Here is a 247,668-nt window from a genome sequence, read left to right as displayed (position 1 = left end):
TGTGCAATCTGTGTATTACACAACAAGATTTTTTTTATTACACATAGGGATATATGTATATCTATAGAGCCAATATCTTGAGATTTGACACTGACTTTTGACCCAAATAACCTTTGATCTAGCTCCAGTCTTGTTTGCTATTTATTTTCTGTATTTGAACACTTCTGAAATGAACACTACATAATTAAACAACTCAGACAAATGACATATATTATTTTAATTGGTTTATTGTTCATAAATTAGAATTACATCCTTGTCCCATATAAATTATTCAAAAGTTATACACACTAGGTGTGTAAACATGCAATAATCATTATTATTCCTTTTTTCATTTGTGTGAAGAAATGTATAATTTGAAAATATCCTGGTGATAATAGTAAAGAATTATGCTAGGTTTGTTCTGTCCTTCCTTCTTGAAAATAATTTCTTTCTGGTTCATAATGGGTACATTACAAACAGACTTTATTTTTTACTGTCAGTTTTGATCTCAGAGATACATGTAGTTGTTTTTCCCTTTTATTTTTGGGCGAGCTGCCATCACATCTTGCACTCTTGTCATCTGGTTGAAGGTCCCATATATTCTATAAAGAAAATGTGGAGTAAATGTCAGTTATGTACATAGATAAATACTGTATACATGCATGTACATATTCTTTCAGTGTAAGTCTACATGTAAATCAAACTAGTTCCAATTGTTTTCTGTCAAACACAAATTTATAACAATTACACAGTTTTTGAACACATTTATCAAAATCAAACCTCACTAGATACTAAGTTAGTCATTTATTGAATTACAGAGGTCTAGGCATTTTCATGTGAAGAGTAATGGTTCTAATTAGTGCCAGAATTTATAAAGCTCGCTCCATTGCGGTAAACAACTTTTATTTCCGGACATGCGCAAAGTAGCATTTCTAAGCTTTGGAGGCGTTAACTTTTGACTTTCTGTCGGACCGCGCGTAAGTCTAAAATAAAATTTTGTATATTTATATCTTTGGACCTCTTAACTTTCTAGACTTGTAATTTGGGGAAAGTTCATAACTTTTTAGGGCTATTACACCATATCTTGTCATTTTTTGTTTTACAGACCCTGAAAGATACGGATCATGCGGCTTTAATAAAAAGATTGAATGTCAACAACAACAAAATATTAAAATTATAAATCTAATCAAAGTACTGAAAGTACTAAATGGCTCGGTCTCGATGATAGGAGGAATATATTTCTAAGGTCAATACTACAGTAGTTTTGTACAATAATAAATAAATTTGGCTGCTGTTCCTTCCAGTTTGGACATTTCAGGATTCCTTTGACACCAAGTGTAAAATAAGAGACACATACTAAAATCTTGGAAGCCCATTCTAATATGTCCTATGATGTTATATGTCAAATGATTTTATAACACCTTTAGCATTTTCCTTGTTAATTTGATGTTAATTAAAATATCCATTCTTAATGACTATTGTCATCAAGTTCCTTTGACCACAGTATCAGTTAACAAGTATTGTTTTGCAGCAGAGAAAGACAAGAGTCATACTTTTCTATGCCAAAATGTCTTAAATATAGAATATGTCTGTCCTCTAGAAGACTTATCAATATCATCATGTAGTTTTTGAATAAATTGGTCAATTGGTCTACTTTTAACAAGTTTTGTTATCATTCTTTTGTAAAACAGCAAGTTGATTGATATACATTGTATCCGAACTTCAATTCAAACCGGATAACTTGTTAGCTCACCATAGACCATGAAATTGTTTGTACTATATACTTTCTTAACTTCAGGATTGTTTTACAAAATTACAAATGAATTTTTCTACAACATTTTTCATTTTCAAATCCCCATACCTCTGATGAGTATAATAGAACTGTCATTACAAGTGAATCAAATATTTTCAGTTTAAGATGAACAGGAAGAGAAACTTTCCTTTATTTCTTATAAATAGCATACACCGATTTGATTGTTTGTTCATCAGGTTTTTCCCCTTTCTTTAAAAACGCTACCATTAACATTATTTTCTGTACCTAGATATGTAAACAATTCTTATAAATCTAATTCTGTATTCCATAACATCAACTGGTGTCGATGTACCGATTTACGTCTTGAGAATATATAATTTTTATCTTTCTCATATTAAGTTCTAATTTCCATGTTATGCAATATTGTTAAAATTCATTCCAATATCATATACCGTAAAAACTGGTATAATTTGCGCAGGTACTTTTTAGAGCTGAAAATGCTTAAAAAATCTACTATCAGTATATTTTGCGCATCAAAAAAATGGGGAAAAACAATGTCCAGGGAGTCCCAAAACCGATGTATGAAGGTGACAATTTCAATGCAAAATATTCCCTATAAATGCTTGACAACTTGCACAAAAAGTGTTGTATTTAGAAGAAATAACATGAAAACCGCATTGTGTTTGTTTTCTTTTATTGGCCACCGTAACCTGAAACTGAAATATCTAGCAGATGTCCAAAACATCGGCGGTCTGGTCCGCCGTACTCCGTGCACATGTCAATGTTTTGAGATATTACACATGAATAGTAATCAGGAATATTTGAAAAGAGTAGAATATATTTACATAAATTGGCACAATAAGTAATTAGTGTGTTTGAGATCATTAACAATCATCAGCTAGCGGATACGTAGTTTAGCTTGCAACAATCACAGTGTGCATAATTTGTCAAGATTTGTAAGACAAAATATTCATTTCCACCAAGTAAGATTCAAAGTCATAAAGTCTATAAAAGTGGTAGTTTCTGCTCCTGCTTAGCGCTCAGCATACATGGAGTGGGACGACTGGTTCGCCCGTTGTCAGTATAATGTGACCGGGTGGGGTGTGTTGCTTGGTGTCTTCGGCGGCATGCTTCAGTGATATAGCACTATAAAAAGGGCAATAGTTCCACTATACAAGAAGACACAACATGAGTATACCGCAGTCTCCCAAAACACGCACCTCGCACAACATACACGCAACACTACGCATACATGGGAGGCCGTCCTTACATGACCATAGCTGTTAATAGGACGTTAATAAATCAAACAAACAAACAAACATAAAGGTAGATTGAAAATAGGAAGGGAGATAAAATAACCAGATAAATATTTGTAGCGGGTTCAGACTGGGTTGATTATCGGTGATCAGTCGGAAGAGCTACATTTTCTTCTCTCCTGTTACAGAATTGGCACCCAACTAAATAACCAACGGTTGTGGTGTTTGAAAGGGTCTCGTATGTATTCAAAAATGGAGGAGTGTAGCGGGACTGGACTGGGTCGATTATCGATGACCAGGTAGTTCAGTCGGTAGAGCACTCAGCTAGTGTTCGGAGAGTCCCGGGATCGAATCCCGGTCTTGCCGCTACAGTTTCTCCTCTCCTGTTACATATGATACCATACTGTGCATGTAGATATTCAAGGTAAATCAACAATGTTCGCTGATCTTGCAGAATTGCCTTACAGTGTTATAATGAATGCAGTAAATGTATGTCTCATTGGTGTGATTGATTTAAAGGCAGTTCATGTGGTGACCGGAAAAAAAGGTAAAATCAATACTTTCAGAGTGATCAGGGAACATTGATAGTCACGGCGGGGAAAACATAAGACGACCTGTGTTATACAAATTAATGTTTAATTGATTTTCATTAAATTGTCTCGAAGGTGATGATTAGTGTGTTATGAACGATAAGTTTAATATGTTTTTGACAAAAAATATAAACAGCTAATGTCATATTGTGTTTTAAATTTAAATAATCTTTTATTTATTCATTTCATTTCAAGCATGTACATGTCATAGAATATAAACAAATATCAGGTATATGCTTAAATCATATTACAGTTAAATTCACAATAAGGAATTTGAAGATGGTGATAGTAATTATTTTCGGATTGAAAATGATTACAATATTAAGCTTCCACAGTTGAAAATTACTTCTTTTTGTTCACACAATTCTTCTCCTAGACTGTTTCCAGTTGAAATGATACATGCATGCTGACATTCTGTAAAACATAAGGAAACAATCAATGTATTAACAGAGTAATTACTGAAAAGGCTAATATCATATAATTAAACATTTTAATCATAAATAGCAATACCAGCATAGAGGAAATATTATTGAAGTTTAATTCCCGCTGTTCTTCAGTCCTCCTGTTCTTACATGTAAAAGTTTTGTCCTTCATAAATTGATTGTAATATAGCAGTTGCTAAATACTGTGCACAAAGAAGTATAAATATACACACTATGCATGGGTACAGTGGTAAATTAGTGTTATAGAGAAAATGGTGGTGCTGATCATGAAAAGCGTTAAGTCTATTTTGTTGAGTAAAAAGTTTTTAAAAAACTTACATTGTTCACACCCTTAAATGTAATCGCACTAAAAACAGTGATCATGTGGGCTTTTGTGCGATTGCATTTGTAAGACTGTGCCAGGTGGAGATTAGTTCCGCTCGAGTGATCACACAATGTAAGTGAGAGTCGGGAATATGTTTATGTAAGTTTTAATTGCTAATATCTGATGCTTGTTGGTAAAATATAACTCAGGATAATTGCTAAACAATAAACAGTTTTCTCTACATTTGTTACAGATTGAAACAGCTTTTTAAGTGCCGTTTTACGGAAGAATTATGAAAAAGAAATCGAATTTTCGTCGATCTAGTAGTCCAAAAAATATCACGTCGAGTTATATGAACATTCCATGTATAATAATTTATGTCATTCGGCCAAAAAATTTACTTCGTATTACCTAGTTTAATGAATATGCTGTTTGTATATGATCAGAACGTCAAGCTCCTGTGGTGAAAATAACTAAAATGTTTTAAAAGTATGGTTTAGTGGTAATCTCTGAACGTGCTTTAGTATATAGATATAATATGATATTTATACATGTGCTTGTGAAATTATCGATAATTATGGATGTGGTAAATATTCATACCTTATTAACTGCCGTTAGTTTTAAGATTACGCTACCTGGGACATTTACAAATTGTTCACCGTCTGTCACGTGCTGTTTTATCAGTAGACCAAAATGTTGAGAGTTGTCTTTCTTCCATTGTAGTTTTAGTCCATGTCATCCTGAACTCATCAGGTATTATCTTTCTTTCCCGAGGTTGTTCCGGAGTAAGGCCATGTGCCATAACACAGCCGTGATAAATGTATACCCATTTCGCCATGAAATGTATTTGCTCCGAGATAAATTTGATTCAAATTACAAAATTCATTATGGTAACAATTTTGATGTTCGAGGTGAAATATTGATTACATTTTTTTTCCGTTGCGGGATAACTGTCACTAATAGGGAGTAAACGTCTGGGGGGAACCAGAGCTTCGGAGCGAAGCATTTTTGGGACGAAACGTCTTCATTCATTGTAAACACCATTTTGGGGACGAAAAGTCTGATACTTTGTAAATAATTCAGGTGAAAATTTTCAAACAGAAGATCTTTTGGATGTTTATATAGTAAGGATATCAAAGCCGTAATATACTATTCCTATTTCAGTGTTACAGGAACGCTTATTTTAGTAACTTTCATATTCAAATTTGCTATTTTTAAATTCCCGTAAAATCAAAGTTGTTGAATACACTGCCGCTTGGAGCGCTAGTATCTCTGCGAGCAATTTCTAAGCCAATCATATTGAGGAAATTGACTGTAAGAGAATTTTGCAACCACGATCACAATGGCGTGAAAAAGAAAACAACACAAATATACCACAGTCTCCCAAGACACAAATCTTACCACACACATACTGTGCTACCTAAATGACCGTACCTGCTGATAAATATTTACGAATGTAATATTTCGATAAAAAACTTTTAATCGATAAAAATAAACGGTTTATTCTTAATTATAATTTTCCATGCTTGTTTGTTTATTTGTTTAAGTTTTACGGCCAATTGACAACTAAGGTCATTTAGGACCAAACTACAAGGCAAGCATTAATATCAGGATATAAACAAGGACTGTATCTAAAAGATCAGGATAAGAAAAAGCAAAGTAAAAACTAAAACACAAAATGTTGATTTAATAAAAACAGTCGCATAGGATAAAACTCATGCATAATATAGATGAAACGATGAGTGTTGCGTTACTATGATGATAAGATGAAAAAACGTTCAAATTTTGTTTAATGTGTCGATCTCTTTGAGATAACTGAAAATACGATTATGTCTCACGACACGGAATAAAGTGTACATGTCGGAGACATCATAATATTTATCTCGTATGTGTTTAAAATCAATACAATGCAATAAAACATGCTCCACTGTGAGGTGACCCTCGCCAAAAATGATATATTCTAAAGTTCAGGAAGAGTAAGTGTTCAGTTCGTCATAGACGACATTAAAATGCGAATCTTGGTTAAAACCATTTTTCAGCGATAATATTCAACTAGTTCCGACAACCCTAACCTGATCTAGCAATCTACAAAGTTATGTAGATGTCAGCCAACATTCCCACAGTCTCCTATCTTAAAACTGAGATCTCTTCATGGTCATCTTTTACACCGACATTGTCATCATTTTAAACATTTAGAACCCCACTGCAACGTGTCATTAGAACACGTGATCCTACTCCCGTGGACGTGTTCTACTTGGAGGACTGCCAATTCAGAATGCGTGTAGTGATCAAACTAGGTGTGGTTATATTGGTATATCTGGAGAGAAAGGCACGAAAAGAAAGAAAAATGACTGTGACAAATGTAAGAATTCTACTAACTAAGCTATATGTAATGATACCTAAAACCTTCTCTAATTATCTAGTATTTGGACTCTTTTCTTAAGTTTGTAATAGTTTCCATAAAAAAGAAAACAACACAAATATACCACAGTCTCCCAAGACACAAATCTTACCACACACATACTGTGCTACCTAAATGACCGTACCTGCTGATAAATATTTACGAATGTAATATTTCGATAAAAACTTTTAATCGATAAAAATAAACGGTTTATTCTTAATTATAATTTTCCATGCTTGTTTGTTTATTTGTTTAAGTTTTACGGCCAATTGACAACTAAGGTCATTTAGGACCAAACTACAAGGCAAGCATTAATATCAGGATATAAACAAGGACTGTATCTAAAAGATCAGGATAAGAAAAAGCAAAGTAAAAACTAAAACACAAAATGTTGATTTAATAAAAACAGTCGCATAGGATAAAACTCATGCATAATATAGATGAAACGATGAGTGTTGCGTTACTATGATGATAAGATGAAAAAACGTTCAAATTTTGTTTAATGTGTCGATCTCTTTGAGATAACTGAAAATACGATTATGTCTCACGACACGGAATAAAGTGTACATGTCGGAGACATCATAATATTTATCTCGTATGTGTTTAAAATCAATACAATGCAATAAAACATGCTCCACTGTGAGAGGAGAAAAACATGCATGGCATGTGGGAGGATCCTCCCCTCTCAAAAGATAGGAATGTGTAAAACATGTGTGTCCAGTCCGAAGCCGAGAGAGAACAGCTTCCTCTCTGCGGTATCTCCGACTGGAAAGTTTAGGATTAAGTGTAGGTTGTATTTAAAAAAAATATTTGTTTCTGTAGACCACCTTTGTTGCCAATGGTGTTTAATGGCTGACTGAATTGAAGGTTTGATGTCGTTGTAAGGCAGTTTCAAATCTGTTTGTGCTAGGCGAAGAGCAGTCTTACAATTAGCTGCTTTATCGGCCTTTTCATTTCCCTTTATACCCACATGGCTGTACTACATGTAATTAATGTCTAGATACAAAAAGGTTTTCTTTAATCTTATTTTTAATATGTATGTTTGCTACATTGTCTAGAACACGTAAATTTATCGGCCTACACCGCCAATTGACTCCAATTTTAGTTTTGCCAACACATGCGCAGTCAACCATTTCTAATCAAATATCAATGAATAATATCCGGTAAACGAATTGGAACGCAAATGACGAAAGCCCAAACGAATTAAAACGCAAATGAACGCAACGCGTTTGAGGGAATGTTAGACGCTTCAAGTACTGTAGCTATTTATCGGCCTTTTCATTCCTCTTTTTACCAACGTGGCTGGGAATCCAGAGATAAGTAATTCGAGTTTTAGAAGAAAATCGAAATGTTCGGATAAAAAAATTTGGATCAATGTGTTTCTAGGGTTTCTTGATTTCAAAGCCTGAAGGACTGAAAGAGAGTCGGAACAGATGATTGCCTTTTCAATGCGGTGTTCTTCGATATGGTCAAGCGCGAGACCGATAGCACCTGCTTCCGCACAGAAAATTGAGGGAACGTCCGAGAGTCGGATAGAGGCAGTGAATAGATGTACAGCATGCTGCCGCAACGCTATCACCATCTTTTGATCCGTAAGTGTAGATCTGAACATGGTCAGGGAAAGCGCTAATATATTCCCGAAAAGGGGATTTGTGTTCTTCGAGTAATGCACTGGACTTTGTCGTCTCATTTAGAGATAGATTGATATCAGGTGTCTGAATGAGCCACGGGGGTACATACAATACCGTGTACTCGTCAATGGTGTCGAAATTTATATTTAGTACCTGCAAAAATTTCGAAATTCTGATGCCAAATGTTGGTATGAGTTTTTGATTTTGGGTAAATATTTCTTGATATTGTGGGTTAAAAACAAGATTAAATGCGGGTGTTTTAGGATTAGATTTGAGTTGAGCAGCATACGGTAAGGATATGGCTCGTTAGCTTCAACATGGAGACTCTTCACAGGTGTTGTTCGAAAAGCTCCAAGTGCGAGACGCAGTCCCTGATTCTGGATAGGGTCAGGCATCTGTAGATAGAAGCTGTGAGCCGATCCATTGACATGCGAGCCGTAGTCAAGTTTTGGTTTTGATCTAATAACAGGGATGAAAATGTTCAGCCAATTGGCTGATTTCAGCCTTTTTGACTTTCAGAAAATATGTTCTTGGTACCTGTAACTCCACATAATTCCCCCCCCCCCCCCCCCCAATTTTTGTTTTCGGCCTTTTTCAAGATTTTCCATTTTCATCTCTGAATAAGTGCCCGGTAGATACGCAGAAGCATTTCACGGTCTGGACCCCAATCAGAATGGGAATGAACACGTAGAACGTTCAGCGCCTTCGAGCACTCATACTTCAGATGTTTGATATGTGGAACAAAGGACAGTTTCTAATGAAATATTAGTCCAAGAAATTTAGTTCAACTACTGGAATTTTAATTCCAGTCGATGTTGGGAACAGGTCCTGATTTGATGCATTCAATTCAAATACAAAAAAAAAAAAAAAAAAAAAAATGAATGCTATTTTCGAAACTTTTTAGACTATAAATGTTCATGTGAATTTTAAGTCTTCAAAGATCGCTACATTTAAAAAAAATAAAAACACACACACACGAAAAAATCACAATAACTTGTCGCGACCCAGTACCCCGGTTTCATCGGTTTTCGACGGCGGAAGACCAAAATAGATTTTTTACACACAATGTCAAACATTTTCAATTCAAATCATTAGTTATATGTCTCAGAAGTATGTTAGTGATGTTTTTGTGCAATACATGATTTCATGAATTTCATCTACTAAACGAAGCATTGTATCGACAAACGCAGTAAGATAGCCTACTGTAGGCTTACTGTTTCTTTTTGTCAAAGTGACGTTTAAATGATAACATGTTTCAAGATAACTTACACAATTATTTCAAACTATGTTATGCCACATATGAGTGCAAATTACCACCATAATAATGGCGCAAATGCACTTCTACGGTAACACATACATGTACATGTAAATATAAGAAAAAACACATTCTTCCAAATTCTTTCCTACACACTGACAGATTCAGATTGCGGCCGCCATTATTTACCCACTGTAAAAAAATCCCATCAGCGTTATTGCGATGTTTTAAAGTCAGCTCATTATATAAACGAGCGGTTCAAACGCTTTTATGATCCGACGAACGTAATCTTCATCCGGCAGATGCTAAGTGTTATTGCTCTTTATAAACATAGACTTCGCCTCACTAACGACACTTAGAACAACATTAAAAAATAAACTTGACGTTTCGACCTAATACCAAAATTGTGAATAGTAAACTACAGTATGTTAATTTTTAAAAAATGTTAAAATATTTGTATTTTTAAAATAATAAAATAAAAATTAAAAAAAAAATTGAATCAAACGAAATGTTGAATGTTAAATGTTCAAAAAGCATGAGGCGAAACGTCTGGGGCAAATTAAAAGTCCAAAACAGTAAAAACATAGACATTTCGGACTTACATCAAAATTGTTCAAAAATAAAAACAATGTGATAATTTCAATGAATACATTTGTGTTAGTCTATTTGCATAAACAAATGAAGCGATTAATAAAATTCGAATCAAGCTTAATTTTGAATGAAGAATATTATTAGCTAGTGGGCGAAACGTCTGGGACAGTTCGACTCATCCACCAATTTTGTGGCATTCGTGTCGTCTGCTACACCAATCTTGTGTTGTACGCTATTTAGCTTGTAATCAAGATTTTGAGTAGACTAGTAATGTTTTCTAAACACAAGTTTCTTATTAGAGAGTCAAGTTTATCTCCAAAACGTTCATCAATTCCCACTGGAAACTTTATTAACCATGATCTGATTTTTTTTCCTATTTCAAAGATTTCTCGACATTCGCTGAATCAAATATCGAGCACGACCATAACTATTTAGCTCATTCTATTACAGTTGATCGTAACAGCTACCCATCTGATCTTACAGATCTTATCCACTCTCAGTTGGGCAAAAATCCTCCGCTGAAGCACTCAATACAAACAAAACAAATGTATCCACCCATACAGGAGAAAATGAACATCAATCATGATCATGTTTATTCCAAAGAAGGTGATGTTAATCTGACGAATCACAAACCATGTCAACCAACTCATCGCGTAGTTGATGTACCAGGTGATTGGAATTGTTTCTTTTCATGTGTTAGTTACTGAATGCATGGGAATTTCAATCACTCAAATAACCTTAGGCTCTTGATTTGTGAACATCAACTGGGATTTCTTTAAGGATTATGTTTCTCTTCACCATGACATACACATACAAGGAACATACCGGATTGCAATGATAACCAAATGTTGGTGGGCAACTAACGACACCAGTAAAAAGATATACTGTACAATCAGCACTTGAATGGGTAAAAATGTATAATCCATCCAAGCACCTTGGTAAACGAAGATAGATTGTGTTATAGTGTTGATACAACTCTTACGGGTTGTATCTCAGGAGATTCAACGTTTACAAAAGCTGTGTGAAGAAATCAAAATTATGAATTATTTTCTCATGAAGCTTTCCAGTGCTTGCTAATGAAAATTGAATCCCATTCTATTGACAACGTCATTGAATAGTAAACATATGTCAAAGTTTTGTAGACATGTACTGTATATACACGTATTTTCAACGAAAATAATCTTGGACATTATAAATTTATCGTTGATTTCAAGAAAAAAAACTGTCAAGTTAATCTGTTGTCAGGTTGGGGACTTCATACTATGACAATATTCACTTTTGTCGTATTGTATAAAGTTCAGTCCCACAAATGAATGCTTATTCCTTCAAAACGCGAGCTTGCAAGGTCGACTCACCCGGGGTCATACAGGACTGGAAAGTGACGTCACTGGAATGTTCGGGATCAAATCATCATATTTAAAAATGGTAATGAAAATAAAGAAATTAAACATTTATTTACTCACATCGTAATGTTTTCCTATCGCAACTGTTACAGGAAATTCTATTATCTGGTATCGAGTTCTATGCCTGACTAATCTCGATAGTAGTGCTTGAAATATCTTGTTTAGGCCACACCAATTTGAAAAAAATAGTTCTTCGGTATATTGGCGGGAAAAAGTGTGGCGATAGGGTGTGTGTTTTTTTTTTTTTTTTTTCAATTTTCATTTTCCAAAAGAAATGGGGCGAGTGGTATCAAAAATGAGAATAATGATGTATACAAACATAAACACAATGCCAAATCCATTATATTTGTGTTTTATGTAGGCAAATTCATTATATTTGTGTTCTATGTACATGCAGGTTGTAGCATTTTATGTTTTGAGAATCAAAAGAAAAGATAATATGAACATCTTTGGCCTCTGTGCTATTGACTTGTCTTAATAACTAAATTGTTGTATGAACAATGTTGTAAAAGTTCATGTGCAAATATTTAAAGAGAACAAGGTAAAAACCAAAATAATGATAAATTCAACATTCATTAACAACAATAATACCTGACTACCATGTCTTGGCATTAAAAAACAACCCAAATATGAATTATCGAATTCAAATATATTTATACTGTAAATCATCCAGATGAAACTCTACTAAAAACAATGTAGGAGAATAATAAATCTTGCTGATCTACAATTTTGGGAAACTGTAAAATTTTGCCACATCCAATAGAACAAAAGGTGTGCATTTGCGTACATGAATACTTTTTTGGTGTAAATTTACATGCAAATGTAATAATTGGAATGTTTTAGAGTCACACAAAATCAAATGTAATATATTAAATATTAAAAACCACAGTGTATATATAATCTTGAACAGTTATTTGAATATTTGCAGATTATATCACATGCAAAACTATAGAACCATTCAATACCATCATATTAATTTCAATTGCATTATTCTTATTTTAGTTTCTGTGACCTTGCTATTATCTTTGAGAACAAAAAAATCAATACAAAAACATTCTAAAGTTAGAAGGAGATTTATTCCATATATTGATGTTGTTGGCATGATATGAATTAAAAGCAAAGAAAAAAAACAAGAAAAAATACATTGAATTTGATGCCAATATTCAGAAAAAGAAAATAGGTTTGTAATTGTAAGCATTGGATGATCTATGAAGCATGTAATTTTACGACTACCACATCGATCGCATTTTTGTTTTTTGCGTTTATAGCATTGAACAAATCTTTAAACATCTTACAGTTCAGGGAACAACAATATCTCTGTGAAATCTACTCACAGTTGCAACATAAACACCCGCCATTTTTTCATTCGTTTTTTCTTAATCTGGTTCTCTTTTGCGCTTAATACATTTGTTTTCCTACCGATTCAAGCGTTCAAGTGATAAGGATTTCAACGTGTCTAAAGCAAAAACCATTAACAGGAAGGGAAAAATCACACTTTCGTTCTTCAGATTTCCGAGCGGCTGAAATAGGGGCGGTAATTTTTTTTTTTTTTTTTTTTTTTTTCATTTTCTAACTTTTCCATTTTAGGGGCGGGAAATCCCGAAGAACTAGGTTTCAAATTGGTGTGGCCTTATAGATATTGTTCCACTCCTTTTGTTGAGTTTAAATTCGAAGGGCGGCAGGACGCTTGTTTTCAACCGGAATCAATACCGTAGTGATAAAGACCTTCCAAGTGAATATTTGCATCGGGAGAACAGGGACATAAAAAGTTGATTGTCTCCAAAAGTAAGTAAATTAAAATATATTAAAGTGAACAGTCGGGCAAGGATGGCTAAAGTCGGTAAAAATGGTGTGAATGTATCCAGTATAATTTCTTATGAAATGGAAAAATAAAAATCTCTCGTCAAAATCTGTCTGCGTACGAAGAAATTTATTTAAAGTATGGGAATTCTAAAACGTCCTCCCAGCACACTATGTCCGTGGTTACATTTCCACACAGCCTCGCTTTCAATGCTTTCACCTTTTCTTTACTTTAATGGTCAGAACTGGGAAACTAAGCAGAACTTGACAGTCGTATTAATATGTGAGAACTTTTGGAAGGCCAATGAACGCATTTAGACTGGTTTTCATTGCCCGACTATTCACTTTAATATTGATAGAACACTAAAAAATTGTTCTGATTTCCGAACAGTTGGAATTATGAAGATAAATCTAACAGTATTATTTTATTATTATTATTAATATTTTCCACTTTGCATGGAAAACCCTATTGATTGTTTATGTTCCGTTTCTTCTTCTTTTTTTTCTTATTATTATTCTTATTATTTCCACAAAACCTTCTTAACACTTTTCCTTAAGGCACAACGCTCAACTTTGGACACGTTATGTACGTACATAGTTCTTGAAACGTACGTTCGAACTGTTACGATAACGTTCTAGGTCAAGGTCACATACGACATAAACTACTTTTTTTCGAACGAAGTTTACACGTTTATCACTTTATAACTGTACACTGTACGTCTTCTATAAAATCAAAATATATGTTTAATGTGTGACCTTTTTCACTCTTGAAGTTCGCGGTAAAAAAACAAAATTAAATAATATGTTTAAATATCATTTTACATTGACACAATTCTTTTGAAACATCACCTGGGGATTTCATGCATGGTAAGCGAATGACCTTAACATGCATTTAAGGTCACAAAGGTAAAATAAATCGAATGAAGTAATTTCGCTCATAGAATGTGGCTAACCACCTGTTTTTCTCCCTCCGTCAAATTTGCAAAACGGTTGTAACCTGTCGCCGAGTTCATCTCGAGTTTTGTCCCTTTAACCATGATTCCTTTCGGAATTTTTATTATATGAATCAACCAACTGACGAAAACAAACATTTGCCTATGAATACACTACGAATACACTATGATTACAATGATTCCCGTGCATCGATCAGCTGATTTCAAACAATACGCCAGTTTCATATAAATAAAATAATAGTCCCTACAATATTTTAATGAATAATTTTTAATGTATTGTTTCTTGATATAGAATCAACTAAGGTTTACTGTAATTAGTCAATCAAATCTTATTTTAACTATGTTTCGTGTTTTCGTTTGTCACTTGCAAAAAAAGTCGACCGGAAGGCGGAAGCTTGAAAAACGCGGCGTTGTGGAACGACTTTGTCATCTAGCTGTTCCATTAATCTCGTTTCTCGTCGTACAGTGTATATGGGTGTCATAATTTTAAATATGATATAATAAAATTTCAATAATTTTTATTTTCATAAATTATTCTAATGTAAATGTATGAATTGAATGTATTTTTCTTATTTTCATAGCGACTATGAATAGCAAAAGCTACATGTAAATATATGTATAATCTATATATCTTCCGAGGACGGGATATGTAGATATGTAGCTTTTTCTATTTAAAGCCGCTATGACAATTAGAAAAATACATTCAATCCCTATATGTTAATACTTTTAGAAGGCTGCATAAGAAGATATAGAGTCGCCGACATGACGACGACAGTTCTAGAAAGTGTCAAGCTGTAAATTTCATAGTTATTCTAACTTTTACCTTTTCCAGCACTGTTCCTCCGTCCTTGTGTGAAAATTGAAATCATGTATGCCTGTCTGCCTTCCATCAATCCTTTAGTCCGTCTGTCTATCTATTCGTTTGTTTTGTTTATCTGACTGACTTAACGAAATCTATCTGAAACATATGCGCGTGCTGTATGCAGTGTCTGTCCTTTCATTCCGTAAGGGCAGACGGATGGAAGGAAGGACACGCAAATACCTGTGATGAGCTGGAAAAATCATTTTATTCCTTCGTTCTTTCTTTCTTTCGATTATTGTTCTTCCCTTTGTTCATTTGTTCTTTCGTTCGCTCTTTATTTCATTCGTTTATTCTTGATTTTGTTCGTCCATTCTTTCGTTTGCTCGTTATTTCTTTCGTTCGATCGTTCTTTCGTTAATTCCTTCGACTTGAAGCGGAGGGAAAAAATATTAAAGCGATCGTTTGTTCGATAACAATACTAATATCATTACCTAAATAGAAATCTCGTATTTTGATCGCGATCAAATCTAGTCAATCAATTTGGTTTTGTGATCAACTAACATATTGACACATATTATGTATACACAATGTATCTAATAGTTAATAACTGTCGAATGTTTTCAGTATATACATTTAAGATTGTTGACTGGTGATACATATTTCCGGTAATTTTTGTTCATGATATTTCTATTACTAGCCAACGACGCAACCATTCTATATGGTGTTTAATCAATCGAATAACGATTTCCTTCAGGTTTGCTTGATGAAGGGGAGGTTACCCTTACATCGTTAAACGTTTCACTGTCAAGAGTTTACCATTTTATGCCAAGACATCCTCGATAGTTTAGGGGTTTCTAGGTGAATAAAAATGTGATAAATGTTGCTGAAATATCGAGAATGATGTTACGGTAGCCACATGAAAAGGTTTAGAACAAGAACCAACTTGATAAAAATTGGATACATATGATATAAGAGATACAATTGGTTCAATTTATCGAATTTCACTTTAATGACATTTTAGTACTAATATCGTTTTAAATGATATGTTGTTAAGTACCAAACAGCGAAGCTGTATTATGTTGGTGTGTTAAACTCTTTTATCCATATTTCCATAACTGTTGAGATTAATCCACGATACGAACAGTATCATATTACAACAGTTGGTCAGCTTGCATGATTATTAAGGTCTATGATTTACTAACATGTTAGAAATCGGACCATGGTATCAAAGGCTTCATCCGATATATCTCGGATATCACTATGTGTTGTTGACAGTACTTTGTCCTTTGCAAAACCTGCATATGATATATAAATACAATATTTATTTCTGTTTTTCTGATTACATAGCAGTGAAGTGAGAGGAAAAGAATGCATTTACCCACCAGATATGTGCGTTTGTCTTATATAGTTTGGCTTTCTGGCCTCCGAACTATTTCTAAATTCGTGGGTGTATGAAAGTGAATGGCTACAAAATAGCGTTTAAGAAACAATGGTACATTATATAATGTACAGTATTTCCGCCGAATTTTCATCCAAAACTTTTAACATAAACTTTGTCAGATTTTGTATTTTACATATCAAACATGCCTGGCATGTCGACTTTTTCGTGATCAAGATTGTCCCTGTGTCAATACACCAATATTCTCAATTGGCAATTGTCATAGTCTACATCCGCTATAGTTTATCTGTGTGTGGAGAAATCTGCGGTTTGCTGTAAAATTTGAAAGAAAATTACAAGAAAACACAGCAAATAATTGTATGTTCCATGTCTACTTTTCTACATTATAAATACGTCATGTTTATCTATAAGACATGAATGGTAGATATTTCGGGAACTTTACACAGCTAAAATGTTATTTTATAAAATAAATGCGCATCAGGAAATATTAAAGATGCGACCTCCGTTTTAAAGTTAAATATATATAGATATATATGTGGTCATCAGTATTTGTCATCATTTCCTTGATGGTACAAGGTATCACTGCTTTTCATTCAGGCTATGATAGTAAACACCTACACATTAAACTCTACTCATTAAATATCTACATCGAACAACCAGCCGCTAGATAATCGTTATCCTATCCTTCAGAGGTGGTCTTATTATTTTAAGAAAAAAAACGAACTTTACTCTAGTATAATTCGAGGTCATACCATCTAACTGTAGGTTACGGTGGTCTATAATAATAATAGATCCGATCTGTTTAACTCTTAACCTTCAAAAAAGGTTTTTGGACTGCCAGTATGAATGAAATAGTTTTTGGAATCCTTTTGCTTCAGTGAGGTAGCACTATACGATAAAGGAGAGACGTTATTCGAAGGAGGCCAAAATAAAAAGTATGAAGTCAACACGAAAGTATCCTGCAGGTTGGGCGTTATAATTGTATCCGCTGCATCCATTGCTTTTCATGATTGTATAAGGTGGTTGATTTGAAGTTCTTATCTGTTTTCTCTTTACTATCGAACTTTCGTCTTGTTACAGCGCCTCACATTTGGACTCGAGTTGGACGTTCTCTTCTGCGAAGTCTTCGGCTTCTGTCCCCTGGCCGAAGCTTACCATAGTCAGAGATTTAAATACTATATAAACCTCTGCCATCTGCCCCTGGTTAGCATTCAGATGGTAGTATTTGGTGTCTTTGGTTGCATGTGAACAATAGTGATATAGAAGCACAAAAAAGTCTCGAGTCCCACATATTCAGATACGTGACGCATTGTATACATACAGTAGGAGGCCGTCCTTATATGACCATAGCTATTAAGCCTTATAAACTAACCAACAATAAGTACACAAACTAGCCGAGGGAGACTATCCAGAACTCCTAAAGTCCAGATATCGGAACAGATGGGCGTCATCAAAGTACTGGTATTAAGATATTGCTAAAAAAAGTACAGACAAATATAACACTACGGAAAAAAAATAAGCTTACTTTTACTCTTAATATTTGCATTCGAAAGAATAATGACCACTCAAGACTAAATAAGATAAAAGAAGACTTGGAACCAAACACATGTTTTATTTCATTAACGTATTTTAGTGGAATATGATGACATACATGTATACCCGGTACTCTTGAAAAAAATGCGATTAAATGTTCTGAAAGATATTAAACAATAACGCAATTTAGATATTAGAAACAAAAGGTGATGTTATTCACAACTGATGAACTAATAAATGTGATTACAATGATATGTAAACAGCTCGCTATATTTTGAATTAAAAGAAAATTTATTTTCATCTTTTTAATATTCAGCAGGAAAATAATCTCAGTTTTATACGAAGCATGTGTATATGTTTAAATGATATATCACAATGTCATTGCACAAAGCAAATAAGACAATTAACAAAATCCAAATAATTTCTTCAAAATAAGGGTTTTACCATCCTTGGTCCCAGCTGTTGTTTATTTACTTCATGGCACGAATGTCGCATATCCTGAATCATTTAATCATTGGAACTCTCCTAATTCAATTGGTTCCGGTGCCAAACGTTTTCAATCAAAACGACTAGGAATTCAGATGACCTTAGCTACTAGTATTACAGGCGCAGCTTTATGTATATTTTAAAGAACTGCAGCAAGCATTGTGTACTCTGGAGTAAACAACAACTCGAACCTAACGTTGGGTTATAACAGTTTTGAGAAAACAATCTTTTGTCTTACTTAGACTTCACTATGTTGTTAATATAGCCATTAAACCATATCATTCCAGTATACTACGTGTATATACAGTCAAACCTCGATGATTCGAACTTCGATGAATCGAATTTCTAGCTGTATCGAACTCTTTGCCTGGTCCCGAATTTCTTCACTATATAACATTACTAACTAACCCATGTATGAATCGAAGTTTTATGAATCGAAGTTCTCGATGTATCGAACTTTTTTCATGGACCATTTGTTATAGACTCTTAGGTAACTGACACTATTATGTGATATAATGATTATAAAGTTTACGGAACGGAGACGACATGTACACAACTACCACAGTTGGTCATGTAAAAAAACCAACATCGGTCTAATTTCAACCACGAATAATTCGAAGTCTCGTTGTTTCGAAGTTTTTCTGACGGTCCCTTGAACTTCGATACATCGAGGTTTGATTGTATAACGAGAGCTGTTTGTAAACATCAAAGTTCACATCTGGCAGCCTTTAATGACTTAATAGATGAACCCTAATGTCCACTGGACACTCTTGAAACTATCAAAATATTACGTCTTTCCCCCCCTTTAGGTGATTGCCAATACCCATAACAACATATGCAATATGATGAAGACGATTGGCTATATCAAAACAACACTTATAGTCCAATCTGATTCAAATCCAACCCTTTTCGCCCGTTGTCAGTACGATGTGACCGAATGAGATGTGTTGCTTGGTGTCTTCAGCGGCATGCTGCAGTGATATAGCACTATACAAAGGACAAGAGTTCCACTATAAGAAGACACACAAAGCGGACCAATTAGACTTCTGATGTACTCATATTCCTATATTTCTCATATAAAGTCAATATCCACACACACCACAATAACACACTTATAGTTTTAAAAACAGAAATCAATGTCAGCTATTACTGATATCAACATTTCACAACTAACACCAAAATTTTAACTTCATGCTTTCGGCCCATTAGACCATTTGAAATTCTCAAAAATGTGTTTTCTCCCTTAACAAGACTGTCAACACACAATACGGCACTTGTAATCCAATTTCATTGTCAGTTATAATAGCATTTACAAATTGAACTAAAACCTTAAATGACGCCAGGGTGCTTCAATCAGGCCCCTCTCCTCGAGAGAAGTTCTAACAAATAACATGAATAAAAATCAAAACTCTCTGCCTGGGTTAATTACACTCGGGCCTCGAGTTTAAGAGTCAGTTTATCCTCAGGAGCTGCAAATGTCTGGTAGCTATGTGACACTACCGAATATCCGGGAGGGAGACTGAATCTGAAATTCTGGATTAACTGTAAATGAAATTGAAATACATTATAGAAAGATAACTATGGCTTTTATATAGCAACCATCAATAGCTAAATATAAGTAAAACCAAGTATAAATACATTTATAATAAAAAGCAACTGTCATTACTATCTCTTCACTCTACATTTCTACAAAACTAACAAAATGAATTATTATTCAAAGAAAATAAAATAAGACATGACCTTATATAATAATGAATTTTCATTTGTGTATGTCAAAGACATGTCAAGACAAAAATAAATAATTAAAAAAAAATAAAAAAAATAGCTTTCACCTTTGCTAAACCAATCTGCATATCCCTCTCTGCGAATCGCCTCCCAACACAGTTTCTTTTTCCGTGGCCAAAAGGTATATTTGAGAAAGCCTTGACCACTTGCGATGTGGAATCGTCCGTACGGAGCCATCGTTCTGGTATAAACTGGTCAGGATTGTCAAAATAGCGAGAGTCTCTCACCATCACAGCGTTAGCAATCAGAAGGTTCGTCTGCAAGTATTATAGAAATACTGAAGATTGGTTTTAATTATATTAACATCTTACTAACAGCCAGGGCAATTTGAGGGCAATTTGAGGGCAACCCCCGTGTATGTGGTGTGGTATTTGCGTAAAGAGCGTACATATTTTGGGAGAATGAAGTATTTTCGTATTACGACTCTTTGTAATAGAGGAACGCTTTCTCGAGTGCTATTTCATAAAAGGACATCGATTAATACCTACTTTTAGTATAAACGACTTTCATTTATCCATTGTTGATCTAGTTTATCTAAGCATTATAAATAGTCAATGCTTAAAAAAGACAGTTAGGCTGATGAATATTTCTTGATTATAACTGAAGTGAGAATTACTGAATTGTTTTAATCAATTAAAGAGTTTAGCAAATTAATATTAACGTTCATACGCTATTATACATATATATAATTATGTTAAAATAAGTTATTTTCATTCAGGCATGCAGCTAGAAATCACAGATTATGCATATACATGTATGCAATGAAGAATTCTCCACTTCGTTTCAAATTTTTCAGGAAAAAGAGATTCATAATCCTATTCCTCTAAAGTTTTATCTCACTAACACCCATTTTTTGACCTTTACGCTGATGTTCTACTATTTATGGAGAGTAAGCCGATATGAACTCTGATTGACATCAACATTACTGTGTATGGAAATGCCAGTTCTCTTTCTGTAAGTGCAGATCATAACATGACAGGATTTATCATAATGACTTATAAATAACAATGTATCAACATGACATAATAATCTGATAACACCTGGAAATTACGCTTCATAAGGAACCTATGTACCATGTAACATAACAAGTCGTGATAAAAAAATGATTGGTGACTTCCTTGTGGTGCAATGCATTGCCAGGCAACTCTTATTCTAGCAATGGTTTTAATTAGACATAAAGTTATCTTACTTTCTTAGGAATTTGGTATCCCCCAATTGTCATATCCTGAGACAGGGTCTTCAGCATTCCCCCGGAGGACGGGTAATGAAGCCTACAATTCAAGTTTGATAATCTGACATGGACATAGTCTTATAAACGATTCCGGTATGTTGGCTGATACAAACCAATACAAATATACAGGATATGACTGCGACTGGCTTCATTTGATTCCTCAAGGGGACAATAAATGTCATGGTTATCGCACTTGAATGTCCAAATGGTTATAAATTACAACAAATCACGTAGAATGGATATCCTCAAGAACATATACGTTTCATTGAATTAAAGATATTAATGAATTATATCTTCTTGCCATAGGGATAGTTGTGTGCCGGTACGAGGTAGTTTTCCTTCGTTTCACTTATTGAGGCGTTGGGACGAAAATAAATGTATTACAGTACTTAGTATATGAAATTAACTGTTTTATCTGCATTATTTAGATTTAGTTAGATATGCAACAGTTTTTCAGCGATGATACCTCAAGAATATTATTAAATGAAATACTGTCATTCAAATACATATAATACGCTAGGGAAGACATTTATATAAAGAAAGAATTTACGTTTGATTGCAGAGGTAATAAAATATATACCTCATAGATTCTTTGATGCATGCTTTCAGGTATGGTACAGACGATAACGCCTTGTTGGTAAGAGGTTGTCCAGCAGTAAGACCTGCTCCTTGCAACTCCTCATACAAAATCTCTTGCTTGTCTGGGTTGATGGCGAGATTCTGCAGGACTAAGCTTAAAGTTTTCGCTGCCTATCAAGGGAGCAATAAATGTAAATCAAATGAGTTTGTGTTAAAATGATGTTTAACGGTTATATTTTCAAATTATATTAAACATGAAGCAAAATAATAGCAGATGAAACCGTTCGTGGTCTTTGAGAGAAATGTAAGAGAGACACTTAATTCTAACTTAGTACATTAAAAGTGTTAAATGAAAACGCTTCAGCGTGACATGAGCAATTCCTAACACAAGGATCATCTTTAGTTATAATAACGAGCAACTGCGCTTACATGTACTTTAATGGATTCCCTCTGCCAATGATGGGAATTTTAGATCAAAAGACAAATACTCATTATTATTTGTTCAAACATTATTTGTATTTATTTTGTTTTCGTCAGATGTCACGTTATTTTACTTGATATATCAGGTGCCACATATGCATGTTTCCAAAGGTCTCAGCAACAGTAACGACTTTCAGACTTACCGAGTCCACACCACCAATGAACATATCAGTAACGACTTTCAGACTTACAGAGTCCACACCACCAATGAACATATCAGTAACGACTTTCAGACTTACAGAGTTCACACCACCAATGAACATATCAGTAACGACTTTCAGACTTACCGAGTCCACACCACCAATGAACATATCAGTAACGGTGGTTGTGACTGTACTCTCGTCAAGACTCCGGTCATAAAGCAACGTGAATACCATATTTGGGTCTTTGTCCATGTACTCCTCAAGCTTTCCCTCCTCCTCTAAGCGACAAAACTCCGTTATCAGCTCCGTAACATGTTCCTTACATAGACTGTGAAGGAACCCAAAGTCATTGATTAACTAGTAATGAGTTAAACCTTGTGCGTGATGGTCGTTTTCCGGTAATTCTGTTTTATACAATAACTAAATACTGTAAATCGCCTTAAATAAACATTATGCTGTTACATGACATATTTTTATAACATGATATTAATTATTATCAATACACATTTTTGTGCTATATCATACCGTTTTAGGAGTTTTAATGAATAGATATTAAAAGTATAAAATGGTAAGCATGTTCTTGCTTCAAAGAATTTCTGAAATATTTCGATTGTTTCGTATTTCTATGTGACAAGTAGTAACAGGTTACACTCTAATTTCAGAAATATTATGTCAAATGCAAAAGAATGACGTAGAGAAAAAAAGAATAAATAACTACTTTCTTAAAGCCAGGAAACTTTCTTCAAACTTTTTGTAAAATGGTGTCTTTATTTTGAGGAATTTATATGGCCTGACAACGGCACGTAGGTCTTTCTCTACAGCTTCAACGAAAATGTCCAGGCCGTCTATAATGGTATCCAGCTGACGTCCGCCGCCAAGACACCCAAGACGCTTGTTAAAACAAAGCATGCCGACGCCTGTCAAAACAAATATCAGTAACCAGAATACAACATAGTGGTCGTTTGAGACAAAATTGCATAATACTACATGTATATACCAAATACAATTTAGATCATTTCCCTTCGCAACTTGCGCACATTGTGACATTTTAAATGTGGTCATTTTTGTTACTTATGTGGCTTCTAAATGAAATAACTTAAATCAACACTTCAATGTATGACGCTCAAAACTGACATAGTTGATTTTCCTAACGTAAGGTTTCAAAAGATAAAAACTAATTGACACGAAATCAAAACTAGCAAATGATCACGTAAAAGTTCAATACACGATACTATAGAGGAATGAAAAAGGGAATTGGATAGAGGTAATAAAGCGTACTTTCAATGGTGAAGCGATATAGTGACTGCTGTACATCGTCTATAAACAATGAGTGGCGGAGAGTTTCCACGTAGTCATCGGCTACAATACTGATCTTTGGTAGATATGGCTCAAGACTGCTTGGTCGGTTCGTTAATCTCTGTGTAGGTTTCCGAACGCGGGCCCAATCCTCACCATTTCTGGGGGGAAAAACCAAGAAATACTAATGGTATGTTTAAAGAAATATAGAATAATAATGTCTGAAAGATTAAATAAGGCTGAATATTTGACCATAACTCCGTATGATTGACATATGATGTGTTACAAGAGGAACATCTGCCAATTCAGCAATCAATGGTATTGGAGGTCTGGAGGAATATACCGACAACTACAATAAAGAAAGAACTACGTTATATCACCATTTTATTAGTGTTCACAGAGAACATATGGTCACCTACATCATGTATATATTCTATTTTGACCAAAACGATACACAATTCCGTCTAGCATGTGGCCTAGTCCCCGGTTGTAAACCTTTCTGACCGCGTTATAACCAAAATTACTCTCGTTATGTACATATATATAACGGCATGTGTCAAATCCACTGTAATTAATAACCAGCATGAAAGGCCCGGTATGTTAAAGTATTTTGTGTACTTTTTGTGTAGTTTTGGGTTTTCTGGATATTCTTTTCATGGAAATAATTCGTGTCGTTTGACAGGTTTGTTGTAATTAGGGTCATATTTACTGTGTTAATGTAATACAATGTATCTCAATTTGTATGTCTAAATACTCCACAAGCTCAAGTTGAAAACTAAACCATGCTATAATACATTACTTTCGAATCTCGTTAATCATGATTTGTGTCGAAGCGGTTGAATAGTAAAACTTCATACTTAAATTTTTGGACTATTGTCCATTACATTTTATTGTTTTTAATATAAAATTTGAGTCACGTTATGATTTCCAGCCCTCTAATTATTCTCATTGTTACGTGACAAGCCATTTCGGTAGTTGAACATGGAGCAATGACACGTAATTAAAAGCTTTTCATCTCTACACTTCGATATGTATTTACGTTTTCTTTTGTTATTTCACCTAGTTTCTGCCTAGACAGTCAACAGGTGCTTACATTGTCGTTTAGGTAAGACGACAGCATGTTGTGTCTGTGTGTGTATATATAGACTTACAGTAATAGCAGGCCTGGTTGTTCACCTGTTCTCTCGTAGAAAGCGTTACATATCGGTAGACTGAATCGCTCTGGATACTTTGGACTGACAGACAACACCTGTTTGCACAACTCAGGTGTGGAAATACAAACACAATAGTCCCTTCCCATCCTGAATCTCGATATATCGCCATAGAGGTCCCGGAATGTCCTAAGAAGTGCTTCCACATCTCGAGCTCCAATATCGCCTAACAAAATAGGATTGCATTGAACAAATTGAACACTGTACCGCCCGTAATTTTGACTGGTCAAACATTTAGCGACTTCGACTATAATTGATAAATGGAAGCTTTCTAACGGACTAAAATATGTATATTATTACCCATTACTTAATCTTTCGCAAATAAACATTTTGCAATTTCAAAAAGTTTCGCCAAATCGCGAAAATATTATCGCAAATTGAAAAATATGAGTAATGTAATCCACACAAATGTAAAATCCTGTACTAAATATTTTCAGCATTTCTACTAAGTACACGTATAGCATTGCTCAGGCATTATGTATATCAACAAACATTGCTCAATAACAAAATATTATGACAATATGCTAATGGCATTTTCTTCTTCTTATTTTTCAACATCTCGATTCATTTAAAAACGACTTCAATATGCTAGATACGTGTGATTGGAAATAACTGTGTGTACGATAATTCTTATGTTTTATAACAAGAAATCAGCAATGCTACTTTGCTGATGCATACTGCAATTAGGATCATCTCTTATATTGTTCGGAAATATGCTTCCATTGTATGTGTTTTCTGCTTCAGTTTATCATAGCAGATGTTGGACGACTGGTTTAACTTCTGTCGATATAATGCGACGGTCGATGTGAGATGTTTGTTATGTTTCGGGCAGGGGACAGAACTTAAAACCTGTAATAGTCCGCAAAGTGTTAAAGTTTGCTCCTGTTCAATAGGAGGATTCGTTTAATTTGCTTGTTTTTAGTATAATATGACCAGTTGAATGAACTTGGCAACATTTGGCAACACTATGACAAGAATTTCCAAAAATATATGGAGACAAACCACGATTATAACACAGACTCCTAAAACACAGAAGCAGGCACCACACGTCGCAGGGGGTGCTTAGAGAGGAGACTGTACTTAATTGACCTTAGCTGGTATTAGAAATTTCCCTCAACTAAGCGGATGTGACAAAGAGCTTTGAATGTGAACTGTAGCGGGGGTCATTTCTCAATAAAACTGGTTTTCATTGCCTGTAAAATAGCGATATTTTGTATGTCTGTATATCACTTCTTAGGTCACTTAAACATGACTAAGTTGATGCAATGTGTCTATGCATCGGGTCTAATCTTAGGTAAAGTTTGGCAAAATATGCACAAAATGTATACATTTCTGTTTAACAAGTCCTCAGGTTTCGGTACTTATTTCTGTCACCAAATAAACAAGCTGGTTTGTTAACTAGTGTCTAAAGCATACACATCGCGTCTTTTTTTACCTTGTCATGCAAATGGCGGTTTTAAATTATATAAGTACATACTAGGCTAATTCGCCATCTACTGCACATATTTGTTTCACACGACCGGCAGTGATCCATTCAGTTGATTTTATTGCAGTAGTTCCATTCAAATGTATAATAAGATTCAAACCACAATGATGTGTACTGTTTAGATCCAGTACATCTAGGTAACTAAATCGACGGAATGTTTATCGATCAAGATGGTCCATGTACCATAGGGGATCGGTAAGCATTTCATATGGGATTACGTTCCGATGTCTTTTCAAATTAATTGACTTATAAAAATTACCATTTCCAATTTTCTTAACGACCATGAAACAATTGGTAGCTGTCAGGATTATATTCTTGTTTGTAGTCAAAAGAGCTCACAACATACCTACATACATGTGCATGTTGTGACGAAATGCCGTTAGAGAAAATACATTTGAATCGAAGAATGAGACAGACCTTTGTTTAACTCGTAAACACGAAACAATTTGTATTTTTTGTGCTTTGCGTGCATAGGTAATTTGTTTTATTGTCATTGTATCATATATTACGTCTCCCTACAAGTACGTACAATTGACGATTTGTAAAACCAAGAGGTCCAGAGGGCCTGCATCGCTCACCTAGTTGTTATGCCAAGTGATTTTAAGATGACTCCGCTAGAGTTCATATTGATAGCTCATTCTCACATCTGATTAGTTGATGGAAATGTGTAATAGGACGTTTAGCCAACTAACAGTTTGGTGGTGTTTGTAGTATGCAGATGTAAGATAGTACTATCAATAATCTTACTGAATGGTTTGAACTGCAACAATGTTCCGAGGTATGGGACAGTGTAGAGCCCGCGTGGACCGGGAATCTCACTGAATGGTTTGACGTCATTGACGGCGGTATCGATCACGGTGGCTGTGTGAATCAGGCAGACCTTCGGGGTGACGTTCTGTACCACTTGTAGCAACTTCAACGATCTGTGTTTAATCAGAATCAGTAAGATTGTTGATGACATGCTTCATACATTTACTACAGCGTATTATGTATAAGTTTCTTTCAAACTTTCATGACTTTTATCTCGTGTTGTTAAATTGTATAACAAATTATCATATTGATAGCAATTGAAAAGGTGTCATTTTTAAGCATCAAACTGATTGTTTCTACCATCTATATAAACCAAAGACCAAAGACGCTGATCAGTTGACTTTACCATGTCAGCCTTAGTGACGTCATGACGGCCACGTTTTTGGTGTCAGTTATAATCTCATAGACTTCGCTAAGGCTTGGTTCGTTTAGCTAATGTAACTGGATATATTATGATTTGTAATACAGTTGATACATCGTTTGATTTGTTGAGGAAATGGAATACAAGGAAATTATTGTTTATTTTTTACTCTACATTTACTCTACATAATCACCTCCGCTCGGTCTTCTTGTATCTAATTATGCTCAGTTGTTATATGCTGTGTCGTGTCGGATATTGGCAAAAATAAAATATCACTCAGCTATCATAGAGATGGATCAAACATCAAATATTTATAACATATTTCTGACGTTTATATTTTCATATTTAGTTCAGTTCAACCCCACAATGTCACCTATCGTAGTCGACGTTGTTCAGTGTATGAACTGTCATCTGCTTAATGTGAACTCACAATTGTCGTCCCACCGATCACGAAGGATGGACGTATTTTATTTTATTTTAATACGCAGTGTCATGAGGACACTGTATACCGTATTACCATAGTATTACTACGAAATGACATTGTTGTCGATGTCTAGAGTGGAAATGGAATGACATGGTAGTCAACAAAAATATATAGCAACAAAATATATCAAGGTTTAATGAATGCACCGAGTCATATACTTGTTTTTAAAAGATTGATGTATCTAAACTGTAATTTCTAAATTCAAAGATAAATGTTATTGAAATCGTGGATCTACACAGAACAGTCATTTAAATCAAAGCACCTATCTCGCTGTGAACAATCTTCAGTTATCAACGGAAAATACTAAACCTAATCAATTGTTATAAATTCTTTTTCTTGTATCAAAATTTAAAACAGTCATAACATTAGAAAATTATCTTATCTACAGAAAGACGTGTCTTTTTCTAAAAATATACATGTTGCAACATTCACGTGATATAAAAAAAATCACCTTGTTATTGCCTGACTACTAATCCTCTTAATCTTTCATATATACATTTGTGAAAAGTATGTGTAAACTTAAAATAAGTCAGATACCGACAATTGATAAATAATGACAATGACATCACAATGTACTATATACAATGTAAAATAGTAGAATTCCGTATGATAAAACAATCAACTAAACCTACAATTGTCAATGTGCATTATTATCAACTAAAAACAAATTAGCATTCATTTTTTTATAAGACGCAATACAGAAATGTAGTATGGCAGCATTTAAAGTGTAATATAAAGCATTACCTTATAACAGGGGCAGCCATTCTGTATCGGTTTATGATACCTCAATGCCAAAGCAAGCCGAGTGTGCAAAAGGTAAATATCAAGGTCAGGGACCTCTTTGCGAGTCATGGATGATTAAAAATATATCACAGTTCTCAACCCGGGACGGCAATGCTAAGAAGATCAATGGACACAATAAAGCTTGGGGACAGTAGCATCTGCTTATAGTACGCGAACAAAGGTTATCACAAGGTAACTTATATGCCATGTCTAATTTATTGCATACTCAACAACACAAGAGATATATATATATAAAGAGAGATTTCTGGTATCAAACTTCTCCGTCATATAACTTGATCTAGATATTTTGATAGCATACGGTGAGTATGTGGACGTTAAGATAATCAGAAACAATAGTAAACAAACTAGAATCTTATCCGCGCATTGTGAAGAGTGTCTGTTGACAATAACGTCATAGTTTAATTCTTTTTTTTTCACTCAGATAAGAGAATATTCACTTTTATGAGCAAGTTGCTTATCATTCTCAATTATTTTTTTTTAACTTACTGTTGTTTTCAAATATATCTCTTCATTCTAACACAAAACATACGCGGACACAGATCCATACATCATCCAACAATTCATTCAATCATATCAAATAGTACCGTTATCTTTTTTTATATTTTTTTTTAATACATCTTGTATACTTACCATCTGATAATTTTGCATTTGCTCATTGTTTATATTCTCATTTCATCATAGTGGTTTTATATTTATTTTTTTATTTTTACATTTCATTACATTTAAATATAATTTTTTGCGTTCTCATACAGTATTCAGTATATTGCAAAAATATCTCTAATTTTCATCCATTTTTATACATATTGTGTATAGTACAAATTATTTCACTAATTTTAAAAAGAGTTTCCTTATAAGTATTTTATACATTACAAACAATAATTTCACTAACAGTCTGATCAATCCTACCGATAGTCAAATTTCAGTGTTGGTCGTATCAACTCTTGCCACATCGATTTGACAATCGGTACAATTGATCAGACTTTTCTATATTCAATTCAATAGATATCAGCAGATATCTTATTTGCTAAATATTGCATATCTTACAGAAAGTTATGTAAAAGTGACATATCTTGGTAAAATTTAAAGTTAAATTTCCTTTTCAAGTCACACCTAAATAATTGAAGTATATCTACGTGTTTCGTTCTCGATTCACTGAGATGATACCATTTGTATATTACGAAGCCAATCAATGATAAAAGAATGTTAATATCATAATAAGCATCATAAGCCATTTTATAACCCAAAACTAAATACTTCAATTTTTTTAAGTCAATGGTGTATCCAAGTTTATTCATCGATTGTTTTATATGGTGCCAAAGTGGATCTACACAACAACACTCGATAAAATAATGATTGTAGTCATCCCTTATATTGCAAATATGACAGTTTTCGCACTCTTTAATGCGCCATCTTTTTAATAAGACACCATTAGGAACAATTTCCAACGAAATTTTTTTTTCATCATTTTCAAGTATTACTTAAAAACAAAACGAAATAGGTTAGGTAAATAGTAAGTCTCTTCTACAATATTTAACATATCTTTCCATATAGTAAGATTACGACTAAAAACACCTTTTTTCGTCTTAATATAGCATAAATGTGACAGTTATTTATTTTTGTTAAAGATATTACACAGTGTTTAATAGAATTATATAGGCAAACGTCTTTCCATAAGATTTGAACTACTGACTTAGATTTTTCTGTATTTAGCTCCTGCAACCAAATTCTAGGTATGACACGTTTAATAATTGATAATTCCGCGATCCAGTTTCTTTTACTTTTTAATTTCTGATATATAAGATTTTCATCGATACTTCCGTTCTTTCCAATTATATCATATATATAAATTAGACCGGAATCACACCAATTTTTAAAATATAAAGCTTTGCCATTAAAGGTTATATATTTATTACCCCATATTACTTGCTGTTTGATTTCTCTGAAGTTTTTTTTAACTTTTGTATCGGATTGTGTTTTATACCAAGCAATAAGCAGATTCAAATAACAATCAGTAATGCAATGCTGTTTTGGCAAAAGCTTAATGGATCCAGTGTTCATTTTGAAAAGTAAATCATTCTCTCCAAATATATCAAAATACAAACGAGGAATAAGTTTCCAATTAGCATCATCTTTACCTAAAAAACGTTTTATCCATGATATACGTAAAACATTAGCGTGGCATTCAATATCTCTTACATTAAGCCCACCCTTTTCAAAATCGCCAATCATTACATTTCGCTTAACCTTATCGGGTTTTCCCTCCCATATGAATTGATATATCATTTTCTCTAGAGATGTTATTGTGTTACTATCAATCCCAATTGTATTTACAAGGAAAGTTATCTTAGGTATCATCAAACTTTGTATGATAATAGATTTCCCAAGTAAAGTGAGTTTTCTTTTTTTCCAATTCTTTAGTAGAAGGTCTATACTCATTATTTTTTCTTTCCAACACAGATTTGAACACGCTTTGTTATTTCTGCCGAAATAAACCCCAAGAGATTTAACCATTGTGACCCATTTAATACCCGCATAACCTTCATCTTTATTCTTGTTTCTCCCAACAAATATCCCTTTTGTTTTGTCCTTGTTTAATTTCAGACCCGACACATCGCCGAACTCCTCCACCAACTTCAACGCCTTTTCAATGTCATTATATTTCATAAACAATGTTGTGTCATCTGCTAATTGAGATACCTTTATCATCTTTTTATTTATTTTGCCTTATACCACGAGATATCTTGTAACTTCCGGTTAACCAATTATTGTTTTTCACACTTCCCCTAATATCGTTTTATAATGTTTTCACCCAATTAATAAAAGATACTCCGAAACCAAATTTTTCTAAACTTTTGAACATGAATTCCCACTCAATCGTATCAAAGGCATTAGATAAATCTAAGAATAAAATACAAGCATCATAGTTATTTTTTTCCGAAAAGTCAATTACATCTTGAATTAATCTGATATTATACCCAATGAACCTGTTCTTTATGTACCCATTTTGGTCAGTACTGATAATTTTTGACATAAGAGGTTTAATTCGAGATGCCAAAACATAGGCAGCTATCTTATAATCTGTATTCAAAAGAGAAATCGGTCTCCAGTTACGTAAATTTAAGGGGTCATTTTTCTTATATATAAGTGAGACAATTCCTCTTTTTTGTGAGTTACTTAGCTCACCTCTTCTATAACAATTATTCAAGGATCCTATTACAATTTCACCATTTTTTTCCCAAAACTTTTTGTAGAATTCGGCTGTTAATCCATCACTGCCTGGACTTTTATTTGATTTCATATTGATTACGGCATTTTCACATTCCTTCATTGTTAATTCTCCCTCACAACACATAGTTTAATTCTCATATTTACATTACACTCAGTTTGGGGGTCTGTGGTTCTCATATTTACATCAAACTCAGTTTAGGGGTCTCTGATACTCATATTTTCATAACACTCAACTCGGGGGTCTCTGATACTAATTTTTCATAACACTCATTTGGAGGTCTTTGATACTCATATTTACATAACACTCAGTTTGGGGTCTCTGATTTACATAACACTCAGTTTGGGGTCTCTCATACTCATATTTACATTACACTCAGTTCGAGGGTCACTGATACTCATATTTACATAACGCTGAGTTCGGGGGCCTCTGATACTCATCTTTACATAAAACTCAGTTCGAGGGTCTCAGATACTCATATTTACATAACACTCAGTTCAGTTCGTGGGTGTCTGATACTCATATTTACATTACACTCAGTTCGAAGGTCACTGATACTCATATCTACATAACGCTCAGTTCGGGGGCCTCTGATACTCATCTTTACATAAAACTCAGTTCGAGGGTCTCAGATACTCATATTTACATAACACTCAGTTCAGTTCGTGGGTGTCTGATACTCATATTTACATTACACTTAGTTTGGGGGTCTCTGATTCTTCTATTTACATAACACTTACATGTATTTTGGGGGTCTCTGACCGGGTGGAGAGTGTTACTTGGCGTTTTCAGCGGCATGCTTCAGTGATATAGCCCTATAAAAAGGGCAACAGTTCAACTATACAAGAAGACACAACATGAATATACCGCAGTCTCCAAAAACACGCACCTTGCACAACATACACGCAACACACCGCATGCATGGGAGGCCGTCCTTACACGATCAAACAAACAAACAAAAAACCAAACAAACTGATTCTTATTTATATAACAATCATTTTGGAGGTCTGTGATTCTTATATTTACATAACGCTCAGTTTAGGGGTCTCCAATTTTTACATTTACATAACACACAGTTTAGGGGTCTCTGATTCAAAGTTGTTGATGTTAGCCTAGAAACTGTTCATCAATGATGAACAAGATCAAACGAGCATCAGTTGATGTTTCCAAGATAACATTATCGTTACGTTTAAATGGTCATTGTAATTAGTTGCGCGTACTGTTTTGAAGGTTTCGGTTCTGTCCTCAGACACACCATTGTCAATGACGCTCATATACAAATTGAAAGGTGGACGACAAGGCTTGCTCCTTTTTGTCAGAATAACGTCAATGAAGACGTCACAGTTTAAACAACTTAGGGAAAGATTTAGGCTTTTGTAGGATTTTGTATTCCCCAAGCAGATCATTCTGGGAATTTAGACAGAAATAATTTTCTTCCCTATTTCGGAAATGTTAGTGACATCTTCAACAGGAAAATGACACCTATTCAAATTTGTATTACCGCCAAGTTGCTCGCTTTATTTTCCGATGTTTACCACAATAGTGGAGTGACGGAAAGGATGTCGCTTTATTTAAATGTTATCGGTGAATATAAACTGTTCGGAAATCATCTGTTTTGCAAATAGTAGTTATACAAATCCTGCCCTGCATGTATTGCGCTAGAATGCTACCTACTGTTTCCATTGGTCGTAAAAGGCGACTTATAAAAGATAGTCGCCCCTTTTAGAAAGACTTTTGACTCTGTCGTATCGCCCAAACACACAATAGATAGTAAACTTTAGTAGTTTATCCTGCCTGACGGAAGTGGGACGATTTTCAAGTGGACTCGGCTGTATAGTTCCGTGAGACAGCATTGTGATACAAATTGTCTGACTAGTGGACAACATATATAGGAATATAAGAATCGTGCACTGCTTTGTTAAGAGAAAAGGGATATGATAATCCGAGTGAAATGATTTTAGCCTGTCAACACGGGACTTGATAGCCAAAATCTTTTACGAGAGGTAACATATCCCTGTCCACCTGACAAATCCATCTTTGATTATTGTTCCCCAAAACTTTAAAAAAATAATAATCTTTGATGATAAATTAAGCTTTATATAAGGATGCTACACCGCTGACGAATGGTATTTTTATACATATGTATATTAAAACAAGAGCAAACAGGTTAGTATTTTCCTTTGATTAAAGTTACTCACTTAAAATAAATGAAAATATTATAAAGTAATTAATGCCATCCCAAAATCAATCTCAATACTTCTTATATGGAATGAGGTACTAAGGTTAAGACAAAAAAAACAACATGGTATTGTTATGCTCTGTCGGCGGTAGGTCGTCTTTAGTGTAAATAACACTAAATATAATATTTTCCGTTGACGTTTCAACATTTGTTAAAATAGTTTCACATTGAGCTGGTCTCGAGTGATGAATCACAGGAAACATTTTCCGGGATATTCCTTAATGTTCTCCTTCCTCTCGTCGAATTAATCATCAAAATGCGGTTACTATTGCCTATCTCCGTGCCGTAATATCATAATTACGCTACATGCTGACCAGGACACAGGATGGCGCTGTGGACGAAGTGCATTTTTATATACTTTCTATACACTGTGCATTGCGCGTGTTCTATGGAAACAAATACGAGCAGTTTGTACCTCTTTTGTTCTTTAGAATTTCATAAATCTACATTATCTCGTCATTAAATTTTCAGCGGGATGTATGAAGATTTTTCGATGAAAATTTGTGAAGTTTTATTATCAAGTGAATATCCGAAAGTAGCATTTTGTCTATGGCCATGCTTTTTGATAAAATGGGTAACGATAGAAATCGGCAATTGCAGATGAACACTGTTGAGAAGGTTCTGATTTTCAATGTGTGAAAGCAGATTTGTTTTTGTTTTAATTATTGAGTAAAAGGTATCTTAAAATTGTATTTTTATTCCATAACCTTAATGATTTCATGAAATTTCATGCAAAGATTTTACTTTTTCATTATGTTTTAATACAATTAAGGATGTGTTAATAACTCAATTAAGAATGTGTTTATGATGTTGGTTTATTTCTAGAATATCAACTTACTCTGTTCAAGTATGTTGTTTTAGAATTCAAAACCAGTTATGTTAAACTATCTTTGAAAAAGTCTCTATGAACTGGGACGACACCTACTCCCTTATAATCATAAAAAGATGTCGACCATGTATTCAGTTGCAATATGAAAAACAAGAATATTGTATTTAATTTGTTTAATATGTTGACCATTCGGACATGGTTGCCCAAGCTTCCACTGCTGTATACATTAATATGCTTGTGGTACTTGTATGTCGACAATGACAGAGCTACGTAGTTGAAGAACTATATTGTATCTTTTAATAGTAAACTCTACAGCATAGCTCACATATTAACTAAGTCGTGTAAATGTACCGTCAGCAATTCATTATCGCTTTACTAAGCTTCCGGCAATTGTCACAGCGGCGGTGACAAGTATCAAGGGACAACATAAATTTAGAAGAAAAAAATGCAAGCAAAACCGCAAATTACACTCAAGGATACCGCTTGCCTTGATTTGACATAGCTATGACCACGAAGTGTTGGTTCAGTGTAAGGCCTGTCATTCATAACATTCACACATCTTCGAGACAATATATTCTCGAAATTCCCGTTATATTTAATAATTGAGAACACAACGAAGTCGCTAAAGAGTTTAAAAAGTGCGCTGGAAGACACTTTAAAGCATTTACTACATTTATTTAATTATCTCCGTGTTATACCTCATTTCCGTATTTCAGTTTTGAGAATCTTGACAAAATATAAATAGCAGGCCAGATTGCGTCCCCAAATAATCCAACACGTCTTGGCTTCAGGCTTTATGTTGTACCTGCTGCATTCATTTCTTATATACTATATTAAATAATCTGTCTACTTCCCTTTGCAATATGTTATCATGCATTAAATTTGTAATTTAATGTGTAATTGCGGATGATACCAGTAAAACAAATAGTGCTCACTATTCTTGGTCTCCTGGTTCTTTTCTCCACTAAACTTTTTGGCAGTAGGCAATAATCTGTAACTTTGTTTCTTTTCTTAATTTAAATGTGGTTTTTTTGTGATCGTTTACAATTTTATCTGTACAGATCATCCCAGTGTTCATTATTTTCATAAAAATGCATCATTTATTTTCTATTTCTATTTCTCTATTTAATAGTCGATTCTTCTGTCATTTTAATTAATTTACACTTTATTCAGGGGTAATAGACGACTTCGGATTACCATCTGTGACGTCTGTATTTGAGGACACATACTACTTAACACCTGACACCATGTTTAATATCACATGCAAAGCGACAGGTAACCCTACCCCAAGGTAAGCCTTTACTTAAAATACCAAACCCAGATTCTGATAGAGAAAGTCCTGTTAGTTATGTTTGTTCCTTGGATTGGACAAAGGTTCAAGATTTCATTCATATTTGACGCTACATATATTGTAATTGTAGCAACAGGTCAATTTCAATTGATTAATTTAAACGCGCTGGGGCAATTTTCGCGATCGATGTCAACATTCGATTAATCACTGAGTAAATGTTTGCAACCGAAAAAAACATCCTTGTTTTAAATATAAACCTTAAGAGTTTAAAGTTGGTATGGTGAGATAATGTTGCCTAAAATTCTCCTGTAAACTTAAAATCAAATGAGTAATTCTATACCACAAGTATGCAATATGTCCAATTGTAGTAACATAGAATGAAAACGCAATGCATTCCAATTATTAAAACCAAATAGTATATTTATTTACACTACTAGCAAACTTCCAAATGCTCATGCCTTAACTCTCCAAGTGTTAGTCTTTTTACCTGAAGCAAATTACGAGACGTTATATTGCGAGTGGCGTGGCGTTGATACTATTTTCATTTAGTGCACAGTTAGTCATGCAATGTACATCTGTATACGTAAAGCGGCGGAAAACGTCTTTTTAATGCTTCTTTTCATCACACAATATGAAATGTTACAATAAGAGAGTTTACATGTGTATTCACCATGTATTTACGTCCCTTATTCTTCCAAGTGTAACCTGGCTGAAAGATGGAGAACCCTTCCCTAACACATCAGAGAGGTGGGCTACATCTTTTGGAGTCCTTGTTTTTACGGAAGCTGATCGGTCAATTTTAGGAACCTACCAATGTCTAGCCATTAATGGGAAGGGTGCTTCTATATCTCCGGAGATCGCTTTCACCCACGCGAGTAAGTAAACAGGTCCACAATTCAGCAACACTATTCAACCATTTTAATTTGTTCAATAACAAGTACATCATTGTGAAGCGACTGCTAGCATCGAAATAGAAACTAGGTGTGTTAAAAGTTGAGTGTGCATTGAAAGATGTTGTTGTAATTTTGCAAGAAGATCTAGGGATAATCTAACGACGGATTATCATAATTAAACTGCTTAAATTCAATAACTTTGATGTACAGTCGAGATATCAGTGTTCATTTCAGTGCATCATTGTGTGTTTCAGTGTTAACAAATTTCCCGGCGACATCACAGCAGACCATTACAAAGACTCGTTACCAGTACCTGGCTTTGCCCTGTATTGGACGACCACAATGTACACCGGCGAGTGCCTGCAAGTTTGAATGGAAGCGAGGCGGAGAAAAACTTCCTTCAGAAGACCGTATCTTTGTGGATAATGAAGGTTGACTATACATGGAAACCATAAAAAAGACATGTTTGATAAAAATATATCAAAAATGTGGTTTTTTCTGTTTAATTAATTGTGCAATAACTGTTAGTGCCATGGTTGTACATTAATATGACAAGGTTCTTAATCCCTGTATGTTGCTCAGGAACTTTTTATATTGTTGAACACATAAACTCATAAAATGTTGTGCATGTGGTTGAGACATATTAGATGCGTTATGAATATAGTCATGTTGTCAAAGGATTTAACCCTTTCTATGTTTAATGTGTTATTGTACCATTCAACATTAAACATCTACTATTGTTGTATTTGTGTTTAGGAACTCTTCACTTCACGTACCTAGAACAGTCTGATGACCACAGCTACGCTTGTGGAGTATGGAATGGACAGCTTAACCTACACACTCGAAGTCCGCAAAGTACTGTACTAACTGTCAGTGAGTACACTTTTCATAACAAATAAAAAGAATAAATAATATTGTTATTAGTATTTCTTCATTTGTGCGTTTTCTTATGGAAAATATGTTCGTAACAAGAAAAATTGAATTATATGATAATGATGTATAAAGTAAGCAACTTTTAATGAATGATGCTAGGCTTTAGAAGGATATGTTTTTGTACCATGGTACCATCAAATCATGAATGGCTGATACATGTTTGGTGTCTTACTCTATGTTCATAAATGTACTTTAAATTCATATTTGAATTGCATCCTAATTCATTATTTGGTGACAACAGGCGATAGTTCACCTAGCATCCATCCTCCAGCATTAATGTATAGCAGAAACGTAACCGGAGATATCTCACGGTCGGGTCGGCTTCAGTGTGTGTTTTCTGGATAGTGAGTAATATTTTGCGATCAAGTAAATAAGCTCTTTCTGTTACTATATAGTGAATGCTAGAACACAAGATAAGTAACTAATTGCATGAGAATACTATTTCTCTACGATTTTTAAAAGAAACAATATCTCTTCTTAAACGTATCTGACTAAAGGCAGATAATAAATGTAAATGATCGTGTCTTAAGGTTTTGTGACAAGTCGTTGGTAGTCCTTTACATTACAATTACTTTGCAATAAACTGTTTTCTTTTTCCGTGAATAGTCCCTTTTGGTTATTTCTTATGTATTTAATATTTGCAGTCCCCTCCCTGCCATCTCCTGGCTAGATAATAACGGCAAAATTATAAGCAACAATGACGTCTTTAGTCTCCAAGACAACGGACAATCGCTGATGATAAGTTCCTTGACACTTTTACACGAAGGGTTCTATACGTGCATCGGCTTGCAAAGACAAACTAGCGCGCGTGCAGAGGGTAAAGTGTACCTCAACGTCACAGGTATATATATAAAATAAAACACATTGGTGTCGCCGACCAAGCAAACGATACCTGTTCAATCAGAAAACGCAGATTTCATATTTCTTCGTTATTTTTAGATAACAATTTTTCTTTTGGTGTCCGTTATCAAAACTCCTTTTTTTGGATTCATGGAAAGACTTCGCATAGAAGTAAAATAGACATCATTACAAATGTACCTATACAGTGGACTTTACGTAGATTTCTGTAATGGTATGGGTACCGGTTGTGCTAGATGCATTTAGCAAGTGTGATACCTCTAGATCATTGAGATGAGAGTATTCATTTGGTCCTCAAACGCAAATTAATATTACACTGTTGTTGAGAATGGCTTTATCAACATAACGTTCTTTGCCTTAACAGAAAACATATCTCTTTATAACAGATGTTCAAAATAATGTCATATGTAGCTTGCTTAAATAAAGTAAAACTTGTAAATGTAAACCGCAATGATTCTGTCATCGTCTGCTGACGTGATGATTTACAATATATTCCAACGCTGGTTCTGGATCAAACATTAATTTATCTGTTAATCTTTTAAGAATTCAACGAAATCTAATATGAGATTATTCATTCATCAAATGATTCCGGCGACTTGTAATGCTTTTACATATATTTCATAGGAAAAGTTCTGTTATTATATTTCAATTGCCCTAGTATCATTGGAATGTCCGATACACTTTTATTTATTCTATAGTAAACTAGTGATTTGTTCTTTATGATAGCGCTATAATGATGCTTGAATAATGTTTAGTAGACTGAAACAAATACATGTATAACATAGGTTCAAACATAATGTTTATTTCAATAATGTGTCACAGACTTAAAAAAACCAATAAAAATAGAAATAATAGAAAAAGGGCTCAAAATGACATTTAGTTAAAAATCTTCGGTGAATTTTCTTTTAAAAAAGTATTAAACGGAAACTTAAACTTCTATTCTTAAATATATCCTCGTTCATTTTACTTTCACTAATCGACGAGACAGAGCAGAAAAGTTTGAGGACAGGAAAGAGGTACTTGGGGTTGTATATATGATTAACATTGAATATATGACTCACGGTAGTTTTCTGTAGTAGGACCTCAGACTATTTCCCTATTCATAATCCATATGTTACATACATTATATCTAAAGTTTCGGATTTAGTTTTCAGATTCAGATACAACTGACAACTCTTAGAACAAACACAATAACGTGACGCTACCCAAATTGGTACACGTTTTGAAGATAATTGTTTAAATGTCTAACGTGTGTTTGAATCAGCTTGTCAGCAGTGCATATATTTATAAATAGAGAGCATAGAAGCAGGTTTGCGTAACCAAAATGGTACACCTCCTACATTTGATTTGATAAATTCTAGACATGAAAAAATGTTTGAATTAATTTAAGGAAAGTTCAAACATTTTTTTAGTTTATTCAAGTCGCATATCTATCAAAAATATCCCATTCAGCAATTGTTCTCCTTGTTTTAAAATATATGTTATAATCAGGGTTGTCGCACGACGTCGTTTCCCGGATTTTTCCCCCACAATTTCATTATTTTCATGTTTAAATAGAATATGACATATGATATAAGCCACAGTTAATATTAAGCATATTATTTTTTTGCTCAGGACTGTTATAGTCAGATTATACTGTATTCTGAAAATTCTGCTCCATATATGTTAAAAGTCTACCAATTTGTGCAGAGTACTAATTTGGGTAATTTTTTAAAATTGAAATCATTTAATGACATTAGACTTGTGCACCACTATGATAATGCATTGCCTTGATAAGAAATGAAATAAACAGTCCCACAAAAACAATCCCAATGTCCATTATTTCAATATTTTGCAAAAGCGCAACGCTTTTTTTAATCAAGTACATATTATGATATGTAAACAAAAAACAAGCTTAAAGTATATCCAAGAATGCGTTTTTGTTCCCATTTAACCCCATTTAAAACAAACAATTACAACTATATGAAGTCTAAATCCATTTGTGTTGGCTGTTCAGGTCCTCCTGTATTTGAAGCCGGAGCAATGGATGATCAGGTAGCAACAGTTGGATCATATGTTCAGTATAGTTGTTTGTCGCGGTCTCTCCGGAACGAAACGCATCCCGAAGTTCCAGAGTGGTATCACAACGGACAGAAAATATCGATATGCAAGTATATTTACTGTGGGTCAAGAAATAGTACTTATAGTTCAGAAAAGGATGGGTTTTAATTCCCTTTAGGGGTCTCTTTATTTTTAATATATGTTTACTATGTGTACTTATACCGAAGTCGGAAATTTTCTAATACCGTCTCAATGCTGATTAATCACACAAATTCTCAGAAATATGTTTTGTTGTCAACATCATAATAGGTATATAATTTTGCCATATCGTCTTCAACACAATGGCAGTCATTGTTATATCACATGTTGTTTATTTAGATGGGCCTGGTGAGAAATTCTCCTTGAACGGCACTAAACTGATAGTGAATAATTTGGAGAAGAACGATACGTCCTTGATACAGTGTATGGTACAGAACAGTGTAGGCCACAACTTCAGAGAGGCTCGGCTTGTTGTGATAGGTAACAAAATAACGTGTATTTGATTAAACGATTCTGGTTTTGCAGTATCAGTATGTCTAGAACGAATATACGTACCCGGCCTACTATACCTTTCGGCCGGGTACGAATTGGTCCCTATGTGTCCTAGTGGAGCAGTGCCTCCGAAAATCACTCGGGCACAATTTTCTTTACTTTTTTGTAGGTTTCCAATTATTTTGTGCGTACAAAAGCATTTATATATTATTTTTGTCGAAAACAAACATAAGTACCTTTCTTAATATCTACCGTACCGCTCACAAAACGTCAAATTCATACTTTGTAGACTTGCTGTATAAATTATCTTCAGAAAGGCCTTCATATGTGTATATGTAAAACAAAATGTCTCGCTGAGAATTTGATATTTTATATGGTTCAGTTTTATTGCCTAGGAGGTAAGCGATATAAAATAAATACGATAAAATGCATACAAACGTTTAAATAACGGTTTGCATAATCATAACTTTGCTCCATTAGCAGTAATAGGCACCAGTTGTAGCTCTAAAGACGACACCATTATCTGTATAAAAGTCTTTTGAGCTACAATATTTCAGCTACAGGTATGTCCTGTTTTAACTGAACCAAACACCATTTTCCTTTTCAACATTTAAGAGAACATTATTCCCTCTATCGAAAAAATCGAAGTCACTAGAATACGATAGCCCCATCCATTCTATAATAACTGACATTACTATAATCTGATTCTTCGTCGCTATTTCTATAATAACTGACATTACATCTTATTCTTCGTCGCTATTTCTATAATAACTGACATTACATCTTATTCTTCGTCGCTATTTCTATAACTGACATTACATCTTATTCTTCGTCGCTATTTCCTATCTACTGTTAACACGGTAAACCAAACCAACTTATTTTCACGGCGAATGAATGTCGCGTTTTCATATCCAATAATCTCATCAATTGTATATTGTATATGGCGAGTCCTATGGTTCTACTTGTGCTAAGACATTTCCGTTGCCATTTATTATTGTCATCGTTCGCGAAATACGCGCCAAAGTTGATCACATGTGAAAACAAGTTAATTTACACACAGTGTTTTAATCATGATTTGATATTGATCCGTTGTTGATTTCAGATCCCATCACCGTTACAAATGGTTTACAGGATTATATAGAACTAACCCTGGACGTTCCTGTCAGTGTCCATGTGTCTGCTGTAACGGACCCACGGCTGTCCCTAACGTACAACTGGTCAGTTTATAATGGTATCACATGGACAAACCTGCCGACTGGAGTAACAATTAGTGATGATCGCCAGAATATTACATTTTCTCCGAACTCGAGAAATATCCAGGAACTTGTTGGCGTGTACATGTACCGGGTCGTTATACAGCACGCATTCGACTTGGTGATTCTAGAAACCAATGTTACTTATACAGCCCCACCTACAACAAAATCCATCTCGTCTACAAAAACAACAGAAGTACCATCAACAACAACATCATCAGCAACATCAACAACATCAACAACAACGCCGTCTACAACTATTTCAACTACCATAATAACGACAGGTTAGTGGTGGTAATCAGGGACCTTTTCATTGCCGACTTACTTAGAAATTTGAAACACATGATTGGTATATGTAAAATACTAAATAGTTATGAATTTACAGGAAATCTCTCTGAACCTTGCTATAAGTAGATTATTATTCCATGTCTATAGATTCCTACAGGTTCGTTTTGGTGATTAAAAAACCTTTCAGTTTGCATTACATTTTTCAATTGTCAGGATCACTAAAATATGAAACACAAGATTATCACATGTCCTAATATATTTAAACTTAAGATGTTTAAAAATCAATAGTAAGTCGAAAAAAAAATTGCTATAAGTGACATATTGTTCTATGCCCGCAGATGCTCCGACTACAGAGAAAAGTACCACCCATCCGAGGACCTTCGAGCAGACCAAACCGCCGACAGGAAGTCTAGAAGACGAGCACAGTAACTGTAAGTGTCGTACCGGGTCTCACACCATTAATAGTTAAAAACTTATATACATCTATCAAGTAGTAATTTAACATAATTAGTAATAAATTAGTTTATAGCGAAAATGACATATGACATTGCTATAAACGAAAGCTCTATTTTTACCTTCGTGAGTGGTGACCCATGACTAGTTTGTGTAAAAACATATTGTATAAAATTTAATAATTTTGAATCTTTGATAACTGGGGTCCACAATGGAGAAGTTGTGTAAGCCAATAATGACATTATTAGAAAACCAACTAAAAAATAAACACACCGGCTTATACATGTATACATACTCCTGCGTAGTCTTGTTTGAAACTTCACTTTAGTCAGATTACGCATTTTACGAACCACTATGATGTATGACATTGTGAAATAATTGATGGGTATATTTCATTTGTAGCCGCTGGTGTGATCATAGTCATCATTGTAGTCATCGTCGTCGTCATCGTATTAGTCGTCATCATCGCCGCAGTCTATCACCGAAGAAGGTAGGTATCTATCTAAATCAAAGTCTAAGAGCAGCAGTTCTCCACAGAAGTATCTGTCTAAATAATAGAGCAGCATTTAAGTAGAAATAATTTTCAAAATCGGTGGTAGTGCATAGCTGTAGTTCCTTTGTTAATTTCAATAATTAAAAGCACTTAAAATCCAAGCTGAAATTGTTGTAATAACATTTCGATTTATTTTCGAATGGGGCAAATTTAAGTCAACGCAAATATACACAAGGGAGAACACTCTTGCGATATATACTGCACAATAGTAGGTTTTCAAATCAAATATCCAGCTGCCTTGTATACTTTTTCTGGTGTTTCCTCATTGTATCTCCAACCAATATTTTGGTTTTTGGTTATTTTTGAACAGGAGGCTGGGGACGATAACCATCGCACAGCCATTAAGTACGGTAGTTACTGGTAAATCAGCAAAGGAGAATCAGGACGACCAGTCTCTACGTATCTCTGAAACTCAACCTGATAAAACAGCATTGAATCACACGCACGAATCATCAAATACATTAGAAGCTTCACATAATGAATCAACAATACCCGATCACGATGAACAGCCATTAATCTCTGAAACCATCACTAGTGAATCTGCAGGAGAAAACCATGTCGACCAGCCATCAGTTGAGACCCAACCAGATGAATTGGCAAAACAGCGTTATGACAACCAATCAGTGGTTACATCTGAGACCCAACCAGAAAAATCGCCCAAAGAGTGTTATGACAACCAATCGTTGGTTACATCTGAAACTGAACCAGATGAATCGCCTAAAGAGTGTTATGACAATCAACCGTTGGTTACATCTGAAACTGAACCAGATGGAATGCCAAAGGTAGATCAGTAGAGGGAGACTTAATCATTAGCACTTTGTGGAGCCATACAGTCATATTTAACGAATGGTTTAAAACTTCATATTTACAAAATGTATTATCTTTTAGAAGTTACGAATCATTGCCATCAATACGCAGTTCACGCATCAAGATATGAAAGAACAAACAATGATCTCAAATAACATTTATGGATCTCATACGATCGTGTGAATGTCTCATCAAAAATTCATAACAAACGTTTACTTCCTTAGTCACTTAATATGACTGATGGCAAGGCCTTAAAGGGCGCAGCCAGATGTTTCAGTAACAATTGATTATGCACTGTTGAAAAGTTAAATTTATGGAAATAACGAAGCCGAATTTTCTGTTTATTCTTTATTCATATATTCACACTCTATTCTTGTCCTAAAACCTACAATTGAGAAGGAAATCCACATAAGAGAAGGAAGAATTTTTTTTTCGTAACAGATATTTCGTTTTTGGTAAGCTGATTATATTGGAAGGTGGTCTATCACTTGAACGCTTGCAAATAATAAACAATTGCATTGAGCTTCTGCCGGATGAAGAATATGTTCGTTGGATCATAAAAGCGTTTGAACCGCTTGATACATAATGGGCTGGATTCAAAGCATCGCATTCACGCTGATGGGATTAAACTCAAGCCGTCAGTGTGTAGGATTGAATTTTGAAGATTGAGTTTTTTGCTTAAATTTTCATGTATGGGTTACCTTAGAAGTGCTTCGCACTGGGCTACGCCCTTATAATTAGACACATTTATCGCACTCGTCACCTACTGCAAAATAAAAATTGCCTCGAGCAATCATACTTAAAAGGCTTTCGTCAAAAACCAATATCAACTTTCTCAACCCGTCTTACAACATCACTAACCAATTCGTAATCTCATGCGCAGATATGTTTGTTTAAGTATTCCACCATCAACTGCAGCATCAAAAGTAGACTCTCACAATCATCAACTATCATGCCAAAACTAGCCACAAATATATTTTCCTGCTAGATATATTATGTTTACCATGGCCATGAGCCAATTACGTTTGAACGCGTCATTTTGGTTTACTAAATGTTAGCAAATGTTTTGAGGGATCAGGGAAAGATAAGAGGAACAGTGAAAGTCACATTTACATTAAATTATAGTTATATTATTATAGCAATAGATTTTAATACGTTTTGACATCACCCACTTCGTAGCGGTATATAAGCACTACATACAGTTAGTTATGTACATTTTATGGGGTTTTCAGTCAATGATCAATCCTGTTAAGGAACAGCACTACATACAGGTAGATATGTACGTGTTATGGGGTTTTCGGTCAATGATCAATCCTGATATGGTACAGTACTACATACAGGTAGATATGTACGTGTTATGGGGTTTTCGGTCAATGACCAATCCTGATATGGTACAGTACTACATACAGGTAGATATGTACGTGGTATGGGGTTTTCGGTCAATGATCAATCCTGATGTGGTACAGTACTACATACAGGTAGATATGTACGTGTTATGGAGTTTTCAGTCAATGATCAATCCTGATATGGTACAGTACTACATATAGTTAGATATGTACGTGTTATAGGGTTTTCAGTCAATGATCAATCCTGATACGTGTTATGGGGTTTTCAGTCAATGATTCATTTGGGTAAAACACGATTATACATCTGCATTTACATATTAACTTAAAAGTGAATCAAACTGAAAATATATTAGTTCTTTAATTTCTGTCGCATGCATGTTTAATCATCCTACTGCAAGTATAAAACCTGTGTTACATATAGGTTCTACTTTTATCTGGAAAAAGTTATGGGATGCTAAAAGGATTTGTGCAGCCAAAATTTTTTTTTGATAATACGTCAGGATATTGCTTTGGATGAATGAAAAATCAAGTCCCATCCAACGAATCGCCTAGCTTTTAGCGTTATCGGTTGGTTTTGGTCGTGATTTACGGGTGGTGTCGACCACGGTTCAGAGATAATGAGCTAGGTAGTCACGCGGTCTTGTGATGTCAGAGTAGTCCGCGGCTACACAAGGTAAGCCTATACTAGTACTATACATGTATACAGCACATATACGTATACGTTAGATCTGCAATTAGAGTTTTTCGAGTAAATGGTTATTCTAGCTTTATGATGTAGATATTTTCAGTTTCAAAACATTCCATTTACACTATTTCAAAAATTCAAACAAGCATATATCTAACTTTAGATTAGATAATCAGTCTAATTTGATAGCGATATCAAATTGATGTTCGGATCAGTCTGGACTGAGATTTAGATAGTATATGATGTAAATTTCTGTGTAATAAAAAAAACAGTATAATGTAACACTATCTTTTTACGAGTAAAATCCCAAAATTTAGCATGAATATATCTAGAATCCGTGTTTTTATTTCAAACTTCTGCTATAACGATGCAAACACGGCAAAATTTTTGAGTAAAAATAAAATGTGGACGGTTATCAGTTATGCGATATTGGAGTAACAGTACCGAACTAATACCGAAAATAATATGAATCTATATTGTTGCCTTTGAAACGTTATCCATAACATTTACTAAAAAGCAGAAATACATCAATGATATTTCTGATATATGTTCCTAAATTACAGTTTAAGCGTAGATTTTAATTCATTATTTCAAAATTATACTAAATCCTTAAAATAGTATATTCATTGTCGACCGTTTTGTATATCATACCGAGATTTAATAGTATGATATATGAACATTTATCGTATAATCCAAAAAGTAACCACATAAAGTGTTCAAATGAAAACTGAAATTACTTGTATACAGGCATTATATATAGATATATTGTACCTTTTTAAAAATAGACTAAGTGATATTTAAATAAGTATATTTAGTGTGATAATGTTGTAACCCTTCTTGTATGACTATACGTGTACATTTAGATTCGAAACGGTGAAAATACATGCTTAGAATTTTTACTAATACCTTAGAAATTACGGAAGATTGCTTTATGCCACGATTCCTTAATTACAGTACTAGACAGGAATAATTTTTAAGGTTAAACCTTTAGTTGAAATACATGTAGTTCTTAGAACCATTTTTGTTTCTGAATAAGTCAACTTCCATTATTGTTTTACCTTTATATGTAATATATATTCTTAGGTATGATCATAATAGAGGTATATTTTATTTCCATTTGCTTTTACATCTTCATTTTAAAAATGGAGGCGACAATAAAAAAACTTAGGGCATAGATGTACGAGGTTTCCATAATTCAAATTACGATCCAATTAACGGATGCCCTAACCTGATTGACAGTAAGACAATAGCAAATACCCGATATAGTCCATCGAATAGCATATTGCCCGCGGCCAGGTAATTACAGGTGAGTTCGATGAATGGCTTTGTGTACAGGTAAACAACACCCTGGTCAAGGTATTATATAACCATCAAACTAAAGGCATGGCTTTTTATAAATCTATATCGGTGTATCTACTTGTATATTGATTAAAAATTGAATGAACCGCACGGTCTGAAAAAAATGGTTTGTTTTGCTTAATATCTCAATTATTTGATCTTTTATAATATCAAAAATAAATTCTTTCTGTCACATGTTGAAACGTTTTACGGTATTGTAATAAATGTATCTCGATTTATTCAGTTAGCAACACAACACAATGTTTGTAATGATCAATCATCGGTGTGTACCAAGGACGTATCTCACTTATAAATCCTTGGTGTGTACGTATGTCAAGCATCATATTCTTGATGTTTTAATCAAGGATTTCTTAAATTGTTACGTAAAATATCTACGGTCACAAACTTTGCAATTCACAATGTATCAAAGATACATACTACAGGAAAATATTATCTGATTAAAGCTTACATGTATTCGTTGCTGAACTCCTCGACAAAAAATCCGAAACTTTTATTTCTGTGTGGATTTTCTTTCATAATTACACGAAGATACCTGCTATTAGAGCATAAATTAGAGTATTTGAAACATCGAATTTTAGTTATTTATATTTGAGCCAAAGTTATTGTACGATTAACTTCACTCAAAAGTACTCATAAAAAATCTTTGATCGGCTTTTCCTGTGACCGTCGATGTAAGTGATAGCAAATCAGTTATAGTACAGCTATAAGCCACGGACTATTATGACGTCACACGGTTTAGAGCTAGAAAATATGCATAATCGAGTGGTCAGAAAATTTGACCTCGATATTGGCGGCTTACAGGCTATTCCGGTCACGTGTGGCACGGAGGGGTTTCTACACGTGCTAATAAAGCCATTTCCAGCATAAACTGAAATTATTTTTGACTGCATAAATCCTTTAATATTTAAAAAAAAAAAAATCCACTCTTTTGTTATATAAAGATATTTATTTCATATATTTGATTTGATTCAACCAAGGATGTATAAGTCTCATATACGTCCTTGGATTCAACATTTTCATTCTTTATTTAAGAGTCCAGTATAAGCATATTGTGGAACAAAATACAAACCAACTGTGTATAAAATTCCTTGTATAAAACACAATTTACAATGCATTTCATAATGAGTCCTTTATTATCATTTTAACTTTAAATCATTCCTTTGTGTGCAATAAATTAATATAACAAAATACTGGAGATATATATTTGATACATCAACATTTAATTGGTTAAAAAGCCCCTTATAAGTAGACTAGTGTTGAGGTATTGTATCCATTGTGATAGGACTAACGGTAATTCTACATGTATGCAAGATATGTGACCTATATAACTTTTGTAAAATCTGTGATGTCAAAATATATAAAAATTGCAACTAGAGGAGAGAAACGGATGTCTTTATAAAGTATCAACATCAGCCTTACTGTCCTAATGTTATCATATGGTTCTCATTCATTCAAACATGTTATGTGTTCAAAACATTATATTGACCAGAAGGCACTACAAACAAAAAATGTTGTACCTCTTCCATGTGAGAAAGTGAGTGGAAAAACTATGTAATTTTTTGTAATCTGTCTCTGTACTGTTATATATGTGGAAATAGCAAATACTGTTGTTAAAAATATAAAAAAAACTTGCTATTTTTTTCTCATGTGACTTTGCATCAATATTGGGTACAATCATTCAAACTGGTATATATTGATACATGTCTAAACTTACATAACAAATCTAAATGTCTCTGAGATTATTTGACTCCTGTGTTCTTGCTTATTTCTTGCTTATTGACATTGTCAAGTCAGCATCATCATTAAAACAAACAAGAACATAACATCCTTTGGGTTCCTAAGTTTTGTAAATAAAAGAGTTTATTAGGAAAGGCATCCTCAGTAACCCAGATGATACCGAGAGTTACCAAGGATACATGGACTGATGGACATGAACAGTAGGCAGCCAGATGTAAGACAAAGAACACTTCTACATTATGACAAACAGACTTATACTGTAATAATTGTAGCACTGTTTATAATACTTTAACACACAATAAATGAATCTAAAATACTGCATCAAAATGGAATACATACATAATGTAGTAAATGCTGTCTTGTGTTTAAAGAATACAGATTGCAGGAAGTTCCTTCAGTTGTTACAGTAATAAAATGATTGTCATGGCACTATTTACAGACATTACATGTAACGTGACTAACCTTGGTTTGTTGGACAGCCTATTGAGAAGGTCATGACTAACTTTTCTCTGAGGGGTAGAGCGTCTTTAACAACAGTTTTTTATTACACTTGCCCATATGATTACGAGGTAACTCGGCCATCACTTCCAGCACGGTAGGGATTTGATAACTTGGCAGTTTGTCTGTACAGAATTTCCTTAGATTGTCCAGCGTTAGGACAGTGTTACAATGGAGACAGATGACCGCCACAATCTTCTGGCCATACACAGAGTCGGGTTTGCCAACAACTGCTACATCACTGATGTGAGGGTGTGTCCGCAGTACCTGTTCTATATCGAGGGCACTGATTTTAAATCCTCCAACCTTAATGATATCAACACTGACTCGTCCCTGTATTTTGTACAGCTCCCCATTGTAATGAACATTGTCACCTAAACAAAGTTTACAATGATCAACATAATTCAAACTTTATAACCTGTAAAGTTAGTAATTATCTATGTCATCACATTTAACAGTTAATCTTAACATACATCCAAATCTGAATTTATTTTTGTTCCTAATTTGGTTTTATATAACATAGAATCTTAAATGATAATCAATTTCATATGAGGTCTAAAGAAGTATTTAGGTTAGGTAAGTACCTGTGATAAACCAGCCATCCTGTGTAAATGATTTCTGTGTGGCCTCTGGCAGGTTCCAGTAGCTACCGAACACATTGGGGCCCTTCACCAGTAACTCTCCAGTCACCTCATCATCTATAGAGTATTATAAACTTCATAGTGACAGTTCAACAAGGGCCTGTTTTAGTACAAGTTCTATTATCATCACAAGGACATTTGTCCATACATTTTAAAGAAATTGCAAAGTGGTAATTAATAAATAGTGTTAATATTTTAAAGGAGAAGGTACGTTAAGACTCGAATATGGCCTCAAAATAATTTCTCCAGTAAAGAACAACATATTTGGCCATATAACAGTTGAATACATTTGCTAACACATTACATCTCGAAAATATCCCGCATGTGCCAATTATGTTCACTATGACGTCATCAACATGCAGTTTCCCGCCATTTTTCACAAAATCCTTGAAAAATCATACTTTTTGAGTGATTTTCTCTAAAATTGAATGTGGTCGCCTTCGTGGAGCAGAAAGAAATTTTCACACGTTGTGTATCGTGTATTTACGCATATCCATGCAAAATATAAACTTGCTCCAAGGTGGCGGCCAAATCCATTTCAAGCCTTTTCTAACGTAAAGATGATGAATTTCGCGCAAAATTTGGTGAGAAGAGGAAAATCATCAATTTGATGACATCATAGGTGGGACACATCGTGTACATGGTTATAAAAAATTATGTTTTGATGAATGGCAAGTATGAGAGTATTTATTTATATGAAATTGATGGGGATCAGAGTTAATTTTTTTCGGCCTGAAAAATTAAGGCCAAATACTGGTCCTATCATATCTACTCCTTTGTGCAATGGTAAGTCTTTCATCAAATCATAACTCAGGTCAAATATGAGATTTCTAGGCCTCTTGGTTATTGAGAAGAAGTTGATAATATCTTAAAGAATATTGGCCAAAAGTAATTTCAATGAGGATTTCTCTCAATGTGTATCATACTAAACTTCCTAGTTTGACCAGGTGAGCTAATCATATGTAATTCAATTTGATTTATGAAATAATGCCTTTCTCTGTTACCTGTGTAGACAGTTGTGGTGTCTGGTGTACCTTCACACAATATCTCATACTTATTAGGATTATCCTCTGAAAACTTCACAATTCTGACATTGACATAAGGCATTGGGTTTCCAACAGTACCTAAAACAAATGTTCATAATTACCTGAAAATATACAAATGGAAATTTAACAAAATAAAGAATTAAAAATTTTAAGTCTAAGTCAGATCCTAGACGCATTTGACTAAAAGTTCAGCAAGATGGTACATCTTTAAAAATTTTCAATTCATGTGTGTATGAGATGACCATCTTCGAAATCAGTACCACTATCTATTTAAAGTTTTAAAACTCTGTTTAACCTGAACAGTGGCAAACATTACCATTTCTGTCTATGGAAAACCATTTGGTCCAGCAGCCTCTATGGTGTAATTTTAAAATAATCAGCCAAAAAGAATTTGAGAAAAATCCTTAAAATCAAATTTATGGATATACAAGTGATTACTATATATATTTACTTTACATTTAGATAAATGTATATCATTATCAGTGATAATGCCCATTCATTTCAAAGAGATTTCATAATCATCACTCACCGATAACTTTCTTCTTCTTTTTCTGATCTGAAAGATAAAATCCAAATTATATTAAATGCCTACATCATTTTAATATTTTTTTTTGACTCAGAGTGGTTTGTATTTTATTGAGAGCAAGTAACCCGTATTGATTTTCAAGCAACGAATGAGGCCTACTCGTAAAAGAATTCTTTAATGTTTATAATATAATATTCAGTTAAATATCTGTTTAATAAAGTATTTAATTCTATGAAAGATCCTCTAATTTCAACAAATTATTATGGACATTTAATGTAGAAAAAGTTATTTAGTTATTTTTTTTGTACTGTTAATCCACAAAGTGAAATATTAATGCCATGTACATACTACATTAATGTGTACATGGTTGAATCACAGCTATCCCACCTAAGCTAATACCATTAATAGATCTCAGAAAACTTTACCATCAGAATGTACTGTGTTGATATCATTGGTAAGAATCATCCCAGTCTCAGACATTCCGTATCTCTCTAACAGGAAGTGACCGGTCCTTTCCTCCCACTGTTCCAGGACAGTCTTTGGCAGTGCATCCGAGCCACTCACCATTAGTCTGTAACAAAATTGTGTGATTTAATACCTATAAGAGGTTTAGCATAACAAGACATGAAATATCATGTTGTGTCTTAACAAGTTTTTTGATGTTGTACATCTAATATTATTAGCCAAGATTAAAGGTTACATACAGCTACAGTGGCAGTAAGAAATTGAAAGAGATGCTTTATGGACAAAATGTCCAAAATTCTACTAGATTGACCTTTCATCTGTGGGTCAATAAGGACCAAGTGGTCAAGAAATCACCTTTATCTCTAAGCTGCACTGTGGCATTCTACTTGTCGTCATTCCTATAAGTAGATATAATTTTAAACAATTTAGATGTACTGACCATACACCTTAACTAGTCATTCACATTTGGGTTTTAGAACCTATATGAACTAAGCCTGTTATAAGGCCCTCATCCCTAAATCAAGATGGCTATATAAGCTTTTAACATGTCCTACATTCTATCAGACTTGCTCTTAATTAATCAAGATGTGCCATATTCTGACAAACAGATCTAGACTAGTTCTCCAAATTTAGGCTTTGGTACTACAGTAATCAAGTACAACTATGGCTGAACTAATTGATTGCCCTAATTGAAGAAAAAGTTGCTTGATCCAGTACCTTATTCTTGACCTCAGGTTACATATGTTAGCCTTGATGTCTTTATCACTGGCTGACAGGTCAGAGGTTAGGTCCAAACCTTTCAGATAATCTATCAGCTTCGCATAAATAGTAGGAACTGCCATCAGCACTGTAATGCTATCAGTTCCTGTTAATGATGTCAACACCTGAAAATACAAAGATTGAAAACCAGATTGACAAAATAAGTATGTCAATATCTCAATAGTATATACATGTGTAACCGGAGAGGAGAAAATATAGCGGCCAGACTGGGATTCGAACCCGGAACCCTCTGAACGCTATCCTAGTGCTCTACCGACTGAGCTACCTGGTCAACGATGATCGACCCAGTCCAATCCCACTACACTCCTCCCTCCTTTCTCGAAGTCTTCACCCTCAAAGACATACAAGACCCTTCCAAACACCACCATTGTGGGTTATTTAGTTGGGCGCCAATTCTGTAACAGGAGAGGAGAAAATGTAGCGGCCAGACCGGAATTTAAACCTGGGACCCTCCGAACAGTAGCCGATTGCCTTTCCAACTGAGCTACCTAGTCACCGATGATCGACCCCGTCCAATCCCACTACATACGCATACAAAAAGTTGAGAAAACTAGTTCAAGTCATTTACCAACTGTTTAAAAGTATTCTAATTGTTATTTTTTTCATGCATGAAAAAAAATTCAAAATATTTCTTCAGACTACTTAGAAACTTTATTTACTATTGATCTTTCTAAATTACAAGTACACATGCAATTTACTTGAGTCCAACTCAGATTTAACAATTTATATGGTACATGTAATATGATTGTATGGTCATTCTTCAAAGCCTAAGAATTCTTAACATACATATATATACAAGTTACAGTATACTTAAGCTTTAGCATAGGTTACAGTATAAAGGTTGCCCTCTTTTTGACTACCTGTTGTGGATCAAATTTTGGAAACATCACACAGGTGGCGCCACAGTACAAAGGAGTCATGAGTGCATTCACGAGACCATGGACATGGTAGAGGGGCAGAACATGAAGGATTCGGTCAGTACTGGCCCATCTCCAGGACTTCACCATCCCCTCCATGTTAGCTGTGACATTTCTGTGGGTCAGCACAACTCCCTACAAAATATATCATTGAGTAAGCCTATCACTTTATAAAACACAACATTAGGTCAGCACAACACAACACTAATAAGCACTTATCATTGAGTCAGCACCACGACTCTTACATTTAGCAGCTCAGCACAATACACAACAAAATACATCAGAAGGTCAGTGAAACATCCTACAGAAAAGGAAATTCTGTCTTATTTCTTTAAAAGACCTTACAGTAGCATTAATATTCTTGATGGATTCTAATAGCCATTAATACACTCATACCTTTGGGTTCCCAGTTGTACCACTAGTGTAAATAATCACAGCTGGAACATCATCAAAAGAGAAGGCCCTATTCTGAAGTTGATCCTGAGATACCCCAAACCAATTCTCCTGAATCTTACAGACATCAAATTCTGTCTCACAAGACTCTGTGTAGTCAGATAAGGTCAACTCCAGACAAGGAATTCCATAGTCATTGGTGATGTCATTCACCTTTTCCATAAATTCCCTACACGTCACCACCGCAGAACACTGGGCATCCTTTATACGGTACTCAAGTTCCGACGGTGGATGTGTCTTAGCAAGTGGCACGGCCACTCCTCCTGCCATCCATATGCCCCATAAGGCTGTCACAAATGACATGTCATTCTCACAAAGGATTGCAATTCGGCGACCTTCAAGAGTGTTAGGTGGAGCTATGTGACATCTTCCTATAAGGCGCTGTCGCATCTTATCCCCAAGATATAGCAGGTCTCGGTACATAAAAGTGCCATGTGGATCAAGGATTGCAACATTGTCCAAATTACCTAATGATCGCAAATATAACGGAATAGTCAAAAATTCATCTCTTTTTACTTGTGATGAAAACTTCTTAACTTCAATACAAGTTTGCTGAAATATTGAAACTTTTGTCCAATCATAAGAAAAAGGCTTCCTATGTTTCTTTTGGGTAACTGTTTTGGTATACTGGCCAAGAGATACAGACTTCTTTGGTGTTGATTCAGCCTCCACCAAGATGCAGCCTTTAATCCGAATCTAAGTGACATGATTTGTAATTTGTAGAAGACTTCAGCTGTTCAAGTCTTCCTGCAATCGAAAATAATGAAAATTACAATTATTATAATTGATTTCCGAGTAATTAATCAGTCAAATCTTCTAAAGTGGAAAGACTGTAAATCTATACTGTCATATCCTCGATACTTCAGTGGTTATTATCACTGACTGACGATATATTCATGCATGGATTGTCTCATAGTAATACTAGTACTGGAGGCAGCTAGTTCAGAGGTACATTTGTAGGGATTGTCGTGAAAATCATCACGACAGCAACGAAATCACGACAGTGACAATAACCCTTGGAATATCTAGAAAGCTGTACAGTATACAAGTATTCAAGTTTTAAAGTTAATCTTAATACCATACATATGTAGTCACAGTGTGTTGTGATCATACATGAATATAACAAGGTAAGCCTACAGGTACCTCGCATAACGTTTGTACGTGACCTTTCTGTTCCCGGCATGTTTGATAGTCTGCGTAATTTGTTATAATTAATGATTTTATGTGAAATTCGAAATGTCCAACAAAAACTCAGAATCACCATAATGACATTAAGCTAAAACCTAAAGGCTGTCATGTCAAACTTACACTTACAGTTCCCGGTCTAATTATTGCCCAAACGGTCAACGTCGGCCATGATAAAGTTGTAACCCTGAGTAATACAACGTTACCACGAGAGTGACAAGTCGGTGTGTGCCAGTGTCGAGAACTTGTACTGTTAACCTAATGCAGAAACTCGTTCATTTTCTACCGGTCGGCGCTAATTATATAATACATGATAATGAAAGATGATACACGTATTCCGATTTAGAATTTTTAAAAATCTTTATTGTTTAGAGTTCCCCAACTTATATTGTTACCGTAGCTAAGAAAATAAATTGAAGCATTTTTTTAAATTTCATTCCTAATTTGTTTTCATACTAAATCCGACTTTCTAATTGTCAGATTCTTTTTCTTCATGTTACTTTAATTATTTTTCTTTGTTTTCATACTAAATTTGGCTTTCTGATTGGCCAATTGATTTTTTTTCATATCACTATAATTAATTTCAATGCTTAAATGAAATTTTTTTTTCATATCATTTAGAAAAAAATCTATGAATGCCGGGCACGGAAATCAACGGCGTTTTCGTGACGTCACAATAGAACCATTGACATGATGTCACTATTTTCAATTTCATCGGGTTATGAATAAATTTTGTTTGTAAACTTTAGTGAGAATCCGCTACAATTTGCAAACAAAATTTCTTTCATACAATTGTACCCAAATAAAAAGTGACATTAATGCTGAACAGGAAAAAATATGAATGAAAAAAAAAAAAATATTAAAGACATACTTTATACAATTCCCACATTAGAAAAACTCTGTAAATTGTACTAATTTCACAAAAATAACTAAATTCATAACTGTAATCAGAAACAATTTGAAACTTTTAAGAAATTGATAGAGCATTTCGTTCATTCTCCACTAAATGTACAAATTCCATTATTAAGTGTCCTCTATCAATATCGGGACTTAAACATCATGTTTTTATATCATGTTTGTTTCACACGTGAAATGTATTGATTGATCTTCGAAAATAATCAAGTGTGGTTCCTCCATCCTCGATACTCCAGGGCTTCCGATCACTTACGATCTCTACACCCCTGGACTATCTCATAGTGAAATTGAAGGCAGCTCAGCTGAAAATATTTGACCAATCACAGACCAGCAAAGTTTCCTTTGAAGACTACAGAGAGAGCGACGCCCAACTTCAAAGCCACATAGTCAACCACAGTGTACCGTTATACGGTTCTTTTGATGTACATCAAAGGACTAAATTACCTGTTCTGTTGCCTCCAGTTTTACGATGAGATAGTACAGGGGTGTAGAGATCGTAAGTGATCGGAACCCCTGGAGTATCGAGGATGTACACCCCTGGACTATCTCATAGTGAAACTGGAGGCAACAGAATAGAACAGGTAACTTAGTCATTTGATGTACATCAAAAGAGCCGTATAACGGTACACTGTAGTTGACTCTGTGCCTTTGATGTTAGGCGTCGCTCTCTCTGTAGTCTTCAAATGAAATATTTGCTAGCCTGTGATTGGTCAAATGTTTTCCGCTGAGCTGCCTTCAATTTCACTATGAGATAGTCCAGGGGTGTAGAGATCGTAAGTGATCGGAACCCCTGGAATATCGAGGATGAGGGGTGTTGGGATCGTAAGTGATCGGAACCCCTGGAATATCGAGGATGGGTTCCTCGGACCAATTAAGATTTTTCTCATCATCACATTAAATATGGCTCTCGTGGCGAATTTCGACTGTCCTCTTAAGCTATAATGTATTTCATAAAAATGTTACTTTTTTTCTATCATATCATAGATATTAGCATACGCAATGAGAATAGACAAGTATTGGCACACAAAATGCTTAGATATTTTTTTATATAACTCATTTTATCATTGTCACAAACTATGCTGGCAGATACGTTACTAGTCCGCTAAACCTGCCTATATTATTAGGCTTTTTTGAAAAAAAAAGCCTAATAATATAGGCAGGTTTAGCGGACTAATACGTTACCAACAAATAAAATCATGTACACAATTGATATATTATCAAATGTCCACGTTTTTTTCGTGATAATGTACTTTAATATGTATACTAACTTTACCTTTATGACATGGACACATCCATTAACAATTAAATGGACAGGTGCGATCTAATCTTGAAAAAATACATGTTACGAAACGACATCAACAGGTACGTTACTACTATGTACTTGATTGCATAAGATGCCACTTTCCCACAGAGATAAATTCACATCACAGTTTGAAAAGAATATTATACTATGTGTTGCAATGTTTGTGGTTTGTTCGACAAGTCACACGTCGTCATTTAAATGATGAGAGGGGTTAGTGTCGGTCAGTACGTTACCGACAGATACGTTATGGAAAAATACCCATATCGACAGAAATTCTCACGCTTGTCATAAAACATTCGAAATTAGCTTAACCACGTGGCAAGTGTCCGAGAGTTTGTCAATAGTTTACAAGCGGGAAGATTCGTTATGTTGCCAGTGTTGTGAAACCCCCTTTACTTTCCTTTAGTATATACCTGTACATATTAACATATATATACATTTCTTATAATAATCACGTGATTACTAACACCAGTTAGCTGTATTGATTAAAGGGACAATTCAGTCTAAGAGTACATTAAAATTTGTACATATATCGGAAAAAACCCAGTTCCAATGGAAATTAGATCAGTCGGTTCTACTGTGATATGCCAGAACAGCCCGTGGTGGTGAAATGCACGTGTGAAATGTTCAAACTCGCTCGCTGTCCGCCATTACACATTGTGGTCGAACATCTTGTATGCCGAACCCTGTCCCTTGCTCGTAGAGTAATGCAACTTTCGTCTAGAACTGCTCAAATCGCTCTGAGCGTAGTGTGTTTACCTTATTAGACGAATTATCTTGCCTCAAAATCATTTTATCACCTCCTCAGTGGTTATGTAGTTCATTTGTTTAACGTGCGTGACTTTGGCTCGGGTATGAGTACATCGTACATTTGTACCTGCTAAATCGTATTGATCAATGATTTGTATTTACGACGGTATCAATTAAAATACTAAACATTGACGTGGAATTTGTCAATATTTTATGTTATATGTTTCATAAGAAATGTAGAACAATACATTTATGCCATAGTTTGCTTCTTGATTATGTGAAAGAATTAACTTGAGCGAATTGTCTCTTTAAGCTATTAGGTATATAATTAATTGTTAAATGTATAAATCACATATCAAAATAGTAACGTATCTGGTATAAAAGATCACGTATCTGTTTGATGAAAGATGTACCGTTAACTCTGATATTTAGTGTAAAACTAATAAAAATAGTGTTACATCGACTAATTCAAATACATTTTATAGCCAGATATTGTTAGAATGTTTGTTAGTCAGTTTCATATTATTTTTTACCTGTGCTTACATGTATTCATTTACCTGTAGTTTGTCAAAAGTGGGGAAATCGAGAGATATCAATATATACAGTACAGAACAAAATTGCCTCCAAGTTTTAGGAGACGTGCAACAGGAAGAGCAAATTGTTTTTCACTAACTGTTTCAATTTCAAGAATTAGTTAAAATCATAAAAACTTTTACGTCTGTCGTTATTAGGAGAACCCAATCAAGACAATAATGCTTGTAATGTTGGCATGTGTACTTATGTAGCTATATAGAATATATCACAAGAAACTGTTCAATTCTATAGGATGATACATATAATAATACACATATAAATATGCATGTATCTGATTAATTATATCATATACAGTTCTATTCCATATACAAAATGTGCATTGTATATCAAACTTTACTGATGTCCCGACATTCCAATTCTACAGTAACAAGAAAGTCAAACATACATGTACTGTATATATTTGTATGTTAGACATTGAGAAAATCCAGCTATTTTTCATCTAGGATGATATTTTGGCAATTTTTTGGAAACATCCAGATGGTCGCTAAAATATCCTCTATGAAATAATTGCTAAGTATGAGATATTAATAAATTAAATATACTCTTTATTCAGAATGTAATATTTGGATTAATTGAGATATCTTTTGTTTTAATACAGTAACCTGCAAAACTTAGTAAATTTGCATAATTTGATAATATATGTAATATATATACCAATGCGCATCACTTTTATCACATTTTAAAAAACCTAAGCATTTCTACAGGATATAGACTTCTGCAGACTGCAAATTGTTTGAGAGAATGCGAATGTTATACTATAACTGAAGAACAATAAAAAATTGTTCAAAGTTTTGCTGATTTTGAAATTTCGTTAACTTATAGTTATACAGTAAACTACGGTGGCTGGGAGCGGACATGAAATAAATAAAATTATTGCGTGCGAACGAAATAGTATTGCGTGCGAACGCAAAAGTATTGCGTGTGAACGCAATAATTATTGCGTGCGAACGCAAAAGTATTGCGTGTGAACGCAATAGTATTGCGTGTGAACGCAATAATTATTGCGTGCGAACGAAATACTATTGCGTGCGAACGCAATAATTATTGCGTGCGAACGAAATACTATTGCGTGTGAACGCAATAATTATTGCGTGCGAACGCAAAAGTATTGCGTGTGAACGCAATAGTATTGCGTGTGAACGCAATAATTATTGCGTGCGAACGAAATACTATTGCGTGCGAACGCAATAATTATTGCGTGCGAACGAAATACTATTGCGTGCGAACGCAATAATTATTGCGTGCGAACGCAATAACATTGCGTGTGAACGCAATAATTATTGCGTGTGAACGCAATAATTATTGCGTGTGAACGCAATAGTATTCTCACGAAATACTATAACGTTCACACGCAATAATTATTGCGTTCGCACGCAATACTATTACGTTCACACGCAATAATTATTGCGTTCGCACGCAATAATTATTGCGTTCGCACGCAATATTATTGCGTTCACACGCAATAATTATTTCGTTCGCACGCAATAATTATTTCGTTCGCACGCAATACTATTGCGTTCACACGCAATAATTATTTCGTTCGCACGCAATACTATTTCGTTCGCACGCAATACTATTGCGTTCACACGCAATACTTTTGCGTTCACACGCAATACTATTGCGTTCACACGCAATAATTTTTTTTTATTTCATGTCCGCTCCCAGCCACCGTAGTAAACCTCTGGATAGTGTGAACACGCAATTTTCCCAGAAATACAGTAATTTATAGCTAGTGATGACTTTTTATACTATATACTTCTTTGAAAAGTTCGCACCTGTCCAATGATGAACGTAAAAGTAATACTTTTGTCGGCAAATCGGCACAATGGGGCCCTAAAAATGACGATATATTGCGGTGTATTTCAGTAAAGTTATCAAAAAGGTGATTTCTAATGAAAAGAGGCCATAAACTATTGTTCTAGGTAGCATTTATGTGTATATGTAGATGAAGTTTAATGTAGTTGTATGTATGTATATATTATATTTTTTTCAAAAAGATAGAAAGAACTTTTGAAGTTAGTACCAAATATTAATTCTATGTTTGATGTGTTCAATCAACATAAAAATATCAAGAACATAATTAGATTACAAAAAGAGTAACATATTAATAGATGTTTCCATGTAATAAAATGTTCATTCTTGTACATGTTATACATATATGATACCCTTATGGAATAAGTACAGTAGCACATGTGAAATTCACAGGTAAAACATAGGTAAATCCTGGTTTACTTCTCTGAAATAGACTATAACCCTTGTCATAACATTCTGCTAATTATCAGATTATAAAAAGTGGGCAAATGGAGATACAGCCATACTAATGATACGGTAATGTGATATATAAACATGAAATAACGTACCTGTCATATTTGGTAACGTATCTGTACTTTTGTACGTAAACTTCAAATTGAGTAAACTTGGTTTCATTTGTAACAATTTGTTTCAGACTAGATATGGTCAGAAAATGTAAATTTAGGGTTGTTTGTGGCAATCAAGTATGACGGAGACTGATACGTTTCTCAGGTGAAAGAAGGCGAGGACAATGAGAATGAATTATTCCTTTTCTTCATGTCAAAAACATCAACAAAGGACAAGTGAAGTTTCGTTGGCCAATAATTTCAGACGAACTGTTTATCCTGAGTTATCACATCTACCTGTCAGCCGTGCGGGTCGTTTTTTCCCCAATCAAATGATAAGAACGCCGAAACCATCCGCAGTCAATGAGAATCTGTGTAGACAGATACGTTACCAATATGGTACAAACATAATCATCCCTTCATCGACGCCGCTTTCAATAGTTTTGGTCTATCGTTTGATAATTTCGATGTTGTAGTTTTGACTACAAGTTTTGAAGCAGATTCGTGTTATTGAATTCGTTTATCTTCTAATGCTTCATAAAGACATATATACCAAGAGAACAGATACGTTACCGCTGCTAATTTAGGCAAAAATCATCTAAAGTATTGCAGAGAAGTGAAACCGCTGAAAAGAACATTTTCTTTGATGCATTTTGACGAATTTATGAAACAGAAAAACATAATAATCCTGTCCGATTTCTACAGTCATATATTAACATATTGTTGTAACATATACGTTACTGTTTAAAGCAGGATTTTAATGTCCTATACAGTAATTTGTGATTTATACAAATAAAAAATTACTGACATGTACTTATGCAGATATAAGTACAGTTTGATAATAAGGAAAAATATAGAAACAAAATACTTTGGTACTTTATTTATATGAAACTATTCGAACACACTTATGAATCATTCAAACCAATATTCACAAATGAACTTTTCATAACTGCAATTGATAAAGACAAGTTGCTTTCAAGATGGACAAATGGCTTTGAATGGAAATAAAAGTCCGAAACCAAAGCAAAAATTCAGTTAAAGTGTATATTTTGTGGCATTTCTAATGACAAACATCAATTTAGCTCATTTTAACAAAGTCACGTATCTGTTATTTACCAAAATATGATGGTTGACTGTAACAATTATAACTTTTCTATGAGTAAAGATAAGAGCCAGCCCTTTTGGATTTAAAAAGTAGAGATATTTGCCAAACAAATGACAGTACATAAGAACTTTGTTTTCAATTTTCATATTTTATGTTTTTATTTCTGAAAACATGCAAATTAGTGGAGAATGAACGATTTGAAACATCTGCAGCAAATGTATGTTTGCAAGAGATATTATACATGTTCATTCATTTCTATAAGGAGTGGTTTATTATTTTAACCGTGAGCGGTAATTTGATATCAATCTGAAGTGAAAGATAGCCATTTAAATTGTTACGCCATATTGTCGTTTGTATTTGGCTGGGAGGCTTCACGTTGTACTGTCGCCAGGAGCCTGTGTAACCAGGTTTGAAATTATTTCCTGGCGAATACAGGAATCCACCTCCAAACAAGTAATGAACCAGTTGGTTTCTCTGTAGCGATGTCCTGATATTCTGGAAACGAAATTACTTCCATTAGATCAATCCTTCATTTCTTTGTAAATAAATTCAATTGACATCATGGATACATATATAATTATGTACCGTGTTTTAGCATATCGTACATTATCTGTAATTTATCCACACACGTGTTAACATTTATCAACTACATTTTGTATATGGACTTTGATCAGATGAGGATATGGCGTTATACCACTCGGTCGAGTGGTATAAGGTATAGTATACCGATATATAGTGTCACGGTGTAAAAATATACAATTAATGAACTTTAATCAATAATTTAAATACTTAAATTAAAAAAGTACAATTTTGAAATGAAATACAAAATTTGGAATATATAGTTATTGCCTTATTGGTACGTATTATTAACGTTTCTTTGTTAGACAGTTTATACCGGTATGTTGTCACAGGTGCATATCACTTATATGTATAACAAGATCTATAAGTTCAACTTCAAAATTCAATTAAGTGAGTCCTTTCCTAAGGTTGTGTGGCATGTTAATGGAGCGCTCAACGTTGGTTATGTAATTTTTTCTACGTTCCGAGTAATTTATTCTTCGCCTAAGGCTGCATATCGGTCAGATGACATTACTGTGATCTACCGTACTTGGTTAAGCTCGTCCTCATTGGCTTAATATTTTGATTCTGTGCAAATTCCCAATTATAAAATGTAAATTCAATTTTGATTGGTCGAGGGATGTTCTGAGAATCTTTAGTTGGGTCCAATCTGTTGTCCTTCACTCTTTTGGCAGCGGCAATAAACTTAGGATTTGACTAACGACCTCACTTTATATTTAAGAGGTAAGAACATTCCTGGATAACTTTATACTTTTACATATCATTATGTGTGTGTAAATTATATCTAATTTTAATAATGGTAGAATTTATCCATAAGAGTCCAGAATGTACATCAATCCATAACTTCATTATTGATATAGTATTTATAATTTCACTCTTTGGGCAACAGCAATAAACTTTGGACTTGACTCGAGACGTCTTTTTATATTTAAGACAACTTGTATGTCACGGTGAAGCTTAGCTAATTCTCCAACCGTGTCACAATATAACCACAAACAGTCCACCCCCGAGAGAAGTGTTTGAATCCCATATGGGCAGTTGCCCGGTATTCACCGCTGGTCGGTGTTTTTTCTCTGGGCACTTCGGATTCCTCCACCAACAAACCAAGTTCTGTTCGCAAGAGGTAATCTGACCCTGACTGTTAATAGGACCTTAAACTAACAAGAGGCCAAATGTGCCTTGACGGTCAACTGACTGTTAGTACAATATATCTATTTGAAATACACAGTAATTTGATTACAAGTTGTGGCAAATTTGATTGATGTGACTTTAAATAAAGGTCAATGTCATCCATTTGAACAAACTTGGTAGCTCTTCATGCAAGCATGCTACTCAAAAAAGTTATTAAAAGATTTTACCATACTTGACCCCAATGACCTTGAAGGAAGGTCAATGTCTTTAATTTGAACAAATTTGGTAGCTATTCATCCTAACATGATACAGGCTCAATATCAGGTCTCTTAGTATATAATTGACAAAAAGTTGTGTAAAGATTTTACCCCTGTGAGTTGCAATGAAGGTCAACGTCATTCATTTGAACAAACTTGGTAGCCCTCCACGCCAGCATGCAGCAGGCCCAATATGAGTACCCTGGACATTTTGGTTATTGAGAAGAAGTCATTTTAAAGATTTTAGACCCCTTTGACCTTGAATGAAGGTCAAGGTCATTCATTTGAACAAAATTAGTTGTCCTTCATCCCAACATGCTACAGGTCCAATAATATCAGGTCTATAGCTATCTAGGGCTCTTAGTAATTGACAAGAAGTCATTTTAAATATTTAAACCTATTTGACCCCTGTGACCTTGAATGAAGGTCAAAGTAATTCATTTTAACAAACTTGGTAGGCCTTCATGCCAGCATGCTGCAGGCCCAATATCAGTATCCTGGGCCTCTCGTTATTGAGAAGAAGTCGTTTGAATAAAAGTTTATGCATTACTCACGACAACGGACATTACAAGACCATTTGGGTCAGATGACCTAATAAGCAATTACCTTGCCATCACCAAGACAGATACCAATAGAGATACGAGACATAATGAATTTATATACAACATAACAGTTCTTATTGTAAAAAATATATATATTTAATAATATATAATATCATAACGAGATAAAATTTATACAGAGGTTTGAAAATGGCACAGTACAATATATCAGGAATGTTATCCTGAAAGACGTGGTTAACACATATATGATAGAAATGTACATGTACAACCTTCAATATCAGAGAAAAATAAAACATTCCATCAGTTTATGGTTAAGAATTCTGTTCGAGGTAAAAACAATTGTCAAAATTTTAAAAACAACTACAAACATAGTATTGTATGAGTCAAAAATTTGATATAAATCTAAATATGTTACAAATTTTTGTTTTGAACATTTCCACACATGCACTGGATTTACTTTTGTATCCATATGAACGTTCTGATCTATCCAAGTTACTTTCCTTGTTTCACTGTCAGTAAAACTCAGTCAGTAATGAAGGGAAGTAACTCTGACGGATCTGGGTTTTTTTTTTCTGTTTAAAAAGTTAACAATAGAGTCTAAAATATTTTATTAAAGAAATGTAAACCACATAACAGACCTGATAAGAGAATGTCAGAAGGCTGTGTTATCTTATAATATCAACATGTTTGGAATGTATGTTGTCATTACTATTTGTGCCAGTGAGACTATATATATATACAGAAAAAAATAATCTTCACATTGTCTGGTGTAATAATATAGAAAAAGAAAAAAATGCACAAACGACGAAGTCTTCGTTAAGCATTACCACTTTCACTTTATCTTCAGATGCTCAACTGTAGTTACATGGTAACAATAACAACAACAACACATGATGACGTCATAGGTGAACATCTTGATGTATGTGGACAAAAGAACTTTAAAATATTTCCATTTTACAAAATGTACACAGACACTGCTTTAGAAAGAAAAGAGAAAGAAAAGTATTTTATCAAATTATTTAAACCTAAACTAAATAGTCTAATTTAAGATTTACCTCCCCTTCATATATTGTGACGTCAACAAACCTATGACGTCATCATGTGTTGTTGTTGTTATTGTTACCATGTAACTACAGTTGAGCATCTGAAGATAAAGTGAAAGCACTAATGCTTAACGAAGACTTCGTCGTTTGTGCATTTTTTTCTATATATATATATATAAGCTGATCCATCTGTACCCAATAAAACCTTTCATAAGAGAAGACTATGATTGTTGTTACTAGAACTGTCGCCTGAGTGGACAACTAATACCCCCATTGCACAAATTTAGTAATAACTCCATTAATAGGGGCCATTGCAGGACCCTATATAGTTTACTCAACTCCCCTTTATGTCAGGGTTCTGTGTACCAAATTTTATCAAAATCTGTCAAGTACATAAAGTTTAGGAGGAGTTTGCTGGACAAAGTTGTGTCTACAGACAGACAGACAGACAGAAGGACAGATGAACGGACAGAAGATCCGATGCTAGTGTATCCCCCCCTCTTAACTTCTTTACAGGAGGTATATTTTACCTTTGAAATAGACTGAAGGCAGCATGTTTAATATCCAGAATCTGGATTGAGTAACATAAATGAGGCAAATAATGTACTTTGTAAAGAAAACATTTAAAAAAGTTATATAGCATTTTACCAGTATGCTTATGGTTATACAGTAACAATATTAGTAAATTTTTGTGCAGTATTAATTATAGATACAAATTATGCAACCTTTCTTAAGTTAATCCCCGACCCAGAGTTTACCAAAGTTGATATTTTAATCTATTAACAAGTTCTGCTACAAGGCAAATCATGATAAGGAAATTATCACCAAACCAATTGTCTTTTTTCTTCAAAAACCTATCAAGGTCATACATAATGTATACTTATATACCTTATACATGTACATATACCGGGGTACTAATAAAATCCTGTAAAATTTGTATACAGTATTTTAACAATAATCTCAATTTTCATGCCAAAAATGCACATAATATAGATGTACATAACAACAAGAACCACTACCAGTTTGCAATTTCGACATTAGAAGACAAAAATGAGTCAATATGCTAATACTGGTAGCCCAAAAATATAAACAGTTAATATACTATCATCAAACACATAAAGGATGAATGTTTCCCTAATTTTTTTTTATACTAATTTTAACAAAAATTAACAATTCAATTTCAGAATTATGTATATGGATTTTTATAATCTTTATAATTTTTTAATGACTGATGAATCTAAAAAAAATATCAAAAAGTGCATAGAAAACAACTTGGTTATTATACAAATGTATATAACATTAAAGGGTATTTTCACCCATAATGGACCAATCAATTATGAATTGTGAGAGCCACTATGGCTACAATCCTCTTTCTCCCTGAATAAAATTTATAAAGAGGCATGCCTATCATTATAAAATATTTTTGAAAGGTGTATTTCCGTGCTTATTCTGTAATCATAAATAAAATAATTTCAAAAAGTTAAATAATTGACCAAAAGGTTTGAAAGCTGTATTTCCGTGCTTATTCTGTAATCATAAATAAAATAATTTCAAAAAGTTAAATAATTGACCAAAAGGTTTTGGAATTATAAAATATTTCAAATGACTGTTGATATACAATATAATAGATCTTTGTATCCAATGATAATGTAGCAAAATTTTGAATAATAAATATAGCTACATGTTGAAGTCATAGAAAGGTCACAGTTTCCTATAATTAAAGGACAATTTGTAGGAGTATAGTTGGAATGATAAAATCACTGTGTGAACACATTGCTGGTGAATGTTTTGTGTCACCCTTTCAGTTTTTCCTTTTCCTACTCTTATACACGGTTGTCTCCCTCTTGTGGCTCACCACGGAATCGTGGTGGAGGTTTCCGAGGTTGTTTGAAGGACTTCAACTCCCTGACCGGATCCTCTTCCTTTACCTCTAAACCCACAGCTATCCACTCCTCTCCTCGGAAGGCCGCCTACAAACATCATAAGTACTCCATATTAACCATAGTGTATTGGTTTAATTTGACATTTTTTTATTTTACAGACAAATAATTGTATCATTTTTTGTCACCTATAAGTATCATACCCCTCCTTCTTTCATTATGCACCTTTACAGATTGGACCAAAGGGAAGTAATTCCGAGAGAAAAAACTCACAATATCTTTAGATACATGCAAGATTTCAGTGTTATATATATATTAATTGTCTGTATTATTATAATGAATAATATGAGCTTAGTAAGCTATGTGTATGCCAAGACACTGTTACAATTTTAAGGTGGAAAATTACCAGGTCATGCTATCTTTTGGATAAACTAAAACTGCAAATCAGTGACTAACTATATAAAATTATATTTTACCTGCTCTCCCGCATATTGAAGACCATAGCAACCAAATGATGTTCTAGATATTTTTGGAAATAAGTAAGAAAATACCTTATATATTTGTCATCTCTCAAAACCAACAACATGTTCATCCATATAAAGTTCATTGTGGCATTTCCTTTGGTAACCATTGTAACTAAGAGACATCAAGACAGCGTGATTCTAAAGTCTCATGCCCCTGCTTTGTTGTGAGGGGAATAAAAGTATTTGTTGATTAATACTGAATTTTCTTTTAATTCATATATTATGACATTAAGATAATTGGTTTGCATTAGATACTCACCACCATATAAATCATACTTGTGATGAAGAGACAAACACCTCCCAGTAGATTGGCAAGTATAAAACAGGCCGGTACACACAGTCTGTAAAATTGAAATCGATCCGTGACTGATGGCAAAATAATAATGAACATATAACCAGTAACCATAAACATATACTCTCTTAAACCTACCTATCATAGCGTCTACTGTGTTACATTATTTACCAATTGAGGTGAAACAGCAGTTTGAGGAAGTGAAGTTATTATTAATTTGAGTTATGATGTTTTGAAAATTGGTTTTGTACAAAAACATTACATGTATATATGGCAATGATTCAGGCAGAACATAATAACTTCAGTAAGACTTATACTTCTTAAAAAATCAATTACCTGATATTATCTATGGGATAATTAAGTGTTCTAAAATATATTTATTAATAAAAAAACAATCAAAATAATAATAAAACAGTTCAACTATAGGTATTTAGCACGCTGGTAAATCAAAGACCCACTATAGACTAATATACATTGTATAGAGATACATTAGTCTATAGTGGGTCTTTGACTTACCAGTGTGCTAAATATATGTACCTATATGGTTCAACACTATAAACCATTTATCTCTATATATATATATTAACACCCAAAAAAGTAAAAATCTGCATAATACCTCAATTAACAGTTAAAATACAGAATATACAGATTACTTACATTAGGTGCATGATAAATCTGACAAAGTAGTTACGGGTGACTGGCCCACAGCAGTTCAGTAGCCTGGACAGTGGTCTTTGCCATCTGTAGTTAGAAAACATGCATTATTGTACCATTTTACTGACATTGTTCTGCCAAAATAATTGGTGATGTAATGGATATTTGTTTTATTACAATTCAGTGTACAGGCCCGGTATAAGTTACACTGTATGAAACTTCCATTACAAGAAATTGGCCTTGATCTGGTTCTATACACAAGTGTACAGATTAATATATACCCTACATATAATGCTAGGTTTACACTATGTTCCCGGCGACCACGGTAGCCCCGTTTGCCCGAAACGTGGTGCGCCGTGGAATTTTGGCTATTTTTGCAACTGTATTTAAGTTGAGCTAGGTCTTGTGAAGTTTTGCCACGGTCTTTTACGGATTACGTGGTGGACCGTGGATATAGGGGAAAGTGCTGTTCCCGGAGGTTAAAGGAACACTACGGCTTTAGCACGGTCTATCAAGGATACCACTCCGTTCTCTCCTGGCCTGTTACGATCTGATGAGGTCTGCTACGTTTTACACGTTTTGATCGAACTCCAATACATTTTTCACGGTCCGCCAAAGCTTACTAGGATGAAAGTCTTATGCCGGGTTTTTGGAGCAACTGAAACAATATTTATTGCCGAAAATGTCATTTCAAACACGTTTTAATTACAAAATTTGATAAAAGCATATTTGGTATAAATATATAATTATCATAGCCAAGTGTTTTTACGCAAATATTTTTTTTCTGTATTCATTTAATCTGCCTTTTGCAATAATAGCTTTGGTATAATTAGAGGGTTTAAATGTATTTGATAATGACTATTTCTATTCATTAATACAAATAATTCAATGAAGTAGCAAATATAAACCAGCTAGGCCAGGCAATGATACTCCATCATATATTGCTTGCAACCTATAATCGTAATATGATGTAACATGTCGTATCACGTCGGGCTTTCAACCGCTACAAGCCGTGAGATGCCTTGACAGAACGCATCCAAACGGTTTTCATCCACCTTGGCTTGCCGTAAAAACCTTGACAAACCTGGACAAAACGGCACAAAACGTGCAGGCAATCTGCATCAACCGTGATCAAACGTGGAAAAAACGCAACAGAACGTCACAAAACTTGAAATCACCGTGAGTTTCTGGGGAACGTGCTTGCTGCCCGTTCCACCACGGACCGTCTTGAAGTTCTGTTACGGCCTCGTACGCACTGTCAAGTTTTGTTACGTCAATCCCGTTTTATCACGTCCTGTGGCGTTCACCATCTGTACCGTGACTGCCGTGGCAAATTTTTTGACAGTTTGAAAATCTGGCACGGCATCCACGGTAATCACGGCCCCTCACGTTTGTCTATCACGTCCTTCTGCGTTGTTTCACGTTGTCTCGCGGTCATCACGTTTTGTCCACGGTGGCCTGAAACGGGGCTCCCGTGGCCGCCGGGAACATAGTGTAAACCTAGCATAAGAAAAAAATCTTACTTTCTTTCCAGAGTAAAATTTCCTGTTTTCCGTTTTCCTCTGGGATACTCTATAACTAACACCAAAATACCTGCAATACTGATGATATGGTGAAGGAAGCCACTGTTCGTTTTTGTTATGCATACTTTAAATGGTAACTAGGGCCAATCAAAGATGTGCTAGGTTTAGGATGTGGAGGAAAGCTATGTGGAAGGGAAGTGGTAAATGTTGGAACACTATAATAGCCAATTCAGCCCTGAGAAGGAAACCCATTCAGACACTAGTTATCAATCTCTCATACAATGTACATAACGTAATCATAAAATGTAACACCACAATTAAACTCAATAGAGTAAATTTCAGACTGAATGATTTTCTTGGGAAAACAAAACTAACAGCTAAATGATATACACATATGATCTTTTAGTAACTTAATAGTATTCCATTTACATTTACATGTATTTATATTGTACATTATTAACTTTATTAATTAAGTTGGCATAAGTTTGTACCACATTGTAGCAAGCGTATACATACATGTGTATACTTGCTTTAATATAGAAGCACATGTACTTTATAGAACAAATTATATACGTACCCGGCCTACTATACGTTTCGGCCGGGTACGAATTGGTCCCTATGTGTCGTAGTGGAGCACTGCCTCCGAAAAATCACTCGGGCACAGTTTTCTATACTTTGTTGTAGGTTTCCAATTATCTGATGCGTATACATGCATTTACATATTATTTTTGTCCAAAACAAACATAACATAACATAACACCATTTTTAATATCTATCGTTCCGCTCACACAACGTCATATTCACAATTTCTGGACTTGCCGTAAAAATCCCCTTCAGAAAGACCTTCATATGTATTACGTAAAAAAAAAAAAAAAAAATGCCTCAGTGGATTTTTGATAACCTATGAGGTTCAGTTTTATTGCCTAGTAAGTTAGCGATATCGAACAAGTAAGATGAAATGCAAATAAAAGTTTTATAATGGTTTGCATAATCATTACTTTGCTCCATTAGCAGTAATAGTCACCAATTGTAGCTCTAAAGGCGACACCATTTTCTGTCTAAAAGTCTTTTGAGCTACAATGTTGCAGCTAATGTACATTACTGCTTCAAGAAAGGATACATTCCATAGATTCCAAATTCCCAGCCTTTGAATAAACCTGCTACACCGATGATTCCTCCAGAAATCAAAACTGAAAAATAAAAAGCTCTCCGATTTCATAAATGTTACCAGTTTGAAGTTTAACATACATTTTGTATACTGTGTACATGGTAAAAATGTTTGACTACAGATGTCAGACATTTGTAGATAAGAAAATAATACCATATTTACGAGCACTGGGATCTGATGTTATAACATTTAGCAACTAACACATGAAAAATACTTTAGTGAATCATGGTATGAATAGTATCGCATGCAATATAATTATATATAAGTACACTGGTATATACATGTATATACAAGAGTCATCATTAATTAGGTTACATAGGCAAAATCCAGCATATGGGTAACTTCTGCATTTGATTAACAGATTAATTTCCCAAATGCAAGTTTCTGTGAAATGAAAAAAACTTAAAAAATGGTTTTAAATATATTTTTTTATCTAAAACTGATATACCCCGGTACGTGACATTCAGATTGCTTTACACAGATTCAATTATATATTATACAATTATCGACCAATTTTCAGGTGGATACGGTGAGTTATCAACCCGAGTAAGTGATATACCCAGAGGCCGGAGGCCGATGGGTTATATCATTTTCGAGGGTTGATAACTCACTGTATCCACCTGAAAATAGGTCGATAACAGTTTTATTATATGACATTTACAGGATATTAACCCGGTTCTTCAAAAAGACTTAACTACAATAAACAGGATGATATTTTCAAATGTTCCTTTTACAAACTTAAAGCAGTTTATCTATTCCATGGTAAATATCCAAATGTTTCTTGCTAATGTTTTAGACTAGTAAAACCGGAATATTTTATCGATGCATCAACTTCCCGTCTGGTATTCTTGAACGTTTTCCATAAATTGAAGTTTGCAGTTGATCACCGTTGATCGCAGTAAACTTGTTGCCGACTATGTATATGTTGCCAACTATGTATAATGACGTCACAATAGATTAATCCGACGTCATTGAATAAGGAAACTCCCGTTACGCTATATTTGGGTACGACTCGACGTCAAAAGTGATTATGACGTCACATCTAAAGGGAGTTTCCCTCGATCTATTTTTGACACAGGCTACTGGACTTGTGAGAGGTATCTGGACTGAGTCCAGTACCCTCACATGCTTTTCGCCGCCCATTTCAGGGTTGATATCGCAGTTGATGAATACTTCTGAGAAACGTGTCGGCCAATCAAAATACAGCAAAAACACCAGTCATATAATAAAATTATATATAGACTCTATGTTATTGTGTAAGAAATATTATTGTAATTTATTGCTATTGTCTTGTTTTGCCGTAAGTAAAGATGGCAATTTATATCAGTCTGTCAGTGCTCTCCACAGTGGCATTGACTACTATGTATTGTGCCATGGATGAATGAGTTTTACTCTTACCACCTGTGTTCTTTTTTTCCTTCTATAGTAAAATATAAGCAAAGTAAGTAATATTGTGACTATTACAAAGTTAAACAATGAAGCCTTTCTCATTTGGAGTAATAATGCACAAAGTCATATTAATAGTTTAGTGCCATATTAAAATTAAGATTTTTTTATAACTATTTAATTTCCAAGAAACTTGCATTTGGATAACTTATTGATGGGCAATTGATCATGATTTAAAGACAAATGCAGGACAGCTACCCATATCCGGTGGTTGGTCTATCATTAGTGAGATCCAGCATAACAGTCAGTTACCCCTTTCCTTACAGTTAACCCCCCCCCTCCCCCGTTACAGTTTACTCTAGACATTTGTGGTTTGAATCCGTGCCAAAAATCAAAAACCCAATAGGAAGAATGCAGGGATGCCTACTGAATGAACTAGCAACAGCTTGCTCGTTTGCCCACATCGCCCATTCTATTTGTCGCCGCATGTTTGTTTCTTCTGCTGCGATAAGTTTCCGTGTTAGGTCCAGTAGTGTTTTTCCCTTTTTTGTTGCCGGAAGTAAAATAAATTGACTGAAATGTATCAGTATCTCTCATTGGATAATTATTGTATAGCTTAACCAATCAACGAGAAGATAACAAATTGAAGTGGAGATAACTCTACACTACCGGTCATAGAAAGCCTGTTCCGCGTAATGTAAATACAGCTAATTTACTACATACTTCACTGCTAAGATCTTCATGAATTTGAAAAGGCATTATTTACAATTAACGGAGGTAATTCTTTCATATACAGCATACCAACATTTGAAATATCTTGTTCATGACGAATCTTCAATCAGTCAATGTTTGACACATCAGCTGGGTACTGTTACATCAGCCAGCTGTCAGCAGTGCATGTACATGCATTGATTTCATGACTGTGAGCTCTCTGAAGGTCGGCTTTACCAATTGACGTATATATTTACAGTGTACCGGAATGTTTCTGATATTAATATAAAAAGTCCAGTTCCTATTTATAGTATCTGTATTTTTTGATATTAATCTGTTAATATACTGTACTTATCTTTTATATGTTATGGATATACATTGTATATATATATGTATTGTATAATACATTTCTACTTTCAATCAGAACTTCAAGAACGAACCTACATTGTAGCATCCTCGATATTCCACGGGTTCTGATTACTTACGATCTCTACGTATACATTCCTGGATTAATTTCATAGTAAAACTGGAGGCAACGGAACAGAACTGGTAATTAAGTCTTTTGATGCAAATCAAAAGAGTCATATAGTGGTACACTGTGGTTGACTGAGTGGCTTTTACGTTGGATGTCACTTTCTCTGAAGTCTTCAAAGGAAATTTTTGCTGGCCTGTGATTGGTTCAGATATCGTAACTGATCAGAATCCCTGGAGTCTCGAGGATGACATTGTAGATGTGGTTGCTATCTTTTTGTTATTGTCATTGATTACTATAATAGTAGATTTCTTCATATTATACATCTAAAATGTACATGTAAAATTAATTTGAAAATATGAGGTTAATATTGTATAGAGTTTTTAAAAAATATGTTCATTTCAGAATCCTGATCATGAGGACATGGGCCCTGATCCTGACTGGCTTGTTTGTTCACATCATTCTTTTCTACTCAATATTTGACATTTATTTCACCTCTCCATTGGTACATGGTATGACACCACATGTATCCAACCAATCTCCTCCTGCAAAAAGACTAGTTCTATTTGTGGCTGATGGTCTCAGAGCAGACAAATTTTTTGAATTTGACAGTGATGGAAAATCAAGGGCTCCATATCTAAGGTACAAATTATATTAATAGGTTATATCATACATGTATTTCAACAATGCAACTTGATAGAAACAGGGATAATTTAAAATCAAATGACTAAACAAGTTGATGTTAATTTATTGATAAAGAATATGTGCACACAGAAATCTTTATTATTAGCTCACCTGGCCCGAAGGGCCGGTGAGCTTATATCATGGCGCGGCGTCCGTCGACCGTCTTTCCGTCAACATTTCCTTTAAATCGCTACTAGTTATAGAGTTCTGCATGGATTGTAACCAAATTTTGGCCACAAGCATCCTTGGGGGAAGGGGAACAGAACTTGTATAAATTTTGGCTCTGACCCCCCGGGGGCAGGAGGGGCGGGGCCCAATAGGGGAAATAGAGGTAAATCCTATAAATCGCTACTTGTCTTAGAGTTCTGTATGGATTGTAACCAAATTTGGCCACAAACATCCTTAGGGGAGGGGGAACAGAACTTGTATAAATTTTGGCTCTGACCCCCCCGGGGCCCAATAGGGGAAATAGAGGTAAATCCTTTAAATCGCTACTTGTCCTAGAGTTCTGCATGGATTGTAACCAAAATTAGCCACAAACATCCTTGGGGGAAGGGGAACAGAACTTGTATAAATTTTGGCTCTGGTCCCCCGGGGTCAGGAGGGGCTACTAGTCATAGATTTCTTCATGGAATGTAACCAAATTTGGCCACAAACATCCTTGGGGGAAGGGGAACAGAACTTGTATAAATTTTTGCTCTGATCCCCCGGGGGCAGGAGGGGCGGGGCCCAATAGGGGAAATAGAGGTAAATCCTTTAAATTGTTACTAGTCATAGAGTTCTGAAATGGAATGTAACCAAATTTGGCCACAAAAATCCTTGGGGAAAGGGGATAGAACTTGTATAAATTTTGGCTCTGGTCCCCCAGGGGCAGAAGGGGCGTGGCCCAATAGGGGAATTATAGGTAAACCCTATAAATCGGTACTTGTCCTAGAGTTCTGCATGGATTGTAACCAAATTTGGCCATAAACATCCTTGGGGGAAGGGGAACAGAACGTGTATAAATTTTGGCTCTAGTCCCCCGGGGGCAGGAGGGGCGGGGCCCAATAGGGGAAATAGAGGTAAATCCTTTAAATCGCTTCTAGTCATAGAGTTCTGAATGGAATGTAATCAAATTTGGCCACAAACATCCTTGGGGGAAGGGGAACAGAACATGTATAAATTTTGGCTCTGGTCCCCTGGGGGCAGGAAGGGCGGGACCCAATAGGGGAAATAGAGGTAAATCCTTTAAATCGCAATCTGATTAAAATACAGATCCTTATTATCACTACGTTAGATAAGAGAATCTGAGGAAGTCCCATTAGGGGTCATGTCCAAATGACCTTTGTAAACGGCCAATCAAATTGCTGCTGGCAAAATTTTGACAGTGAATTTCAGGGGACGAAATAGTTTGAAAATCTGTCAGAATTATTTCCGTGTACGTAGTCATCTCGCCCAAAGAGCACAATAAAGCTAATCGTATTTCTATGCAAGGGCGAAATGGCGTTGTCAATTGACAGAGCAACGTGCAGAAAATGCATCTGATCTAAATTACACGTGGTATAAAGGTCATCCGAACATGACCCTTAATCGGATTTTCTCAGATCCTCTATTGAACGGAGTGGTTATAAGGATCTGTATTTCAATCAGATTGTTTAAATCGCTACTAGTCATAGAGTTCTGAATGGAATGTAACCAAATTTGGCCACAAACATCCTTGGGGGAAGGGGAACAGAACTTGTATAAATTTTGGCTCTGATACCCCGGGGGCAGGAGAGGTGGGGCCCAATAGGGGAAATAGAGATAAATCCTTTAAATCGCTACTTGTCCTAGAGTTTTGCTTGGAATGTGACCAAATTTGGCCATAAACATCCTTGGGGGAAGGGGAACAGACTAGTATAAATTTTGGCTCTGACCCCCTGGGGGCAGGAGGGGTGGGGCCCAATAGGGGATTTAGAGGTTAATATTAAAATTCCTTCAGAAAAGAAACAATGAACCTGTATTCAGAACATTACTTGGCATTACAAACCAGATGAGCGATACAGGCCCTCTGGGCCTCTTGTTAATAATTCACTGATATTAAAGTACTTGTTACTGTTTAAGTCATTCATTGAATAAACTTTAAGAATAAGTTATTCCAATAACAGATAATCAGAGTGAGAATCAATATAAAATATTGCTAGTATTTGTGTAACTAATAATGACTGGTTTTATTTTCAGAACGGTCATAGAGAAAACAGGTGCATGGGGTGTGTCTCACACCCGAGTACCAACTGAGTCCAGACCTGGACATGTGGCCATGATTGCAGGCTTCTATGAAGATGTCAGTGCTGTTGCTAAAGGTATCAAATAATAGATCAAACTTTGGTGAAGGTGTCAGATGAAAGACTGAAATTTGATAATTCAAACCTGGACAGGTTATGGGTTTAAACATTCTTATATAGTAAAATCATCTGATAGAAATGTGATAAAACACCTAAAATGTTGATTGGAAAGAAAAACTTTTCTATGGAAAGCAAAATTGCATAGAGGATTATATAAATTGAAAATGTGCAAGCTAAACGATTTCTAGATTTTGTGTTTATGTTTGTTTTATCAAACATTTTCTGGTTATTTGAAATAAATAAAAAAAGTATTAAAATATGTAGACCATTAGGAACTGATATTGAAATCATTTAGATCTCAAAAATATCAAGTTTTGCTTAATGTTACCAGAGGATAATTGTTTATCATTTTACATAATCTTGTTTTTTTTTCTTTGAAGGATGGAAGGAGAACCCTGTGGAGTTTGACTCTGTTTTCAATGAGAGTCGCAGAACATGGTCCTGGGGCAGCCCTGACATATTACCAATGTTTGCGAAAGGTTACCGAGTCCATAATTTGTTAAAATTAGGCCACACCAATTTGAAACCTAGTTCTTCGGGATTTCCCGCCCCTAAAATGGAAAAGTTAGAAAATAAAATATAAAAAAATTTACCGCCCCTATTTCAGATGCTTGGAAATCCGAAGAACCAATGTCCAATTTTTCCCTTCCCGTTTCTGGTTTGTGGTTTAGACACGCTGAAATCCTTATCACTTGAGCGCTTAAACCAATAAGAAAACGAAAGTTTAAGCGCAAAAGGGAACCAGATTAATTAAAAACGAATGCAAAAATGGCAGGTGTTTATGTTGCAACTGTGAGAACTTTTGACAGAGATGTTGTTCCCTGTACCGTAAGACATTTAAAGATTTGTTCGATTCATCGATATATATCGCTATAATAGCTACTTATAGCTATACAAAACTAGCGAAAAACAACATTTCTGGAGATAAAAATGCTTGCGCTCTAAACCGACTCATGAAACTTGCAGGGAATGTGTATAAGGATGATTTGAACACTATGTAACCACTTTTTGGTTCGAAACAATAGAGCAATAATTAACTTAATTTACTTAATTATACCTCATCAAAACTGCTTTCTGTATGTTTGAATGATCGTTATAAACAATCATTGCAAGTTTCACGAGTCGGTTTTGAGAGGAAGCAACTTTATCTTCAAAAATGTTGTTTACCGTCAGTTTTGTATTGCTATAAATAGCTACTATAGCTTTATATCGCTATTATGGCTATACATTTTTAGGTGCCCAACCTGATTAATGCAATTGAAATTAATATGTCAGATGATATTGAATGCTTCTATAGTTTTGCATGACTAGTCAAGTTATATCTATACTGTGATTTTTAATTTCTAATATATTTACATTTGATTTTGTGTGACTCTAAAACAATCCAATTATTACATTTTCATACTTGAAAATTCTTTTTTTTTTTTAAATGTAAATTTACATAAGAAAAAAAAAGTATTTTCATGTACGCAAATGCTAACCTTTTGTTCTATTGGGTGTGGCAAAATTTTATAGGTTCCCGATATTGTAGATCAAGAATATTTATGATTCTCCTATAGTGTTTTAGTAGAGTTCCACCTGGACAAGAAATAAAAATACTGTTGATTTATAGTATAGATATATTTGAATTTGATAATTAATTTTTTTTTCAATGCCAAGGCATAGTAGTCAGGTATTATTGTTGTTAATAAATGTTGAATTTATCATTATATTGACCAGTTTTTACCTTGTTCTCTTAAAATCTTTGCACATGAACATTGTTCAGACAACAATTAGTCTTTCAGACAACTCAATAGCACAGAGGCCATGGATGTTATTAATGTCTTTTCTTTTGAATCTCAAAACAAAAAATACTATAACCTGCATGTAAATAAAACACAAATATAATGGATTTAGCCTTGTGTTAATGTTTGTATAAATCTTATTCTCATTTTTGATACTGCTCGCCCCATTTTTTTTGGAAAATGAAAATTGGAAAAAAAAAAACCACCCTCTCGCCCATCTTTTTTCCCCCCTAAATCCCTAAGAACTATTTTTCAAATTGGTGTGGCCTTAATTTAAAATTGCTGTTGGTGAAGTTGTACAAGTTATTTCCCTTTTTGTGTCATTTATTCTTTTAAAAATAAGCATATAGACATTCTTCTAATCATTGCCGTGCATTCAGTGTATTACACATGGAAAGCAGAATTTCATTTCCAGTGTAAGGAATATTAAAATTCAATAAATATGATAGCTTAAACAATTCTCAGAATAGGATGAAATGAAAAAAAAAGATTTTGCCAAACAAGCCTTCTTGTTTACAGTAAATGTATGTATCCATTAGTAAGGAGCATGCTTTTTCCTAATATCCATCTTCTTATGCTCCTCCCACAATATTACAGGAGCCAGTGGTGACCATGTGCTGACTGACCAGTATCCATCAGAATTAGAAGATTTTGCTGATTCCGACTCCTCCAAATTAGACACATGGGTGTTTGACCGTGTCAGGGTTAGTGGCATATATTGACTCGATCATCTTTCTACATTTTCTACATTTGGAATAAGATATAAAGAAAAGAACCAACGCTCATCTTGTTTCAAATAGCGGTACACTTGATGGATAGATACCTTGCGGTATTCAGTAGAGCTCCTTCTTATGACGTCACAATGCTATGTATCCATAACATCACAATGTATTTAACAACTGTAACCAATTTGAACCGCAAATGTGTACTTCAGGGTAGATAAAATTTGTAAAAGTCATCCTGATGACGGCTGCCTAGCGGTCGAAACATGTCGACCACATCAATATCCTGACCAAAATAAAGGGAAAAGAACACTTCTTGGATGTTGAGGATCCTTTATTTCTTGATTATATATTTTCTACATTTGTAATAAATGCATTTATTTCATTTAACATGCTCTTAACTTTATTATTTCATTAATGTTGAATTCTAATAATCTTATTTATGTCACATTCCAGACATTATTTAACAAAGCCAGCAGTGATAAGACATTGACAAAACAACTTCACCAGGACAAGATAGTATTTTTTTTCCACCTTCTAGGAATAGACACCAATGGTCACTCTCACAAACCTCAATCCAGGTCAGTAAATCTTCAGGCAAAGTCAATAAATGCATATGTAATCAAGCAAGATTAATTTAATATCACACTATTACTAATATGATTAACATAATTGTTTATCAGTATTGTAATAAAATTGCTTGCAGTGAATACACAGAGAATATACGACTTGTGGATAAAGGAATAAAGGAAATGACTGAGCTGATAGAGATGTATTATAATAAGGACGGAAAAACAGCCTACCTGATGACTGCCGATCACGGCATGACCAACTGGGGTGTGTATAAACAAACTGTTAATTATGGTATATAATTGTTATCTACCCTAGCTAGATATATGTGATCTATGTACTGTCAGAAATGCATTTATGCTGTAAAAACTTTTAATTTATTGATGGTTCACTGTTTTGTTTCTTACTTTTCGTTGTAGGTTCCCATGGAGCTGGACACCCACATGAGACCTTGACCCCGCTTGTTGCATGGGGAGCTGGGGTCAGACAACCAAAGACTAGACAGGAACTATTAGAACAAGACTTATATTCTAAAGGTATTGAATGTGTTTGAAATTCTTGTTTGGTGGCTTTATTAGCTCACCTGGTCCAAAGGACCGAGGTGAGCTTATGGGATACCGCAGCGTCCAGCGTCCGTCGTCCGTCAACAATTGACTTCTTCTCCATAACCACTGGTCGGATTTCAACAAAATTTGACTGGTAGCATCCTTATGGGCTACTAACTGAAAATTGTACAAATGATGGGGCTGACCCCCCGGGGGCCTGAGGGGCGGGGCCAAAAGGGGTCAATTTGGCTATTTCCATATAAACGACTTCTTCTCTGAAACCAAGCATGGGATAGCACCCATAATGCAATGGTAGCATCCTTATAGGGTTTGGATTCAAAATTGTACAAATGATGAGGCTGACCCCCCGGGGGCCTGAGGGGCGGGGTCAAATGGGGTCAATTTGGCTATTTCCATATAAACGACTTCTTCTCTGAAACCAAGCATGGGATAGCACTCATAATGCAATTGTAGCATCCTTATAGGGTGGGGATTCAAAATTGTACAAATGATGGGGCTGACCCCCCGGGGGCCTGAGGGGCGGGGTCAAAAGGGGCCAATTTGGCTATTTCCATATAAACGACTTCTTCTCTGAAACTAAGCATGGTATAGCACCCATAATGCAATGGTAGCATCCTTATAGGGTGGGAATTCAAAATTGTGCAAATGATAGGGCTGACCCCCTCGGGGGTCTGAGGGGCGGGGTCAAAAGCGGTCAATTTGGCTATTTCCATATAAATGACTTCTTCTCTGCAACTAAGCATGGCATAGCACCCATTATGCAATGGTAGCATCCTTATAGGGTGGGGATTCCAAATTGTGCAAATGGTGGGGCTGACCCCCCGGGGGCCTGAGGGGCGGGGTCAAAAGGGGTCAATTTGGCTATTTCCATATAAATGACTTCTTCTCTGAAACTAAGCATGGTATAGCACCCATAATGCAATGGTTACATCCTTATAGGGTTTGGATTCAAAATTTTGCAAATGATGGGGCTGACCCCCCGGGGGCCTGAAGGGTGGGGTCAAAAGGGGTCAATTTAGCTATTTCCATATGAACGACTTCTTCTCTGCAACTAAGAATGGAAGAGCACTTATAATGCAATGGTAGCATCCTTATAGGGTTTGGATTTGAAATTGTACAAATGATAGGGCTTACCCCCTGGCCTTAAACGGCACTATAAACGAGGTCAAAAAGGTCAATTAGGCTACTATTTTCATATAAATTACTTTGTCTGAACCTATGTCTTGGATAGCATATTTGTATGGTATCAATAGCATCATTGTATGGTTGTGATTCAAAATTAAACTTTGGGAGTCAATTTTGCTTATTTTTCTAATTGTCAGAGTCTTGTGATAATTACTAACAAAAAACCAGATGAGCGATACAGGCCCTCTGGGCCTCTTGTTTAAGGAAAGTGATAACTGTGGTGTTAACTGTGTCAATGTAATAATTGAAAATCAATTTTTAAAATATTGAAAAATTAGCTCTTCAACATTATCTTGTTGCAATGGTATACTAATTCCTTTTTTCCAATTACTCTTTTTCTAATATTATAATTTTTATTGGTCTTCATTGTTTCTGTGTTTTAGAATGGAATTTAGACCATCTAATGAGATCAGATGTGGAACAGGTAAATTGTGTGTATAGTATCTAGTAATCATATAAATACAGCTATCATCATTTTACACTTACATGTATGTTATACAGTATTGTACAATAGAACAATCATTATAAAGTATTGTTATGTAACACAACCATAAATTGATTTACATTAGATGAGTCAATACACATGATGTTCCAATTATATTAACAATTCAGATAGACACTTTTCACTCAATTTGGTAGAATAAATCAGAGCTAAGAGCTCATTAATAACTAAATGAATTAATTAAATATACATTGTAAAATTACATTATAATATCACTGTATTATTAATAATTAGATAATGTTAATTATTAATGATCATTACCAGGCTGATATTGCCCCACTGATGGCTTGTCTTATTGGGATCCCCTACCCAGTCAACTCGGTGGTAAGACAGACACTCTAATATCATAATAATTTTATTATTGGTCATGTTTTAAATCTTGTTATATTTCTTATTTTTTTGGCCTTCAATAATAGTTTATTCAATTTGATTAAAATGCGAAAGTAATCAATAATAAAGTGTTATTAAATTTGTTATTAATATTTTAAGTACAAAATGTAATTGATAATTAAAAGAGGTCATGTTTGTCATATGCTTTCTGCTTTAAGTTAATCAACACTTGATATTGTTTGATAAATGAACTTTTATCAACTGTATCAAAGAATTAAAAGGAATTTTATTGTTGAATGATTTGCAATTGTATTGTAATAATTAAATTATTTTCTAGTCATCATTTTGAAAATTATTCATGTATGTTACCCAGGGCACCCTTCCTTTAGATTATTTAGATGTTGATGATCAGCAGAAATCTCGGAGTTTATTTGCCAACGCTAAACAGATTCTATCTCAGTTCCAGGTAGGTTGTTTTATTTACACTGTGATATCGATAGAAGTTTTTCTTGGCCTGTTTTGTTGCATTTCGATCTACCAGAGTTACTTCCCTTCGCTTAACTCTTGTAGATCAGAATGATTTTGCTGACATAGTGATGAATCAACTGCAGATTTTGTATCTTGGTTGATTTTGTTGATAATGTGACAATCTAATTAAAATTAGATCTTCAATGCCACTCTCCTAATTAGGGCCCCACATCGAGATGCGGGTGCCCTATAGTAATCAGGTTGTCCATCCGTCCGTCCGTCCGTCCGTCCGTCCGTCCGTCTGTCCGTTTTTTTTCTTTTGCACATTAATGATGGAAGGGAGTGGAGTATTTTCCCCATATTTTACATGATGATTCCCCATCCATCCTAGATCTGCTTGGTAATTTTTTCAGGCTGAAATTAAATTAAAAAATCGGCCATCTTGGATTTTAACATTTAAAAAAATCACAATGTTGTTGCTCTTAACTGATAAACATTTTGTTATAACATTATGATGCAAAGTTGTTCAGAATTAAACAAGGAATTAATCATGGGGTCACTGCATCAAAGGTTGTGGACACATTTTCCATTTTTGGACTTATTAACAATTTGTTATGACATAATAAATAAAATTATTCATTGCTTAATATATTAATTAAAGTCAATATGATTTGAATCAAAATGGCTACATGATATGATTAGAATCAAAAAGGCTGCAAATCAGTCATCTTGGCACGTCAGACACATAGCGGGGCCCTTTCTGACGTGTCAGTGTTCTAGTTATTATTAGACTGGGTGCTCGGGTGGTGTAGCGGATAAGCCACTCGCTTCCCACCTAGCTGCCCGGGGTTCAATCCCTGGAACAGATGTAAGAAGGTTAGGGATTACCTAGCTGCACGATAACATGGGTTTTCTTCTGTTAATCTGGTTTCCTCCCACACAAAGTAAGACCTTGTCCGCTTATATTCGGGCCATCAAGAGTGATTTACATTAAGTTGTATAACTTGTTTCTTAATTGATGTAAAATAAATAAAGTTTATATTTTAGTAAGATTGATAATGTGATGACTTGAGTGTATAGAAAATGCCTCTTGGTCTGTTTTGTTGACAAGGTGTGTTAAATTGAGTGTAGAATTGGTCTGGTAATTATTATTTAATATTGTTTTTGCCAAATCTTGGTCAACAGAACTTGTAACACAAGGTGCCAAGTTCTTGTACACGAGAGACGTACATGTTTGTTTTATCATTTTATCACATACATAACTTAAATAAGAAAAAGTGTTTTTTTTTTTGTTTTTTGTAATTTAAATTCAAATTTTGATTGCAGATTAAGATGGAACAGAGAAAACAAACAACCTTATCAATGACCTTTAGACCTTATAGGTGAGTCATAAGGATTGTAATGTCATGTTTATTAATCTTTTGTTGTTAATAAAGAAATGTAACTGGACATTCAATTAAAGTTTAAACTACAAGGTATTATAATTATGCTAGATATTTAAGGATTATCTTTAAGATGTGACTGTTCATCTAATTGCATTTAATCTTAACATTTACCATAAAATAATAATAAAAAAGCTCAATTTGTTGTACATGTACTTGTAACTGTTTCTAATGCTAACATCAGCACATCGTACATCAATGAGAGAGTTCCATACATTTTTCCCCACATGAGTTGTTTGTTTGATTTCTATTTGTTAATATAATATTTTTTTTTAATAATTTAAACACATGCTTTAGACTACATTCTCTATATAATTACAGTGAGTTGACCCCTGCCTTACAAGTGAGTAATCAATTTCATTAGAAATAGTTTTATTACATCAAAGAAGTTTCATTTAATTCTATTATGTCTGAATGTAGGATAGGGTAAGTCTATTTAAGGTAAAACCTGTCGCATGCTTAACTTGTATTTTTGTATTAATTATGTGTGGGCAAACGCTATGTATCATTTAGTAAAATATCAAGGAGATTAATTCTTCATTACACAAATAATCATTTCATTACAATCATTGGAATTGTTGGTTTTCATGAAAATATCCTATTTCAGACTAAAATGATCAGATCCATTAACAAGTTGAATCAGGAAGGGAAATTCATTGCAGCAGTAAGTTACAATACTGTTAATTTATTATGTATCATAAAGTAGCTTGCCATGGCAGGTACTTTTGCAGGTATATTGTATGTGTACTAACTGTTACCTAGATATTCAATTGCGATCTATCTTTGAAATAAAATTTGGACCCTGTAAAATTTAAAGTGATATTTCTAGTGGGTTCACAATGATAAAGCAACTGATACACAGGCAGTAGTTGTAAGGGATTTGTGTTTTAAAAAGGAGTTCAGATTAAAACAAGAACCCTCAGCTGGTAACATGAAATCAGAAATAAATATGAAGATCAAAACATATTTTTGATCTAGGAAAACTCTTATCCAGGTTTGACAATTCATGTTTTATTGTTTGAAAATTAAGATGGGTGCAGTTGTCAAGTTTATTTTAATTTACTACTTTTGTTTTGATAGAAGATTTATTTCAATGCGTTAATAATTACAGATAAAGGAGAGTAAGAAACTCATCCAACTTGCCTTACAAGGCCTAAGTTATTATCAGACATATGACAGATTTTTTCTGGGGTAAGTATGCAAATTGATGAGGTTTAGATGGGTTTACTTTAAGTGTCCTTACTTTTGGCTGTTCAGTGATTTAATTGCTAAAATATTGTTGTGAGGACACTGGGCGAGTAGGGGTTCCAAGGAGTTGGGTTTCACCTCTTGGGAGTCAACTTGAACTAGTATTCGGACGTATCATACAAACCCGTAAACTACGCCTGCCTATATCAGCACTTTATGCACATTAAGAATATTCACCACAATATCTTGACAATAAGTGCTTCAGCCATCATAATAAGGAGTAAAACCTTATATCATTTATTTACCTGCCTCCTGACTTGAGGAACTTGTAAGAATTATTTAATACATATAACTATCTTTGAACTTTCTTATTTCAGTGTAAGCATTGCCAGTAGTTTTGTTGGCTGGGTGATGTACATCCTGGTTTTGGTTGTCAAGGAACACACAGATGTTGTCAAGGTCAGAGTAAAGCTTGTCACTCTCCACCAGCCTGTACTTCTGAGGAAGGAGGTAATCATTGGTGGTTACAGCACTGTGGGGGCCCTGGTCATCATCCTACTGTCAGGTAATACATCATTGGTGGTTACAGTACTGTGGGGGCTCTGGTCATCATCCTACTGTCAGGTAATACATCATTGGTGGTTACAGTACTGCGGGGCCCTGGTCATCATCCTACTGTCAGGTAATACATCATTGGTGGTTACAGTACTGTGGGGGCCCTGGTCATCATCCTACTGTCAGGTAATACATCATTGGTGGTTACAGTACTGTGGGGGCCCTGGTCATCATCCTACTGTCAGGTAATACATCATTGGTGGTTACAGTACTGTGGGGGCCCTGGTCATCATCCTACTGTCAGGTAATACATCATTGGTGGTTACAATACTGCGGGGCCCTGATCATCATCCTATTGTCAGGTAATACATCATTGGTGGTTACAGTACTGTGGGGGCCCTGGTCATCATCCTACTGTCAGGTAATACATCATTGGTGGTTACAGTACTGCGGGGCCCTGGTCATCATCCTACTGTCAGGTAATACATCATTGGTGGTTACAGTACTGTGGGGGTCCTGGTCATCATCCTACTGTCAGGTAATACATCATTGGTGGTTACAGTACTGTGGGGGCCCTGGTCATCATCCTACTGTCAGGTAATACATCATTGGTGGTTACAGCACTGTGGGGGCCCTGGTCATCATCCTACTGTCAGGTAATACATCATTGGTGGTTACAGTACTGTGGGGGCCCTGGTCATCATCCTACTGTCAGGTAATACATCATTGGTGGTTACAGTACTGCGGGGCCCTGGTCATCATCCTATTGTCAGGTAATACATCATTGGTGGTTACAGTACTGTGGGGGCCCTGGTCATCATCCTATTGTCGGGTAATACATCATTGGTGGTTACAGTACTGTGGGGCCCTGGTCATCATCCTACTGTCAGGTAATACATCATTGGTGGTTACAGTACTGTGGGGGCCCTGGTCATCATCCTACTGTCAGGTAATACATCATTGGTGGTTACAGTACTGCAGGGGCCTGATCATCATCCTACTGTCAGGTAATACATCATTGGTGGTTACAGTACTGTGGGGGCCCTGGTCATCATCCTACTGTCAGGTAATACATCATTGGTGGTTACAGTACTGTGGGGGCCCTGGTCATCATCCTACTGTCAGGTAATACATCATTGGTGGTTACAGTACTGTGGGGGTCCTGGTCATCATCCTACTGTCAGGTAATACATCATTGGTGGTTACAGTACTGTGGGGGCCCTGGTCATCATCCTACTGTCAGGTAATACATCATTGGAGGTTACAGTACTGTGGGGGTCCTGCTCATCATTCTACTGTCAGGTAATACATTATTGGTGGTTACAGTACTGTAGGGGGTCCTGGTCATCATCCTACTGTCAGGTAATACATCATTGGTGGTTACAGTACTGTGGGGGCCCTGGTCATCATCCTACTGTCAGGTCATACATCATTGGTGGTTACAGTACTGTGGGGGCCCTGGTCATCATACTACTGTCAGGTAATACATCATTGGTGGTTACAGTACTGTGGGGGCCCTGGTCATACTGTCTGGTCATCATCCTACTGTCAGGTAATACATCATTGGTGGTTACAGTACTGTGGGGGCCCTGGTCATCATCCTACTGCCAGGTAATACATACATCATTGGTGGTTACAGTACTGTGGGGGCCCTTGTCATCATCCTACTGTCAGGTAATACATTATTGGTGGTTACAGTACTGTGGGGGCCCTGGTCATCATCCTACTGTCAGGTAATACATCATTGGTGGTTACAGTACTGTGGGGGTCCTGGTCATCATCCTACTGTCAGGTCATACATCATTGGTGGTTACAGTACTGTGGGGTCCTGGTCATCGTCCTACTGTCAGGTAATACATCATTGGTGGTTACAGTACTGTGGGGGCCCTGGTCATCTTCCTACTGTCAGGTAATACATCATTGGTGGTTACATTACTGTGGGGGTCCTGGTCATCGTCCTATTGTCCTGTAATACATCATTGGTGATTACAGTACTGCGGGGGCCCTGGTCATCGTCCTACTGTCAGGTAATACATCATTGGTGGTTACAGTACTGTGGGGGCCCTGGTCATCATCCTATTGTCAGGTAGTACATCATTGGTGGTTACAGTACTGTGGGGGCCCTGGTCATCATCCTACTGTCAGGTAATACATCATTGGTGGTTACAGTACTGTGGGGGTCCTGGTCATCATCCTACTGTCAGGTAATACATCATTGGTGATTACAGTACTGTGGGGGCCCTGGTCATCATCCTACTGTCAGGTAATACATCATTGGTGGTTACAGCACTGTGGGGGCCCTGGTCATCTACTACTGTCAGGTCATACATCATTGGTGGTTACAGTACTGTGGGGGCCCTGGTCATCATACTACTGTCAGGTAATACATCATTGGTGGTTACAGTACTGTGGGGGCCCTGCATGTTCATCATCCTACTGTCAGGTAATGCATCATTAACTGTACTGTGGGGGCCCTGGTCATCATCCTACTGTCAGGTAATACATCATTGGAGGTTACAGTACTTTGGGGGCCCTGGTCATCATCCTATTGTCAGGTTATACATCGTAGGTTGTTACTGTACTGTGGGGGCCCTGGTCATCATCCTACTGTCAAGTAATACATCATTGGTGGTTACAGTACTTTGGGGGCCCTGGTCTAATCCTACTGTCAGGTAATACATCATTGGTGGTATAGTACTGCGGGGCCCTGGTCATCATACTACTGTTAGGTAATACATCATTGGTGGTTACAGTACTGTGGGGGCCCTAATCATCCTACTGTCAGGTAATACATCATTAGAGGTTACAGTACTGTGGGGGCCCTGGTCATCATCCTACTGTCAGGTAATACATCATTGGTGGTTACAATTCTGTGGGGGCCCTGGTCTAATCCTGCTGTCAGGTATTACATCATTGGTGGTTACAGTACTGTGGGGGTTCTGGTCATCATCCTACTGTCAGGTAATACATCATTGGTGGTTACAGTTCTGTGGGGGCCCTGGTCTAATCCTACTGTCAGGTAATACATTATTGGTGGTTACAGTACTGTGGGGGCCCTGGTCATCATCCTACTGTCAGGTAATACATCATTGGTGGTTACAGTACTGTGGGGGTCCTGGTCATCATCCTACTGTCAGGTCATACATCATTGGTGGTTACAGTACTGTGGGGTCCTGGTCATCGTCCTACTGTCAGGTAATACATCATTGGTGGTTACAGTACTGTGGGGGCCCTGGTCATCTTCCTACTGTCAGGTAATACATCATTGGTGGTTACAGTACTGTGGGGGTCCTGGTCATCATCCTACTGTCAGGTAATACATCATTGGTGGTTACAGTACTGTGGGGGCCCTGGTCATCATCCTACTGTCAGGTAATACATCATTGGTGGTTACAGTACTGTGGGGGCCCTGGTCATCATCCTACTGTCAGGTAATACATCATTGGTGGTTACAGCACTGTGGGGGCCCTGGTCATCATCCTACTGTCAGGTCATACATCATTGGTGGTTACAGTACTGTGGGGGCCCTGCATGTTCATCATCCTACTGTCAGGTAATACATCATTAACAGTACTGTGGGGGCCCTGGTCATCATCCTACTGTCAGGTAATACATCATTGGAGGTTACAGTACTTTGGGGGCCCTGGTCATCATCCTATTGTCAGGTTATACATCGTAGGTTGTTACTGTACTGTGGGGGCCTGGTCATCATCCTACTGTCAAGTAATACATCATTGGTGGTTACAGTACTTTGGGGGCCCTGGTCTAATCCTACTGTCAGGTAATGCATCATTGGTGGTTACAGTACTGCGGAGCCCTGGTCATCATACTACTGTCAGGTAATACATCATTGGTGGTTACAGTACTGTGGGGGCCCTGGTCTAATCCTACTGTCAGGTAATGCATCATTGGTGGTACAGTACTGCGGGAGCCGGCCTGGTCATCATACTACTGTCAGGTAATACATCATTGGTGGTTACAGTACTGTGGGGGCCCTGGTCATCATCCTACTGTCAGGTAATACATCATTAGAGGTTACAGTACTGTTGGGGCCCTGGTCATCATCCTACTGTCAGGTAATACATCATTGGTGTGGTTACAATTCTGTGGGGGCCCTGGTCTAATCTTGCTGTCAGGTAATACATCATTGGTGGTTACAGTACTGTGGGGGCCCTGGTCATCAACCTACTGTCAGGTAATACATCATTGGTGGTTACAGTACTGCGGGGCCCTGGTCATCATCCTGTCATCATGTCAGGTAATACATCATTGGTGGTTACAGTTCTGTGGGGGCCCTGGTCTAATCCTAATGTCAGTAATACATCATTGGTGGTTACAGTACTGTGGGGGTTCTGGTCATCATCCTACTGTCAGGTAATACATCATTGGTGGTTACAGTACTGTGGGGGCTCAGGTCATCATCCTACTGTCAGGTAATACATCATTGGTGGTTACAGTACTGTGGGGGCCCTGGTCATCATCCTACTGTCAGGTAATACATCATTGGTGGTTACAGTACTGTGGGAGCCCTTGTCATCATCCTACTGTCAGGTTATACATCATTGGTGGTTACAGTATGTGGGGGCCTGGTCATCATCCTACTGTCAGGTAATACCTCATTGGTGGTTACAGTAATGTGGGGGCCTTGTCATCATCCTACTGTCAGGTAATACATCATTGGTGGTTACAGTACTGTGGGGGCCCTGGTCATCATCCTACTGTCAGGTCATACATCATTGGTGGTTACAGTACTGTGGGGCCCTGGTCATCATCCTACTGTCAGGTAATACATCATTGGTGGTTACAGTACTGTGGGGGCCCTAATCATCCTACTGTCAGGTCATACATCATTGGTGGTTACAGTACTGTGGGGCCCTGGTCATCATCCTACTGTCAGGTAATACATCATTGGTGGTTACAGTACTGTGGGGGGTCTGGTCATCATCCTACTGTCAGGTCATACATCATTGGTGGTTACAGTACTGTGGGGGTCCTGGTCATCGTCCTACTGTCAGGTAATACATCATTGGTGGTTACAGTACTGTGGGGGCCCTGGTCATCTTCCTACTGTCAGGTAATACATCATTGGTGGTTACATTACTGTGGGGGTCCTGGTCATCGTCCTATTGTCCTGTAATACATCATTGGTGATTACAGTACTGCGGGGGCCCTGGTCATCATCCTACTGTCAGGTAATACATCATTGGTGGTTACAGTACTGTGGGGGCCCTGGTCATCATCCTATTGTCAGGTTATACATCATTGGTGGTTACAGTACTGCGGGGCCCTGGTCATCATCCTACTGTCAGGTAATACATCATTGGTGGTTACAGTACTGTGGGGGTCCTGGTCATCATCCTACTGTCAGGTAATACATCATTGGTGGTTACAGTACTGTGGGGGTCCTGGTCATCATCCTACTGTCAGGTAATACATCATTGGTGATTACAGTACTGTGGGGGCCCTGGTCATCATCCTACTGTCAGGTAATACATCATTGGTGGTTACAGCACTGTGGGGGCCCTGGTCATCATCCTACTGTCAGGTCATACATCATTGGTGGTTACAGTACTGTGGGGGCCCTGGTCATCATACTACTGTCAGGTAATACATCATTGGTGGTTACAGTACTGTGGGGGCCCTGCATGTTCATCATCCTACTGTCAGGTAATGCATCATTAACTGTACTGTGGGGGCCCTGGTCATCATCCTACTGTCAGGTAATACATCATTGGAGGTTACAGTACTTTGGGGGCCCTGGTCATCATCCTATTGTCAGGTTATACATCGTAGGTTGTTACTGTACTGTGGGGGCCCTGGTCATCATCCTACTGTCAAGTAATACATCATTGGTGGTTACAGTACTTTGGGGGCCCTGGTCTAATCCTACTGTCAGGTAATACATCATTGGTGGTACAGTACTGCGGGGCCCTGGTCATCATACTACTGTTAGGTAATACATCATTGGTGGTTACAGTACTGTGGGGGCCCTAATCATCCTACTGTCAGGTAATACATCATTAGAGGTTACAGTACTGTGGGGGCCCTGGTCATCATCCTACTGTCAGGTAATACATCATTGGTGGTTACAATTCTGTGGGGGCCCTGGTCTAATCCTGCTGTCAGGTATTACATCATTGGTGGTTACAGTACTGTGGGGGTTCTGGTCATCATCCTACTGTCAGGTAATACATCATTGGTGGTTACAGTTCTGTGGGGGCCCTGGTCTAATCCTACTGTCAGGTAATACATTATTGGTGGTTACAGTACTGTGGGGGCCCTGGTCATCATCCTACTGTCAGGTAATACATCATTGGTGGTTACAGTACTGTGGGGGTCCTGGTCATCATCCTACTGTCAGGTCATACATCATTGGTGGTTACAGTACTGTGGGGTCCTGGTCATCGTCCTACTGTCAGGTAATACATCATTGGTGGTTACAGTACTGTGGGGGCCCTGGTCATCTTCCTACTGTCAGGTAATACATCATTGGTGGTTACATTACTGTGGGGGTCCTGGTCATCGTCCTATTGTCCTGTAATACATCATTGGTGATTACAGTACTGCTGGGGCCCTGGTCATCGTCCTACTGTCAGGTAATACATCATTGGTGGTTACAGTACTGTGGGGGCCCTGGTCATCATCCTATTGTCAGATAATACATCATTGGTGGTTACAGTACTGCGGGGCCCTGGTCATCATCCTACTGTCAGGTAATACATCATTGGTGGTTACAGTACTGTGGGGGTCCTGGTCATCATCCTACTGTCAGGTAATACATCATTGGTGGTTACAGTACTGTGGGGGTCCTGGTCATCATCCTACTGTCAGGTAATACATCATTGGTGATTACAGTACTGTGGGGGCCCTGGTCATCTTCCTACTGTCAGGTAATACATCATTGGTGGTTACAGTACTGTGGGGGTCCTGGTCATCATCCTACTGTCAGGTAATACATCATTGGTGGTTACAGTACTGTGGGGGCCCTGGTCATCATCCTACTGTCAGGTAATACATCATTGGTGGTTACAGTACTGTGGGGGCCCTGGTCATCATCCTACTGTCAGGTAATACATCATTGGTGGTTACAGCACTGTGGGGGCCCTGGTCATCATCCTACTGTCAGGTCATACATCATTGGTGGTTACAGTACTGTGGGGGCCCTGCATGTTCATCATCCTACTGTCAGGTAATGCATCATTAACTGTACTGTGGGGGCCCTGGTCATCATCCTACTGTCAGGTAATACATCATTGGAGGTTACAGTACTTTGGGGGCCCTGGTCATCATCCTACATTGTCAGGTTATACATCGTAGGTTGTTACTGTACTGTGGGGGCCCTGGTCATCATCCTACTGTCAAGTAATACATCATTGGTGGTTACAGTACTTTGGGGGCCCTGGTCTAATCCTACTGTCAGGTAATACATCATTGGTGGTATAGTACTGCGGGGCCCTGGTCATCATACTACTGTTAGGTAATACATCATTGGTGGTTACAGTACTGTGGGGGCCCTAATCATCCTACTGTCAGGTAATACATCATTAGAGGTTACAGTACTGTGGGGGCCCTGGTCATCATCCTACTGTCAGGTAATACATCATTGGTGGTTACAATTCTGTGGGGGCCCTGGTCTAATCCTGCTGTCAGGTATTACATCATTGGTGGTTACAGTACTGTGGGGGTTTTGGTCATCATCCTACTGTCAGGTAATACATCATTGGTGGTTACAGTTCTGTGGGGGCCCCTGTCTAATCCTACTGTCAGGTAATACATATTGGTGGTTACAGTACTGTGGGGGCCCTGGTCATCATCCTACTGTCAGGTTTATACATCATTGGTGGTTACAGTTACTGTGGGGGTCCTGGGTCATCATCCTACTGTCAGGTCATACATCATTGGTGGTTACAGTACTTCGGGGTCCTGGTCATCGTCCTACTGTCAGGTAATACATCATTGGTGGTTACAGTACTGTGGGGGCCCTGGTCATCTTCCTACTGTCAGGTAATACATCATTGGTGGTTTACATTACTGTGGGGGTCCTGGTCATCGTCCTATTGTTCCTGTAATACATCATTGGTGATTACAGTACTGCTGGGGCCCTGGTCATCGTCCTACTGTCAGGTAATACATCATTGGTGGTTACAGTACTGTGGGGGCCCTGGTCATCATCCTATTGTCAGATAATACATCATTGGTGGTTACAGTACTGCGGGGCCCTGGTCATCATCCTACTGTCAGGTAATACATCATTGGTGGTTACAGTACTGTGGGGGTCCTGGTCATCATCCTACTGTCAGGTAATACATCATTGGTGGTTACAGTACTGTGGGGGTCCTGGTCATCATCCTACTGTCAGGTAATACATCATTGGTGATTACAGTACTGTGGGGGCCCTGGTCATCTTCCTACTGTCAGGTAATACATCATTGGTGGTTACAGTACTGTGGGGGTCCTGGTCATCATCCTACTGTCAGGTAATACATCATTGGTGGTTACAGTACTGTGGGGGCCCTGGTCATCATCCTACTGTCAGGTAATACATCATTGGTGGTTACAGTACTGTGGGGGCCCTGGTCATCATCCTACTGTCAGGTAATACATCATTGGTGGTTACAGCACTGTGGGGGCCCTGGTCATCATCCTACTGTCAGGTCATACATCATTGGTGGTTACAGTACTGTGGGGGCCCTGCATGTTCATCATCCTACTGTCAGGTAATACATCATTAACTGTACTGTGGGGGCCCTGGTCATCATCCTACTGTCAGGTAATACATCATTGGAGGTTACAGTACTTTGGGGGCCCTGGTCATCATCCTATTGTCAGGTTATACATCGTAGGTTGTTACTGTACTGTGGGGGCCCTGGTCATCATCCTACTGTCAAGTAATACATCATTGGTGGTTACAGTACTTTGGGGGCCCTGGTCTAATCCTACTGTCAGGTAATGCATCATTGGTGGTTACAGTACTGTGGGGGCCCTGGTCATCATCCTACTGTCAGGTAATACATCATTGGTGGTTACAGTACTGTGGGGGCCCTGGTCATCATCCTACTGTCAGGTAATACATCATTGGTGGTTACAGTACTGTGGGGGCCCTGGTCATCATCCTACTGTCAGGTAATACATCATTGGTGGTTACAGTACTGTGGGGCCCTGGTCATCATCCTACTGTCAGGTAATACATCATTGGTGGTTACAGTACTGTGGGGGCCCTGGTCATCATCCTACTGTCAGGTAATACATCATTGGTGGTTACAGTACTGTGGGGGCCCTGGTCATCATCCTACTGTCAGGTAATACATCATTGGTGGTTACAGTACTGTGGGGGCCCTGGTCATCATCCTACTGTCAGGTAATACATCATTGGTGGTTACAGTACTGTGGGGGCCCTGGTCATCTACTGTCAGGTAATACATCATTGGTGGTTACAGTACTGCGGGGCCCTGGTCAATCCTACTGTCAGGTAATACATCATTGGTGGTTACAGTACTGTGGGGGTTCTGGTCATCATCCTACTGTCAGGTAATACATCATTGGTGGTTACAGTACTGTGGGGGCCCTGGTCATAATCCTACTGTCAGGTAATACATCATTGGTGGTTACAGTACTGTGGGGGCCCTAATCATCCTACTGTCAGGTCATACATCATTGGTGGTTACAGTACTGTGGGGCCCTGGTCATCATCCTACTGTCAGGTAATACATCATTGGTGGTTACAGTACTGTGGGGGCCCTGGTCATCATCCTACTGTCAGGTAATACATCATTGGTACGGGCTGTGGGGGCCCTGGTCATCATCCTACTGTCAGGTAATACATCATTGGTGGTTACAGTACTGTGGGGGCCCTGGTCATCATCCTACTGTCAGGTAATACATCATTGGTGGTTACAGTACTGTGGGGGCCCTGGTCATCATCCTACTGTCAGGTAATACATCATTGGTGGTTACAGTACTGTGGGGGCCCTGGTCATCATCCTACTGTCAGGTAATACATCATTGGTGGTTACAGTACTGTGGGGGCCCTGGTCATCATCCTACTGTCAGGTAATACATCATTGGTGGTTACAGTACTGTGGGGGCCCTGGTCATCATCCTACTGTCAGGTAATACATCATTGGTGGTTACAGTACTGTGGGGGCCCTGGTCATCATCCTACTGTCAGGTAATACATCATTGGTGGTTACAGTACTGTGGGGGCCCTGGTCATCATCCTACTGTCAGGTAATACATCATTGGTGGTTACAGTACTGTGGGGGCCCTGGTCATCATCCTACTGTCAGGTAATACATCATTGGTGGTTACAGTACTGTGGGGGCCCTGGTCATCATCCTACTGTCAGGTAATACATCATTGGTGGTTACAGTACTGTGGGGGCCCTGGTCATCATCCTACTGTCATGGTCATCATCTTACTATCAGGTAAAACATCATTGGTGGTTACAGTACTCTGGTCATCATCCTACTGTCAGGTAATACATCATTGGTGGTTACAGTACTGTGGGGGCCCTGGTCATCATCCTACTGTCAGGTAATACATCATTGGTGGTTACAGTACTGTGGGGGCCCTGGTCATCATCCTACTGTCAGGTAATACATCATTGGTGGTTACAGTACTGCGGGGCCCTGGTCATCATCCTACTGTCAGGTCATACATCATTGGTGGTTACAGTACTGTGGGGTCCTGGTCATCGTCCTACTGTCAGGTAATACATCATTGGTGGTTATAGTACTGTGGGGGCCCTGGTCATCATCCTACTGTCAGGTTATACATCGTTGGTGGTTACAGTACTGTGGGGGCCCTGGTCATCATCCTACTGTCAGGTAATACATCATTGGTGGTTACAGTACTGTGGGGGCCCTGGTCATCATCCTAATCCCATGAGCATATTTCCTCTATTGCCTTTTTAGGTCATCTGACCCGAAGGGTCAGGATGACCTATAGTCGTCATGTTTCGTCCGTCGTCGTCCGCTGTCCGCTGTGCGCCGTGCGCGCCGTCCGCCGTGCGCCGTCCGCTGTGCGTTAACTTTTCACATTTTGAACTTCTTCTCAAGTTCTACCAGTGCGATATTGCTGAAACTTACATAAAATGACCCTGACATGGTCCCGACAAAGTGTTGTTATTTTTCGGGTCAATCCGAAATTCAAGATGGCCGCCACAGCCGCCATCTTGAAAACACATTTTGAACTTCTTCTCAAGTTCTACCAGTGCGATTAGGCTGAAACTTGCATGAAATGATCCTGACATGGTCCCGACAAAGTGTTGTTACTTTTCGGGTCGATCTGAAATCCAAGATGGCCGCCACAGCCGCCATCTTGAAAACACATTTTGAACTTCTTCTCAAGTTCTACCGGTGCGATTTGGCTGAAACTTGCATGAAATGATCCTGACATGGTCCCGACACAAAGTGTTGTTACTTTTCGGGTCGATCCGAAATCCAAGATGGCCGCCACAGCCGCCATCTTGAAAACACATTTTGAACTTCTTCTCAAGTTCTACCGGTGCGATTTGGCTGAAACTTGCATGAAATGATCCTGACATGGTCCCGACAAAGTGTTGTTACTTTTCGGGTCGATCGGAAAGCCAAGATGGCCGCCACAGCTGCCATCTTGAAAAACACATTTTGAACTTCTTCTCAAGTTCTACTGGTGCGATTTGGCTGAAACTTGCATGAAATGATCCTGACATGGTCCCGACAAAGTGTTGTTATTTTTCGGGTCGATCCGAAATCCAAGATGGCCACCACAGCCGCCATCTTGAAAATACATTTTGAACTTCTTCTCAAGTTCTACCGGTGTAATCGGGCTGAAACTTGCATGAAATGATCCTGACATGGTCCCGACAAAATGTTGTTATTTTTCGGGTCTATCCGAAATCCAAGATGGCCGCCACAGCCGCCATCTTGAAAACACATTTTGAACTTCTTCTCAAGTTCCACCGGTGCGATTTGGCTGAAACTTGCATGAAATGATCCTGACATGGTCCCGACAAAGTGTTGTTATTTTTTGGGTCGATCCGAAATCCAAGATGGCCGCCACAGCCGCCATCTTGAAAACACATTTTGAACTTCTTCTCAAGTTCTACCAGTGCGATTTGGCTGAAACTTGCATGAAATGATCCTGACATGGTTCCGACAAAGTGTTGTTATTTTTCGGGTCAATCCGAAATCCAAGATGGCCGCCAAAGCCGCCATCTTGAAAGCACATTTTGAACTTCTTCTCAAGTTCTACTGGTGCGATTTGGCTGAAACTTGCATGAAATGATCCTGACATGGTCCCGACAAAGTGTTGTTATTTTTCGGGTCGATCCGTAATCCAAGATGGCCGCCAAAGCCGTCATCTTGAAAACACATTTTGAACTTCTTCTCAAGTTCTACCAGTTTGATTTGGCTGAAACTTGCATGAAATGATCCTGACATGGTCCCGACAAAGTGTTGTTATTTTTCGGGTCAATCCGAAAACCAAGATGGCTGCCACAGCCGCCATCTTTAAAACACATTTTGAACTTCTTCTCAAGTTCTACCGGTGTAATCGGGCTGAAACTTGCATGAAATGATCCTGACATGGTCCCGACAAAGTGTTGTTATTTTTCGGGTCTATCCGAAATCCAAGATGGCCGCCACAGCCGCCATCTTGAAAACACACATTTTGAACTTCTTCTCAAGTTCTACCAGTTTGATTTGGCTGAAACTTGCATGAAATGATCCTGACATGGTCCCGACAAAGTGTTGTTATTTTTCGGGTCAATCCGAAAACCAAGATGGCTGCCACAGCCGCCATCTTTAAAACACATTTTGAACTTCTTCTCAAGTTCTACCGGTGCGATTTGGCTGAAACTTGCATGAAATGATCCTGACATGGTCCCGACAAAGTGTTGTTTCTTTTCGGGTCGATCCGAAATCCAAGATGGCCGCCACAGCCGCCATCTTGAAAACACATTTTGAACTTCTTCTCAAGTTCTACCGGTGCGATTTGGCTGAAACTTGCATGAAATGATCCTGACATGGTTCCGACAAAGTGTTGTTATTTTTCGGGTCAATCCGAAATCCAAGATGGCCGCCAAAGCCGCCATCTTGAAAGCACATTTTGAACTTCTTCCCAAGTTCTACCGGTGCGATTTGGCTGAAACTTGCATGAAATGATCCTGACATGGTCCCGACAAAGTGTTGTTATTTTTCGGGTCGATCCGAAATCCAAGATGGCCGCCACAGCCGCCATCTTGAAAATACATTTTGAACTTCTTCTCAAGTTCTACCTGTGCGATTTGGCTGAAACTTGCATGAAATGATCCTGACATGGTCCCGACAAAGTGTTGTTATTTTTCGGGTCGATCCGTAATCCAAGATGGCCGCCAAAGCCGTCATCTTGAAAACACATTTTGAACTTCTTCTCAAGTTCTACCAGTTTGATTTGGCTGAAACTTGCATGAAATGATCCTGACATGGTCCCGACAAAGTGTTGTTATTTTTCGGGTCAATCCGAAAACCAAGATGGCTGCCACAGCCGCCATCTTTAAAACACATTTTGAACTTCTTCTCAAGTTCTACCAGTGCGATTTGGCTGAAACTTGCATGAAATGATCCTGACATCGTCCCGACAAAGTGTTGTTACATCTCTGGTTGATCCCAAATCGAAGATGGCTACCATGGCACTATATCTAATTAACTTCCTACATGTTAAGGCCCTTTGGCCTCTTGTTTGAAAGAAAATTTGTTGAAAGAAATTGAAAATGATCCTGACATTGTCCTGACAAAGTGACACCATATGAAATTAAATTTACCATTGCCAAGGTAGTCAGATGACCGGTAAGGCCCTTTGGGCCTCTTGTTAGGTCATCTGAGACAAAGTCTCAAGTGACCTAATCTAATTGCATTTTGTCTGTCGCCGTGCATCATCCATGGTCCGTCGTACGTCGTGTTGGTAAACAATTAATATTTTCGACTTCTTCTCCAAACAGCTGAAACGAATTCAATGAAATTTTGCACAAAACTTCTAAGGCATAAGGCCAATCACAATTGTGAATTATATGGTCCCAACTCCCCATGGGGCTATGAGAGGGGTCGAAAGGGGTAAAATTGACAAAAATTTAAGGAATCTTCTTCTCCACTCACAGATGTGGTAGAATCAAATACTCCTCCTAGATAGAAAGGTCTTGAGGTCCTTCACAAAAATTGTGAATTGTATGGCCTTTGGGTCGCTTGTTTCTCCCTGGAAAGGGGGTTAAATTCACTCTAGTTCATAAAGGGAAGACAAATAGGGTCAAATTAACTTGAGTTTCAAAAAATCTTCTTTTGAGTTTTCAGGTTTGATGGAAGCAAATACTCTTCATAGATAAAAAAGTCAAATCTATAAAATCCCTGAATGACTTCAAGGGCCAGTAAATATTGTGTTTATATGTCTTTGTTTCATTCTATATCCAAACTTAGGTGACTGTAAAGGCCCATGGGCCTCTTGTAATATTACAGTTTAGTCCCTGCCATGGACATATTACCTCTATTGCCTTTTATTGTTACAGTTCAGTCCCTGCCATGGACATATTACCTCTATTGCCTTTTATTGTTACAGTTCAGTCCCTGCCATGGACATATTACCTCTACTGCCTTTTATTGTCACAGTTCAGTCCCTGCCATGGACATATTACCTCTACTGCCTTTTATTGTCACAGTTCAGTCCCTGCCATGGACATATTACCTCTATTGCCTTTTATTGTTACAGTTCATTCCCTGCCATTGACATATTACCTCTATTGTCTTTTATTGTTACAGTTCAGTCCCTGCCATGGACATATTACCTCTATTGTCTTTTATTGTTACAGTTCAGTCCCTGCCATGGACATATTACCTCTTTTGTCTTTTATTGTTACAGTTCAGTCCCTGCCGTGGACATATTACCTCTATTGCCTTTTATTGTTACAGTTCAGTCCCTGCCATGGACATATTACCTCTATTGTCTTTTATTGTTACAGTTCAGTCCCTGCCATGGACATATTACCTCTATTGCCTTTTATTGTTACAGTTCAGTCCCTGCCATGGACATATTACCTCTATTGTCTTTTATTGTTACAGTTCAGTCCCTGCCATGGACATATTACCTCTATTGCCTTTTATTGTTACAGTTCAGTCCCTGCCATGGACATATTACCTCTATTGCCTTTTATTGTCACAGTTCAGTCCCTGCCATGGACATATTACCTCTATTGCCTTTTATTGTTACAGTTCAGTCCCTGCCATGGACATATTACCTCTATTGCCTTTTATTGTTACAGTTCAGTCCCTGCCATGGACATATTACCTCTATTGCCTTTTATTGTTACAGTTCAGTCCCTGCCATGGACATATTACCTCTATTGCCTTTTATTGTTACAGTTCAGTCCCTGCCATGGACATATTACCTCTATTGCCTTTTATTGTTACAGTTCAGTCCCTGCCATGGACATATTACCTCTATTGCCTTCTGCCGGTGGCTCTGTGGATGGTTGTCACCCTCAAGTAAGGCATTACTATTGTTATATTGAGGAAAAATATTCTTTTTACAATGGATATAATTTGTCAAAAGAAAACTTTATAAATATTTAAGAAATATATATATATATATATATATATAAACTGTCAAACAAAGGTTAACAATAAAATCTTAAATTTATTTTTTATCATATGAGGTATTCTGTATTTAAACATTGTATAGTTGTATTACTACTAGGCATGATATTTTGTTTGCCACAGTGAAAATGTACTCATAGGGGTAGAAAACTCTGTCATATGCAAATTCAGAAAAAAAATCAGGTTTCTGATGGGTGTTTTTAGGTCATCTGACCAGAAGTGTTAGGATGACCTATTGTCATCATGTACCGTCCGTCGTTGTGCGCCGTCCGCTGTCCGCCGCCCGCGTCCGCCGTGTGTAAACTTTTCATTCAAACAACTTCTTCTCAATAACCGAAAGGCCCAGGGTACTGACATTTGGCCTGTAGCATCCTGTGATGAAGGGCTGCCAAGTTTATTCAAATGAATGACATTGACCTTCATTCAAGGTCACAGGGGTCAAAAAGGCTAAAATCTTCAAACGATTTCTTCTCAAGAACCAGAAGGCCCAGGGTACTGATATTGGGCCTGTAGCATGCTAGGATGAAGGGCTACCAATTTTGTTCAAATGAATGACCTTGACCTTTATTTAAGGTCACAGGGGTCAAAATGGTTAAAATCTTTAAATGACTATGTTGTATTGTGCCAATAGTCAGATGACCGTTTAGGCCCATTGGCCACTTGTTTTTTTATACACAACTTTTATAAATAAGTATGATAATTTCAAAGTATAACATTATAGTATATCAATCAACTTAGATAAAAAATATAAATATGAACTATTAGCCGAAACATTTGCTGTAATAATAGCCGCTTATTCATTTCATATGCTTTCATTATACAGCTGGCATGTGCTTTTGGACTGTTATACGCGGCTGAAGGAGGCCTCCCCTAAAGGTTTTCTTGTCAATTTCTTTCTAACCTTGGTGATGTTTGTACTAGGACTAGAGATATTGGTGAGTTTCCTTGCTTAATGTTGTCTAGGACTCAAAATAAAAAAAATTAGTTTTTAGTTCCAGAAATCAAGTATTTGATTCTTAATATTCTTGTATTTCATATATTTGTTGTTACAGGTTGCTGGGTTTTTCTACAGGCATTTACTGTCTGTTGGACTTGTGTGTATGGGGATGTTGCCTCTGTTATCATCATCACACCACACAGACTGGGTAAGTTCTGGTATATCATCTCTTACCAAATGGTCCTCCATTAATTTAGTTGTGAGGCTCAATCTCCACCTATATTGATAAAAAAGATCAGTAACTGCAAAACTATATTTCGTTTTTATTTTTCTCACCAATGAAATTCAATTTTTGTTTAATTCAATGCATTATCATTTTGATTTGCTACTAATAAGATATACCTGACTTGTGGTTTACTAGGTGATATATGTCAGGTGGATGATGAGCTGCCTGATTCTAGCCATATTTCCAATGATGCCTGTCGTTGGCCGAGACACAAACTACTATTTAGTGTAAGTTAATACGATATTTGTTAAAACTACAAAAAACACTTCATAAAGGCCTTACTTTCTTGTGTAAAATGAAAATCCTATTTGTAGACATATTTTTTAAATATACAATAACATGGTGGCTTTTAAACACATAATTTAATGTAATCTGATCATGATAAAAATAATTTTAAAATAAAAAGTGTGATAACGAAAGCTCTTTTTTCTTTTATAACAATTACAACTTAAATGCTCAAGCTATTTCTATTGACAATGCAAAAAAAACTATTATTATCATCCTTGATTGACTCTTTTAAAGATTCTTTAAAAAGATGTTCAGTGTTGCCTTTTGTTGTTTATTGATACAGGTAAGATATTAATCATTAAAGATTAAACTGTACATTACAGGGGTATTGCAGGTATACTAGCTGTCAGTACAGGTGTACTAGCGATACAAAGGTAAGTCAACCTAAGTCTAAGAGTAACTATTTTGTTTTCACAAAGTAAAAAACAGTCTTTAGATTTAAATAAATTCTTTTGGAATTATTTTGTGCTTCACTTTGTGATATTTAGTTTTATAGATTGAATGTTCTTTGTATCGTTGTAGGTTAAAGAATTCCACATCTAGTCACCATTCCTACAGTACTAACCATATACAGGTATAGTAGTATTATTGGTGTTTTCAAAACTTTTTATTCTGTATTTGCATATTACAAAATTATCTGCCCTTGCTGATAGGTATTGATTTGATGACAAGGGTGATAAATCTGTGATATGCAAAGAAGAATACAGAAGCAGTAAGTGATATTAATTTAAAATAACTATAATTTCACGTAATCAAATGTATTTGCCTGTTTACGACTGGCTTTCTGAGATGAAAAGATGTTGAAATTATGATATAGACTTAAATAGTGTATCAAGTCCAAATTAACACTAATTCACTACTAAACAGCAAAGTGATATGTGGCTGAAATTCTTCAAGACAACAAAATATCAAGTCTAAATTAGTACTAACAATAATTTTCATAGCAGAAATTGGAAATATAATGGGAAGGGAAAAACACAAAATTGGAATAAAAATTCAAAAGCCAAAACTTCAATGAAAATTTGTACCAAAGTTAAAAGGCTTAAATTGGTTTAAACTTGGTAAACTTTAAGACTGGCATCAATGCTAGGGTAAAATTGAACTAAAGATTTAAGGCCGAAATTGACAAAGAAGACTAACTAATAGCTGTAATAATACAAGAAGGAAGGCTTGTTATTTAGTATCACCAATGTTATATTGTTTAGACTTCCAAATCAAGAATGACATTCATGATATAACATTTGATATGACATTGATATTGTTTTCATTCAGATTGTACTGACAGCATTATCAGTGTATGTCGTCCAGTTCACTGCCTACAGTATACAGCGTAAGCAGGGACTCCCTCTTGTCAGCCAAATATTTAGCTGGCTTATACTAGGTAAATAGGCATAACAACATGTGTGTTAGTCCAATGCTACAAATATTTCCAAACCATTTCATAATTTATAAATTATCAAAAATACATTTTACATCAAACATATCTAATGTATATTTATCCTCAATGCTCCAGGGGTTACTAATGCTGACATTATATCCACCCCTGGACTATCTCATAGTAAAATTGAAGGCAGTTCAGGGGGAAAAAACTGACCAATCACAGGCCTACAGGGACAATCTTTGAAGATTACAGAGAGAGCGACGCCCAACTTCAAAGTAACACAGTCAACAACAGTGTAATATTATAGAATTCTTTTGATGTACATCAAATGATTAAATTACTTGTGTCTTCTGGTGCCTTCAGTTTTAATTTGAGATTGTACAGGAGTGGATATAGTGTCAATGATACTAACCCCTGGAGTATCGAGGATGATGTATATTTTGTATCTCTGTAAATATATATTTCATTGACTACAAATTAAATTAAAATTAATAGAAGAACTCAAATTTATTTGCTTGGTAAGGTCCTCATTATATTAAACCTACCAATCAATCAAAAACACTGCAAAATATAGAAATGTTTCATTGGTATTGTTTTTATTGTTGAAATTTGTTGTTGTTATTGTGTTATAAACACTTATTTTACTTATTTTACAGGTATCTCCATGGTGATACCTATATTTTCTGGGACTGGTGTGTTACATAGACTCCTTACAATCACACTAGCTTATCTTCCTCTCTACATCTTACTTAGCATCTCGTATCCTTTTGTACTAGGTTCTATACTGTGGGGTAGATTGCTGGGATGGAGCAGCATGTCTGAGAGCCATGGTTGATTACACTAATTGAAGCTACTCTTAACTAACCAAGAGTAGCATAGGGTAGTACAGTCAGTCGTTGGTGATGGGGAAGGAGGAAAAATATAGAAAGGTGATAGAACTAAAATTATAGAAACATGCTTTTTCAAGTAATTAGTTTGATAATATATAAATTTTGATAGTTTCACTGCTACTTTTGTAAAATATCCCAAAACAATTATTAAAGTATCTTATGATAAAAAATCATGATTGAATTTTCCAATTGATATATTCCAATGAAAAAACTAAATATCAGTGCATTTTCAGCATGATTTAGTCATGGAAAACATGACGTCTAAAGGAATAACTGATTCAGAAATAATCAATTTATGTTGTCTTTTCCCAATTACAAATTCATTTACAATAAATTTGTTCATTTGAGCTAATTGAGATATATTTGTCCTTGACCATCTATCAGTCATGAAGGTCTTTTTGTGCTCACTCTTTGTTACCTGTTATACTTCTGGCTACACCTAGAAGGGACAAGTGGTCAGCATACTGGACAGGCCGAACAGGTGGGTACACTTGAGGATGAGGCCTATATAGTTTAAACAATATATTAATAACACTTCACATCAATCTTATTTAAAGAAAACCTGCTTTAATTGTAGATTGGACGCATCAAATTTATATATAAATGGTATATGTTTCTGCTTTGTAAAATTTAAAATCTGCTTAACAAGTATACTTTAAATAAATAAGGATAGTGTATTGAATGTCTATGGCAGATGAGTCCTGTACTCGTATCATTTTTCTGTTGAACTCATTAAAACTTTTGAGTACCTTCTTTTAATATATCTTTGTACTAGGAGACAAAATTTGACAATTGGCATTGTAGAGTCGCCTTTAACGAGGTATATGAATTGCTGTGTGTTATATTCCAGCTCCACTCTGTTGATTTCGTCTCATCATTACCTATAGAAGGGAAGCAACAACGTCACCTAGAGCTGCAGGATTTCCGTAGGGCTTTTTATTTTGTATCCTTTATTTCATGTAATTCTTAAGTGACACTGTCTGAAAATCACCTGCACGAAAAACGTATTTACTGATTGATTAATTTAATCTGACATGACACTTTTGAAAAATATGTGTGAATTCATGATACCTCAAAAATTCAGCAGAACTGCATATTCATAATTCCATTGCTGAATGAATGGTGGTGTTCAATCACGCCATCCCAAGGGCATAGAAGCCAATACTATAGTTGAGTGGTTAAGATGTCCCAACATATTACCAGAAGCCCTCCATCTCCGTGTCATGGCTTTGGATCCCATGTGGAGCAGTTGCAAGGTACTGAATGCTGGTTGGTTGTTATTCACCAGGTACTCTGAGTTTCCTCCACCAATGAACCTGGCAGTCCTTTCATGACACTGACTGTTAATAGGACGTAAATCTAAACAAATCAAACCAAAGCTCTCCCCCACGTCTTGGCCGCTTTAACCATTTGCTTAAGGTGTTTGATGATTTCTCCCTTCTGTGGGTCAATTTATTGTTAGACTAGGTAATTATCCAAATTTATTTGATTAAGACATTAAAGATATAATGAGAAATCCACACTGACCACTATTAGAGTTTTCGGTTGCGCGTTTTATTGAATCCATTACAAATTGAGATTTTTCCTTAATATCAAAAGATTTTCCTCATGCTTACAGGATTTTTCGGCACTGGCAATATAGCTAGTATAAATAGGTAAGTACATTACTATACAGTGTATAATGGAAGTTTCATATTGTTTGTTTCCAGAAATCTTTCTTTTTTCTTTCCAAATAAGAGAATGTTTATTTTGAAAAAAAAAAAAACCAAATAAAAAAAAACCAAACTAATACTGTATACTTAAAGGGACAATTCGGTCTAAGAGAACATTAAAATTTGTACATATATTGGAAACAAACCAGTTCTAATGGAAATTAGATCAGTCGGTTTTACTGTGATATGCCAGAAAAGCCCATGGTGTTGAAATGTGTGTGAAATATTCAAACTCGCTCGCTGTCCGCCATTACACATTGTGGTCAAAAGTCTTGTATGCCGAACCCTGTCCCTTGCTCGTAAAGTAATGCAACTTTTGTATAGAACTGCTCAAATCGCTCTGACAGTAGTGCGTTTACCTTATTAGGTGAATTGTCTTACCTAAAAATCATTTTATCACCTCCTCAGTGGTTATGTAGTTCATTTGTTTAGCGTGCGTGACTTTGGCTCGGGTAAGGGTACAACGTATACATGTACCTGCTTTATCGTATTGATCAACGATTTGTAATTTCAATGGTATCAATTAAAATACTTTACAATGACGGGGAATTTGTCAATATTTTATGTTATATGTTTCATAAGAAATGTAGAACAATACATTTATGCCATTTTTGCTTCTTGGTTATGTAAAAGAATTAGCCTGAGTGAATTGTCCCTTTAACCAAATAGAATGTTACATAGGCAAAACGTTTGCATGTGAATTCAGGTCTATTTCAGTTTCATGTAAAACAATCAGATAAGCTTTTTTTTTGAAAAGAACAAAAAAGTAAATTCAGTATATACACAAATTGACATTAAATGATTTTCAGATGGAAAAATATCAAAAATGATCAAATCGGGTTTCTTGTTTTTAATGTTCTTGGCAATTAATTGCCATTAACCTGACAAATTTTAACCTTGAATTAAGATTATTTTGATAGATTAGTTATAGGTTCAGATAATTTCAGAACAAATTCTCTTGAAGAAATTGTAATTGAAGTGTGGATATCAGTCACATATTGGCAAAATACTTAATTTCTATGAGAAAATACGTAATGTCTAAATGAGTATTGATAGTATTCCCAAACATTGCCATACGCTATAATTACTGATATAAGATGATATTACATCTTCATTAGAACAAATTTCTTCAGGATTTGGTGCTTTTATTTGGTAACTATGAAATAAAAAATTCTGACAGTTAGTCCATTTAACATGTTTAAGCGTTGGTAGAACTGATTTATTCAACCATAGTCTCATGAAATCCATTTTAATAGCCAGCAATAATTTTAGTTACCTACAGTACTTAAATTGAGAAGTTTATATCATGTCAAGTTTTAAAGATATAGAAGTTCAAGATCTCTCTAGATGTTAAACTAATTAAAACAACGTTCTGTTTTTACCTTGACGGATTGTCAAATCATCTGTAATTACCATGCTGTGAGTGGCTATGTATATTTGAGAGTCAGGAAGACGGTTAAAATGCAGTAAACAAACACTTTGTATCAGTAAAACCATCTTTCACATAGCATCACGGTGAACATCTTCACAATGGTGATGAGAAACAGGGACAGATTGTATTATAAACGAGATGTCGGGCTTGCCTGATAACTAAATACACATCATTCCTACTGTAATGAAAGCTGGTATGTTTTTATTTGTTAAATCTTGAACTGAAATCGTGTCTAATTTCTCCAAGTGTGCACAGAAGTTATACATCAATCTAAACCTGCCAGGTTTATGGAATGAGATGTCAGAATGTGCATTTCCTTACCTCTGTCCGGCGGTTCACAGTGGTATCGCTGCAGCAATAGATTACTTCACCATGTTTCTACAGTTGTCAGTTTGATATTCGTGTCCTTGAAAATTTTTCTATTTGTCAGTTGCAGTTCCACAGCACAAATTAGATATTTTAAGCAACAAAACATGAAATCACGTTCGTATAATTGAAACTTTTAAAATATGATTGCGCTTTGTTACTCACTAAAGTACCGAATAGATGGTTAGCGATACGGAACCCCTGCTGAACTACCTCATGTTTTCGCAATTGCTTCATTTGACAGAGAATTTTCCATATCATACAACAAAATAACATACCAGTTTACTAATTTCTCGAATGCATCACATTCATAATGCAGGTTATTCAGTCCTTGTGTGATAGGATGTTTTTTTTTTATTGGAAGTGAGTTTCTCGTACGTGATACATAAGTCGTATTCACATTTATTGAAACTAGCCGATGTAATTCACTTTTCCTCTAGAAGCTACCTTATTTGCAGTTATTATCTCGATTTGATCTTACGTAATAGGGAAATTAAATTTTAACTGGATTTATTCATATGTCAAGATCTGGTCTTGTATATACAGTATGTATATATATATATATATATTTATTGTGTATCATGATATATATGGTTTACCAATTATTCATTATTTTACGGATAAAATTTTCCCGACCCCAAAGTTCCTGCGTAATCACGAAAATATCATCCCTGCGAAAATTAGTGAATACACGGTATTTACTGTCTATGTTCATAAAAACAAAAACTTGTCGACGAGTATACTCTGGTATGCAGATAGAAGTTTGAAAACTTATGAGAGCATCTACAAAAAACGTGCTATAAAAATAGAACTGTCTGGACAGTTATTGGCGTCTGTTAAAGGATTAAGGACAATTCATTAAAATTGCATGCGTGTCATCGCGATACCAGGTATACTAAAGGTGGAAATAAAAATCCAGTCCAACTAAGTCTTGTACTTGCTCTAAGTTGTACGAAAATTAATAACTATTGCAAAATTAACCTATTACGGGAAATAAGTCTGATAACGATAACTAAAGGGGTAAAGTGATTTTAATTTTGTATTAATTGCTTGTTATTTAATTCATAAAAGTCTCTAACGTTTACATGCTGATTGCTGTTACAAAGAAATTTGTGGTTTGGAGATAGGTGTAAAATAGAAGTAAACACGAACATAATTTGCTTACAGAAGATTTTTCCGCGATAATAAATCATCTTCACTAGTTTTTTTTACTTAGAAATGTGTTGTATTGCATAACGCCGGTAGAGATTTATCAATAAGTAAAAACCCTATTTATGGTCTGCAACATGGGTGGGTTTGGTCGCGGTGCTATTTTTGTACATTGCAAAGCGATAACGTGGTATAATTATACAATCTTGCATGTCAATTTATTTTCGTTTTATCTTCTTCTAGCTTTGAACCTGCATCTGTGTATTGTTTTATGACCGTCTTCAGTCCATTTACCATGGGAACTCTTATGATGTTGAAGGTAAGAATATGTGTTTTTCTTCATATCCACAGAAAATTATTTCACTCACTGTGCTTATTATCTAAAATATCTAATTAATTTGGCACTGCATCTTTTTGATGGGCGCTGTGTAGAAAAATGACATTGTATCTTATGTTTACTTTCACTGATACATATATGTAAAAATAACAATTTCATATCTACAATGTATAACTTTATAAACAATGTATTAAATCTGGTATACCTGGTACGTCCCTTCTATGGTTCCTTGGGTTGTGTTGTATGTTACAGAACTATAAGATGCAGGATATGTGTTGTTGTAAAGAGTCGGTGGTTTTGTTGTTGCCTTTTGGCAAATTAGTTCAATACAACACAAACTGTTGATTGGCGCTAATGTAACATAGTAACATACATAAGTTTTTGTTACCTTTAAAGACTCGACTTACTTGCACTAAATCGGAAGGAAAAGTTAACCGGTCATATTTTTAGTGTGGCATAATTGAAAAATAGATCTAATGGGATTTTAAATGAATCAGAGTGTGTCATTATTTTCGATTTAAATTCCTGTGTATAATCCATCATTTTTCGCGTCTTATCGGCAAAAAATGTGAGTAAAGTGTATTTTTTTCAAGCTTTTGTATTAAATGCATTAGAAAACATAATACGCAACCAATTGTGCTTTGACATATAGTGTCATTAAGATACCACGAATGCCTGATATCAACGATCAAGATATCCGTGTACGTTACGTGAATGTTACACCATTTGAAATAACACGAAGACTTATCTTGTACTGGCGACTATGATTCTCTTCTGTGCTCCCCATTCTCTTATCATCTTTTTGTAATTTGTTCTTTACTTACTGCCTTTATCCAACGACTGTGCTTTGAGGTTATGAACACCAACCACAGTTTTGCTTTGAATTATATATATTTTGTAAACATCTCAGTTACGATACCATTATATTTACAGTTCAGATTTATACTCTCTCCTTGTGAAGTTTTTATTGAACTTCATTTCTCGAGTAAGAAATTGGCATGGTGTGTGCTGGCTTCTGAGCTGTTTTCACTTTCGGTTCATATGGTTTGGTCATATTCGATGATTGACAGATTTATGTCACGGTATGATTCGTTTGTTAACGTCTAAGGTCAGCGAAGGACGACGGACTCCTCTGCATGCATTGCGTTACGTGTGTGAATTTCCGCAAGTTATGGGAGGCTGCGGTACATTTGTATATTCGTGTTGTATCTCCTTGCAATCTGTTCTATAGTGTTGTCTCATTGAAGCATATCGCCAGAGACACGTACAGTTATGAAAGGTCATGCCAGTCTCGCTCGACTTTAAAACACATGTATTGTTGAATTTGATCGTATTCAATGCTAGACATTAACAAGTTGTTTGTTGGATCTGGATCGTGTTAAGTCTACTACGTATATACATTACTATCCTACTAAATGTCTTCACAGAGGTTATAATTTTATATTGGAGTCCTGGGAGTTGTAAAACCTTGATGGGTTTTTCGTATTTGTGATGCGAAACACACACCTCCCATGAAATGTTATCGAACTAATGTTGTTATTAAAACCTCGTGTTGCGATGATTGAGGAATTTCCATTATCTTCAACAAGCCATAAACTTCTATTAATAAACTGAACGTTTACAAAGAATACAGTGTAAACGTGTGATAGATATGTGGTCTTAATACGTATCTAGTATCATCATCGGTCTGCATTTAAAAGATATTTGTTACATTAATTGTTAGATATTTTCGATACCCTAACCATGTCGACACTGAGATGATGAATGTGTTGAAGAGATATGTTGTTTTATTAATAAAATCATTGGATAACACCGCAGTCACACATGTAAGTGGTGTGTGTTGTGTGAAATGGGGGTTTGGGGGATGGATAATGAGTAAATAACAGAGTGTAAAGTTACTCTTAACTGAAGCATGTTGCTAAATGATAGGGCCTCCTTCATTGGAGTGTACCATTGTACTCACCTTTGTGGATAGTTATCGCTGAAGTCTCATTGTTTTATGTTAAATGTTCAGCCGTTAGCTCATTCAGCGCCTAATGAATCTCATTGATTTAAAGGTCTTCGTTCATAAATATCAAGTATTGTTGGTTTTTTTATTGGTACTAGGACTAATTTCACTAAAAATGACTTTTGCTGTAAATAGGATATATTATATCTAATAAGGAAGCGACAAAGTCATTGTGACTTCCTAAAGTAAATATTATAACATCAGTATTTTATCAAACAACAGCCGATGTATCTTCGGTGTAGATTATTTTTCCTCATATCTTCCGACCTGTTGATTCAGTACCTCACATACGTACATACCGTGAGTACCATCAAAGGTCTGCAATCCATCAAGCATTCAAATAAAATATTTATGGATGGACTATACTTCAAACACGACTTTTTTATCTGTAAAACCAAATACGTATTACTCAAGTGCGACAAATAAGTCAACGCGATCTGGTTTATGTTAGTTTCAAGCGCGTGTGCGCGGGTATGCACGCGAATATAGGACTGGTGGGCGTGTACACTGTGATTCAAGGGCATTGACAGCCATAATGTTCTTGAGAGTCGTTTGTTTGGCCGAGATAGGATGCTACCCAGGTGTAGAGTTCTATATACACACATCTGATAAACCTTTACGTATAAAGGAGTTTTATGTAACATCTGATCTTTGACACAGCTGATACAATATATCACACCCTACACTATAAATCAACAATAAAAGTTTTGACAGAGTATTGTGTCGTGGAAGTTGTCTTGAATACGTTCGAATGTTTTGTCTCGTTGCATAGTTGTCTTGCCTTCGACGATAGTCGAGAAAGGCAAGAATATGATGTTGTTTTCTGACAGACAGTAGAGACGGCGGTGGCATCGTCATAATTTGTAAGTCTGTAATCATTCTCTTAAAGCTCAAAAGTACCTAAACCTGACATGTTTTAAATTAATTTGGTATTTGTCAATAGGATATAAATCACTATCAGGGCTTGTTACGCTAGTTTAGGATCTTGGTTTCAGTTTCAATTTCTCTGCTCATTTTCGACAGATTTTTGACAATCTACTCATTTATTCTATACGATAGTGCAAAGACGAGTAACACCTTTATGGAACCCAATGTTCTGAATAAGTGTCTTTATGATATATGTCTCCAGACACACTAATCAATTATAAATTTCGAACACTACCTTCCCTGATGTCTGCACCTGATTATGTCACACAAGGTGGTTTATGTATTAGATGTGCAATACCGTCTTGTCAGAATGGTTTGATATGTTATTTAACATTATCACTTTATTACCTAGGTAATCTGGACGTTATCGGCAAACACAATAAACTTCACATCGCTTTATGAACATGCTAGAAACTAGCCCGCCAGTTCTTCCATCAGCTCCAAAGGCACGGAATGTGTCGTTATAATGCTCTCGAGATAGTTCTTATCCTAGAGGACTCGTATTTCACGTTATCGTTGTTTATTAGGTGTTTAACACTGTAGAACGTACTGTTCTTTCTCCCACTTCGAATGGTTTTTGATCTGAACCAAGATTGAAAACCATATCATCAATTTAGTTTCATGATGGAGCTCTGTTGTGACAGACGTCAGAAACATAATGTAGTTGTAATTTACATGTGGACAAACCCATTCAGATACTGGTCGATTTCGTGTACTTTAAGCAATTTTGCCATTTCTGCTATAAAGAAGATTGATAAAAAGTATATTTAGGTCGCTTCATCTATGATAATGATTCTATTTTGGTTAATATTTAAAGGAGAGACTTTCCAACTAAATGGTTCAAGGCGCTGATTGAGATTTTTGAAAACCAATCTATTATCATTGCGATTCCGAATTCGTGGCAAACGAGTGTCAGTGAAGGCATTGAATTGTTCTCGGGACCTCTCGTTATCCTTCACGACCGAAAGTATGCACTATGTATGTTCCACAATGGGAAAAACATGCGATGTATAAATTGCAATACCCAGCGTGTAAATAACTACAACGCCTCTCATTGGTAATGTTCCCGATTGGTTGCGTATGGCTTTTGTCTTTGGACTACTTTTATAGCGCATTTTATAACAAGCAGTTGCTCATTTAAAGTACCATACGCAACAGAATATTGACTCTTCATTTAGACACTTTATTTTATGACAGAATGACATATATGACACATCAAGTGAGAGTTAACCCTGGATGTGGATAAATACAACTGATCACCACAGTAAAAAGTTATAGGATAAACAAGTCTATCAACGAGTGACTGCTATTTATCATGATTATGACAACAAACAAACCAAATATTTTTGATTGTTTAAAACCTTTCTCAGGGTCATTTTTATGTATACATTATAGGTATCGATGTGAAATGTCGGTATATAGGTCACCGCTTACGGTGTTAACACTTGGAGGCTTATACATCTCCACAAGAGTATAGATACCTAACTGATATCGTCAAAAATCCTTGTTAAAGTTTCGTTGATTGAATTTTAGGGAGAAATATCTCAAAGATCGTATTTGCTCTAATGGTAGTTATGTAAGGTATGCTAGTATCGCCGATCTTGGCTGACGGGGGATTCAGTCTACGCTGACAGGTGGCAACAGGTGCCCTGCCCTCTCGATTGTGTGAGTTATGTTGATCGAGGACATGGCAGTATGGGATTATACAGTTGTTGGATTGGCACGGATGCTGGTACCAGGCAGGTCGTGTTGACAGATCGTGTACTGTATCAGGACTACTGTTTATCTATCGTGTCCTTACAAAACGGCCCCACTTACACCGCACTTAATGATTGTGCAATGTGCTAAGCACCTGCTTCAAGGCTGTCTAAACATGAAAAAACATGACCTTGTCATAATGGCTGAGTAGAAAACCAGTTTTGTTTGCGGGGGAAGAGTAGAAAACATTCGTTATAACTATCTTAATTAGAATCCCCGTCAAACGTCAGACACTTATAAATGTGTACGTGTCAGTTCAGTTTTTGTTCATTTGTGTGTCACTATCTTGTTGTTAGCATTTCTCTGAAAAGATATATAGAAAAAACCCGTAGTTTTATTAGCCCACCATCATCAGATGGCTGTGTACTATTCAAATCCGCCTTTCCGTCCGTGGTCCGTCGTTCCGTCCGTTCCTTCCGTCCCGTCCCGTCCGACCTTCCGTCCGTCCGTCCGACCGTCCGTTAAACAATTCTTGTTACGTCGCTATTTCACAAAAAGGTAGGTTCCCCTAGGACCCCTAGTTGTAGCATATTGTATTTTGGGACTGATCGGTCAACAAGAAGGCCGCCAGGGCAGACCATCTTGGATTTTGATAGTTAAAGTTTGTTAACCGGCTATTTCTCAGAAAGTACTGAAGGGATCGTAGTTTCCCCTAGGACCTCAATTTTGTGCATATTGCATGTTTGGGACTGATCGGTCACCACGATTACCAAGCCGCCATCTTGGATTTTAGATAGTTTAAAGGTATGTTTACGGCTTAAGTACTAAAGTGAAATGTTCTTGGTTAACCTAGCTATTTTTACTACAGAAAGCACTGAAGGTTTATGTTTACCGCTATTGTCTCAGATCTTTCTCAAATTTCATATGTAGGTTCCCCTAGGACCCTAGTTGTGCATATTGTATTTTGGGACTGATCGGTCAACAAGATGGCCGCCAGGCAGTAAAGTGATACCTTTTATTCCAACATAACATGCAATATGTACCTTTATTCCAATCATAACATGCCGTGCGAGTTAATCTCTTTTGCGTTTCGTTTCCCAATTTCTATTTCTACCTGTCGTAAATGATTTCCATACCCTACAGTAAGGCGTTGGCTAGTAACCGTCTCATGTTGGTTTCAATACATACGCTCCAAAAATCCGCGATTCTGTATCCTAGCGCACATTTTCATATTTCGTTTCATTGATCATTATAAAGTGTTACCTGTTGTGATTTCAGAACATCATTCCTCTTGTCCTCGTGACCTGCACCTTCAGAGCCATCCATATCACTACGCATGTCCCCATCCGGGCATTGTTTCTACTTGTCCTGGCTATGTCTGACATTATGGCATTGGTAAGTTACGGTAGTCACGGTGATATGGTCTTTATATCATTCTCTAAGTATCATACTAGCAGTGTTTACATCGATAAATATCAACGCTAAGAACTTTGATTTCTTGAAATATTGAAAATAATTTATTTGTAATTGAATTTTAGGGAAAAGGTGACGATCTGATGAAATATGTTCTTACAGTACATTTATCATCATATAAGCTTATAGTAACCTGTATGTAGAAATAGTTATTTTTATTGGTAAACCATTTATAATGTAGGAATACTGATATTAATCTGTTGTTCTTTTTCAGAATTTTTTCTTCCTAGTCCGTGACTATGGTAGCTGGCTTGAAATAGGAACTAGCATCAGTCATTACGTCATCGTTATGTGTATGATTATATTCCTTATGTTGCTGTTTGGCCTTTCTCATTGGCTCACGACATTCTCCTTGGTGTCCCGCAAATCACACAGGAATTGAATGACCACAATACCCTCCTATTGCTCTTTTCTCGCTATCATTCTTCAAACCAATTGCTTTTAGGCCGCACTAGAACAATGTCTGTGATGAATTGACTTTAAGAAAGCCTTTGTACGATCCTTTTATCTTTTTTTATAAATAAAATCATAAGAAATAAACATGACATTGCGTTGTTCAATTTCTTTAATCTCTACCTCTTCACACTCCAGTCCGGAATTCGACACTCGCTTGTTATATAGGGCAATTGTTCGTTAGATTTTGCCGTAAGGCGGTATCAGGGAGAAATAGATATTTTCAATAATTAGTTTCAAAATTGACAATACAATAACAAAGAAACAATTACTCTAATTGAGACGCAGTTCTTAATAGTGATTTATGCTTCAACCATGTTGATATACGATCTTTATTAATCCTCAGAGGGTTTATAATATTTACCCGCAATGACTTAGCCACAAAATTATATAAGGGATATTATCTCATGGTCGAATCTTTATCTGAAACGAGTGATTGAATACTTGATGACTATAATACCTCGAAAGTATGTAAATATACTAAATTTTTCTGTGTACTCCAAGTGATCAAATCACCAACAACAAAGGCTCATCAGACATAACAAAGCCTAACATATGGCGATATATAACGAATCGTCAATGAAGTTAAGTGGAACCTTGTACTATCTCGAGTGGCAATACATTAACAGAGTTAGGAACACGTGTAAACATATACCACACATGCGTACATTACTCCGTATTAAGTACTTCTGCTAAATAGTGGTATCATGTACAATTAGCTGTTCATCAATAGGAACTTCATTAAATGAAACTGATTAAAGAGATTGTCATTAGATTTCGCTTCCATTTAGCTTTAGCCGCCCACCGTAGTCTTTATATAATGTGGATAGTATTGTCTAGTTTGCTTGTTAAGGTTTTCCTGTCTATCATATACCAGAACACAGGATTTTCACAACATGTCAATCAGAAATATTTGCAAAATGGTAATGATGTATTGGGGTCGACAGCGCTTTGCTCTTGTGTATTCAGAGAAAGCAGATGTTGTTGATGACAAAAGGAGAGGTTCTTAAGAAAAACTCATGACTCACTGTAGTTTGTGCCTAAATTTGCGTTATTTTGTCTAGAATATGTACGAATTTTAACATTCAAGGATTGTGATGGCATATTATGTAATATAAGACTCTTTCATATGTGGATATGAAGGATAGGGATATTCTATCCGATGGTCACAAAATGTAGTAAAACTCGGGTTTTACAACATTTTGTGATTCCGAGGGTAGAATATCGCTATCCTTCATATCCACGGATGAAAGAGTATTTTTATCTCATACTTCGACGTTTAACCGCAATTTTACTACTACGACTTTCCGCCATTTTGAAATGAATTCGAAAAAAACGTGAATGCAAATAATTTCTCAATAAATGATAATTGCGTAATATTTTCAACTCAAATTCTATTGTTTGTATCTTTTAAAGTAAATACAACATAGTTTCTGAAAAAAATGTTAAAGTTGAAACGAGAAAGTAGTAATTTTGTTGACGCTGTGACGTCACGAAGTTTTATTGCATGGGTTGCTATGCAATACAGCTTCAGGCGGCATGAGTGTATTGCCCTATTGCCACAGTATTACACGTGTAGGTATGAGAGAAATATTCATTGCTCTCTGAAAGGACTTTATTGGCTCTCATTATTGAGACATAACAGAAAGGCATAGTGTAAAATTAACATGATACATCTTTTTTGATTTACTTCCTATTTGAACATATGCAAGATTCAATAGTCTGAACGAGCAAAGAATTACAGCTCAGGAAATTACCGCAGTTGAAAGCTAGCATATATATCCTTTACACATAGAAATGGACAATAATGTATCCACAAACAGGTATTTTGGGCGTAACGCTTTAAAACGGTATATATATATCACATTATCATGTAAGTATGAGAAATCTCCTTACGAAATAATAATGTCAAAAATGTATTTGGTAAACAGTTAATCAGATGTAGATATATATCTAGGTGTCAGATTGGAATTCTCAGGCCCGGTTAGATTCATGTCGATCTTAGGTACATTAATGCTTGTCGATGGCGCTCACTTCAGCATGGAGCTGGAACTGGCAATGGCCGCACCAACTTGCTGAATTTACACTGGGGGAACTTTAGTAACGGTAATAGGTTGTTTTAGATAAGATGATTAAAACGGTGATGAAACGTCTATACAAAGTTTGGCGAAAAGTTCAACTATATCAAAATAAAAACATCTTGTATAATTGATGTATCAAGGCAGTAATAGTCAAATACGCCACTCCGGATTAAGGAAGCAACAAATATAGAAAAGCTTAAAAAAATCAAGGGATGATATCGGTCAGTTCTATTTTAAGATAACTTTACAGACGTTTCTTTTTACATTAAACGTCTGGTAAAAAGCAAGGAATGAAAATTATGAGTTTGAATTACGGAACTGAATTAAGGAATAACAACTGAACAGTACCTAAAAATGATTTAAAGAAAACGTATCAGAAATTAAATTAATAATTCTTGAATAATAGTATACAATCGGATTTTGTTTTTCCTCTATGAGCGTTAATATATAGTTGTTTTATGGTCGAAAAAAATTTGTAAGATGACTCCTCCATTAGAAGAAATGAGAACCAAACGTTCCACAAGGCAAATCGTTCATCTTTGGGGTTTTTCCGCCTTATACATATAGTTTTGCAATCTCAAAGTAGATAACATATTTTTATTTAGTACATGGATAAAATTGCTGTCTTTTCCTCTGTTTTTCTTTTCTTTTTCGTCTTTTATTGTTCCTTAAAGCAAATCGTGAAATAGTACCATAATGGCACAAACTCACAAAGAAAAAACAACGATGTTTTTGTAGATATTATTTTTATTCCTAATGAATGCACAGGGGTACCAGCCACGTGCCTTATAACTATGAGTTATGTCAACAGAGATATACACACAATTTTATATACATTTACATCTATCCATAACGTTTGGCCCGAGTAGTTACGTGATAGTTTACCATGTATATCTGATATGCTTCTACATAGGAAATGCTCAACAATGTCATTACTCAAATGAAGGAATAATTGCATGATGCATGTAGGAATAAAACAGTTGTAAGGTGATGTCAGAGTCTAATTCATCCAGAGGAAGGATTGGCTAACACTGATTATAACAAACATCACTGATGCTTTGCTCTACACAGAAGGCAAAACTATAATAGGTAAGTTGACCTCTGCTTACAAAGCGTCGGATGACCCTACAGGCCTGCGTCTATAAGGTGATGACACATACTGGACACCCGAATACGACTTTGACGATAATAGCATGACCAACACAAAACACATCATGTTTATCACATCTCACTGACATATTTATATATAATCCAACATGAAACTATTGTAGGACATCGTTTCGGAGACGCCGTCATTACATGTAAGGACACCAGTTTCATAACGGTAATACATATTGGCAAAAATCATGAATGTTATGGTCGTAAACGTATGTCTTTGATACCCATGGCTGTCGGTCAGTGATCAAAGCAACACCGGTATGAAGTGGTCGGTACATCACTAAAGATCTATATAGAAACTTTCACAACAAATACACTTACACAATATATCTCCATCGAACGATTTCCTTTAAAAGTGAATGTAATGTACCAAACATGGAATATAGTGCTATCTTCAGAATGATTATGTTGAAACTGTGCCCATTTTAGAAGCTTTCTTGATTCTAGATGGATACCCAGTGCTGTTTCTGAAAATTTAATCGAATAAGTTCAATTAAGTACTGATAATTAATAAGTCCATATCCTCAATTAGCTTAACATTTTCATGAATAACTGTTTACTTAAAAGTAGTTTGATAAGACAATATGCAGTTATCAATATCCATGTGTTGTTAAAAAGTAGACAAAATATATCAAACTGGACTTGTAAACTATTTCGCTCTGCAATGAGTCATCAGGAATGATACCATAAAGATTTAGCGAAAGAAGACGATAACAAAATAAAATTGTCAGTGAATGAATCCATGGTAAAATTAAGCTTAATCCCCCGTTTATTCAACTTACCCCACTCCCCCGCCCCCTCTCAAAAAAAGATAAAATGTAGTATATTTCTTTGCATATTTTGTCAAGTTACACAACTCCCAATACCTAAGTACAAAGGTTAGCCAAGGCACATTATAACATACATACCTTTGTTTGTTCAACCGCACCAAACACTGATTTGCAAAATATCACTATACATGTATTTAACGTGGGATACCGGTACTACCTTTAAACAAAAGTTCTAATCGACTAAAGTCGGGTGACGAAATTAGCAAATAAGTTTGACTTTGTTACCTTGAACCGCCGGACGATGCCAGTTCTCTGTATAAGGGCATGCTCTCTTGTTGGAGATATACACAGCGCAAGTCTCTGGAATCGAACAAATGAAGGTTAGAGTGATTACTGGAGCCATTTCATTGGTTAACTGAATAGAATTAACTCTTATGCTACAAAGATTACTTCACGTTATTTTAATCTTTAATACTGTTAGAGAAACAAACTGCATAGAAGAAAACATGTATATTTGTTCTTTTTAGTTGATTGAAACTTTCGAATTATTCGAACAAGTAACATGCCATGTTGTATGCAATATAACAATAATCTTTGACAGTAATCTCTATGAAAAGAAATAGCAAACTGCAATGACCTACTTACACGCTTGAACGAGCCTTCCGTGGTGCAGAGTTTGTAGATGGCGTATAGCGGTATGAGGGCCATGGTGGAGAAGGCTACGCTCCATCCAATAGAGTTAGCGTAGGCCGGGTATGTGTACACCCCGTCTCCACCTTTGTATATCAGCGGGCGGTAATGTAGAAAGCTTGATATCACAAGGATCTGAAATAAGGACATTAAGACATTACGACATTTCAACGCAAAACAGAAATATGAATGCCCACTACCTTTTCGAAACGGTTTTTACCTACACTGTTTATGAATTGCACATAATAAAATAAACGAAAAAAAAACCAATCGATCAGGATTAAAGACTAAGGAAAATTTAAAACGTTTGTTATCGAATGATTGTTGAACTTTGGATATACGTACTAAGAGGAATGTTGGACAAAGGAATTTCCAGCAGATTCTCCAGTACATCCCCGGCGTATACCCGGTCATCTGCTTAACATCTCGACAAAACTGGTCCACACCTGGGTAAAAGTACATTATTCAAGTAAATACAAGTTACATTTATTCCATTATAACATTATTGTTATATGGGAAACCTACAAAAAGAGAACACTATCCACAGATGTTCAAGTTTTGATGATAACAATGTCGCATTCTGGTAAAATGTAAATACCCTCTAAATATTATTTACCTTCATGATAATTTGGAACAACGGAATAAAGAAATCTGATTTAGTATAAACAGTAGATGCATGCTTACCATACACCCACGACACGGCGATTACTTGACAAAGCACAGCAAACAGAATAGATGTCCCCGCCGCAAACGTGTCCAGTATCTTAAATACGTACATACCACCCTGCAGGACACAAGAACAATCTAATATATAAATGTTGGAGGGGTCTTCCAAAAGATATTGAAAACATTTTATCTGTAAAATACTACACTTTACAGTTGCTTTAACCGTCTAGGCTTTGTCAGGCTTATCGAAATAACCAAAGCTTTGTTTTACTTAAAAGGCACAAGGAATGCATCAGGAGAATAGACGAGCAAATGATCTGTTCGAGATTGGAATATCAATATCAATACACAGCTGACGGGATCCATATTAATTACTGTTATCATGGATGGACATTGTCATGATAAAATATTATGTAGAAGACCTTTACCAAATACAATTCCAATGCACTTAATTTTAATCTTCCAGAGAAAATATCTGTTTTCGCCATCTTTAAATTGCCTTTATGATTGAAAAGGGGTATAATGTTATGCTAACATTCTTGGTATTAATATGTGCGTACTAAATTAAAGGGTAAACATCCAATGCACTTTTTTCTGGAACTCTGCCTATTGTTTGTTTTATGAAAATTCAGTCACTACATCTTGTTTTAAATTTGATATCAGAACTGATAGAGATGATACAAGGACTTTGTGTACTAGAACAACACAGAAATCAGAAGAACTAAAGCTAAGGTTGTGATATGCATAATAAAATTCACGTACATTGGTTGTGCAAGGCAGTGAGAACAGGAAAGCGGTACACACAATGATGAAGGTAAGAATCTCCCGAGACCAGCCGAAGCGGATTAGGCGGTAAAATTGGTTCCCAAGCCCGGTCAGGGGTGACTCCAAACCACCAAACTACAAAAATACAGATCTATATATCAAAATATGTATAAAATGTGTCAAAATATCGAAATGAAATAATGCCTCGTTTATACAGCTGCAATCAGCATCTACACTTAAACATAATTTTCAATGTCAGTAAATGAAACAAGATGAGAGTCCAATAAGTCCAATCATTAAATTAATGTCGTGATCAATTGCTGATAAACAGTTAAAATAATGATTTTACCAATGGCATCAAATTATACACAGTCATAACGTTCTCTGTCCCGTATTGTGATTCTGTTATCGATATATGGTAATTTACCGCACTGTCCATGCCAAGGGTGACGAGCATGAAGAAGAAGATGATGGCCCAGGCTGTAGATCCAGGCAAGGTAGCGATGGCTTCCGGGTAGACAATAAACACCAATCCGGGCCCTATAAATAATTAACTTACACTGTTAACTTTTAATTGACCTGAAATTACACTTTAAAACGGTGACATAAATTGAAAGTTCTGATTCTCATAAATACATACAATTATGTTAATTCGCTTATTGTGTTGCGCGGAAACGCATGTAATTATTTGATAAGTATTATGCATGAAATATTGATATTTAATGTTATCTGAATACACTCTATCACTGTATACCTACCATCCTGGGCTACTTCGTTGATGTCTTTGCTTTGTCTGGTCGCCATGTAACCGAGGAAGGTAAAGACTACGAACCCAGAAAATATACTGGTAAAACTGTTCACTCCCGCTGTGATCAGGCAATCCCTGTTATAACAAGGTCAAAATACGAAATCATGAGAGTAAACTTATTCAAAATAAAACTGTAGAGTAATTTTTAATATCTTTGCATGAAGGATTGGTATACACATACTGCTGATCAGCGTTTCGTAAAAAGTTAAGGGGGGTATACTGTAGCTGCCTTTACGAAAATGGTTATTAACGATTATGTAATTAATTTAAGATATTGAAAAATGAAGCAGAGTAAAATTATTTTTACCAAACTACTGGTATTTTGATTGCTAATATCAACATTGACAGATCTAGCAGCATCGCTATCATTTTATCGCTGTAAATATTCTTTTTAGATTTTATCTTAAATCATTCCATGAAGTTCATGTTTACATAGTGAACAAGTCTTCTTTTTATCCTTTTTGTGGTCAGATGTTTAGATTGGTTAAACCATTCGCAGTCAAAGCAACAAATATTTATGGTTTCCATCCAAGCTTACAGTAAGTGTTGCAAGCAACACAAGTCCCCTGCCGTCAATTACATTTTCTAATCTATGGCAAGTTACTATTACTTAGTTATGCTATCATTGTATGAATGTTGGACAAATTCTGTCTCAAGTTACCGTCCGGAAACGAAAATTTGTGAAATTTGTAACAGCGACCTTTGTAGTTGATCTTTTGACTCCAAATTTAATACCAAATTTAATACCAAGCTGTATTTTCTCATATGCTACTATTGAGTGAAGTTTGATCGAAATGCATTGGTGTTTTCTCAAGTTAACGTCTGGAAACTAATATTTTGTGAAACAATCTATTTTTAGTAATAGTGATCTTTGTAGTTGACCTTTTGACCCAAATCCAATCCCAAGCTGTATTTTCCAATATGCTGCCATTTTGTGAAATATGATCAACATCCGTTGTTTTTATCGTTTGGAAACGAAATCCGGACAGACGGACAGACAGACAGACCCTCGGAGACTAATAAGTGGCATATTTTATGTCATCTTCGCTAGCAAAAGCTTCTGATAACGTTAAATTCCCAGAATGAAGATAGGTTTTTGCACAACTACTGATCTTTGATGTTATTTTTTAAATCTAATTAATTATTGTTGATCTTAGAAGATTAGATGTAGGTTTGGTAGTAGAAACATAATGAATCTTACTTTATCATATGTATTGTGTTAAGGTTTAATGTCCAATAATGAGCTCAGCTTGCTATGTGATTATGGTGTAGGTGTGGACAATGAGATTGGTTCAGCCTAATTCTGCTACAATAACATTACGTAATTCCGCTTACAACTAACACATTGTAACAATAGATATGTTTCAGCGAGCAGAACGTGTATATACTTTAGTTTGAAGTTAAAGAGGTATACGACCTTGATGTAACTTTGGGTAAATGAAGAATGCGGTGAAGGAAGTTACGTCGACGTCGATGAGTGATGCCAGGCTATCAGATAGGTATACACAGCGGTCGGCAGCACACATTTTCATTTTAAAAGTTTCACAGATAAGATATGGCACCTTCCTTGCCTGAATATATCAAGACCGTTTTAAAAGTTTCAGCTCCAAAGGAAAGAGAAGTCGTGGTTAACCGAAAGGTATCACAAAGATTAAATGACATTTTGTTTTTGCAGAAATATTTTTGGCATGGATTGAAAAACAATTAAAAAGATCGAATTGATTAGAGAGACGCACCTGAAGCAGTTGTTATGGAACTTGTTATAGCTTGCGTATGCTATATGGGTCCCGAAACCTGCACCGATGGAGAAGAAAATCTGTACAGCCGCATCTATCCAAACCTGTAACATAATCCCAAACAGCCCGTTAGGTCCGTGTACTTTCAGTAATAATGAGCCAATATCACAAAGCGAGATGTTATTCTTTGGAGTTGTTAAATTATTCTTTGGAGTTGTTAAAGTTCCAGTGCTTTTTGTCGCAATGCTTGTAGATTTAAGAAAATGCTTAAAAAGTAAATTGATAAAGTTTTGCTATTCCACAGTCGCGGTAAATCAGACAAAATAGCCCATTCAGACATTTATACATGATCGTAGAAATTATTTATTGTCTAAATGCCTTGAAAAAAGTCTATCTGTTAATGAAAACAAAGTCACAAAATAGTACACTTTTTATGCATTGGAAACTGAATTATGACACCCTTACACATTGTCTACGTTCCTACCTGGACGTCACCAAGGCGACTGACGTTAGGAGTGACGAAATACTTGATACCGTCCCCTGCTCCAGGTAGGAGAGAGCCCCGGATGAGAAGAATGGTCAATATGAGGTAGGGAATGGTGGCCGTAAACCAAACGACCTGTGGTAAAACAAGGTATAATTCAACCTTGCTTGTCACAAGCATTTTCAGTGGCTCAAACAATCATGCCATAACGTAAAAAAAATAACGTCACCGATTTTAAAACCTCATTTGATTAGCTGAAATAATGGTGTAATAATTTCATAAACAAAAGAGTCCATCACGAAAAGAGAATTTAACGATATTCGATCGAATATTTTTCTCCTAATAATTTAGATTATTATTTTTCTGGATTTTTTGTCGCTTTTCATTGGTCAAAAACACGCCACGTGATCAACGATAAAAAACTATATTGCACGATTTTTCCGGAAGTAGTTTATCAAAAAAGTATATTGCACGGTTATTTTTAGATAACGTTATCGTCTACGTTACCAAAATGATTCGTGTTCCTGGCGCTTTGAAACAAACGCTTTCATGACCTGAGTTTGAAGCGTGACCACAAAATGTGACAGACGACGTTGATTATTTCGGTTTCTAACAAAGATGATGATGATTTCCAGCTGATGACTACAGTCTAAACTTTTAAATTTTCAACATAAACACGGTAGGAGAGTAGGAAATAATCGAATAACATTCATTAAGCATCTGGAGCCATTTCATAGTGAATACGTTTGATGTTTTTTTTTTAAAATTCCACCTAGACTAGTTATAACATTAGGCCTAGGCTAATCCTACGGTATGTATACGATTTTTTTATTTTACGGAATGGAGTACTAAGCATAAGAGAGTGTATCTTAATTGTGTCAATCTGAATCTGTTAATATATGTTTGAAGTCGAAGTGGATTAATTCAACGGAGAACAAACTACACATTTAATTGACTGTGTGATATGGAGCTACAGGTATATAATGGAGTACATGTAGGCCCTACATGTATGCAAAATACAAACACGCATGCACCGGGAGTATGTAATAAAAGCATGAAGTGGATCAATTGATACTGTTTTCATATTTTGTTTTTGCATTAAACTTGTTACAAAATCTTAAGATTGTAACTGTCATCACGAAGCGGAATTTACAATGCGATGCTTATTTAGTTTCACACTTATTTCAAAATGTAAAAAATCCAGAAAAATAATAAAACATTATAGCATTTTGATTTCGGTCAATACATGGTTATATCGACTACAGAAAAAATATCGACCTCGGACTACGTCCTCGGTCAATATTTTTTCTTTGGTCGATATAACCATGTACTCGTATCACTTCCAGTATAATTTTTACTGGGTTATAATGATAAATCGATATCACATACAGCTATGAAAATGTCAAATGAATAACCAGATTAGCCAATAAAAATGCATTTTCTCTTTCTATCTGCAAAACACTTTTAAAGATAATTATATTATCCATGGTATATTGAAAAAGGAGACTGTATATACATATTAGAATTACTTAGAATCAATAAAAGTATAAGTTAAATAAAAAAGGAATCTGCCATGGGTATTTCTACTTTCGGTTTAGTGGAAATATGACATTTTTTACACGAATTACAGGTAGACCGATTTACCTGTCTTGATACTGAAGCGCTTGTTATTTTCAAAATAAATGTCCTCTACTCTGCATAAAGGAATAAGTCGTCCATAAAACCAAACATTTCCACAGTAATAACACTGTGATAATTTATTACAAATAAAGAGAGCATCCCTTTATAGCACAAATATCAAATATTCTCTATTTGTTAGATAATTTGGGGGCCACGGTGGCCGGGTGGTTAAGATGTACCGACATATTACCACATGCCTTCCACCTCTGGGTCGCGAGTTCGAATCCCATGTTGGGCAGTTGCCAGGTACTGACCGCTGGCTGGTGGTTTTCCTCCGGGTACTCCGGCTTTCCTCCACCAACTAACCTGGCACGTCCTTAAATGACCCTGGCTGTTATTGGGACGTTAAGCTAATCAAATCAAATCAAATTTATATTATGTTATGGTATACAGTTTTCCCAAAACGTTGCTTAAATGTTTAATTCTAGCATTAGGGTACAATCTAATTTGATGGTCATTTGATAGGTATGAAAGATCACGCCAATTTTCGTGACATGCCTTTGATTTCGTTTGACATTTCAATTATAAATATGTTTTCGTTGGTCGCCTCAGCTGACATTTTGAGACTGCAGGTCGTTTCTGTACACTGAGAATAATAAACGCAGTGAAAACGAGTAAACGGGTATTCATTTTCTTACATGTTACATGTATTTCCCACAAAACTGTACTCATGAACTCATCTAAGCTCGAAAAACTAAAAATACATTGTATATTATTATATTGATAATACAAACATCCGTTATTTAAGCACATTTCGTACAACACTTAGCACCTTTTAGAGAGATAGTTATAAAACCCAATGGACGATGAAATTCCTTGTCGCCAATTAAAACAGGTAGACCAGCTCATACCTTGCCAGCACTCTTGACACTTTTCCAGAGACTGAAGTAGAGAATGATAAAGGTGAGGAGAACACACAGCGCCAGCTCCCATTTGATGGGACCCAGGTCTCCGATCCCTTTACTTTTATGTAGGCCAAGCATTCCTCTTCTGTAACAAGGAAGAAGAACATGTCATTTTATTTACTGCTTTGTTTTTATCAGATAAATAACAATGAGTTGTTTACCTTTAATAACAGCTGCCAATCTGATTACATTGCTAATTAGCAACTGCAGAGGCATGCAAACAATAAAACCGTATCATTTTAAAGAGTTTGGTTTAGTTTTGTAAGAATCTTGATTAAGGTCTCATTTAACATCGGAGCTATGTAAAATGCTCTAATCTAATTGTTAGATTTTGCAGGTATATGTCCATCTTCTAAATGAATCTAAATATATGTTATAACATCATCTAGCTGAAACTATATGCACTAGGGACACAAATGTAGTACAAAACGTACATGTATAACATATAAATATATTTCTTTTGTTTGATCTCATGAAATATTTTATTGTAGAATATCATGCAAGGATGTGACGAAAGTATTATTGAAAAGACAGAATGCACTACAATCCCTATTTACTCATTCATTACTATACAAATATATTATATGTACCTACTCATAAAACTCGAATGCTGATGACACAGACGTGTTGGCGTCATAGGAACGGTTGAAGTAAGTCTTGTTAGTATCCCAGTCAATCTGCCAGCATCTGTCACTGTTGAATTCGTGTGAACAGCTAGCCCAGGGCAGGACAAGGGAGAACGACGAGAACAGGTAGTAGAAAGACCAGCCTATCACGAGATTGTAGTAAAATGCCACAATATAGGCCATTAAACAGGAGGCGTATCCGATACCTGGAACAAGAATGTGAATAGTCAATACACAGCTCTTAAACAATACACAAAAAGGAATATAAGACAAGAATTCCACTTAAGTGGATGTGTCGACTGCACAGCATCACAAAAAATAGATATTTGCAGTTGGAAATATTGCTAATAATTAGGTGAAGTTATCAAATCACGTAAATCTTCAAATATTGAGGGATTTTGACCAGTATCAAACCACTCCGAGATCTCATTATTATAAAGCAATATACCAATTTTGGTTGAAATTGGACAATAAACACTACAGTTATCTAAGAGGAAACCATATATTTATCTGCTTTGGCGAATTCGAAGTCCCGTAACTCTTGCAAATATTGACGGATTTTGACCAGTACCGAACCCATCTAAGATCTCATTGATACATGTATGAAGCAATTTATCAAATTTGGTTGAAATCGGAAAATAAATACTTAAGTTATCGAGTGGAAACCACGGATTTATATGTTTTAACGATTTTAAAGTCCAGTAACTCTTGCAAATATTGACGAATTTTGACCATTATCGGACTCAACCGAGATTACATTGCAATAAAGCAATAAACCAATTTGGTTGGAATCGGACAGTAAATACTAAAGTTATCACACGGAAACCATTTCTCGGACGCCGACACCGACGCCAACATAGTGGTACCTAAGTGTTACCCTTGCGTTACAGGCGACACAATAAAATGACTTTAATGTAAAGTGAAAAGCAGGAAAAGCCCAGCCAAGGGTAGCTACTTTAAGGATGTACACCTCTGAGATGTCAAAATATTCCGAACTATGATGTGTTTTGGTATCATAGATAATTTCGAGTTCATGTACCATTTTAGAAATTGAAAAAATATACCCGGCGTATGGTATTTGACATAATATGAGATTGTAGTGAAGTATGTAGCATAAACCCTATACACAACAAATCAGAGTAACATTTCCCAAAACTGTTCATGTAACTCCCCTTTAAACTGCTAGACGGCGATTTAAAGTTCTTTTCGAATGCACAGTACAACTTGTACTTAGAAGCCACAATTTATACAACCATTTGTTATTTGATAACCTGTCAAACAATTAACACAAAAGTTAACAAGTAATTATTTCTTGCACAGCCTTCTCCTTTCTGTTCAACTGAGTGCCAAATATTCAACCTGTTGCGTTCAGCGACTCAGACAATGGAGTGTATACACGACACATAATCTATGTTGCTGGTATGTCTTTCAAAATGTTTGCCTCTTTTCACTCAAGCTCGGCTATAAACAAGCACTTGTCGGTCTACAGTTGTCTTTGAACTAGTATTATTAGTGTGAGAATTGGTCCGACTCGGTGAAGTCAGATGTGCAAGTAGACGGACAAGTGTGATGAAGGTAATGCTGGTATACGTTCGGCAGATTCTCTCTATAAGTAATGATCAACAGGTTTCTTTATAAATTTGCTAGACGAAAAGTTTTTAAATCTGATTTTCAAATGTTTACAAATACTTTATATAACATAGCATATCTAGTCAGATAGATAATGAAACCGTTTTATCTTTTTTCTCTATTACTCATGACGAAATATTAAGCTTGCAATTAAAAGTAATAGTAAATGTAACATATTTTCATATTTCGAAATGAGGTCAGATCAGATCATAACCTAGAATATGATCATTTAATAATTATGGAAATTCCAATACCAAACGGAAGATGAAATAAAGTGTTACTATTTGGAATTCATAATATGTATAAAACAATTTATAGATAGGAGCTGATGAGAACCACGAAACCAAACAGAGGACAAAAGACGTCTTAAAACTAGCAACTATCTAATTGCAATCAAAGTAACAATATTTCACTATAAGGACTAACAAGGAATATATAGTATCAAGAAAAAATATATTAGAATCGGCGAATATGCAAGAGCGAAATGGTGGATGTGAAACGTAAATGAAGATGTTTTGAACATAAATTTTCTTTCAGAATATTCCATCGAAGAAAAAAATTCTAGGACATTTTAATACAGAATAAAAGGTAGAACTACTGTTCCGTTTCCCTCTAGTGCTGTATTTATACTATAAACAAACGTGTATAATGCATACCAATGTTAATGGGTTTTACTGTCCGATATATCAGTCGTACTGTTACGGTGTAGTAGGTCTGTTTAGCTACACATATCAACATCCGCAAACACAGCTCCCTAGTCTGCGATTTACAACCCACACAACTGCCGCTACCCCCAGTCTTACACAGTCTGGTGCTCCTGTTAAGATCTCCGACAAGTAATTTCTGTCGTTAACAGGTGAGAGAACACTTCTAAGTGTCAATTTAGACAATTGCGAGTATTAACGTGGTCTTGTTATTCCACGTTAAATAGGTTTTGCTTTTAACAAGTATTTCAATTGGCTTAAAAAGTATTTATGTCTTCTTATCTCATAAGCAAAAATTACGCTTGTAGCGTCGTCGCTGATTGACCGATACAATTTCGTAACGAGTTTCTTAAAGAACCTTCCATTCAACTATTGCACAAACATTCAATATATTTTTCCATATAATAACCTACTAATTGTCCCCCATCCAATGATTCGGGAGTATTTGTTAATTTTACTACATTAGTTCAATTATTCAAGACCAAATGAATTTTTATTTTGTTTTTATATTTTTTCAGAATTATTCGGACAAGTTTCAGTATAGTTTTATCATAACACTCACCCCTAAAGATTGGAGACATCTTCCAGACACGGATGGGTCCCTCCTGTGTGTACTGACCCATGGAAAGTTCCATCATAAAAACGGGAATGGCACCCAGCAGTAACACAGTGAAATATGGAATGATAAACGCACCTGGAATACAAATACAAAATGTCTAACGTATCTGAAATATTAGTAACACTTTAAAGCAATAAACTACGGAAGCGTATTAGGCTCACATAGAAAAATGGTTTATTTGGCGGCCGCCATATAATTATCTGACGGCCGCCAGACTTATTTGGCGGCCGCCAGAAATATTAAGTGGCGGCCGCTAGATAAATTAAGTGGCGGTCGCCATATAATTATCTGGCGTCCGCCAGATAACTATATGCCAGAAATATAAGTGGCGGTCGCCATCTTATTATTTAGCGGCCGCCAAATAATTATCTAATTAATTTAATAAAATAAAACATTTTCGTTATCCTGAAAAATATTTTCCTATGTGGGCCTAATACGCTTCCGTAAATACGCTTCCGTAACAAATCATTGTATATTGAATCATATCAAACGGTAAACTTGCTTGTGAAACTGTTCGTGTAAATATGGAACGATAAACGCACCAGGGCTAGAAATACAATCAGGAATTACAACGATCAAACATTTCTAATAAATAATAACATTTCTATGCAATGTACTGAAACATGAACACATCGCGATCATTATAATTGCATCTGGAACCGTAGTAGTGTAAAAATGAAATATTGACTGATGCAGGGAATAGTGTGGCCGCAAAATGGTAATCCCTTCTACTCTCCTTCAGTACAAGGCTCACGACCTATCAATTAGTGGTATATGAAACCATAAAAGAATATAACGTTTACATCCGTGTAGTTATAATGGCTGATAACTTAATCTACATTAGTAAAATAGTGCAGTGCTATTGGTGAAGAGTTCAAAACAGTTTCTTCAGTTTTGTACCTAACCCAAACAAACTCGTCGATAAGATACCTATCCTTATTCTCACTCAGAAGCAAGACATGTATGTAGATAAAAATCAGGGACGAATTGTACCTGCTGCCCCTATTGCATGATCGTAAAAGGCGACTTAATTTAGGATCTTATCATTTCGTTTCTTCCTAACTGATTTTATCTTTCCTAATGCCTTCCTTGGCACCGCCTCACTTTTGGCCTTGTGTTGAGCGCTCGCCCCTGTGAGGAAGGCTCTGGGTTCTGTCACCTGGCCGAGACACACCAAAGTCTATAAAAGTGGTAGTTTCTGCTCCTGCTTAGCGCTCAGCAAACGGGGAGTGGGACGACTGGTTCGCCCGTTGTAAGTATAATGTGACCGGGTGGGGTGTGTTGCTTGGTGTCTTCGGCGGCATGCTTCAGTGATATAGCACTATAAAAAGGGCAATAGTTCCACTATACAAGGAGACACTACATGAACATACCGCAGTCTCCCACAACACGCACCTCGCACAACATACACGCAACACACCGCATACATGGGAGGCCGTCCTTACATGATCATAGCTGTTAATAGGACGTTAATTAATCAAAAAATTGTACCTATTCCAAACACAATCTCGTCGATAAGATACCTATCCTTATTCTCACTCAGAAGCAAGACATGTATGTAAATAAAAATCAGGGCCAATTATATAAATTAATGAATAGCAAGGCAATTACGAATGGTACAATCTGATATAATATAGCACCACACAACACTGTTGGTGTCAGGCACTAGACCGATTACAATAACATCTGTCTAACATTGTACGTAGTAAATGCTAATTACTGGTTTTCCAATTTGATTACAACATTCGCACATATCTACCTAGATTACGTAGTATGCTTGGATATCTGGTATGTCTACTTGATGATTTTATATTACAGTTTGGAGCATGATATTGATAATAATTTACATGTTCGCGATGGTTGGTATTCTTACTACAAAGCATACCTACAAAGGATGTTTATACACAAGACAACACATCCCTAGACCTTAGTACATATTGATGTAGGTCGTAGATATACATACATCCCAACACTTCAAAATCCCGAATAGAATACTATATACAATGAATATTCAGGATGGGTTTATACAATTACTTTTGTGAGATGGAGTAATTTGCCATGCTTTTATTTCTCTTTTTCCGACCAAAAGATACATTGAATTTACTTACCGCCGCCATTTTTGTAGGCTAAATAGGGAAATCTCCAGACATTAGAGAGGTCCACAGAGTAGCCAATCACAGCCAAGAGATAGTCGGCTTTGTTACCCCAGTTTTCCACCGGAAGTTTAACATCGTCGTCGTCAGGGTAGCGGTCAGGAATGTCGTCAATATCATCTACTTTCTCCGACAATAGAGAATTCTTCTCGGCGTCAGGATTTTCCCTTGGAGGGTCCTTGCCGTTCTGTAACTGGTCCTTGGAAACATCTGTAGGAACAACTGCCTGGAGTTCCATCGTATTTGCGGTGGAGTCGGAATCTCCAAGGCTGTCGTTGTCACTCTGATCCGGAGCACCGAAGTCGAAGTCGTCGTAATTTTCGTCGTCTTCGTCGTCGGAATTTTCTCGTTTCTTCTGCAATTAACAGTAATCAATTATTGATAAACCGCCATTAATGCTGCTGCATCTTGTTTGATAAATAAGAAAATAATTCCATGGTCCACAAAGTTCAGGTTTTAGTTTGCTTGTGAAGTTTCCAACCGCAGTTCTTTCAATATAATTGTCTACGAATTCCGTAGCAGTAGACCTTAGCCAAGTGACATAGCGCTCCCCACAGGACAGTACATAGCTGTTTACAAACATCCGAACATGTGGTCAGGTCAACGACCATAAACAAAATGGGCTATGGATAAGGCATTTAGAGTGAACGTAGATTACGACAGGTCATAATAAAACCAAGGCACATTAACCCGTGCGAGAGACAACTCATCGGAATATCCATAATATAAATGAGGTCCGTAAAATACCAGTACAATCAGTGGATATTTTACTGTTAGAATAGTCGAATGATTGGTATGCTCTTTTTTTGTTAATTTATCAAGTGCAGATATCCATTCACATAAAAAATGTCAGACTGTTGTTCTATTTTCTATTGCACTTAACATTACCTATTCATCATTCGTCGAATTATATTTTACAATTTTTGCATGACCAAATACGATTGGTTGTTCCCAGGGAAAGGGTGATCAGCCATTAAGTTTGATCGGCTGAGAGGCTGAGCGCGATAATCCTTTGCGGACCATTGGGTTTCCCGAAAATCGGAGACCGCTAGCAGCTCAGAGTCAACGAGAGTGAGAGTACAGACATTAATCAGTGTATATCGCAGGTAATGGAGCAAGCAAAGTAGGTCGGCGGGTCAGTGCTACCTGTCACTACACAATGTAAATGATGCACCTCTAGACAAATATACCATTGTGGTTGAAATCCAGTAAAAACAATGTGATGTATCGGGTTAAACATGTGCATTTCCCGTATACTTTGTCATTCATATTGAATTTTGTTTTATAGTTTCGTACGCAGTCAATGGTATTATACTTTGTCTTTGTAAAGATGCTCCGCCGCTGAAAAATGGCATTTTTTCACTATAAAAAGCAGGAGCAGACGATTTAGTATTTTTCTTCAGTTACAAAAGTTACTTACTTTACACCAATACCACCATTGAAAAGTTTGAGCTTCTAATTTTACTTCAAGTTAAACATATGAAAAATAATTAATTGCATCCCGAAAAAAATCCGTGTCACTATATCCTATATGAAAGGAAGTACTGATTGCGCATGCACCAAAGGCGAAATGAATTATTTTATATATATTTTTTTTTTTGATAATTAGACATATATATACACGATCAAACACCAATCATTGTTCAACTGAGGAATATCATTTATGCTTTGTCGGCGGTGGAGCATCTTTAAACATCAAAGCGATTTATGAGTTACATGTATAATGATAGATTTATCAGTCAAAATTGTTTTCTTTTCAATGGATAAATTAGGATATTATTGTAACTGTATTGGTAAATAATATAGCTCTCGTATGTGGTGAAAATTCTAAATTGTACAAATGTTTGGGCTGAGCTTCCGGGCTGGACCAAAAGAGTCAATTAGGCTTTTTTTTATATACGAATAACTTCTCTGAAATAAAGCAATGAATAGCACTCTATTGGATTGGATGCACTCATATGTTGCGGGAATTCATCGATTCAGTTGAAATCTTTTGATAAATAAAACAGCTTAATTAATGCTTATTGCATGCATGTTCATTGCTATATAAACATGTATAATGTGCATGTAAAATGCATTCATAAATTATGAGTTTCTGTTATACAGTAACTGTATTTACTCAGTTAATCAGGTTAGCGATGCAGGCCTTCAGTGATCGGGTTTCATAACAATATAATATTTTACCCGATTACATATGTTACTCTGCTTACGATTTGAGTGGAATCTGGCCATTTTGGAGTAAGTGTCCGTTATAGAGACCAGTCTGTATCTGATACTCTGATGAACATGTTAAGTTCATGGCCGGCGGTCATGTTAGGGTAACAGAGGTCAGGACTGATGGTCGTGCTCAGATGTTACAAGTCATAGCGGATGGACACATTTATGGCATGGTAGCCTCGTGTACTTAATCGCTACCTCTCTAAAATACCTCACAAACAAGAGATCTTGCTCCACAGGACGCGTAATTAGCACTAAGCATTATCTTATCGCTCTCCGTATCAAAACTAATATTAGCATTCTTTAATATCAAATGTATCCCACAGTTGCATATTTATAGACTATACGCACGAGTGTTTCTAAATTTAACACGGATAACCGCACGATCGCTACACGTGTTCGCCACAGCGCGTTCTCAAAATAAAAAGTTTAAAGCTTTGAGAACATTCCCTAAATTCTACAGATTGAATGTTGCCTTTTGAAACTGATGTCAATATTTATGTACGACAAGTCGAGATAACGACAGGTCTTCGTACCTTAGTTATTTCTGATATTTGGCGCGAGCAACACCCAAGAAGGCGCGCGCTAAGTGATGTTTTCCTGTATCTGTCTGTAGCAATATCAATGTCCATCTTTAACTATAAATTGATTCAGCTAGAGTTAAAAGAGAAGAAGATTCTTCTGATACTGAATTTTACTTGGGGTATCAAGTTCTCTTATGGTAGCATATGGTCAACTGTCCATTAGTGGGCCCGGCTGTTCCATCCTGTCAGTTGGTCCTTGTTTGAAGGCTTACGGCCTTGCCATACCAGATCACTCTCAGACTGAAGTGATTGTAGCTATGACAGCTCGGTGTCTAGTGCTGACAGGTAAAACCAGAATGGTAATATGATAAACATGGCTGACCTGTTCAAATTTACCGATCTATGTACTATGTTACACTGCCGTATGGAGCATATACCACCAAAGAAGCTGGTCGTTTTTGCGATTTTGCTTCAAACTCTGAACAAGACAAATTAGGATTTTCTCCTTGTCCTGACCTCAATGTTACAGATATATACCATCATAGTATAATTGTTTGCTCAATTCATAATTTTCAAAAAGAAATGAGTAATACGTTGAATTAGGCCCGGGATATCAAAATAAAATAATTTCAATTTCCAACTTTATGAATCTGTAAGACGGTTGTAAAAGTGCAGATGAACATCGTTATCTCGAATTCTGAATTCTCGAATGACCTCGTTTAATTCAAAATTAATTATTTATCCTCACCGATCTGAGCACGATGTATTCAAATACACTTAAATCGAACGCTTTGATTACTCGAAGTAATACAATGACCGCACATCGTTCGAATTAACGAATATTTGATACAGTGATAATGGAGCATTGTAAACAGACACATATTTATAACGACCACCTAGGTCATAATAGGAGAGTGGTCTTTATAGACATGCATCTATCCTAAACATCCCCCACCGGATCCGTGGACTGAAGGACCTAACCAGATCCGCCGCTTCCTCTGTTGAAAGGTGGGTTGTAATGAACATCAATGACATACAGATGTTGGAAGCCAAACAAGTGGAATTGTTAGATAGATATATATAAACTTTATATAAAATCCGCTATTAACAATACGTCTACAGCACAGCCTGAACGCCCCAACCTTTACAGATAGAAAACATTAAATGGCGGCTCGCTACAGATAGCAATGTCATTTCAGAGATAACTATATATGATTAATAACATTTCACAAATAAAAGTGAAATGTTGCGCCCATGAATATTTCGTGTAGCGCTTAGCAGCCCGACAGCGTCGCTCGCGGTGGGGAAGAGGAGCTGAGGAAGACCATGTTGAGATGATGGACACTTTATATCATTCGCAGGGACGGGACAGAGATATCAAACTACTTATCTGTACGTAAATTTAAGGAAATGGGCCATACATATGTTATAATTGTGTAAAACATGGCCATTGTATACTCCGAAATATTTCAGTACACTATCAAACCGAGGGCGTTTGGCTCTAAATACATTTTCTCTCTCTATATATATATGCAATACTGTGTATTTCAATTAGAGAGAAAAATGTCTGTAGAGCCAAACGCCTGTGATTATACCAACACACATATTTTCAATTTTAGCTGTATTTAATTATTTATCTGAATATCTCTGCAGTACTTGCTGCATATTGACAATAAAAGTAATGTCTATTATGGTCCTCGCAATTGTTTATTGTGACGTCATTGAACTATGACGTCATAATACCACATCATCTTAGCGACGTCTTTCGTTGTACATGTACATGTAGTTCTACAGAGAAGGAATCGCAAAAGGGATAACAAGTGAGTAGTACATTTCTCTTTCTATACATTTTAATTATGTATATAGGTATTTAAGTATATAGAAAGATACTAATTTTATGTTAGTGTGAATACAGTAACATAGCCAAGGACGTAAATGACTTAGAAATCCTTGACATAGTTCGAAACTATGCATTTGGATACAAATGATCCGCTCGGAGTATCTGCTGTAAACAACTGAGATAGAGTAACTTATAAAGAAATGTGTCATAGATTAGTTTCGTTCTTTACACTCGTCCAATTGCTTGTATCCAAACAAGATATTTCAAACAGTATCTACAATATTTGATTAACTAAACTCGTGTTCAGTTCCGTGTGTCTAGCGCCACTTTCTATCGCCTTAGTGGCACCGGTATACCGCCAAAGGTACACAATGACAAGAAGAATGAATTAAAAAAGACGCAATGTAACATTAAGCTGTTTTATCATCTAATTCCCTAAATCAGCCTATAGATAAAAGGCTAATGCATACAGGCTAAATAGAATAAAGGGAACGGTAGAGATACAAAATATAGACATAGAAAGAAAGAATTTATACAAGATATTAAAAAAAAAACTTTCAAAATGTGTCATATTTTTATTTGTCGGATTTTTCACCCCTTTAGATGGATCCGGATAAGGAAGAATGCAAAGAGAAGAATATGGCATTTTGTCGCGCCCTGACTTACTGGCGGGAACTTGAGAAGCGGTACATCTCCCGCCAACTTATGGAGACCTTGTGTTCCACAAAGGAAACCAAACTCATCGTCACAGAAAGGGGTGCTCCGGAAATAGAGACAGAAGAAGCTGAAACCACAGAACTGACAGAAATTCCATTCCACATAAAGTATCATGGTAATGGACAAGAGGTGTTCCGAGTATGGATGTACTCGTCTTTTATCCTTGTGATAATACTGATAATTTTGATATTCGGAAACAACTTGTTCTCTGAATGGTCTTGCACGTCATGCATAGAGCCGTGTCAACAGGAATGTCAGAAATACATGTCCAGTAACTTCTGGGTAGAACAAGCTAGCCAGGTCTTCATGGACGACGAATTCGTCCTCTAATTATCACAGTCGTGAACTGTTTGTAATAAAACTTGAAGTGCAATTCTAACACTACATATGTACACATGTCTACGAATGCATATATGAATTATTCTTCAGTTAGAGTATATTTTCTTTGAAAAAGTATATATTCCAATAAGATTTTGCTTTAAAAAATAAATGTTTAAAAATGGTATTTGAAAAAAAGTAATTAAATCACTAAAGTAAGAACAATAAAAACTGTATGTGCGATAGTGAAGATCTTTGAGTTACACATATTATTATTTTTGTTAAATTATGATGATAATAAAGAAAAAGTACAATTCTAGATATCTTGAAGGTTTTTTTTTTCTACATTAAGTTCCTTTCAATTGTCAAGCATCTTTTATCTCTATAATTAGTTTCCATGATCCATTTGGAGCTGTCTATTATCTGCGATATGGTACTCGATTTGTTCGTGCGCATCACTTGTTGAATGCCCCGTGTAATGTACGTGTATGCACATCCCATTGCGTATCATAAAGAGACTTATTATCGTCGGATCGGAAGCGGTGCAATACTTCACGGTAAATCTTGAGATCTATTATAAGTACCCTCCTGGGCCGTCATTAATTGCATCGCAAATTACCAACAATTTAAAACATGAACTATTTAAATCATTTCAGATCAAGCGTCTTGAGGCGTTCACTATCTACACATTCTTTACGTGTCTTAGTAATGGACAAAATTCGCCAAATCAAATGCGTTTGATGTTTGAATAAGAATGTTCTGTACAGGTAGTATACAAATGATCATTTTTTCTGGCTTTTTTGTCGACTCTGTGGTGACCACTTGATTATTATGGCGCCCGAAATGTGATTTCATTCATTTTATACTTTCAAGAAATTTGAGGGAAGAGTTTATAATTTTATCCCATGCTTATCCATGTGTCACGTAGTTAAGTTCAACTTTTGGCAGTTATCAGGTAATGATCGATACGGCTATAGTTTTACAGAGATATATTCCTAATAATATTTACAATGCAGAGACGGAGACTATCTACAGAAATGTAAAATATTCTGAAGTATGGGTGATTAAATACATAAATTGGATATGATATCCATGTACAAAGTGAATCCCCATAATGTCTGTGCGGTTTAATTAAGAAATGACGTTAGCGCGGGATATCATCTTTTAGCGTCTTCCATCTCCAATAGAAACATAAGTCTCCGACACAGCATCACGTGGTAGGCACGTTGATTAAAATGACATTGTTTATTATTTTAAACCATAAAATCAAATTAGATATTTTATCAATTGGGGCCATTTTGATATGACCGAGCTTGCTATAAAGTGTCGGGCCTTTTAGGACTAAGATAAACCCACCCGAGAAGAGAACACAATGAACAAAGAGACATGTTTAGCAATTCAAAGTAGGAAATAGAAAGAATGGCAGAAATAGGAAATAAAGAGGTCGTACGTGGTAGGTTGATGTAGAAAGAAGAAAATTTGAGTGAGATAGAGACATTTTGTAGTAACTGACAGTGGGAGATATATAGAATTAAAGTTCAAGTCGACAAAGACGTTACAGTTAAAAAAACATCGTACAGGATGTTTAGGAGAAAGAAGAAATTACAGAATGAGTTATATAGCAACTGGTAGTGAACGGAAGTAAGGAACGTACATTTTTAGGAAGAAATGAAAAAAGTGGAAAACAAACAAACAGTAATAGTTGATTCTATGATAAAATAAGGAGACAGAAATGTATGTAAATTCGTGAATCAGAATTGGGAAATGTAAAATCGAAAGCGAATCAACAGCAAATTTAATTAATTGCTCAGAAGACATGACCAGGTGTACAATTTCATTGTTACCGTGTATAGATACAGTGTAACATGTACATCTATGTATATATGTACCTAATTCTCAGAACAACAGCTCGGTAAGTAGTTCCACTCCCCCAACTTCCGGGTAAACTATTAACGCCTGGTGCTACCAAATACACGGGATACCTTTTGTTTGTAACAGATGGGGACTAAAGGAGGAGCAATTATCACACCCCTTCACCGGCGGAGGAGAAAAAACACATGGTGACAGGGAAACCTCTAACCTTTAGTATTTGTGGCATTTTTTCCCATAGAACACGTACACGAGCGGTTAACGTGACGTCATATATGATAACGTGACCGTGTAACCTTTGCCTGACGGGGTTAGACGAACGCTTGAAACAGATACAATTATAGAGAAGCCATGCTGTAAGCACATGATGTTGTATTCAAGGACAATCTTACTACATGTTGATTAAAGAAGACACTTAGTCGGAACTCTTATAGAACAAACTCCCCAATCAGGAATGTCAGTAATTGTTTCTATTGGCGATAACTCCGTGCTAGTGTATCGCCATTCGACAAGAAATGGCGACAGCTTCAGGGTGTTACCAAGAATATGCAAGTGATTTCTTAACTTATACAGAAACGCCCGATCTAAAAATATAGAAACGTATCAAAATGCGTGCGTAAAGGAGGGGTGATTGACAACTCTGATTAGGTTTGCCTAATCCTCAACAAATGTCTGCACAAATGCTTTCCAGTAAATTGCATTTCAAAGGAATTCACAAATAAACTTAATGTTCCATACACACTGTATCTTCGTATGATGCCAACACGTATTGGACTATTAATCAAGTATTTAATCAGTCGTTGGCCTCCATTTCGACTTTCCCCATTAAACGTCGACTAGATTGACCTTCACCATATTCCAAGGATAAATACGTTATGTCAGGTTACCATACCGACAAACAAAGTCTATTTAGACACCATAGTTCTAATTACCTTTATTACTTAATGAGTTATAAAGCATCTTTTATCAGGTATGGTGAGTAAGTGGTTGATGACGACTAATCAACCTACCGTCTTAAATAGTCGAAAACTAAGCCATATGGTCATTAATTTCACACCAAATGGCAGTAAAATCGTACTACTTTCGTTAAGTACGGTGTACATGATCGTACGACGTCTGGAGAATTATTTACTGGCTGAAATGTATCATCGTAATTGGCGTATGTTTTTTTTTTATTTGTCCTCTATGTTGAATAACATTTAAAAACCTCTAAAGATACTATGCCTATACCACTTCATGTCCTATTAAAACCTGTGGTCAGTTTACTGCTTAACACACGGAGGTGGAAGTTACATGTATCAAGGCATAATATTCGTCCAACATCCACACGCAGACCTTGATATCCAGACTAAGTATTGGTTAATACAGCATTTGATTTAAATATAGGGAAATTTGGTAGTGATAACCGTGATGCAAAATAAACAGGTTTAAAGTATTAAGTTGTGGAATAGAATGAAAACTTCTTGTTGTTGTGCGAAGCGACTTATGAGATGAGACTAAGAGTAATGATCTGACTAGAGCTTAAAGTGACTCTTCATCAATCTTCTATTTTAATCCAACTTTTTTCTGTATTGGGGGTAATTAATGCTTTAGCTCTCTAACTGACTAGCTACTAATCATTTTGGTTTTTCTTAAAAGGCATCAGGTCAGACAGCTGTCAGATAATATCTAAGTACTAGGTGTACTTGTATGTGGTAGTAGTGACGTTGGAGATGACGGCATCACGGTACGTTATCAATGATCATCCGTACGACTTCCATCCAAACGTTGAAGGTCAGCATTTTCAGTTCTAGCTCAAACACTGAACCTCCTAATAATGACATGTGATGTAGTGCTATCTCACTGAATCATACTTACAAAGATATCAAGCCCTGAATTATCGCAATACAATACCAACTGGCGAATTGTATTCCAAGGAATTGTCTGTCTTAGAGACGGGGTGAACAATTGTTCAAATTTTGAAATCCAAGTTGTGAGGCAATGTCTTAAGGTGATTAAGGAGAAGAGATTAATTTGACAATACGAGAGAAGATAGTAATCAGGTTGACTTTGGTAGCAGCAACAAATGGTATTCCCTAGGTTATAATTGAGGAGTACATGCATACTCTAAATCACGTAAACAGTCTGGTAAATTTAGAATAATAGATAGTATTAAATGAACAAAAAATCTACATGTATACATCTGCTGCTTATAACGGAGACAATGAAGTTGTTATCCGAGATACTTAAGAGTTATAGTGACGGAATATACTGTATTAATGCTGACAAGATCTTTGTGATGGATGACGATAGAGTCGGCTAACATAACAACACTTGGCTGTGATCTATCCTTGATACATGTAGACAGAGTAATTAATGACTTTATCAAACAATCTCGTTAATTAGCAAGTTTACGTTTGACATTAAATAATATTTGGGGAAACATGAATGATTAATCTAATAGAACATGATTAAAATAATGGTGGTTTTTATTGAAACTGCAGTGTCTTGAGTGAAATTGTGATTACAATGATTGTAAACGAGGAAAAATAAACTATTCTGCAGCTGATGTCGAGCAATTAATCTCTGATGAAAGATTTTCCAAAATATCAAACTAGCTTATATATGTTGGGCCTTTTTGGGACACATCACTATTGCATTAAAATTATTGTCTCAGTTGATTAATTGATTAACGGTCTATCAACACCCTTGTTTTACTTAAGGGAGCAGTTTATAATGATATAAAACAGTAATAATAATTCTTAAAGGGTCTAAATAATTCCAGACAAAACGTAGATATGCATTATGCGCTTTGTACAAACATTGGAGATCATTAATAAATAGCGAAAGTAAAAAATGACCAGAGATTCTTACAAAAGTACAAAACCTTATTATATGATTTTATGGACATCACCTTCGTTCAGATGTTTGGCAATCGGTTAAATGGCTTGATTATGTATTTCAATACAGCACATCATCCAAAGGACCCCACTACACTTACAATTTGGAAAAAAAATATTACTTAGTTCATTTTTTCAAATAAGGCCTAGGTCACACATATGCTACACCCTTACTACAGAGCGTTGTCCATTGCTTTAGTTTATTTACTTAGTCAATTGCAAGATTCGTCAAATATTTTCAACGGAATGGAAGTTATTGCCCGGGAAAATGTAGAGAACCACACAATATATATCTCTTTATAATTTCAGACATCATGGATACGCCTCAATTTATAAAGAAATAATAATGTACAATGTATTTACAATCAAAGAAAAAACTTTGTTACTAATGAATAAAACACTAAGAAAATAGCACAAAACAAGTTCACACAACACACCCCTAATCTTTAACGATACTTTTATCTGGAGTTTGGTAAAACCATTCTATGTGTAATGTTATACAACCCGATTTTAGAATGGTGTTATTACCATCAATCATAATGAGGACAGAAAGGTCAGTACAGGTTGATGGCGCTCGCTTACACACGTATTTCACGAGCCCAGTTGGGACTGTGATAGTCGTTATAATACCAGCTGATGGCGGGAACATCCCGCTGTTTATAAATCACTATTGACAGTTACTAATGGCGACGGTTACTTATCCCTAAATACGTTTACATGGTAACACCATTTAAATGGTTTACAATATCAGATTTGACAGTAAAATAAACGACGTCTGAGATAGGAGCACTTGTTACCGGTAAATAACTCATTTGTAAGTGTTTCTATCTTTGTGGGGTACATACTTCTTCAGATAAATTAATATTTTGACCCTTTTAGACAAGGTCAAAATATGCCGATACTCATCTGACAAGTCTTTTGCATTAACAATCCATTTATTCTCTTGCCCATCATTTTTTTGGTAAATGCTTGATATTACTTATTGCTTGTTGCTTGTGTTATAAAAAGATGCACCTCTTAATTTAACTTTAAAATTGTTATCCCAAGCTAAATAAAATCTTTTCGTATTTTGAATAAGTGAGGAAACTGACACATACTACTTCAACATCACTTACGGTGTTGAATAAACAGTTAACATATGTTTAGAGAACAAGCTATTTGCCAACCAATTTGTGCGTTCCTCAATTCCAATGTCGAACGGTATATTTGATCTGTGTTATCATGCTACCGTTTGAGATCATCTCCTGTCTCACTCCAAATAGGATACATGATTATACGATGTCCTACGTATTTATGCGTCATCGAAATAAGAAATAAATGATAAAAAACCCAAATCAACAACAACTCTTGAACTAATACTGAAAAAGTCAAATCGTGTACCCATTCCTTACTTGCTTCTTGTCATTAATAAGGTTTTTATATCAAATGCCATGGCTTGCTTGTTCAGTATCGGAAACTATGACTCATTTACTACAAATGAACCGTCAACTTTATATAGTATTGCCACCTACATCCAAGGTATTGAGTTGCAATTAGGAGTTACTCAGTGATGCTTTACTGCGTACGTATACATGTAGGTATTACTGAGTGACAAAGACGAGGGAATAGAAACCACCACAATTAAAAATTTCAGAATTTTTCTGAGTGACAGGATGTCAATAATCTTCTATGCTGAGCATTACTTTTACATTGTAGTATGAGATATATAGTATATCATTATTTGAATACTATATCATAATATAGACAGACAATACACCTGACGTTTCCCTATTTCATTAGTACAAAACGTTTGTGTCTGCCACCTACTGTTACTGAATCCGCTACAGAACTGTGGAATGTTTGTAGACCATTAAATCAGACGTTATCTAATATATTAACAGTCAATAAACACAAAAAGGCCACACAAGGCCACGTGGTAGGAACCAGTCAGAAGTTATAACAGAAAAGAAAGATCAGTCGAGATAAAGATATAAGAAAATATTTTTACCAGGCTACAGGACGTTTGGCAGCGAAGTTAATAGAATCGCATAACAAACATTGGTCTCGAATGTTTTAAAATCTGATTTCCTGCTTGTGGGATGTTTTTGTCCCCCCCCCCCCCGATTTTTTTTCTTTTCCTCAGACTAATTGAAAATCTTTACATGCAACACCAAATCTATTTTCACGTCCAAGTGTTTAGTACTTGATTTAAAAGGGAAAGAAACATTTGGATTCGGATGTTGTTCAAGGTTTGAAGTGTGGGTACTTTAAAACCAATTTCCTGCGAATTGATGTGTAGGTTAGGTGTACGATTCCCACTTTACGTCATACCTGTGTGTCTAAATAGAAGTTCGATAAAGGCTGGTAATCCCGTAATTTATTACCGCCTGTGGAGACTACACGATCTCGATCTGGACAGACTTATTTCTTCTCCGTGTTGCTATCTCCAGCAATGTGTTACCAACATCCATCGACGTGTCAAAACATTCCATAAAGCATCCTTACACTGATCACCTACCAGAACAACCCAATCACTTCTGATTGTCTCTGTGCTTTAGCCTTCATAAATATTCCAACAATAGCTATGGTCTTTCGGTCCAGAGGCCGACTGTCGTCGAATTCTACCTAATCATGATGTTCTCTCTTCATACTTTCGGCAAACGATTTTTTTTAAACAAAACGAAAATCTGTGGTAACGTTCCATGACAAAAGCAAGATTGATAATCATCCAAATTGATTTCAAAGGCATCTTGGAATACATAGAATATTAGTGCACATGAATCATTTCGACATAGTTAACCTTTACCGTTTTAAAGAAGTGACATGAAACGTCTTTGTGCTTTGGCCCTAAACATCGGTAGTTGTATGTTTTTGAGCATGCAGAAAGCTTTGAAATTGTGATAATAGTTTTTTTCTGTGCAATGCATGATAAATCTTTACTTTGGCTTCTTAAGAATTTCCTCCACCAGAATAATTTTATGTTTCTTATAAGATGTAATGTAAAAGCTTGTGATGTTGTTTTACGTCTTAGCGGCCATGGTCATTTCAGCTTACATCTATATCCGACATTAGTACTAATTTTAAGGCTGCAATATGTTTGCTTATGTCTCTATGATTATGGCTTTGTGGACTAAATTACTAGAAAGAAAATTTAAAACAAATATCACATCAAAATACACTGACATTCGATTTGTGGTTTTAAAGCATAATAATCAAATCTTATTTTTTCCTTTAATTTCTTTTGCTTTCATTGACTGATGTAATTGCGTAATTACTTCAAAATAAGAAAAAGAGTCTCTTACAGAAGTTGAAAAAATTAGAAAATCATCTTGAGTAGATTAAATTATAAGAATTATCTAAATGTATTTCATATTTTTGTGTTCTCTACGACATATAAAGATATATTCAAGTTAATCCTTAATTATATACACCGTATATTGGAAATAGTGTTATTTTGGACTGAAGAAGGCTCTTTAGTGACTGAATATATATTCCATAGAAGTGATTTTAATTTTAATTCAAATTTATTTTGGCCTTTTATTTCGGATTATTAATATACTAGCTTTATATCATTTTAACCTCATTTAATGTTATCAACTACATGATTTCAAACTAAGCTATTTTCGATAATGGGAATAAACATATACTGGTTAACAGCCAAATACATTAAAATTGCTAAGCAGTAGGTTCATTACTGGTATTGTGTTTTCTGATTATTTTGTTATTTACATTCAGTCAATCCTGTATGTCTAGTGCATTTCGTGCGGAGGCAGTCACGCTGATTGACTTGTGTGACGTAAACGTCTTTGAACAAAATATCTATATCGAGAACGATTTGTATCAGGAAATGAAACAAAATACATTCGCGTGCATTTACACATGCTTGTTCGCATAGCATACATAACTAGGAAAGCATTGAACGACATGATACTTCATTAAAATGTCGTTTATGTAGGAATGATATCCACGACTTATATAAGTACTGTACTATCATGCACTCCTGTAATCTAGTTACTGACATGGCGTTACGTGGAATGCAACGAAACAATTTCAAACCTTAGCGTGGGTATCTATAGTATCTGAATGCACATAACGATGTGGCAGCGAGCCAACAGACCCCCACTAATACCACCAGCAGGTAATTGCACAATTAGCAAGCTGTCATCATTACCAAAGAACAAAAGGTAATGGTGATGTGTGACATGTTATCACAATGGTCAGTACGACACAACAATAGCCCTATCTGACAGGTAAATCAGTTCCATATCACGAGTATCGCACAGGTGTGTTAGTAGCGGAAACATTAGAGTACGTAGGTAAACAGTTTTCCCAGCAAGTAAAGATACATCATGGGTATGAGTTGGTAATATACAAGATCGTAATATCATATAAGCAGTAAATCAATTAATTTCTCAAAAGTTTATTTCAATGAAATTATTGGATAAGCGCCAAAACATAAATTATCACATTGGAAAGCACCAATGCTAGTTTGAGGAACATTAAATGCAATATACTAAGGGCAATATTTGAAATAAATAATTACAAATCAGTGTTGTTAAATAGGGGAAATATCTGAAGTAGACAGTAGGAAATAAATTAAAAGACACTGAAAAAAACCACAAATAAAAACATTTATCAAAATCCTTAAATTGAAGGCGAAATGTGAATGGCGTAAAAAGAAATATCCAAATTTCTAAACAGAAGGAGAGGTGAAGAAAAATAGACGTTCGTAACTATTAGTATCATTTGGGGGTATATGAGAGTGTAAATAATGTAATGAGAGTTAGGATGGACATGGAACAACTAAGGATAACAAAACCAAGCAACAATGTCATTATTTTACAGAAAACAATTGACTGGTGGCAATTTTGTTAAATACAATAAAATGAAAGTCTTTGTAAATCTTCTGTAATATAACCTTGGCTAATCTGACTGTAAGTATATGTAATTTATACGGTTCGGGCATCAGGGCTGCTGCTACCGAGAATAAATGATCTTAAGAATCATGCCTGTATTAACATGTAGAAGCTGTAAGCTTTCCTAGCTGGGTATTCTGTAAGTTAAAGTTGTAAAGGTCAGTAGCTAATCTATGTCTTTGATCTTCAGTTCTAAACGATATTTCTATTACGCTGAAAGACATCAATCTTCCAGTGAAACATAAAACTATATTAGTCTTTCTTATTGGCTATTTATCTTGATAAGGACCGGTACTCAAACGAACAAAATATAATCATTGCCACAGTACTGAACCCTACATAATATTAACATTTAATGCCGATTCTCCATGATTTATGAATAAATAAGATTTCTCAATAATCTGTCTATCCAATGAAAATCATCATGGTTACTCCTGTAGGGTTTAATAACAAAATGCAAAGAAATAAAGTTTCTTGCTTCAAAAAAGAAGCAAATTCGACCTTGATGTAGGTGTTTGAGACTATGATGTGTTTGGCTAAGCTGTAAGGTATACAGGTATACACTATATTTTTCCGATGAATTAGACTCCTTAAGTCTTTGCTACAAACCTCCTCAGTTCACCAGAGGAAGTGACGACTGGGTTTGATGTTTTACTCGTTGTATTGTGCTCGCTCAAGCATTTCAATACAAAGTTGGTTAACAAGGACGAGAATTGCTTACATGTCTGGTCAGACGTTCGTTTGTACCAGGCGATCTTACAAACCGTTTAATATCTTTTACACTACTAAGTTGTTACTGTCACTGCGAACGCCTGGTCAGAGCACAAGACTATATAGAATGGGGCAATTGGCTGGTTATATGATCGCAGAACTTTCTGGTGCTACCTTTGAAGTAGTAAGACAAAGAGAAACGCTCCTCTTTTGTAAAACCACAACAATACAAGTTATCACGATTCTATAAACATATTTCAAAAGTACTCCTTTGAACTTGGAATTGTTATATGATTCGGCCGTTTAGATGCCTTTCGAGATTTATCCAAAGTTTGGACATAAAAATGATCAATAAAAAACAGCCAACAATACGATGGACTAACGAAGCTTTTTTGTCAATACACCGTACAACCTGAATATGATCCGTCCAATGTTCCGTCTTTGGATGCCAATCAGTATCCTTGACTCTGCGATGGTAAAAATCCTAAGTATGTTTTATCTCAAGACTAAATCTAAAAATATGTACATGAAGTCGTATTATAAATTGCTAGCAGACTGTGAAATGGCGAAGCTATATTGGAAGGGAACTCAAGAAGCGGTAAAATAATGTTATAAACATAATTAATATCGGAATAACATACACAGCAACATTTATTAGTCTTTATTAGAATCTTAAGCACCGCTATATCTATCGATTTATCGGTTTATGGACTAAATAAGTTTGCGGTTATAACAACCTGCATTTGAAATCTGCATTAATTTAGAGTTATGAACCGACCGATATCCCCTGTAACATTACATGATAGGTATCGCTTGTACGTGGTTATACAATTAAATGAATTACCGGAATTGAGGGGTTGGAAAATATATCGTAATGGTATGAATGTCCTGGAGGAATATGCGAAATGGTTACGGTCGAAATCATGATCGTTTGAGGCAACAGCCTACTGCACATGTTCATAGCTCTAAATACGCCTCACTATAATGGGGCAGATCGCCAGTAAAAGTGTGCTTTACATATATTAAAATGTACAATCCACTATCACAAAGAGACACAACGCGAAAGTATGACATATTCCTACAACAAACACACACCAGTCATACACAGCACAGGGTATATTGGGTAAATAATCTGGGTTGTTGGTATAGAACGTCTGCCATAATCCCTCTGATGTCACGGTTGTTACAGCTAGGTAACATAAGCCGAACTCTTAATTTTTGTACTAAACTTTATAACGTTTAGAATTATCTATTCGTCACTAACAATAGTTAATAAACTGTTACACTCTGTATGCTCTCACTCCCGCGGGGGGGGGGGGGGGGCACAAAAAAAAAAAAAAAAAAAAAAAAAACACACCAAAAAACAACAATAACACAATTTAACCAATTGATATTGGGTTAAGATACAATGATGTTGTTATAGCGAGGATTTGCCACGACGAATAATAAGAAAATTATATTTGTCAATGTAAACTTCTACAGTAAAACCTGTCTATAAAACCACCGAAGGGACATAAGAAACCTGGTCTTTATAGCCAGGTGGGGTTTATTTATTACATTTTCGCAGAGAAATACAAGGTTATACGGTTAACATAAAAGCGATATACTTCACTCCAGTGAAAATAGCCATTTTGATTTTTTTTTCGCTTTTGACCAATCAGAATCCAGAACTAACAGTAAAAATATCATTTTGATTGTTTCCTCATTAGTTTATACGCAAAAATGACGTCATATTTTTGTGTGGAAATATGACATTACGCTCACAAAAATACGACGTAATAATAGCAAGGGCAAATAACTTATAAAATACAATGTCGGAATAACCTTTGGCGGAACTAGTAGTGGTGGTCTTCTGTTAATGGCAGAGAGAAAAAAATGTAATAGATAAAATATTTCTTGTTTCTTGATGAATATCAGCTATATTTCATCTCATAAGATGGAAACTTTGCTGTTTTGCACCCGTGAAAAATATTAAAGTTTCCACCTCGCTCGATGATATAAACTGGTATTCACCAAAAACAAGGAATATCCTCTATATAATGGTTGAATTTTATTGAAATTGGCCATTTGCTACCATAGCAATGTGGTCTTATTATGCAGGAGGACTTCATACATAGGTGGTCGCTAAGGCAGATTGTACTGTAGTCCTTTTCTATGTGCAATATTGGCAGCATATATCACAATATAATTATACACCCATTATATATCTTTTAATATGTGCCCTGCAGGTAGGGCGTTAGAAGTGTACCTGCTGCCCCTATTGCATTAGCGTTAAAGGAGACTAAATTTAGGATATTATCTGTTCTCTTCTTTCTAGCTAAATTTGTTTCTTATAACGTCTCCATTGACACCACCTTTCTTTTGACCTTCTGTTGACCGCTCGCCTCTGTGAGGTTAGCTCTGGGTCCTGTCCCCTGGCCGAGACACATCTAAGTCTATAAAAGTGGTAGTTACTGCTCCTGCTTAGCGCTCAGCATACAAGGAGTAGGACGACTGGTTCGCCTGAACTTTGTCAGTATAATTTGACCGGGTGGGGTGTGTTGCTTGGTGTTTTCAACGGCATGCTTCAGTGATATAGCACTATAAAAAAGGGCAAGAGTTCCACTATTCAAGAAGATACAAGTATATACCGCAGTCTCCTAAACCACGCACCAAGCACTTATACACGCTACACACCGCATACATTGGAGGCCGTCCGTAAATGACCATAGCTGGTCATATGACGTTAATTTAATCAAACAAACAAACGGACAAGTACATATTTACGTAAATTTACAACTAGTCAGTAACAGCCTATCATAACCAGCAAGTACGAACCTTGTAGATTTATGTAGTACCGAAACACTTCGAACTTGCCAATATGAACTTGCTATAACCAGTCAGTACGAACTTTGTAGATTTATGTAGTAAAGAAACACTTCGAACTTGCCAATATGAACTTGCTATAACCAGTCAGTACGAACTTTGTAGATTTATGTAGTACCGAAACACTTCGAACTTGCCAATATGAACTTGCTATAACCAGTCAGTACGAACTTTGTAGATTTATGTAGTAAAGAAACACTTCGAACTTGCCAATATGAACTTGCTATAACCAGTCAGTACGAAACTTGTAGATTTATGTAGTACCGAAACACTTCGAACTTGCCAATATGAACTTCCTATAACCAGTCAGTACGAATCTTGTAGAACTATGTAGTACACAATCAGTTCGAACTTGCCTATATGAACTTCCTATAACCAGCCAGTACGACCAGAAATGGTTATTATCAACCTTCTGGAACTGTTCAGTGCCAAAATCGTCCAGTACTGGCTAGTACGAACCTTACATAACTGATAAGTATCAGCCTTCAGAAGGGGACAGTGTTAACCTCTTAGAACTGGTGTGTGCCACTTTTGAGAGGCGACAAAATAAAACACACATAGCCATGTTGCCATGGTGAATTGCTTCACAAAGTATATGTAGGCTTCACTTCCTGCGTAATACGATAGTTTTCCTCAATGCTGCTTTACCTGTTGGACCATTTGAATGACGAGATTTATGTCTTACGTCACATGGTTCGCTACCCGTCTATGTTAACGGAACATATGCCATTTCTAGTTTACCGTGAATGTGGCGATTAATTAAATGGCTGCTGAATTGTTTGATTTAGCACACAAGGTGCTCCTGTATGCCAGAATGGATACATATTTACATGGTGCCTGTAATATATATATGAAGTTAAAATAAGAAATCGTAATAGTTTAAAGCGTTTAACGAGGTCCATTTCTTTTCCTTTTTTTGTGATAGGATCAAAGAGAACAATTTAACGTTCAAGAACTCGTCTCGCGAAACCGCACAGAAAATATCTCAACTAAACCCTGTTGAAATCGACACTGTTGCTTTTTGTAAAAGATTGTTTATGATAAACGGAATGTGCGAATCTAATCAACACAGAAAAGCTAAATGCATTTAAACAAACACCACCACAGAATGAAATCGTTATGCATACAAAATATAGTTTAGTTAATTATGATAAGATATTCAAAGGAAATAAAACGAGGTTTTCATTATCATGGACCAGGTCAGATTTCCTGCACTTTTCTATATGTGTTAATGAGCAATGAATTATTTAACGTTTGAAAGTCAACTTCACAAATGGCATTTATTTTTCAGATTTGAATGTCCGCTGTACACTGAAGCATTTATCAATGTCGATTAATTAGCATTAATGAATTAATAACGATAATTAAAAATGTTAAAATATGCCCACTTCGTCCCAGTTTTCTATATAGTTGTCTTAAAGATGCTCCACCGCTGACAAATGGTATTTTTTCACTATTAAAAACAGGAGCAGACGATTTAGTATTTTTCTTCTGTTACAAAAGTTACTTACTTTACACCATTACCACCATTGAAAAGTTTGAGCTTCTAATTTTACTTCAAGTTAAAAATATAAAAAATAATTAATTGCATCCCGAAAAAAATCCGTGACACTATATCCTATATGGAATTAAGTACTGATTGCGCATGCATTAAAGGCGAAATAAATTATTTTATATGATTTTTTGTGTTAATTAGGCATATATGTACACGATTAAACACCAATTATTGTTCAAATGATTAATATCATTTATGCTCTGTCGGCGGTGGAGCATCTTTAAACACGCGCCTGTAAAGGTAAAAGCCGATAGAAGGATTTACATTGGCAATATTATCTACACTGTTGACTTGACAGTGATTTTTATCATATTACTACAATTTTTAGAAGTGAAATATTAATATAACACGATAATAAAATACTGCAATAGATACCCTACCTTTCTTGGGGCGTGTTCGAATCCTTCCTCCGGACAAAACTCGGCCAAATTCAAATTAAGTTGGACCTCAGAGGCCACAAATAGAATTGTCGCGCTCCACTTCGAGCCACGCCTCTGTCCGTCAATAAGAGGCGCTTCAAGCGACGACGAGTCAGAATCGCTAACGCCGTTTTCCTTGACGTCATCGTCCGGCGCGTTCGATACGGCGCTGTTGGTACCTCTGACGTCAAAACGACGGTACGACACGGGGGTGTTATTGACAGGGGTATCCCCATGTCCCAATATGATAGGAATGACCTCTTCATTCCTGTGAACAGGAGGGGGATCGAGGTTGACAATAGTGGTGTTGAATTCCTGGGAGGATTCTGCATCGAGGTAGCCTGAGGCAACAACGGACAGCTCGGTGAAGGTTGTATTACCTGGCCTCGTCATTCATATGGTTCGCTGAGAGCACACGACAATGGTCGGACAAATTACCAACCCAACAACATTGTGACGTACGTGTCACCAAGACAAACACAAAACAAAATCACCAACGGAATCATTGGGGGTAAGTCCCCTATATAGACACGCGACAGGCACGGTTACATTGTGTAGTTAATTTTGATACAATCTAAGTTTGGAAAATTCCTTCCAAAAGAGAAGAGCTGTTCTGCCACACTAGTAAGGATGGTGGTCGAGTGAGCAGTACCTAACCCACGAACGCGTACACATGCACGTGTAGCTGGACCTATCGGAGGCGCTCTCTCCAATGCCTTAGGTTGTTCCTTAATGTTCGCACCTGGATACCAAACTTCTTTTCCCAAATACTTGTATACATGTAAGTTACAGGCTGATCTCGTAACCTTACCGGCTATATCATCTTACTATTTCTGATACAAAATTCAGGTTAAAATTGTTAAAATAAATGTTTAATCAATTTAATTGTTCAATTATGTGATCTTTAAATCGAAAAGGCCGAAGGTCAACAACTTAAACAACCTTTTGAATGCCAATGAATATGATAGGTAGACAGTACTTTAATCCTCTCTTACTAGATGAAGTATCTTGTAGATGTTTAATACCCCCATTTACAGATATTACTACGCTTTTAGTTTAGAAACACTTGCTTAAACTAAAAAGTTAAGTGCATTTATGCATATGTATGTACACATATGATTTGTATTATGTATGCACGCATGCACATATGTATGTATGTATGTCTGCATGCATGCATGTATGTGTATTGTGTCATGTTAGTACACATACATGCATATTATGCAGGTTAACACCATGGCATGCTATGTAATGTTTTATATATGATGTATCATAACGTACAACTTGATGTTTTAAATATTGTGAATGAGTGCGTATACAAGTGTTTGTGTGTTGGTGTCTATTTATATACTGTGTAAAATGTTTGAAAAAAATATATATAAAAAAATAGTTAAGTACACAACAAAAGTAGCTATAGTGTAATAGTATACATTCTTAGCTACTCTTGTTGTCATGAGTGTACGGAACAGGTCGGAGGAAATAATTCAATAAAATTGTTTTAATAGTTGTTTAATCTATCTTTTTTTTTTACACATTTCTAGGATTGCATTTATGCAATTGGCATTTTCATAAATTTAGTTTATGTTTCGAGTTAAGCACTCAATTAACGTATTTATTTTGTATGTTGCTATCTATAGCATATACTTTGATTTAGCAGGAGGAAAAAATAACCCAAAGTATCCAGAGTTTAATTGGCTAACATTACCACTTTTAAGCAGATGTATGACAATCTACACTTTTGGTCGTTGGTATCATTAAATAAACCTATAATGACAATGTATAACTCGTGTTGAAACTAGTGATATTTTGAATGCATATATATGTTTTCTTAGGTGTACTTCACGGTTAACTAAGTTGATAAAAAGTGTGAATGCATCGGGGTTAACATGACGTATTACTGCTGACTCGTATATTGTTGTAAATTGTGACAAAATATGCGAATACATGTACATATAATAATACTAACAAACTAATAACATGACTGGTTTTTTTAATTAAGATCTACCAAATTTCTTGAAATAAAAGGAAATTTTAGCCCTTGGCAGTTGGTAATTGTGTCAAGCATTGTTTTTGACTGGTGAAATGATGCACTTTATAACAAGCAACGACAGAAATAATAACAGCATTTAATCATGAAAGATAAAATAACTATACATGTATGTATTTATATATATTGATGCTTTTATACGTATACCAAGAAGACATATCTATAAGTGATAAGTTTATGATCAAGTGTCGGACGTTAGATACCATGATCCAAATATATCACGTCTGACAGCGAACAGTGTTTAATCACGTGTGGCCGACCTTTGAGTACACACTGCAGATGGAGAGATTTTGTTTCAAGACTTTAACATTTAATTACACGGTATTTTCGATATTGTCATTAGAAACGGTCATCCCATATATTAAGTATCTGACCTTCATAAAATATCGCAGGTTTATAACTTTTAACTCATTTTATTCACAAAGAGATAAGATTTGTTATCATCGTGGGAGTGATATCTGCTAACCTGTTTGTTTAAATATATCTGTTTAAGATGTTAAAAGTACATGCATTCCGACAATATTTGCCATACCAATATAACCCCCTAACAAAGTCCCTATCCATGTGTTTTAACTATTTAATTACACCGTTTTGACTAGCAGATACGTGTGTTCACAACGATAACCTGCCATCGTGATTTATTTCTGAGATGTACTATTACACCAAGTTGTTTGTTATATATTTTCACTTATCATATATCATTAACGACATTGCATACGAGGCTGTGTGCCATTTTCTTTAACTCAGAATAAATCCATAAATAATGAAAGACATTTTCTGGAGGATGTAAAATATCTTGCTGACTACACAACAGATGAATGGGAGAGGTTGGATCCTCCAGGAACGAAGAACACGAAAATAGATGTTTGGGAAAGCTTGTTGTCTATTATATATGTATGACAGGCCAAACTTTACATCCATCCATACTATACGATACATACGTACTCTCTCTCTCTCTCTCTCTCTCTCTCTCTCTCTCTCTCTCTCTCTCTCTCTCTCTGTAATACCACCTCTCCTGAAATAGACATTCCGCTGAATTATTTAGTTCAACCAGTATAAATAAAGTAAATCACACCATGTCAAATAATACTTTAGTATGGAAAAGTATGTTTTTCTTTTGAGGTTTCAGTCTCGTTTAAACCATGGTCCAAAACCTTTTGTGATTTTCAAGTAAAATTATGCAATGCTTATTTTTTCAACAAAATATTTTGCTGACTGCAGAATTGTTTATCCCTATTTGTGGCAATTTCTAAAAAATTGTCTTTCTTAGGATAATTTTTTTTACTGTTTTTTACTTGAAGCATCCCTACGACATGCTTAGATGTATTTAGCTAATTAGACTCTTGTAAGTGATGCTGGAGTTTGGAAATATAAATAATCTCGGGTTCATATGCGCGTTATAGATATAGGTAAAACTGAATGCTCTCAGTGACCGGTCCTTAAAAAGGGTAGAAAAGATCTTAAATGCCAAGCAGTTCAATAAAATGCTCTATGTTGGCAATTATGGAAAACCAATTTAGAATATTTTGCTTTTCGCCTGCACTTGATTCCCTTAGCTGATTCCATTAGAAACTTCAATTATAAGAGTACAAAATAGCTGATGATGGCAATTCTCTGTAAACTTTTAGAGTGAATAATGAATCAAATGGTTACATCGGGGCAAATGCTGAAACAATTCACTCCGCTTTGATTACTAAGGGTTGTTGAAAGTATTTAATTACAATTTTTACTTTCACATAAAGCGTATTATATCTCTCCAAATGCATGTGAACATAGTTCATAATGGGTCTGCTGGCAAGGAAATAAGTGATTCAACGCCCATAAAATACAACCAGGTAACTCATACATAAGTACTAACATCTGATTCCTTATCGTTATCCTGAACAGATCAGTCTCAGGTAAAGTCACACCATACACCTGGGATAAACGTACACATGACTATACTTTTGTCAATATGTGCTATCCACTTTCGAATTTAGAAGTAAAGTATGTTGTTAATCAGGTTATCAATTTGTATAATCAATATCTATGCTAGGCTTATATTTCTTTCTTGTAGACTAAGAGTTCACGCTTCTGTTTGGCTTCAATTTCAAGGAAGATGAAAAAGTGAGTGATGTCCATCGACTGTGAAATTGAAATAGTTTATGAGTAACATTATACAAATATAGCATTTTGATGAGGTCAATACATGGTTATATCGACCAAAGAAAAAATATTGACCGAGGACGTAGTCCGAGGTCGATATTTTTTCTGTGGTCGATATAACCATGTATTGACCGAAATCAAAATGCTATAATTGTTTTATTATTTTTCTGGATTTTTTACATTTTGAAATAAGTGTGAAACTAAATGAGCATCGCATTGTAAATTCTGCTTCGTGATGACAGTTACACGTTACAATCCTATGATTTTGTAACAAGTATAATTAAAAAACAACATATGAAAACAGTATCAATTGATGCACTTCAAGCTTTTATTACATGAATCCGGTGCATGCGTGTTTGTAAATTGCATACAAGTACATGTAGATCTACTCCATTATACATGTAGCTCCATGTCTTAAGGACACAGTCAATTAAATGTATAGTTTGTTCTCCGTTGAAATAATACACTTCGACGTCAAACATACATATAATAAATGTACAATGTATATTAACAGATTCAGATTGACATTAATATACATTATCTTATGCTTAGTACTCCATTCCGTAAAATAAAAATCGTATACATACAGTAGGAATAGCCTAGGCCTAATGTTGTAAGTAGGTGTAATTTTAAAAATAAATATCAAACGTATTCACTATTCAGTGGCTCAAGACGCTTAATGAATGTTATTCGATTATTTCCTACTCTCCTACCGTATTTATATTGAAACTTTAAAAGGTTAAACTGTAGTCATCAGCTGGAAGTCATCATCATCTTTGTTAGAAACAGAAACAATCAACGTTGTCTGTCACATTTTGTGGTTTCGCTTCAAACTTAGGTCATCAAAGCGTTTGTTTCAAAGCGCCAGGAACACGAAGCGTTTTGGTAACGTCGACGATAACGTTATCTAAAAATAACCGTGCAATATACTTTTTCTATAAACTACTTCCGGAAAAATCGTGCAATATAGTTTTTATCGGTGATCACGTGGCGTGTTTTTGACCAATGAGAAATGACAAAAAATCCAGAAAAATAATAATTACCTTTATTATTTTTCTGGATTTTTTGTCACTTCTCATTGGTCAAAAACACGCCACGTGATCACCGATAAAAAACTATATTGCACGATTTTTCCGGAAGTAGTTTATAGAAAAAGTATATTGCACGGTTATTTTTAGATAACGTTATCGTCGACGTTACCAAAACGCTTAGTGTTCCTGGCGCTTTGAAACAAACGCTTTGATGACCTTAGTTTGAAGCGTAACCACAAAATGTGACAGACGACGTTGATTGTTTAGGTTTCTAACAAAGATGATGACGACTTCCAGCTGATGACTACAGTTTAAACTTTTAAAGTTTCAATATAAACACGGTATAGGAGAGTAGGAAACAATCGAATAACATACATTGAGCGTCTGGAGCCATTGAATAGTGAATACGTTTGATATTTATTTTTAAAATTACACCTAGGCTACTTACAACATTAGGCCTAGGCTAATCCTACCGTATGTATACGACTTTCATTTTACGGAATGGAGTACTAAGCATAATATAATGTATCTTAATGTCAATCTGAATCTGTTAATATATGTTTGACGTCGAAGTGTATTATTTCAACGGAGAACAAACTATACATTTAATTGACCCTTAAGACATGGAGCTATATGTATAATGGAGTACATGTACATGTATGCAATTTACAAACACGCATGCACCGGGTTCATGTAATAAAAGCTTGAAGTGCATCAATTGATACTGTTTTAATATGTTGTTTTTGAATTATACTTGTTACAAAGTCATAGGATTGTAACTGTCATCACGAAGCAGAATTTAAAATGCGATGCTCATTTAGTTTCACACTCATTTCAAAATGTAACAATTTCAGAAAAAATAATAAAACAATTATAGCATTTTGATTTCGGTCAATACATGGTTATATCGACCACAGAAAAAATATCGACCTCGGACTACGTCCTCGGTCAATATTTTTTCTTTGGTCGATATAACCATGTATCAACCTCACCAAAATGCTATATTTGTATATTGGCTCCCTTTTTTTGTCAATATATTATTGTTCTCTTTTCAAAACAAGTAATAGTTGCAATTGAAATGCATTATGCTTTATATGCATTAATTATGACATTTGTCTGGCATCCATTAAATGTTCATCCGTGTGAATACAATGATTTTTGTTTGATGTTTACGACAAAGGATCCTAAATGATAATGAGTTAATTAATATGATATCATATATATATATATATGATACAAAACACACTCAGTCTCTTAATACACCGTAACTGTATAGTATCTGATGTATAATTATCGTGTGCAAATGTTTGTGTTTAATTATATATGCAATCACTCTCCTGTACATGTTTAAGTTATTTAATATGTATTAAAATTGTACTTTATATCTTATTAGCCGCAAGGCTTACGGAAATACACAAATTGAAAATTGAAGAGTACAAATTTGACACACTTAACATACGGAAACTTCCGTACGTTTTGTCAAGAAGTAAAGATGACGTAAGAAAATGTTGAAGTTGAACTTTGGAATTTAATGATGATAACTTTGACTTGACGGATGGCTATTCTGGAGTGTCCAGAATATAGCTGATGTGTTCCGTACAAAGTCGGAGACCTAACTGACTTACAAATAAAATATTTCATGCTTAAATAATGTACATACAATAAAATTACAGAATTATGATTGACAGATATCGCTCATTGGCAGATTAATCAGCCGTGGTCAGTGTCCTTTAGGCAATTAGGATGGCCGTGACATTAATCCGGTTACGTAATAGAATGGAATTTAAAATCTTTCAGAAAAGGTATCAAAGTAAATTGCCAGAGGATATACACAGTTATCACACATATGGGGTTTTATCTCAAATGTCACAAACGTAAATATGATCAAGAATATAACCTTAGGAATGTCAACACAATAGTATAAACTGATAATTGATGTTAAAATTTAGCAACTATTAACGCAAGTTCAAAGCACTTTAAAATTTATCACAAAATTCTTTGTGATACACTTGTCGATGCCCTCTTGCCAGCTATACATATGTATGTGATCTCAAAATATGTGTCATGACAGAGCATACTTCCCGGCGACTCCCTAAAACCTTGATGGTGTCCCGGCTCTATATAATTAATCAATGGGACACAAGACGTGTTAACCTGCCTGTAAACATTTCCAATTAAAACGTCAACATAGATATAGGCAAGATAAATGAGACTTCCTTTGTTTTGGCCTCGGATATAACGTACGTAAAAAGGTCTTAGTCGGATATGGAGTTAACTTCAGTGTTTACTGAAGTCGGAACATGTTAACTCGTACATATGTAGGTTATTTTGTCATATGAAATATTTTTAAGACTTGTTTTACTAGTTTACCTGAGCCATGCCGTAGATAATATCTCAAAATGAAATTCTTATATAGGAATAATTTTGATTAATTACGGACAAAACAACATGTCTTTGAATCACCTTATAATTCTTTCAAAAAAACACATTGACACTTTTATTAACTAGGAAAAGGCGTATAAATTATTTAAAATGTTATACTGACCCATAGACACTGGTGTATACTATTAGTGTGTATCGAATTAGAAGTCTCAGCATCTGATTATACATTGTAGAAAAGTAGTCGTATATTCTATAAAAAGGAATTATTATAGTGAAAGTATGTTGAAGGTTGTCCTTAATAAAACAATCTTCATTGGACCCTTACAAAACAAATTAGGCAGAATGTAGGCCTGGGCTATTCAGTCATGTTACAATAGACTAACCAACATATGTAGAGGATGAAGACATCTTGTAATAATGATAACAACATATTATAACCAGTCTTTAGCATGTTGATTGTGAATGATGGCGTTTGCATACACATTTCCATTGCTTTTGATAATAAAAAAAACAATAGTTAAAAGGTTAATTATGGGTAACCTCATAATGAAGTATCCTGGTTTAACCGTTTCTTATTTGACCTGTTAGAGCGAAGGTGAGGCTTTGGCACAAGGAAGCTACTGAAATAGAACTCGCCCTCACGTATGATATACGTATAGTCTAAATATACAGCCCCATCAATCTCGCCAGGTAAATATTTACAGTCCTATAGCCCGGGGGTGGGGCCTGTCTTTCTGGGTCATATTTTCTGACGAGAACCTGTATTTTTTACGTGTTATAATCTGGCTAGATTTGTAGATGTACATATGGTGCAGTGACCTGAGGTCTTAACCTGATTCTGCAGGGCATATTTCATTTGAACTTATGGAAGGCAGTTCGAATACGCATTAAAAGAAGTGTTTTCTTATTCAAATCTACATCTGTTTTATGACCTCGTACTATGATAAAAGACTGATTATGTCCTAACCATTTATCAGAAGATATCTTATATCTATATTGATGTGAGTTCCTTTCAGCCCGGAATATATAACACATATATGATATCACACACTTAACGATTTACCTTAGTTTTAAAGCAAACGTTGTTTTCTTTTCTTTTTTTACAGATTTATAACCCTGCCATTCAAGATGCTTATACCTGTGAGCGTTGTTTCGCACAACTGCTGCCTTTGGTGACCAAATAGGCAACACACGACTGATGATCTACAATCAAACTTGCTAGTAATGAAGAACACCGGTCCTATATATAACGGACACCTTTCTATAAAGGATAGAATCATCAATACCATTTGGTACAATTCATTATATAACTGAACTATGTATAAAGGGCACCTGTCATTAAAGGATAGATTCATTAATCCCATTTGGTACAATTAATTATATAACTGAACTATGTATAAAGGGCATCTGTCATTAAAGGATAGATTCATTAATCCCATTTGATACAATTCATTACATAACTGAACTATGTATAAAAGGCAGCTGTCATTAAAGGATAGATTCATTAATCCCATTTGGTACAATTAAATATATAACTGAATTAAGTGTAAAGGACACCTGTCTAAAAAGGATAGATTCATCATTCCATTTTGATACAATTTACTATATAAAGGACAGGTTTGCTATGTACCTGCACTTCATTATTTTGTGAGCGCATTTTGTAATATGCAAATACGGAATATTACGGTTGGTTAAACATAATATAACTGCATTTGTTAAGAGGTTTTTATTCAGACCAATGACCAAAGGTTCTCGACTAGGTCGTGCACCTGATAGAGAAGCATATGTGAATATCTGTGCTACGGACGTATGCATGCGTGTCTTTTAAGCACCGGAATTTACAATTCTGATTTTATCTGAAAATAAGCTCCTTTATCACAGTCAAATGCTTCTCGTATCACGAAGATGCATATACAGCAAACATTCAAGCGGTTACAAAAATCAACCTTGAAGAGCAGCGTAAAATACACATGTATGTATTTACTCTTCCCATTCAACTTTACGTTATCTACTTTCTTATATTTCTTATAGATACATAAACGTAAATCATATTGCTTTGATCTATAAATAAGTTAAAATCACGATATGCCAACGAAAACGTAGGGCTGATCCAAAGCCCACAGTTATCACTGAAAGTAAGTATTGTGAGGAAGTAAATGGACCTGGAATGTGCGTGTCTTGCAAGGAGAGGTTTAGGGTAGTTAGGTTATTTGAATATTTGTGGTTTAGATAAAGTAGGTTTTTTTTTTAAAACAAAATCATTTTACACAAATTCTGCAAAGGTCATAAGACCGTCTATGTTGGTAGTGTGCATACGTCATATATAGTGGTAAATGGAGAGAAAGTTTGCAACGGAATGAAACGTTGTTGCAACATTAAAAAAGAACAAAGTGATACTTTGGCGTATAGGTCATTTTTATATGAATTATATTTAATGTATTTGTAGACAATCACTGGTTGTACTTTGTGAATCGCTCCATAACTATAACAGTACAAGGTATAGATATTATACTAAATGTCCTGACCTTCAACGCGACAATAATTAGTTAATTGACATTTTTCGATATAAATTTGGTAACTACATATTAATCATAATTATAACGTATAAACGTATGCGATAGCTGAAAGAGGTCAACCATTGCAATATAATTTAGTTACAACGTACCGAATTCAGGTTGACGGTTAGTCCTATGTTTTTGATAACATACAATGTAACATTTTTGAATTAATAAACATCGAAGCATTTCTGTAAGTATTACAGTTACATATATATTATCATTGCTTTTAGAATATTGCATGCACGTGGTTCTTATTTCACTCACTCTATTTGTTTCCAAATCTCTATTTTTGTAGGGATATTATTCCGTCATAAACGTGGTAAACCACGAAATTTGTGTAGTGTGCACGTGTCGAATAACATTTATAACGATATCAATATCATCCCAATACGTCATGATACAATATTTATATACATTACGTCTGACCGTTATACCAAGTCAGTAACACGTTCGTCACTAAACGTGGTGTGGTAGTTAAACTGAATCAGATACAGGCGGGAAAACATAACACTTAAATATCAGTTCTAGTGTTCTGACGGAAGGCGAGTCTGGAATCGGTCAATATGTTTTTGTCAAAACATAAATTTTTATCAAGTTCAATGTTCTCCTTGATCTGTTATTCGCTTATATAACCAAGGAAGTGACACGTGAAGGAAGCTTACTGCCAATGTCTTATTTAACGTGGTTATATTTTATTGATCATATCGTAATTATCAGTAGGCAATGTCGTTTGTAATGGATGTGTTCATCTCTACTTTCCATACCGGGGACTATCACAAACCAGATCTCCTACCCGGTTACGTTACATTGAAAGTCACTGCGTGTATCAGGTGCATTTTGTTATTTCTTCATAATAGGGTAGCTATATCACTATTCACTCCATTACTTCATCATTGTTCGAAAATCAGTGGTTTTAAATGATATGTATCCTGGCGTAGGAATCAAACTTCTTATCCAATGTTCGTTATTTCAATCATGCGAATTCTCGTGAAAATGGATATTTATGTAATTGTATATATATACGCTTTGAGTCATGTGCATTTATATCTATCATACACATAATATGTAAAACTTTGGACCAAGGAACGTTTGATGTTTCGGAAAACTCAGTCTAATATTCTACTATAAAATCTCCAGAACCTTTGTTTTGTTTTTATTACATACGGATTCAGAACAAAATAAGAATAGGATAGGGATCGGTGTTACAACCGTTTTTATTAGCAGATACATGTAACATACAAAATACATTAGAAGCAATTGCAACGAAGGTAAAGTATGTAAATTATTTTAAAAAGATATAATCCTAAAAGGCTGACACACACATCCTTCATATGAACGACTAAACCACAATCAAACAATAATTAATTTCCTACTCTTAATTGAAGTATAATTTGTTTGAAAACGAGAACATTCGGACATAATGACAATTATAAAGTCATAGAACGACATACTCACAAATGTAAATTTTGGTCACAAGTGAAAAAAAGAGCGACAAAATTGAATAATCACTTTTTATGACCAAAGATAGTCCGTGTTTAATGTTGTTATGTATGACACTAAATACATGTAGTTATTAGATAGGGGAGATAACTCCTATAGCTATATTATCAATACATCGTGTAAAGTTCACATAATTAATTTAGGTTATAGAACTTTCTAGAATATTATCATCGTATAAACAAATATGTTTGTAAACATGTTGATTATAAGTAGAGATCTAGAATGATCTATTTCCAGAAAGTTCTGTGTGTTTACTTGTTTACTGTTTTAGTTAGATATTTCTGTAATAAGACATATCAAGAATTGTACAGCGCCATATAAGATTCTATTGGGAGAGCTATTGTGACTTTATCTGTGGATTATTACAACACTTTGTGTGGATTTATTCATATTGCCTGGAACTTTACAAATCATCGGTGGACATTCAATTTCCTTGTGGATTTGTGATTATTGTTAATTTGAAACCTGGAAGGATCAAGGATTATACCAGGACATTCGCATACAGATAAGTAACACTTTAAATCATCGTATTACTCTTGTACCACCACCAATTACTTTAGATATTGTAAACCATCTCTGTATAATATTGTATATATAATTAAATTGTGTTTTGAATTTAGCTGCTGGTTTCTCAATTCTGTTATTTGTTCATGTAACAATGTTGATAGTTTGATTTTTTTGTAAAGGTATATAATCAGTAAGCACAGCAAAACATAAAAATCTAATATCTAAATATGTATATAGTATAATCTATACCTCAGATGTTAAACGTAGTTGTCTAAATACACAAATATTTCAATATGTGAGTATTGTAAAACTGACAAAAATAACAGCAGGTGACAACGGAAACAGTAACTTGGTATTTTTGACTAAATTACAACGGTAGAGATCTTAAAGATCCACAATTGTAAAAGGCACATTTAAGGCATTAGCTTGATATAAACAGAAAGTTTCAAGGATCTACGTTGAGTGGAACGGACGACAGAACCCTATTTAATATCCCTCGCAAAGCGTTTCGCCAGGATTAATAAGTTCTTTCCCTACCTTTAGGGTAGGACAGAGTGATCTCTACCCAGGGAGGAGATTCATGACTGTTTAGCCAGAGGTTTACCGAGTATTAGACTGTCGTGAATCTCGTAAAGATTTCCCTGTCCTACTCTCTAGGTAGGGAATGATCCTTTTTTGCCCCTGTAATTTCACCAAAAATGTTAAAAACATAAATCAACTTAAATATTGCAATTTTCTGTGTCAAAACTTTGTTAAATACTGTGACGAACAAGAATCTAAGTCATTTTGAAATATGCCATAGAAATACTGACATACCCTGGCCCCGGCCTTTAAATATTGCAATTTTTCTGTGTCAAGACTTTGTTAAACTTGTTGCACTGTGGCAAACAAGAATCTAATTCATTTTGAAATATACCGTAGAAATACTGACAATATTGTATAAAACCAGTAAAATACAATGTAAGTGTTTTACCGAGTAAACATCAACGAAATGTAAAGGTAGGTGGGATTGCGATGATCATTGGGTCAAAGTTCAGCACGCCCGTGAAGCACGAGCTCGAGTTCGAATGTGATATTGATTGTAATTTGGACTGTACAGGTTAGTTTTTATTTCCAACTTCCGGTTTATCACAAGACATGTTCTAAGGGTGCAGGGTAAGGCAGGGGAATCTGATACTCACCGGAAGTGAGGATATCTTTGTCCGGTGAGGTAGAAAAATAGTCCGCAGTTTGGAATATGTCTTCACGAAGCAAAATAATCATATTTAATATATTTGATGATCAAATGCGTATTGTAGTTTTACAAACTTAACAGTACAGTAGTAATATAATAGAGTCTATGTATGTTGTACTGAATCATGTAAATTCTAAGTAAACACAATACGTGTCTAAAATACGTCTTAAGATTATACACCAAATCGTGAGTTTTAATATAAAAAGGGAGATAACTCTTATTGAAGAAGTGATCTTTATCTGATTCTGCGTCGGTTGACTAAATCACGGTCATTGAAGCGTTTCGGTGATTCTGGTGGATACATAGGTGATTATTAATTTGCTAAATTTGAACCTGTTGCTAATAGGGGAGACATTTAAAATTAGACCCAACTCAACAATTGATGTTCAGTCATAGGAAAACCAAATGTATAATATCCTGTTTTTGATAGAAATTGTTGCACTTGTAAGGTGTGACTTGGTACAGAAACGGGAAATTCGGGATTTGTTACATGAAATAGAACCAAATTTACTTACAATATAAAAAATAAATGGCACATATATGTACAGCTACAAACCAAAAAAAAAAAAAAAAAAAAAAAAAAAACCAAAACAAAAACGTTCATGCCCGTCAGGTACATGATAAGCATACCTGGAATTCGGTAAGATTAAATCATTATTTTACCACATTTGTTTTACCTAACGTCCCTGTAACAGTAAGGTGATTAGAGGACGACCTTCACATTGGTGTAGTCTCACTATAAATAAACGCTTAAAATGCATTTCATAATAAAACGGGAACATGTAAGAATATAGAGTTTGATAAAAACGTGTCAATACTTTTAGCGTCCATTTTCAACAATGTACCAAAGATGGATTCCTTAGCAGAGTGTAGACTTTAAGCCACCGGTTATGTATTCTCCTATTGTACTTTGGGATATCAATGGAGGCAGTGACATTGCATGACGTCCCATAATGCCCTACAGATGATGACGTCAACAGTTCTTCCTTCGATGTTGTCCTTGACCTTGTGTGGTTTGGCAGATTATTAGTATTATGCATTGGTACCTGGACGGTGCCGGCTGAGGACCTCTTGAGGAGTTGGTCACAGAACACTACCAGTACTGGGTGGCAGTGCACTAACTCCATCTGAAGAAAACTCACGTACGCCATATAACCTGAAAAGTATGTGCATGAAAAGTTTCAACAACTTGCCATTGTAATGATGATATATATATATATATATTTTTCAAAACGGGCATAATTTTTTGTAGGAAAATTATTCGAAAAACTTTTGTTCTCTTGAAAATTAAAGCTTGATGATCACATCACAAAATCGTATAAGACTTGGCAAGTAAGAGGATTTCTATACATTGAACAAAACACATTTATTTATTGAATTTAAATCATAAAGCAGCTCTATATATTTTAATAGACTAAGTACCGGAAATGCTATTTCGCTATGACAAAATTTAGCAAATATCCAATCTGATTAAAACCAGCTCTTCAATACGCTTACGCTATGAAGCGTAAGCGTATATGAAGAGCTGGTTTTAATCAGATTGGCAAATATCAGGACATAGATTTAGCAATAGTTGCTTGTAGAATGGTTTGATATTTGTTTATTTGACTCTACCTGTATCCCACGTCTCAAAGCCGTGCATCAGTCCACTCCTGTCTATTCTACCAAAGAGGATCACACCCAAAACGACAGCCTTGACTATTCTCATCAGACATCGGATTAAAGCGATGAGTATGTAGTAAAAGAACATGAAGTATGCCATGTTGTGGTAAGTATCCCTAAAATTAATTTGACGTGATAGAATAAAATTCAATTATTAGTTATCAGAGTCATGTGTGAAACCATTAATCTGTGACTTAAAAAAGGTGTAGAGACTACAACTACCAATAACATTAGTATGGAAACTAAAGACACCCCATGTATGAATCGCTGATCACTGTGTTTAAGTAACATATGTTAAATATTTAAACAATACAGAAACGCAACATATGAAAAAAATAATATGTTGTATAGTACATGGGAAATTTTGAAGGTTTTTTCATTTCCAAAAATCAAATTGCGGATTTATAACTTCCTGTTATTTTTACTAGCATACAAAGACGTTTGACTAGTGGTACCATGGACACCTTCACCACATAGCCACCGTGGTCTGTGACCTGATAGTGCCGACATAGCCATCGTGGTCTGTGAACTGATAGTTCCAACATAGCCATCGTGGTCTGTGACCTGATAGTGCCAACATAGCCATCGTGGTCTGTGAACTGATAGTGCCAACATAGCCACCGTGGTCTGTGACCTGATAGTGCCAACATAGCCACCGTGGTCTGTGACCTGATAGTGTCAACATAGCCACCGTGGTCTGTGACCTGATAGTGCCGACATAGCCACCATAGTCTGTGACCTGATAGTGACAACATAGCCACCGTAGTCTGTGACCTGATAGTGCCAACATAGCCACCATAGTCTGTGACCTGATAGTGCCAACATAGCCACCATAGTCTGTGACCTGATAGTGCCAACATAGCCACCATAGTCTGTGACCTGATAGTGCCAACATAGCCACCGTGGCCTGTGACCTGATAGTGTCAACATAGCCACCATGGTCTGTGACCAGATAGTACCAACATACCCACCGTAGTCTGTGACCTGATAGTGCCAACATAGCCACCGTGGTCTGTGACCTGATAGTGCCAACATAGCCACCGTGGTCTGTGACTTGATAGTGCTAACATAGCCATCGTAGTCTGTGGCCTGATAGCGTCAACATAACCACCGTGGTCTGTGACTTGATAGTGCCAGCATAGCCACCGTGGTCTGTGACTTGATAGTGCTAACATAGCCACCGTAGTCTGTGGCCTGATAGCGTCAACATAGCCACCGTGGTCTGTGACTTGATAGTGTCAACATAGCCACCGTGGTCTGTGACTTGATAGTGCCAACATAGCCACCGTGGTCTGTGACCTGATAGTGCTAACATAGCCACTGTGGTATGTGACCTGATAGCGTCAACATAGCCACCGTGGTCTGTTACCTGATAGTGTCAATATAACCACCGTGGTCTGTGACCTGATAGTGCTAACATAGCCGCCGTGGTCTGTGACCTGATAGTGTCAACATAGCCACCGTGTTCTGTGACCTGATAGTGCTAACATAGCCACCATAGTCTGTGACCTGATAGTGCCAACATAGCCACCGTGGTCTGTGACCTGATAGTGCTAACATAGCCACCGTGGTCTGTGACCTGATAGTGTCAACATAGCCACCGTGGTCTGTGACTTGATAGTGCCAACATAGCCACCGTGGTCTGTAACTTGATAGTGCTAACATAGCCACCGTGGTCTGTGACCTGATAGCGTCAACATAGCCACCGTGGTCTGTGACCTGATAGTGTCAACATAGCCACCGTGGTCTGTGACCTGATAGTACTAACATAGCCACCGAAGTCTGTGACCTGATAGTCCCAACATAACCATCGTAGTCTGTGACCTGATAGTGCCAACATAGCTACCGTAGTCTGTGACCTGATCGTACCAACATAGACCTGATCGTACCAACATAGCCACCGTGGTCTGTGCCTGATAATGCCAACATAGCCAACGTGGTCTGTGCCTGATGTGTCAACATAGCCACCGTAGTCTGTGACCTGATAGTGCCAACATAGCCACCATAGTCTGTGACCTGATAGTGCAAACATAGCCACCATAGTTTGTGACCTGATAGCGTCAACATAGCCACCGTGGTCTGTGACCTGATAGTGTCAACATAGCCACCGTGGTCTGTGACCTGATAGTGCCAACATAGCCACCGAAGTCTGTGACCTGATAGTGTCAACATAGCCACCGTGGTCTGTGACCTGATAGTGCCAACATAGCCACCGAAGTCTGTGACCTGATAGTGCCAACATAGCCACCGTAGTCTGTGACCTGATAGTGCCAACATAGCCACCATAGTCTGTGACCTGATAGTACCAACATAGCCATCGTAGTCTGTGACCTGATAGTGCCAACATAGCCACCGTAGTCTGTGACCTGATAGTACCAACATAGCCACCGTGGTCTGTGCCTGATAATGCCAACATAGCCACCGTGGTCTGTGCCTGATAGTGCCAACATAGCCACCGTAGTCTGTGACCTGATAGTGCCAACATAGCCACCATAGTCTGTGACCTGATAGTGCCAACATAGCCACCGTGGTCTGTGACCTGATAGTGCTAACATAACCACCGTGGTCTGTGACCTGATAGTACCAACATAGCCATCGTAGTCTGTGACCTGATAGTGCCAACATAGCCACCGTAGTCTGTGACCTGATAGTGCCAACATAGCCACCATAGTCTGTGACCTGATAATGCCAACATAGCCACCGTGGTCTGTGCCTGATAGTGCCAACATAGCCACCGTAGTCTGTGACCTGATAGTGCCAACATAGCCACCATAGTCTGTGACCTGATAGTGCCAACATAGCCACCGTAGTCTGTGACCTGATAGTGCCAACATAGCCACCGTAGTCTGTGACCTGATAGTGCCAACATAGCCACCGTGGTCTGTGACCTGATAGTGCTGACATAGCCACCATAGAATGTGACCTGAAAGTGACAAACTAGCCACCGTGGTCTGTGACCTGATAGTGCCAACATAGCCACCGTGGTCTGTGACCTGATAGTGCCAACATAGCCACCGTGGTCTGTGACCTGATAGTGCTAACATAGCCACCGTGTCTGTGACCTGATAGTGCCACATAGCCACCTAGTCTGTGACCTGATAGTGCAACATAGCCACCATGTTCTGTGACCTGATAGTGCCAACATAGCCACCGTGGTCTGTGACCTGATAGTGCCAACATAGCCACCGTGGTCTGTGACCTGATAGTGCCAACATAGCCACCGTGGTCTGTGACCTGATAGTGCCAACATAGCCACCGTGGTCTGTGACCTGATAGTGCCAACATAGCCACCGTGGTCTGTGACCTGATAGTGCCAACATAGCCACCGTGGTCTGTGACCTGATAGTGCCAACATAGCCACCGTGGTCTGTGACCTGATAGTGCCAACATAGCCACCATAGTCTGTGACCTGATAGTGCCAACATAGCCACCGTAGTCTGTGACCTGATAGTGCCAACATAGCCACCGTGGTCTGTGACCTGATAGTGCCAACATAGCCACCATAGTCTGTGACCTGATAGTGACAACATAGCCACCGTAGTCTGTGACCTGATAGTGCCAACATAGCCACCATAGTCTGTGACCTGATAGTGCCAACATAGCCACCATAGTCTGTGACCTGATAGTGCCAAAATAGCCACCGTGGTCTGTGACCTGATAGTGCTAACATAGCCGCCGTGGTCTGTGACCTGATAGTGCCAACATAGCCACCGTGGTCTGTGACCTCATAGTGCTAGCATAGCCACCATAATCTGTGAGTGCTAACATAGCCACCATAATCTGTGACCTGAAAGTGCCAACATAGCCACCGTGGTCTGTGACCTGATAGTGCTAACATAGCCACCGTGGTCTGTGACCTGATAGTGTCAACATAGCCACCGTGATCTGTGACCTGATAGTACTAACATAGCCACCGAAGTCTGTGACCTGATAGCGCCAACATAGCCATCGTAGTCTATGACCTGATAGTGCCAACATAGCTACCGTAGTCTGTGACCTGATAGTACCAACATAGCCACCGATGTCTGTGCCTGATAATGCCAACATAGCCACCGTGGTCTGTGACCTGATAGTGCCAACATAGCCACCATAGTTTGTGACCTGATAGCGTCAACATAGCCACCGTGGTCTGTGACCTGATAGTGTCAACATAGCCACCGTGGTCTGTGACCTGATAGTGCTAACATAGCCACCGAAGTCTGTGACCTGATAGTGCCAACATAGCCATCGTAATCTGTGACCTGATAGTGCCAACATAGCTACCGTAGTCTGTGACCTGATAGTACCAACATAGCCACCGTGGTCTGTGCCTGATAATGCCAACATAGCCACCGTGGTCTGTGCCTGATAATGCCAACATAGCCACCGTAGTCTGTGACGTGATAGTACCAACATAGCCACCGTGGTCTGTGCCTGATAATGCCAACATAGCCACCGTGGTCTGTGCCTGATAGTGCCAACATACCACTGTAGTCTGTGACCTGATAGTGCCAACATAGCCACCATAGTCTGTGACCTGATAGTGCCAACATAGCCACCGTAGTCTGTCTGTGACGTGATAGTGCCAACACATAGCCACCGTAGTCTGTGACCTGATAGTGCCAACGTAGCCACCGTGGTCTGTGACCTGATAGTGCCAACAGAGCCACAGTAGTTTGTGACTTGATAGTGCCAACATAATTACCATAGTCTGTGACCTGATAGTGCTAACATAGCCACCGTGGTCTGTGACCTGATAGTATCAACATAGCCACCGTGATCTGTGACCTGATAGTACTAACATAGCCACCGAAGTCTGTGACCTGATAGCGCCAACATAGCCATCGTAGTCTATGACCTGATAGTGCCAACATAGCTACCGTAGTCTGTGACCTGATAGTACCAACATAGCCACCGTGGTCTGTGCCTGATAATGCCAACATAGCTACCGTGGTCTGTGCCTGATAGTGCCAACATAGCCACCGTGGTCTGTGACCTGATAGTGCCAACATAGCCACCATAGTCTGTGACCTGATAGCGCCAACATAGCCACCATAGTTTGTGACCTGATCGCGTCAACATAGCCACCGTGGTCTGTGACCTGATAGTGCCAACATAGCCACCGTGGTCTGTGACCTGATAGTGCTAACATAGCCGCCGTGGTCTGTGACCTGATAGTGCCAACATAGCCACCGTGGTCTGTGACCTCATAGTGCTAACATAGCCACCATAATCTGTGACCTGAAAGTGCCAACATAGCCACCGTGGTCTGTGACCTGATAGTGCTAACATAGCCACCGTGGTCTGTGACCTGATAGTGTCAACATAGCCACCGTGATCTGTGACCTGATAGTACTAACATAGCCACCGAAGTCTGTGACCTGATAGCGCCAACATAGCCATCGTAGTCTATGACCTGATAGTGCCAACATAGCTACCGTAGTGTGTGACCTGATAGTACCAACATAGCCACCGTGGTCTGTGCCTGATAATGCCAACATAGCCACCGTGGTCTGTGCCTGATAGTGCCAACATAGCCACCATAGTTTGTGACCTGATCGCGTCAACATAGCCACCGTGGTCTGTGACCTGATAGTGTCAAAATAGCCACCGTGGTCTGTGACCTGATAGTGCTAACATAGCCACCGAAGTCTGTGACCTGATAGTGCCAACATAGCCATCGTAATCTGTGACCTGATAGTGCCAAAATAGCTATCGTAGTCTGTGACCTGATAGTACCAACATAGTCACCGTGGTCTGTGCCTGATAATGCCAACATAGCCACCGTGGTCTGTGCCTGATAATGCCAACATAGCCACCGTAGTCTGTGACGTGATAGTACCAACATAGCCACCGTGGTCTGTGCCTGATAATGCCAACATAGCCACCGTGGTCTGTGCCTGATAGTGCCAACATAGCCACTGTAGTCTGTGACCTGATAGTGCCAACATAGCCACCATAGTCTGTGACCTGATAGTGCCAACATAGCCACCGTAGTCTGTGACGTGATAGTGCCAACATAGCCACCGTAGTCTGTGACCTGATAGTGCCAACGTAGCCACCGTGGTCTGTGACCTGATAGTGCCAACAGAGCCACAGTAGTTTGTGACTTGATAGTGCCAACATACTTACCATAGTCTGTGACCTGATAGTGCTAACATAGCCATCGTGGTCTGTGGCCTGATAGTGACAACATAGCCACCGTGGTCTGTGACCTGATAGTGCCAACATAGGCACCGTAGTCTGTGACTTGATAGTGCTAACATAGCTAACGTGGTCTGTGACCTGATAGTGTCAACATAGCCACCGTGGTCTGTGACTTGATAGTGCCAACATAGTCACCGTGGTCTGTGACCTGATAGTGCTAACATAACCACCGAAGTCTGTGACCTGATAGTACCAACATAGCCACCATGGTCTGTGCCTGATAGTGCCAACATAGCCACCGTAGTCTGTGACCTGATAGTGCCAACATAGCCACCATAGTCTGTGACCTGATAATGCCAACATAGCCACCGTGGTCTGTGACCTGATAGTGCTAACATAACCACCGAAGTCTGTGACCTGATAGTACCAACATAGCCATCGTAGTCTGTGACCTGATAGTGCCAACATAGCCACCGTAGTCTGTGACCTGATAGTACCAACATAGCCACCGTGGTCTGTGCCTGATAATGCCAACATAGCCACCGTGATCTGTGCCTGATAGTGCCAACATAGCCACCGTAGTCTGTGACCTTATAGTGCCAACATAGCCAACATAGTCTGTGACCTGATAGTGCCAACATAGCCACCGTAGTCTGTGAACTGAGAGTGCCGACATAGCCATCGTGGTCTGTGACCTGATAGTGTCAACATAGCCAACGTGGTCTGTGACCTGATAGTGCCGACATAGCCATCGTGGTCTGTGAACTGATAGTGCCAACATTGCCATCGTGGTCTGTGACCTGATAGTGCCAACATAGCCATCGTGGTCTGTGACCTGATAGTGCCGACATAGCCATCGTGGTCTGTGCTGACCTGTAGTGTCAACATAGCCACCGTGGTCTGTGACCTGATAGTGCCGACATAGCCACCATAGTCTGTGACCTGATAGTGTCAACATAGCCACCGTAGTCTGTGACCTGATAGTGCCAACATAGCCACCGTGGTCTGTGACCTAATAATGCCAACATATAGCCACCGTGGTCTTTGACCTGATAGTGCTGACATAGCCACCATAGTCTGTGACCTGAAAGTGACAACATAGCCACCGTAGTCTGTGACCTGATAGTGACAACATAGCCACCGTGGTCTGTGACCTGATAGTGCCAACATAGCCACCATAGTCTGTGACCTGATAGTGCCAACATAGCCACCATAGTCTGTGACCTGATAGTGCCAAAATAGCCACCGTGGTCTGTGACCTGATAGTGCTAACATAGCCGCCGTGGTCTGTGACCTGATAGTGCCAACATAGCCACCGTGGTCTGTGACCTCATAGTGCTAGCATAGCCACCATAATCTGTGACCTGAAAGTGCCAACATAGCCACCGTGGTCTGAGACCTGATAGTGCTAACATAGCCACCGTGGTCTGTGACCTGATAGTGCTAACATAGCCACCGTGGTCTGTGACCTGATAGTGCTAACATAGCCACCGTGGTCTGTGACCTGATAGTGCTAACATAGCCACCGAAGTCTGTGACCTGATAGTGCCAACATAGCCATCGTAGTCTGTGACCTGATAGTGCCAACATAGCTACCGTAGTCTGTGACCTGATAGTACCAACATAGCCACCGTGGTCTGTGCCTGATAATGCCAACATAGCCACCGTGGTCTGTGCCTGATAGTGCCAACATAGCCACCGTAGTCTGTGACCTGATAGTGCCAACATAGCCACCATAGTCTGTGACCTGATAGTGCCAACATAGCCACCATAGTTTGTGACCTGATAGCGTCAACATAGCCACCGTGGTCTGTGACCTGATAGTGTCAACATAGCCACCGTGGTCTGTGACCTGATAGTGCTAACATAGCCACCGAAGTCTGTGACCTGATAGTGCCAAGATAGCCATCGTAATCTGTGACCTGATAGTGCCAACATAGCTACCGTAATCTGTGACCTGATAGTGCCAACATAGCACCGTAGTCTGTGACCTGATAGTACCAACATAGCCACCGTGGTCTGTGCCTGATATCCAACATAGCCACCGTGTCTGTGCCTGATATGCCAACATAGCCACCGTGGTCTGTGCCTGATAGTGCCAACATAGCCACCGTAGTCTGTGACCTGATAGTGCCAACATAGCCACCGTAGTCTGTGACCTGATAGTGCCAACATAGCCACCGTAGTCTGTGACCTGATAGTGCCAACATAGCCACCGTGGTCTGTGACCTGATAGTGCCCAACATAGCCACCGTAGTCTGTGACCTGATAGTGCCAACATAGCCACCGTGGTCTGTGACCTGATAGTGCCAACATAGCCACCGTGGTCTGTGACCTGATAGTGCCAACATAGCCACCGTGGTCTGTGACCTGATAGTGCCAACATAGCCACCGTAGTCTGTGACCTGATAGTGCCAACATAGCCACCGTAGTCTGTGACCTGATAGTGCCAACATAGCCACCGTAGTCTGTGACCTGATAGTGCCAACATAGCCACCGTGGTCTGTGACCTGATAGTGCCAACATAGCCACCGTGGTCTGTGACCTGATAGTGCCAACATAGCCACCGTAGTCTGTGACCTGATAGTGCCAACATAGCCACCGTGGTCTGTGACCTGATAGTGCCAACATAGCCACCGTGGTCTGTGACCTGATAGTGCCAACATAGCCACCGTGGTCTGTGACCTGATAGTGCCAACATAGCCACCGTGGTCTGTGACCTGATAGTGCCAACATAGCCACCGTAGTCTGTGACCTGATAGTGCCAACATAGCCACCGTGGTCTGTGACCTGATAGTGCCAACATAGCCACCGTGGTCTGTGACCTGATAGTGCCAACATAGCCACCGTGGTCTGTGACCTGATAGTTCCAACATAGCCACAGTAGTCTGTGACCTGATAGTGCCAACATAGCCACCGTGGTCTGTGACCTGATAGTGCCAACATAGCCACCGTGGTCTGTGACCTGATAGTGCCAACATAGCCACCGTGGTCTGTGACCTGATAGTGCCAACATAGCCACCGTGGTCTGTGACCTGATAGTGCCAACATAGCCACCGTAGTCTGTGACCTGATAGTGCCAACATACACCGTAGTCTGTGACCTGATAGTGCCAACATAGCCACCGTGGTCTGTGACCTGATAGTGCCAACATAGCCACCGTGGTCTGTGACTGATAGTGCAACATAGCCACCGTAGTCTGTGACCTGATAGTGCCAACATAGCCACCGTAGTCTGTGACCTGATAGTGCCAACATAGCCACCGTGTCTGTGACCTGATAGTGCCAACATAGCCACCGTAGTCTGTGACCTGATAGTGCCAACATAGCCACCGTAGTCTGTGACCTGATAGTGCCAACATAGCCACCGTAGTCTGTGACCTGATAGTGCCAACATAGCCACCGTAGTCTGTGACCTGATAGTGCCAACATAGCCACCGTGGTCTGTGACCTGATAGTGCCAACATAGCCACCGTGGTCTGTGACCTGATAGTGCCAACATAGCCACCGTAGTCTGTGACCTGATAGTGCCAACATAGCCACCGTAGTCTGTGACCTGATAGTGCCAACATAGCCACCGTAGTCTGTGACCTGATAGTGTCAACATAGCCACCGTGGTCTGTGACCTGATAGTGCCAACATATGCCACCGTAGTCTGTGACCTGATAGTGCCAACATAGCCACCGTAGTCTGTGACCTGATAGTGCCAACATAGCCACCGTGGTCTGTGACCTGATAGTGCCAACATAGCCACCGTAGTCTGTGACCTGATAGTGCCAACATAGCCACCGTAGTCTGTGACCTGATAGTGCCAACATAGCCACCGTGGTCTGTGACCTGATAGTGTCAACATAGCCACCGTGGTCTGTGACCTGATAGTGCTAACATAGCCACCGTGGTCTGTGACCTGATAGTGCCAACATAGCCACCGTAGTCTGTGACCTGATAGTGCCAACATAGCCACCGTGGTCTGTGACCTGATAGTGCCAACATAGCCACCGTGGTCTGTGACCTGATAGTGCCAACATAGCCACCGTAGTCTGTGACCTGATAGTGCCAACATAGCCACCGTGGTCTGTGACCTGATAGTGCCAACATAGCCACCGTGGTCTGTGACCTGATAGTACTAACATTGCCACCGAAGTCTGTGACCTGATAGTGCCAACATAGCCATCGTAGTCTGTGACCTGATAGTGCCAACATAGCCACCGTGGTCTGTGACCTGATAGTGCTAATATAGCCACCGAAGTCTGTGACCTGATAGTGCCAACATAGCCACCGTAATCTGTGACCTGATAGTGCCAACATAGCCACCGTAGTCTGTGACCTGATAGTGCCAACATAGCCACCGTAGTCTGTGACCTGATAGTGCCAACATAGCCACCGTGGTCTGTGACCTGATAGTGCCAACATAGCCACCGTGGTCTGTGACCTGATAGTGCCAACATAGCCACCGTAGTCTGTGACCTGATAGTGCCAACATAGCCACCGTAGTCTGTGACCTGATAGTGCCAACATAGCCACCGTAGTCTGTGACCTGATAGTGCCAACATAGCCACCATAGTCTGTGACCTGATAGTGCCAACATAGCCACCGTGGTCTGTGACCTGATAGTGTCAACATAGCCACCGTGGTCTGTGACCTGATAGTGCCAACATAGCCACCGTGTCTGTGACCTGATAGTGCAAATAGCCACCGTGGTCTGTGACCTGATAGTGCCAACATAGCCACCGTGGTCTGTGACCTGATAGTGTCAACATAGCCACCGTGGTCTGTGACCTGATAGTGCCAACATAGCCACCGTGGTCTGTGACCTGATAGTGCCAACATAGCCACCGTGGTCTGTGACCTGATAGTGCCAACATAGCCACCGTGGTCTGTGACCTGATAGTGCCAACATAGCCACCGTGGTCTGTGACCTGATAGTGCCAACATAGCCACCGTGGTCTGTGACCTGATAGTGCCAACATAGCCACCGTGGTCTGTGACCTGATAGTGCCAACATAGCCACCGTGGTCTGTGACCTGATAGTGCCAACATAGCCACCGTGGTCTGTGACCTGATAGTGCCAACATAGCCACCGTGGTCTGTGACCTGATAGTGCCAACATAGCCACCATAGTCTGTGACCTGATAGTGCCAACATAGCCACCGTGTCTGTGACCTATAGTGCAACATAGCCACCGTGGTCTGTGACCTGATAGTGCCAACATAGCCACCGTGGTCTGTGACCTGATAGTGCCATAGCCACGGTCTGTGACCTGATAGTGCCAACATAGCCACCGTAGTCTGTGACCTGATAGTGCCAACATAGCCACCGTAGTCTGTGACCTGATAGTGCCAACATAGCCACCGTGGTCTGTGACCTGATAGTGCCAACATAGCCACCGTAGTCTGTGACCTGATAGTGCCAACATAGCACCGTAGTCTGTGACCTGATAGTGCCAACATAGCCACCGTGGTCTGTGACCTGATAGTGCCAACATAGCCACCGTAGTCTGTGACCTGATAGTGCCAACATAGCCACCGTAGTCTGTGACCTGATAGTGCCAACATAGCCACCGTAGTCTGTGACCTGATAGTGCCAACATAGCCACCGTGGTCTGTGACCTGATAGTGCCAACATAGCCACCGTGGTCTGTGACCTGATAGTGTCAACATAGCCACCGTGGTCTGTGACCTGATAGTGCCAACATAGCCACCGTGGTCTGTGACCTGATAGTGCCAACATAGCCACCGTGGTCTGTGACCTGATAGTGCCAACATAGCCACCGTAGTCTGTGACCTGATAGTGCCAACATAGCCACCGTAGTCTGTGACCTGATAGTGCCAACATAGCCACCGTGGTCTGTGACCTGATAGTGCCAACATAGCCACCGTGGTCTGTGCCTGATAGTGCCAACATAGCCACCGTGGTCTGTGACCTGATAGTGCCAACATAGCCACCATAGTCTGTGACCTGATAGTGCCAAAATAGCCACCGTGGTCTGTGACCTGATAGTTTCAACATAGCCACCTTGGTCTGTGACCTGGTAGTGTCAACATAGCCACCATGGTCTGTGACCTGATAGTACCAACATACCCACCGTGGTCTGTGACCTGATAGTGCCAACATACCCATCGTGGTCTGTGACCTGATAGTGCCAACATAGCCACCGTGGTCTGTGACCTGATAGTGCTAACATAGCCACCGTAGTCTATGGCCTGATAGCGTCAACATAGCCACCGTGGTCTGTGACCTGATAGTGTCAACATAGCAACCGTGGTCTGTGACTTGATAGTGCCAACATAGCCACCGTGGTATGTGACCTGATAGTGCTAACATAGCCACTGTGGTCTTTGACGTGATAGTGTCAACATAGCCACCGTGGTCTGTGACCTGATAGTGTCAACATAGCCACCATAGTCTGTGACCTGATAGTGACAACATAGCCACCGTGGTCTGTGACCTTATAGTGCTAACATAGCCGCCGTGGTCTGTGACCTGATAGTGCCAACATAGCCACCGTGGTCTGTGACCTCATAGTGCTAACATAGCCACCATAATCTGTGACCTGAAAGTGCCAACATAGCCACCGTGGTCTGTGACTTGATAGTGCCAACATAGCCACTGTAGTCTGTGACCTGATAGTGCCCACGTAGCCACCGTGGTCTGTGACCTGATAGTGCCAACAGAGCCACAGTAGTTTGTGACTTGATACTGCCAACATAGTTACCATAGTCTGTGACCTGATAGTGCTAACATAGCCACCGTGGTCTGTGGCCTGATAGTGACAACATAGCCACCCTGGTCTGTGACCTGATAGTGCCAACATAGCCAACATAGTCTGTGACCTGATAGTGCCAACATAGCCACCGTAGTCTGTGACCTGATAGTGCTAACATAGCTACCGTGGTTTGTGACCTGATAGTGTCAACATAGCCACCGTGGTCTGTGACCTGATAGCGTCAACATAGCCACCGTGGTCTGTGACCTGATTGTGTCCACAAAGCCACCGTGGTCTGTGACCTGATAGTACTAACATAGCCACCGAAGTCTGTGACCTGATAGTGCCAACATAGCCATCGTAGTCTGTGACCTGATAGTGCCAACATAGCTACCGTAGTATGTGACCTGATAGTACCAACATAGGCACCGTGGTCTGTGCCTGATAATGCCAATATAGCCACCGTGGTCTGTGCCTGATAGTGCCAACATAACCACCGAAGTCTGAGACCTGATAGTGCCAACATAGCTATCGTAGTCTGTGACCTGATAGTGCCAACATAGCCACCGTAGTCTGTGACCTGATAGTACCAACATAGCCACCGTGGTCTGTGCCTGATAATGCCAACATAGCCACCGTGGTCTGTGCCTGATAGTGCCAACATAGCCACCGTAGTCTGTGACCTGATAGTGCCAACATAGCCACCATAGTCTGTGACCTGATAGTGCCAACATAGCCACCGTAGTCTGTGACCTGATAGTGGCAACATAGCCACCATAGTCTGTGACCTGATAGTGCCAACGTAGCCACCGTGGTCTGTGACCTGATAGTGCCAACAGAGCCACAGTAGTTTGTGACTTGATAGTGCCAACATAGTTACCATAGTCTGTGACCTGATAGTGCCAACATAGCCACCGTGGTCTGTGGCCTGATAGTGACAACATAGCCACCGTGGTTTGTGTCTAATTATGCCAACATAGCCACCGTGGTCTGTGCCTGATAGTGCCAACGTAGCCACCGTGGTCTGTGACCTGTTAGTGCCAACATAGCCACCGTAGTCTGTGACCTAATAGTGCCAACATAGCCACCATTGTCTGTGACGTGATAGTTCCAACATAGCCACAGTAGTCTGTGACTTGATAGTGCCACCATAGCCACCATAATTTGTGACCTGATAGTGCCAACATACCCACCGTAGTCTGTGACCTTATAGTGCCAACATAGCCACCGTGGTCTGTGACCTGATAGTGCCAACAAGCTAGGCTTAAGATCAAACTACGACCTACCTGTTCTTCAAAGATAACACTTTGTCGTTTTTGCCGGTTTCTGTGTTAAGCACGTCATGGTCGTGCAGGAGCCATCTTTTAGATATGAATTTCTGAACTATATTAATCAACAGCCGTATAGCTGTTGTTGATCTGAAACATTTTAACAAAAACAACATTGATTGATATAACTTAATATTCATAAACCGAACTTCATGAAAACTTATTGATAATATGCTATTAATTTTGTTTATTTTAAAGTTATATGTGCCATACTGAACGAAAATTAGTATATCCGGTATTTTGTTTTTCCTTAAGTGATCTGTTAAAAACCATAATATGTGGCAGACAAGCATGTGTGAATATTAGTTACAACACATAATTTATGCACGGTAAAACTCATAGTGTTAAGCCTTATATTCAGAAATCACTTTACAATAAGTAATAACATCGTAAAAATAAAACTACAGATAACAGATTGGCTTCATGGCCTGATCGTATATACTCATTTCACTGCACCTTAGATGTAAATATTATAATTTTTGGCAGTTTCATCTCTTTTTAATACTTGAAGAATTCGAAACGGTGGTAACTTGTAGTGGGGAATAACCTATTAAAAGCTCCCCTTGCTTCATGAGTGTTGGACCTACGGCACATAACTCTAACTGAAATGAAATCACTAGATGTACATAAAGTAAATGATAATATTAGCAACGTATTCGGTGACATAATTCATGATCATATAATAACTATGTTCATATTTATACGACTAGCAGAATCATTTATGGTCGAAGTTCTCAAGGATCATGTTACTTTTGTCCGCTTTCCCTTTATTCTGTGTAATGAATACTCCGCATATAGTGACAATATACTTACACCAGTGTCAGAAAAGGTTGGAGAAAACCCAATGGGACTTTGCCGAGAATTGGCAAAACTACGAGATAGGCTATCAGCACGCAGGCGATGAAAAATACATCGATATGTATCAGATAACCTGTGAATGGAATCACAATGCACTAAAATATGGTGTCACCTTAAATTGGCTAATTGATAGCATGTTTATAAAATGAAATTATTCAATAATTTTAGAGTGACTATTTGATATAAAACCTATGAAACTTTGTAAATGATCGTTATAGACTATAGTCTATGTTCTTCGATGGTCATGCGACTTGTCACCAATGTGTATTTAATTTAAAACAGATTGAATAGATGATGCTTCAGTAATAATAAGGCGGGCAATGAACATTTTGAATAGCAAATAATATAATAATCCACTAATTATTTAGTAGGCACTTTATTTGGTTTTTCATTCTGATAAGTTTTATTTTAGCGTGAATTGCAATACTCACCCCAAAACAGATATGCTATTTGGTAGCCCGGATAATGTAAATTGTCAATCTGAAAATTGTAAAATACTCTCAGAACAAAATCAATTGGTAGCAATCTTTTCAAATCAGAGGAAATATAATTCAAATGAAATCATTTAACTAGTAATGTTCGTCTCTATTACTGACATTATTGAATATATCAGGTTAATCAATGGATAAGTTTGTGATGATTTTTTGTTGGCGTTGCCTCCCTTGGGTAGTGTATGGTAAGCGTTGGTGATACATGTACTTCAATTTTACTAATTAAGTTGGATTGAATTGCCAAAATGGTAAAACATACCTTACAATATTGAGGCGATATAAAAAGTAATTCAATAGGCTCATGCAGTTTATTTTTATAGAGTACTGAACAATGAATTAGAACTGCAAGTGAGGTATACCACTGATAGGAACATGAATCTATATTGTAAAGAATCACACAGATATTCGTTTGGTGTATGTCCTAGGCTCAGTTATAACCGGAACAACTTAAGCCTCATTAATTAATCAAAATTTATCAGTTATAACCGGAACAACTTAAGCCCCATTCATTAATCAAAATATGTCAGTTATAACCGGAACAACTTAAGCCCCATTCATTAATCAAAATGTATCAGTTATAACCGGAACAACTTAAGCCCCATTCATTAATCGAAATGTATCAGTTATAACCGGAACAACTTAAGCCCCATTCATTAATCAAAATATGTCAGTTATAACCGGAACAACTTAAGCCCCATTCATTAATCAAAATGTATCAGTTATAACCGGAACAACTTAAGCCCCATTCATTAATCAAAATATGTCAGTTATAACCGGAACAACTTAAGCCCCATTCATTAATCAAAATATGTCAGTTATAACCGGAACAACTTAAGCCCCATTCATTATTCATTCCGGAACAAGAACGTTAATCCTCATCGACCAATGATGCGTGGAGCTCGATACTTTGCTCGTTTAGACATTGGCGAACACTAACTTGTTTTGAGATTGAAATTGATCACTGTACAAAGTACTGTGTAAAAAAATCCCGAAAAAGGGGCGGCTTAAAAAGACTGTCTGGTGACGTGCACGTTACATAGTGGTGTCGGTGCCGGTGTGTGAACGGTTCTGGGTCAGAAGCTCCTGAACAATGGGACGCTTGAAAAGGTAACTTTGCTAGGACTTTTTTTTTAAGTATTTAGCCCTTACCATTACTGTGATAGCTGACTGATGATATGCCTCGTTCGGAATGACGGAGAAATCTCCCCTATAGAGTGCCATCATGTTCCTCCGATAGGAAACCATAATTTGGAAAATGGAAATCCCAGATAGAAGGGTGGCTAATATCAGCGATACGTAGAAGGATACTATAAACAGAAATAAACTGTAAATATACTAACGGCTTAGCAAAGACAGAGAATTTGTCAACATGTGTGGTTTGAAACAGAAAACTAAATTTTACGTTTTAGAGAACATTAAAACAAAACAAAAAACGCCTGGAAATCCTAATCGGCTTCCAAATTACGTACTGTAAATAGGCATATTTTGGATGTGGTCATATTTTGGCTTATTTGGCGTTTGGCACGAACGTTTAACACCTCAGCATTTAACTACGTATTAATTTGTTTGTTTATTTTTTATCAGGACAAAATACATCTACGTGTTATTGTTATGGAAGACCAATATTTCAAAAGGTCTAAATATCGATATGCCTTTAAATCAAATAACGTCAGTTTTTCATTGTTGAGGGATCTTTGCTACGAAAGGACGTGTGAACCAAGTTAGTCTTCAGAATTTAATGTTTCGTTCAGATAAAAGTTATGCGCCAATTACAGTACACTGGAAAACGCCAAATTTAAATACACCAAAATTAAACCCTATTTTGATAAAAAAAACGCCAAGATTTCCCGACGCCAAAATATCCAAATTTAAGGTACGTACATATCTGAGGACAGTATACAATCAGCAATATGGAAATCCAGAATGATTGCCGAATGAACATTGAAATAAGACAAATAAGAACTGTTTCTAGTGGCTGTGTGGGCGAGTGATATCTCGAATCGATAGGCCGAAGAACCAGACATGTAGTTCCAGTCATAATTCCATCAGGATAACAGACACATTGAATTTTGACCAAACACACGTAAAACTGACAAATCAATATCTGTCTTTACCTTGAAGTTGACACAATATGTAATAACCAAATTCTAGTGTGTCCCATTAAACTCTAGGTAAATTACTTTTAGAGTCGATTATTTGTTATTCATACGATATCACATTTTCATCTTCACATGGACACTTTTCATTCATTTATTGGCAAACAATCTTGACAACCAGTTTGATCAATATATTAACACGTACCTGTCAAAACGTCGTAAAATTCATCTTTGAATTCAAATAAGACAGAAGAATTTTTAAATTCGAGATTGTCGACAAACTCAGCCAGTGATATTATCTCATATGTTCCAACCCCGAAAACAGATACAGTCACCTTTCGGAAATAAAAAGATTTTTTCACTTTAAATACATTTTACAGTATGCAAAGACAAATACAAAATAAACATCTCTTTCACTCTCATTTTCTCACTTATAATATTTAGCATACAAAAATTGTATTTTAAATGCATTGGTTTAAGACACCAGACAATTAAAATTTTTGATTATTTTTTCTAATATTACATTTTGGTAATGAAAAATACTGGATTTCATTTGGAGTGCGTCTACAATGCATTTGAATAAATTTCTCTGTGAGAATAGAAATATTTATATTCACATAATATTAATCCTTAACAAGATTTGATAATACACCCGATTTAAGATAAAACACATTTAGTTTGCCATTGCACAAGGAGGAAAACCTTTCAGAATTATAATAACGATCAGCATTACAGAGTTTTGTGCTTAGTATTGTTAACCACGCTTGCTAAATAGAATTTCATGTTTTGAAAATTTGATTTACACAGAAGTTTTCGAGAAAATACAGTTTTCAATTCTGCTCCATAATCTGTCGACATGCTCATAGAATATATGTAATACGGTTTCCTCCCTCTGCTAACAGAACGGACATAATGGGTTATCTAAAATATTAATTCTTGTCAAAAAACCATTAGTTGCCAATATTCTATGGGTGATTATATACTGGAACCACTTTAGAATAACAGCCTTTGTTGTACTCAGAGTAACATTTTGCAAGATTTTCACTACAATTTCATTTACATTTAATATGTTTGACCACATTTCAATATATTTAGTAGCGTAATTAATTTTTGGAATAAAAATAGTATTCATGTCTCTACAACCTTTTTTGTTCTTATTTATTAGTTCAAAGCAGATTGTATAAAAGGCTGGAGAAATTGTTCTGTAGGAACAACTTGGAAATAGGAAGTAAACAAAGGAATCATAGAGGAAATAAAAAGTTGTTTTACCGAGGAAATATGAAGCGCACTTGAAATTGTTTTTCGCCATTCATTATCTTACTGTTAAGAACACTGGTATCAAGGTTTATTACTTTACAACAACGCAGGTGAGCGTTTTCATCATAGACGACTAAATAAGGGATACATATTTTACATGCCCCAGCATTTTCTTGAGCGTTCGCACTCTGTCCATTGGCGAAGTACCTGTGTCCATGAAATTTATTTTTAGCCTGTGGTTCGGTATGACGAGTTCATCTATATTTAGATATACAATGAACATTGATATTTTTGCGAGTGGTTTTTGTCGTTTTTTTAGCTTTCAAACAGTTCGCGGTGTGCCATTTTTCGCCATTTTTCGCGCTATGCATATATAATAATAATATGTATATGTAGACTTTGCACTTGCTCAAAATTTCGGGCGGAAATTTGCGAAAGAAGAGAACATGTAAAAGCTACGAACTACTACTTGCAGAGTGATATATCTTTGGAGGCGCTCCTGTTTCTTGTCATATCCCTTCCAGTTGATGCCAATATGTTACGTACCAACGATCTAGCTATCATTAAGAGACCAAGAAAGACTAAATCAGTCTCTTTTAATACACTCGCCTTACGAATCCACATTTCTCTAATTGAGTATCATTCCCAATAAACCTTAATTGTTTGTAAGACAATACTGATACAGGAAATATGAAACACATTTGACCGCTTAGTCTACATTTTTTATGCTACATTTTGGAGAATGATTTACTACTCGTTATTTGGCCATTCCTCCCAATATAAGCAATGCTACATTTTAATCAGATTATGTGATATTGCTGTGTATATAGAATACAAACCTGATACAGGCATAAGAGAGCCACAGTAAATGTGACAACCACCCTACGTGAGTATCTGAAGGGTCGTTCTTTCTTGTAGCTTAGTTGTATGGTATCAAGAAGTTTGTTTATAAACTGACTGAAAGGAAAAAATGTTTTTATTTAACAATAGAAATAACCATAACAGTAACAAAATGAGTACATGCATAATCTGACTACTCTCACACTCACAAAAATATGTCATGAAATCGCCATAGTGGGCAATACATTATGTTTCCTTTTTAGCACTGACTAGTAATAATTTTGTTTTATACATACTCTACTATTATCATTCAGAAACAGCTGATGCGCGACTTACCCAGGTGATGTCGAGTTGTCTGGCTTTAGAAATAACATTCTGACATGTTGTATTTGTTTCGCATTCGCAAGGCGGTCATTTTTTGCCTACAGAAATAGAATACAAAACGTATGAAACTGAGTTTCATTTCCATTCTTTTGTTTTTATTTATCTATTAATTCATTTATATCCATTCCAAAATACACGTCTCTTTCATATCTTCTATTTTAATAATGCGCATGATTATTTGATTATTTTTTTGAATATTGGTTGTTACTTTCTCGATCCGTTTTTTTTAAACTAGCCAGTTATTTATATTTTGGAAATCTCGATTTTCGTGTTAAACTTACTCGCCGGACATTTAATATCAAATGGTAATAATATAATATGCATAGTACATTATATACCTAGTTTGGTATATTTTCAAGATAATTGAATACATCTAATATATAAAACACACAGCATCTATAATGGTTAACATTTTCAAAATCAGTGTGAAAATATTATATAAATAAGTTAAATGATATATCTACATTAACAGAATATTTAGTATAAATGGTAGTGAACGTCAAACTAACCTTATCTAGTACTGCTAGCTCTATACATCCCGTATGTCCCTAAATTAATGAGAGAAATGCTCCGTTAGATGTGAAATAATCATGATATTACACAGCAACATATTTGCTAGTTACATATAACTTACTCGATATAACGTTTAAAATTTGGTATATATTCGATTCAAATAATCTTAATTTTGAAACTTTCTCTTACGACTATTTATAGACTAATTGTTTATGTTGTTATAATATTGTGACGGTATCTATACCAACAACTTACGTTTCTATAGGCATGAAATGTGTGTTTTATATCTGTTGCCAACATATAGAGGAATCTGAGAGCGAGATACAGCAGGCACACTACTTGTGGTATGTACATAGCTATTAATGTCCCAGTCAACATCTGTATTAAACAAACATCAAAACATTTCATTAGTACGGTTTATAACATGTAATTAATTATTTCAATAGGTGTGAAAATTAGCGAAGTAATATGCCGTCATTGTCTTCCGTTTTTAGTCAATATTGATAAAAATCATAACATAGACAATCAAAACAACTACATATCAAGTCTTCAACGAGAATATGTATACAATTGTCATGTATCTATTTGAAGACTTACTGTCGAAGGGAATCGTGTTACCCAGTTAATACACACGTGGACTAAGCAACATCTTTTACGTAAATCAGTTTTACTGCTCACCCTTTCACTGAACAAAAGACGTTAAAATCATTACATGATCATAAAAGAAAACCAAACTTTATTCATAATTCTAACGTCTGACTTCGAGTAAACAGGCCGCCCCTTTGAGGAAGTGTTTGGCTTCAGTTCCGTGGCCGCAACGTCAAGGTATATAAAAGTAATGTTGTTTTGCTCCTGCTTAACGTTCAGCTTGAAGGGAGTGGGACGACAGGTTGTCCAGTTGTCAGTATAATGCTAGCAGTTGGGGTGTGCTGTTACAAATGTAGGTGATTTTGGCAATATGTTTCAGTGAAATAGCACCATTGTGATAGTGAAAACTAGTTTATCCTATAACGATACATGTTTAACAATGGAAAAACCAGTATAGTTGACCGGGTGGGGTGTTTGCTTGGTGTCTTCGGCGGCATGCTTCAGTGATATAGCTAAAAAAAAAATAAATAACTCGAGTTTGATAGAAATGAAGAACAACGATCACTTGTTATTTCACTATTATAATGTGACATATCACGATCATACTGCAGCCTCCTAAAACACATTATCACTTCACACACATCATTTCTTTCATACTTGACAGGGTTATCGTGTGATTGCTAGAGAAAAGATAAATTTCCCTATCCCGATGAAAGACAGATCAAACGCGCTAGACAATGACGTCAGTAATACAATCGGCGACTATTTTTACGCACAGTGACGTTTATATCGACTGAATTTGCACCATTTCTTGTTAAAGTTTGTGAGAAAAAGAATCTTACATGGGCCAGTCAGGTTGACAGGGATATCTCAACCCTCGTGAAAGATTTTGATCATCAACCCTCAGCCAGCCTCGGGTTGATTAGCCAAAATATTTCACTCTGGTTGAGATATCCCTGTCCACTTGACAGACCCATGTAAGATTCAATTATTCATGGGAAAATAACCGATGGTTATAGGACGTTAATAAATCAAACAAACAAACCATGTAAGATTAAATTATTCATGGGAAAATAACCGAAGATAACCTTAACTTATATTGGAAATTTAAATATACCCAACCAACTTACTTACCCATTCAGACTGTTTGTAACATTTTACATAAATCTGAATTCTTAACGACGTTAGACCGAGCCTACAATCAGAAGGTGAAGATAACCATTATTACTAGTTGTAAAGAGTAGGTGATGTCTTATCCAACACTCAAATGAATTCAAAATGACGTTTATTGGCTATGTTGATAAATTAAAATGTTAGAGAAGTGTAATACCCTTCAATGAATTAAAATGATCTTGTTTTATAGCACACTTTTACATTTTAATATATTCCATAATATTTTAATGTCAATCGTTAAGTTGGTGTCTTATATGTATCCATAACGATTGAAATGCAATGATTCACATACGTTTTACATGTTGTTGTGCTAGATTGTAAAGGTATATTACCATAGAGTAGAATAGCCCAGACCAATGGTGGAATGGACGAATCTCAAGCTAGGTGTCAGACATACAAACAGGGGATAGTAGGTTAACCCAATTACAATGGACAAGAGTATGGTAAGCAGAACTGAAAGCGAAATGGGAACAAATGTTAACTACTGACAATTCAATATTTAATTTCAAGAATTGTCAATTGTGGTTCTATTCGTCTCAATTAATCTGTTTCCAATAGCGATATTCTCAAGGTTGCGATGGCCGCCGCGACCTACCGTATCTTGACTTCAACAGTTAGTAGTTACTTGTGCTGCTAATCGCGTATATAATTACCATGGTTTGATTGGTTGGTTATTTTTTTATTACAATGTGTAAAGGAGTGTGTGTGTTCCTTAATTATGTAGTTATTAATTTAGGTTCGACTGTCATAGGTAAGAGTTTATGCTATTAAAACATAATATTGTCTCCAAAATCACAAATGTTCTCACAATAACCATAATCGATAAATACAGGTACGGCCGTCAACAAAGTAACCTGAGCTGTCGTTTAGCAATATATGATTTAATTGATTTAATTGAAGTTAATGGACGTAGGCTAGAAGCCTTCATGTCATATCATAAAACATCAAAATATACATTACAATTATGTCAATGGTACAGGTATTTGTAAGCTCATACATATACATATATCAATAATTATTATAAATGTTGTCCTTTAAGTGGTTATCTAAGAAGATTTCGAATATATAAGCAAAACAAATTAGTTTGCTTTCATATCTTCCTCTAAATGTACAAAAATGCATAAATGTTAATACTTTGAAGTTGTTGGAATTGATACCCTCATACGATATTTTAACAAACTTCATTGTGCCAACATACACCAAATTTTCAGATTTTATCTGGTTTTATTATACGTTCCAGAATAATTTATAATGATATAAATATTCTCATTATTACATATGGTAACATATTCTGATCAGCGATTCATGTTACTGATACTTACATAGGACCAGCGCTGACCAGTCAAAGAATGAATCCTGTGTCCTGTAAATTGTCATAATTGATATATATATATAGTGGAGGACGTACACCCAAACGCAGCTGCATAGCCGAGGGTATCCTGATCTCCGTCCAGTAAGTTAACAGGTCTACAAATACCAAACCATGTCAATACAGTCTCTTAGAATTGACCATTCATCTGCAATATTATTAAAACATTATTAAACATTGATTTTGTACGCTTCACACAATATAAGCTGTAGCTTATACAATAAATTTGTTAATCAAACGTTATCTATTATTTTATACTGCAAAAACCATACGTTAAAGATATTAAAATTTAAAGATCATTGTAAAGATAGAACATTTAGACTCTGTTGAGGAATATTTCCAATGATCAATGACTAAAAGTGTATATTTCATGACTTACACAAGGCAATGTGAGAAGGAATGTTATATAAAGTGGTAATAGAATAAGTATGTATACAAACATTAAACATTTCCATCTCCCTCGACAGCATTGGTAAGCATCCTTTCGCTTCTCAATCACTGACAGAACACCAATCAGACAGATCTAAAACAAACATATTACATTCTTTTTGTTATTATATATGAACGTGTCAGTCTATCAGTCTTACCGACAACATACGCCTAAGCATAATTATCTTGGAAACATAGATTATTGTTAAATGGCACTATCTTCACATCTAAGGATTTGTAAATGAAGTTTGTTTAAATCCACTTTGCGGGTAAGCGATGATCAAGTGAATAAGATGTCCCAACATATGACCATAAGCCGTCCACTTGGGATGCAGTTGTAAGGTACTGACCGGTGTCGGTGGCTTTCTCCGGGTACTCCGACTATCCTCCCTAAATAACCCTGGTTGTTATTATGACGTTAAAGTGACTAATAATATACCGTTAAAACAGATGACGTCATACAACTTACATAATTATATATCACAAAACGTACACTTTCTCTCAATTAATAAATGAATATAACAAATATAATACAGTGTATAAAATTGTAAAAATAATATAAAAAAAATTAATAGATATTATTTATTAAGTGATTTTCCAAACATTATATATATTAGTTTGTGATACATGCGTTTCTTTATTTACATTATTGATAAAAGAAGCAAATATGATCTATTTGACTGAAGCTGTGTTATCAGTTACAGTATTATATTACATAATATTCGTCTTACCGCCGCCAAGATAGCGTATACTTCCTTCTCGCCTAAGCGTACATTAGCTTGGTCTAAACATGAGACTTCACCACCACCAGTGCTGTTTCTAACGATTAAATAAACAAGCATATACATTAATGTTTTATCTTTTTACCTGTTAGTGTATAATGACAGAGATATTGATAATTGTTAAAAGTTCATGTTAATATAAAGTTAATTTATGCGATCGTTCAATTTAATAATGCGTTATTTTTGTCAATGCAAACTGTGATTCCTTTACTGTAATAATTCAGTAAATATGTATTTTATCAATATTGTTGTGTAGTTTATGCCAGTGTCTGGCAGTTACAACAATGATACAGAATAAAAAAAACATTTTTGAAATATATCATTAATGAAGTCCTATAACGTTTGTCATTATTTGCGCCCTGGATATGTATGAGGATAAAACAGGTTTTAATATCTACATAAGCATTTTATATGTAATTTACGCGAATCTGGAGGAGGTTTTGTTCTTTACCAATGACAATAGGTTATCAATGACCAATATCATTTTCGTGATCAGTCTCAAAATAGCCATGGACGTCATTGTAACGGGAAGGACGAACTATAACAAGGTAATTGTAAGATCCTGTCTTCGCCATCAAATATTGGTCTGGCCTCATCTAGCACAACAAAAAGTACATTCTTTATGGTTATAAACAGAGGTATACTTACATGGAGGACGCCATTACCGCCAGTGTGTTTAATCTTAAAACTTACTACATGTTATCAGATATGGCGGTTTATCTGTAGTATACGGAATACGAGGGCGGACAAGCCATTGATTTGCAGAAGGACGTGTTCTCCTTTTGTTAATCAAAGCACTGAAAGTACTTGAAGTTTGGAATCAAAACATAATAGTGATACATATTTTTGTTGTTTCTATGTGATATAACCAGTTGTTGTCATTCCCTATAGTTAAAACAGGATAACGCAATGACCGCCTTGGTATTGTAAGGAAATTGGAACAGATTTATTTTTCAATTTTAGAGAGTGAAGCTAATTGGCATTTGCCTTCCGGGCACCATCCCTGCGATATTTCCCACAATTCGGATAAATTTGAAAAAAATCCTCCACTTTACATTTACATGATTTCGCTCAAAGAGAAACGCTTCTTTGATCATCAAGAAAAGATACATTCACTAAACCGAATGAGTGTGTAATCCTTTTTCAAAATAAAAAAAAATAAACATCTACGTACTGATATCATAGCAATTTTCCCGTTGCAACTGCTACAGGATATTCTAATTGTCTAGTACTCAGCTCTATGTCTGGATAATGTCAATACAAATGCTGAAAATGAATTGTATATTGATGTTGTTTCGCTTATTTTGTTGACTTTAAATTCGTAAACTGAACTTAACCGTCCGAAGAGCGTCAGAACGTTTGTTTTCAACGAAAATAAACACCGTAGTAATAAAGACCTGCCAAGTATGGCAACAATTGATATTTGTATCGGGGAAACAGGGACACAAAAAGTTGATTTTCTCCAAAAATGCGTAAACTACAATATATTAATTTTGTTGGAACATTTAAAAATCATTCTGATTTCAGAACAGTTCTAATTTTGAAGATACCTTCAATAGCATTTTTAGGTCACCTGAGACGAAGTCTCAAGTGACCTATTCTAATCGCCTTTTGTCCGTCGTCGTGCGTCGTGCGTCGTGCGTCGTGTGTCGTGCGTCGTCCGTCGTATGTCCGTAAACAATTTACATTTTCGACTTCTTCTCCAAAACTGCTGAAGCAATTTCAATGAAATTTTGCACAAACCTTCTAAGGCATAAGGCCAAAATTGTGAATTATATGGTCCCCACCCCCCAGGGGGCTGTGGGAGGGGCCAAAAGGGGTAAAATTGAGTAAAATTTCAAAAATCTTCTTCTCTACTCACAGATGTGGTAGAATCAAATACTCTTCATAGATAGAAAGGTCTTAAGGTCCTTTACAAAAATTGTGAATTATATGACCCTGGGGTCTCTAGTTTCCCCCTGGGGAGGGGGTTAAGTTTACTATAGTTTATATTGGGAAAACACATTTTTGCGCATAATTTGGTCATTTGTAATAGGAAATGAGTCAAATGTTGTCAGAATTATCAGTATGACATGGCCATTTAATCCTATTAACAAATTTTCTATGACTGACCCCCAGGGGTCTTAGGGGCGGGGTCAAAAGGGGTCAAATAGACTAAAACTTCAAAAATCTTCTTCTGAAATTCTGGAAATGGTAGAATCAAATTCTTTTCATAAATAGAAAGGTCTTAAGGTCCTTTACACAAATTGTGAATTATATGACCCTGGGGTCTCATGTTTCCCCCTGGGGAGGGGGTCAAGTTTACTATAGTTTATATAGGGAAAACACATTTATGAGCATGTTTTGCTCAATTTTCATTGGAAACGAGTCAAACTTGGTTAGAATTATTAGCCTGAGATAGCATTTTAATATCATATCCACATTGGTCCTGGCTGACCCCCTGGGGGCAGAGGGGCGGGGCTAAAAAAGGGTCAAATAGGCTAAAACTTCAAAAATCTTCTTCTGAAATTCTGGAAAAAGTAGAATCAAATACTTTTCATAAATAGAAAGGTCTTAAGGTCCTTTACAAAAATTGTGAATTATATGACCCTGGGGTCTCACGTTTCCCCCTGGGGAGGGGGTCAAGTTTACTATAGTTTATATAGAGAAAACACATTTATGAGCATTTGTTGCTCAATTATCATTGGAAACGAGTCAAACTTGGTTAGAATTATTAGCCTGAGATAGCATTTTAATATCATATCCATATATTGGTCCAGGCCGACCCCATGGGGGCAGATGGGCGGGGCCAAAAAAGGTCAAATAGGCTAAAACTTCAAAAATATTCTTTTAAAATTCTGGAAATGGTACAATCAAATACACTTTATAGATGAAAAGGTCTTAAAGTTTGTTTATAAAAATTGTGAATTATATGACCCTGGGGTCTCACGTTACCCCCTGGGGAGGGGTCAAGTTTACTTTACTTTATATAAGAAAAACATATTTGTGAACATTATTTGCCCAATTTCCGTAGGAAATTAGTCAAACTTGATTAGAATTATTAGCCTAAGATATAGCATTTTAACATCCATATCCGTCCTTGATGACCCTCTGGGGGACCAGAGGGGCAGGACCAAACAGGGTCAAAATGATTAAAATTTAAAAAAAATACCTCTAAGTTCACAGGTTTGATGGAAGCAAATACTCTTCATTGTCTAAAAAGTCAAATTTATAAATCACTTACCAACTTCAAGGCCCAGCATATAGTGTTTATATGTCTTTAATTTTTTTCATTATTTGTTTCATTATATATTCTAACTCAGGTGACCGTTAAGGCCCATGGGCCTCTTGTTATTATTATTATAATACATTATGAAAGTTAATTATTCTGTATTTAAAATTGTGTACAAAAATCTACAAAATGGTAAGAGATATGCTCATGAACTTATTGTCGTGTTGTATAGCACGAGTTGAAGGGGTGACCGCAACATTTTCATGTTGGTCGAAAATCCAAAATATGGCCGCTATGACGTCATACCTCAAAAGTTTAAAACAGTTATAACTCGAAAATCGTTTGAGATACAGCAAATATTTGTGATGTTTTATGCATATCGTATTAAAGACTATCTTTTTAATATATTGTAATTAGGTCAAAGGTCAAATAAAAACGTTCGCTGCGGGGTCAAAGTTAACCTTTTTTTTTTTTTTTTGCAAAAATATAATTTTTACAGATAAATGCAGAATGTCATTCGGTTGAATTTGATGTCTTTGATTTTTCGGTAGCATTTCCTGTTAATGTTTTTTAACATTTAAAAACAAAATGTTTAACATAGTATTGTGTTTTTGTTTACGCTCTACAAGTAAAATAAAAAGACATAGGATAAAAACTATTTCAGAATATTAAAGACATTTATCTTAATATGTGCAGTGAATAAAATCAGGTAGGTAAAAAATCAAATATGGCCGCCATGACTTAAAAGATAAAACTCAAAAAGTATAAAACTGATTTAAAATCTGAAGATAATATAATGTTGTAAGGAATTTCTATATCGAACTTTATTTCTTTACCTGCTAATGCAAAATATATTTCATTAAAAGGTTCGCTAGAGGTCAAATTTTACCAATTGTTACTATTTTCAGTTTTTTTTTTTTTTTTTTTAAATTTTTTTTCCAGAGGTTTGCAGTATGTGATGATTTTGATCTCTTCATATTTAAGATCGGTTCACTAATATTTTTTGGACGTAATTTATAATTTACAAAGGAGTTTTTGACAATTTCGTAAATTGTATTTTGAAGAATTTCCCCGATTCCAAGAGTCCGATCAAAACCAAACTCACACAAAATGTTCCTTATGTAACCACTATAAAATCATGTGAATATGGCGTCGATTAAAATTCAAATATCATAATTATCAGTAGGCAAGGTCATTTGTATTGGATGTGTTCATCTCTTATTTCCATACCGGGGACTATTACAAACCAGATCTCCTACCCGGTTACATTACATTTGAAAGTCACTGCGTGTATCAGGTGCATTTTGTTATTTCTTCATAATAGGGTAGCTATATCACTATTCACTCCATTACTTCATCATTGTTTGAAAATCAGTGGTTTAAAATGTTATGTATCCTGGCGTAGGATGATTGAACAAACTTCTGATCCAATGTTCGTTAATTCAATCATGCTCATTATTAACGAAAATGAATAATTATATAATTGTATATATATATGCTTTAAGCCATGTGTTGTGCGGTTTTATTTGTCATACAAATAAATTGTATAAATATACCCTTTAAGCCATGTGTTGTGCGGTTTTATCTGTCATACACATAATTTATATATATATACGCTTTAAGCCATGTGTTGTGCGGTTTTATCTGTCATACACATAATTTGTATATATATACACTTTAAGCCATGTGTTGTGCGGTTTTATCTGTCATACACATAATTTGTATATATATACGCTTTAAGCCATGTGTTGTGCGGTTTTATCTGTCATGCACATAAATTGTATATACATGTATATACCCTTTAAGCCATGTGTTGTGCGGTTTTATCTGTCATACACATAATTTGTATATATATACGTTTTGTGTTGTGCGGTTTTATCTGTCATACACATAATTTGTATATATATATACGCTTTGTGTTGTGCGGTTTTATCTGTCATACACATAAATTGTATATATATACGATTTGTGTTGTGCGGTTTTATCTGTCATACACATAATTTGTATATATATACGCTTTGTGTTGTGCGGTTTTATCTGTCATACACATAATTTGTATATATATACGCTTTGTGTTGTGCGGTTTTATCTGTCATACACATACTTTGTATATATATACGCTTTGTGTTGTGCGGTTTTATCTGTCATACACATAATTTGCGAAACTTTGGACCAAGGAATGTTTGGGTTTTTTTCGGAAAACTCAGTCTAATATTCTACTATAAAATCTCCAGAACCTTTGTTTTGTTTTTATTACATACGGATTCCGAACAAAATAAGAATAGGATAGGGATCGGTATTACAAACATTTTTATTAGCAGATAACATACAAAATACATTAGAAGCAATTGCAACGAAAGCAAAGTATTTAAATTCTTAAAAATGTATACATATAATCCTAAAAAGCTGTCATGCATATGCCTTCATATGAACGACTAAACCACAATCAAACAAACTATATAATCAGTGTACATGTATATCTAAAAGTTAATTTCCTATAATTACAATATGAAGTGTACAATCTCGATGTATAAATGATAATCTGATACCTCCGTGACCTGTCTTCACACATAATGCTACAATACATAATACTCTGATAATTTTAAGTACAGTGTATATTTTCTGTGATGGTTTTTTGTGATTGTTTATAAATTTGCTTAATTTATCTACTATTTTAACTAACAGATGATTTTATGTTTTACTATTATTATTACATGCTAACCCATATTTCCATAATATATACTATTGATTTCTTAGGTAAAATCTGTGTTCTCTTGCACATATCACGTCATAATATACACATGCATATCAAAAAGTCTCCAATACTTTTAAATGACATGCGTATCAATTTACTAGTAAATGTTTCTGTCACTATAATACACTTCAACCGAGCTTGCTCTGTTTATAAAGTAAAATCTAGTGAAAATATCGACACGACATACATAGCGACTATTTTGCATGATGCATGATTTCCTGCCCCTGTGCTTCGGCAAAGACCCCTAAATATTACAAAGTGAGGGGTATTCCGTAACAATAATATGACGAATAAGAATATTACAATTACATCCGACATAATAATACAAAGATTCCTTACGGGGTGGATATAACTTCAGGGATAATTACCCCTGGAGAATTGGGGATGCATGTAAACTCAGTAGTAGCGCATTACTCCAGTAAGGTTTGACCACTAAAACCGCTGTAAATGTAATGAGCAGTAATGGGACAAGATATCTGTTTCTATTTGTATTCCTTAACTATTTCCCAACACTGGCACTATTTTTGCCATTTGGTCATGAATTGTTTACCTGTAAATAACATTCTGACTTCGGTATATATGTATTAGTCCAACAATTCAATTCAATCCCTTTGTCACTTAACAAATCTTGTGTAGTAAAGAATTAACGAAATGTGTACACATTGTAAAACTAGATCCTAAGATATAGAATTATACATTTTGTAGTGATATCTACATGTACTTAGCTCTCACAAGATTTGTAAATAGTTCGAATATGCATGTTTTCATGATATATCAAAAATGTAAATGTAATAATGTAATTTTATCAGTCTAAAAAATGTGCATCTAAAAAGTAACACATGTAGTATATTTCATTTAAAATAAATTATGTAATTTGAGTTGAACTTAATGTGTTTTTCTACTTTTTCCATGCAGATCTGGATGATTATGAATGAATATTTCCAAATTTCAAACAAAAAGGTTATATATTTATTTGATATTATCAAAATAATCAATATAGTACATGTATGCCAAACATTGTTTATAATAAAAGTGAATTTTGTTCTTTAAGTATATTGTACATTCGATATGATGGACATTTTCTCATCAATATCCAGTGGGCTAATTATCATATGTATCTAAATGTAAGCAATAATTTCATGTCGATGTGTCTTTACTTTAAATCACATTCTTAGATATTTATTTAAAACATTTTTATATTGAATGAGATAATCAAATAACATTTCGTACTCAAATAAGGTTGTGAAAAACAGATGTAAAACAAAAATGATGTTATCTGGATTTCGTTGATATCATTTAACTGACCCATATTCTATACATACTGTAAAAGTACAGGCAATAATATACATGTGATTAAGTACTATATCAGAATAGATTATAATTAGTGTGGTATTTTCTCCAGAGTTTGAATAATTTCTTTGACAGTGGACGTGTACAATGCATACAATATGTCAATTATGATTACATCATCATACCAAGTAAAGCATTTACTTTAGAATGTAGTATGTATGATACAAGTTGGCGCCTTCATAAAACAGCCACACATTCATGGATAGGAATGATAACCCTAGTGACATCGTGTCGGGCTAGACTATTGATTTCAAAACGAAAGGAGCATACATTGTACATCAACGCATATTTTAAAAGTAGAAATGCACAATTCATATAATATTTATATAGGATCTTATATGAGTGTTCATTTCATATGAGATTTTATGAAACGAGTCTAAGAAGTTCTTATTTTTGCGAGCCTTGAAAAATTAAAACCTCGAGACGAGTTTCATAAAATCTAAGACAATAATGGAAAACCAATTTAGAATATTTTGCTTTTCGCCTGCACTTGATTCCCTTAGCTGATTCCATTAGAAACTTCAATTATAAGTGTACAAAATAGCTGATGATGGCAATTCTCTTTAAACTTTTAGAGTGAATAATGAATCAAATGGTTACATCGGGGCAAATGCTGAACCAATTCACTCCGCTTTGAATACTAAGGGTTGTTGAAAGTATTGAATTTCAATTTTTACTTTCACATAAAGCGTATTATATCTCTCCAAATGCATGTGAACTTAGTTCATAATGGGTCTGCTGGCAAGTAAATAAGTGATTCAACGCTCACAAAATATAACCAGATAACTCATACATAAGTACTAACATCTGATTCCTTATCGTTATCCTGAACAGATCAGTCTCAGGTAAAGTCACACCATACACCTGGGATAAACGTACAAATGACTATACTTTAGTCAATATGTGCTATCCACTTTCGAATTTAGAAGTAAAATATGTTGTTAATCAGGTTATCAATTTGTATAATCAATACCTATGCTAAGCTTAAATTTCTTTCTTTCTAAATCTTTAAGTATAACATTTTATCTATCCATAAATTTAAATTAACATATAGCACTTGATTACTTAGTAAATATCTAATTTTATTCATTCATACACTTACATTCACATATCACTTTGCACTTACAGTCCCACAGAGTACTTTCTTATTTTCAAAACTTGCATTCACACACATTACTGTCTTAATTGATAAGGTTGCATAAAGCTTAAGTGTAATTGTAATTATTTTCACCAAACTCATATCTGTATACAATAAGGGTAGTACAATAAACATATATATATATTAAAACAGCAAATATTATAAAAAAGGAACGAACAATCTTTGTTTTCATGTACTTTAATTACAGTTTATAATTTTGTCAATAAGATGTGTTACAGTATTATGTGTTGATTATAGGAAAGAGAGAAATTATGATAGATAGACAAAAACGAAAAGAAAGGGGAAAAAGGAGAAGAAGAAAGAGAGCAAACAGGAGAATGTTGTTAAAATTAGAACAAATTGGGTAGGATGGTAAAACATAAAGTAAACATGTAAATGCAAAAACATTCTTTTATAAAACTGGAAACAGTATATTGACTTTGTAAAGGGTTATTACCAGAATGAAATTCTTATATAAGAGTTTTGATTAATTACGGACAAAATAACATGTCTTTGAATCACCTTATAATTCTTTAAAAAAACACCAATGACACTTTTATTAACTAGGCAAAGGCGTATAGATTATTTAAAATGTTATACTGACCCATAGACACTTGTGTATACTATATTAGTATGTATCGAATTAGAAGTCTCAGCATTTGATTATACATTGTAGAAAAGTAGTCGTGCATTCTATAAAAAGGAATTATTATAGTGAAAGTATGTTGAAGGTTGTCCTTGATAAAACAATCTTCATTGGACCCCTACAAAACAAATTAGGCAAAATGTAGTACAGATTGGACCATACAGTCATGTTACAATAGACCAACCAACATATGTAGATGATGAAGACATCTTGTAATATTTACATTTCCGTTTTCACCTTCCTATATAACCTTACTAACCGGGCAATCGTTTACACTTGCGTAAACGCAGAGGGGCTGCTGCACAAGAACACAAACCGAAACACTGACTTCCGCCCTTATGTGAATGCGCATCCGGTTAGGCCAAAATATATGCCATGACAAAGGTTCGATATCAACATCAGTTTGAATGCAATGGAAAGCATTGTGTTAATATTAAAAACATAAAAAAATGAAAATATATGGAAGAAATGGATTAAAAATGCTTAAGTTATTGTGGAACTATATTTTATTTACTCCCGGAACTTGACACATTTTCCCACCAAATTGGAGCCAGCTGTTTCGCGATTCCATCAATTACTCAGCTGTTCCATCAATCGTATAACGTTGAAAAAACGAAGTTTTATTTCACCGGAACACTAAATTTAAATGAAATGGTCGGTCGAAATGTAAATATAAGGAATGTTTTTAATTTTTTGTTGTTTACTGGTGTGTAAACTGCATTTTTTGTACAGATATTTCAACATGACACGCTGACGCGCGTCATTTAAAATATCTGTACAAAAAATGCAGTTTACACACCAGTAAACAACAAAAAATAAAAATCATTCCTTAAATAATGTTAACAACATATTATAACCTGTCTTCAGCATGTTGATTGTGAGTGATGGCGTTTGCCTAATTATTTCTATTACTTTTGATGATAAAAAACAATAGTTAAAAGGTTAATTATGAGTAACCTCATCATGAAGTATCCTGGTTTAACCGTTTCTTATTTGCCTGTTAGAGCGAAGGTGAGGCTTTGGCACAAGGAAGCTACTGAAATAGAACTCGCCCTCACGTATGATATACAGCCCATCAATCTCGCCAGGTAAATATTTACAGTCCTATAGCCCGGGGGTGGGGCCTGCCTTTCTGGGTCATGTTTTCTGACGAGAACCTGTATTTTTTACGTGCTATAATCTGGCTAGATTTGTAGATGTACATATGGAGCAGTGACCTGAGGTCTTAACCTGATTCTGTAGGGCATATTTCATTTGAACTCTGTTATGGAAGGCAGTTCGAATACGCATTAAAAGAAGTGTGGTCTTATTCAAATCTACATCTGTTTTATGACCTCGTACTATGATAGGAGACTGTTTATGTCCTAACCATTTATCAGAAGATATCTTATCTTTATATTGATGTGAGTTCCTTTCAGCCCGGGATATATAACACATATATGATATCACATACTTCACGATTTGCCTTAGTTTTAAAGCAAACGTTGTTTTCTTTTCTTTTTTACAGCTTTATATCCCTGCCATTCAAGATGCTAATACCTGAGACCGTTGTTTCGCACAACTGCTGTCTTTGGTGACCAAATAGGCAACACACGACTAATGCCTTAGAATCAAACCTGCTAGTAATGAAGAACATCGGTCCTATATATAACGGACACCTTTTTATAAAGGATAGAATCATCAATCCCATTTGGTACAATTCATTATATAACTGAACTATGTATAAATGGCACCTGTCATTAAAGGATAGATTCATTAATCCCATTTGGTACAATTAATTATATAACTGAATAATGTGTAAAGGACACCTGTCTAAACGGGATAGATTCATCATTCCGTTTTGATACAATTTACTATATAAAGGACAGGTTTGCTATGTACTTGCACGTCATTATTTTGTGAACGCAATTCACGTCGTTTTCCCTGAACAAATGACGTTACGCTCGCAAACACATGGCGTCCTAAACAATACCTACTGCAAGGGCAGATAATTTTGTAATATGCAAATACGGAATACTACAGTTGCTAAAACATTATATAACTGCATTTGTTAAGAGGTTTTATTTAGACCAATGACCAAAGGTTCTCGACTAGATCGTGCACCTGATAGAGAAGCATATGTGAATATCTGTGCTACGGACGTATGCATGCGTGTCTTTTGAGCACCGGAATTTACAATTCTGATTTTATCTCAAAAATAAGCTCCTTTATCACAGTCAAATGCTTCTCGTATCACCAAGATGCATATACAGCAAACATTCAACCTTGAAGAGCAGCGTAAAATACACATGAATGTATTTACTCTCCCCATTCAACTTTACGTTATCTACTTTCTAATATTTCTTATAGATACATTGATATAAATCATATTGCCTTGATCTATAAATAACTTAAAATCACGATATGCCAACGAAAACGTAGGGCTGATCTAAAGCCCACAGTTATCACTGAAAGTAAGTATTGTGAGGAAGTAAATGGACCTGGAATGTGCGTGTCTTGCAAGGAGAGGTTTAGGGTAGTTAGGTTATTTGAATATTTGTCAGATTTTTATATAGATAAAGTAGGTTTTTTTTAATTCTACACAAATCCTGCAAAGGTGATACGACTCGTCTATCTTGGTAGTGTGCAGACGTCACATATAGTGGTAAATGGAGAGAAAGTTTGCTACGGAATGAAACGTTGTTGCAACATTAAAAAAAGAACAAAGTGGCGTATAGGTCATTTTTATATGAATTATATTTAATGTATTTGTAGACAATCACTGGTTGTACTTTGTGAATCGCTCCATAACTATAACAGTACAAGATAGATATCAGATGTCAACATATACTAAATGTCCTGACCTTCAACGCGACACGCTGTACTGATAAAAAAAGTTAATTGACATTAACAATAAATGTTTCGATATAAATTTGGTAACTACATATTAATCATAATTATGATATATAAACGTATGCGATAGCTGAAAGAGGTCGACCATTGCAATATAATTTAGTTAGAACGTACCGAATTTCAGGTTGACTGTAGTCCTATGTTTTTGATAACATACAATGAAACATTTTTGAATTAATAGACATCTAAGCGCTTCTGTAAGTATAATAGTTACATATTATCATTGCTTTTAGAATATTGCATGCACGTGGTTCTTATTTCACTCACTCTATTTGTTTCCAAATCTCTATTTTTGTAGGGATATTATTCCGTCATAAACGTGGTAAACCACGAAGTTTGTGTAGCGTGCACGTGTCGAATAACATTTATAACGATATCAATATCATCCCAATACGTTATGATTCAATATTTATATACATTACGTCTGACCGTTATACCAAGTCAGTAACACGTTCGTCACTAAACGTGGTGTGGTAGTTAAACTGAATCAGATACAGGCGGGAAAACATAACACTTAAATATCAGTTCTACTGTTCTGACGGAAGGCGAGTCTGGAATCGGTCAATATGTTTTTGTCAAAACATAAATTTTTATCAAGTTCAATGTTCTCCTTGATATGTTCTCTTATATAACCAAGGAAGTGACACGTGAAGGAAGCTTTCTGCCAATGTCTTATTTAACGTGGTTATATTTCATTGATCATATCATAATTATCGGTAGGCAAGGTCATTCGTATTTGATGTGTTCATCTCTACTTTCCATACCGGGCACTATCACAAACCGGATCTCCTACCCGGTTACATTTCATTGAAAGTCACTGTGTGTATCAGGTGCATTTTGTTATTTCTTCATAATAGGGTAGCTATATCACTATTCACTCCATTACTTCATCATTGTTCGAAAATCAGTGGTTTTAAATGTTATGTATCCTGGCGTAGGATGATTGAACAAACTTCTGATCCAATGTTCGTTATTTCAATCATGCTCATTATTATCGAAAATGAATAATTATATAATTGTATATATATACGCTTTAAATTATGTGCATTTATATCTGTCATACACATAATTTGTAAAACTTTGGACCAAGGAACGTTTGATTTTTCGGAAAACCCAGTCTAATATTCTACTATAAAATCTCCAGAACCTTTGTTTTGTTTTTATTACATACGGATTCCGAACAAAATAAGAATAGGATAGGGATCGGTATTACAAACATTTTTATTAGCAGATAACATACAAAATACATTAGAAGCAATTGCAACGAAAGCAAAGTATTTCAATTATTTTAAAAAAGATATAATCCTAAAAAGCTGAAACGCATATGCCTTCATATGAACGACTAAACCACAATCAAACAAATTATGTAATGAGTGTAAATGTATATCTAAAAGTTAATTTCCTACTTTTGAATGAAGTATAATTTGTTTGAAAACGAGAACATTCGGACATAATGACAATTATAAAGTCATAGAACGACATACTCACAAATGTAACTTTTGGTCACAAGTGAAAAAAAGGAGCGACAACAGCGTATCCATCGCGCCACGCAGTTGGTATGACAACCCAAATAGTGTACATGTTTATATCAAGTTCATAGTTATTAAAGAATAACTTAAAATGTATGTATTTGAGTTTGGCATCGTCCTTGAATAATGTAAAAACAATAAAATGAATACCCAATGACGATGATTGTTATATAGCGAAACAGGAAATTGAATATCACTTTTTATGACCACAGATAACCCATGTATAATGTTGATTGTTTGATTTTTCGATAAAGGTATATAATCAGTTAGCACAGCAAAACATAAAAATCTAATGTCTAAATATGTACGTATAATCTATACCTCATATGTTAAACGTAGTTGTCTATATACACAAATATTTCAATATGTGGGTATTGTAAAACTGACAAAAATAACAGCAGGTGACAACGGTAACAGTAACTTGGTATTTTTGACTAAATTTCCACGGTAGAGATATCGAACATAGAATTTAAAGATCAACAATTGTAAAAGGCACATTTAAGGCATTAGTTAAGGAATAGATGTTTATTTTGTTGAGGTTATGAGGGTATAATGATAATGGAGCACGTGTAAATTATGTAACCCCGGCTTTATACCCTCACAACCTCAACAAAATAAACATCTATTCCTTATATTTTAAGTTTTTCAAGTAAATGAATATTATTAATTCCTGCAGCAGTTGCAGATTTTTTTATTAAATTACCCATATTTTTTTCCCTCCCGTCATCATCAACGAATTCCATTGAACAGCTGATAGGAATCGAGTCATTCATATGTTCCCGCCAAAGGTGGGGTCATGACCCCACGTTGCTACGCCATCGACTATTCACGTAACAATAGAATCGCCGCGCGTGTTGTGCTAAAATTATACACTGATAATGATAATACTAGAAAGCATGATTATTGAGTCCATGTCAGTGCAAACTGTAAATATTCTGATATAAACAGAAAGTTTCAAGGATCTACGTTGAATGGTGTTTGAGTTATAGCATGGAAAAGAAATCTCGAACGGACGACATAACCCTATTAAATATCCCTCGCAAATGCGTTTCGCCAGGAATTAATAAGTTCTTTCCCTACCTTTAGGGTAGGACAGGGTGATCTCTACCCAGGGAGGAGATTCATGACTGTTTAGCCCGAGGTTTACCGAGTGTTGGACTGTCGTGATTCTCGTACAGATTTCCCTCTCTAGGTAGGGAATGATCCTTTTTTTGCTCCTGTAATTTCACCAAAAATTGTGAAAGTTTGGGATTTTCTATTCCCCAGGATGTTAACTCAGATGAATGCCGGTATTGTTTATGTAGGCCATGTATTACAAATGAGAGAAACAAACAATGGTGGGGGAAATAACAGCACATCCACAGCATAAGAAAAACAATGTTCGGAGAAAAGAAATTTACAAGCGGTTTTGGACAATGCTGTATCATAGAGGAGCCTGGGGAGATCCCCGATATCAAGAAAAAAGAAGCAAGCATTAGGAATTAGGACAGGACAAGGGGAACCTGTGTGGCATAGGCGTGACATAATGCCGGACTGTGTTATCAAACTGGTCAGATTCTGGTTTCCAAATCCTGATGATATGGCATATCTGGGTCATTGTTGGGAATAGATTACATGAACTGTATTTATGGGAAGTGTGAATCTGTCTTGTTTATGACTTGTTTGTGCCTTTGGGATATATTGCCGCCAAAATGCTGATAAGGTAGGGAGTTTGTTTACTTAGCATGCGTAGCTAGGGCCATAGCAACAACACAACTGTAAACTTCCGGCAACAACTTCCGGTAGGCAAACTGACAAAATTCAAATTTGATTGACAGTATACAATTTGAAAAGGAAAAATACTTTTATAGGAAAAACAAGCAAAGTTGATTTTTTTTATTAAAGATTATGTATATTTTCAGATTCCTCACAAAAATTCATATAAACAAAACAAAAGATATGTCATATGTATTCTTGAATAACATGAATTTGAGTTAATTCTTTCTCTGAATTGAAGGCTGCTAAAGATTTGTATCACCCTCCATTTTCCCAAGTTGTCTCCCTTTTATACCCTGGCCCCGGCCATTAAATATTGCAATTTTTCTGTGTCAAGACTTTGTTAAACTTGTTGCACTGTGGCAAACAAGAATCTAATTCATTTTGAAATATACCGTAGAAATACTGACAATATTGTATAAAACCAGTAAAATATAATGTAAGTGTTTTATCGAGTAAACATCAACGAAATGTAAAGGTAGGTGGGATTGCGATGATCATTGGGTCAAAGTTCAGCACGCCTGTGAAGCACGAGCTCGAGTTCGAATGTGATATTGATTGTCCATTTGGACTTTACAGGTTAGTTTTTATTTCCAACTTCCGGTTTATGACGAGAATATGTTCTAAGCGTGCAGGGTAAGGCAGGGGAATCTGATACTCACCGGAAGTGAGGATATCTTTGTCCGATGGGGTAGAAAAATAGTCCGCAATTTGGAATGTCTTCACGAAGCAAAATAATCATATCTAATATATTTGATGATCAAATGCGTATTGTAGTTATACAAAAAAAGTAGTAATATAATAAAGTCTATGTATGTTGTACTGAATCATGTAGATTCTACGAAAACAGATTATACACCAAATCGTGAGTTTTAATATAAAAAGGGAGATAACTCTTACTGAAGAAGTGATCTTTATCTGATTCTGCGTCGGTTGGCTAAAACACGGTCATTGAAGCGTTTCGGTGATTCTGGTGAACATATGTGATCATTAATTTGCTAAATTTGAACCTGTTGCTAATAGAAGAGACATTTAAAATTAGACCCAACTCAAGGTGTGACTTACGGAAACGGGAAATTAGGAATTGGTTACATGAAATAGAACCAAATTTACTTACAATGTAAAAAATGAATAGCACATATATGTACAGCTACCCAAAACAAACGTTCATGCCCGTCAGGTACATGATAAGCATACCTGGAATTCGGTTAGATAAAATCCTTATTTTACCACATTTGTTTTACTTAAAGGGAGAATTCACTCAGGCTAATTCTTTTACATAACCAAGAAGGCAAAATATGGCATAAATGTATTGTTCTACATTACTTATGAAACATATTACATAAAACATTGACAAATTTAGTATTTTAATTAATATCGTTAAAATATCAAATCGTTGATCAATACGATTAAGCAGGTACAATATGGACGCTGTACCCATACCCGAGCCAAAGTCACGCACGTTAAACAAATAAACTATATAACCACTGAGAAGGTGATAAAATGATTTTTAGGCAAGACAATTTACCTAATAAGGTAAACACACTACTGTTTGAGCGATTTGAGCAGTTCTAGACAAAAGTTGCATTACTCTACGAGCAAAGGACAGTGTTCGGCATACAAGAAGTTCGACCACAATGTGTAATTCTACACACATGTCACATAGAACAGCCATGAGCTTTTCAGGCATATCACAGTAAAACCGACTGATCTAATTTCCAGGACGGCCTTCACATTGGCCTAGTCTCACTATAAATAAACGCTTAAAATGCATTTCATACTAAAACCGGAACATGTAAGAATACAGAGTTTGATAAAAAAACAACAACGCGACAATACTTTTAGCATCCATTTTCAACAATTTACCAAAGTTGGATTCCTTAGCAGAGTGTAGACTTTAAGCCACCGGTTATGTATTCTCCTATTGTACTTTGGGATAACAATGGAGGTTGTCCTTGACCTTATGTGGTTTGGCAGATCATTAGTATTATGCATTGGTACCTGGACGGTGCCGGCTGACGACCTCTGGAGGAGTTGGTCACAGAACACTACCAGTACTGGGTGGCAGTGCACTAACTCCATCTGAAGAAAACTCACGTACGCCATATAACCTGAAAAGTATGTGCATGAAAAGTTCAACAAACTGCCCTTGTAATGATGATATATATATATTTTTCAAAACGGGCATAAATTTTTGTAGGGAAAGTATTCGACAAACTTTTGTTCTCTTGAACATTTAAGCTTAATGATCATACCACAAAATCGTATAAGACTTGGCAAGTAAGAGGATTTCTATACATTGAACAAAACACATTTGTATATTGAATTAAATCACAAAGCAGCTCTATCTATTTTAACAGTCAAAGTACCATAAATGCTATTTCGCTATGACAAAATTTAGCAAATATCAGGACAGAGATGTAGCAATACATGTAGTTGTTTGTAGAATGGTTTGATATTTGTTTATTTGACTCTACCTGTATCCCACGTCTCAAAGCCGTGCATCAGTCCACTCCTGTCTATTCTACCAAAGAGGATCACACCCAAAACGACAGCCTTGACTATTCTCATCAGACATCGGATTAAAGCGATGAGTATGTAGTAAAAGAACATGAAGTATGCCATGTTGTGGTAAGTATCCCTAAAATTAAGTTGACGTGATAGAATAAAATTCAATTATTAGTATCAGAGTCATGTGTGTAACCATTAATCTGTGACTTAAAAAAGGTGTAGAGACTACAACTACCAATAACATTAGTATGGAAACTAAAGACATCCCATGCATGAATCGCTGATCACTGTGTTTAAGTAACATATATCAAATATTTAAACAATACAGAAACGCAACATATGAAAAAAATGTGCTATAATCAATATTATGTTGGAATTTTGAAGGTTTTTCATTTCCAAAAATCAAATTGCGGATTTCTAACTTCCTGTTATTTTTACTAGCTTACAAAGACGTTTGACAAGTGGTAAGATGGACACCTTCACCACATAGCCACCGTGGTCTGTGCCCTGATAGTGCCAACATAGCCACCATAGTCTGTGACCTGATAGTACCAACATAGCCACCGCGGTCTGTGTCTGATAGTGCCAGCATAGTCACCGTAGTCTGTTACCAGATAGTTCCAACACAGCCACCGTGGTCTGTGACCTGATAGTGCCAACACAGCCACCGTGGTCTATGACCTGATAGTGCCAACATAGCCACCGCAGTCTGTGACCTGATAGTGCCAACATAGCCACCGTAGTCTGTGACCTGATAGTGTCAACATAGCCACCGTAGTCTGTAACCTGATAGTGCCAACATAGCCACCGTGGTCTGTGACCTGCCAGTGCCAACATAGCCACCGTGGTCTGTGCCTGATAGTGCCAACATAGCTATTGTCGTCTGTGACCTGATAGTGCCAACATAGCCACCGTAGTCTGTGACCTGATAGCGCCAACATAGCCACCGTAGTCTGTGACCTGCCAGTGCCAACAAAGCCACCGTGGTCTGTGACCTGATAGTGCCAACATAGCCACCGTGGTCTGTGACCTGATAGTGCCAACATAGCCACCGTAGTCTGTGACCTGATAGTGCCAACATAGCCACCGTAGTCTGTGACCTGATAGTGCCAACATAGCCACCGTAGTCTGTGACCTGATAGTGCCAACATAGCCACCGTAGTTTGTGACCTGATAGTGCCAACATAGCCACCGTAGTCTGTGACCTGATAGTGCCAACATAGCTTTTGGTTTGGTTTGGTTTGTTTATTTTTACGTCCTATTAACAGCCAGGGTCATGTAAGGACGTGCCAGGTTTGTTGGTGGAGGAAAGCCGGAGAAAACCACCGACCAGCGCTCAGTACCTCGCAACTGCCCCACATGGGATTAGAACCCGCATCCCAGAGGTGGAGGGCCTGTGGTAATATGTCGGAACATCTTAACCACTCGGCCACCGCGGCCAACATAGCCACCGTAGTCTGTGACCTGATAATGCCAACATAGCCACCATAGTCTTTGACCTGATAGTGCCAACATAGCCACCGCGGTCTGTGCCTGACAGTGCCAACATAGCCATTGTCGTCTGTGACCTGATAGTTCCAACACAGCCACCGTGGTCTGTGACCTGATAGTGCCCACACAGCCACCGTGGTCTATGACCTGATAATGCCAACATAGCCACCGTAGTCTGTGACCTGATAGTGCCAACATAGCCGCCGTAGTCTGTGACCTAATAGTGCCAACATAGCCACCGTAGTCTCTGACCTGATAGTGCCAACATAGCCACCGTGGTCTGTGACCTGATAGTGCCAACATAGCCACCGTAGTCTGTGACCTGATAGTGCCAACATAGCCACCGTGGTCTGTGACCTGATAGTGCCAACACAGCCACCGTGGTCTATGACCTGATAGTGCCAACATAGCCACCATAGTCTGTGACCTGATAGTGCCAACATAGCTACCGTAGTCTGTGACCTGATAGTGCCAACACAGCCACCGTGGTCTATGACCTGATAGTGCCAACATAGCCACCGTAGTTCTGTGACCTGATAGTGCCAACATAGCCACCGTAGTCTGTGACCTGATAGTGCCAACATAGCCACCGTGGTCTGTGACCTGATAGTGCAAACATAGCCACCGTGGTCTGTGACCTGATAGTGCTTAAATAGCCACCGTAGCCTGTAACCTGATAGTGCCGACATAGCCACCGCGGTCTGTGCCTGATAGTGCCAACATAGCCACCGTAGTCTGTGACCTGCCAGTGCCAACATAGCCACCGTGGTCTGTGACCTGATAATGCCAACATAGCCACCGTGGTCTGTAACCTGATAGTGCCAACATAGCCACCGCGGTCTGTGCCTGATAGTGCCAACATAGCCACCGTAGTCTGTGACCTGCCAGTGCCAACATAGCCACCGTGGTCTGTGATCTGATAGTGCCAACATAGCCACCATGGTCTGTGACCTGATAGTGCCAACATAGCCATAGCCACCGTAGTCTGTGACCTGATAGTGCCAACATAGCCACCGTAGTCTGTGACCTGATAGTGCCAACATAGCCACCGTAGTCTGTGACCTGATAGTGCTAACATAGCCACCGTAGTTTGTGACCTGATAGTGCCAACATAGCCACCGTATTTGTGACCTGTGGTTTGGTTTGTATATTTTTACGTCCTATTAACAGCCAGGGTCATGTAAGGACGTGCCAGGTTTGTTGGTGGAGGAAAGCCGGAGTACCCGGAGAAAAACCACCGACCAGCGGTCAGTACCTCGCAACTGCCCCACACGGGATTCGAACCCGCATCCCAGAGGTGGAGGGCCGGTGGTAATATGTCGGAATATCTTAACCACTCGGCCACCGCGGCCAACATAGCCACCGTAGTCTGTGACCTGATAGTGCCGACATAGCCACCATAGTCTGTGACCTGATAGTGCCAACATAGCCACCGCGGTCTGTGCCTGACAGTGCCAACATAGCCATTGTCGTCTGTGACCTGATAGTGTCAACATAGCCACCGTGGTCTGTTACCTGATAGTTCCAACACAGCCACCGTTGTCTGTGACCTGATAGTGCCAACACAGCCACCGTGGTCTATGACCTGATAGTGCCAACATAGCCACCGTAGTCTGTGACCTGATAGTGCCAACATAGCCACCGTAGTCTGTGACCTGATAGTGCCAACATAGCCACCGTAGTCTCTGACCTGATAGTGCCAACATAGCCACCGTTGTCTGTGACCTGCCAGTGCCAACATAGCCACCGTAGTCTATGACCTGATAGTGCCAACATAGCCACCGTAGTCTGTGACCTGATAGTGCCAACATAGCCACCGTGGTCTGGGACCTGATAGTGCCAACATAGCCACCGTGGTCTGGGACCTGATAGTGCCAACACAGCCACCGTGGTCTATGACCTGATAGTACCAACATAGCCACCGTAGTCTGTGACCTGATAGTGTTAACATAGGCATCGTGGTCTGTGACCTGATAGTGCCAACAAGCTTGGCTTAAGATTAAACTACAACTTACCTATTTTTCAAAGATAACACTTTGTTGGTTTTGCCGGTTTCTGTGTTAAGCAAGTCATGATCGTGCAGGAGCCATCTTTTAGATATGAATTTCTGAACTATATAAATCAACAGCCGTATAGCTGTTGTTGATCTGAAACATGTTAACAAAAACAACATTGATTGATATAACTTAATATTCATAAACCGAACTACATGAAAACTTATTGATAATATGCTATTCATTTTGTTTATTTCAAAGTTATATGTGCCATACTGGACGAAAATTAGTATATCCGGTATGTTGTTTTTCCTTAAGTGATCTGTTAAAAACCATAATATGTGGCAGACAAGCATGTGTGATACCTTATAAACATTAGTTACAACACATAATTTATGCACGGTAAAACTCATAGTTTTAAGCCTTATATTCAGAAATCACTTTACAATAAGTAATAACATCGTAAAAATTAAACTACAGATAACATATTGGCTTCATGGCCTGATCGTATATACTCATTTCACTGCACCTTAGATGTAAATATTATAATTTTTTGCAGTTTCATCTCTTTTTAATACTTGAAGAATTCGAAACGGTGGTAACTTGTGGTGGGGAATAACCTATTAAAAGCTCCCCTGGCTTCATGAGTGTTGGAACTACGGCACATAACTCTAACTGAAATGAAATTACTAGATGTACTTAAAGTAAATGATAATATTAGCAACGTATTCGGTGACATAATTCATGATCATATAATAACTGTGTAATTATGTTCATATTTATACGACTAGCAGAATCATATATGGTCGAAGTTCTCAAGGATCATGTTACTTTTGTCCGCTTTCCCTTTATTCTGTGTAATCAATACTCCGCATATAGTGACAATATACTTACACCAGTGTCAGAAAAGGTTGGAGAAAAACCAATGGGACTTTGCCGAGAATTGGCAAAACTACGAGACAGGCTATCAGAACGCAGGCGATGAAAAAGACAATGATATGTATCTGATAACCTGTGAATGAAATCAAAATGCACTAAAATATGGTGTCACCTAAAATTGGCTAGTTAATAGCATGCTTATAAAATGAAATTATTTAATATTTTTAGAGCGACTATTTGATATAAAACATATGAAACTTTGTAAATGATCGTTATAGGCTATAGTCTACGTTCTTCGATGGTCATGCGACCAGTCACCAATGTGTATTTAATTTAAAACAGATTGAACACATGATGCTTCAGTAATAATAAGGCGCGCAATGAACATTTTGAATAGCAAATAATAAAATAATCCATTAATTATTTAGTAGGCACTTTATTTGGTTTCTCATTCTGATAATTTTTATTTTAGAGTGAATTGCAATACTCACCCCAAATCAGATATGCTATTTGGTAACCCGGATAATGTAAATTGTCAGTCTGAAAATTGTAAAATACTCTCAGAAAAAAATGAATTGGTAGCAATATTTTCAAATCAGAGGAAATAGAATTAATTTTCAAATGAAATCATTTAACTAGTAATGTTCATCTCTATTACTGACATTATTGTCAATATCAGGTTAATCCATGGATTAGTTTGTGATGATTTCTGTTGGCGTTGCCTCCCTTGGGTAGTATGTGGTAAACGTTGGTGATACATGTACTTCAATTTTACTAATTAAGTTGGATTGATTTGCCAAAATGGTAAAATATACCTTACAATATTGAGGCGATATAAAAACAATTTAATAGGCTCATGCAGATTATTTTTATAGAGTACTGAACAACGAATTAGAACTGCAAGTGAGGTATACCACTGATAGTAAACATGAATCTATATTGCAAAGAATCACGCAGATATTCGTTTGGTGTGTGTCCTCGGCTCAGTTATAACCGGAACAACTTAAGCCTCATTAATAAATCAAAATGTGTCAGTTATAACCGGAACAAGAACTTTAATCCTCATCGACCAATGATGCGTGGAGCTCGATACTTTGCTCGTTTTGACATTGGCGAACACTAACTTGTTTTGAGATTGAAATTGGTCACTATATATTATATATATAAGTACACATCAATTATATTTATACTATAGATGTTGTTTGATGAATGAGTGATTATGTTCAAATGTTACATACATGTTCATGTTAATAGAGTATTTAGATGTAGATAATAATTGTGTACAATATATATATATATATATATATATATATATGTGTGTGTGTATGTGTGTGTGTGTGTGTGTGTGTGTGTGTGTGTGTGTGTGTGTGTGTGTGTGTGTGTGTGTGTGTGTGTGATGGTGTATGTGTAGGTATGTAAGTATGTATGTGTGTGTGTGTGTGTGTGTATGTATGTATGTATGTATGTATGTATATATATATATTGTATGTATGTATGTATGTATGTGATGGTGTGTATGTATGTGTGTGTAGGTATGTATGTATGTAATGTATGTATGTATGTATGTATATTGCATGAATCGGTATTTTTATGAAAATAAAAAGAATAAAAGAAAATGCTCAAAAAATTTAATATTCTCAACTCTGAGTGGAAAAAAAGAATTAAAAAAAGTACTGTGTAAAAAATCCTGAAAAGGGGCGGCTTGAAAAGACTGTCTGGTGACGTGCACGTTACATAGTGGTGTCGGTGCCGGTGTGTGAACGGTTCTGGGTCAGAAGCTCCTGAATAAGGGGACGCCTGAAAAGGTAACTCTGGTACGACTTTTTTTTAATATTTAGCCTTTACCATTACTGTGATAGCTGACTGATGATATGCCTCGTTCGGAATGACGGAGAAATCTCCCCTATAGAGTGCCATCATGTTCCTCCGATAGGAAACCATAATTTGGAAAATGGAAATCCCAGATAGTAGGGTGGCTAATATCAGCGATACGTAGAAGGATACTATAAACAGAAATAAACTTTAAATATACTAACGGCTTAGCAAAGACAGAGAGTTTGTCAACATGTGTGGTATGAAACTGAAAACTATATTTTACATTAGAAACAAAACTCAAGGATCTTTTTTAATTATGACCAATACATAGATCTACACGTTATTGATTACTTATGTAAACATGTACTCTTACAAATGAAAATGTGTGTTATTTTAATCACTTCTATGGAAGACCAATATATGATAAGGTCTAAATATCAATAAGCCTTCAAATCAAATCATATCAGTTTTTCATTGTTGAAGGACCTATGCGAAGAAAGGACGTGTTAGGCGCCATTAACAGTACACTGGAAACGCCAAATTTAACCACACCGAAATTAAACCACCCTATTTTAATACAACAAGGCCAAATAAAAAAAGATTTCACGACGACAAAATATCCCAATTTACGGTACGTTAAATTTTCGAGGATAGTACACAATAAGTAATGTGGAAATCCAAAATGATTGCCAAATGAACATTTAAATCAGACAAATGAGAACTGTCTCTAGTGTTTTTGTGCGCGAGTGATATCTAAAATGATTTTCACTTGAGGAATTCATAGGCCGATGAAGCATAGTTTACATGTAGGTCCGTTCATAATTCCATCAGGATAACCGACATATTGAATTTTGACCAAACACACGTAAAACTGAACAATCAATATCTGTCTTTACCTTGAAGTTGACACATTATGCAATAACCTAATTCTAGTGTGACCCATTAAACTCTAGGTAAATTACGTTTACAGTCGATTTTCTTTATTCATACGATATCACATTTTCATCTTCACATTGACACTTTTCATTTACTTCTTGTAAAGTTTGATCATCATATTAACACTTACCTGTCAGAACGTCGCAAAATAATTTAACTCCATCTTTGAATTCAAAAAAGATTGAAGAATTTTTAAAATGATCGTCGACAAACCCATCCAATAATATTATCAAATGCGTTCCAACTCCGAATACAGATACTGTCACCTATCGGAAATAAAAAAGATGTTTTACACAGGAAATATGAAGCACACTTGAGCATTGTTTATCACCATTAATTATCTTACTGTTACAAACAATGGTATCAAAGTAACGGTAGGTTCATTTTCTGTTGACTTAACATCAACGTTATCAGCAGTGGCGACTAAATTAGGGATACAGATTTGTTTACATGCCTCAGGATTTTTTAGCGTTCGTACTTGGTCAATTGGACAAGTATAGCCTGTGGTTCGGTATGACGAATACATCTTTATTCACATGTTCTAAGAACGTTTATATTATAAAAGTAATGTCTATTATGGTCCTCGCAATTGTTTATTGTGACGTCATTGAACTATGACGTCATAATACCACATCATCTTAGCGACGTCTTTCGTTGTACATGTACATGTAGTTCTACAGAGAAGGAATCGCAAAAGGGATAACAAGTGAGTAGTACATTTCTCTTTCTATACATTTTAATTATGTATATAGGTATTTAAGTATATAGAAAGATACTAATTTTATGTTAGTGTGAATACAGTAACATAGCCAAGGACGTAAATGACTTAGAAATCCTTGACATAGTTCGAAACTATGCATTTGGATACAAATGATCCGCTCGGAGTATCTGCTGTAAACAACTGAGATAGAGTAACTTATAAAGAAATGTGTCATAGATTAGTTTCGTTCTTTACACTCGTCCAATTGCTTGTATCCAAACAAGATATTTCAAACAGTATCTACAATATTTGATTAACTAAACTCGTGTTCAGTTCCGTGTGTCTAGCGCCACTTTCTATCGCCTTAGTGGCACCGGTATACCGCCAAAGGTACACAATGACAAGAAGAATGAATTAAAAAAGACGCAATGTAACATTAAGCTGTTTTATCATCTAATTCCCTAAATCAGCCTATAGATAAAAGGCTAATGCATACAGGCTAAATAGAATAAAGGGAACGGTAGAGATACAAAATATAGACATAGAAAGAAAGAATTTATACAAGATATTAAAAAAAAACTTTCAAAATGTGTCATATTTTTATTTGTCGGATTTTTCACCCCTTTAGATGGATCCGGATAAGGAAGAATGCAAAGAGAAGAATATGGCATTTTGTCGCGCCCTGACTTACTGGCGGGAACTTGAGAAGCGGTACATCTCCCGCCAACTTATGGAGACCTTGTGTTCCACAAAGGAAACCAAACTCATCGTCACAGAAAGGGGTGCTCCGGAAATAGAGACAGAAGAAGCTGAAACCACAGAACTGACAGAAATTCCATTCCACATAAAGTATCATGGTAATGGACAAGAGGTGTTCCGAGTATGGATGTACTCGTCTTTTATTTTGTGATAATACTGATAATTTTGATATTCGGAAACAACTTGTTCTCTGAATGGTCTTGCACGTCATGCATAGAGCCGTGTCAACAGGTATGTCAGAAATACATGTCCAGTAACTTCTGGGTAGAACAAGCTAGCCAGGTCTTCATGGACGACGAATTCGTCCTCTAATTATCACAGTCGTGAACTGTTTGTAATAAAACTTGAAGTGCAATTCTAACACTACATATGTACACATGTCTACGAATGCATATATGAATTATTCTTCAGTTAGAGTATATTTTCTTTGAAAAAGTATATATTCCAATAAGATTTTGCTTTAAAAAATAAATGTTTAAAAATGGTATTTGAAAAAAAGTAATTAAATCACTAAAGTAAGAACAATAAAAACTGTATGTGCGATAGTGAAGATCTTTGAGTTACACATATTATTATTTTTGTTAAATTATGATGATAATAAAGAAAAAGTACAATTCTAGATATCTTGAAGGTTTTTTTTTTCTACATTAAGTTCCTTTCAATTGTCAAGCATCTTTTATCTCTATAATTAGTTTCCATGATCCATTTGGAGCTGTCTATTATCTGCGATATGGTACTCGATTTGTTCGTGCGCATCACTTGTTGAATGCCCCGTGTAATGTACGTGTATGCACATCCCATTGCGTATCATAAAGAGACTTATTATCGTCGGATCGGAAGCGGTGCAATACTTCACGGTAAATCTTGAGATCTATTATAAGTACCCTCCTGGGCCGTCATTAATTGCATCGCAAATTACCAACAATTTAAAACGTGAACTATTTAAATCATTTCAGATCAAGCGTCTTGAGGCGTTCACTATCTACACATTCTTTACGTGTCTTAGTAATGGACAAAATTCGCCAAATCAAATGCGTTTGATGTTTGAATAAGAATGTTCTGTACAGGTAGTATACAAATGATCATTTTTTCTGGCTTTTTTGTCGACTCTGTGGTGACCACTTGATTATTATGGCGCCCGAAATGTGATTTCATTCATTTTATACTTTCAAGAAATTTGAGGGAAGAGTTTATAATTTTATCCCATGCTTATCCATGTGTCACGTAGTTAAGTTCAACTTTTGGCAGTTATCAGGTAATGATCGATACGGCTATAGTTTTACAGAGATATATTCCTAATAATATTTACAATGCAGAGACGGAGACTATCTACAGAAATGTAAAATATTCTGAAGTATGGGTGATTAAATACATAAATTGGATATGATATCCATGTACAAAGTGAATCCCCATAATGTCTGTGCGGTTTAATTAAGAAATGACGTTAGCGCGGGATATCATCTTTTAGCGTCGTTCCATCTCCAATAGAAACATAAGTCTCCGACACAGCATCACGTGGTAGGCACGTTGATTAAAATGACATTGTTTATTATTTTAAACCATAAAATCAAATTAGATATTTTATCAATTGGGGCCATTTTGATATGACCGAGCTTGCTATAAAGTGTCGGGCCTTTTAGGACTAAGATAAACCCACCCGAGAAGAGAACACAATGAACAAAGAGACATGTTTAGCAATTCAAAGTAGGAAATAGAAAGAATGGCAGAAATAGGAAATAAAGAGGTCGTACGTGGTAGGTTGATGTAGAAAGAAGAAAATTTGAGTGAGATAGAGACATTTTGTAGTAACTGACAGTGGGAGATATATAGAATTAAAGTTCAAGTCGACAAAGACGTTACAGTTAAAAAAACATCGTACAGGATGTTTAGGAGAAAGAAGAAATTACAGAATGAGTTATATAGCAACTGGTAGTGAACGGAAGTAAGGAACGTACATTTTTAGGAAGAAATGAAAAAAGTGGAAAACAAACAAACAGTAATAGTTGATTCTATGATAAAATAAGGAGACAGAAATGTATGTAAATTCGTGAATCAGAATTGGGAAATGTAAAATCGAAAGCGAATCAACAGCAAATTTAATTAATTGCTCAGAAGACATGACCAGGTGTACAATTTCATTGTTACCGTGTATAGATACAGTGTAACATGTACATCTATGTATATATGTACCTAATTCTCAGAACAACAGCTCGGTAAGTAGTTCCACTCCCCCAACTTCCGGGTAAACTATTAACGCCTGGTGCTACCAAATACACGGGATACCTTTTGTTTGTAACAGATGGGGACTAAAGGAGGAGCAATTATCACACCCCTTCACCGGCGGAGGAGAAAAAACACATGGTGACAGGGAAACCTCTAACCTTTAGTATTTGTGGCATTTTTTCCCATAGAACACGTACACGAGCGGTTAACGTGACGTCATATATGATAACGTGACCGTGTAACCTTTGCCTGACGGGGTTAGACGAACGCTTGAAACAGATACAATTATAGAGAAGCCATGCTGTAAGCACATGATGTTGTATTCAAGGACAATCTTACTACATGTTGATTAAAGAAGACACTTAGTCGGGACTCTTATAGAACAAACTCCCCAATCAGGAATGTCAGTAATTGTTTCTATTGGCGATAACTCCGTGCTAGTGTATCGCCATTCGACAAGAAATGGTGACAGCTTCAGGGTGTTACCAAGAATATGCAAGTGATTTCTTAACTTATACAGAAACGCCCGATCTAAAAATATAGAAACGTATCAAAATGCGTGCGTAAAGGAGGGGTGATTGACAACTCTGATTAGGTTTGCCTAATCCTCAACAAATGTCTGCACAAATGCTTTCCAGTAAATTGCATTTCAAAGGAATTCACAAATAAACTTAATGTTCCATACACACTGTATCTTCGTATGATGCCAACACGTATTGGACTATTAATCAAGTATTTAATCAGTCGTTGGCCTCCATTTCGACTTTCCCCATTAAACGTCGACTAGATTGACCTTCACCATATTCCAAGGATAAATACGTTATGTCAGGTTACCATACCGACAAACAAAGTCTATTTAGACACCATAGTTCTAATTACCTTTATTACTTAATGAGTTATAAAGCATCTTTTATCAGGTATGGTGAGTAAGTGGTTGATGACGACTAATCAATCTACCGTCTTAAATAGTCGATAACTAAGCCATATGGTCATTAATTTCACACCAAATGGCAGTAAAATCGTACTACTTTAGTTAAGTACGGTGTACATGATCGTACGACGTCTGGAGAATTATTTACTGGCTGAAATGTATCATCGTAATTGGCGTATGTTTTTTTTTTTATTTGTCCTCTATGTTGAATAACATTTAAAAACCTCTAAAGATACTATGCCTATACCACTTCATGTCCTATTAAAACCTGTGGTCAGTTTACTGCTTAACACACGGAGGTGGAAGTTACATGTATCAAGGCATAATATTCGTCCAACATCCACACGCAGACCTTGATATCCAGACTAAGTATTGGTTAATACAGCATTTGATTTAAATATAGGGAAATTTGGTAGTGATAACCGTGATGCAAAATAAACAGGTTTAAAGTATTAAGTTGTGGAATAGAATGAAAACTTCTTGTTGTTGTGCGAAGCGACTTATGAGATGAGACTAAGAGTAATGATCTGACTAGAGCTTAAAGTGACTCTTCATCAATCTTCTATTTTAATCCAACTTTTTTCTGTATTGGGGGTAATTAATGCTTTAGCTCTCTAACTGACTAGCTACTAATCATTTTGGTTTTTCTTAAAAGGCATCAGGTCAGACAGCTGTCAGATAATATCTAAGTACTAGGTGTACTTGTATGTGGTAGTAGTGACGTTGGAGATGACGGCATCACGGTACGTTATCAATGATCATCCGTACGACTTCCATCCAAACGTTGAAGGTCAGCATTTTCAGTTCTAGCTCAAACACTGAACCTCCTAATAATGACATGTGATGTAGTGCTATCTCACTGAATCATACTTACAAAGATATCAAGCCCTGAATTATCGCAATACAATACCAACTGGCGAATTGTATTCCAAGGAATTGTCTGTCTTAGAGACGGGGTGAACAATTGTTCAAATTTTGAAATCCAAGTTGTGAGGCAATGTCTTAAGGTGATTAAGGAGAAGAGATTAATTTGACAATACGAGAGAAGATAGTAATCAGGTTGACTTTGGTAGCAGCAACAAATGGTATTCCCTAGGTTATAATTGAGGAGTACATGCATACTCTAAATCACGTAAACAGTCTGGTAAATTTAGAATAATAGATAGTATTAAATGAACAAAAAATCTACATGTATACATCTGCTGCTTATAACGGAGACAATGAAGTTGTTATCCGAGATACTTAAGAGTTATAGTGACGGAATATACTGTATTAATGCTGACAAGATCTTTGTGATGGATGACGATAGAGTCGGCTAACATAACAACACTTGGCTGTGATCTATCCTTGATACATGTAGACAGAGTAATTAATGACTTTATCAAACAATCTCGTTAATTAGCAAGTTTACGTTTGACATTAAATAATATTTGGGGAAACATGAATGATTAATCTAATAGAACATGATTAAAATAATGGTGGTTTTTATTGAAACTGCAGTGTCTTGAGTGAAATTGTGATTACAATGATTGTAAACGAGGAAAAATAAACTATTCTGCAGCTGATGTCGAGCAATTAATCTCTGATGAAAGATTTTCCAAAATATCAAACTAGCTTATATATGTTGGGCCTTTTTGGGACACATCACTATTGCATTAAAATTATTGTCTCAGTTGATTAATTGATTAACGGTCTATCAACACCCTTGTTTTACTTAAGGGAGCAGTTTATAATGATATAAAACAGTAATAATAATTCTTAAAGGGTCTAAATAATTCCAGACAAAACGTAGATATGCATTATGCGCTTTGTACAAACATTGGAGATCATTAATAAATAGCGAAAGTAAAAAATGACCAGAGATTCTTACAAAAGTACAAAACCTTATTATATGATTTTATGGACATCACCTTCGTTCAGATGTTTGGCAATCGGTTAAATGGCTTGATTATGTATTTCAATACAGCACATCATCCAAAGGACCCCACTACACTTACAATTTGGAAAAAAAATATATTACTTAGTTCATTTTTTCAAATAAGGCCAAGGTCACACATATGCTACACCCTTACTACAGAGCGTTGTCCATTGCTTTAGTTTATTTACTTAGTCAATTGCAAGATTCGTCAAATATTTTCAACGGAATGGAAGTTATTGCCCGGGAAAATGTAGAGAACCACACAATATATATCTCTTTATAATTTCAGACATCATGGATACGCCTCAATTTATAAAGAAATAATAATGTACAATGTATTTACAATCAAAGAAAAAACTTTGTTACTAATGAATAAAACACTAAGAAAATAGCACAAAACAAGTTCACACAACACACCCCTAATCTTTAACGATACTTTTATCTGGAGTTTGGTAAAACCATTCTATGTGTAATGTTATACAACCCGATTTTAGAATGGTGTTATTACCATCAATCATAATGAGGACAGAAAGGTCAGTACAGGTTGATGGCGCTCGCTTACACACGTATTTCACGAGCCCAGTTGGGACTGTGATAGTCGTTATAATACCAGCTGATGGCGGGAACATCCCGCTGTTTATAAATCACTATTGACAGTTACTAATGGCGACGGTTACTTATCCCTAAATACGTTTACATGGTAACACCATTTAAATGGTTTACAATATCAGATTTGACAGTAAAATAAACGACGTCTGAGATAGGAGCACTTGTTACCGGTAAATAACTCATTTGTAAGTGTTTCTATCTTTGTGGGGTACATACTTCTTCAGATAAATTAATATTTTGACCCTTTTAGACAAGGTCAAAATATGCCGATACTCATCTGACAAGTCTTTTGCATTAACAATCCATTTATTCTCTTGCCCATCATTTTTTTGGTAAATGCTTGATATTACTTATTGCTTGTTGCTTGTGTTATAAAAAGATGCACCTCTTAATTTAACTTTAAAATTGTTATCCCAAGCTACATAAAATCTTTTCGTATTTTGAATAAGTGAGGAAACTGACACATACTACTTCAACATCACTTACGGTGTTGAATAAACAGTTAACATATGTTTAGAGAACAAGCTATTTGCCAACCAATTTGTGCGTTCCTCAATTCCAATGTCGAACGGTATATTTGATCTGTGTTATCATGCTACCGTTTGAGATCATCTCCTGTCTCACTCCAAATAGGATACATGATTCATCGAAATAAGAAATAAATGATAAAAAACCCAAATCAACAACAACTCTTGAACTAATACTGAAAAAGTCAAATCGTGTACCCATTCCTTACTTGCTTCTTGTCATTAATAAGGTTTTTATATCAAATGCCATGGCTTGCTTGTTCAGTATCGGAAACTATGACTTATTTACTACAAATGAACCGTCAACTTTATATAGTATTGTCACCTACATCCAAGGTATTGAGTTGCAATTAGGAGTTACTCAGTGATGCTTTACTGCGTACGTATACATGTAGGTATTACTGAGTGACAAAGACGAGGGAATAGAAACCACCACAATTAAAAATTTCAGAATTTTTCTGAGTGACAGGATGTCAATAATCTTCTATGCTGAGCATTACTTTTACATTGTAGTATGAGATATATAGTATATCATTATTTGAATACTATATCATAATATAGACAGACAATACACCTGACGTTTCCCTATTTCATTAGTACAAAACGTTTGTGTCTGCCACCTACTGTTACTGAATCCGCTACAGAACTGTGGAATGTTTGTAGACCATTAAATCAGACGTTATCTAATATATTAACAGTCAATAAACACAAAAAGGCCACACAAGGCCACGTGGTAGGAACCAGTCAGAAGTTATAACAGAAAAGAAAGATCAGTCGAGATAAAGATATAAGAAAATATTTTTACCAGGCTACAGGACGTTTGGCAGCGAAGTTAATAGAATCGCATAACAAACATTGGTCTCGAATGTTTTAAAATCTGATTTCCTGCTTGTGGGATGTTTTTGTTCCCCCCCCCCCCCCCCCCCCGATTTTTTTTCTTTTCCTCAGACTAATTGAAAATCTTTACATGCAACACCAAATCTATTTTCACGTCCAAGTGTTTAGTACTTGATTTAAAAGGGAAAGAAACATTTGGATTCGGATGTTGTTCAAGGTTTGAAGTGTGGGTACTTTAAAACCAATTTCCTGCGAATTGATGTGTAGGTTAGGTGTACGATTCCCACTTTACGTCATACCTGTGTGTCTAAATAGAAGTTCGATAAAGGCTGGTAATCCCGTAATTTATTACCGCCTGTGGAGACTACACGATCTCGATCTGGACAGACTTATTTCTTCTCCGTGTTGCTATCTCCAGCAATGTGTTACCAACATCCATCGACGTGTCAAAACATTCCATAAAGCATCCTTACACTGATCACCTACCAGAACAACCCAATCACTTCTGATTGTCTCTGTGCTTTAGCCTTCATAAATATTCCAACAATAGCTATGGTCTTTCGGTCCAGAGGCCGACTGTCGTCGAATTCTACCTAATCATGATGTTCTCTCTTCATACTTTCGGCAAACGATTTTTTTTAAACAAAACGAAAATCTGTGGTAACGTTCCATGACAAAAGCAAGATTGATAATCATCCAAATTGATTTCAAAGGCATCTTGGAATACATAGAATATTAGTGCACATGAATCATTTCGACATAGTTAACCTTTACCGTTTTAAAGAAGTGACATGAAACGTCTTTGTGCTTTGGCCCTAAACATCGGTAGTTGTATGTTTTTGAGCATGCAGAAAGCTTTGAAATTGTGATAATAGTTTTTTTCTGTGCAATGCATGATAAATCTTTACTTTGGCTTCTTAAGAATTTCCTCCACCAGAGTAATTTTATGTTTCTTATAAGATGTAATGTAAAAGCTTGTGATGTTGTTTTACGTCTTAGCGGCCATGGTCATTTCAGCTTACATCTATATCCGACATTAGTACTAATTTTAAGGCTGCAATATGTTTGCTTATGTCTCTATGATTATGGCTTTGTGGACTAAATTACTAGAAAGAAAATTTAAAACAAATATCACATCAAAATACACTGACATTCGATTTGTGGTTTTAAAGCATAATAATCAAATCTTATTTTTTCTTTTAATTTCTTTTGCTTTCATTGACTGATGTAATTGCGTAATTACTTCAAAATAAGAAAAAGAGTCTCTTACAGAAGTTGAAAAAATTAGAAAATCATCTTGAGTAGATTAAATTATAAGAATTATCTAAATGTATTTCATATTTTTGTGTTCTCTACGACATATAAAGATATATATTCAAGTTAATCCTTAATTATATACACCGTATATTGGAAATAGTGTTATTTTGGACTGAAGAAGGCTCTTTAGTGACTGAATATATATTCCATAGAAGTGATTTTAATTTCAATTCAAATTTATTTTGGCCTTTTATTTCGGATTATTAATATACTAGCTTTATATCATTTTAACCTCATTTAATGTTATCAACTACATGATTTCAAACTAAGCTATTTTCGATAATGGGAATAAACATATACTGGTTAACAGCCAAATACATTAAAATTGCTAAGCAGTAGGTTCATTACTGGTATTGTGTTTTCTGATTATTTTGTTATTTACATTCAGTCAATCCTGTATGTCTAGTGCATTTCGTGCGGAGGCAGTCACGCTGATTGACTTGTGTGACGTAAACGTCTTTGAACAAAATATCTATATCGAGAACGATTTGTATCAGGAAATGAAACAAAATACATTCGCGTGCATTTACACATGCTTGTTCGCATAGCATACATAACTAGGAAAGCATTGAACGACATGATACTTCATTAAAATGTCGTTTATGTAGGAATGATATCCACGACTTATATAAGTACTGTACTATCATGCACTCCTGTAATCTAGTTACTGACATGGCGTTACGTGGAATGCAACGAAACAATTTCAAACCTTAGCGTGGGTATCTATAGTATCTGAATGCACATAACGATGTGGCAGCGAGCCAACAGACCCCCACTAATACCACCAGCAGGTAATTGCACAATTAGCAAGCTGTCATCATTACCAAAGAACAAAAGGTAATGGTGATGTGTGACATGTTATCACAAAATGGTCAGTACGACACAACAATAGCCCTATCTGACAGGTAAATCAGTTCCATATCACGAGTATCGCACAGGTGTGTTAGTAGCGGAAACATTAGAGTACGTAGGTAAACAGTTTTCCCAGCAAGTAAAGATACATCATGGGTATGAGTTGGTAATATACAAGATCGTAATATCATATAAGCAGTAAATCAATTAATTTCTCAAAAGTTTATTTCAATGAAATTATTGGATAAGCGCCAAAACATAAATTATCACATTGGAAAGCACCAATGCTAGTTTGAGGAACATTAAATGCAATATACTAAGGGCAATATTTGAAATAAATAATTACAAATCAGTGTTGTTAAATAGGGGAAATATCTGAAGTAGACAGTAGGAAATAAATTAAAAGACACTGAAAAAAACCACAAATAAAAACATTTATCAAAATCCTTAAATTGAAGGCGAAATGTGAATGGCGTAAAAAGAAATATCCAAATTTCTAAACAGAAGGAGAGGTGAAGAAAAATAGACGTTCGTAACTATTAGTATCATTTGGGGGTATATGAGAGTGTAAATAATGTAATGAGAGTTAGGATGGACATGGAACAACTAAGGATAACAAAACCAAGCAACAATGTCATTATTTTACAGAAAACAATTGACTGGTGGCAATTTTGTTAAATACAATAAAATGAAAGTCTTTGTAAATCTTCTGTAATATAAACTTGGCTAATCTGACTGTAAGTATATGTAATTTATACGGTTCGGGCATCAGGGCTGCTGCTACCGAAAATAAATGATCTTAAGAATCATGCCTGTATTAACATGTAGAAGCTGTAAGCTTTCCTAGCTGGGTATTCTGTAAGTTAAAGTTGTAAAGGTCAGTAGCTAATCTATGTCTTTGATCTTCAGTTCTAAACGATATTTCTATTACGCTGAAAGACATCAATCTTCCAGTGAAACATAAAACTATATTAGTCTTTCTTATTGGCTATTTATCTTGATAAGGACCGGTACTCAAACGAACAAAATATAATCATTGCCACAGTACTGAACCCTACATAATATTAACATTTAATGCCGATTCTCCATGATTTATGAATAAATAAGATTTCTCAATAATCTGTCTATCCAATGAAAATCATCATGGTTACTCCTGTAGGGTTTAATAACAAAATGCAAAGAAATAAAGTTTCTTGCTTCAAAAAAGAAGCAAATTCGACCTTGATGTAGGTGTTTGAGACTATGATGTGTTTGGCTAAGCTGTAAGGTATACAGGTATACACTATATTTTTCCGATGAATTAGACTCCTTAAGTCTTTGCTACAAACCTCCTCAGTTCACCAGAGGAAGTGACGACTGGGTTTGATGTTTTACTCGTTGTATTGTGCTCGCTCAAGCATTTCAATACAAAGTTGGTTAACAAGGACGAGAATTGCTTACATGTCTGGTCAGACGTTCGTTTGTACCAGGCGATCTTACAAACCGTTTAATATCTTTTACACTACTAAGTTGTTACTGTCACTGCGAACGCCTGGTCAGAGCACAAGACTATATAGAATGGGGCAATTGGCTGGTTATATGATCGCAGAACTTTCTGGTGCTACCTTTGAAGTAGTAAGACAAAGAGAAACGCTCCTCTTTTGTAAAACCACAACAATACAAGTTATCACGATTCTATAAACATATTTCAAAAGTACTCCTTTGAACTTGGAATTGTTATATGATTCGGCCGTTTAGATGCCTTTCGAGATTTATCCAAAGTTTGGACATAAAAATGATCAATAAAAAACAGCCAACAATACGATGGACTAACGAAGCTTTTTTGTCAATACACCGTACAACCTGAATATGATCCGTCCAATGTTCCGTCTTTGGATGCCAATCAGTATCCTTGACTCTGCGATGGTAAAAATCCTAAGTATGTTTTATCTCAAGACTAAATCTAAAAATATGTACAAGAAGTCGTATTATAAATTGCTAGCAGACTGTGAAATGGCGAAGCTATATTGGAAGGGAACTCAAGAAGCGGTAAAATAATGTTATAAACATAATTAATATCGGAATAACATACACAGCAACATTTATTAGTCTTTATTAGAATCTTAAGCACCGCTATATCTATCGATTTATCGGTTTATGGACTAAATAAGTTTGCGGTTATAACAACCTGCATTTGAAATCTGCATTAATTTAGAGTTATGAACCGACCGATATCCCCTGTAACATTACATGATAGGTATCGCTTGTACCTGGTTATACAATTAAATGAATTACCGGAATTGAGGGGTTGGAAAATATATCGTAATGGTATGAATGTCCTGGAGGAATATGCGAAATGGTTACAAAATACAATGTCGGAATAACCTTTGGCGGAACTAGTAGTGGTGGTCTTCTGTTAATGGCAGAGAGAAAAAAATGTAATAGATAAAATACTTCTTGTTTCTTGATGAATATCAGCTATATTTCATCTCATAAGATGGAAACTTTGCTGTTTTGCACCCGTGAAAAATATTAAAGTTTCCACCTCGCTCGATGAAATAAACTGGTATTCACCAAAAACAAGGAATATCCTCTATATAATGGTTGAATTTTATTGAAATTGGCCATTTGCTACCATAGCAATGTGGTCTTATTATGCAGGTGGACTTCATACATAGGTGGTCGCTAAGGCAGATTGTACTGTAGTCCTTTTCTATGTGCAATATTGGCAGCATATATCACAATATAATTATACACCCATTATATATCTTTTAATATGTGCCCTGCAGGTAGGGCGTTAGAAGTGTACCTGCTGCCCCTATTGCATTAGCGTTAAAGGAGACTAAATTTAGGATATTATCTGTTCTCTTCTTTCTAGCTAAATTTGTTTCTCATAACGTCTCCATTGACACCACCTTTCTTTTGACCTTCTGTTGACCGCTCGCCTCTGTGAGGTTAGCTCTGGGTCCTGTCCCCTGGCCGAGACACATCTAAGTCTATAAAAGTGGTAGTTACTGCTCCTGCTTAGCGCTCAGCATACAAGGAGTAGGACGACTGGTTCGCCTGAACTTTGTCAGTATAATTTGACCGGGTGGGGTGTGTTGCTTGGTGTTTTCAACGGCATGCTTCAGTGATATAGCACTATAAAAAAGGGCAAGAGTTCCACTATTCAAGAAGATACAAGTATATACCGCAGTCTCCTAAACCACGCACCAAGCACTTATACACGCTACACACCGCATACATTGGAGGCCGTCCGTAAATGACCATAGCTGGTCATATGACGTTAATTTAATCAAACAAACAAACGGACAAGTACATATTTACGTAAATTTACAACTAGTCAGTAACAGCCTATCATAACCAGCAAGTACGAACCTTGTAGATTTATGTAGTACCGAAACACTTCGAACTTGCCAATATGAACTTGCTATAACCAGTCAGTACGAACTTTGTAGATTTATGTAGTAAAGAAACACTTCGAACTTGCCAATATGAACTTGCTATAACCAGTCAGTACGAACCTTGTAGATTTATGTAGTACCGAAACACTTCGAACTTGCCAATATGAACTTCCTATAACCAGTCAGTACGAATCTTGTAGAACTATGTAGTACACAATCAGTTCGAACTTGCCTATATGAACTTCCTATAACCAAAATAAAACACACATAGCCATGTTGCCATGGTGAATTGCTTCACAAAGTATATGTAGGCTTCACTTCCTGCGTAATACGATAGTTTTCCTCAATGCTGCTTTACCTGTTGGACCATTTGAATGACGAGATTTATGTCTTACGTCACATGGTTCGCTACCCGTCTATGTTAACGGAACATATGCCATTTCTAGGTTACCGTGAATGTGGCGATTAATTAAATGGCTGCTGAATTGTTTGATTTAGCACACAAGGTGCTCCTGTATGCCAGAATGGATACATATTTACATGGTGCCTGTAATATATATATGAAGTTAAAATAAGAAATCGTAATAGTTTAAAGCGTTTAACGAGGTCCATTTCTTTTCCTTTTTTTGTGATAGGATCAAAGAGAACAATTTAACGTTCAAGAACTCGTCTCGCGAAACCGCACAGAAAATATCTCAACTAAACCCTGTTGAAATCGACACTGTTGCTTTTTGTAAAAGAATGTTTATGATAAACGGAATGTGCGAATCTAATCAACACAGAAAAGCTAAATGCATTTAAACAAACACCACCACAGAATGAAATCGTTATGCATACAAAATATAGTTTAGTTATTTATGATAAGATATTCAAAGGAAATTAAACGAGGTTTTCATTATCATGGACCAGGTCAGATTTCCTGCACTTTTCTATATGTGTTAATGAGCAATGAATTATTTAACGTTTGAAAGTCAACTTCACAAATGGCATTTATTTTTCAGATTTGAATGTCCGCTGTACACTGAAGCATTTATCAATGTCGATTAATTAGCATTAATGAATTAATAACGATAATTAAAAATGTTAAAATATGCCCACTTCGTCCCAGTTTTCTATATAATTGTCTTAAACACGCGCCTGTAAAGGTAAAAGCCGATAGAAGGATTTACATTGGCAATATTATCTACACTGTTGACTTGACAGTGATTTTTATCATATTACTACAATTTTTAGAAGTGAAATATTAATATAACACGATAATAAAATACTGCAATAGATACCCTACCTTTCTTGGGGCGTGTTCGAATCCTTCCTCCGGACAAAACTCGGCCAAATTCAAATTAAGTTGGACCTCAGAGGCCACAAATAGAATTGTCGCGCTCCACTTCGAGCCACGCCTCTGTCCGTCAATAAGAGGCGCTTCAAGCGACGACGAGTCAGAATCGCTAACGCCGTTTTCCTTGACGTCATCGTCCGGCGCGTTCGATACGGCGCTGTTGGTACCTCTGACGTCAAAACGACGGTACGACACGGGGGTGTTATTGACAGGGGTATCCCCATGTCCCAATATGATAGGAATGACCTCTTCATTCCTGTGAACAGGAGGGGGATCGAGGTTGACAATAGTGGTGTTGAATTCCTGGGAGGATTCTGCATCGAGGTAGCCTGAGGCAACAACGGACAGCTCGGTGAAGGTTGTATTACCTGGCCTCGTCATTCATATGGTTCGCTGAGAGCACACGACAATGGTCGGACAAATTACCAACCCAACAACATTGTGACGTACGTGTCACCAAGACAAACACAAAACAAAATCACCAACGGAATCATTGGGGGTAAGTCCCCTATATAGACACGCGACAGGCACGGTTACATTGTGTAGTTAATTTTGATACAATCTAAGTTTGGAAAATTCCTTCCAAAAGAGAAGAGCTGTTCTGCCACACTAGTAAGGATGGTGGTCGAGTGAGCAGTACCTAACCCACGAACGCGTACACATGCACGTGTAGCTGGACCTATCGGAGGCGCTCTCTCCAATGCCTTAGGTTGTTCCTTAATGTTCGCACCTGGATACCAAACTTCTTTTCCCAAATACTTGTATACATGTAAGTTACAGGCTGATCTCGTAACCTTACCGGCTATATCATCTTACTATTTCTGATACAAAATTCAGGTTAAAATTGTTAAAATAAATGTTTAATCAATTTAATTGTTCAATTATGTGATCTTTAAATCGAAAAGGCCGAAGGTCAACAACTTAAACAACCTTTTGAATGCCAATGAATATGATAGGTAGACAGTACTTTAATCCTCTCTTACTAGATGAAGTATCTTGTAGATGTTTAATACCCCCATTTACAGATATTACTACGCTTTTAGTTTAGAAACACTTGCTTAAACTAAATAGTTAAGTGCATTTATGCATATGTATGTACACATATGATTTGTATTATGTATGCACGCATGCACATATGTATGTATGTATGTCTGCATGCATGCATGTATGTGTATTGTGTCATGTTAGTACACATACATGCATATTATGCAGGTTAACACCATGGCATGCTATGTAATGTTTTATATATGAAGAATCATAACGTACAACTTGATGTTTTAAGTATTGTGAATGAGTGCGTATGCAAGTGTTTGTGTGTTGGTGTCCATTTATATATACTGTGTAAAATGTTTGAAAAAAATATATATAAAAAAATAGTTAAGTACACAACAAAAGTAGCTATAGTGTAATAGTATACATTCTTAGCTACTCTTGTTGTCATGAGTGTACGGAACAGGTCGGAGGAAATAATTCAATAAAATTGTTTTAATAGTTGTTTAATCTATCTTTTTTTTTACACATTTCTAGGATTGCATTTATGCAATTGGCATTTTCATAAATTTAGTTTATGTTTCGAGTTAAGCACTCAATTAACGTATTTATTTTGTATGTTGCTATCTATAGCATATACTTTGATTTAGCAGGAGGAAAAAATAACCCAAAGTATCCAGAGTTTAATTGGCTAACATTACCACTTTTAAGCAGATGTATGACAATCTACACTTTTGGTCGTTGGTATCATTAAATAAACCTATAATGACAATGTATAACTCGTGTTGAAACTAGTGATATTTTGAATGCATATATATGTTTTCTTAGGTGTACTTCACGGTTAACTAAGTTGATAAAAAGTGTGAATGCATCGGGGTTAACATGACGTATTACTGCTGACTCGTATATTGTTGTAAATTGTGACAAAATATGCGAATACATGTACATATAATAATACTAACAAACTAATAACATGACTGGTTTTTTTAATTAAGATCTACCAAATTTCTTGAAATAAAAGGAAATTTTAGCCCTTGGCAGTTGGTAATTGTGTCAAGCATTGTTTTTGACTGGTGAAATGATGCACTTTATAACAAGCAACGACAGAAATAATAACAGCATTTAATCATGAAAGATAAAATAACTATACATGTATGTATTTATATATATTGATGCTTTTATACGTATACCAAGAAGACATATCTATAAGTGATAAGTTTATGATCAAGTGTCGGACGTTAGATACCATGATCCAAATATATCACGTCTGACAGCGAACAGTGTTTAATCACGTGTGGCCGACCTTTGAGTACACACTGCAGATGGAGAGATTTTGTTTCAAGACTTTAACATTTAATTACACGGTATTTTCGATATTGTCATTAGAAACGGTCATCCCATATATTAAGTATCTGACCTTCATAAAATATCGCAGGTTTATAACTTTTAACTCATTTTATTCACAAAGAGATAAGATTTGTTATCATCGTGGGAGTGATATCTGCTAACCTGTTTGTTTAAATATATCTGTTTAAGATGTTAAAAGTACATGCATTCCGACAATATTTGCCATACCAATATAACCCCCTAACAAAGTCCCTATCCATGTGTTTTAAACTATTTAATTACACCGTTTTGACTAGCAGATACGTGTGTTCACAACGATAACCTGCCATCGTGATTTATTTCTGAGATGTACTATTACACCAAGTTGTTTGTTATATATTTTCACTTATCATATATCATTAACGACATTGCATACGAGGCTGTGTGCCATTTTCTTTAACTCAGAATAAATCCATAAATAATGAAAGACATTTTCTGGAGGATGTAAAATATCTTGCTGACTACACAACAGATGAATGGGAGAGGTTGGATCCTCCAGGAACGAAGAACACGAAAATAGATGTTTGGGAAAGCTTGTTGTCTATTATATATGTATGACAGGCCAAACTTTACATCCATCCATACAATACGATACATACGTACTCTCTCTCTCTCTCTCTCTCTCTCTCTCTCTCTCTCTCTCTCTCTCTCTCTCTCTCTCTGTAATACCACCTCTCCTGAAATAGACATTCCGCTGAATTATTTAGTTCAACCAGTATAAATAAAGTAAATCACACCATGTCAAATAATACTTTAGTATGGAAAAGTATGTTTTTCTTTTGAGGTTTCAGTCTCGTTTAAACCATGGTCCAAAACCTTTTGTGATTTTAAAGTAAAATTTTGCAATGCTTATTTTTTCAACAAAATATTTTGCTGACTGCAGAATTGTTTATCCCTATTTGTGGCAATTTCTAAAAAATTGTCTTTCTTAGGATAATTTTTTTTACTGTTTTTTACTTGAAGCATCCCTACGACATGCTTAGATGTATTTAGCTAATTAGACTCTTGTAAGTGATGCTGGAGTTTGGAAATATAAATAATCTCGGGTTCATATGCGCGTTATAGATATAGGTAAAACTGAATGCTCTCAGTGACCGGTCCTTAAAAAGGGTAGAAAAGATCTTAAATGCCAAGCAGTTCAATAAAATGCTCTATGTTGGCAATTATGGAAAACCAATTTAGAATATTTTGCTTTTCGCCTGCACTTGATTCCCTTAGCTGATTCCATTAGAAACTTCAATTATAAGAGTACAAAATAGCTGATGATGGCAATTCTCTGTAAACTTTTAGAGTGAATAATGAATCAAATGGTTACATCGGGGCAAATGCTGAAACAATTCACTCCGCTTTGATTACTAAGGGTTGTTGAAAGTATTTAATTACAATTTTTACTTTCACATAAAGCGTATTATATCTCTCCAAATGCATGTGAACATAGTTCATAATGGGTCTGCTGGCAAGGAAATAAGTGATTCAACGCCCATAAAATACAACCAGGTAACTCATACATAAGTACTAACATCTGATTCCTTATCGTTATCCTGAACAGATCAGTCTCAGGTAAAGTCACACCATACACCTGGGATAAACGTACACATGACTATACTTTTGTCAATATGTGCTATCCACTTTCGAATTTAGAAGTAAAGTATGTTGTTAATCAGGTTATCAATTTGTATAATCAATATCTATGCTAGGCTTATATTTCTTTCTTGTAGACTAAGAGTTCACGCTTCTGTTTGGCTTCAATTTCAAGGAAGATGAAAAAGTGAGTGATGTCCATCGACTGTGAAATTGAAATAGTTTATGAGTAACATTATACAAATATAGCATTTTGATGAGGTCAATACATGGTTATATCGACCAAAGAAAAAATATTGACCGAGGACGTAGTCCGAGGTCGATATTTTTTCTGTGGTCGATATAACCCATGTATTGACCGAAATCAAAATGCTATAATTGTTTTATTATTTTTCTGGATTTTTTACATTTTGAAATAAGTGTGAAACTAAATGAGCATCGCATTGTAAATTCTGCTTCGTGATGACAGTTACACGTTACAATCCTATGATTTTGTAACAAGTATAATTAAAAAACAACAACTATGAAAACAGTATCAATTGATGCACTTCAAGCTTTTATTACATGAATCCGGTGCATGCGTGTTTGTAAATTGCATACAAGTACATGTAGATCTACTCCATTATACATGTAGCTCCATGTCTTAAGGACACAGTCAATTAAATGTATAGTTTGTTCTCCGTTGAAATAATACACTTCGACGTCAAACATACATATAATAAATGTACAATGTATATTAACAGATTCAGATTGACATTAATATACATTATCTTATGCTTAGTACTCCATTCCGTAAAATAAAAATCGTATACATACAGTAGGAATAGCCTAGGCCTAATGTTGTAAGTAGGTGTAATTTTAAAAATAAATATCAAACGTATTCACTATTCAGTGGCTCAAGACGCTTAATGAATGTTATTCGATTATTTCCTACTCTCCTACCGTATTTATATTGAAACTTTAAAAGGTTAAACTGTAGTCATCAGCTGGAAGTCATCATCATCTTTGTTAGAAACAGAAACAATCAACGTTGTCTGTCACATTTTGTGGTTTCGCTTCAAACTTAGGTCATCAAAGCGTTTGTTTCAAAGCGCCAGGAACACGAAGCGTTTTGGTAACGTCGACGATAACGTTATCTAAAAATAACCGTGCAATATACTTTTTCTATAAACTACTTCCGGAAAAATCGTGCAATATAGTTTTTATCGGTGATCACGTGGCGTGTTTTTGACCAATGAGAAATGACAAAAAATCCAGAAAAATAATAATTACCTTTATTATTTTTCTGGATTTTTTGTCACTTCTCATTTGTCAAAAACACGCCACGTGATCACCGATAAAAAAACTATATTGCACGATTTTTCCGGAAGTCGTTTATAGAAAAAGTATATTGCACGGTTATTTTTAGATAACGTTATCGTCGACGTTACCAAAACGCTTAGTGTTCCTGGCGCTTTGAAACAAACGCTTTGATGACCTTAGTTTGAAGCGTAACCACAAAATGTGACAGACGACGTTGATTGTTTAGGTTTCTAACAAAGATGATGACGACTTCCAGCTGATGACTACAGTTTAAACTTTTAAAGTTTCAATATAAACACGGTATAGGAGAGTAGGAAACAATCGAATAACATACATTGAGCGTCTGGAGCCATTGAATAGTGAATACGTTTGATATTTATTTTTAAAATTACACCTAGGCTACTTACAACATTAGGCCTAGGCTAATCCTACCGTATGTATACGACTTTCATTTTACGGAATGGAGTACTAAGCATAATATAATGTATCTTAATGTCAATCTGAATCTGTTAATATATGTTTGACGTCGAAGTGTATTATTTCAACGGAGAACAAACTATACATTTAATTGACCCTTAAGACATGGAGCTATATGTATAATGGAGTACATGTACATGTATGCAATTTACAAACACGCATGCACCGGGTTCATGTAATAAAAGCTTGAAGTGCATCAATTGATACTGTTTTAATATGTTGTTTTTGAATTATACTTGTTACAAAGTCATAGGATTGTAACTGTCATCACGAAGCAGAATTTAAAATGCGATGCTCATTTAGTTTCACACTCATTTCAAAATGTAACAATTTCAGAAAAAAATAATAAAACAATTATAGCATTTTGATTTCGGTCAATACATGGTTATATCGACCACAGAAAAAATATCGACCTCGGACTACGTCCTCGGTCAATATTTTTTCTTTGGTCGATATAACCATGTATCAACCTCACCAAAATGCTATATTTGTATATTAAACTATTTCAATTTCACAGTCGATGGACATCACTCACTTTTTCATCTTCCTTGAAATTGAAGCCAAACAGAAGCGTGAACTCTTAGTCTACAAGAAAGAAATATAAGCCTAGCATAGATATTGATTATACAAATTGATAACCTGATTAACAACATACTTTACTTCTAAATTCGAAAGTGGAGAGATGATAGCACATATTGACAATAGTATAGTCATGTGTACGTTTATCCCAGGTGTATGGTGTGACTTTAACCTGAGACTGATCTGTTCAGGATAACGATAAGGAATCAGATGTTAGTACTTATGTATGAGTTACCATGGTTGTATTTTTAGTGGGCGTTGAATCACTTATTTCCTTGCCAGCAGACCCATTATGAACTATGTTCACATGCATTTGGAGAGATATAATACGCTTTATGTGAAAGTAAAAATTGTAATTAAATACTTTCAACAACCCTTAGTAATCAAGCGGAGTGAATTGTTTCAGCATTTGCCCCGATGTAACCATTTGATTCATTATTCACTCTAAAAGTTTACAGAGAATTGCCATCATCAGCTATTTTGTACTCTTATAATTGAAGTTTCTAATGGAATCAGCTAAGGGAATCAAGTGCAGGCGAAAAGCAAAATATTCTAAATTGGTTTTCCATAATTGCCAACATAGAGCATTTTATTGAACTGCTTGGCATTTAAGATCTTTTCTACCCTTTTTAAGGACCGGTCACTGAGAGCATTCAGTTTTACCTATATCTATAACGCGCATATGAACCCGAGATTATTTATATTTCCAAACTCCAGCATCACTTACAAGAGTCTAATTAGCTAAATACATCTAAGCATGTCGTAGGGATGCTTCAAGTAAAAAAACAGTAAAAAAAATTATCCTAAGAAAGACAATTTTTTAGAAATTGCCACAAATAGGGATAAACAATTCTGCAGTCAGCAAAATATTTTGTTGAAAAAATAAGCATTGCATAATTTTACTTGAAAATCACAAAAGGTTTTGGACCATGGTTTAAACGAGACTGAAACCCTCAAAAGAAAAACATACTTTTCCATACTAAAGTATTATTTGACATGGTGTGATTTACTTTATTTATACTGGTTGAACTAAATAATTCAGCGGAATGTCTATTTCAGGAGAGGTGGTATTACAGAGAGAGAGAGAGAGAGAGAGAGAGAGAGATGTCTGAGAGAGAGAGAGAGAGAGAGAGAGAGAGAGAGAGTACGTATGTATCGTATAGTATGGATGGATGTAAAGTTTGGCCTGTCATACATATATAATAGACAACAAGCTTTCCCAAACATCTATTTTCGTGTTCTTCGTTCCTGGAGGATCCAACCTCTCCCATTCATCTGTTGTGTAGTCAGCAAGATATTTTACATCCTCCAGAAAATGTCTTTCATTATTTATGGATTTATTCTGAGTTAAAGAAAATGGCACACAGCCTCGTATGCAATGTCGTTAATGATATATGATAAGTGAAAATATATAACAAACAACTTGGTGTAATAGTACATCTCAGAAATAAATCACGATGGCAGGTTATCGTTGTGAACACACGTATCTGCTAGTCAAAACGGTGTAATTAAATAGTTAAAACACATGGATAGGGACTTTGTTAGGGGGTTATATTGGTATGGCAAATATTGTCGGAATGCATGTACTTTTAACATCTTAAACAGATATATTTAAACAAACAGGTTAGCAGATATCACTCCCACGATGATAACAAATCTTATCTCTTTGTGAATAAAATGAGTTAAAAGTTATAAACCTGCGATATTTTATGAAGGTCAGATACTTAATATATGGGATGACCGTTTCTAATGACAATATCGAAAATACCGTGTAATTAAATGTTAAAGTCTTGAAACAAAATCTCTCCATCTGCAGTGTGTACTCAAAGGTCGGCCACACGTGATTAAACACTGTTCGCTGTCAGACGTGATATATTTGGATCATGGTATCTAACGTCCGACACTTGATCATAAACTTATCACTTATAGATATGTCTTCTTGGTATACGTATAAAAGCATCAATATATATAAATACATACATGTATAGTTATTTTATCTTTCATGATTAAATGCTGTTATTATTTCTGTCGTTGCTTGTTATAAAGTGCATCATTTCACCAGTCAAAAACAATGCTTGACACAATTACCAACTGCCAAGGGCTAAAATTTCCTTTTATTTCAAGAAATTTGGTAGATCTTAATTAAAAAAACCAGTCATGTTATTAGTTTGTTAGTATTATTATATGTACATGTATTCGCATATTTTGTCACAATTTACAACAATATACGAGTCAGCAGTAATACGTCATGTTAACCCCGATGCATTCACACTTTTTATCAACTTAGTTAACCGTGAAGTACACCTAAGAAAACATATATATGCATTCAAAATATCACTAGTTTCAACACGAGTTATACATTGTCATTATAGGTTTATTTAATGATACCAACGACCAAAAGTGTAGATTGTCATACATCTGCTTAAAAGTGGTAATGTTAGCCAATTAAACTCTGGATACTTTGGGTTATTTTTTCCTCCTGCTAAATCAAAGTATATGCTATAGATAGCAACATACAAAATAAATACGTTAATTGAGTGCTTAACTCGAAACATAAACTAAATTTATGAAAATTTATGAAATGCAATCCTGAAAATTTTTTTGCATAAATGCAATCCATCCTAGAAATGTGTAAAAAAAAAGATAGATTAAACAACTATTAAAACAATTTTATTGAATTATTTCCTCCGACCTGTTCCGTACACTCATGACAACAAGAGTGGCTAGGAATGTATACTATTACACTATAGCTACTTTTTGTTGTGTACTTAACTATTTTTTTATATATATTTTTTTCAAACATTTTACACAGTATATAAATAGACACCAACACACAAACACTTGTATACGCACTCATTCACAATATTTAAAACATCAAGTTGTACGTTATGATACATCATATATAAAACATTACATAGCATGCCATGGTGTTAACCTGCATAATATGCATGTATGTGTACTAACATGACACAATACACACATACATGCATGCATGCAGACATACATACATACATATGTGCATGCGTGCATACATAATACAAATCATATGTGTACATACATATGCATAAATGCACTTAACTTTTAGTTTTTAAGCAAGTGTTTCTAAACTACAAGCGTAGTAATATCTGTAAATGGGGGTATTAAACATCTACAAGATACTTCATCTAGTAAGAGAGGATTAAAGTACTGTC

General features: G+C 36.3%; 8 protein-coding genes across 16 annotated transcripts in view; 2 read left to right on the top strand and 6 right to left on the bottom strand.

Annotated features, from left to right (window-relative positions):
- Positions 1–12,873: 12,873 nt before the first annotated feature.
- LOC138315675 (protogenin-like) lies at positions 12,874–45,770 on the top strand. 3 transcript variants are annotated; one of them, XM_069256869.1, is made up of 13 exons: positions 12,874–13,391; positions 36,717–36,834; positions 37,534–37,709; positions 37,982–38,158; positions 38,484–38,600; positions 38,902–39,004; positions 39,305–39,501; positions 41,515–41,664; positions 41,937–42,077; positions 43,192–43,626; positions 43,969–44,061; positions 44,486–44,573; positions 44,947–45,770. In XM_069256869.1, exons 2-13 carry the CDS (start codon positions 36,791–36,793, stop codon positions 45,428–45,430), a joined length of 2,205 nt encoding a protein of 734 aa, XP_069112970.1. In that variant the 5' UTR covers positions 12,874–13,391; positions 36,717–36,790; the 3' UTR covers positions 45,431–45,770. The 3 variants fall into 3 exon arrangements, with proteins under 3 accessions (XP_069112970.1, XP_069112969.1, XP_069112971.1); XM_069256868.1 differs by lacking the exon at positions 12,874–13,391 and adding an exon at positions 34,967–35,121; XM_069256870.1 differs by lacking the exon at positions 12,874–13,391 and adding an exon at positions 35,138–35,390.
- LOC138316664 (cytochrome P450 10-like) lies at positions 18,175–27,751 on the bottom strand. The gene is made up of 9 exons (XM_069258334.1): positions 27,538–27,751; positions 25,245–25,470; positions 24,076–24,254; positions 23,516–23,714; positions 22,942–23,125; positions 22,176–22,345; positions 21,554–21,635; positions 20,412–20,621; positions 18,175–20,121 (listed from the first exon to the last, which is right to left on the bottom strand). Exons 1-9 carry the CDS (start codon positions 27,749–27,751, stop codon positions 20,005–20,007), a joined length of 1,581 nt encoding a protein of 526 aa, XP_069114435.1. The 3' UTR covers positions 18,175–20,004.
- A 4,012-nt stretch (positions 45,771–49,782) lies between the features above and the next one.
- On the bottom strand, positions 49,783–56,638 carry LOC138315676 (malonate--CoA ligase ACSF3, mitochondrial-like). Its single transcript, XM_069256871.1, is given in 9 exon segments — positions 49,783–51,442; positions 51,653–51,766; positions 52,714–52,833; positions 53,285–53,311; positions 53,707–53,852; positions 54,464–54,630; positions 55,387–55,578; positions 55,840–56,510; positions 56,513–56,638. Coding segments are annotated over 9 exon segments (1,902 nt in total). The 5' UTR covers positions 56,604–56,638; the 3' UTR covers positions 49,783–51,068.
- Positions 56,639–56,994: 356 nt separating this feature from the next.
- Positions 56,995–119,675, top strand: LOC138315674 (GPI ethanolamine phosphate transferase 1-like). 3 transcript variants are annotated; one of them, XM_069256864.1, is made up of 30 exons: positions 56,995–57,023; positions 76,691–76,927; positions 79,169–79,290; positions 79,713–79,811; positions 81,714–81,820; positions 82,295–82,419; positions 82,545–82,675; positions 82,828–82,944; positions 84,543–84,583; positions 84,926–84,985; positions 85,365–85,457; positions 86,786–86,841; positions 87,223–87,244; positions 87,509–87,565; positions 88,013–88,092; positions 88,467–88,654; positions 104,063–104,135; positions 105,070–105,181; positions 105,299–105,391; positions 105,605–105,696; positions 106,081–106,131; positions 106,280–106,331; positions 107,030–107,138; positions 107,795–107,897; positions 108,413–108,509; positions 108,879–108,971; positions 109,628–109,683; positions 112,931–113,006; positions 118,936–119,052; positions 119,345–119,675. In XM_069256864.1, exons 1-30 carry the CDS (start codon positions 57,010–57,012, stop codon positions 119,510–119,512), a joined length of 2,841 nt encoding a protein of 946 aa, XP_069112965.1. In that variant the 5' UTR covers positions 56,995–57,009; the 3' UTR covers positions 119,513–119,675. The 3 variants fall into 3 exon arrangements, with proteins under 3 accessions (XP_069112965.1, XP_069112966.1, XP_069112968.1); XM_069256865.1 differs by lacking the exon at positions 56,995–57,023 and adding an exon at positions 75,738–75,879; XM_069256867.1 differs by lacking the exon at positions 56,995–57,023 and adding an exon at positions 75,757–75,799.
- Positions 68,053–75,678, bottom strand: LOC138315677 (cytochrome b-245 light chain-like). Its single transcript, XM_069256872.1, has 6 exons — positions 75,530–75,678; positions 73,669–73,738; positions 72,549–72,626; positions 71,029–71,112; positions 70,339–70,420; positions 68,053–69,645 (listed from the first exon to the last, which is right to left on the bottom strand). The coding sequence occupies exons 1-6, from the start codon at positions 75,588–75,590 to the stop codon at positions 69,499–69,501; spliced, it is 522 nt and encodes a 173-aa protein (XP_069112973.1). The 5' UTR covers positions 75,591–75,678; the 3' UTR covers positions 68,053–69,498.
- Positions 119,676–122,402: 2,727 nt separating the features above from the next.
- LOC138315673 (sodium-dependent noradrenaline transporter-like) lies at positions 122,403–158,484 on the bottom strand. Its single transcript, XM_069256863.1, has 15 exons — positions 157,828–158,484; positions 137,013–137,412; positions 134,848–134,979; positions 131,921–132,158; positions 131,273–131,411; positions 128,742–128,876; positions 128,258–128,361; positions 126,472–126,596; positions 126,141–126,253; positions 125,711–125,848; positions 124,967–125,066; positions 124,628–124,728; positions 124,238–124,417; positions 123,878–123,952; positions 122,403–123,289 (listed from the first exon to the last, which is right to left on the bottom strand). The coding sequence occupies exons 1-15, from the start codon at positions 158,257–158,259 to the stop codon at positions 123,266–123,268; spliced, it is 2,436 nt and encodes an 811-aa protein (XP_069112964.1). The 5' UTR covers positions 158,260–158,484; the 3' UTR covers positions 122,403–123,265.
- Positions 158,485–169,211: 10,727 nt separating this feature from the next.
- LOC138315670 (stimulated by retinoic acid gene 6 protein-like) overlaps positions 169,212–247,668 on the bottom strand; it is a 94,322-nt gene continuing 15,865 nt past the window's right edge. Inside the window, exons 1-17 of one of the 5 annotated variants that reach the window (XM_069256855.1) lie at positions 198,517–198,571; positions 197,818–197,905; positions 197,098–197,180; positions 196,611–196,755; positions 195,621–195,741; positions 195,250–195,310; positions 193,783–193,905; positions 193,524–193,562; positions 192,967–193,052; positions 192,630–192,747; positions 190,739–190,868; positions 189,587–189,744; positions 188,378–188,426; positions 187,902–188,019; positions 187,047–187,178; positions 172,882–173,045; positions 169,212–172,423 (exon numbers count right to left, since the gene is read on the bottom strand). In XM_069256855.1, coding sequence (XP_069112956.1) covers positions 172,101–172,423; positions 172,882–173,045; positions 187,047–187,178; positions 187,902–188,019; positions 188,378–188,426; positions 189,587–189,744; positions 190,739–190,868; positions 192,630–192,747; positions 192,967–193,052; positions 193,524–193,562; positions 193,783–193,905; positions 195,250–195,310; positions 195,621–195,741; positions 196,611–196,665 — 1,677 coding nt within the window. In that variant the 5' untranslated portion in view covers positions 196,666–196,755; positions 197,098–197,180; positions 197,818–197,905; positions 198,517–198,571 and the 3' untranslated portion in view covers positions 169,212–172,100. Of the gene's footprint in view, positions 172,424–172,881; positions 173,046–187,046; positions 187,179–187,901; positions 188,020–188,377; positions 188,427–189,586; positions 189,745–190,738; positions 190,869–192,629; positions 192,748–192,966; positions 193,053–193,523; positions 193,563–193,782; positions 193,906–194,124; positions 194,357–195,249; positions 195,311–195,620; positions 195,742–196,610; positions 196,756–197,097; positions 197,181–197,817; positions 197,906–198,319; positions 198,339–198,516; positions 198,572–247,668 lie in introns of those variants that run through there. The other 4 variants (XM_069256856.1, XM_069256860.1, XM_069256859.1 and 1 more) reach the window with 4 other exon arrangements.
- On the bottom strand, positions 211,064–223,056 carry LOC138315672 (stimulated by retinoic acid gene 6 protein-like). The gene is made up of 7 exons (XM_069256862.1): positions 222,901–223,056; positions 221,865–222,022; positions 220,511–220,559; positions 220,035–220,152; positions 219,162–219,293; positions 215,622–215,785; positions 211,064–215,255 (listed from the first exon to the last, which is right to left on the bottom strand). Exons 2-7 carry the CDS (start codon positions 221,958–221,960, stop codon positions 214,999–215,001), a joined length of 816 nt encoding a protein of 271 aa, XP_069112963.1. The 5' UTR covers positions 221,961–222,022; positions 222,901–223,056; the 3' UTR covers positions 211,064–214,998.

Source organism: Argopecten irradians, chromosome 2 (genome assembly GCF_041381155.1).
Source record: "Argopecten irradians isolate NY chromosome 2, Ai_NY, whole genome shotgun sequence".
In the NCBI taxonomy this organism is placed as follows: domain Eukaryota; kingdom Metazoa; phylum Mollusca; class Bivalvia; order Pectinida; family Pectinidae; genus Argopecten; species Argopecten irradians.
The sequence above is the reverse complement of the archived record's forward strand: the minus strand, read 5'-3'. Positions and strand labels throughout refer to the sequence as shown.

Coding starts and splice junctions, on each gene's coding strand:
- LOC138316664 (XM_069258334.1), bottom strand. CDS start 27,751: ATGTCATCAACAATCTTACTGATTCTGATTAAACACAGATCGTTGAAG. Junction 22,346..22,941: donor TCATTGGTGGTGTGGACTCG/GTAAGTCTGAAA, acceptor CTCCCTTGATAG/GCAGCGAAAACTTTAAGCTT. Junction 21,636..22,175: donor TGCATCAAAGAATCTATGAG/GTATATATTTTA, acceptor CTTGAATTGTAG/GCTTCATTACCCGTCCTCCG.
- LOC138315675 (XM_069256868.1), top strand. CDS start 35,040: ATGGCGCTGTGGACGAAGTGCATTTTTATATACTTTCTATACACTGTG. Junction 35,122..36,716: donor TATGGAAACAAATACGAGCA/GTTTGTACCTCT, acceptor CACTTTATTCAG/GGGTAATAGACGACTTCGGA. Junction 38,601..38,901: donor AAGTACTGTACTAACTGTCA/GTGAGTACACTT, acceptor TGGTGACAACAG/GCGATAGTTCACCTAGCATC.
- LOC138315674 (XM_069256864.1), top strand. Junction 87,245..87,508: donor AGTTGACCCCTGCCTTACAA/GTGAGTAATCAA, acceptor ATCCTATTTCAG/ACTAAAATGATCAGATCCAT. Junction 108,510..108,878: donor ATACTGGACAGGCCGAACAG/GTGGGTACACTT, acceptor GTTATATTCCAG/CTCCACTCTGTTGATTTCGT.
- LOC138315677 (XM_069256872.1), bottom strand. CDS start 75,590: ATGCGGCGACAAATAGAATGGGCGATGTGGGCAAACGAGCAAGCTGTT. Junction 73,739..75,529: donor AGCTGTTGCTAGTTCATTCA/GTAGGCATCCCT, acceptor TTTATTTTTCAG/TTTTGATTTCTGGAGGAATC. Junction 72,627..73,668: donor GAATTTGGAATCTATGGAAT/GTATCCTTTCTT, acceptor CCATATCATCAG/TATTGCAGGTATTTTGGTGT.
- LOC138315673 (XM_069256863.1), bottom strand. CDS start 158,259: ATGACGAGGCCAGGTAATACAACCTTCACCGAGCTGTCCGTTGTTGCC. Junction 128,877..131,272: donor GTGTCAAGAGTGCTGGCAAG/GTATGAGCTGGT, acceptor GTTTTACCACAG/GTCGTTTGGTTTACGGCCAC. Junction 125,849..126,140: donor CCCTTGGCATGGACAGTGCG/GTAAATTACCAT, acceptor GTATTTTTGTAG/TTTGGTGGTTTGGAGTCACC.
- LOC138315672 (XM_069256862.1), bottom strand. CDS start 221,960: ATGGTTTCCTATCGGAGGAACATGATGGCACTCTATAGGGGAGATTTC. Junction 220,560..221,864: donor AGTCAGCTATCACAGTAATG/GTAAAGGCTAAA, acceptor TACAATTTTCAG/ACTGACAATTTACATTATCC. Junction 215,256..215,621: donor CTTTGAGACGTGGGATACAG/GTAGAGTCAAAT, acceptor CATACTTTTCAG/GTTATATGGCGTACGTGAGT.